A 278,024-nucleotide genomic window follows, 5' to 3' on the forward strand; every position below is an offset into this window, starting at 1 on the left:
TTCTTAAACACAATGTTGAATGCAAAGCCATTGGATGGCTCACTTGGACCTAAGACCTCTTCTTCAGATGTGTAAATTATTAAAGAGTAGAGGGATGGGGGGGGGGGGGGACTCACTTAAAATGGAGCAAGCTCTGTCCTCACACTCTCTCAGTCAATCTAATTCAGGTGAGTGAACAGTAACCATCCATGTAGAAACTATCCAGGGCAGAATTTGTTTTCAACACAAGGAGTGAATGAAAATAAGGAAGCATACACTCAGGTTTGTGCATGCTCATGATGTGCACATAACCCCACAGTCGGATGGAGTAGATAACAGTATAAGCTGCTGCAGACAACAGCAGACTCGTGGAGACAGCCATTCTTGGTATACTTTCTGCAGTTTCAGTCTGGCAGTTTGTGGTTCTACAATGTGTCATCCCCATCAGACCGTCATTAGCTAAATTAATGACTAAATGTCTCGTTTCTCACCCGAACGCAAACCCTGTTGAATAACAGGGTTAACAGGATTATTCATAAAAGAGTGACTATAATGTTGGATTTTGGTCAATGGCCATGATACAACATTAAGTGCTGGTCACGTGAGGGGCCAGTCAGTTTCCACTTGGCAGAATCCGACTGTGCCTGTTTTACTGTCTACTGTGGAGACAAAATCAATGCCAAAGCCTCCAATGTCAGATTCTCTACACTCATCTGTTTGGAAACACCTACACAAAATTCTGTTTACAGTGCACTTAAAGAGGGTGGACATTGGGACATAGGGGTTGGTGTGTTTTTATCATCCATCAGCCCAATCAGTTGATTTTCTCTGAAGTCTTTACTTGTGAATACGTTAAAGTGACACTTTAACGTGCGATTTAATCGGCCCTGCAACAGATCGGTGAGAGCGATGTGGAGTTTATCTTCCATTTGAACCAGATCAGAAAGAGCGTTCAACAAGTTGAGCATAAGAGGAGTACAACCGCTCTATCAGGTCGACTTCATATCCTCTGATGTACAAGGTGTAGTGGAACAGGGTAGACAGATTGACGGACGGATAGACAGATGAAGCCACAGCAAGGTGATGCAATAGACGGTAACTGAGCTACAATTAGAGCTTGCTTGCTTGCACCCCTAGAACTGAGCAATGAGGACAGGGATGAAACCAGCCCAAATATGATTTCCTTCTTCAAAGGCAATGAGAATATCTTAACATCCCCAAGGGTTTCCTGCATGGTTGGGCCTTGGGTCCTACTGCAGTGAGACAGAGACCTTGTGGACAAAAGCTCAGAGGTGTCCTGTAGGCTTGTGTTCCAATGAGGAAGCTACACCAGTGGTACTTGTTTGCTGTTGTTGTGCCACAAATGTTAACCAAATTATGTTTCGTAAAATGGCTAACCAGTGATTCGCTAACTGTAGATAACAATAAAAAAGATCATTTGAAAGACATGTTCAGAAAGTACATTTGAAAAGACGTGATACAGATGCAATTAGTTAATGCAAAAGAACCTGTATTAGAGGAGATGAATAAAATATGTATTTCCCCAAATGGGTCCAGACCCTGGCAACGTGACTGTTTCTGATTTTTGAGGATGACAGAAGAGCCAAGTATCCAGAGCTACAACTGTCACCGTTTTTGATATAACTGTTTAACAGTATTCCTTTGGGTCTGGCATAATACACACTCACAACTGCTGTTTGTCGAGTCAGCAGCAAGGGATTATAAACTGCCACTCGCTGCATATTTATGGGTAGCCAGGACCAGGAATGAGTCATACATGAGTGGGAAATGGAGATGAGAGTGGGATGTCCCCTTTTGAGTTTGCTTGTTTGTTATCCAATCAAAGGCTGCCTTGCACCCTTTGCCCATTGCACCCTGTTTGTGGGAATCCAGTTAGTTTTATCTTCAGATACCGACCATCCTAACTAACTTGTGACAGGGGTGTGTGAATTACCAATCGTGAGTATAGGTCATCAAATACAGTATATATTGTTCATCCACCTAATAGAGGGCATTGAGGGGCATTGCGGTGGTATTGTACTGAGACTTCCCTGATGCTCGAGAGAGGAATTCCTCCCAAACCTGGGAGAGCTTTGTACTGGCTGCTACTTGAGGATTCAGCTCTTTTGTATTTGCAGGTCCACAAAGCACAAGTGCCAAATTTCAAAACTTTTTACCAAAGAGATCTCGAGTTATTGGGCATAATAGGTTACTTGGAAAAGAATACTAACAAACACAATTCTAGGAATCCTAATAATTATGAAGAGATTTTAAATGTTTATAAACGTTACCTTCTGTATTGCCTTGGGTGAATTGTTATTGAACCCTGTTTATGAGAGTCCAGTTAGTTTTATCTTCAGATACCGACCATCCTATCTAACTTGTGATAGGGGTGTGTGAATGACCAATCATGAGTATAGGACAGTTAAATACAAGTTTTACGCGAAAATATATAATAAATATAAAATTTGAGTTTTGTGGGAACTTATGCCATAAAACTGATCGTTTTGAGTACAATATCGTTCCTTTAAAAAATACGACGACCAATTCCTCGCGGAGCAACATCCCTTTCGTCATCACGAATTGTGTTGAGCCCGCAACTTCACAGAGCCTATACCGGTGGACTGGCGGAGCAGGCAGGCAGAAGGAGTTTAATGAGAGAGGGTGGGGAACGTCACTGGCATTCATTCACTATCGCATTATTATAGTGCGAAGTCCGCGACAACCGTAGGGCAAACAACTTTTCTCAACAAATACGTATGCACGAATATTCTAAGGTAAGTTATATGTTTTGGCTGTAATTGGTTTACATATTGAGCAACAGATCATTGGTTGTTTTGTTGGTATGATCAAAAACTTTGACTTGGCTTCTTTTAAGTGAGATTAAAAGACTGTGCAATGGATATTACTTGTTCAAGTTTCTATTGATACGGATCACTATAGTGTTCGCGGATGTCACCAGCACCGATTTAGATATATAAAATATATATGTATATATATATTTCTCTTCACTTAGCCTATTGCATTATTATGTAGTATGCACCGATTTTGCAGATATGGCTCAGCTGTTGACTATTTAGGATTAGTTTCTCTGTGTAAAAATAAGTCATTTCTAATTTGTCCGTCCCAGACGCATCTTCAACTTTGCATTTCCTTAAATGTACTATTTTTTTAAAGATCGATAGAGTTGAGTAATTCATGAATTCCAACCGTTTATACCAAAAATCTTATTGTTTTATTAGCCCTCAACCCTCATTATATTATATAAAATGAATTAAAACAGGGTCAGTTGAAACATTAAAACAGACCAGTTGACATGTTCTCGCGTGTTGTCGACTAGAACAGGACTGATTGATGGAGGAAGAGAGGGAGGTAGTTGGGAAGGATGCATGTTTGTGCATGTTAAAGCTATCGGAGAGTAAGAGCATTGATTTAGCGCTCGGGACCTGAGGGGGTCTGGGTTGTCCAGAGATCTGTCTGTTCTCCCTGGGTTCTCCCCGGGTTCTCCGGTCCCCTCCTCTCCAGCTCAAGTGCTTCAGCTCCTGTCCCAACAACTCAAATGTTCCTCCGGGGCTTTCAGAAAGTACGCTTTAGATGTTTAATGGCTTGATGCCATGCCCCCTCCCCACTGTCCCACCACCCCTCCCTCCACCACCACTACCACCACTGGGCTACTACCTCTGTTCGTTCCTCATCTTCTTGTTTGCAGCATTATGTAAATTGCATGCTCTCAGCCTAACTAAACCTACCATCAGGGGTTCACTGCGTACACTTGGAGGTTGACGCATGCTGCCACACTCCTGTGGCACTGGAGTGTCCAAGGGCTAATGTATAGGCACCAGCATCTAATGTGTGGCTAAAAATGGAAGCAGCATTAAATCATTTTAGTGCCTGGTAGACAGGTACAAACCTGAAGACCACATCCTACCCCTTTTTGCTGCTATCTGTCTCGCTGGCTGAGGTGAGACTGAGATAGAGAGTGGGTGGAGGAGTAGGGGGCTAGGTAGAGGCAATAGTGGACGCTTCATCTTTGGTCAGGGTCCGAAGGGGGTCCGAATATGTGGTCACTTTTCACAAACCCTGTCATTCAATAAGTGACCGTGTGTGTGTGTATGTGTATGCACGTGCTTGTGCAAGTATGTTTGGAATCATTCAAAAGTACCGTTTTTGTTGTTGTTGATGGCCAGAGTAAGAAGGTAAACCCCAAAACACCCACAGGAGAGGCAAACAGCAACACAACCACGCTTGTTGAAAACGGGTCAGCCAAATGTTTGATGTTTCTGAGTCAATATTTCTGCGTGCAAGGCCCCCCTCCCTGGCTCACAGTGGAGTGCTATGTGGTGGACAAGGACCCCATTGATGCCTGCGGAGAGGAAAGTCAGGGGAGGTTCACCATGGATGCTCCCCAGAGTCGTCTGGCCAGCAGTGGACTCTATGGAGACCCGCCCTGGCGAGCTGCTCTCATGCTAGCTAGTGTTACGCTAATATAGCTCTCTGGCAGCGTTGATTGTCTTATTCCGTGGCTCGGATATCCATATGTCAATACCTTGTTATATATTACAGATTACGTCAGAAATGAGATCTGCCATTGCCCTCTGGAGTTCATCACATGGGTAGGGTTGGTCTCATCGTCTTCTAGGATGTGTGGCTTTGTTCACTGTCCGATCTTACCATGCCCCTCGTGTACCTTTTTTAAATGGTTGAAAACTGCTGGGCCCCCAGCTGATGGAGTTAAGACTCTGGGGCTAGGGGTCAACACTGTGTCAATACCCTGGGACTGCCAGCCCTGTTCTCCTCTCTGACCTGGCCCTGACACTCCCTGTGTTATGTTATGCAGCAGCCTGGCAAGAGCCCTGGCAGGTACTCTCTCTCTCTCTCTCGCTCTCTCTCTCTCTCTCTCTCTCTCTCTCTCTCTCTCTCTCGCTCTCTCGCTCGCTCTCTCTGCATGATGACGCACATACATGAGAGAGAGGGAGAGTGGGAGATGGAGTGCTAGTATTATTATGGATGGAAGGATCAGCATTCAATCATCGTGACAGGCTCCTGGCTACCTACTTTCTTTTATGACAGCATATTGTCGCCATGGTCATGGTATGCTAAAATACTCTCGTTTTACTTTCCAAAAGTAGAATGTTGAGTGAGTTTTTGAAGCTCCCTGCGCGTCATGTTTGTTTAGCAGGCCCATCAGATTGAATAGATGTTAAGATCACGCTTGAGGGACCAATCGTGGACTTGTTTGATCGATGAGGTCTAGAAATCCAGACAGACGTGTGCCCTACAAGAGAACCTCACATGTGTGCTTGTTGACAAAAAACACGCTCAAGCCAGAACATGTTATCAAGTGTTTATGTTCCGGCTGTACAGCTTGTTCATTTATGGGCTAAAATATCACACGTGTCGTATGTATGTCTCACTTCTACTCTACCAGTACATCTGAGGGTTCACAGACGGCAGACCCCATTCTGAGGAGGACGAGAACTTGGCAGTTCAAGTATTAAGGTATGGGTTAGGAATGTGCTCGGAAAAATGGGCTTTCATGTTAGGAGCCAGGTACCGATGACTGAAAATGTGTTTTGAGGAAATATTTCTTTTGAAGTAGTATATCTCACACTAATCATTGGTTCTTTGATCCACCTCAGATAAGCAGATAATTGTGGCTTATCTAGTATGATAACATTTCGACTGGCTAACAAATAGCTACAGAAGAAAACTTTTTAAAAGTTTAAATCTCAAGGGAAGTATCCATATAATTTGCATTGGTGGCACAAATAATCACCTGTCCTGTAAACAAATCATATTAACTTAGATTTCTATCCCTATTCCTTGAGTCTTGTTATGGTTGTTTGTATTTGCTATGTCTCTCAGTGGCAGCAGAACTAAGAGCTTACTTCTGTCAGCTAAGAGAGGCTCCTGTAAGACCAGCTGAAAGTTTGCACAAGTTTGGAACCCCCTATTCTCCAGAGCTTAGCGGTTAGGGAAATGTGCCCGTAATCTGAAGGTTGCTGGTTCGATACCCGGCCGTGCCAAATGATGTTTTGTCCTTGGGCAAGGCACTTCAGCCAACTTACCTCGGGGGAATGTCCCTTTACCTACTGTAAGTCGCTCTGGATAAGAGCGTCTGCTAAATGACTAAATGTGAATGTAAACACTAAGAGGGATGAATAGCCTGCCTCCCTGGGTGTGTAAAGGTTAGTGGCGAGTCGCAGGGGACGGCCTATTTGTCTCCTATGCTCCGTTGGTCACACAGATCACAAGTCATTTTTTCATCTTTTCTTTTTTTTTTTTTACCTCTGTGCACATGATTTATGGTTACCATTAATTGCTGTTATGTGTGTTGGAGTAAAAGGTCATCCTCGATGTCCTTGCTGCTTTCCCCACCTTCGACAGCCTCCGCTGGGATTGGCGTTTTAATTCCCCCGGCTGTAAACTAGCTAGCTCGACGCGTGCCTGTCTCCTGGCGTAGCAGCCAGTCGTCAGTGTTCTCTCTCTCTCTCTCTCTCTCTCTCTCTCTCTCGCTCTCTGTCTCTCTCTCTCTGTCTCTCTCTCTCTGGGCTTACTGTCACTGCCCTGTCACACTCCTGGTTCCTCACCTCTGATTGGGGCCTGTACATGCAGAGTCAGATGGAAAACTTGACCTTCTCTGGGGCCCAAGCTGTCTGATCACTGATTTGTTGATGAGGAAAGTAAACTAATAATATTTGTCCGGCTTAATCAGACCAAGTGTTTACTTTCTCTCGCTTACCTTCATTTACACTTTAATGAGGCTATTTTTTACCTCCTCTGGGAACCGAGACTCATTTCCATTCTTAAATTAAATGTCTACCTTTGGAAATGGCTATAATTAATACTGGTAATTTAACAGAATAGACATGGCCCGATTCAGATGACGTTATGCAGTTAGGTAGCATATTATGGTCGGAAATTAACCCTAGCCGTTCGCCTGTATGGCAATCTTCATTACTGCATCCTAATGCTTTGTCAAAGTTTACTATGACATTTAATAAAAAAGCTCCCACTCAATTTATGATGCGTTTAATTCCAAGTGTGCTGGTTTTTAGACTTCGTGTTGCCCTCGTTTCTGTAGTGTGGGCTCTGATGCGGGGAGCAGGTCACATACTATCTCTGTGTGCTGAAATTGGCTGATGGATGACCGTGGAACCCAGCTTGTAAACAGATCAACCTTTTCACCATTCTCTCCTGTGATTAAATATGGACGAAAGTCTCTCTCTCTCTCTCTCTCTCTCTCTCTCTCTCTCTCTCTCTCTCTCTCTCTCTCTCTCTCGCGCGCTCTTTCAGTCTCTCTCGCGCGCTCTTTCAGTCTCTCTCGCGCGCTCTTTCAGTCTCTCTCGCGCGCTCTTTCAGTCTCTCTCTCTCTCTCTCTCTCTCTCTCTCTCTCTCTCTCTCTCTATCTATCTATCTATCTATCTTCAGGTTTATGCTGTATTTGTGTTACATTACCAGGTTGCTCCCTCCATCCAGCGGTCTCTCTGAAGACTTTGTTTTATCACACAATACACACACACCAAACACTTAGACCTTCAAACTACCTGAGCATTTCAGTTGCAGTTAGTTTCTCTTGCTTGTTCTGTTTTCTTTTCCCTCTCCCCAGACTTGACTAACCTCTGACCCTGAACCTCTCCACTGTTTGACTAAAACAAGGTGTTCCACTTAGATATCAGTACATCTCTAAGATGGACACAGATGCCAGGTACATCAGATGGATGGTACCATCCTTGTCTGTTTTAAACCTCAGAAATCCTCCTCAAATCTTTGAGAGATAGCACTCAGCTGAATGACAGCTGCAAGTGCATTCCTGACCTGCTATCTCCGACTGAAAGTCTTGTTTTTATGGCAGTAAAGGTTGACTGTTGCTCCCTGAAATAGCTAGTAATGTATGTGTTTATCTTTGAATATATAACATTGGTGTTGGCCTACATATTAAATTTGACATGCTGAATTCAACGTGATTAGCCACCCAAAAATAGTAGAGTCAATATTAGCTTGTGATCCCTCAAGAGTTTCAGTGTACACCTATTTATTCTAGGCCCGTGATGTAGCCTCCCCCTCCACACACATGCACGCACACACACACACACACACACACACACGCGTGTATGGATCCCATTGTTTGTTGGCATACAGCTTTCTCCCTGTTGTCTCCTGTGCTCTGTTGGGGGCATGTTAACTGACCTTCCTCTGGGCTTTAGGGGGGACACAGTGGTTATGTTGATCTAAGCCCTCCCATTCCACCTCTCCTGGTTAATCTCCACCCATATTGTTGACACCAATGTGTGGGTCTCAATGGGGGAGGAAGAGGGGGGGGAGTTGCTACTGGCTAGGTGGTAGTCAGGCTTTGGGGGGTCCTCTTGACCAAAAAAACACAGGTCAAACATATGTCCCCTCAGCTCAGACATGGGTGAGAGACATGGGCGAGGGGGGGGGGGGGGGGGGGGTCATCCTTCAAGGACACTCCGGACACACGTTTCTCAATTTAGTCTCATCATCTGTCGGTCGTTCTTGCTTTTAGCTGAATGTGGCTGTTCTGGATTTGTCTACTGCGTGTTTGTGATGAATCTTTGGTTTGGCCCTTTGAGAAGAGTGAATACTCAGGAGAGTGAGTACTCAGAAGAGTGAATACTCAGAAGAGTGAGTACTCAGAAGAGTGAGTACTCAGGAGAGTGAATACTCAGGAGAGTGAGTACTCAGGAGAGTGAATACTCAGGAGAGTGAGTACACAGGAGAGTGAATACTCAGGAGAGTGAGTACTCAGAAGAGTGAGTACTCAGGTGAGTGAGTACTCAGGAGAGTGAATACTCAGAAGAGTGAGTACTCAGGTGAGTGAGTACTCAGAAGAGTGAGTACTCAGGAGAGTGAATACTCAGGAGAGTGAATACTCAGGAGAGTGAGTACTCAGGAGAGTGAATACTCAGGAGAGTGAATACTCAGGAGAGTGAGTACTCAGGAGAGTGAATACTCAGGAGAGTGAATACACAGGAGAGTGAATACTCAGGAGAGTGAATACTCAGAAGAGTGAGTACTCAGGAGAGTGAATACTCAGGAGAGTGAATACTCAGGAGAGTGAATACTCAGGAGAGTGAATACTCAGGAGAGTGAGTACTCAGGTGAGTGAGTACTCAGAAGAGTGAATACTCAGGAGAGTGAATACTCATAAGAGTGAATACTCATAAGAGTGAATACTCAGCTGTACAGCAGAGGGTGAGTGGAGGCTCCATCTCCTGTGAGGGTGGTGGTGGTGATGAGTGGCCCTGTCATGTGAACACACTCGGTGATTTTCCAATTACACCCCCTCCCACTCCGCCCAGCCCTCCGCCCTGCCACGCCCGCAAATGAGACTAATTAAGATTACGTCGCCGCCTCGAGCTCTCCATTGCAGTCCATTTGTCTCTCAAGCTGTGTTCTTGAAAATGACAAATTGTGTATTTTTTTCCTCTTTCATCACTCATTCTCTTTCAGTGTTTTTTTGTACCACTGTGTATATTCACCCACGATAATGACCCTCATACACTGGGTAGAGTAGTTCTTCAGAGTGTGAGAAGGAGAGGGGGGGGGGGGGGTGGGGGACGTAGTTCTCTGAATGAACACCCCCCCTCATCTCCCCCATTCCCTCCACCCTCCTTTCTCCAATCCCTCCTGTCTGGCCTGGAATGGGCACGATCTGACTGCCCAGTGCCCCCCTTCCGACTGTCCTACAGACACACACACACATCCGCCAACTCGCACCCAATCTCTATTGAGGAAGTTACCGGTTTGTTTTTCACCAAATGGAATGCTTTGCAGCTCGCAACACCACCTCTCTGCTGCCCCCACACACTACTCCACCCCCTTCACACACTGGGAGCGGCTAGCCAATGTGTTTGCTGATGGGTAACAAGGTCTTTCTCTCTCTCTCACTAATTCAAGGATTCTGGAGGATTGGTGCCACCCTGTTGCTTTCAGAATGACCGTTGGGTGAAGCTCTGCTGGTGAGTTCTTTTGATTTCTCATTCCCCCCTTTCTGTCTTCTTCCAGTGGGTAGTGGATCCATCTCTTGCATCTCATGTGCTGGTCTGTGGATTTTTTCTTTTGTCCGTTCTGGATTTTTTTTCTCTTACTTCTTTCCCACTGTCACATTATCTGTCTCTCTGCCTCTCTCTCTCTCCCTCTCTCTCCCTCTCTCTCCCTCTCAGCATTGCTGCAGGGTTCGACAGCACTTTAGTCCATCTCTCCTTTTAATGGACATGGTAGCACCTTCCCCTCCCCCACCCCCCCACCCGTGTTGTCGGGGCGGATGGAATGGACACACGTGTGTCACACAGTAACCGTTTTGATTGAGCCCTTGTGGGGCCCCCCCAGGGGTGGTCTATTGTGTGGAGGATGCCCTCTTTGTTCTCCCTGTGTGTCGGTCTGGGGCATGGTGTGTGTGCTGGAATTGTGAGGGGATTGAAGGGGGGACTACCAGTATCAGATCGATGGCTCCTGTCTGTAGTCTGAAAAGACGGGCATCATTTTCTTTTTTTCATTTCCGATAAATATGTATTTTGCCAAAGGGGGAGCCACATGTTAACCTTGTGGCTCTGATGTAGAGAGGCTGTTGATAGAAGTGATCTGTGTGCTTTTCATTTAATTTCTTTCAATTTGGAGGGGGGTAAATTGACAACATATTTTCAAATAGCATTTAATATACTTGTAGTAATTACAGGCACCAGTAATACTCAGAAATGGTTTCCAATGTGTCTTAATTACAATCACCGATTTAAACCCCTGACCAATATGCAAATAATCGGAATAATAGTAATACTAATAACCTGTTAATTCATCACCTGTTCTTTCTTCATGAAAAGCTGTAAGTACAGTAACACTAGTATGTTTTGTCTTAGATTCTAAAGTATCTACAAACTAATGACAACATACTATGCTCTACTGTCATTTAACATTCTTCTTTTTGAAAAGAACATCTCTTCTCTTTTGTCTTGCATGCTCTTCGTAATGAAGGGATGTGGAAGAGTTGAATGTGGACAGTCTCCCAGATAGGCACTGTGTGCAGCTGTGTGCCTGGTTAAGATTCTGCTATCTTCCTCCACTAGCCAGGCCAAAGCAGCATCATTAGCTTTGGCAAATTACCCACACCGCTATTGTGGTCCAGCCATGGCACGTTAGTGTGTCTTTTAACTGTGGCTAAACTCGGTCTATTCACTTGTAAAAGAGAGGAACCATTGGCAGATAGTTGGCAGGTCAAACAGAGAAGCTATTCACACCATAGGAGGGAGTTGGAGACACAGCGTAGGAAATGGTGGAACATTCTCTCTGAATATTTTAATGGGAGAATTTATGTGTCCCCCTTTCAACAAGTGTCCCTTTTGCCTGACCTGACACATTTGTGTGAAACAATTTAGCTAAACTAACAGGTTGCATTTCAAACTTTTGTATTTTAAGGGGTCTTCTGTTGCAGCCGGTACAGAATACAGTGTAGACCTGCTGGACTGTTAGCATGGCCGACACATTGAGAAGGAAGGCTGTTGTTTCTGCAACCCACTTTGTTATGGGAGGAATTTGGGGGTTAGGGAGCAAAGGGGTCCTACCCTATTTCTTTTAATGATGTTTGGATGGAGTCCAGATCTGCTGGATGGACAGTTTCCTTTCCTTTCTTGCTGTTTGTAATGTCAGATATTTTAAGGCAGTACTTCTCAACGAGGGAAAGCTCCAACCCCCAATGACTCTCCTTTTCACAATAGAGAGTTATTACACTTGGTTGGACTTCTGTGGATCACATTAGCAGTGGTTGGGTTGTCAGAATTTCGAGGAAGTTCAGTTAACCCCAGATCGATCATCTCAGGCAGGCCTTTTTCAGTGTATTCAAGTTCAGCCACAATGGTTGTGCCACGGTCACAAAGAGGGGGAGCCATGACCGAATGGTGCTTACCGCCTACTTCCGCTTTTACACATGACACAACGTCGACACGACGTGCCCCAAGAAACTTCCAGCGAAAATTTGCATTATGGTAATAAAGGATACAAGATATATATATATATATATATATATATATATATATATATATATTGTGAAGGATAATGGTGTACGTAATAATGGCTAAAGAAATGTGTTTGGGGGCAGGTCAAAACTGGAGTCCCAGGCATGTGTAGGCATCACATGGATGTGATGGTTAACAGGCTCAGGCTAACTGGGTGTGTGAGAACCAAACTGACCACTTTCTCAACCAACTCAAATAATACAGCTTTGTTTTAGGAGGCTTTGTGGTGCCTCTCACTGTAGCACTGTTTTGTAGGGTAAAGCTCAGGCCAGTCTTTAAAATGTCTACCCTCCCAAAACAGAATCCATTGACATTTAAGCTAAAGCAACGTCTAATCTTCTATTTAGGGATTAACATTTAGTACTCATATTAAATCGAACTGTTTATCCCTTTCAACAATAGATGAGTTGTATTCAAATGAAGTGCTTATCGGACGGTGCAAGTTGGGAACGTCTGCGATTGGCCAGGATGAGGACCTAAACCTTAAATCGCACACACACATGATTAACTTAAAATATTATCTTGTGTTTATTGGCTCCGTGAAGTCATTACACGGTAGGGTGAGCACTAAAGTGTACACAGACTCACACACTAATATGCATGCTTACACGTGCCCACCCGAGTATACACACACACTCATACGCGTGCACACACACACTCATATGCGCGCACACACACACACACACACACGCTGCAGACGTGTTGAAGGGGGGGTCGGATTGGCGTTCAACGGTCAATTGAAAACAAGTTCAGGACAGTTCATGTGTATATCATGTAAGGGCCGCCTCTCTAGGAAGTCTGGGAAAACAGAGGCTGCCCCCACCGACCTGTAAGCAGCTCCCATAATCCCATGCAGAGCTCTCTTAATCATTCCACCCGGATTGGACCCGGGCTGTCAATCTCCTGTCCAATTACAGAGCAGGAGTCTCCCTGTAGCGCGTCAGCGCACGTTAGGAGAGTGCGGCCGTCAACATCAACCGCCGTTTCAGAAAGGGAGAGGGAGCCTGACACCTGTTCTCCTTTTCTATAGAGCAGCACAAAGCCCAGGGAACGCTGGGCCCGTCTCCATGCCTGCCCTCGCACAGCCAGAGCTGCACGGGCACAAAGGCAGGGCAGCAGTGGAGGCTGTGCTGCTTCATTAACCCGCTACGTCAGGCCAAGTGGGAGGGATTGGGAGGGGGGCTCCAATCATGAAATAGTAGCACTTACAGACACACACACACTAGATACATGCACACACAGGCTACCCTACGCACATGTACGTCCACCATCACTTGACTGTACGGTTCACTCTCTCGGCTAATCAAAACGAAATTTCCTCCTGATAGGATGGTAAAAATCTGATCATGTTCACCGAGGGTGCCATCATAGCGTAACTTACCAAAGCAAGGGTACACTTCGATCAAGGAAATCGTTTTTTGTGTTTAAGGTCAAGGTGAATACGGAAATAGTGCAGCACAATAGAAAAGGGCTTCACGTCTGCCCACTCCCCTGCTGATGAGTTGCAGCCCATCAGAGAGGTTGGTCCCACAGGGAGAGGGCTTGGTGCCACGGCTGCGCTCACTGGCGATGGTTCAGTGAGATCGTAGCCCCCCATGGGGTGATACAAGGGGGAAATAGCCTGAGTCGGGCCAAACGCAAGTCCATTCTGCACTATTGCAGCCATTAGTCACTATTGACCCATTATCTCCACTCTTCTGCCCTGATGTAGCCTCCTGTCAGTCTGCTACTGGGTAGAAAACAGATATTAACAAGCTTTCAAAAGAAAACAAGTTTTCTTCAGTGAAAAATGTTGTTTTAACCAAAGAAAATGGCCTAAGCCCATGCGCAGGGACTCAGGGACTATCCATAGATTGGAGAGGAAAGTAAACACCAAGAACACACTTCTCTCTGAGTGAACAGGGGCCTGACGAAATACAAAAGGTTGAAAATGTTGTTTGTTTGAAAGCTTTGGGCCAGGGTTACCTGTATGATGATTTTGACAGAGCAAAACAAAAAATCATAAGATTTCCCTCACTTACTGAATGTATATTTGCACTTAGTTACAATACTGTATGAAAAAATAAGAAATATTATTTAATCACCTATGACACCTATGACAAGTCTAGTCAAGTGACAACAGGTTCCAAATAAGATAAAGAAACTGAGCTGGGTTTATTGTTTACATTTCTCCTGGATATTTTGTCTGGCTGATCAGAACTGGTGCACTGCTAGAAGGAGCAAACATGTTTCTTTTCATTTAAGGTCACCTCGGGTCCATTCTTTGTTATTTTAGATTAAATTGCATTGAGTAAAGTCCATTACACACTCATTTGATCTTTCAAAGGGATGTTTATCTGTACTGAAAGTCTACTGTAAACATTGGACCGCCATTGTTCAAATTGTAGTGAAAAATACCACACTTCCCCAAGAATCAGTCTTGACTGAAATTGTTGAGATAGTGATTGAACTATTCTACGAGGCCCATTTCCTGGAATCACCACCAATCAATGTTATTTTTTTCTTTTCAGGACCCTCCATTTTCACACAGAAAGGTGGTCATGCTGCTCCGTACTGTTCAACCAGGGGCATCTCCTGACACTGCATTTAAACTGTCTTCTTGCCAAATCAATGACAAAAATAGAGTAAAGTACAAAATGACGGTGAAGCCCACTGCCATGGAAGACTTTGCCTGTTCTTCCCTCGAGTAATGGGAGTTTCTCCAGAAAACCTGTCATCTCTTCCTTCATATCCCTTCTTGTTCCCATAGTCCTGCCAGACTCAGGCCACCTCTGCTGGGTGTCATCCCTTCCTCCTCTCCTCTCCTCTCTCCCTCCCAAGGGGCTTTTCATCAGGGATCGGACCCTTTGCATCATCCCCTCCACTCCCCACGTCATTTTTCACAGATGATCAGATTTGATACTCGCACAAAGGGATTTGGCACCATTAGAAAAGGCCCTTTCTGTGCTCTATAGTTCCACATTTGGGCGCTTTGTTCTGGTCTTTTCTTGAGGCCCTCTCGTACCCCGTCCCCAGCCGAGGCTCCTAGCTGTATGGGGTGTTGGTCATAAAGGGCCAACTCTCATGCCACCCCTGGTCTGGAAGTAGGCATTAGAGAGATTTGGTGGTTCAGGGCCATTGAGTGTGATTAGCCATGGTCAATACAGGCCTGACTTTAGGGGGCCTGGGCTGAGAGCAAACAGAATGAGGCAGCAGTGGGGGAACTGGGCCAGGCCAGAGGAGAATGGCACCGTTAATTAGAAAGCCCTATGCTATGTGTGTGTGTGTGTGTGTGTTTGAGATAGAGCTCCAGACACCCCCCCCCCTCTCTTTTGAGGCCCACGTCTGTCTCAGAACCCCTCAGGCCATCAACCCTGCCCTTAACTCTCCCTGTCTGCAGTCAATCATTGTGTGTGTGTGTGTGTGTGTGCGTGTGTGTGTGCGTGTGTGTGGAGGGGGACACCTTCTTCCCCTTCCCCTCACAAACACACACGAAACACTAACCCGAACCTTCCGATATCAACAATCGGATTGTTGACTGTGCAGAGATTGACAGGCAGACCCCACTTAGGAACCTCATCCCCCTTCCCGAACTCCCCCCCCCCCCCTCCCCCAAAGGGGGTAGAGGCAGGAGGCAGACACTCTCCAGACCACCCCTCCCCCACCCTGTCCGCCACATCCACCACCCAGCAATAACAAATCAATCATGCACACAACACCGATTACAGGCTTTACTCCAAAACACCACGGTTGGGCCTAATTGGCTTCGGCTTCTAAATCCTGACCAGGCAAGCCGCTCAATTAAAGACAGCTTTGTTCATGGTTGGCCTGCAAGGCCATGGAACAACATGGACTGAAAGAGGCCAGGAGTGCTCTAGTCACCACAACCTTTAGCCAATCCCTTTCATGTCCAGTAAATGTTACAGGACGGCTTATGCAAGAGATTTAGGCCTCTGCTTCTTTATCGTAGATTCACTTTAAAGAGTCTCATTCACAGACGGACATACGTATAAGCAGCTTGGTGTGTCTGTGTGTGTCTGTGTGTGTAAAAAACATGGAACACAAATCTGTGTTATTCTCTGCTCTGCCTGACACTGACTTCATCAGTGACAGTTGCCGCTTCCATGACGATCCGTCTGCTCCCCTAAATCTTTTGAGTGTGATTGTCTGACTTTACAATCTCTTACAGTCAAGCACATGGAGTCAGATGGCTGAGCAGTGAGGGAGTCAGGCTAGTAATCAGAAGGTTGCCGGATCGATTCCTCACCATGCCAAATTATGTTGTGTCCTTGGGCAAGGCACTTCACCCTACTTGCCTCGGGGGGAATGTCCTTGTACTTACTGTAAGTCGCTCTGGATAAGAGCGTCTTCTAAATGTAAAATGTAAATGTAAGCAAGCCACTCCCCACATACACACACACTTTCTGTCACACTGTAACGCACGCACACCTACCAAGCACCAGGTGCTCGGCCCCTGAACACTAGCTAATCTCACCCAGGGCTGGTGCACCTTCTGTGGTTCACTGCCAACATCAGTGATGAACTTTACTTTGGTCAAAAGTTGTCAGCCGTTTGTAACAAGGACGCATTGCAGAGGGAACACCGTGTGTGTGTGTTGGTGTTTCAAAGAGAGAGAGGTAGAAAAAGAGTGTGTGTGTGTGGAAGAAGGAGAAGTGCGTGCGTGCGTGCGGGTGTGTAAAAGAGAGTCTGTGTGAACGCCTGTGCCAGACTGTGTCTACCAGGGCTGATGGTGGCCCGTGGTGGTCGCAGTGCGTTGGGCACACAGCTGTTGGCAGAGATGGGCCTGTGCCAGCTCTGCTTGGCTCAGGGGATGCTGCCACGGCAACGGCAGCTGTTCAGGACCTCTTCACAGTCACTCTCTTTTTCATTGTTTTTTTTTTATCCTCACATGAAAAAGGGAGGAACGGTTTGACATCTGCGACTACTCCGAGGGAATGAGGGAGAAGGAGATGGTTGAGGAGCCACAGATTGCTTCATTTTGCAGGTAGTCTGTGGTCTTGAAGTTAGGGGAATCGTTAACTATTGACCACATATGGTGCCCTTAACCCCTGTCCGTCTACATCTAAATAATCATTGTTGCTTATCGGTGCTGACTAGTTGTTTGGGTTTGGGGTTATGGTTGACCGTATTGTCGTAACCTTTTGACCCTTTGTTAAATAATCTCCCATCGCCGTGGGTGTAGCTCTGGTCATCACTTACTACTAGTCTGCTCTGTGTCAGTCCCACAAGCCAGGTCACACCCCAATGGCCAACACTGAAGTCAAAGGCCATTGGGCCAGAGGTCAGAGTCTTTATGTCACTAAAAGGTTTATAGTCATCTTCTAGAGTTGTGATTTGTTGTGATTTGATAGGGCTTCTTCTCCTGTTGATGTCCTTATCTCGCGCACTCAGAGTAAAAAGTGTCTTAAGCCGAAATCCATTTTATGGATGTCTGTTACGTCAAGTGTCCTGTTTTCCTTGTCGAAAAACGATTGGTTGCCTGTATTGATGGTGTTTCGTTGGCTCTCTGAATTCAAATGTTGTCCCTTGTCCACACAGGTCTGTCCCAAGGAGCAGTTAGAGGTGTGAGTGTGGTCCGTCCCACAACCATGGCGACAACTCTGTGGGAGACACTGTTTCTCCCCCCTCCGGGCTCCTGCTCCTCATCTCCCTGCCCCTGTGTCTGTGCCAGCAGCCTCTGCCCGGGCCCGGTCCCGACTCCCCCCCTCACCCCCGCCTCACTGTACCAGGAGAGAGCACCCCGTCGTCTCCTTCCAAGGTAAGCCCACACCCAAACTGTTCTGTAGCAGGAAGTGTTCTGTGGCAGGAAGTGTTCTGTGGCAGGAAGTGTTCTGTGGCAGGAAGTGCTCTGTAGCAGGAAGTGTTCTGTGGCAGGAAGTGTTCTGTAGCCATAACTGTACGTCAGGTGCCCTTCTTCATGAGAGCTGTTCGTTCTCTTTCACTCATTCGCTGCAATTTCTTCATCCATCCCGGATCTCCTTCCTTTTTTCTCTAGCGTTGGCGTTTCTCTATCAGTATCCCTTTGTCCTGTCTCCATTGTCAGAGGGCACTTGTGGGACAGATTGATGGGTATGAAGCACTCTACGAGAAAATGGCCAGGGATATACTACAGGGCCCCAGCTGGACTGAAATGGAGAGCCTTTTAGATGGGGAAAATGACTTCACTGTTATCAGAGAAAGAGAGGAAGAAAGAGAGAGAGGGAGAGAGAAAGATGAGGAAACAGAGACCATCTGGATATGTCTCGAAGTGAGAGTGAGGACTTCAGACCTCTGTTCCCCATGGTTTTCTGAGAAGGTCAAAGGGTGAGGAGAAAGGAAATGACTGCCACTGTCAGCTTGCTGAAACTTCCTGTCAGGAAACTGCCAATCAAATGTTCGGGTCTTGAAAGCTGTCATCCCAAAGTGGCCAGTAGGCTTGTGATTCTGAAATACACCCTATCGTCCTGTCTGCTCATAAATATAGACAAGTAATTAACAGTCCAACGGCACAAAGTCTGAAAAAGTGAAAGCAGACTTGGTGGCGGGTGTCTATAAAGTACGATAAATCTTCTCCTCAGATATTTCCTATTCCCTTTTTCATTTTTTATATAGGCATTATCAAAAACGTTTAGTGGCTCTGACCTTTTGCAGGCTGTAATTTCCCATTTTGGGGGAGATTGACGATGTGTAACTGTTCATTCTTAAGGCTCAGTTGGGACAATTTTATGGACGCTGAGCCAAAGCTCTCTTTGACATGTGTCAGAATGACAATAATTGTCCTGCTGACTAATAGCTTCTCACTTCTGTAAAGGTCATACCGTGGGCACACCTACCCGACGATAACCTTTGGACTGTTGCGTTTGTGCAACAACAATGAAATGCTAACTAGATGGTAAAGCACTCTGTGTAGATGGCACTTCGGATTTGAGTCAAACTCTATCACTTTCTTGCTCGTGTCAATGTGCTGAACTGGATTGTGGGAATGGGACTCTGTTACCGTGATCCTACGGCTTAGTTTGAGACTGGAATTGTTAGGTTTGCCCCCCAATAGGTCTTCATCTCTGCCATCGTCTCGGTAAGCGTCTGTGAAGGCAGTGCCAGCCTAAACTGTTATGGTTTGCCAGTCAAACGGCCTGATTGGATGAGGGCCCGGGAGACGGCTTATTTTGACTGGCTGTCGGGTTACATTAAGCTCAGCCCGTGTATGCGAGGCCCCTCTTTTTACAGGATCCGTCCATCCCAGACCCTACGCCCCTTCTCTGCCAAACAGGCTAGCGTTATCCTAGAGTAGCCTCTGAAAACATGGCCGCCACATGTTGCAGCGCGGGGCGCGGGGCAGAGGCGGCCTTTGATTTAGCGCTCGCGCCGCGCAGTAGTAGAGCCCTACTTATCTCAATGATGTACCACAGATGTGTCAATACGATGCAGATGTGTCAATAGCATCGGTATCGGTTGAAGCGTTCGGCAGCTCTGGTGAAGCCGGAGATTATTGGCTCCTCGGGGGGCCTCTCATCTGATAGCTCTTGACTAAACTAGGCTGCTCTCAGCCAAGTCCCAGCCGGGCTCAGAGGATCACCGTCGCCGTGCACAGGGTTGGGTTGGCCGCCATCCCAGGCCAGGTAGAACTTCAGGGGAGAGATATTGCACACATCTGTGAAAACACAGTGAGAGCAGAGCTGGGATGAGGACCCGAGCCAGCGGCCGTTTGCTTGGTTGTTGTTGTTCTTGCCTAATCCCAAGTGTTGTTTTTCTTGCCTAACCCCCCTCCCCCCCGTTTCCCCACCCTCCTTCTCACCACCTTCTCTCCTCCAGCGTTGAGTCCCTGGATCTCCGGGTTCTCCCGTCCTGGTGTAAAGGATTTCTCCCAGCTGGCCCTGGACCTCACCAGGAACCAGCTCATCGTGGGAGCCAGGTAACTGACTTATTTCCTCCTTCTACTTTAAACTTGAAATGAACAGCAGCGGACATAATACTTGTCCTTTCTTTCTCTCCCAAAATAGAAATTATCTCTTCAGGCTGAGCCTGAGCAACGCTTCCCTTCTACAGGTGAGCTCATCCCTACTGAGTCATCTCTCTTTACATTCTGAGGACATAATGCCACACATATTCTCAGAGGACATACTCCCGCTTTCATTCTCACATGTGGTTGTTGGCAAATGGTGAATGTGGAGGGGCTTGTGTCTACATGGGGAGGGGAGGATGACCAGACAGGACCGTGTGAAGGTTACTGTCACTACAGGGTCATCTGGGAGACACAGGAGGGGGTGTGGAGGGAGGAGAGAGAGGGGAGCTCGGGGGCTGAAAGGGGAGAGGCAGGGCTTGACGAAGAGGGTAATGGACAGAGGGAGTGGGAATGAAGCAAGAGGGCAGTCGGGGAGGGAGGGAGAGTGAGGGGGGAAGGGGAGAGGGGCTCTTACCAGGTCAGCAGGCTGGAATGTAAACAAAGTTTGGGTTTGCAAGAGCTGATTGGTGTTTGCCCGGAGTAACATCACACATGGACGGGATTTAGACAACTTAACCTGGCTCTCCTCTGCTCCCTCTAACCCCCAGCACTCTTCTCCTCTTCTCTCTATCTTTCCTCTAACATCAGCCCTCAACACTCATTCCCTGACCTCAAACATATGTCACCAGTTTGATGTCTGTAATGGATTTTTAATGCACTCTCATTGGCCCTCTGGGTCTTAAAAAAAAGTGCAGCATTTCTGATGCTTTTAAATGAAAGGTCATGATGTACTTTGACTGAATTTCAACTCCAGTATATGTCACTGTGTATAGCGCCTCATTTAAGAACACCACATGATGTACTTTCACAGATCTATAATAAATGTGATCATTCAACTCTTGAACATGTCAAAAATGTCACAGACGTAAAAAATGCATCATTCCCCTGAGAGATCCACTTTGTGCTCTACTTTATCACTATTTATTTCTGACATCAGACAACAACATCTGCAGACCCAAATCTCCAAGTCTCTCTCTCCCCTTGCTGGGACCTTGAAAATGCAACCCTGAGAATGACCTAGTCATTTAGCTGGGGTCATTGGATCCATGCTAGATTGACTCTGTAGAAAGAGGGGGAGAGAGGGGGAGAGAGAGAGTGAGGGAGAGAGCGAGGGAGAGAGTGAGGGAGAGAGCGAGGGAGAGAGCGAGGGAGAGAGCGAGGGAGAGAGCGAGGGAGAGAGCGAGGGAGAGAGCGAGGGAGAGAGCGAGGGAGAGAGAGAGAGAGAGGGAGAGAGAGAGGGAGGAGTTGTGGTTCTTGATGTGTAACCAGGATTTTGGAGTAGCGTGTTTCTCTTCAACTCAAGGCTCTCTGAACGATTCAGAACATTGATCGGGATATGGTGGGGTTGAGGGGGGGGGATCAGGTGTGGAATGTGATCTGCAGCTTTGTTCTGGTGACTAGCAACACATTTTGGCGGGTGTTACTTTCGGGCCTATCAGAGCCAAGGAATCGTGGAAGAAAAGACACCTTAATCACACAAAAAAGGCAAAAAAAGGGCACAATGCTGATATGCAAACCAGCTTTTCAGTTTGTTCACTCATTCTCGCTTTGTGCTGACCTGTCTGAAAGGGAGCTGCGTTGTCAAGGGTGACCAAGGGAAGGCGTGAGTGGGAGTGAGGGTGGGCGCTGACTCTCAGAGGAGTTTGAATAAGAAGGAGAAGGCACAGTCACACACTCTCCACACCATAGTCACCAACGGTGCATTTGGTACCAAAAGAATGGGGTTGTGGAAAGAGTTTAGCATCTTGATATTTATTCAGGCATGTCAGATTTTTACTTTCAATTAAATTGATACTTATTACAAATTTGGCATTAACTGGCAGTATTATTTTTTTTATGTGGGAAATAAGTCAAATAATATTGCTTTATTGTGGAACTTTCAGAAATGCAGACTTTTTATTCAGTTTATAGTCCCGTTGTTTTAAAATCCCTCAAAGGATTTGATGTTCTGCCGACAACATAAACTCTGACAGTTTTTTTTCTCCCTTTGATAAAAAATAGCAGTTATGATGTCAGTCAACCAAAACTCCAACTTTGTTACTCACCGTTTATTTTAATGGTGGATCACTTAGTCCCTGAAAGGCTGTAAACGTCAGAGGTTGCTGACAGGACAACACTAGGTACATAGAAACTGCGTCTGAGTCTGCCTCTTTGGTGCAGACTCTACTGCAGTATCCATAGGTATTAGTTCCAAGTGAGTGAGCTGAAAGGATCAGCCGTGCTGTCATTTGTTAATGGGGCCAGGGGAAGGTCGCAGCATTGCTGACAAATAATACAAGAAACTGTGATTACATTCATATGCAAATGACGTTGTTCCAAGTGAACTGTTTTTGTTTGAACAGGGTAATTCTCTGACCCTTAAGCCCGGCCCTCGGCCCTCGGCGCTATAGCCTGTCTCTCTGTTGTGTAGAAGTAAACAAGTCAATGCGCACTCTCACCATGTGTCTACGACGAGGATCGTCCAGCCTTTTACAGGCTGACTCATTCGGACTCACCTGATGAAGCTGGATCCACTTCATCACAGCGACAGCGGCTTTACGTCTCCCAGCTGCCTTACCTCTCCGTTCATCTTTGTGTCTCAGGCGACGGAATGGCGTCCCGACGAAGACACCAGGCGTTCGTGTCAGAGTAAAGGGAAAGCTGAGGTAAGGACCAGCGCTGTGGTGTCCCCCGTGTGCGCTCCCGGTGCGGGTGTAGCCGTCTGGGGCTGCTAGCGCTGTTTTGTTGACCTCCTGGATCCCGTCCGCAGGATGAGTGTCAGAACTACATCCGGGTTCTGCTCGTCAGTGGAAGGAGACTGTTCACCTGTGGAACCAACGCCTTCACGCCCGTCTGCACCACCCGACAGGTAGGGTCTGGGGGATGGGGATGGAGAGGGTGGAGGATGGGGATGGAGAGGGTGGAGGATGGGGATGGAGAGGGTGTAGGATAGGGAGGGAGAGGGTGGAGGATGGGGTTGGGGAGGGTGCAGGATGGGGAGGGAGGAGGATGGGGTTTGGGCCTGTGGGTATTGGGCTGGTTAGGTGTTGGGGTTTGGGTGGTTGGGGGTGTGGGGTTGGTAAGGGTTGAGCTAGGTGGGTGTTGGGGTTTGGGTGGTTGGGGGTGTGGGGTTGGTAAGGGTTGAGCTAGATGGGTGTTGGGGTTTGGGTGGTTGGGGGTGTGGGGTTGGTAAGGGTTGAGCTAGGTGGGTGTTGGGGTTTGGGTGGTTTGGGGTGTGAGGTGGGTAGGGGGGGTGAGACTGTTGAGGTTAGATGCAGGAGGAAGGTAGACAACATCCCAAGAAAGCCCAATTCCCTTCTTTACTGGAACCTCTCTCTCCATCTACCTTGTCTCTGTCCCTCAGATCGGCAACATCAGCAGGGTGGTAGACACAGTCAACGGGGTGGCACGGTGTCCCTACGACCCACGCCACAACTCCACAGCCATGGTGACGGACAAGGGCGAGCTGTACGCTGCCACTGTCATCGACTTCTCCGGTCGAGACCCTGTCATCTACCGTAGCCTTGGCAACATGCCTCCTCTCCGCACCGCCCAGTACAACTCTAAATGGCTGAACGGTAAATAAAGCAATCTCCCCGGCAACAGGCAACAACTGTTGGGTCGGATGATTATGGTCATGATGTAAAATTATGTAGTACTAATGGGTTCCACTTTTAACCCGTTAACATAATTGCTAATGGTCTACACTACAGGACTCTTGAGTGCGGAATGTACTTACAAAACATACGTAGGCATTTGAAGTTTCTCTCTTTATCAGCATTATTAGGTATACCTTAAGTCTAACATACACTCTTTCTTCTCCACTTCATCTTCAACCTCTGCCTCCCCTCCCAACTCCTCCTCTTCCTCCTCCCCTCCTCTTCCTCCATCTCTGCCTCCTCCTCCTCCACTTCCACCTGCTCTGCCCGGGCCCAGAGCCTCACTTTGTCTCCGTCTACGAGGTGGGTCTGTTCACCTACTTCTTCCTGAGGGAGAACGCCGTGGAGCACGACTGCGGCAGGACGGTGTTCTCGCGGGTGGCTCGCGTCTGCAAGAACGACGTGGGCGGCCGCTTCCTACTGGAGGACACGTGGACCACCTTCATGAAGGCCCGGCTCAACTGCTCGCGCTCCGGGGAGATCCCCTTCTACTACGACGAGCTGCAGAGCACCTTCTACCTGCCCGAGCAGGACCTCATCTACGGCATCTTCACCACCAACGTGTGAGTCGTGGCACATGCTCACTCACACACACACACAGTCCCAAACACACACACACACACGCAATCTCTCACACAAGCGCATAAGCTCCCAGGTGTAAAAACATCTGTTTTCATGCTGCACCCATGTGTGACTGTCAAGAGCAGCAACGATATATCATATTTACAGCAAGCTATAAGCAAGCCAATTCACTAGAGCCACAGTTCCACTGCCAGCCCTTCCACTCTCCTCCCTACACTGCCCTCACCCTCCATCCCTTTATTTACACACCGGCCAACCTACAGCCCACTGGGCTTGGCGCTTTCATTCATACTGTGAAACGTATTACGGAGGAAGTACAAGCTGGCGAAGCAATCCTCTTGAGTAATTTCAAGCTGTCTGCCCAAATGTTGAGGGGGGGGGGGAGGAAGTGAAAACCAGCCTGTCTGCCGGCCCTGTGTCTGTGCCCTTGGAGGAGCGACGGAGCAGAACAGTACCTCAGGGAAGAGCCGGTCCTCTGGGATGGGGTAGGCCTGGAGGACGACCCGGATGTTTCCCCGGGACTGCCAAACACTTAAGGTGTAGCGGCCCGATGCACACGGGTGATTGCAAAACCTGTCCAGCCCTAATCAGTCTTTGTGGGTGTGTGTCTGCGTGCGTGCGTGCCTGCGCATGTGTCAAGTCACGCTTGTAAGAAGGCTAAGAAACCGGAATATCCCAGGGAAATGCTGAAAGGCCTTAGCTCTTAGCGTTATCATGAGGCTCCGTTAAAGAAAAAAAATCAGGACGTCGCAGCACATTTGATGATTGTTTCCATGGAAGTACATGAAAGGGGTGCCAAATGCGGTTAATTTTTAAATGAGTCCTTCTCTCTGTCCTCCCAGCAACAGTATCTCTGCCTCGGCTGTGTGTGCCTACAACCTCAGCTCCATCACCCAGGCCTTCAACGGACCCTTCCGCTACCAGGAGAACCCCCGCACCAGCTGGCTGTCCACCCCCAACCCCATCCCCAACTTCCAGGTAGGCCCTCATTCAAGCCCCCCCTACCCCTACCTCCCTCCCACCCATTTCAGTAAAGCTAGCAGAGCATTTACAGAGAAACTGCTCATGTTAGAAAACCCTCTCCTCCTGTCTCTCTTGCCTCTCTGTGTTATTTCTCTCACTCTCTCTCACACACTCTTGTCAATCTCTCTCTCTCTCTCTCTCTCTCTCTCTCTCTCTCTCTCTCTCTCGCTCTCTCTCTCTCGCTCTCTCTCGCTCTCTCTCGCTCTGGCTCGCTCGCTCTCTCTCGCTCAGTGTGGGACCCTGGAGGAGCACGGTCCAGGGGAGAACCTGACGGAGCGCAGCCTGCAGGATGCCCAGCGCCTTTTCCTCATGAACGACGTGGTCCAGCCCGTCTCCGTGGACCCTCTGCTCACCCAGGACAACATCCGCTTCTCCAAGCTGGTGGTGGACATCGTCCAGGGCCAGGACACCCTGTACCACGTCATGTACATTGGCACCGGTCAGTCACCGGGGGTGTTGGGAAAATTGAATATTTCTGACAGGGGGGTGGGGGAAGTTGGGGATGACTGAGCAGAGGAGAAAAGGAGGGAAATGTACCGAGTACAAAGACAGAGTACAAAGACTCTTGACTTTTTCTCTGTCCAATTAGAATACGGAACGATCCTGAAGGCTCTCTCCACATCCAATAAGAGCCTGCGGGGGTGTTACCTGGAGGAAATGAGGCTCCTGCCTGAGGGTGTGAGCGAGCCAATCAAGAGCCTGCAAATCCTGCACAGCGATAGGTCCTTATTCGTGGGGCTGAATGACAGGGTGTTGAAGATCCCGCTGGAGAGGTGCTCCAGTTACAAGACTGAACGGTAAGACTCCTCCCCCTACACCGCTTCACCAACTCCTATATTGTTTCTCTAAACTCTCCCTAAACCTGGATTAATACATACTTTAAACTTACCCTAAGCCTGTCCTGTTTTGCATTTACATATGCTAATTCCCTTTGGGGGCTAGGTGGTTAAATCCAGCTTGGAGTATTTGTACCTGGTAGGGAACAAACTACCAGTGAAACATTGTAGCCCTACAGGTTCCGTACAGTCAAACCTAAGACGCTGCTACGATACTTCAAACAGCAGAGAGCTGCATCACTCCCGCTGTCGAAGACGAGCATCACTTCTTACGCGCTCCTCATGCAGAATTCCAGGCGTCCCGGACGCCACCCCCTCCCCGCCCCCCCGCGCGCGCGCGAGCAGCCAATCCCGGGTAGCCAAACCGTAATTACATTTGACCTCCCGGACGGCGCGCGCTCCCGCTCGCTCCTGTCGGAACGCCGCTCGCCCTTCTCTTCGGTCCTCTCTCTCCGAGAGCCGGAGGGGGGGAGCGCGTCTCTCCGCTTCTCTGATGAGTGGTGGCGTTGTGACGGCTGGCGCATTGCAGCACCGTCCGCCTCGTCTTTCTGCCGTCCATCACACCCACCTGGCAGGCCCCCGGAACAGAAGAAAGGAAACGCAACGTCTTGTCAAGGGCCGGGAGGGAGAGAAGAGGGAGGTGGACCGAGGGGGGGGGGGTAGGTGAAGGGGGTGTTGGGGTTGTTTTGGAGAGTGCAGGAGTGGAGGGTCGGTTGGAGTGCTGTCTGTGATGAAATGTGTCTTTGCTCGCGACGGAACGGGTTCTGTGACGGCCCGTTTCACGTTGATGGATGTGTTGTCCACGGGACTCCACCTCTGGCGGTCTCCGACAGGAACTTTCAACACAGGAAGTTCAACACCCGCCTCAAGAGCTACGTAGTGAGGCCCTCACAAACCTGTAAAAGGCTCCAGTGTGCCTCTAGGTTTTTGTTCTCTGTAATTATAGTGTGTGTGTGTGTGTTTCTGGAGGCTTTTCTACCTCCGCAGCCAGACTCTGACGTAGTCCAATTTAGATTTATGAACTGCAGGTTTTTGTCTAATGGTTTGAGAGAAACACAGCGCACCCCCACCCCTCCAGAACTAATAATCCCAGTAATGAATCTATCAGAACCAGGTTACTGTTGCCTGAGTCTCACCCTGTACCGCATGGCATAATAAATGCAACAAGGGAGCGAGGCCCAGCGGGACCAGTGTGGTAACCATCCAGAATAATCCCATAATCCACGGTAGTTACCAGCCAAGTCCGTTTACTTGTGTACCCCTCTAATGGCTCAAAGAGCGCTTTGTTGCTTTCTGTAGTTAAATTCACTACGGAGTAGGATTAGGAAGTGGATGGGGGGGGGCGGGGGTAGGAGGGTGGGAGTGGGGGGTTGGGGTAGTACTTCCCCCATCCCCCAAAAGGAAGGGGCTTTTATTGGGGTGTTTGTGGCCTCCAGCCTCCTCCCCCCCGCCCTTATCCTGGTATTTATGGGGGTGTGTCTCCAGCCGGCCAGCGTGGGGCTGTGTAACACAGTGGGTAGGCGGCCCCTTCCCTGCTGCCTGAGCTGATATTAACCCTGATTATCAGGAACTGATCGCTGGGGGTATTTATTGCTGGCCTGTGCATTGGCCTTCCCTACTTGCGCAGAATGCTAATCAGTACCGTCCTGGTCCTCAGTGCATTTGTATTCCTGTCTTCACGTTGCAAACACTGCTGATAAGACCACAGATAGAGGGAGGACTGGGGTGGAAGACAGAGCCAGGGAAACAGCCCAGCCACCTATCTCCCAGTGATCACTGCAAGGATGCACTGGAACAGGCTCTGGAGCAGGTGCTGCCTGGAAACACAGATTACACTTAATAATAACGCTCTCGTAGGAAGTCCTGTCTTTTTAAGGAGAGAGGTGTCTGTTCTCAGATGAGTGTTTTATAGAGAGATGCTCCTCTTCTGGTCTCTCTCTCCCCCCTCACTCTGTCTCTCTCTATCTCTCTCTCTATCTCTCTCTCTGTCTCTCTCTCTCTCTCTCTCTCTATCTCTCTCTCTCTATCTCTCTCTCTATCTCTCTCACACACACACAGACCAGTGTGAAAGATTTGCAAGTCTGTGCTACAAGAGTTATTGGGAATGACTGGCTGGGCCCAGTATTGTATCCTCTCTAGATGTCATTATCAACTGTCAGCCTGAAAATCCAGGCACGGCCAACTCCCTCTGGTTCACACACCAACAATGCTGTAGGGGAGTTTCGTTCCCGAAATTGCTTGGCAAACTACAAAAGATGCGCTGTTTAGATTCTGCAGGTGTCCATAGACCATTTGTCTCTGTTGTGTGTCGGGGAGTTATTTTTTACCTTGTGTACTGCTCGCTATCATCTTCTCCCAGACCCTGAGCAAGAAAGATATATTGATTGTCTGCTTGCTATTGTGCAGCTTTGAGATTTTCCAATCCCACCTCAACTTTCTCCCTCCCTCCCTCCCTCCCTCCCTCCCTCCCTCCCTCCCTCCCTCCCTCCCTCCCTCCCTCCCTCCCTCCCTCCCTCCCTCCCTCCCTCCCTCCCTCCCTCCCTCCCTCCCTCCCTCCCTCCCTCCCTCCCTCCCTCCCTCCCTCCCTCCCTCCCTCCCTCCCTCCCTCCCTCTTATATTCTCTCTGATGCGTGTCCCCTGACTCGGAGTTGAGTGTTTTCAGCAGACTTCAGCTCCTCTGCGATAGGCTGTTTCCACAGTGGGGGTATCTCAGCGGGGGGGGGGGGGGTTGGTGTGATTGACAGGCCGCGGGGCCGTGCGTCATGTTCTCCCCACAGCCCAGCAGCAGGATGGTGCTGTTGGGAGACGGCGCTCAGAAAAGATCCTTTCACCCCCCCCCCCCTCCAAGACCCCCACCAAGCCCTTAAACCCTTGACTCACGTGGATCTGACAGGGAGCAGCTTGTGTTCCCCCCTCCCTCCCTCCCCCCAGCCTCCTACTCATGCCCCGTGCTCCAGTCTTCCACAGCCCTCTCCTCCTGCATCTGGCTAACCTGTTTTCTTGGCCGTGGCCTCTGATAAACAAACAGCCACAGAGTTCAGCCACAGAGAGGACCCCTTTCACTGGGCCGTGCGGGAGAGTGGGGCTGCCCTGACCTGGGCCTGGTTTCCGTTCGCCCAGCATTCCTGGAACCTCACCACTGGGGGGGGGGGGGGGGAGGGGGGTTCCCTCACCTGTGACAGCTTCCTCTCATTCAGAAGGGCGGCGTTTCATGACTTTGCAATTAGCTGGGGGGGGTTTCTAGACCTTTCTAAACATTTCGCTGTTGACGGACCGTAGCACAAGGCTAACAGGAGTGCCTACTGTTTTCAGTGTTGACACTTCTTAACCAAATACAAACAGGCCTACATACAGTCGTACTACTCTGTACAGGCCTGTATCCTGTGAACATGTTGTGATACAAGTAGTTCAACAGCTAAAGATTTTCCATGGGGGCCCTAGCTGACTGCTGTCTCTGTGCTGGGGGCCTGTAGGCTCTGCCTGGACGCCCGAGACCCCTACTGTGGCTGGGACCGCAAGCAGAGGCGCTGCACCACCATTGAGGACAGCTCCAACATGAGCCAGTGGAGCCAGAACATCACCGAGTGTCCAGTGAGTGACACACACACGCACACACGCGCTAGGCCACGTTTGTAGATTGTGAAAGATCAAACATATTGCACTCCATTTCATTTCTCACCTTTCCCACAGGTGCGAAATCTGACCCAGGATGGTGCCTTTGGTCCCTGGGACCCATGGCAACCCTGTAACCACGACGACGGGGAGGGCACCAGTAGATGCGTGTGTCGCTCTCGGGCATGTGACAGCCCCCTGCCCCAGTGTGGGGGCGGGGCCTGTAAAGGCCCTACCATGCAGGTCGCCAACTGCTCCAGGTGACCAAAAACAGACATGGTAGCACCTCAACCAGCTAGCTCCTTCAGTACGATTGGTCCAGACTATATAGACACTGACGCATCCTGAAATGATTGTACACTGTATTCTGTCATTAGTCCAAAGTACAATTATCCACAGCACCGAGGCATAACATCTTTCCTGGTTTACACAGCCTGTTAGGGAGATTGCCGAGGTCTTCACTGATGACTGTCTGCATCCTTATTTACCTCCCTGCTCTCAGGAGGGCAACAAGCACCCAGATTGAATTGTCTCACAGGATGCGCCAAATTGAATTAGAGGGGGAGCTCCTGTTTAAAGCACTTTGAATAATTGAGTGAGGTTTTCTGCTGCTGCACGCAGAGGAGAAGAGGGCAGGGTGGAGTTCAGGGCCTGTCTTTGCCTGTGTGCGTACAGTGTAGGTACCACTTCTGACGTACTGTTTCAGCGGTTCTGAAGCCCTCTCTCTCCCTCTCTCCCTCTGTGTCTTGTTCGCCCCCTCAGGAACGGTGGCTGGACCCCCTGGTCGTCCTGGGGCCAGTGCAGCACCAGCTGTGGTATCGGCTTTGAGGTGCGGCAGCGCTCCTGCAACAACCCGTCGCCGCGTCACGGGGGCCGCGTGTGTGTGGGACAGGGCCGAGAGGAGAGGTGAGCCCTCAGGGGAAACGCAACCCCCTCATGGTTTACTCAAGCTCTCCATCCGTGTTTTTTTTTTTTTTCATCTATAAACCTACAAATGTGTGTTTGTGTCCAGGTTGTGTAATGAGAAGATTCAGTGCCCCCAGCTGGTTATGTGGTCAACCTGGGGGTCCTGGACCAAGTGCAGTGCTGAGTGTGGAGGGGGGGTCCATTCCAGGGTCCGCACCTGTGAGAAGGGGACCAGCTGCCCTGGATGCTCCCTGGTACAGCACGCACACACACCTTCACACACAACCCCTAGCCACTGCTGACAGCCGGACTATTTGACCGACAGTCAACGATGTTCGATATTGCCTCCCTTACATCCCTAAATCCCTCCTCCCTTCTCTCCTTTTCTCCACTCAACCTCCACCGGCTATCTCCTCCCTCCACACCCCCCCAGGAATACAAGAGCTGTAACCTGGAGGCGTGTCCGGAGGTGCGCAGGAACACGCCGTGGACACCGTGGATGCCGGTGAACGTGAGCCAGGAGGGAGCCCGCCAGGAGCAGAGGAGCCGCTACAGCTGCCGGGCCCTGCTGCCCGACCCCCACCAGCTGCAGCTGGGCAAGCGCAAGGTGGAGACCCGGCTCTGCCCCAACGACGGCACGGCCGGCTGCGAGACGGACCGTGAGTCGCACGCACGCTACAGGCATGCACATACAGAGAGAATGAAAAAGAGAGAGAGAGACAGGCGTGTACTGATATTCAAAGGGCAGGCTGCATCTAATGCAGATGTCAGATGGGAGCGGGTGGAGGTGGGGGTGTTCAGAGGTTACTAGAGTAGGATGGGGGTTGGGGTTAGGTGGGGGGTTGATTTGTAAGGGTAGGAGAGTGTAAACCGTCTGGCTGCTGGTTGTCACGCCATGTTCCACACATGCAGCAGTCCCCCTCGGCGAGGTCTTCACGTCTGGCCTAGCAGCAGCTCCGCCACGCGGCCCCAATGAAATATTTGTGCTGCCCTGATTTGAAGACATGCAGAGATGACTTTTCCAATGAATTATTGACTTCAGTGTTTTTCTTCCTTCAAAGGGAAACTCATTTTTCCATCTTTGCCAATCTGTACCCCACAAAGGACTGTGGCTAATGAAGAGATGTGGGTCTGTGACCTCTTTGTGTGCGTGTGTTTGTGTATGTGTGCGCACCACAGCTCTGGTTGAAGACTTAGTGAAGACTGGCCGACCTTTGACCCTACCTCAGGGCATCAGGTGGTCGCCGTGGGAGACATGGTCCACCTGCTCCCAGGAGTGTGCCAAGGGCTTCCGCACCCGCAAGCGCACCTGTGCCACCCCGGCTGGCAGCAGCGCCCCTGGTGTCTGCGCAGGCTCCCCTGTGGAGTACCAGGACTGCAACGTCCAGCCCTGCCCAGGTACTGCACTCGCAGACACTACAAGTCCCAGAAGCACTACAGTCACACTATAAGCCCCAGATCTGACCCTCAGGGACTGTGTGTGTCATTTTCTTAAGCCTACCCTGTGTGTGTGTGTGTGTGTGTGTGTGTTGGTTCAGTGAGGGGGGCGTGGTCGTGCTGGTCATCCTGGTCTCAGTGCTCCAGCACCTGTGGGGGGGGCACTATCAGCGCACGCGTACCTGCAGTAACCCCGCCCCCGCCAACGACGGCGACATCTGCATCGGCCTGCACACTGAGGAGGCCTTGTGCAACACACACACCTGTGAAGGTTGACACAGCCGAATCTGAATGTTCTGCTCATCACAGAGCAAAAATAACAGGATTTTCAGTTACGTAACTGGACATCCTCTGCGCCCTTTCTCAACTGGCCTTTCCTCTCTCTGTCTTACCAACCCCCTCTTTCCCGCTCTCCTCCTCCTCTGTCCTCCTCTGCTCTACTCCTCCGCTCTCCTCCTCTGCTCTCCTCCGCTCTCCTCCTCCTCTCTCCTCCTCCTCTCTCCTCCTCCTCTCTCCTCCTCCTCTCTCCTCCTCCTCTCTCCTCCTCCTCTCTCCTCCTCCTCTCTCCTCCTCCTCTCTCCTCCTCCTCTGCTGTCCTCCTCCACTGTCCTCCTCCGCTCTCCTCCTCCTCTCTCCTCCTCCTCTCTCCTCCTCCTCTCTCCTCCTCCTCTCTCCTCCTCCTCTCTCCTCCTCCTCTCTCCTCCTCCTCTCTCCTCCTCCTCTCTCCTCCTCTGCTGTCCTCCTCCACTGTCCTCCTCCGCTCTCCTCCTCCTCTCTCCTCCTCCTCTCTCCTCCTCCTCTCTCCTCCTCCTCTCTCCTCCTCCTCTCTCCTCCTCCTCTCTCCTCCTCCTCTCTCCTCCTCCTCTCTCCTCCTCCTCTGCTCTCCTCCTCTCTCCTCCTCTGCTGTCCTCCTCCACTGTCCTCCTCCGCTCTCCTCTTCCTCTGCTCTCCTCCTCTGCTCTTCTCTGCTCTCCTCCTCCTCTCTCCTCCACTCTCTTCCTCCTCCTCTCCCCTCCTCCTCTCTCCCGGCAGGCTGGACTGGTTGGTCTGACTGGGGGGAGTGTGACGAGGAAGGGCTCCAGCATCGAGCCCAGGACTGCGGCGATGCGGAGGCCGATGCCAGGCTGTGCCAAGGCAACGCCACCGAGCAGCGGCCGTGCCAGCCTCGCGAAGCGCCAGGTCAGCCTCTGACACCAGCCACGCAGGGGGGCGGGCAGTGCCTAGACGACGCCAGCGCGTCCGTCTCTTGTGTGAAAGTGTCGACAACGTTCCGCAGTGTCTTTGAGTTACGTTGAGATGTCGTCGCTAGACGTTGTGATTTGATTTAGTGTGATAATGCTCTCTTCATCTCTCTCTCTCTCTTTCTCTCTCGCTCATTCACTCCCCAGTCATTCTGCCAGGACCGGATAAGGACAAGCAATGTGGAGGTGAGTAAACAAAGACCCCCTATTCCTTCCCACACACACACACGCATGCACACCACCCCATAGAGACACGGATCCTCCTCCCCCCAAGCTCACACTCATGCATGCGCGCACACACGTACTCCAAAATTGAATCTGCTTTTAGAGGCGCCTTGGTTTCATGCCCTGACACTCCCATTGCACCACAGCTGAATCAACGCCAGGCTGATTAAACGCGGGCGCTGTCACTTCTTAATGTCCTTACCCCATCATGGTTCACAGCCTTCTCGATAAGCACTTCGCACCCCATGACAAAGACACTATATTCGTGGTGGTTGAAAGAAGTTGGAGAGCGTGTACGCATCCGTAACTAAAAGACTTGTCTGTTTGTATCTCTCTTTTGTTCTCTCTCTCTCTCTCTTGCTCTGTCTCTCTATCTCTCTCTCTGTTCCTCCAGCCTTCTCTCTCATCCACCTGGTGGGTGTGGGTGTGGCCAGTTTCTTCACGGCGGTCCTGTTGTCCGCCATGGTGTACGCCTACTGCCAGAGGCTCCACAAGCCCTCCCAGGAGTCGGCCGTCATCCACCCCAGCACGCCCAACCACCTGAGCTACAAGGACAACACCACGCCAAAGAACGAGAAGTACACCCCCATGGAGTTCAAGGTGGGTGAACCCTGCCCCTCCCCACCCCCCCATCCCAGCTCCTCTCCAATACCTAACTGTGTTTACTGCAGGCTTGGGGTCAAAATACAAATGGAATCATAATTCCAATTTCTGTACACGATTAATCCTGCCAGGAACAATGGAACCAATTGGCTATTCCCAAATAAGCAAACCCCACCTACCTGACACACAACACAAACCCAAGACAAAGAGAAGTTTGCTGCCCAGGCCTAGATCATTCGTATGATGTATTGAACGAACGCCTCCTGTGAGTTGACACATTTTAAGAGGGCGTCTCTGCCTGTCTCTGCTTTTATTAATGTCCTCCATTAGCCTGTTTAACCTGCAGAAGATGGGTCACAACTCCCCCAGCTGTTCCTTATTAATGCTATCTCTGCGCCAATTAGCTCACGCCACTGCCATCCCCTCCCCCATCCCCCTCTCCCCCCCTTGTTTTCCCTCATGTCCTTCCTGCCTCGCCTACTCGAGAGTCTCTCGCCATGGTTACCATCGACCGCTCACCCCTGCGTGGTTTCGAACCCCGTCTCTGAGCTCATCAGTTTGTCTGGGTGCGATTGATCAGACTGTGTGTGTGCAGGGCGCCGCTGTCTGCCAGGGAAGGTGTGGAGACAGAGCAAACAGGGATGGGGGTCACTCGACAGGGGGTATAGCTGGGGAAGGGAAAGGAGAGAGTGGAGGGGAAGGGAGACTGTTAAAGATGACAGTCAGTGATTTGTTCTGTCACAGTCAAGCAAACCATCTTCAAGGTCACATAATACATGAAGGAGGCCATTAGTGGATGACTAAATCCAGACAGCCTTTCAGATGATACAGTAGGTGTTGTGTAAGTGTACTTGTCTGAACCAGCAAACAAGCTCCCCAAAATCTCTTGTTATTCCCCTTTTTTCCCTCACAGACACTGAACAAGAACAACCTTCTCCCAGATGAGACTTGTCACTTCTTCAACTCGCCACTCCCCTCCAGTAATGTTTACACCACTACCTACTACCCCACACCCCTGGGCAAATACGACTTCCACCCCGACTCCCCCTGCAGGAACTACATGCACAGCTGAGTCACCTCCACCCAGACTGGTGCTCCAACCATCACCAGCCCCTCTCTGGCCGCCCCTCTGGACACCCAGCTGATGGCCTTGGGGGTGGATGAGCGAGTTTCGGAGGGTCTGGCCCAGCAGAGATCCAGTACGCTGGAAAACCTTCAACACCGACCCTCTACTTCTGCACACGCACACACACACGCGTGCACACACACCCTCCTCAAGGACCTGAATTGCTCACACTCCAACCATTATGAGAAGGACTCTCAACACCAGTCTGACTTTTATTGTATGTTTCAGTTTTATGATAATGACTGTGCCATTTCATAACTGTGATTTTCAATTCCACAAGAATAAACTGTACAGTTCTTGGTCTAATCACAGTGCCAGTCCAAGAATCATGTGGTGCTAAAAGCACCACAGTGATCCGTGGTTGGTTCCAGAGACTACATCCGTGATTCAGGAGGAATGGGAGCATGCTGTGGCCAGTTTCTACATCTGAATTACAGATTTAAACTTTTAAAAAATGCTTCATACATACTGATCCGAACCTTGGATGTCAAGTTTCGGCGTGAAAACTTTGTTTTTGAACAGTCAGTCAGAACTCAGTCAGCATATTTCAGAGCACCATGTCCAGCAGTTTTGTCAAGTTCAAACACTGTTTTCCCTTGCTTTTATTTTGAAACGCTGCATGGGTTTCGCCCTCCGTATAGGATTCCTCAGCCTGATAACGTGGGTCGGGTATTGATTTCAGTTGAGCTGCTCATGAACTCACATTGGCCCCTACATGGGTTTAAATCCCTTAACTACCTGCAGCAGGGGATGAGAATGAACAGTCCACGGAAGAGGAGAATGGGGGTCTATCATGGAGAAAAAAAAAGCGTTCCATCATCCAAGAGAAGTGATATAACCCCGCTGCAGGTGATTGGATGCTTACAGTCTAGCATGCATTCTGATAGGCTGACACAATCTATGGGTCCGCCTCACTGAGGCCCGACAACGTCTGTCAGTGGCCACTTCTTTATAATCAAAGGGAAGTGTGGTTGTTGATTTTTGATGTATACGTTTACCCAGGACTGTGTGCATGTACCTGTCAAAGCCTGGAAGAAGTTCGATAGATGATGAGAAGGTCACCAGTACTTCATGTTAATCCTGGATCTCACTTTCTGCTCCCCTGTAACCCCTTATTATATTTCACAGTCTGTAAAATGTTGAAATACACTTAACTGTATTTTATCCTTTTTTTCAACAGCTTTCAGGTATTCAAATGTAGGCGTGCATGTGTGTGTGTGTGTGTGTGTGAGAGAGACAGATATGGATAGAGAGATATGGAGAGAGAGAGAAAGCGGAGGGGGGAGAGAATTAAATGAGGATTATCCCCAATCTCCCATAGATGTATTCCAACTGTTGTTAGGTTACAAGCCAAATGCAAGCTATATGGTACAATGAACCTCTACTAACTGATGCTGAACCTTAACATGTGCAGGCTGTCAAAATCTTCACGCTTCATTTTTGATTAATGTGTTTCGTGTTTGTGAACTGTTCAAACCAAGACTTATTTGTTCAAAGGTGTTATTCTATGAACGTGTCCAATCTCATGTTTGTATGCTGTAAAGTGATTTATTGTATAGCTTTCTTAAAAGTTGTCAAAAGAAGCATCCATTTTGTAAATATCAGACCGAGACCAAGACATGGGTGTTTTGGTACTCGTGTGTTGTTGTGTTGATGCCCTGTGATGTAGCAGAACCCAGTCATGTAGTATACAAAGTAGCCACACACGTTAAGCTATGACGTGTCTGTCCCTGTTCCACTCTTCTCTCGGAGGGTTCGATGGTGTGGGTGCGTCTTACCAGATCAAACATGCATCCTTTTCTGTGAAACTGTATTGATCGATGGGGGCAAAAGACGGATGAATTGAAAATGGCAGATCTCGGTCTTCAGTGTCGACCACTCTCACCATGCTGGATGGTTGTGTTCGGACGGCCTGGTTGTTGCATGTTGGTACATACCCGACAGGGGGCTCACCACCTATCTATGCAATCCAAGTGGTGCCCGACTACAGTAACATGTGACCCTATCCCCAAGATTGACAGAGCCGCAAACAAAAATATATAAATCAGAACCCCCCCCCCTTCCACTCCCCCGGCCGTCAAATCCATGACTTTGACTGAATACTGCCTTTTAGACACTGTGAATTTTTTGTATGCTCTATTTTTGTATATTGTACATTGTCAAAGAAACAAAAGAAATAAAAAAGGAACTGGTGCCAAACATGCACTACTCTCTGCGCTGGCACGTTACCGCTGCTCCTCCGAGCCTCCGTGAGCAGCCGTGTTCTCTTACAGGAAGGTGCAGAGGGAAGTGGAGGCACATGGCCATACATTGTTTCAGCAGAACAGTAGGCTTCTCTGTCTCCCTGTCTGCCCCAGCCTGTCTTCCTTGCCTGGTCTTGTCCAGCTATCTCGATGGGTGTTGGTTGGTTATTACTGCTGGGACACACACCATTGATCCTCCGATCCTTCGGCCTGTCAGCGAGATCTCAGATGTGCTTTTTACCCAGGCGGCCTTGCCTGAGCTCATGCTTGATTTGTGTCTTTGGTTGTAAAGTGCTCTTCAAGCCACACCACAGTCTGTTAGCTAGAGAGGCATCCCATCAGCCAGCCAGAGCACAAGGTTGGAGTCGTACGTGTGTGTGCGTGCGTGTAAGGAAACACTTGAGGGACCACCTCTCCATTTACCTATATGGGAATACCAAATCCCATCACTACATGTTAACATGTTAACATTGCTCCAATATGAACTGGATGTACAGAAATTTTGAAATACATTCAAAAAAATATGTATTCAAAAAGATAGGAATGATTACTAAAGCAGTTAACTTTCAGATGAGACGTTTATAATTCCAGGAACCTCAAGGAGACTGGTCACGCTGTTTCCTGTGAAAATGTGCCCAGATACCTGAGATGGGAATGTTTCAAATGGATGGGACCAAAACATTAAACTTTTACGACAGGCTTTTAACCTTTTCTGTCTGTCATTCTTATCACCTTTTCAAACCCTTGGGCCAAACATTCATAATAAATGTCTCCTGCTTTTAGTGAATCTCCTAAATAGAAACCGGCCTTCGATGTGGAGGACAAAAAGTTGGTTTCAGTGGGTCGGACACAGACATTCACACACACACATACACACGCACGCATCCACAAACACCCTATGTGCTTCCTTGAAGCCTCGTCATTCAAAGTCACCAAATCCTTTCCTCATGGGAACAACTGTTATGATTGATGGTGTTTGTGTTAAAGATTAATGGATGAATTATGATCGTGTTTTAACGAGCTCTACTGTTTGTAAGTTTTTGCATTAAACAGGCGGAGGTCATCAATTTTCTACCAGCTGTTATGGATTAGGGGTGTGTGGAGAGAGGGAGGGGGCGGAGGGGGGTGCAGAAGGCCGCTTCTTTTACTTTCAGCCAACAACTGGCAAGTTTGTGTATCTCCCCTTAAGAGGTGAGCGTGTTACCTCATGTCCTGTGTGCGCCACTATGTTTAGACTGGGAATGACTGGGAAGTGAGATTCATAGTCATGCTTGTGCTTTGTGGAGGAAGCACTGCAGGGGGCTGTGAGTTCCACCAACCTCGTTAATCTCCAGCAAGTAGATTGGTGTTTTACGCTTGTGCCAGTGTTTCTCAAAGAGTCTTAACTCTGAAAAGTGCTCATGGCGATTTCAGCCTCAACCTTCACAAACTTCTATTTAATGAAACTCTGGGTAAAGCAGCAGAAACAAGGCTAGCAAACACACAGAAATAACGAGGCCCATTTGTCCCGATGAAAATAGTTTGGCTGTAATTACTGGAGGTAGCCATTTGAAGCTGCATCACACCTGAGTGGCTGGCTGTGGGGGGGGGGGGGGGGGTAGCTCTTAGCTGATGTGTGTGACACTACACAGGACAACTGTTCCATGTGTTTCCGCCCCGATCGCAGTTCATCGCAGATGTGGATCATGAAGATGGCCGGCTCCCCAGTCACATGCAGATATAGCACCCGGTCCAATCACATCACGGTGTGAACACATGGCAGGCGATGCACAGAGAACATATTTGTGACATGGACCACTGTCAATGTAAAATACATCTTCAATGAAACAAAACGTTTTCTTCTTATTTCCCAAACGTAGACAAACCGTTATCGAACCCTGTTGTAGGGCTCTGCCTGTAGCAGCACAAGCCATTGGTCACACAGTGACGGGTGTTTTTTCTGGATACTTAGTCCAGAGTGACAAGGAATCGTTTCATGAGATTCAGGTGCAGAAGAAACAGCCGAACGGTGGAGAGGGATTGAGGGACGGAGGGATGGAGGAGGGAGGTGGGGGGTTGAGGCTTTGCTCTAGTGGGGGCAGAGTGCCAAAGTGCTGCAGGGTCCGTTCACGAGATAAGACTTGCTGAAATGTCCTCAGCTCCTAGACTAGCTCGTATGCAACTGTGTCTCTCAGACACTGTCTCTCTCTCTCTCTCTCTCACACACACACACAGACCGGTGTTCTGTCAGAAAGAGGAGAGCAGGGGATTACTTTTTCTGTCTGTCTGTCTGTCTGTCTGTCTGTCTGTCTGTCTGTCTGTCTGTCTGTGTCCCTCCATTGGGGTGTCTGAAGCCATGCCAACAGGGAGGCCAGGCCTCACAAAGAGCCCAGTGAGGAGGCCAGACACAGCAGACATTGTGGGCCCCCGCAGCCCCTCAGGGAGGCCGCCATCATCTCCGTCACCACCGTGACACACACAGTCAGGGACGCTGACCAAGTTTCCCCCCCCAGATGGAACCCAAACCCTGTATCTGTCCTCGTCCTGCCCGCCGCCCTCCACCCAGGACCGAGAACAACACTCACCTGTTCTCCTTCGCGATGGAACCGCAGGACATTACACACACGCAATGCACTTGCGGAGGGTTCGAAGACCCTCAAATACAGATCTTTTTCTCTCATTAAATAACTTAACTTAATCATTTGTGTATATTTTTTGCCGATATCTTAACCAAAGAGTATATTTCTCTGTGCCTTTTGACTGGAATCTCATCAAGAAAAAGCTCACCACTCCAACAGAGCATTGAGACTGAACGGTCTAATTGGATTCAAAATTAGTCTTTCATGATTTGAATAATCTTGTTGCTGAGGAGATTAATCAAAGTTCGACACTAACTAAACTGGACTCGCATGAGAAGGTTCAGTTTCTTGAGGTGGAGTGGGACCTCTTCAGGGGAAAACAAATAATGCAGTCAGGAAATAACCAACCCAACTGCTGGCACATGCATGGTTTCATTTTTGAAATTGTGTGTGTGTCTGTGAGTGTTTTTGAGCATATCTCCCTACCCCAAATACTGAAAACCTTATCGCATCTAAACCTCTAAATCACCAGTGCCAGCCAGCCCCTTCAAGGTCAATCCTGTGATGAAGTCATTAGCTCTTGGCTCACTGACATAGAAACCACATCTGGCTCTCCAGCTCTATGCTAATCAAGATAACAAAGCACTTTGCCGCCCAGAAGTTAAGAAGCATCACTAACTCTGGACGAACACAATATAATAGACCCTTTTTCAATTGCATTGGAATATTCACTGTCACATGCATACGTGAAGGATTTGGCATGCTTTCAGAATGTTGCAAACAACAAGCCCCGTATTCTATCTCGACGTCATGTTAATTCACTTCCTATCTAAGTTATGTGTGTGTGTGTGTGTTCAAGACTGAGAGAACACCTGGTCTAAGCTTCAACAGCTCAGGCGTGAATCTCAAAAGATTGATGTGACGTTACCAGCCATCACACATGGCATGTGACTCCAACCGTCTGAGGTGACTGTTAAAGTTGCCACTTCTGGGCTCCTGTGCGTGTGTGTGTGTGTGTGTGTGTGTATGTGTGTGTGTGTGACAGAGCTTAGGTATGCGGTAGTGTCTTCCTGGTCAAAGTCACAGTCAGATGGAAACTCCCATTCTCACCTGTTTTTCCCGCCAAACCTGCTCCGTAGGCTGTGACTCCGCCCCTCCAATACCTGTCTTGATCTTCACCTAAAAGAGCTGGGCTCAGTCTCTGGAGATGCCTACACCTCTCTGAACCTCTGGGAAAGGCTGCAGAACTTACTCTGTCTCTCTCGGTTTCTCTCTAACTTTTCCCTTCTCTGTGAAAATCTCCTTGGAGATCCCTCATCCTCCCACTTCTGCCCGGATCGATCTCGACCTCCATTTCTCTTCCTCTCCCCCTCCTCTCCGCCGTGTCAGGATGAGCAAGCTGTGGACAGACGAGCAGTTCAACTGCCCCGTGTGCCTGGACCTGCCCAGGGACCCCGTCACCATCCCCTGTGGCCACAGCTACTGCATGGGCTGCATCAAGGACTACTGGAGCAAGGACGACCCCAAGGGCCCCTACAGCTGCCCCCAGTGCCGGCAGTCCTTCAGCCCCAAGCCCTCGCTCTCCAGGAACACCATGCTGGCCGAGGCCGTGGAGCAGCTCCGCAAGGGCTCCCTGAGCTCCGCCCTGCGCGAGTCCCTGAGGAGCACCCTCCGCCCGCCGTCCGGAGCCTCCTCCGGAGGCCGGGGGGGGCGCGCGCGCTCCGCCGGGCTGTCGCCCTCGGAGGTGCCCTGCGACATGTGCCACGGCGAGCGGCGCGCCGCCGTGAAGAGCTGCCTGGCGTGCATGAGCTCGTACTGCGAGGCCCACCTGAAGCCGCACCGGACCAAGGCGGCGCTGAAGAACCATGAGCTGATCCCTCCCATGGGTCAGCTGGCCCAGAAGATCTGCACCCAGCACAAGTACCTCCAGGAGTTCTACTGTCGCGAGTGTAAGATGTACGTGTGCTGGCTGTGCACCAGTAACGAGCACAAGGGGCACGACTGCGCCTCCACCAAGGCCGTGCGCATGGAGAGACAGGTGAGCCCCGGGCCGCAGCCTCCACCTCTGACGCAGGCAGGCACACCTGCTGCACCACACATGAGCCATAACAAACGATCCCATGGTCGTCACTGAATCCAGCCAGCATACAGGTGATACGACTTTAGATGTGGACACAAACAGTTTCCAGTTGAACTGGCCTGATGCAGGTGATCCATTCACACCCAGAAACTGCAATTCCTTCAGTCGCTGTGGTGACGACTCATTGTTCACGTTGAAGTGTTCCAGCATGAGTGTGTGTGTGTGTGGGGGTGTTTGAGACAGTGTCTCATTTGCGGTGATAATGGAGTGTTTTCCCTATTGTGAAGACTTCTTATTCCCAGGAACACACAGTGTGTGTGTGTGTGTGTGTGTGTGTGCTGGCAGTGGTGTTCTATCAGAGGTGGTAATGCCATATTTTCTGTTGTGTTCCATGTGGGAAATCATGTAAGCATGTACAATGACAGCAAACCAAACAGCATTCCAGTCCATCCTAACAGCTCCACCCTTTCTGTCCGTCTCTTTTAGCAACCACTCTATTTATACCTTTTCTTCTATTGTTGTTCAGCCGTGTGTGTGTGTGTTGTAATGTCAACACTGTGTGTAACATGGCAGAGGTTTCCCCTGTTCAGAAAGAGCTGTCGGGGGTGCAGACTGAGAACCACCAGAGGCTGAAGGAGAGAGAGGCGGAGCTAAAGGAGATGAAGAAGACTGTGGAAGCCATGAAGGTCAGCTCAAAGAACACGCACTTCCCACAGACCGGTCACGTCCACCCATCGTCCACTTCACCCATGAGCTCGCGTGTGTGTGTGTTCAGCGCTCGGCAGCGAGGGTCCACGAGGACACGGAGCTCACCCTGTCGGACCTCCAGCGCTCCCTGGAGAAGCTGCAGGAGCTGGTGGAGGAGGTGATGGACTCCACCGGGCAGGAGAAGGTCGTGGAGGCCCAGGAGGTGGTGGACAAGCTGGAGGATGAGATCACCGAGCGGAAGAGGAGGGACGTGGAGATGAAGGACCTGGTCAGGTGCGAGGACAACATCTACTTCCTGGAGGTGGGTTTCTTTCACAGATTTGGTTTGGAAGTATTCATGTCCAGTACTGTCAGATACACACTCATAAATAGATGATCTTCTCCTCTCTGTACGTCAATCTACTGTACTCAGACACTGCTGTATTTAAAGTCAAGCAGACGAGAATGTCATGAAGAGTCCAGTGTGCTGATCCTTCTCTGTAGACGTTTGAGTCCCTCAGCAGTCCGTTGGAGGCGGGACATCTCCCCAGTGTGCTGGCCAATCCCGAGGCTTCCTACGAGCCCGTGCGTGACTTCATCCTGGACCTGAGAGAAAAGGTGGAAGACTTGTGTAACCAGGAGCTGGACAAGATCACCAAGACAGGTCTGTCAGGAGTACACACACACAATAGTTGTCCGAATGTTTACCACTGTGTTGATGTCATTTCTTTCCGCAGTGAATGACACAACACTGTTCACTTTGGGAGACGGCGGTGAGTACAAATTCACAATTCAGGTTCAGGTCCACAATCTGGGGTTTCTCAATGAAAGCTAATACGAGGTTGTTAGCGTAAACGTGACAAACCTGTACTCACTGTCAATCTATTTCATCACAGCCAAGAATGGGGATCAGAAAATGGGAGGTTTCTTAAAATGTAAGTGTCCACTCACTCAACCGCATCTACATGAATACAGCATGATGGTTAACCATTGCAATTGACCTTCTTTAGTACAACAGTACAATGTATATTCACATGGATGTTTACCCCCAGTGCTGTCTGGCCTGGGCACTCGGAACACAAACAACAGCCGTCCTCAAGGTATGTACTGTCTGCCAGTCAGCATCTCTACTGCCCCTCCCTTTGTTCTCAATCACGTGTCATATCCTGTCAACACTATATGAGCATATCATTGTGTGTTGCAGCTCCGACACCAAGTGTTTCTGTTGGGGTTCGGGGGCCAGAGAGGCGGGGGCAAGGTACTGTACACACGGCCACAGCATATAGGAAGGAACTTGCACTGACCAGATAGGACTATGCAGCTAGTAGTAACATTTCCAGTATTATGAAACAGAGACATTCCAGACTGTTCTGTGTTTCTCATCGGACTGCTCTCTTCTCTTCCAGGTGTGGGTCGGAGAGCCCAAGATGTCCGATCCCGTGACCCGCCGAGAGGTGAGAACCCATGTTGGGGCCAATTCCAAATGATCACATCACACACCCACAGACATCGCACACCCACAAGCTGACAAATATGTCGTCTGTAGTATGACTAATATTATAAAATAAGGATTACTGTGAATGGTTGTGCATTGTACATTGTTGTTCATGTGGATCTACTCTCCTGTGTCCTGTTCTAAAGCTGACAGAGGAAACAAAAGTCCACCAGGTACCAGAGACAAGCAGAGGAGAGAAGAGAAAGAGCCAGGTAGCAACATACGCACACACACAACATATTTATTATTACTTCATCATACTGTGTAGCCAACATCATTTTCTCCTTTCTGTTTCCTCATTGCCAGCAGCCCCCAGCCCCAGCCCCAGGCCCACCCCTAGGCCTAGGCCTAGCCCTAGCCCTAGCCCTAGCCCCAGCCCCAGGCCCACCCCTAGGCCTAGCCCCAGCCCTAGGCCTAGCCCCACCCCCAGCCGCAGAGAGTCACATTCTCTGTGGAACCGACCTGAGCCTACCCAGGTCTTCCACACACCTGATCCTGCCCCAGCCCCGACCCCAGCCCCGACCCCAGCACCTCAGGCCTCATCAGGTGAGAATGGATACAAAATCGCAAATTGCATGGATATTCATACATTTTTGAGACATTTCAGATGACAATTTGACAACCAACCTCACTTTTAATTTCTCGAGTCACTCATGTTGCCGTCACATCTCCACAGGTTTCAGTCGGATGGCCTCCATAACGAGTCTGTTCCGCTCCCATCGCCGCACGGCCACACCAGCGCAGCCTGCAGCCAGCACCCCTGCAGCCAACTCCTGTGAGTCCTGACCCTCAAAATGAGTCTCAAGTCTAAATGCTACATTTTACATCTAATTAATTTTGCAGACGCTTTTATTCAAAGCAACTTTTCCTTTTACACTTACATTACAGGACATTGGTGTCCAAAAGTTTAACTTGCCTTTTAAGCACATTGCAGATGATTTAGGAACATTGTCTTATGATAGTTATCTGAACTCTCTACAGGGGGAATGGGCACTGTGGTTGAAACACCAACCGAAGGTGAGTGATACAAGGCAGTATTTTGTCAACTGGATTATTCAGTTCATTTCTGCAAGTCTTCAGCAACTGCTCTGTGTCATAAGCATGTTGTGTGTTAACGATCTCAAACATTTTTCTTTGATTAACAGTTAATCCCGGCCTTTTCTTGGATTCTCCAGTCAACAGCCCTTTCCTGGAAAACACCCCATCCTTTCCTGGATGTAAGTTATTCTGGTCTCCACCTCCTCTTAGTCCCGTCTTTGCCTGAGGATGGTGTCTGTTTAGAATCCATTAACCTGGTTTGTGATCATTCCTCTTGTGCAGTGAGGGAGATCAGCATAGACTGTATCCAGGCCCCAGAACCCAGGACCAGAGAAGAGTTCCTGCAATGTGAGTCGGACAAAAACCATAGCATCTCACATACGATCACCAACAAATCTTGAGATTTCCCCCCCCAGTTCTCTCCACCTGACCGTCTCCCCCCCCCCCCCCCCCCCTCAGACGTCTGTAACCTGGTCCTGGACTCCAACACGGCCCACCGCCGCCTCAGCCTGTCGGAGGGCAACACCAAGGCCACCCTCCAGGGGGCGGCGCAGCCCTACCCCGACATCCCCCAGCGCTTCGACAGCTGGACCCAGGTGCTGTGCCTCAACCCCCTCTCCGCCCAGCGCTGCTACTGGGAGGTGGAGTGGAGGGGGCGGGGCTCCGCCATAGGCGTGGCCTACGGCGCCCTGAAGAGAAAAGGGTCCGACTCGAAGGCGGGGCTGGGCTACAACGCCCAGTCGTGGAGCCTGGAGCTGTCGGACACCTGCTGCTCGGCCATGCACGACAACGAGAAGAAGGACATCCCCGTGGCCTACTCGCCCCGCGTGGGCCTGTTCCTGGACGCCGCGGTGGGAACGCTCTCCTTCTACGCCGTGGCCGAGAGCATGGAGCACCTGCACACCTTCCGCGCCAACTTCACCCAGCCCCTGTACGCGGCCTTCGGGGTGGGCAGCGGGGTGGGGGTGGGCCTGGACTTTGCTCTGGGTCAGTTCAGCTCCCACTCGGACAGCGTCAAAATCTGCCCCATGTGAGGATGTGACCTGGTCCACTGGAGGTTACTGTACTGGAGAAGGCAACCTGTGGGTCTATGACATGTTCACACAGCTAGTCCGTCCATTGACATTAACTGTGGTGTTAACTTCAGGCTTACAATGAGAGACCCCAAGGACTGCACGACTATTTAAACCATATAGGGTTAGTATGTAGAACATTGGCACTGAGAGTCTAAAAAGTTAGGCCCACTTTTCATTTGAACAACTCTTGGAAATCCAGATTTTGTGTTGGGTTATAGGATAGAATAAATGTAAAACAAACGCCACCATATTGTTTTTATTTACTTTAATAAAAAAGAAGCAACAAAAGGACAGTCATGTGACTATTTTACAAAGGGCAGACAAGAGGTGGAGGCATGAAGTCATAACGTTCTCCACCGAACACCGAACATCCATTCTTCACCACCGTGTGGCGTCATCAACCAAGACTGGGTGCTAAACACCCGTATGAATGGACCGTGCTGTTCAGTGGTATAAACAGAGGCCACATATCCCATCCCCTCCCTGCCTCTCCAAAAATATCACTCATTATCAAACAGGAAGCTTATATTCATTAAATAAGTCAGTGCTATTATTACAACACATATACTGTACACACAAACCAACCAAAAAAGCATTTCATTTCCTAAAAATTGTCTGGAGAGTTTTGGTTTGAACTGATGACTAAGAAATGTAGTCATGGAATCCCTTTTTGACAGATAGTCTCCAAACAAACACAAAACCATAATATATTAAAATCTCCAAATGAAATGCTAAATGGCATTCATGGTTATAAACTATAAGCTACATTAAGTGATGCTAAATTAGCCTTATAGTAACATTTGTCAGTAATATACCTATGTGTAAGCAGTAAATGGTATCTAGGTAAGTTAATAAATAGTGCAGTCGATGACAGGAAAGGCCCAGTCAGCACAGAGCATCAGAGAGGGAGGTCAAACCGGGGTTGAAGGTCAAGGTCGCTGGCATAGCCTGAATCCAACCTCCTCTTCATCTTGTTGCTGCTCCAGCCAAATCTCAAACCCGTCTCCTCCCTCTAGTGGTAACTGTGAGTAGCACACGTGTCCTTGAAGTGACCCTCCCATAAGAACGGAGCACAAGATCAGAACCGAGGCCGTTCTCCCTGGATGACACTGCATGTGACTGCATGTGACTGCACCTGAACATGCCAGGGGCCTGAGATAAGGTGACTGACTGGCAATGGAAAAAACTGTGGCACTTCCCTTTAACAGATAGGTCCAAAGTCAGAGGGAAATCCCCACTTGCACTTCCTCCAAAACCACAAATGAGCTTACAAATCCTACTAAGTGCCTGTAATTTCAAATACAAACATGGCTTTAAAAAAAACATCCCGTATAAACAGTGCTGGCTTCCCCTTTAAGGCTTACACCACTTCCTTAAAAAGACCTGAAGGAAAGGAGAGGACCTGTCAAGTCAGACGAGGACTACAACACCCAACTAAGTCGCAACAGGTTTCATTCCCCCGCTTTGCATTCAGCACGGCCCCACTTCCTGGCAGAGGATGCAGCTGCATGCTGGGACCTGTAGGCAAGAAGCAGGCAGTTTCGAACATGCCACGGGGGACACTCATGGTAGGGGGGGTATTGCAAAGTCACTTGACAACAGCAAAGCAAAGGGTTCACCAAATCTTACTCTGTCCCGGCAATAAGGTGCATGGGTACCAGCCTGGTTCCTACAGTAGGTTGGAGATAACAGACTACTACTGATGCTAGCTAACAACTACAGGACGCTCTAAGATCCCCATCTAAGACCAATCCTCAAAATGCACTTGGGGAGATCTAACTGGATTGGATGGGTGTGCACAATATGGAAGCACTTATAAGTCAGTCAAATCAGAGGGGTGAGTTAGGGCCGACACCCCCAGTGTATCCACCAATCAGATCAGGTCTGGACAGGTTGATGGAGAGTAGGGGCTTCGATCGGCTCCAAAACGAGCTTCTATTCGGCACAGAGGATAAGCCCTTAAAGTAGTGAGGCTCTGGATGCTCCCTCTCAGCTCTCTCTCTCTCTCTCTCTCTCTCTCCCTCCCTCCCTCCGTCTCTCTTCCTGGAATAACACACCTGCCGTGACTGTCCTCCTCCCTCCTCCTCTCACTCCAATTCTTCCTTTCTCAAACCTTCTTCAACTTGCTTTGATCCCTTCTCCTCCTCCCTCCATCTCAAATCCCTCCAGAGCTTCCAGAGCCTCAGTGAAGACCAGGCTAGACCGACCAGGCTAGACCGACCAGGCTAGACCGACCAGGCTAGACCGACTAGGCTAGACCGACCAGGCTAGACCGACCAGGCTAGACCGACCAGGCTAGACCGACCAGGCTAGACCGACAGGGAGACGGCCTCCCAGGGCGCAGGGGAGTTGGGAACAGTAGAGTTATCCCTAAACAGGCAAGCTAAGGCTTTGTAAAAGTCTTCACACATGCACACACACACACGTGTACATTACACACACCCTGGCATTGATGCAAACCTCAAGTCCACCCATGTTGTGCTTTCAAAAAAGAAACAAGGTCGTTTAAAGCTCCTCCTTTTGCGGCCCTCGCCCCGTCAGTCTGAAGGGAGGGAGGGTGATGACTGTTCAGTCTCACTCGTCAGCGTTTGAGCGGGTCGGGCGACGTGGGAGGGACGTGGGAGAGGGAGGCTGGCCGGCGGACAGAGCGAGGCTCCCTCGGGCTGCCCCAGGAGGGAGGGGGGATGGCGAGGGAGGTGGGGTGGGGCGGCGGCGCCCCCGATTGGGTGGGGCTGCCGACGGACGCCCCCCGCCCTCCGATCATGGCCGGGAGGCTCTGGTTCCTCCTCAGGCCGTCCAGCAGGCTGCCTCCACCGGCCGCCACGAAGGTGGACGAGTCCTGGCGGGGCGGGCCCTCCGGAACCCGCCCCCGGAGCACCTTGACCAATCCCAGCCGGCGCAGCCTCTCCACCAGGTTGATGGGGTCGGGCTTGGCCCCGGGCGCGTGGGGGGCGTGGCCGAGGGCGGGCGGGTCGGCGGAGGGGCTGGGCAGGTCGGGGCGAGGGGCGCGGCCCAGCCGCAGGCCGTACACGTCCTGGAGGAAGAGCTCCGCCGGGCGCGACGCAAGGAAGTTGTCGGCGGGGACGGGGCGGGGCCGGAGGGGCGCGGGGGAGCGCGGGGGGGAGCGGGAGGGCGAGTTGGGAGGGGTGCCGGGGAGGGAGGGCGCGGGGGGGGCGGAGCCGGCTGGGGCTCGGGGGCCGTCGGCGGAGACCTGGGCGGAGATACCTTTCTCCAGCACGAGCTTGGCCAGGCCGCCGGGGGGGGCGGCGGGGGGGCGGCGAGGGGGGAAGGACTCGCCCAGGCTCAGCCTGCAGGGGGTCACTGGGGTGCTGGGCCCGGTCCTCAGGGAGCTGGGGGTGTGGTCCAACAACGAGGGCTGACAGTGGGAGCTGGGGGGGAGGAGACACGCGTGAACACGGTGCGGCTCAGACACACCACACACACACACACACACACACAGGAAGCCATAACCAAGCGGCCAATCAGAGTGGAGGGAGAGGGCCGTACCTGGAGGTGACCTGGGTGATGTCAGTGGGGTGCAGGATGCGACAGGTGGTGACTGTGTAGGTGGAGGATGTGGAGCTCTGGCATTTCCCCGGGTGTTGACCTGGAGCAGACAAACACACACACACACACACACAATCACTCATCAAAACAAACGCGACTTGAGCTGACCACAGCTGAACGGTGGAGCCTTCAACACGAGGACGCGCCGCGACGAAGCTCACCCGAGTATGTCGTCGTCGTCGTCATCGACGTGGTCATCACACTCTGTGACTGGACGCAGGCGAGGGTCGTTGCGGGCACGCACTGAGGCGAGAGGGCGGTGGAGGTCCTCAGGATGTCGGCAGGGGTCACCGTGAGGTCAGAGGTGGGGAGGTTGAGGCAGGCCGGCGGGGGGGGAGGAGGAGGAGCCAGGGGCGGGGTCAGGCGAGGGGCGGGGACGGGGGAGAGAGAGCGCTTTCTCTCCCGCTTGTCCTCCGGCGTGGACGAACTCTGCACTCTGAAGGTGATCCCTCCTTCCTCCTCCTCCTCCTCCTCCTCTCCCTTCTCCTCCTCCCAGGGCTCCTTCTTCTTCTCCTCGTCCTCCTCGTCCTCCTCCAGGTCGGTCAGGCGGTACTCGGCGTCCTGGGCCAGCGGGCGGAAGCCCTTGGTGACCACGCCAGGGTGGGGGTCCAGGATGGTGCCCAGGTGGGGCTTGGCCAGCTGCTGCCAGTGGTGCAGCGTCAGGGAGCCTGGGGGGTCAGAGGTCAGACTGCTCACATCCAACCCCATGTAACTGCACCTAACCCCACCCACACCATCCAGCCAGCTTACATGTGACATGTGTAATTTGATCTAATCAACCCAAGTCAGCCCCCAGATCCTATGGGAATCAAGGCCTCAACAGTGGGTCTCCACCGTGCTGTGTCCTCACCCTCCATGGGTTTGACGATCTGCAGCTTCTCCGGCAGGAAGGTCTTGAAGCAGCTGGAGGACGCGGAGAACTCTGACAGGTTGGTGAAGGAGGACACGAAGCTGCCCATCGGGGAGCTGAAGCCGCTGCCCTCCGCGTCCGACTCCGCCCCCATGGCCTGCAACTTCCTGTCCCGCTCCGATTGGAAGAAGTGGCGCTCGCACAGGAAGTTCTGCCTGCGCAGGGACAGGCGGTGCAGGGCGGAGACGAGGTCGTTCCCCCCCGGGGCGCCAGGTTGGCCGAGCCTCACCTCCTCTCTGGGCGCGGGGAGACCAGACTCAAAAACCGTCGCACTTTTCACCTGACGCCGACTGAACCGACCCAGTCGTACGGGTGCTCACTTACCGGTCGCCGTCTTGCGATTGGCTGGACTGGAAGGGCTGGGCGGTCATCACTAGGCAGCTGCGTCCAGAGCCCGGGATGGGGGGCGTGGCCATCCCCGCCAGACGCTCCACGGACTCGTTGACGGAGCGCACGGTCTTAAACACGCGCTTCTGGGAGACCCTGGAGGAGTGGGGGGAGGGAGAGAGGTGAATTCTGGGAATGAAATATGGTGTAGTGGATGCTGAGGGGCGTGTATGTGTGTTTGAGTATATGTAGAGGGGGGTGGGGGGGGGGGGGGTAGGGACTGACTTCTGGTCCTGAAAAGCAGTCTCCTCCTCCACGCTCATCTCTCTCCTCATGCTGCCCTCGATCTCCGCAGCCAGAGAGTCCTGCAACACACACACACACTCTTCAGCTAGTCATCACAACGGCGTCAGTCGGGAGAGAGCGTGTGTGTGTGTGTGTGCTCACCATGGGGAAGAGGCCGTAGGGCAGGTGTCTGCGCAGGCCAGCAGCTGGGGTGTTCTTGTTCCGCAGCTCCCTGATCTCCTCCTGGGCCTCCTGCAGCATGCCCACACACTCTGCATTCCTGTCAGCCAGCTCGTTCAGCTGCACACACACACACACACACACACGTTATACTGCTGTCCTGGCCATCAAACGTTGTTTTGTTCAGCAGTGTGCAGGGTAATTGAGGTATGAGATTGCTGTTTCCTTGGTAAACAGATAAGGGAGGCAGAAATGATAGTTCCCTGGAATAAAAACCAGAGTTTATGACACTGTTACACAAGCTCCCTTGTTATCAATCCATGCCACTCTGCGGTTTGGACATTGCTTTCACATGCTGGGCACAGCAGATTAAGTGCATGAACCCACACTCATGCTCACAGACCAGGAAACATTAGGAGGTGTGTGTGTGCAGTACTGGTGTGTGTGTGTGTGTGCAGTACTGGTGTGTGTGCAGTACTGGTGTGTGTGTGCAGCACTGGTGTGTGTGTGTGTGTGCAGTACTGGTGTGTGTGCAGTACTGGTGTGTGTGTGCAGCACTGGTGTGTGTGTGTGTGTGTGGGTGCAGCACTGTTGTGTGTGTGTGTGTGTGCAGTACTGGTGTGAGTGGGGCTCACCTCAGCAGTCAGCTGTCTCTGGGCATCTTTGGAGGCCTGCAGGTGAATCCTCAGCTCCTCCTTCTCCAGAGCCAACTGTGGAAACACACACACACACACACACACATCACTTATCACAACCAACACCCTTCCCCCCCCCCCCATCTCCTTCCATCCCCCTGTCCCTTCCTCTCCATCCCTAAGCCCCTCCCTCCTGCTGCTCCTGCTCCGCACCTCTTTGACGCGGTGCTGCAGGTCCACCATCTGGGAGAGCAGGCCAGAGATCTCCTCCTGGTGCCTCAGCACCTCCTCGTTCTTCTTGGACAGCTCGTCCGACAGGCCCACCATCTGACTGTTGGACTCGCCTACAAAACACACACACACACACACACACACACAGGCAGGCAGATTTCAGGAACACATCCTGTTCCCATCAACCTAAGATCCCCTCTACGCTCCTATAAAGTCTGTCCATATTTATGGCCTGTGTGTGTGTGAGACTCACGGAGCTCCCTGACGCAGTCGCTGACCAGTTGCTGCTCCTTCTCCTCGTAGGTGACGGTCTCGTTCTTCAGGTGACATGCCTGCGGACGCGGAAAACCAGCGTCACACACACGAGCACGGGACCACACGACCTGGGCGCGTGGCCGCGTGCGCGCGCCTACTGTACCTCGGAGCGCAGGGTCATGTTCTCCTCCTCCAGCTCGGACAGCTTCCCCTGCAGGCTCTCCAGCTGGCTGAGCACCGGGGCGCCCCCCGGTGGCTGGCGGTGGCGCAGCGGCGTGGAGCAGCTGGAGTCGGTGTCGCTCTCCTCCTCCCCGCTGGCCACCATGCGCAGCAGCTCCTCCTTCTGCCCCAGCTCGTGCTGCAGCTGGTGCGCCTGGGCCCGGGGAGAGCGCACGCCGCGGAACACGTCATTGGCTCGTCGGGTGTGTGTTTGCATGTTGCTTGGGTCTAGCACCTTTATAGTGTGTGTCTGTGTGGGTTTCGTGTGTGTGTGTGTGTGTGTGTACCTGGTCCAGGGCCTGCGCGAGCTGCTCCTCCAGGGAATCGTTGCGTTCCTGGAGCAGCTGGTTCCTCTGGAGCAGGGACTGACCAATCCGAGCCGCCAGCTCCAGGTCCCGGTCGCGCTGTCCAATGGAGAGACAACGGGAACACGGTAAGCCACCCCATCGAATCGAGGCCATCCCAGTCTGGCCGTGTGAGTGGTTGCGGCGGCGGCGCCGACTTGCTCACCTCGCCCAGCAGGTGCGTGACCACGTCGATGTCATCGTAGGTCCTGGTCATCTGCTCCACTCGCTCTCCGCTCAGGACTGGAGGAGGGGGGGGGGGGGGTCGGTTAGAGGAGGAGCGTGCCGGCATGTGCACGCATACACGCATGCACAAAAACACCATGCGTCGTGCAAAACCCGCCCCCCCTACCAAAAAAGAAACACTCCAACTCCAATGACAAGGCGTGCTTCGGCATGCAAACACAACAGACGAACAACCCCTGTGGTCACTCCTACTGCGGCTTGTACCGCGTCTACGCGCTAGCGGGGCTACGAGATGGCGCCTAGCGCGCCAGCAGACCTACACGCGACGCCAGAGAGAGAGGGGAGAGAGGAGCTCCGGACCCCGCGGGGCCCGCTGGGCCTGGTGCAACGCAGGGAAGAGAGCCCCTCGGCGGGCACGCTCGAGGAGGGACCCCCCTCGCACTCTGGAGCAGTGGAGAAAGGGCGCCGAAGAGAGAGGAGAGGGGAAGTGGGGATGTGGGGAGGGAGGGAGGGAGGTTTCCAGTGGTTTACCTTTGGAGAGGCCGTGAGAAGCAGGGTGGGAGAAGGAGGAGGGCTCCAGAGCGAGATAGGCTGGAGGACGAGAGAGGAAGCGAGGGGCGGAGGGGGGAGGAGAGGGAAGAAAAATGTTAGAAAGTCAGTTACGAACTGCTCGAGACAAGAGCTAGATAGAGAGAGAACTAGAGAACTAGAGAGAGAGAGAGAGAGAGAGAGAGAGAGAGAGAGAGAGAGAGAGAGAGACAGAGACAGAGACAGAGACAGAGACAGAGACAGAGACAGAGACAGAGACAGAGACAGAGACAGAGACAGAGACAGACCCAGAGAGAAGAAGCTCGCAGCAGAAGAAAAACGGACGTCCTACAGACAGCTATGGCTACGCCAGGCTCGGGGTTAAGAGCTGGGGTCGGCACCTGCCTGGGCGCTCCGACGCCGCCGCACTGCCACCTGGGTAGAGACGAGCCCCTGTGGTTAAGGTCGACTCAGAGTCCTGTCCATGCAGAGACTCTCACCTACTGTTTGACACACACACATACACCCCGCACACACACATTAAAAAGCTACACCAAGCCACACACAGACAAGGGTGGCTTGTGTGTGTGTGGCTACAGGCTACAGTGGGATCTTTCACTCTGACAGGAAGTGACACGTTGCATGGCCGGGCAGCAGGGAGCAGTGAGGCGGAAGGATTAGGCGAGCTACCTTCCAGTAATCTGAAGCCCTTGCTGACCTCTAGACCTGGTCGCTCTCTCCCTCTCCTCCCAAAACCGGCTCCCACAGTTAAAAATAACACCGGCCACAGAGATACCAAGAGACACCGCGTGGCCCTCATCAGTATGCCTGCACACACACACACACACACACACACCACAACTGTATACCCACAGCACACACACACTCAGACCCAAACACCATGTAAATGTACACCCTGACAGGAAGTGACACGTGAGCCCTTCCCTCAACACAACCACACACACACACACCTATTACCTTCGGGGAAGAATACATATTCTTCTGTGTGTTGCTGCATGCCAAGGCTAGCACCGTATTCCATCGACACACTTCGGCGGCGGGCGGCCGCCATCTTCCCCCCGAACGACCACGGTTCCACCTCAGACTACATGCTCATGTCCTTTCGCCCTCCTGACTACACTCAACACTGTACATCCACCGGACTGAGCCCTCCACCTGCTCCAGCAGTGACTTCTCAACCAGCAGATAAGCGGAGGTGAACCTTTGCCTCCAACAACCTTGCCTCTGATAAGAGCGTCTGCTAAATGACTAAATGCAATAAACAACATTGTTTCCTCTGGGAGGGGGGGAGGGCTGGAAGGTTCTGAATGAGTGAAACGGGCGAGTGGGTTCTTCTTCCAGCCGCGTGTGTTTACGCCGCTTGAGCCTGTGCGGAACCTCGTCGTGTGGGCTGCTTAGGGGTCCTGTGGACGGGCGAGCAGTGTTTCGGAAACAGCCCACAGGATCTGTTATGCCACACGAGCACAGATCAAGTTACTGAGAGGATTTGTACAAGTCATCCAGCCTTAGACCACAGGGATGTACCACAGGACACTAACTAACTCTCTCTGCTGACCTGCAGTCTGTGGGAGGGACAGCCACAGGAGGGAGTGGGGGGGGGGGGGGCGCGTTGCTGGAGAGCCCCCAAATTAAAATATTAACATGCTATCTCTCTCTGGCTTCCTTGGGCTCTAATTTTAGAACTCTGAAGTGGGGCAAATGCCGCTGCCGCCCACCCTACCCCCCCTGCCCCCCACCCTACCCCCCCTGCCCCCCACCCTACCCCCCCTGCCCCCCACCCTACTCCTCCTGACCCCCACCCTACCCCTCCTGACCCTCACCCTACCCCTCCTGACCCTCACCCTACCCCTTCTGTCCCTTACCCCTCCTGTCCCCTACCCCTCCTGACCCCCACCCTACCCCTCCTGACCCCCACCCTACCTCTCCTGCCCCTCACCCTACCCCTCCTGTCCCCTACCCCTCCTGTCCCCTACCCCTCCTGTCCCCTACCCCTCCTGTCCCCTACCCCTCCCTCTCCTGGCCCCCTCCTGGCCCCCACCCCACCCCCCCTGGCCCCCACCCCACCCCTCCTGGCCCTCACCCTACTCTGAGAAGTGGACTCACACATCCCTCCGTCATCACTAGGATCCTCGCTGTGTGGTAACGCTCACTGTCATGAACACACATGGTGCCTTCCATGTACAGAGCAGAGCCTATCCCAAAGACAGAAACACGCACACGTATAAAGGTTATTCCAATCCTTGCAATAAACGACCTTCCATAAACCTTTCCGTAAAACAGCACAGTCACCTGCAATACCCTTAACAGCCTAGACCAGCCCAAAGACAATAGTGATATGATATGTCTGCATAAACTGCGTGTTTTTGTGTGTCTACACACACACACACACACACACACATATTAGGTCTCCTTACACTGGCAGAGACAAACTGGCACCTGAAGATGAAATCCCTCCAGCAGGCAGTTAAGCCAGTCACACAGGATCATCCTGTGGGCTGGAATGCATGCTAATGGCTTTCACACACCAGCAGCATGTGCAGGACTGGCCCCCAAAGCACGCATTCACCACCATCCTCCTTCCCTTGTTTTGGACGTGCAAACATGCCGTGTGCTAAGACGCATCCCGCTGCCTGGACCTGCACCGGCAGTCTCACGGCGCTGTGCAGTGTGCAGGCACTGAGATGTGAGCAGAGGAAAGTCGGACACAGTCGCACTCACACACACTCCTCTCCTGCATTCAGCGGTTCTATTTTCAATGACCTTGCAGACACCGGTGGAGCATGTAGAGCTGTGACACACACACACACACGCACACACACAGCTCCATCTAAATCCCTTGGCGCTTGCTCACCTTCCACAGCCGGGTTCTCATAAAGCTCCTCATTGTGGATGTTTAACACCGGCATGGCGTTTCTGCTTTCTCCCTGAGATCCTGCTGTCCCTCTCTCTCTCTCTCTCTCTCTCTCTCTCTCTCTGTCCCCCTCCCTCCCTCAGTCTTTCTGTCTGTCTGTCCCGTGACGCTGACCTCCCTCTCCCTCTCCCTCTGCACTCAGCTGCACTTTAATGACCAGATCAGTGGATGCCTCTGTCCTTGCCAGAGACCACACTGGTACGTGCACGAGCAAACACACACACCACACCACACACACTCACCACAAACTCCACACACACACACACACACAAGGGAACAGTATTGTTGAGTCAACACAAAAATAAAACCTGAAAATAGCCAAGATATTCTCAACCAATGTAGAGCAACAAGCATGGTAAGCTACACTAACATAAACACAGACTAGCCCAGCTGTTCCAATATGCACATGCTCAGTTGAGCACGCGTGCATGTATCCACACACACACACACACACATCTGCTACCCTGATCTTATCTCATGCCAATCACATTGTGGAGAGGAGAGAGTACTGAAAGCATAAAAGTTGGGGGAAGGGAGAGAGACACAGAGACACGAGAGAGAGAGAGAGAGAGAGAGAGAGAGAGAGACAGAGACAGAGACAGAGACAGAGACAGAGAGAGAGAGAGAGAGAGAGAGAGAGAGAGAGAGAGAGAGAGAGAGAGAGAGAGAGAGAGAGAGAGAGAGAGAGAGAGAGAGAGAGAGCTAGCAGTTGCATTCGCGCAGAGGAGAATGTTTCCTCTCTCGTTGTGCAAGTTGACAGTGAGACACACGGGCATAAACAGGACATTTATAGAAGTCAACTCTTCGCACGCCCTCAATGACACACACACACACTTACTCATGTAGCGGAAGGTCTCCTCCGCCAGCATTGGGGAGATGGCGTGGGTGGGCTCGTCTGGGGAGCAGCTGGGAGAGATGACCCAGTCCTGGCTGTCGTACAGGTAGAGAGAGCCAGAGCCGGAGCCAGACCCCAGCGAGGCGGACCCCCGAGCCTTACTGCTGCTGCCATCATCTGACGAGGAAGGGAGGGAAGGAGGGCTTCACTGGTCATGGTGAAAACCAACAATAACACTGGGTGTCATACTTTTATTAACCAACAGAGGGCACGACGTACAGTCTCACGTTAATGCAGCCGCATTGCCTGTCAAATAGGCAGGTTTATGTAATGGCGGGAACTTGGAACTCATTGGGCATCTCAGCACAGACTGAGTGGGAGTGGGAGATGAGTTGGAGGGCGAGCGCGTCTTGGTGCGTTCATAATCCGTCGAGCGAGGGGGAGGCTGAGAGCTCCCTTGGCTGGAGCAAACACAATGTCTTCTGCTCCAGGAGCTTTGTGGTTTAGTAGGACAGACTGGGATAACTATGGCAGAAGCCCTGAGTCATACTAGTGTACAAGAGGAACATTGGACCGCTATACACACACACAGGGACACATACAAACCTGTCTCGGTGCTGGACTCCTTATTAACACTCCGGGGTTTCATTTCAAACATGTCCCGCGTCTGTCGTGCGGGTGGGACACGCTCCCCACTCGCACACACGCTGCAGGACAGGAAGAGGGGAGCGCGGCTGTGACATCACATCCTACAGGGCGCCGGCGGGGTCGCGGGACTGGAGGCACTCTCCGCACCTGCAACACACACAGCGTCAGGGAGGGAGGGGCTGAGAGGACACGTGGGGGGGGGGGGACGACGGGAAAGGAGCGCAGAGTCGAGAAGTGGGAGCCCTCGACAAGCTTCGTCTCCTTCGATTCTGCCTCAGAGCACAGCTGCGAGGGCGTCTCTTAGTCAGCCTTCTGAACGCATTCACCGTGCCATCCATCTACCCCATCTACCTCGCTCCCTCACCCTACCATCCATCTGTTCCCCTGTTCCTCTCTCCCTGCCATTCCCCTCCATCTTCCACCCACTCATTCCCTGTGACATTTCAGCGCTGATGACAAAAACATTCCCCGGGAGGAGATGGTTGGGGACACATTAACCACTGAGTGTCCGTGCGTGTGCTTCTGCCCTGAGGTGGACACACGACACACACATGGCCTCTATAGGGACCCAGGCTCCCATAGGCTTCTACATAGGAAGAGGCCAGGGACCATAACAACATAACTGTAAGACAAAGAAAGGCCAGGGGGGTTGGGGGGTGGGGGCTCCTCCTACATCCTGTCTGACACTCTGGAGACCATTCAGAGGCTTAGAGGGATGACGTGACACAGGATGTGAGTTCTTAAAGGGGTGGGCTCTCACAAGGGGAAGACAGGCTGAAGGCCAAAAGGTTCTCAAATTGAGCCTCTGTATACTCAAAGCTGCAAAATCCGTCAGAAGGCTTAGCCTTTTTAATATCAACAGTGCGAGCACTCCTGTTCACTACCAACAGGGTTATGTGCCGAGACTCGACTACACCCTCTGGCACAACGGCTGCTTACTCGGCTTACATAACACAAGTGACATTTGCTTCACAAAACCACATTACTAAACAGCACTGCACTTCACTTTGAAACAGGAGAGGCTGCACATACAGCACTGTTCAAAAGTCTTAGGTACAAATACCAAAAAGAAAGTGTGTGTAAATCAAAACTGCTTTAAGACACGCCTTCTATGTCATGAAATGAATGGACTTGACGTGTTTGTTTGTTTTTCTCAGCGTTGTACTTTTATACTGCAGCACAAGTAAAATGTTCTGCCTTCATATAAAACAAACACAAATAACCCACTCTTGGACTCCCTTCAGACAGCCCCTGTGTCTCAAGGTCAAATGACAGTTGATGGGCCAGGCCTCTCTCTGTCTGCTGCTTCCTCTCATCTCTCCTTCTCTGTTCGGCCGATGACTTCAGAGGAACGTCTCCAATTAGCCCCATTATAAGTCTGACTAACGGACTTCTGCACATGACAGTTCAGGGTCAGGAAGGGGCAAGGGAAGCATGTGACGTTTGCCTGTGTAGTTTCATCCCATCTGGTCACATACCAACAGCTGGAGTCTTGGCCTATTTATGTTCAATAACAACTATCAAAATCCCACTTTGTGGATATTACTGTCCACAATGTAGTGGTTTTATGGGTGCCAATAAAAAAGGGAGCAGCATGGAACACGTTTGCTCATTTTTTGTACTTAACAGGATTATTGAGCTGTTCTGCTAGAACAGCCGATGCAGAAGAGAAACACTACCAACTTACATCATCATGTGCCTAGACTGTACGTTAATGCTGTTATCAAGAGGCACGGACGAACGTCTCCACTGAATAAAAAGCCTACAGTAACCAAAGCAAAGCACGCAACTGATGATGCAACTATAACGTAAATAACATAACACGCAATATCAAACTGGTCATTAACAAATACCATAACCTAAATTACAGATTAATACATTCAAAATGTGCATTTGTGCAGTTTGACTTTAGCGAAAGAATGTTGCGCTTCTAAACGTTTATATTTGTGGATGTTGTGACAGAGAAGATCAGAATCGAGTTATTCCGTAATCTAAGGACTATAGCACAACAAAAATGTCACTGATTTGCGCGGGCAATGCAACATACGCAACAGGACAAAATACGCTGTGATAGCTAAACTGTAAGAGACTGTGCTAGCGAAATCGTTTATTTATAAAATAAAAAAGATAACATTAGGTGGCAAACAGTTTACAGAAATAGGCTAAGCTAACTAGCAACACATTCTCCCATCATGATAAACATAATTCTGAATGCATATCCTTTCTCTTCTTACACTGGACCATGGCACTTTCTTTCGAGACATCGTCATAATTTATTCTCTCAATAATGTGAAAAGAATATATGGTTTACCTTCAGAATGTTACAATTTCTAACCAGTTCAGATAAATCACGGGAAACATGTGGTCCCCGTCAATCCACAATCTTAAACAATGGACGAGGAGGAGAGAAGGAAGAGAATTCGAGGGCAGACAGTTTGGGCTTTGACTTCATCACGTCATTACAACGCGATTGTAGAAAAAGGATTACGGATAATTTGTGTGACAACCTTATGTGTCAAAATAAAAGTCCGTTACTGGTGAACATATTTACATATATCATAATACTGTTCTTAGAGATTAATTTGATGTGCTGAGCTGTTCTACCTTATTGAACGTAGATGAATCAACTACTGCATTATGAAAGCGACATAAAAGTCACGAGTAAAATATTTTACGGATTTAAAAAATGTATTCTTAAAATCCAGACTTTTACTCTCGTTCCTTCTCAGCTACGTTAGTACGTCAAAACAGCTGGGAGTGGAGCAAAATGTGGGTGCAGTATGTTGTTGCAATTTTTACGTTTATGTACTTTTACTATAAATCAGACGCCTAAACGAACTGAAAGGCAAACATTCTATAGGTTCTGCTCATAACAAAATAGTCTGTAACGATTATTTTTGAATAAACTAAGTTTTAGGACCTGAATATAATTACGTTGTCATTATACTTCTGGCTACTCAAAACTTTATTTAGCCAAAATTTGGGACTGTTTTTCTGTTACTGTTTGGCGTGTTTTGTGTGGCTTGGATTAGGAGATGAGTATTAATAAAATGTCATTCTTGATTTAAAAATCGCTGCATACTGAATAAATGGTTACGTTTTCCTGGTGGTCTGTACGGTGAGCTCCCTTGGCATTTAGAATATTGTTTGACTAATCTTGAAATGTCGTCAGAAATTAAATTTGTTCTGCAGGTTAGTCTACAAGTTCCCAACGCCTAATAAAGCAATCTCCGTCCACGTCCCATATGGCTTTAAGTCTGTCCTTGAAATAACGACTCTGCCCTCAAAGTCTCCTTCTCTGTCGGACGTTATTTGCAGTAAATAGACTATTTGCAGTTGGCTTGCCCGCTTTGCGCAGGACTTGACTAGAACACATCTTTAAAGCAACATGAATTGTGTTGCAAGAGTCAGACACATTTGGTACACAATTAAATGAGATCTGAGCATCCGAATTTTTTTCCGTAGTGAGTCGGTGGAGGATCGTTTTTGGGGGGTTTTGATGTCGGATGCCAGTTGAGTGGAACCCGAGACGGTACCAGGTAGTTACACTGCGCACGAGTGCTAAACCGCTGATGGGGGGATCGTTGTCCTGGAAATGCTTAAAGAGATTTTAATACACGAAACACTACCAGAGCTGGTATTACACGTTACAATGTCTTTATTTGTTTGCTCTTTTTCTGACTTGATCATTTTCTAGCGCGTGTCGTGGAAGGGATAAATGCCCTCTCTTGAAGCGCTACCCCCGCAAAGAGGACTCCATGTCTTTCTTGGTAAGGATTTTATTATTTGCTCAGCATGGAATTTGGATAGTGGTTCAAGATGACGAGGAGATTATGCTTTATAAAAATTGCTGATTTTAGCCGGCCTCCAAGAAGATTGCAACTGCATTCGAACTGTGTATAGTCTAAACCCGTTTTATCATTAGCCGGTCGTGTCCATATAACACTGTCTGTGTTATAATTAGCCGTATTTTATTATCAGCTGCCGGGAATATGGATCCAACTACATTTTAATCTATCTGTTGGGAAATCATGAGTGTGGCTAATCCCTTATCCATCAGTACCAGACATCACCCTGTCGTTCCTGTCCCATCCACTCTGCATCCACACAGACACAGCGCTGTCATTGTTTACAAAGTGCCTCCCCATCCTTGTTTCACAAACCACATTCAGTTTTTCTGCTGTGTTCTCGTCCTGCTTTCAACCAGCACCTCTCTCACTCTCCTGTTTCATCTGTGGGTACTGGGCTCCTCTTTCCTCCCCATGGGGAGCTGAAGTGCCCCATCCCTCTCTCCCACCCTCCTCTTTTGGGCATGTCTCACCCCTCCTCCCCCTCTCCCTCAGGACTGCTCCTGCATCTCCCACTCTCAGGTCCGGCCAATCAGCTTAGAGGACCAGTATGAGGACATCAGCCATCAATTCCTGGTCAGTACAGTGCTGTGTCCACTTAGCAAGACCCCCTTTTCTCTTCGTTTATGGGCTGGTGTGGCCAACACTATGGTAGAGGTCAACAGGACTGAACCATTCAGGGCTTCATCGGGGGGGAAGGATGGACCTTTTGTCTTAAACTACAACATGGTCATTGTTGCTGACAACATCATCTCATTCCAGCAAGCCTAAATTGCATTCATGCTGCACAACAGCATTCTTTTTAGAAAGCCGCTTCGTCAGCTGACCCTGGAGCAATCTACCGCAGTCAGTCCCCTTCACATCCCAACCCCCTTCACATCCCACAGCCTCCCCAACCTCAACACCCGTCATCACAGGAGTGTCCTCAACATCACCTTCTTTTTTGTCATCAGTGCCACAGCGCCATCCACTGGCAGACACAGATATCTCACCTCAGTCGTCACAACACCAATAGTCATGTATTCGTTTAGCAGGTGCCAAAGCTACGTGCAGCTAACCTGTGACCTCTTCTTCTGAAATGTTCTACCTCGGAGTTACACCCACCCACCCATTCAAGTGGGTGGCTATAGTCTAAAAGTCCAAAAGACACACTCATCTAGTCTCATTTGTAAACCTGCCAATCATCTCTTTTCACTGCTGAAAACATAATAACTGTAGCTTCAATGTAGCTCTTTCTGTATGCAATATCCCAGTAAATATTGAAGACACGGAGGCTGTGTTTGTGGCTTCATGACGGTGCGGTAAGAGTGTGTGTGTGTTACTTCACAGAGCTCTGATGTCTCAGACTGCACTGTCACTGTGGCCACAGGCTGCGATGACCTCACAGGCCTCTCTGCTGAACCCTCCCACTATCAAATGCTGTCCGAACTCGGTGGGAACCCAAGTCTCTTGTCACCACAGCACATCTCACTGGCTGGTGCAATACAAACCTGTTCTCTCTCTTAGTACACCAGCTATCATTTATATTTACTTGTAGTGAACCTAGTATTTTCCAACTTAACATGTCTGCAGGGAAAGGCTTCAATAACATGAGCCAGGTTAGTATGGCACGCCACACCCCCTCCGGCCAGCTGGTGGCAGTCAAGCACACCAACCTGGACGAGTGTACCGAGGATGAACTCCTGCAGCTGATGGTGAGTATGTAGGAACTTCTAGGGTCAGACACATTTGAAAGCAAACCTAAAACAATATATTTGCAATTTAAAAAAAAATCAGTCCAGCTGTACTGTTAATCCACACGGCCTGTTCTTCAAATTCGACAGTGTGACACCAACCCCTTTGATCTTTCCTCAGAACGAGGTGCTTCTCTCCAGACTGTTCCGCCACCCCAACCTGCTGACCTCGCGCCTGGTCTTCAGCTCCTGCTGTCAGCTCTGGGTCCTCACACCGCTCATGAGCTACGGTCAGTCTCTGCTCCTGCTCTGTCACGCTCCTGCTCCTCTCATCAACCGTCTCCTTTACGGCTCTTCTCTCTCTCTCTGTCTCTCTCTCTGTCTCTGTCTCTCTCTCCCATTCTCTGTCTCTCTCAGGTTCTGCAGACGCGCTGCTGAGGACATGCTTCCCTGATGGGATGAGTGAGTCCCTGATAGCGTACCTCCTCTACGGAGTCCTGAAGGCTCTGGAGTACATGCACCACATGGGTTACGTCCACAGGTGAGCGCAGGCAGCGAGCAATGGCCCAGTTAGAGAGACACATGGCATGGGTACAGCTCAGCGGTAATGAGATTGGCCTACAGATAATGAGGTTGCAGGATAAAATCTCCCCCCCGCCCCCATGTCACTTTGGATAAAAGCTTCTATTAAATGAATACAATGCATTACACAGGAGTTGTTAAGAAGTGCATAATCCCCCCCCCCCCCCCCCGTCTTTCTCTGTCTCTCAGAGGCTTGAAGGCCAGTCACATCCTGCTGTCTGGTGAGGGGCGTGTCTACCTCTCGGGGCTGCACAGTGTTTACAGTATGATGCGGGATGGGAAGAGGGTGCGGGCCGTGTTCGACATGCCTCACCACAGCCCCGCCCTGCTGCCCTGGCTCAGCCCGGAGCTGCTCAGACAGGTCTGTAACAGCGCGACGGCTCCGTGCCGCTTCGTTTGACCTTTTTTCGCGAAGGGGACTTTGTCTTGTACAGCGAGAGTACGATGAGGACTGACCTCTCCCGCATGCCGTCCTCACCCTCACACTCGCCCCCCCCCCTCCTCCCCCCCCAGGATCTCCATGGTTACGGGGTGAAGTCAGACATCTACAGTCTGGGCATCGTGGTCTGTGAGCTGGTGAGTGGCAGGGTGCCATTCCAGGACATGCCCCCAACTCAGGTAATGATACCAGCCAATCGTATGATATGATAGCATTCGATCCCGACTGAATGAAGGCCTTGCCAAAGTAGTATAGCAGCTTGGTTCGAACCCGTCTGATAGATGTGTGTCGGGGGCTCAGATGTTGCTCCAGAAGCTGAGGGGGTCCCACTGCTGTCTGCTGGACGTGGCTCCCTTCCCCCTGGGGGAGCTGGGGGGACTGAAGGTGTCCCGCTCCGGGGTGGACTCTGGTATCGGGGAGAGCGTCGCCACGGGTAGCCTGACCCGCACGGCCCCAGAGAGACCCCAGAGCCCTGCGCCCAAGAACCACTCAGCCACACTGCACAACCTGGTTCAGCTGTGTCTGCAGCAGCAGCCTGAACGCAGGTAAGCTTGGCACACACACACACACAGAGATGCACAGAAACACACACGCTCAGACCCATGGAATTATACTGATCGACAGTACTGTTTTATGTGACAGTTCCAAGCCCATATATGATTTGTGTGTGTGGTGTTTTTGTGTTCCATAGACCCTCTGCCTCCGCACTGTTGTCCCATGCCTTCTTCAAGCAGGTGGGTCTCACCACATACACTTTCTCTCTCTCTCTCTCTCTCTCTCTCTCTCTCTCTCTCTCTCTCTCTCTGTCTCTCTGTCTCTCTGTCTCTCTGTCTCTTTCTCTCTCTCTCTCTCTCTCTCTCTCTCTCTCTCTCTCTCTCTCTCTCTCTCTCTCTCTCTCTCTCTCTCTCTCTCTCTCTCTCTCTCTCTCTCTCTCTCTCTCTGTTGTGTCACTGGAACCTGTTTTATTCAAACTCTCTCCTGGCTCTCTGTTTCCTGTGTGCAGGTGAAGAGGCATACCCGTGACTCCTTCCTCAGTCTCATGTACCCCGCCGTGCCCCTCTCCAGCCCGGACGAGCCCCCAGTCTCCTGCCCCCCCACCCCATCCTGCCACACCCCGACCGTCCCCACAACCGACCCCACAGAAGGGGTGTGGGATTTCTCCTAAATGCCAGCAGGACCCCCATCCCCCTTCCGGAAGTCTCTGACACCTGATAACTGAGCCTATGTCAAGACAATCAAAAACAGCGAGCCCAAACCTTTCTACTGTGTTTAAAACTGACCGTATACCCACCACTCTGAGCCTTTCTACTAGTTTTGTAGTTTTTTTGTATTTGTTTTGAAACACAGATATACTGTTTGGATTGCCAGGGTGACGAGGAGCACTGGAAACAAGATCCAGCTCTGCCTGGATCGTCCAATGAGGATCTCCGTGCCAGGGGGCATGTCTGCCAATCAATAACAATGATGAAAACAATAATCACCTGGTGGGACACACCCCCCTTAGAGGAAGAAAACCAATCACTGGACTCTTAATAAACACTCCCTGCGCATATCTGAATAACAACGTGTAATGTGAAACATGATGTGTTATAAGACTGTGAAAGTGGGGTACCTTGAGAGTTAGGGGAGGGAGTTAACGGGGGAGGGGAGAAAAAGGGTTTGATTAAAAGAAGAAATGCAGACACGAGGGCTGATATGTTAAACGTGAGTATTATATGTACAATACGTTCTTCCTAAGGTAAAGATACTCTCCCTCTCCTTGGTACCAGTGACACGCCTGTTCTCCTAGATAAGAACACTACCATACTGTGCTTTGTGACCAACCTATCCAACACTGCCTCTTAGTAATTCATGTATGGGACTGAACATGTATTATTTGTACTGAAACCTGTGTAATGTCCATGACAATGTTGATCTGTGACTGTGGTTATACTGTGTATGAGTACATATCAAACATGTTAGCTTTATGAGCCTTAGAAGCAGCATTGTAAATACAGTATATTCATTATATTTCTATAATTATTGGTGTTTGATTTAAAGAACCCTTTTCCTCTGATTTGAGAAGTGTGTGAAATGTCAGTAATAACACGCAATACGTAGGAAATAAGAACACTTAGTGGAAACACTTAGTTTTAGGTGACATCATCAGGCGTTGTTGGTACCGCCTTATCAACAGTTTACTGCTGTTGCCCTTACAAATTAGTTAGTGACGTCATAGACTCTTGTAGAATGTTGGATTCCAGATTTGTTTTGATTTGACTGAAGAGCTGTACTGTATATCATTGCACTATGGAGAACTCTCCTCAAGGTAAGACCTTCAAGGGAACCATTCTTTAGTGAATGCTAGTTATTTACATCTGGAGACAGATGTGTTTCATATTGTTACCATCATTAATTAGTGTCTGAGTTTGCAGAAACCCCCCAGCAAGAGAACCAAGATGAGGTAAAGCTGAGGTCAACTCTCCTTGGATATGCACACATGCACACAGTCATTCACACAATCAGCTCAAATGAGCTTTATATCCAAAAACTTTGTAGCTCATCCCTGACCTACAAAATGACAAAGAAGTGTGTATTTTGGGGCTTGGTAGTAAAGCAGGTAGCTTATGTGGTTATCTTTCCTCCCTCAATCCTTCCGTCCTACCCAGCCGACAGGTTTCACACGGTTCCAGCATGCGGGGAAGCCAGCGTCCCGCCAGTCCCCCCACGCTCAGGGCCCCAACCTGATGCGCTTCAAGCGTGCAGTGAGGACCATCCTCCTCATGTGCCGCGTGTGTCGCTACTTCATGGCGCACTCCAACTTCCGCTACAACATGGAGTTCAGCTTCTTTGACAGCCTCACCAATCGACCGTCCATAGGAACGGTGTGTGTGTGTGTGGGCGTCAGTCAAGGGTCTCAGGGGATGGTGAACGTTCATGTAACAAGTTCATGTCTTTATCTGCAGGGTAAAAACCTTGTTTTTGACCTGAACCACTTCAAAGTGAAAGAGGTACAGTTTGGCCTGAGAAGAAGCACTTCTTAAGCACAGCCATGTCGCTCCTGTGACTGCCCTGATGTCTCTACTGTGTGTTGGGTCTGGGCCCCTCCAGGACAGGATTCCAGTCAGGCTGGTGGAGATCATGCGGAAGCCCCCGGAACACCGTACTGTTGCCGAGGTGTCTCTGCTGCACAACATGCTGAGCGAGTTGGAGTTCTACAGGCGCTACAGCGTCACCCTGCAGCTTCTCCTGGCCAGGGTGGTCCGCTACCAGAGGTCTGGCCTGGTCACACCACTGGAGCACACGCGTTCGTGTGCTCATCTCTTCCATTTTTTTTTCTTCTCTTCTGTTTTCCTTTGATCTTTTTTACCCCCGCCTCTTCTCATGTCCTTTGTTCTATTATCTTTTCTCTGTCCTCTCCTTTCCTCTTCTCTTCCCTCCTCTCTCCTTTCCAGTGAAAGTCATTCGGCCATGTGTGTTCCTGCAGGCTGGAGCGCAGCAGGGTGGTGATCAGGATTGGCCATCTTGGACAGAGCTTCTACTTCATCTTCACCGGCCTGCTGGCCGTCACCAAAGACAAGGACGGCACCAGTGCCTTCTTGACCAAGGAGCCCATACTGATAAGGAAGGGCATGAGCTTTGGGGTGAGATGTCACAACGAATCCTGTGGCGGTGTCGCTCTGGTCTCAGCCGTGGATTGAGCTTAACGGGATGCACGTTTTAGGACGTGGCCTTGATCAAAGGCCTGAGGAGGAACGCCACGGTGGTGTGCATGGAGGAGACGGAGCTCATGGTGATCGACAAGGAGGACTTCTTTGCGAACAAAATGGACGTGGAGCTCAAGAGGGAGTTTGACTATCGCTTCAGCTACTTCAGGTTCGGGCGAACGAGCCATGAGGAGTTGTCGAATATTTATAGGGCACGAGTTAGGCAATTTGTTTCAAAGGCACTTTTGCTCTCGTTCATTTGTCTTTCCATCTGATGCTATTGCTCTTTTACACACACACAAACACACACACACACACACAAACAGGTCAGTCGAGCTTGTGTCTTCCTGGTCATCCTCTCTCATTGAGATGATGGCAGACCACTCCAAAACACAACAGATCCGTTATGGTCGTGTGATTGTCAAGGACACTAATGACTTGGGCGACATCATTTTCATTGGCAAGGTAATAGAGGAGTTATTTGCAGTCAAGTATTGTATTCATATAGTATCTATGGGAGAGGTATTGTAGTGTTGTGCTACCTGTTTAAGGGCCAGTGTGATGTGCTGAGAATGGTGGATCTCAAGTCCTGCAGTACCTACAGACAGCTTCTCAAACAGCACCAACAGACAAGTATGGAAATGGAACACACACACACACACACACTGACGGGAAGACACATTGACAAATGGTCAACAGGAAGAGAGCTAATTGATTTTCCCTTTGAGAACTGCAGTGCGCGAGAACCAAGCTAAATGTAACCGACGGCCTGGCCACCCTAAGGACGTACAGACGCAGCAGTGGTAACATCCTACTCCATCCTGGGAACCCACGGTGCCCGGTGCCCTCTGCCCTCCCGTGCTCTGAGCTAATCAGATCTTTCACAGAGCTTTTTTCCACAGCTGAAAGGGAGATATACGATGCTTTTGTTTCTCTTCTTGTTCCTCAGCCTCTCCGACAACACAGTCATGAAAAACTTCCCATCTCCCTCCAGAGGCCTCCCAGAGGATGTGCCTAAAGTTGCTTGTTTCCTTGTTGACAACCTCTGCCAGGGCAGCACATTTGTAAGATGCATTGTCTCAGGAACATTTGGAGAAAATCTGGTCGATTTATAGCATGACATATCTTGTGTGTGTGTGTGTGTGTGTGGAGTAGGGCTTGAATCAGTACCTGATGCCCCAGAAGCAGAGAGACTGCCGCAGGTTCGTTCTAGTTAGTCGCAGTGTGGAGATCCTGCGAATGGAGAAGACACGCTTTGATGAGCATGTGGATGACACCACCCTGAAAAAACTGGAGGCTCTTCAGAAGACCTACCCGAGGTGAGAGACGACGCATTCCTGCCATCACAGAAACGGCAGCGCACCGTTCTGCCAGAAACATGCAGTCAAGCGTGTGGATCTTTGCGCTTACAGTGATGAGGAGCTCTGCACCTTTTTCATGGAGCGTGGTCACTGGAAGGATTTCAAGAACGGCGTTATGCAGGACCTACTACCCCACCAGGGGGAGCCAAAGGCATCTAAACCCCAGCAGGCTGGCGCTGGTCCCCCTCGGTTCCACCAGCAGAAGAAGCACACAACCAGTTAGCCTGGGCCACTCTCCACACAATCAGTTTTGATGTTTTGTTAATTTGAATGCATTTCTTGGTAAAGCCTGTCTACCATGGGTTATATTTTGGGTGCAATGTGATTTAATTGCGAAAGACAAAATATTGAGCATAAAGAATGGACGAACAGCTAAGCATAGAATGGATATATTGTTTCACACTACTTGTATGAAATCTGACTAATTTAAGGGAATAACGTAATTAATAGTCTGTATATTAAGTGGTGTCAGTCAAGTGACGACCAAACTTGGGCTGGGGTCCTTCGCAACCAAGCCCCGCCCTTAACGACCCGTGCTCCACATCGGCAACGTAAAGGAACAATAACGGTCGTAAAACCTGCAGCCCAACAACTAAACTACAACCAACTTCATAGCCTCAAGATCGTGCACATATATACTCTCATAAAATAAAGCAACGTTCCAGGTTAAAAGTCACTACCAGAACAACTGTCACAAAGTTGTGACCTGCTAAGTTTAAAATCTATTTGTTAAAGCAGCAGCATTGTACCTCAGAAAAAAAAGAAAATGTGTCTTCATGCCGATTTGCATTTCAAAATAAAACTGAAGCATTATTTAACACAAGTCTATGTCTTTATATCTAGTTATACATGGCTGTTTTATCATACATTACAGTTGAGTAAACATTACCATTTCGTTTGATTTAGTTGCGATGCAACAATGGCATACACATTCAACAAAATTATTATTTGAGAGACTTTTATTTTTAAATCGTTGAGGATTTAGGTTGACTGGACTGTATTCACGACTGTCACAGCCACGAAGACTGTCACTAGACTCCTAACGTCAGAGTGAGTTGTTTATTTCCATCTCGGTTCAGGAGTGGATTGTTGTCTCAGGTGGTCTTACACTTGGTGTATATAAAAGTTGTAACATTTTGTTATTGTGCAACTTGAGAAGTAGATTAGTTCTTTGAATTGTTGTCACTGGGCTGGGTCAAGCAAATCTACGAATGCGTTGTGTGTCACATGAGAAGGAGAGGAGAATTTGTCATTCTGACAGACACGAGCCTGGTAAGACAATTCTTCTTAACAGTTAGCTATACATTTTCTAGTGACCTCTTGGTGGTCGAAAACTTATCGCTTTATATACATATTTTCTAGCAGTTTGATAAGAAAAAAAAGGGTATGCGTTTCATTTAGTGGGTGGGTTTTCTTGCCAGTCTGCTAAGGCAAGTGGGCTGATCTGGCTGCTGTAGCCTACAGACCAGCTAGACTTTAAAGCTAGTGGCGCTAGTCTTTAATAAGTAGCTAGACGTATTTCCAGCATGAGAGTAATGTGTGTACATTGTCTTGTGCTTATTACACGTTCTGTCGACAGCCTACGGGAGCAGAGAGGAAGAGTCAAAGTGGCACTCCTGACTGGAGGACGAAGTGCAGTTCCTGTGTATTGGAGAAACCCACACGAAAGACGAGCCTGACTATGATCGACTCATCCTGGGATGCATCATTTACGACGGAATAACATTAGGAAGTTCTGTTTATCAACACTGCAACGGGATTCTTTTAAAGGCATATAACCACCCCTTTCCCTGTACAAAGGCAATTTTTCGATCGGAAGGATAGTGGTATTTTTCTACATTCCAAATAGTAAAGATCACGAGCGATGTGAGCCGTAGAAGATCGAGCAGCTATGAAGAATGCGGAGAACTGACCTCTGTAAAAAGGCAAAACAGCCTATGCTGTGGAAGCCCACCACGCATCGGGCAGAATGGCATCAAACGAAAGATTGTACGAGGTGTGGATGCTGTATTGCAACAAGGTGAATATTATTTTCGAATGCTTTGGCATTTGGGCACCAGTAAGGGATCGTGATGAGGTGACGTAATGGATGTCATTATTTCTGTGTTCTGTTAGTCCAACACTAACAGCAGGTGCGTACGACTGGGGAGATGGAGACGAGTTAAATGCTGTATGTTTGTTTTTCTGCGCCGACGATACTGTGATCTACTGTCGATAGAGCACACTATTCAAATGCATTCTTTACTAGACCATGTTGGAGAACAGTAGCCAGAGTACAATCCACACCAGCCTTGAGTCAGCTGTTCATAAACATACTAGGGTTTAATTCACTTAGCGGTGAGCATGTTCAATATTCTATTGACCAATCAAATCCCCCCGCCTAAGCCTCTCCTCACGTGAGTCTCATCTGCAGTCACACACATTTCCCACATTAATCCCCCTCTAAAACAGCCCTCTCCAAAATCCACCTCATGAGGACAAGGCTGTTTGCGTACAATACACAGGCATGAATCACCCCAATGTTTAGCCAACATGATCCTACACAAATGAAGTGTTTATGGCGTACCAAAAGCTTTATATTTCACACTCTCAACTGCTGATAAGTGTTCAAAACAATGTAATACCACAGGTAGTGTCTTAGGGTTGTGGGATATAGCAGTAGGGTGTAAACACCCCTTTGCTTGCACATACTTCTGGCAATCTCTTGTTAAAATGCCAGTCATTGCATAGGGTATACACAGTGGCTTTGTGTTACTCTGAGTGTGTATTTGCATGGAGTGTATATAGGTTAGTCACACTGACTCCCCAAGGCATACCTATAATTCTCACAGCTGTCGAAAGACTGTAGTACGTTTACCCAAATTATTAGAGTATTTAGCATAGCCCATTTTGTTTGGGGGGGGGGGGGTTCGTCCTGTTTGTGTGTTTTGGAGAGAGAAAGAGAGAGCAGGTTGCCAGGATGCATTTGAAGTAAGGAGACCTCGTAGTCACGTGTGCAGATTCAGCTCAGGAATGTTTGGATGGGAGGCCCATCTCCCCCACACGACCTCTGAGGAACCCCCCTCCACCACCACACACACACACACACACACACAACAATGTCACAGGTTATTGGTGCCCAGGCAGGGTGACCTCCAGTACCGCTCTCATCCCGGTTGCTGTTGTCGTTCGCCCACTCATCTTTGGGAGAGTGAACGGTTGATGACTGTAATGATTAACCCCCGCGGGTGAGCTGTCAACATCACGAGGCCAGAGGTTGACAATGGCACGCCAGGCGGAGTGAGACCTTTTTCAGTTGAAGGTTTCAGGAAGTGTGGTGAGCAGTGCTCGGAAAACTTGTTTGGCCAGCTCCGCGAGGCCATGTTTGTGGCAGCAGGCCGCTTTCGAGTTCTGACACACACACACAGGTTAGTCTAACCTCAGACCTGTCTTGGCACATCACATTGCGAATGGACGGGTTATAGGTAATCACCCAAATGGAATGTCTTCTCTTCCTTCTCTGTGGAAAAAGGGAAACCCCAGGAAAAGCAGGCCCTGAACACGTCCGGCGTCTTCCACTCACCGCGGGTGTGTGTGGGGGTGGGGGGTGAGAGGTCACAGACAATCGTTAAGACGGTTACATAAGGATCCGCTTACCCCCTCCTCGGCTCTTGTCGTCAGCTGGAGGTAGCAGGCTGTCCCTAAGCCAACCACGCTGCGTTGTTTCCAGCACAACAGCAGCACAGCACAACATCACAACACTGTCTGCCCCTCCTCCTCCCTGGCTACAGGCTCTGCAGCGTCAAGGACATCCCTCTTGTTCTCAACAGCATGACAGTATGCCTCGGTAGCGCCGACAGAACCGTTGACGCGACCATGTGATTGGCTCAGCCTCTGCTCATGATATGTTGTCCGGAAGATGCATTCGGCAGCTGATCCGCTCCTACTCAGAGTGAGGGGGTACTGGTCCGGATACGTTGGGCCAGATCATCGTTTCCCGATTCACAGAATGACTGAACCGCTCCGAGATTACATTGTCATTTGGCCCTGCTATAAAAACCAACCCAGTGATTAGGAGAGTGTATGAGAGGGCAACAGTCAGGAGTGGCTGGGACTGGGGAGGAGAGAAAGAGAGCTGTGGTTTCACTTATTTACTCAAGTAGATTAGCCGGGACTTTTTCCGGCCCTGCTCCCTGTTTCCCGGCAAACCGGTCTAATCTGAAGATGCTCGCACAGAGGGAGAGAAGCGCACTCTCACTCTGTTTCGCTGGAAAAGTTTGTTCCTTTGGGCTGCAATATCCCCTCTCCTTTTTTGTCTTTCATATTCCTCTCTCATGTTTTTTTTTCTTTTCGTCTCGCTCCTCTCTCTGCTATGAATAACACTAGGGAAAACACAGTGATGTCATAAAGATTCGGAATCAGCCATGCCTTGTGTGGTTTAGCCCCTCCCACAAGTGCACTATAAATACAGACCGGGCAATGACATCATAGCCAATCCCGGCTCAGGACAGGAGACTAGACGAGGAGTGTCGAAAAAGAAGGAGGTGATCGTGGCTCTACTGGACTGCCGTGGCAACGGCTTGGCAGAACGGCAGCTGACTGAATGACCCTCTTTAGATGCTGTGGTCACGCGGCGTCTGCCAGCACTTCCTGTCGCAGTGGAACTCGGTCACCAAGCCGGCCACGCCTGTCTCTGGGCCGGGGGGGTTTCGAAAAACCTGCAGGACTCGGCCCTCTCTCGGTGTGTCTCCATGGAGCTGGAGGACGAACGCCCTTACCTTGGTTTGCTGGTTAAGACCTTGAGGTCAAAGGGATGTCAGGGTGTTATGAGAGCCAGGGGGGAGTTAGTACAAGGGTCTGACGTCACGAGGAGGGATGATCAGTTCTGTTTCAGATCAACCCCCAAAACCAGCTTATCAACATACTTAGCTCCAACCCTCACAGTCATTTCTGAGTTTCTGCGATACAGTCAAACGGAAAGGGCGATGCCTGTTGAGTCAAGCGTGGTGATTTCGAGTTGAGATGATTCCCTTGTATGTGTGTGTGTGTGTGTGTTAGGTCAGCAGCACTGCCCAAAAATAAACAGAGCCACATTCAGAGCAGGGTGTGTTCCTCCCTGGCCCTTCCCAGTCCTCAATGGGCATCTGTCCTCCAAGGCTGCCCAGTGAATGAGGGCATTCTCCCCCACTCCCCCACTCCTAGGGACAGAGCAATAGGGCCAGGGCACAAACAGGGCCCGCTCACTTGAGAGAGATTGTGTAGGTCTGCTCCCTCTATCTTCGCGTCGTTGTGACACATGACTCTCCATAGAGGACGAACTGTGTGACACCGCAAGGGAGACTAGAGAAGAAGGCTTCTGAGTGCTGAGAGGGAGAGTGACTATGGCTCTCCAGTGGGAGGAAGTCGATAGCTTCCCTCTTCCTTGGACCTCACACACACATACACGTACAGTCTGTTTTGAAGACCTCACTTGGAATTCTCGAGAGTTTGCTTCCTGTTCTGGATGATTCCCACTGTGACACGCAGGCAGTAGCCTCCTAGCCCCCGAGCCAGCATGCGCAGCCTCACTGTTCTGCACCACATAGTTCAGCCCTGGCTGGAGCCACCCTGACATTAGAACCTGAACTTAACTCTGACTCTAGAACTACTCCGTGTTCTGTCAAAACAGCATGGTCTGACGACCACAGTATCAGCCAACTCAGGCTATTGCCCTGCGATGATAATCAACATAATAGCTCAATAATACAGTAATCCGCTCTGCCTGTTTTCTCAGCTCTTCTTGACCTGAATCAGTCTCCAGGGACGAGGGCGGAATCCCCCCAGCCAGGGCTAAGTGCTGGGAGATTAGAGAAGGGCAGATGACTGGCATTCTGAGAGGAGGGCACAGTGTGTGTGTGGATGTGTTGAGGATGGCTGTCAGAACCAGTGGTATGGCTGCTATTGACTGAGGACAGGCCCTCGACGCTGCTATGTCAGAAGCTCCAGGCATCCAACCCCCCCCCCCGTTCCTGTTTCTCTCCCCCCTGGTCCCAGGCATTGTTCCCAGAAGCGTTGAATGCCTGCTGGCCAGCTGCTGGCTCCCCTCCCTGGGGGGGTGGGGGTGGTGGGGGGGTAGAGTAATGCGGACAAGCCGGTTCCCAGTCAGGTGCGCTCTCTCTCCCTCCACGCTTGTCTGAGGAGGGCGGTGGTGGCAGGACTGTGCTGGGCAGCGTGGCCTCAGTCCACCGTGACCTTTGTTTGTGGGGGTTGTGCTGTGACCGTGCGGTTTGACAGGAAGTGGGGGCCAGGAGAGTCAAGATGCTTGGCTTCATAATTCATAATCATAGACTGAGACGTAACTTTCTTACGATACAATCAATCAACAAACGTATCCTCCTTTAATTCCCTTTATTCTTCCCCCTCTATCTCTCGTTCTCTTTTCTCTCTCTGTCTACCAGAGGGACCCAGACTACCTGAAGCTGTGGCTGGAGACCTTCATCAGCTCCTATGAGAGATGCCTGGACGTGGACTTCGAGAAGCCACCTTCCAGGTAAGACGGTTCCTCCGCAGAAACACACGAGCTCCACTCAGCCCTCTGTTTCCCCGCTGGACTGCGACAATGTGGATTATCGAGATGTGTGACAGTGTGCGTGTGTCCGCATGTGTGTCGCATCTGTGCCTAACATAGCTTTGCAGGATGCTCGAGTGCTGAGGTCAGGTTTGTGATGCAAGTGAGAGGCAAGGATGCCTCTTCTGGCGTTGTGTAAACGTGTGTGATGGAGCACATGTGAGTGTGCTGGTGCGTGTGTGTGTCCTTTTGCATAGCTGCTTTCTGTCTTTGACAGCGTGGAGAGGAGAGAGAGAGAGAAAGAGAGAGGGGGGAGAGATAGAGAGATAGAGAGAGAGAGGGGGGAGAGAGAGAGAGATAGAGAGAGAGAGGGGGGAGAGAGAGAGAGGGGGGAGAGAGAGAGATAGAGAGAGAGGGGGGGAGAGAGAGAGAGGGGGGGGGGAGAGAGAGAGAGAGAGAGGGGGGGGGGGGAGAGAGAGGGGGGGAGAGAGAGAGAGAAGGGGGGAGAGAGAAAGGAAGAGAGGGAGAGAGTCTGTGCATCCCTGACAGAGAGGACGCTAGAAAGACATGCCACGCTGCGCTCTGCAAAGTCCCAGCTGTGGTCACATGACCAGCCTCATAAAGCCCGCAACGGTCAGTCACATGACGTTACGTAAGATAAAAGTGTGTGGGATCGGAGGGAGGGAGGGAGGGAGGGTGAAGTGCCGTGCTAGGGTAAAGCAGATTAAATCCCATTAGGTCAGCTCTGTCCCGCTCTAGCCCCCCCCCCCCCCCTCGTCCAGCACTGCCACAGCTGTCCAGCTTTCCCACCGTCACGCCTCTCTCCCCATTTGGTGAGGCTCATCTGGCTCGGCTCAGCCCTGACAGGTCCCCCTCCACAGTCAAAACACACACGCACCGTCCTAAACACCTACTTGTCCCCACCGACATAAAAGCCCGCTTCTAGCAATCATGCATGACTGCCTCTTTTTTTCTTCTGTTGAGCTTTCTCTCTTTGCTAAAAAATCGAATGGAGCATAACTCACTGTGTGTGTGTGCGCGTGTGTTTGTGTGTGTGTGTGTGTGTGCATCCAGGCTGGAAGAGGTGCCTCCAGTGATGACCATGCTCCCAGACAACATCCTGCAAGTGCTGCGTCACCAGCTGCTGCAGTGTGTCCAGAAGGCCTCCGACGGCCTGGAGCCAGAGCAGCAGAACCTGGCCCTGCTCCTGGTCAAGTTCCTCATCGTGATCTGCAGGTCAGTCCTCCACCAGGTGCCCACCAGGGGCCCACCAGGGGCTGAGGAGGAGGGCATGTTGGGGAAGTATGGGGAGGTGTGAGGATGCTGGGTAGACCAGACCCCCTGTGTCGTTAGAATGTCTGTCTCTCTTCCCTCAGGAACCTGTCCAATGTAGAGGAGGTCGGCACCTGCTCCTACATCAACCACGTCATCACCATGACGACGCTCTACATCCAGCAGGTGTGGAGACGTCAATGTTCTTTCCATCCTCCCTGCTGTATTTTGGTATTCTGTAATCCTTGCCCAGTAAGGTATATTGGATATATTTCCCTTATTTGTGTGTGTGTGTGTTCTCCCTGCAGCTCAAGAGCAGGACCAAGGAAAAGGAGATGGCTGACCAGACCCAGGCTGAGGAGTTTGTCCGTCACGCCCTGGCCTTCTGTGAGAGCCTGTACGACCCCTACCGCAACTGGAGGCATCGCACCCTCGGGTACGCTAGCTAGCCGCTAATGCTAACTAGCCGCTAATGCTAACTAGCTAGCTACACGTGTGCAGCGTTGAAGGCTCTTTCAGCTACATCTACTCGGGTGTTTTCCAGCCCTTCCTTGTTATCTACTAGGGAAAGTTTGGCAATGCTATGTTAGATGGCAGCTAGCTAAGTAGTTGAATAAAGGGCATTAAGAACTAATTTGTCATGGAGCCACCAAGTCGTGCCTGAGGTAATCCTGCCCTTTCTGGTGCTAATTCCAGGCTCAGATCAGGACAGTCCTTCTAGTGTTCCTCAGTGCCCGCTGACACACTCCATATGCAAGATTGAATGGTGTTCCCATAATCCAGTGCTAAAGCTCCCTGTTTTTTCCACCAATAACATGCAGACACACACGCAAACCCACACTTGCACACGCCTGCTTTCTCTCACACACACGCACGCACACACTCAGGGAGATAGGCTAAGGCTGTGTGATAGCTGAGGCCGTGTGTGATAGCTGAGGCCGTGTGTGATAGCTGAGGCCGTGTGTGACAGCATGTGTGTCTCTTTGTGTGTCTCGTCCCCAGGGAGCAGCGGAGCACGGTGGAGAAGAGCAGGCAGAAACACAAGGCAGCTCCGCTCACCGTGGAGTTTGTCCCCTTTTTCTACCGTGAGTGTCTCCTCATCCCCTCTCTCTCTCTGTCTCTCTCTCTTTCTCTCTGTGTCTCGCTCTCTGTGTCTCTGAGTCTCTGTGTCTCTCTCTCTCTCTCTCTGTGTCTCTCTCTCTGTCTCTCTGTGTCTCGCTCTCTGTGTCTCTGAGTCTCTGTGTCTCTCTCTCTCTCTCTCTGTGTCTCTCTCTCTGTCTCTCTGTGTCTCGCTCTCTGTCTCTCTCTCTCTCTGTGTCTCTCTCTCTGTCTGTCTCTGTGTCTCGCTCTCTGTGTCTCTGAGTCTCTGTGTCTCGCTCTCTCTGTGTCTCGCTCTCTGTGTCTCTGAGTCTCTGTGTCTCTCTCTCTCTGTGTCTCTCTCTCTGTCTCTCTGTGTGTCTCTCTCTTAGTCTCTCTCTCTCTCTGAGTCTCTCTCTATGTCTCTGTCTCTCAGTGTCTCTGAGTCTCTGTGTCTCTCTCTCTGTCTCTCTATCTCTGAGTCTCTGTGTCTCTCTCTCTGTCTCTCTATCTCTGAGTCTCTGTGTCTCTCTCTCTGAGTCTCTGTGTCTCTCTTTGTCTCTCTCTGAGTCTCTGTGTTTCTCTCTCTCTGTCTCTCTCTTGGTGTGGTCATTCCAGAGTGAGCCGCCCCCCGCCTCTCTTAGGCAGTGATTGAGTTGAGGATAAAGCCATGTTCTCAAGTCAATGAAAAGCGGCACCAGCTTGTTCCCGAAAAAAAAACAGAAGCCCTCTTCTCTCTCCCACTGCTTCCCTCAACAGCTTTCCCTTGAGTGCCTCACTGCCTGCTCTCCCTTTCTTTCTCTCTCTCTCTCTCTCCCTTTCTTTCTCTCTCTCTCTCTGTTGTGTTTGACTACACTGGAACCTGTTTTATTCAAACTCTCTCCTGTGGGCAGGTGAACAGGCATATCTGTGACTCCTTCCTCCTCCTTCTCTCTCTCTCTCTCTCTCTCTCTCTCTCTCTCTCTCTCTCTCTCTCTCTCTCTCTCTCTCTCTCTCTCTCTCTCTCTCTCTCTCTCTCTCTCTCTCTCTCTCTCTCTCTCTCTCTCTCTCTCTCTGTCTCTGTCTCTGTCTCTCTCTCTCTCTCTCTCTCTCTCTTTCAGACTATCTATCTCTCTCCCGCGCCCCCCACCACCTCTGGGCCCACATGAATCTGCTCTTTGTGTGCTCGGTCTGTTTGCCTGGTGTTGAGATGGGCTGATAGTGAATGGAGGCTGTCTGGCTCCCGTCGACAGCGGCCATTTTGCACAAATGGCCTCTGTGCGGCTGAGGTTTTATATCAACACCTCAGAGATAACTGTCCCCTGGCCCAGACAGACTCCCCCAGGCCTTACCACAACAACCTGTCAGAGGGTGTGTGTGTGAGAGAGAGAGACAGTGTGTGTGTGTGTGCATGTTGGGTGTGGGGGGCTTGATGTGTGAGGGAAGAATATGGCCATGCCCCCCTCTGTGATCCAATCGTTTACTCGTTCTTAGCCCTCTGGGATTGATTTGTCACTGAACAAAGCTCCTGCTTCAGCACTCGGAGGAACGTGTTGACAGATGAGTTAATATATGACTGATAACACGCTGCCCTAAAGGTTACTGACATGTGTGTGTGCGCGCACAAGTGAATGAAGGTACTGTTTGTACGACAGCGAGACAGGGACCATTAAATAGACCATTGGAGCAGCTCTGGACCGAGCCTGATGTTGTGGTTGGGTGATGTTTGCATAGCTAACACAACGCCCACAGCATTATTCACTCTGGATGGCGTGTGTGTGTGTGTGTGTGTGTGTGTGTTCTCAGAGTGCTTCCAAGAGAGCGAGCACCTGAAGGACAGTCTGAAATGCTGCCTGCTCCACCTGTTTGGGGCCATCGTAGCAGGAGGACAGGTGAGAACAGGCCTCACACACACACGCGCACACACACATCAAACACAGTATTTGAATGACACGTATATCCTCCCTTTGACCCTCCCTCCCTCCCTCCCCGCTCGATAGCACAACGCCCTTCTGGCCATCTCCCCGGCGACCATGGAGGTGCTCATGCGCGTGCTGGGCGACTGCGAGGGCGGCGCGGGCGACGGCGAGGACTGGGACAGCGAGGCGCCCGACAGGAAGGCCCTGCTGACGCTGGGCTGCCTGAGGGAGGTGGTCCACAGGCTGCTGGCCAGCAGCTCGGACCAGCGGCAGGTGGAGATCGGCTCGGTGCTGGAGAACTACTTCAAGCTGCTGAACTCGGACCCGGCCGCCGCCCTGCAGGTCAAGGGTCGCGCGCCGGGCCGCCACTGGGAGAGCCGCTTTGTGGCGCTGCAGGTGCACATGCTGGGTGAGGAGCGTGCTCACAGGAAATGGCCGTTCTCCCTTTCTCTCTCTCTCTCTCTCTCTCTCTCTCTCTCTCACAGGGCGCATCGTTTGTCCAAAGCAGCCTGAACGGAACTGTGTCGTGACCCTCTATCTCTTTTTCTTTTCTTCCTACCCTTCCCTCGCTTCCTCCACCCCGTCTTTCCTTCTCTCGCTCCCGGACCGTGGACCCTGGCTCAGACACCATCAGGGACATGTTCTTGTGTTCAGACAGACCCGTCCTCCAGGCCATCTTCCTCAACAGCAACTGTTTCGAGCACCTGACCCGACTCCTGCAGAACAGCAAGGTAGGCCGGCCCACACCCTGGCTGCACAGTGGTTTAACCCCTCTTTTCTAAACGTTGTATTGAGAGGGTGTGGTGCATGTTTGACCTCCTGCGGTTGTGTTCAGCCACCAGGCACCACACTGACCCGGCCCCCCCCACCCAACCCCACGGGTCACACGACCTGTCAACCTGTAACTTGACCCCCCCACACACACACACACTCTCTCTCCCATCCCGCACCTCTCCTCCTGTCTTGCTCTCTGTCTCCCCCCACACTCCCCCCTCCCTCTCCCTCTTCCCCCCCTGCCCTGACTCTCTCTGTGGTCCGCCCCTGCAGCTGGTTAATGCTAGATGCACAGGAGCAGACAAGGACCAGAAAGATATAACCAACAGGTTACTGACAGGAGAAAGTGACACTCAGGTACTTCCCCCCCCTCCCTCACCCATACCCACCACCTCCACCGTCTGCCCCGCCCGCTCTCACCTCGCGCCCTGTCACCATCGTCGCGCTCAAATGCCACCGAGATGACCACTCCACAGCAAGACCCCTCCCCCCGGCTCTTGTGGGTACAGTACGGTGTTCAGGTAGATGTCTCCCCCAGGATCAGCATACCTGTGGGGTCGTCAGGTCTGTTGACTGTGGCCATGACGGAGGTCTGTGGCCTCGTTAGCATGCAGACAGAGTTTTTTTCACAGACACTCTTGTAAACAAAGACCCCCACCTGCAGACAGTCCTCACTAGTCAGACACACAGCTGTCGGTCTGGTTTATATAAAGGCAGGTGCACACACACACACACACACACACCCAGTCCTTTGTAGTGAGGCAGAGTGAAGCACCTGTAATCTGATTCTCAGGTACAGCAGACACACAGTATTATCACCGCATTCTGCCGGTCGCCTGGCAACCCGACTACAGGCAGCCCTAGATTAACTTCACAAGTTGACGACCAAAAACCAACAACCTCCTGAACCAGCCAATGGCCTAGCTTGTTGTGGAGTGGTCATTGACATTCTCATTTTGCCTATGAGTCGTTATTTATTGATTTTTTTCCTTTTTGTTCTCTCTTCAGTTCAACTTCAACATCTTCTGCCACCCTTCTTCTTTCACCCCTCCCCACCCCCCCTCCTCCCCCACCCCCCCTCCCCACATGCCCGGTGGTGTTTTTTGGGTTCCATTGGAATGCTGTCACCTGGCTGGCTTGTGAGAGACGGTCACAAACAGTCTCTCTCGTGTCCGTCATGTTAAATGAGGTGGTTTGGACAGGGCTAAACTGCCCGCGTGATTCCAGTGTTGTCGTTCTTTTTTTGAAGTTACTGCTTTGTACGGCCACAGTCTCTCTCCAGCTGGTCCTGTAGCAAACAGGACTCTGTTCAATGACAAGAGAAAACCGTTTGTCAAAGGATATTGCTGGATGGAGATGTGTGTGTGTGTGTATATGTGTGAGGGTGTTTGCCGGAGAGCGCTCCTTTGTGGGGTGTGTGACATATGTGGGTGTTTCCTGTGCGCTTGTTTCGCTTGTCTGGAGGAGACGGGGACAGCCAGCCAGCGCTGTGAGCTTCCTGCTTCAGACTGTAGCCTGCTAGCGGGATGCTCTGGAGCAGGAAGCCACAGTGTGCTTTTCCCTGCTCCTGTTTCCCCTACTCCTGTGGCCCCTGCTCCTGTGACCCCGCAGTAAGAGCTACGTTGTCGGGTCCTGACCATCACAACAATTAATCAATAATCACCAAAAATCTGCTGTGGTGATCCCCCACACACACACACACACCAGCACACACATCCCTTGTCCCAACCTCTTTTTATTCTGGCAAATGACGAGCATGCTGTATTTAGTGGAGAGTGAAATCATGTATCATTGTTATTATTTGCTGTTTTTGCACGTGCCCACCCTTTTGAGTGTGTCTGCCAGAATAAAAGGAGCTGTCGCTATGGTCACGCCCCACCGAGAGGTGAAGGGAACTGGGATTGGTCCTGGTGTTCGATTGACAGGTGTTGTGTCCTCCCAGGTGTTCCAGGGGAGATTGGACTCACTTGCCGTGGCAACCATCAAAGCCCTGACAACGGTGATGCATAAATCACCAGCTGCAAAGGTAAAAACACAGAGAGGATCAACATAATTTATTAACAAAACAAAATAGAATAAAAATAAATAAACATCAATTTGATCAAGGTTCGTAGCCACCACGACCCTATACAGTGTGCTCGCTCAGGAGCTGTAATGCTCATGGATGCATCTATACAGGAGGTGTTCAAGGAGAGGATTGGATATACTCACCTCTACGAGGTGCTGGTCTCTCTGGGACAGCCGTCCAGACACCTGCTGAAGGAACTGATGAACATGGTGAGATTCTGTCAGCTTTTCTTTCAGTTTCTTTCAATTCTTTCACTCCGCTAATTACCCAGCCAGCCAGCCGGTCCCCATTGTGTGTCTGCCTCGTCCAATTCCAATGCATCCGCAGTTCCTCCCTTTCCACGCTGTTGTGTCCATGCGTTATAAGACCTCCCTCCCCCTCTACCCCCCTCCCTGCCCCTCTCCCCCCTCCCTGTTCTCCTCTCCCCCCTCCTTGCCCCTTCCTCCCTCCTCCCCTCCCTGTGCCCCCCGTCCCCCAGGCCGTGGAGGGGGAGCACACGTCGGTGGGCATCCTGGGCATCAGCAACGTGGAGCCCCTGCTCCTGCTCATCCAGTGGCTGCCTGAGATGGACTCGGCCGAGCTGCAGGTCTCCACCGCCGACTGGCTCCGCCGCCTGTGCTGCATCAACCGGCAGACGCGCGCCACCTGCGTCAACGCCGCCATGGCGGTGCGCGTGCTGGCCGCCCTGGAGCGCCACGGGCGGCTGCACCGGGCCTGCGCCGAGAGCCTGGTGGGGCTCCTGGGGGCCCTGGGGAGCCAGTCCCTGAGCGGGGGCGAGCTGCTGCAGCTGCTCCGCCTGCTGAGGCCCCAGGAGGCCGGGCGGGCCCACCCCTACGTGGGGCCCGTGCTCAGGGCCATCCTGGGCATGGTGCGGAAGCAGGGCCTGGAGAGCGCCATGCAGTATTTCGACCTGTCGCCCAGCATGGCCGGCGTGGCCGTGCCGACCATCCTGCGCTGGCCCGGGTACGCCTTCAGCTTCCTGGCCTGGCTGTCGCTGGACCAGGACCAGCAGGGCCCGCCCGGCAAAGGAGACAAGAGGAAACAGCTGTACAGGTGAGGAGGGAATACTGTGGAGAGAGAGATGGAGAGAGAGAGAGATGGGGGGAGAGAGAGATGGGGAGAGAGATGGAGAGAGAGATGGGGGGAGAGAGAGATGGGGAGAGAGAGAGGGGGGAGCGAGAGAGAGAGAAATGAAGTGAGAGATGGGGGGGGGGGGGGGAAGAGAGATGGAGAGAGAGAGATGGAGTGAGGCGGAACGAGCAGAACTTGAGAGATGGCGATGGTGGTCCAAGCTGAGCTCGCCTCTCCCTCCTCTCTCCGCAGCTTCTTCACCCCAGGAGGGACCGGGTTCGAGGCCTTCATCAGCTCAGCGGGGGGCCTGGTGGTGGCCGTGTGCACCAAGAAGGAGTACGTCACCGTCACGCTGCCCGACTACAGCTTCTGCGACTCGCTCTGGGTGAGGAACAGCGGCACGCCGGCGTCAACTGGCGGCGTCATTTTCGTCGCTTTCTGTGGTCTGTGAAAAGGGGGATGATGGGGGATTGAGTCTTTGGGTTGTTCCCCTGCCCCCACAGCACAGTATAGGTGTGGTCCACGTGCCAGGGAAGAGGCCGTTTGGCCAGAGTCTGGTCTACATCTACGTAGACGGGCAGCAGAAACTGTCTGCTCCTCTCAAGTACCCCACCATGACGGAGGTGAGCACCGCCCTCGTTTGATCCCACGTGTGTGTGTGTGTTGAGCCGCGCCTCCTCACGCTCCCCCCCCCCCTTAGCCTTTCACCTCCTGCTGCATCGGCTCGGCCGGCCACAGGACCACCACGCCGCCCCCCTCCCAGATCCCCGACCCGCCCTTCTCGGCCGCCCCGCCGTCCGGCCGCTCCTCCCTGGGGGGGATCCTGTCGTCCCAGGGCTGGGGGGGCCTGCTGGGGAGCAAGCCCGAGTCCGTCACCAAGCTGATCTCGGCGGGGACCCAGGACAGCGAGTGGGGCAGCCCCACCTCCCTGCAGGGGCAGCTGGGCAGCGTCATGGTGTTCCACGAGCAGCTGCAGCCCAGCCACGTCAAGGCCCTCTGCAGCACCGGTGAGGGAGGGAGGGAAGGGGGATTGGGGGGGAGAGGGGGAGGGATGTGGCTGGGGGGGAGAGAGAAGTAGGGGGTGAGCGAAAGAGGAAGTGGGGGAGCAAAGATGAGTATAGGGAAGATGGATTCTTATGTCCCTTCAATTTCAGGTCCCAACTGCATTTCCCCTTTCAAAACCCTGGAGGCGGAGCTCGGAGACCTCTCCAGCAAACTCCTGCTGCACTACTCCCCAAAGGTGACTGGACGTGGCCACCGTCAATCATCCAAACACCCAATCACTGTCCACGCATGTCCGTGGGCGGTGCACGTTGACGCCATTCAGTTTCAGACGACGCCAGGTGGTGACCATAGACTGTGTTGTTCTGTGGCTGCTGCAGGCCTGCAGGAACCCCATCTGTCTGGACCTGTCCCCTAACCTGCTGCACGGGCGCCTCACGGGGAACAAGGTCGTCAACTGGGACATCAAGGTAGGACAGCCGGGAACGACATCACATCCTGTAACGGAATAATATGTGCTGCCCTCTCCCTTGTAGGCCTGTGACAGTGTTCCGGTGGGCCTACACCATGACAATATGTGATGAGTCGTTGTATGCAATGTTTGGAAACGTTTTCACTCGTCAGTCTGCGCTTCTTAATTTGAACGGATGTGATTTCCTGTGTTGTCTCCTGCCCTCCTGCCCTCCTGCCCTCCTGCCCTCCTGCTCTCCTGCTCTCCTGCTCTCCTGCCCTCCTGCCCTCCTGCCCTCCTGCTCTCCTGCCCTCCTGCTCTCCTGCCCTCCTGCCCTCCTGCCCTCCTGCTCTCCTGCCCTCCTGCTCTCCTGCCCTCCTGCCCTCCTGCCCTCCTGCTCTCCTGCCCTCCTGCCCTCCTGCCCTCCTGCCCTCCTGCCCTCCTGCTCTCCTGCTCTCCTGCCCTCCTGCCCTCCTGCCCTCCTGCCCTCCTGCCCTCCTGCTCTCCTGCCCTCCTGCCCTCCTGCCCTCCTGCTCTCCTGCCCTCCTGCCCTCCTGCTCTCCTGCCCTCCTGCCCTCCTGCCCTCCTGCTCTCCTGCCCTCCTGCCCTCCTGCCCTCCTGCTCTCCTGCCCTCCTGCCCTCCTGCCCTCCTGCTCTCCTGCCCTCCTGCCCTCCTGCCCTCCTGCCCTCCTGCTCTCCTGCCCTCCTGCCCTCCTGCCCTCCTGCCCTCCTGCTCTCCTGCCCTCCTGCCCTCCTGCCCTCCTGCTCTCCTGCTCTCCTGCTCTCCTGCCCTCCTGCTCAGGACGTGATCAACTCGGTGGGGGGTGTTCCCGTCCTCTTCCCCATCCTGGAGCAGCTCACCCTGCTGACGCCCGAGAACCACGCCGAGCCCTCGGGGTCGGAGTTCATCACCCCTGACCTCGCCACCCCCGCCGACGGAGACTGGGTTATCCTGCCTTCCAACAGGGCCTCTGGTGAGTCACAATCTCCTCAGTCTGATGACATCACATAAACACAGTCGGTACCATCACAGATATACTCCATCATAATATTACTATAGTAGCCATACTATATTAGTACAGTAGTACTAATACTAGACTAATGTCGACTGGTTGTTGATGATTCGTGTTTGTGTTTCAGAGGCTCGTCTGGAGAAGAACTTGGTGGCCACCTTCCTGTTGGTGCTTAAGCACTTCCTGCAGAGACACCCCATCAACCAGGAGAGTCTGCTTCACTCCCACGGTGTGGTCACCCTGGGAGCTCTGCTGCACAAGGTCAGAGCTGAGCCTGGCTCTGTCACTCACACACACACACACACTCACACACGCATACTCACTCACTCACTCACATACTGACTCACAGACTCTGACACTCTGATATTGCTTTGTGTGAATGTGTGTGTGTGAATGTGTGTGTGTGTGTGTGCAGATGCCTGCCAGTCAGGTGGATGTGAGTGTTCTGGTTGCAGCCCAGCTCCTGGTGGAGCAGGTGACCTATGAGAAGAACCAGCAGCTCCTCCTGCAGCTCCACACACACCTGCTGTTCAACTTCAGCATCTGGAACCAGGGGGACTTCCCTCTGCGCATAGGTAGGTGTGTGTGTGCGTGTGTGTGTGTGCGTGTGTGTGATGGGTCACACTGCACATCCACTGGCGCTTTGCACAGTACACAGCCTAAGCTTTGTCATCACTTCTTTAACCAATCGAAATGTGTCTCTGTTGCTCTTTGTAAGTGTTTGTGTTTTTGCGTGTGCGTCCGTGTGTGTGTGTGTGACACCGTGAACCTGTGCTGAGCCGCTCTTGTGTTTTCTGTGGTGAAGGTCACATCCAGTACATGTCCACCGTCATCAAAGACAACAGGAAGCAGTTCAGGAAAAAATATGGAGTTCAATTCCTGCTGGACACCATTCGTCTCTATTACGGGTGGGACTCCATTTTGGATCTCCCAGAATGCTCTGCGTCTGGTTTTATGACCCATTTTCATTCCCTGTACCTTCGCTCTATCTGTACTGTGGGGTGCACGCCTCTTATGCATGACTGACTAGGACCACTGGATATAGTGCCCAGGTCGTGTTGGGAAACCCGAACGACGGCCACGTTTTGTTGTTGTTGTTGTTGATATCCCTCGCCCGTGCTGTGCGATGTCATCAGCAGGTGTAGCAGCAGGACGGAGGGCGACCTGACGGAGGACGACGTCCGCACCGTCCGGGCGTCGCTCTGCGGGCTCCTCAAGTACTACATCAGCAAGGGCATGACCCAGGAGGAGATGCACAGCGTCCTGGGATACATCGCCGCCATCGGCGACGAGGAGCAGGTGAGGGGGAGGGGGGGTGTGGGCGGGGCTTTGTGAGGGGACTGGCCGGTCTAGACGGAAACCGTTTAGTGAAAATCAACAGAAGAACAACACTGAAGACCAACAACACCCAGAGCGATCGGAAAAAGCGTCCAAATCGTGTGGAGCCTTTGTCCGTCCTTCTTAGGACCGATCCAGGTTTGCGTACACGAGGCTGGCAGCAGCCATCGACCACTGCTCTCTCTCATTGACTGAGCCAGGCCTCAATGTCTCCCTCGATCTGCCCCGCGCTCCGGGCCAGGGCACCCCCCCCCTCCCCCTGAAGCAGCATGGATCTCCCGCTCCTGGTCACCCACTATCTGTTTCCCTTTCCTTCCCCCTCTCCCTCCAGTCGTTCCATCGCATTTGTCCTTGCTCCGTTTCCTCCTGTCTCTCTGTCCCGGTCTCTCTCTCTTTCTCATATCCTCTTACCCTGGCCTATAAATACAGCCACTGACCTCATCTTATATGTGCAAACGGAACTCGGCGACCACAAGTGTGCGTTGGGCTGTGTGTTAGGGCTGTGTCTGCTGTGATATTCCGGAGCTGCTGCTGACTTTGAGGATATGTGTGTGTGTGTGGTGTATGTGTGTCTGTGTTTGCGTGTGTGTGTGTGGTGTGTGTGTGCTCCTCCCCCCAGCTGTGCGGGGTGTTGGAGCTGCTGCTCAGCCTTCTCCACAGCAGCGCGGCCCGGGACCAGCTCTTCCTGCTGCTGTTTGAGCCGGGAGCGGCCGACTCCTGCTACGCCCTGCTGCTCAACAGCAAATACTCGGACCGCCTCCGCGAGCTCGTCTTCAAGGTGGGCGCCGCCGCCGGCTCCTAACACGACGCGCACACGTCGGCTCTCGTTATCACCTCGAATGTGAACCTTCTGGAAGGTTCTCTGATGATCTGACGTGGTTTTTTTGGGGTGTGCTGTGTCTGCAGCTGTTTGAGCGCATGCTTGCGTGTGACCGTGTGTACGAGAAGAGCAAGCAGAGGCTGAGGCTGAGGGAGGTGGGCTACTCCGGCCTCACCCTCCTGTTCTCCGACCTCCACGTCACCCCCACCCTGGTGCGCTCTCTGCTCAACCAGGTGCTGCACACCGGTAAGCCTCCACACACCCCCCCCCCCCTCTCTCTCTATCTCTTTCTCTATCTCTCTCCCCCGCTTCACCCCTCTCACCTGCCCTCCACCCTTCCGCGACCTCCCTAGCTTTCTCCCTCTCCTCCTGTTATCCGCTGGGGGGGGGTGACCTTTTTTCGCTGACGGAACGTGCTTGAATGAGCCGTCATGTGTGAAGCAAACCAAACCAGCGCGCAGGCTCAGACCCCTCTGGCGCACTGCCCCTATTTCAAAGGGGAAGCCGTCCCATTCGTCGGCTGGTCGTTTGTTTCATAAAGTCAATTAGCTGATGACCCGGGCCCGCTCCACTGTCTCCTGCACGCACGATTTAGCTGTTTGAAGAAGTGAGAGCAGGCCTTTCTCTGTCAGCTGGCCCAGGGCCCTGTCTTCCTGAGAGTAATGGCTGTCTCAGGAGGGCGATTTCCTGGCCAGTCGATAAGGCCTTTAGGACAAATTGATTGGCTTGGAGGCTGAAGGCGGGAAGTGGGTAGCGAACAGCTCTCTCACGGCATCAAGTGGCCATCGTTAAGCTTAAGCTTGTGTAAGCAGAAGGAGGTGGAAGGGGATCGATCCATATCTGTTGTTTGTCGTCGTTGCTGCGGAGGGGTGTTGTTTTTAGTCCTCCGACTGGATGGAGGGATGTCATAAATCCGCATTGTGCGGTTGCGGTGAGCCCTCTCATTAGCATTTTGACCTTTGCCCCGTCCAGATCTTGTAGTGAACTACAAGGACCTGATGGCGCTGGTCCAGCTGACGCACCGGGCTGGACCCAGCGTACGCCTGCTCATATGCAAGAGGGTGAGGGAGCAAACACACAACACAGCACTTGTCTCCAACACGAAAACTTGTTTCATTGGTCTGTTAAACGGTGCTCAGATTGCTGCCTGATAGCAGGCCCTAAATGTACTGAATCCTCTTCCTCCCAAACCCCCCACTTCCCTCCTCCTTCCCCACTTCTCCCTCCCTCCCTCCCTCCCTCCCTCCCTCCCTCCCTCCCTCCCTCCCTCCCTCCCTCCCTCCCTCCCTCCCTCCCTCCCTCCCTCCCTCCCTCCCTCCCTCCTTCTCAGCTGTACCAGCTCCTCCAGTCCCAGCAGGACGCGGCGCTTCAGATCTCCAAGCAGCTGTGCTGGCAAGAGACCCTGATGAAGCTCTTCCTCCGGAGCCCCGGGGCCGACGGGGGGGCGGGCCGCGGCGACACAGCCAGCGCCTGCAGCCTGGACCTCAGCCGGGGCTCGGGCCAGCGCCTGGAGCTGCCCGCGGAGAGGAGGGGCCGGCCCAGCAGCCCCAGCAGGCTGGAGGAGGACCGCCTAAGCGTCGGGGACAGCCGCTCCCTCGACAGCCTGGAGAACGGGGACTTCGTCTCCCTCCCGGACACCCCTGGGGACGCCCAGCTCCCCAAGCCCTGGGCCGGGCCGGGCAAAGCCGGGGGCTTGAGTTTGGACCTGTCCCACGTGCAGGCCTACGAGCAGGGGGACAGCGGGAGCCAGACCCCTGGGAGTATGCCCAGCACGCCGTCGCCGCTGGAGACGGCCAAGGCCTTCCCAGGGGGCCCGGCGGTGGAGCGCGAGGCCTCGTCCTCCTTGACGGAGGACAGCTTCCTGTTCAGCGACGACATGTCTCTGGGAGAGTCGTTCAGCTGCGCGGAGGTGAGCCTTTGATACTGCGTCTCTCTTCCCCAGAAATGTCACCCGGTCCCTGGGCTGCCAGCCAGCCAACCCCCGCCCCCCCAGCACCACCCTTTCATCTCTTTCTCTCTGGCGTCACGACAAGCGTCAGATCGCACCAGGGAGGCTGGGGGGGGGGGGGGGGGGTCTGTGGGAGGAAGGGAGACGTTCCCTCTCCTGGGTCTGTCTGTGTTGGCCTCACCCTGAGCCGCCCTCTCGGTCGCCCCCTAGAGGCTGGAGGAGGAGCTGTCGCGGATGCTGCTGGAGATAGTGCTGTGCGTCATGTGGCGCGGCGTGGAGGGCTCGGACGACTCTGCGTGGGTGGAGAGGGGCCAGGTGTTCTCCGCCCTCACCAAGCTGGGCACCGCCAACGAGCTGCTGCTGCCCGTCGACCACATCAAGCTCAGGTGAGCCCCCCTGTCCCGGCCCCCTGTCCCGGCCCCCTGTCCCGGCCCCCTGGCCCGGCCCCCTGGCCCGGCCCCCTGTCCCGGCCCCCTGGCCCGGCCCCCTGTCCCGGCCCCCTGGCCCGGCCCCCTGGCCCGGCCCCCTGGCCCGGCCCACAGGACAGTGAGGAGGCGCGTGCCGCAGGAACACGTGCAGAGTTGATATTTCAGATATTAAGGTTAACCCATGCTATTTGGGTCACATCTCAGACAATTATATCTGGATTTTTTTACCTTTTCGTTTTGCTTTCCATTTCTCCTCCCTCTCCTCCCTCCCCCCCCTCTCCTCCCTCCCCCCCTCCCAGCCTAATGGAGCGAATGCTGGAGTGGGCGGTGAGCGACAACCGCGAGGCCACGGCGGCCATGCTGCCCCAGCACACGGAGAACGCCGTGCGCCTGCTGCACGTGGTGCAGGACTTCCTGCAGGCCGAGGGCCTGGTCAGCCCCTGCCTGTGGACGGAGAAGGTGCTGGAGGAGACGGTCACGCTCATGGACAGCCTGATGGTGTGGTACTCCTCGGGCAGCCAGTGGCTGCAGCTGTCCCAGGTGGGGCTCCGTCTGCTGCTGGGCTTCATGGCCCAGGAGGACCCCCAGGTGAGACCAGGCTCCAGGGCCTGCTGCCCTCCCTCTGTCCAGGGGCTTCCCTGCTCCCGTACCCCCCAGACCGAGCCCTAACTGTGGGCCGTATCGCCTTTCGGAGCCCACTAGTCGTTTTTAAAATCTCACTCTCGAACCCCAACTTTCCAGCTTTTCATTAAAGCGGGAACCCACCTCGATGTCGTCCTAACCCGCCTTCCCGCCCCCCTCCCGCCCTCCCCCAGGTGTGTGCCCTGGCCACGGCCAAGCTGAACGGCATCCTCCAGACCAAGCCGGTGGAGACCCAGGACGAGGCGTGCTACCTGCTGGGCCGCGTGGAGGGCATCCTGCGGCGGGCGCTGGCCAGGGAGCAGGCGGACGAGACCTATTCCTTCCTGGTGCCCCTGCTGCGCACGCTGCTGTCCAAGGTGCACAAGCTGCTGTACATGGAGCTGCACCTGCCCTCGCTGCCCGACACCAACGGCAGCCCCTCCTTCTTCGAGGACTTCCAGCTGTACTGCAACTCGCCCGAGTGGAGGGTCTACCTGGACAAATACGTGAGTGGGCTATTGGGATGTAGATGTTGTTTTGTTTTTTTCCTTCGATGTTTGACGTCAAAATGCAAGACGTTTTTCCCCAGCTCTTCTGTGGCAAAATCGCAAGCGAATACATTCGATAAAATCAATTTGATCTAGTCTTTTTTCCTAGAACTTCCCCATTTGGATTGTTTCTGTTTCTTGGTTGACGCAAAGTGATGTCTCCCACCCCCCCCCCCCCCGTGGTTCCTCTCTGCAGATCATCCCCTACATGAAGCAGTACGAGATCGAGACCTTCAGCCACGGCCACGAGAACATGGCTCTCTTCTGGAAGGAGTGCTACGAGGCCTTCATGGTCAACCTGCACAGGAGGGAGCGGGAGAGGGGAGAGAGCAAGATCCGCTTCCAGGTGAGAACGCCCCCCCACCCCCCCCCCCCCCTCGCATTCACACGAGTCGGCATGAGAGAGTTGATGCTGTGGCGTTCGACGCCGTAAACAAATGCTTGTCCCCGATTTACCCCCCCCCCCCCCCCCCGGCCGTTCAGGAGCAGTTTGTGGAGCCGTTCTCTCGCCGCGGCCGCCAGGAGAACCTGCGCTACAACAGCATGCTGAAACAGCTGCACAGCCAGCACGGCGCCACCCTGAGGCAGTGGAAGGCAGCGCGCCGCAGCCTGGTGTGTGAGAGAGGACCCTGGGCGGACAGGTGAGGACACCTTGGTGTGTGTGTGTGTGTGTTGCTTGGTGAGTCGCACTGTTGTGTGAAGTGGGGTGGCTGCGTGTGTCTCTCTGTGGGGTGGTGTGCGTGTGTGTCTTTGTGTATGTGGGGTGGGGTGTTTGTGTGTGTCTCTGTGAGTACGGGGTGGTGTGTGTGTGTGTGTGTTACAGGTCATCTGACCTGTATATCTGTTCCCCAGGCAACAGAGTGAGATGCACTGGAGGTTATCCAGTGCTGAGAACTACTCCCGCATGAGACTCAAGCTGATCCGCAACTACAACTTCGACCAGCACCGCGATGCCAGCGCCCTCCGGGACAACCTAGGTGAGACTCACCACCCCCCCCCCACACACACACACACACACACACACACACACACGGCATGCTTCCTTATCCTCTCAGTGACCTTGACCTGACTGTTACACCGTTGCCTCATCAAAGGAAGGCATCGCTCTCCGGTCAGGGCCTAACCCTGTGTGTCTTGACCTTTGACCTTCCCCGTCTCCCCAGGCCTCCAGCAGCAGCGCGTCCACCCCCAGTCCCTGCTGCTGGAGGCCGTCAAGCAGGTGAAGGTCAGCGACCTGGAGGACGACGTCCTGGAGCTTCCCGAGGAGGACGCCTCCGGGAACAACAACCAGTGAGCCCAGCGATGCACACACACACACACACGTTTTATACACTTACACATGCACCGGGGATTTCTAACCCCTCTCTCTCCTGTCTGAAGGGGGGAGGCGGAGGAGGCAGGTCAGAAGGAGAAGATGGTGCTGTTTGAGGACTGTGAGCTGGTGACGGTGGTGGACGTGATCCCTGGACGCCTGGAGCTCACCACCCAGCACATCTACTTCTACGACAGCAGCCAGGAGAAGGAGGAGGGTGAGGAAGGGGGAGGGGTGGGGTGGAGGGAGGGAGGGAGGGAGGGAGGGAGGGAGGGAGGGAGGGAGGGAGGGAGGGAGGGAGGGAGGGAGGGAGGGAGGGAGGGAGGGAGGGAGGGAGGGAGGGAGGGAGGGAGGGAGGGAGGGAGGGAGGGAGGCCGCGACGTCGACTAGCTTGCTGAGTCACAGGCGCTGTGCGGTCTGTGGCTTGTCCCTCAGGTGTGGGCCACGACTTCAAGTGGCCCCTGTCCCAGATCCGAGAGATCCACCTGCGCCGGTACAACCTCCGCCGCTCCGCCCTGGAGATCTTCCTCATCGACCAGACCAACTACTTCCTGAACTTCAAGAAAGAGGTGAGGGGGGGGGGGGGGGGAGGGTTTTCCAAACCCGGGCTCTGCTGTGTTTACTGTATTTGCACTCCGCTGGCCTTGAGGAATCGCCGTGCCGATGCAGGGGGGGGTATCTGAGGTGCTGAGCTGTGTGTGTTTGGCGCCACCTGCAGGTGAGGAACAAGGTGTACAGCAGGATGCTGCTCCTGCGACCCCTCAGTCTGCACGGCACGCGCTCACCCCAGGAGCTGCTCAAGGCCTCGGGACTCACTCAGGTCAGACACTACGGGGGCCCTCAGGGGTCAAAGGTTACATGATGATCTCAGCCAATGGAGGGCTGGTGTAAGTCTGGTGATATTGAAATGTATCTTGTTTTGGGTGGGGGTGTGTTGTGCAGAAATGGGTGAACCGAGAAATCTCCAACTTTGACTACCTGATTCAGCTAAACACCATCGCTGGCCGGACCTACAACAACCTGGCCCAGTACCCAGTGGTACGTTCCTTCCGCCATTCTCATCGGAGGCAGGGTTGGACTGTACCATTTCTTTTGGGCCGCAAATATTGTCATCATTCATCCGTTAGCAGTATAAAGTTGACCGCGTTCTCTCTGTTTCCCTGCAGTTCCCCTGGATCCTCACGGACTACACCTCCGAGGAACTGGACCTCTCTGACCCGCGGGTCTTCAGGGACCTGTCCAAGCCCGTGGCCGTTCTGAACGAGCGCAACGCCAAGGCTGTCAGAGAGAAGTACGCCCCCGTCCTCGAACCCTCCTCCCCCTCGCGCTCCCACACCAATAACCTCACACCAAAACATCCACGACATCCCCCTCCCAAGCCAAGCGGCGCGTCCCGTGTCAAGTGGCTCAACCCTGCTCCCAGCGCGGCCGCGTAACCATGTGCGTTTGTCGCTTGCGGTCGCAGGTATGACACTTTCGAGGACCCCACAGGAACCATCGACCGCTTCCACTACGGCACCCATTACTCCAACGCAGCCGGGGTCATGCACTACCTGATCCGCGTGGAGCCCTTCACCTCCCTGCACATCCAGCTGCAGAGCGGACGGTGAGATGGACCGCCCCGCGCTTGGTCCAGCGTACGCTGGTGTCCGTGTGTGGATGGTACTTACGCTGTGTGTGTCACCTCTCTCTGTCTCTCTCTCTGTCTCCCTCTCTCTGTCTCTCTCTCTCCCCGTCTCTTTCTCTCTGTCTCTCGCTCTGTGTCTCTGTCTCTCTCTCTGTGTCTCTCTCTCCCCGTCTCTTTCTCTCTCTGTCTCTCTCTCTGTGTCTCTCTCTCTGTCTCTGTCTCTGTCTCTCTCTCTCTGTCTCTCTCTCTCTCTCTGTCTCTGTGTCTCTCTCTCTCTCTCTGTCTCTCTCTCCAGGTTCGACTGTGCCGACCGCCAGTTCCACTCCATCCCGGCCACCTGGCAGACCCTCATGGACAACCCCAACGACGTCAAGGAGCTCATCCCTGAGTTCTTCTACTTCCCTGAGTTCTTAGAGAACCAGAATGGTGAGCCACACAGACACACACACACACTAAACTAGTTTAGGTTGTGCTATTGTAAGTATCCATTATCTAAAAAAAAAAAATAAAAAATGTATCCTCTCTCTTTTCCCCCAGGCTTTGATCTAGGTCGCCTCCAGATCTCTAAGGAGAGGGTAAATGATGTGATTCTGCCAAAATGGGCCAAATCTCCAGAGGACTTCATCTACAAGCACAGGAAAGCCCTGGTGAGACCTGTCTGTCTGTCTCTGCCTGTCTGTTTGTCTGTCTGTCTGTCTGTCTCTGCCTGTCTGTCTGTCTGTCTCTGCCTGTCTATCTGTCTGTCTGTCTATCTGTCTGTCTGCCTGTCTCTGTAGTCACTCATTTTGTATTTTGACAATGCAGTAAATGACCTTCCTGGAGAGTCAGCTTTGTAAATTGATATATCATGTGTGTGTGTGTGTGTAGGAGTCAGAGCACGTCTCGGCCCACCTCCAAGAGTGGATCGATCTGATCTTCGGCTACAAGCAGAGGGGCCCTGCAGCGGTGGAGGCCCTCAACGTGTTCTACTACTGCACCTACGAAGGTAGCTACGCCAACACACGCTAACACTACTGCACCTACGAAGGTAGCTACGCCAACACACGCTAACACCACTGCACCTACGAAGGTAGCTACGCCAACACACGCTAACACCACTGCACCTACGAAGGTAGCTACGCCAACACACGCTAACACCACTGCACCTACGAAGGTAGCTACGCCAACACACGCTAACACCACTGCACCTACGAAGGTAGCTACGCCAACACACGCTAACACTACTGCACCTGACCCTAACCCTAACCTGCCGTCACACAATAACGGCCGATGCACGTGCTCGCGGATGCTTCCCGGAAGCAGACTGTGTTTGGGAGCGTCGATGCTGACGCGGCGCCCCGTGCTGCGAAGCGTCCGACGTTGAGGGTTTGCGTCTCTGTGTGCAGGGGCCGTGGATCTGGACGCCATCACGGACGAGAAGGAGCGCAAGGCCGTGGAGGGCATGATCAGCAACTTTGGCCAGACGCCCTGCCAGCTGCTCAAGGTACAGGGAGGGAGGGAGGGAGGGAGGGAGGGAGGGAGGGAGGGAGGGAGGGAGGGAGGGAGGGAGGGAGGGAGGGAGGGAGGGAGGGAGGGAGGGAGGGAGGGAGGGAGGGAGGGAGGGAGGGAGGGAGGGAGGGAGGGAGGGAGGGAGGGAGGGAGGGAGGGAGGGAGGGAGGGAGGGAGGGAGGGAGGGAGGGAGGGAGGGAGGGAGGGAGGGAGGGAGGGAGGGAGGGAGGGAGGGAGGGAGGGAGGGAGGGAGGGAGGGAGGGAGGGAGGCGTCATTACGACACTGGTGATCTGCTGTTCTCGCCGTATGTGCTGTTTGTACGTCTCTGGATAGAAGCGTCTTGATAAATGAATCGTGTGTGTGTGTGTGTGTGTGTGCAGGAGCCCCACCCCGTGCGTCTGACTCTGGAGGAGTCTGAGAAGAGAAAGGCTCGTCTGGACACTTCTCCCCTCAGCATGTTTGAGCACCTGACCGAGCTCAAGTCCTTCTTTGTCGAGGTCAGACACACACACACACAGACACACAGACACACAGACAGACAGACATCATAACACACATGCACATTACTGTCATGGTGAGGGTCTCCTGACCTCCCTCAGAGCCAGTGCTTCCTAATAACCAGCGTCCTGTATGGATGTGTGACAGGGGATCAGTGACAACGTGGCCCTGGTGAAGGCCGTGGTCCCCAGGAACCAGTCCCACTCCTTCATCACCCAGGGCAGCCCAGACACCATGGTGAGTCAGGGGCCGGGCCAGAACCATCCGGAAGAACTTGCCGCCTGTGCGCCTCGCTTTGAGCTGAGACTCGTTCTGTAAATATGGATGATGTCATATGGCGTACTACATTTCCCAGGTCACCCTGAGTCAGAACTGCCTGATGGGAATGCATGGCTGGCTGCCATACGACAAGAACATCTCAAACTACTTCACCTTCATCAAAGACCCCACCGTCGCCAACTCCAAGTGAGTCACAACATTTTCACACACACGCACACGTGCACACCATTATTAAACTGTTAGGGAGACAGAAGACTGAAAGCACGGTGTTTGTGTTTGTCTCCCTCTCTCCTCCTACCTCCTCACGTCTTCTCCCCTCTCGTCCGTCTCTCTCTAGGACCCAGAGGTTCCTGGGCGGGCCCTTCTCCCCGGGCGTGGAGCTGACGGCGGGCCTGTTTGTGGTCTCCCACGACGGCAAGCTGCTGTTCAGCGGGGGCCACTGGGACAACAGCCTGAGGGTCACCTCGCTGGTCAAGGGCAAGACCGTGGGACAGCACATCAGACACATGGGTAGGACCACACACACAGAGTTTTCCGGGCTGTACCAGAAACTATTCCCTCACTGCTCAGGAATGTCTTATGCCTCGCTCTGTACAGCCTGTGCAGATAGCAGTAACATCCAGTTGAATCTGTGTTTCCCGGTGTGTCTCTCTGGGTTTATGCCACATAGTAACGTGTGTGTGTGTGTGTGTGTGCGTGCAGACATCGTGACCTGCCTGGCGACAGACCACTGTGGGATCCACCTGATCTCTGGATCCAGAGACACCACCTGCATGGTGTGGCAGGTTCTGCAGCAGGTACGTGTCTGTCTGTCTGTGTGTTCTCAGAAAGCACGTGTCTAAGAGCACAGGGAACTCCCAAGCAGGGCTCAGTCAGAACCGCTCCTCACTGTCTGTGTCCCTCGGCCAGGGCGGGGCTCCGGCGGGCCTGTGCCCCAAGCCCGTGCAGGTCCTGCACGGACACACGGACGAGGTGGTGAGCGTCAGCATCAGCACAGAGCTGGACATGGCTGTGTCCGGCTCCAGGGTGAGGCTCCCGGCACCGCGCTCACACCGGGACACCGGGGCTCAGGGGAAGATGGGCGTGGTCATGGGTCGTGTCATGTCATCGTAACGCTGTGTGTGTGTTCCTATGTGTGTATATGCATGTGTGTGTCTGTCTGTCTGTGTGTGTGTGTGTGCCTCTTGCCCCCTCCCCCCGTCAGGACGGCACGGTGATCATCCACGCGGTGGGGCGGGGTCAGTACCTGCGGAGCCTGCGTCCGCCGTGCCACAGTTCCCTGGCCGTGTCCATCCTGCACCTGGCCGTGTCCTGGGAGGGACACCTGGTCGTCCACACCTGCGTGGAGGGCAAGGCCACGCTCAAGGTGACGCCCGCGCGCGCACACACACACACACACTCCTATCAGACTCGTTATGACATCACAAAACCAAATACTCATTTGAGATCGACGCATAGAAATTGTAGTCATTTGTACACATTTCTAAATGATAGATTTGCTCACCTGCTCAACACATGTTTACACACACACACTCCATGTTGTCTCCCTCCAGGATAAGAATGCCCTGCACCTGTACTCAGTCAATGGGAAGCACCTGTGTACTGAGCCCCTGAAGGAGCAGGTGACAGACATGTGTGTGTCTGGGGAGTACGTGGTCCTTGGCAGCGAGCAGGGCTACCTGTCTATCAGAGACCTGTACAGGTGAACACTCTCCTTCGCACACACATACACTGTGTCTGTCTGTCTGTCAGTCTGTGTACTGTGTCTGTCTGTCTGTCTGTCTGTCTGTTTGTATGTCAGTCTGTCTGTCTGTCTGTATGTCAGTCTGTGTACTGTCTGTCTGTCTGTGTCTGTTTGTCTGTATGTCAGTCTGTGTACTGTGTGTGTGTCTGTCTGCGTACATCTCTGTGTGTATGCGTATTCCCTGTGTACAAAGCTGTAAATCCCCCTGTGTTTCTGCTCCCCGCCCCGCAGCTTGGCGCTGTGCTCGGCGCCCATGGCGATGCGCGTGCCCGTGCGCTGCGTGTCGGTCACCAAGGAGCAGAGCCACGCCCTGGTGGGCCTGCAGGACGGGAAGCTCATCATCGTGGGCGTGGGCAAGCCGGCCGAGGTAAAGAGCTCCCTCCGCAACTACATCGCCCAATCCCTGGAGGGCTCGCCCCTCATGGCCACGCCCCTGCTGGCGCCCCTCAGGGTGCGCTCGCCGGCGCGCCTGCTGCACCTGCGGGACAAGTTCATGTTCAGCCCCTCAGAGTAACCCCCCAACCCTAACCCCGCCCAGCCATGAGCCAGCGCGGCCCTGAGCCTCGATAACGAGCGTAACCCATCTATGTCCTCTCAATGTGATGTGTAGCCTCGGTCCTTCTTATTGAAAGCCCTTAACCTGCCCCTGGCTGTATACCCACACACAGTTCTTTTCCTCAGGTTGGTTCTGTCTATCCGATAATGAGCAGTATGAGTTTGCCCCCCCCCCCCCCCCCCCCCTCCGTCTTTCTCACCACTCTGCTTCCCTAACAGTACAGTGAGATGGAAACATGTTGTGTTGACCTCATTCCGCTGGGACACTAATCACACTGACTCATTTGCAGCTGTTGCCTTGGGGATGGCAATATCCCATGTTGTTTACCTGAAGTGTAATTACTATAATCATCGTCTGTCTGGATTATGTTGTGTGTGTTTGTAACCGACGCTGTAAATAACCAACAAACGACCGTCTCTGCAAAGCCGAGCCATGATATCTACCGTATCGTAGTCCCAGTCCATATGCAAGTAACACCGGGATCTAACTCCTTGCTCCCAAGTCAAGATGTATCAGCCGGGATTGATGGTCCCTCCCACACTCAAACTTACATTTGGCAGCTCCAGGATCAGCCAGTACAGTTTACAGGATGAGGATATGTTTCCCGCCCAGCGATGGAATGGCTTTATGCACCCTGACTTTCACCGTTTCTGTTTGAAAGTGACTCACTTGTAACCGATTTTGAGCTTTTGATTTGGAATTGACTCACCTCACAAGCTCAATCAAGCACTAACCAATCACTCATCAATCATCTCCCCTTTCTCCTCTTCCTTTGTCTTTTGACTTCACACTTTGGCTCTCTCCTCTTCTCCTCCTCTCTACCTCTTTACTTCTTCCTCTCCTTTTCTCTCCTCCACTCTTCTCCTCACTTCCTCCTCTCCCTCCTCCTCTCTTCTCCCTCCCCTTTTCCTCCTCATCTCCTCCTCTCCCTCCTCTCCCTCCTCTCTCTCCTCTCCCTCCTCTTCTCCTCCTCTCCTCCTCCTCCGCTCCCTCCTCTCCCTCCTCTGCCTCCTCTCCTCCTCCTCCTCTCCCTCCTCTCTCTCCTCTCCCTCCTCTCCCTCTTCTCCCTGCTCTCCTCTCCTCTCAGATGCGTTCGGGCCAGATCACTCGTAAGCTGTGGGGCTCCAGTAAGCGCCTGACCCAGATCTCCTCAGGGGAGACAGAGTACCACACCCGCAACCAGAACTGACCCGCCCCCCCCGTCCTGTCATACTCCAACCTCCTCCCGTCCCCCACCCCCGCCCCTGCCTGAGTGGCCCTGTCACTCACCACATTCTGCCCAATCAGATTGGGTCATGCCTCGTTCAATTGACTGATGACTGTTTCCGGAACCTCCTCCTCTCTTCCCTTCTTTGACCTGTTCCAAAGAGCAAGAGTCTGCCGGGAATAGGAAAGGTTTGCATGTAAGTGTGTGTGTGTGTATATATGTGTGTGTGTGTGTGTAATTTTGTGTGTGTCAGGGTTAGTGCGGCTGTATGGGAGCAGGCGAGGACAAACCGACCGGCGCGGGCGCTGAGGTTCTGACCCCCTCCCCCCCCCTCCTGCCTCCTTCACCACCTCCACCACTACCCCTTTTGTACTTTCACTTCCCAACCTGTCCACACACACACTCTCCTCACCCCTCCACACTACCACTCATGGTCACCCCTGTCCTTCTAGCACCTTCCTCCTGACCATCATCACCATCACCTCTGGCCAGGTCACAGGCTCTCACTGAGAAGCCAGGCCCTTATCCAGAGACAAAACACACACACACACACAGGTGCTGCAGTCCCCCTTCACCTCACAGGCCCTTACAGAGCCCTGCCTCTCCTGGTCCTCAAGCTAAATTACTGGAGGAGGATATCCTGAGAGGTGAGGGGGGGGGGGGGGTTGTGTTTTGGCCCCCTGCAGTGTGTGTGCATGCGTGTTTTTGTTGCACTCTCCGTGTTTGTTGTTTCACATTGTGGCCTTTTTTGTTTTGCCCTTTTTTGTCCTTGGTTTGCCTTCCAGTCTTGTCAGTCTGCCAGTGCAGCCTGGAGACATGCCGCAGTATGCAGTAGTAGGGTTGTGCTTAACCCTACTGGCGGGCTCTCTGGGTTCTTAGCCATGTGTTTTTATGGTTTTTTTTTTTGGTTTTTTTTTCTGCTCCGTGTGTACTTCTGTTACTGGTGAATACAGCTTTGTCGTCACCAGTGTGTGGGTGTGCCTGGTGAGGTCTGTTGCATTCACATGGCATTTTTGGCCACAGGCCGTAGCTTTTGTAGCCTGTGTCCTGTCGGTCATCCCGTCTCGTTGGCTAGCGAGTCGTGAGATGGGGAAACCACCGTTGGAGAGGCCGCGGATCGAGAACACGCGTGGCGCACGTAAAAACCCGCCATCTCTCACGGTAGCACTGGGTCACAGGCAGGCCCCCCCCCTCCTCCGTGTGTTTTCAGACAGCCGCTGGTGCAGTGGGACCCCACACGAGAGATGACTCGGTGCTGCTGCCGTCACTAGGGGCAGCACACGGGCCGTCGCTCACTGACACGAACACAACGCCGTCATATACTGCGAGCTAGGCAGCGTAGAGGATCACTACATTTGTGTCGTCACCCGGATGGGCGAGGCTATGGTCGAACTCAGTAGATTCATCCTAGAATGTTTCACATGACTGTACTTGAATCTGTGTTTATTTATGGAGAACGATGGGTCGGTTTGGACAGTTGCGTTTATTTGGTAGCTGCATGCAAATATTTCTGTGGTGTACACCTCCTGACAAACTCTACTGACGGTTGGGACCATCTACCCAAAACAGGTGGGGGGATTTTTTTAAGGGCTTTCTGAGATGTCAGTGTTACAGCAATACAGTAGTGACTGAATGGTACATTCCAGCCTCTCTTACTGAGGCTGACCAACACATTAGTCTTCCTAGTTTCTGACAGGGACAATATGATTGGAGGATAAGACAGTCAGTCATGGGACACCTATCAGCTGCCTTCAAATACGACTACCACCTCTCAAGTGTTTCTCTCCTGACTCATGATTGGCCACATGCTACCATTTCAGAGTTTGATTTTTGAGAGTACCATTTAGTTTAGTTGTATTACAAAATAAACACACATCCTACAGCGTATGGCCTTGCGAGGTTTCAGTGCATACTTGTGTGTGTGCGCTTGTGTTGGGTTTTATGCCAAATTCTTTATTACATTGTCGTTGTTTATGATGTCAGGATGAACCAACGTTTAAGGCAAGGTGGTCCTGGTCTTTTAGAATTTAGTGCAGCATCTTGTCGCCAGTGACTCAAAGCCAGGTGTAGATTCACACAGCTGATCAGTAGGGTTGTTTAATTTGGCTTGTTGGTTTGTTCCTCTCTTTTAAAGTGCCCGTTTTCAACTATCTCCCTTGAGCTGGCAGTTGACCAACATGTGTCCTTTACTTGTTTAAAAAATGTTTCTTTTTTTTTTGGGGGGGGGGGGGTGGAATGTTCAAATGCATACGTGAGGGTTTTTAAGGATGTTTAAAGAGCCGTTGTTTGTCCAACCTGTTTTGTCTATCAGACAAGACCACTGTCAAAATGTTTTAAAACTTCCACCACTGAAACTAATGGAGTGCCTTTGCCTTATGTAACCCTGTATCCGGTCAGGACGTCAAACCTGCAGCATTCCACAATCATACTCTAGTTTCTATGGGAACCATGAATTAAGGACTTTGAAACAAAATTGAATAAATCAGAAAATACTATTTTGTGTCTTAACTTAGCTGCTTTTTTTCTGTGACTGTCACCAAATTGATGTGTGTATATCTGTGATTATTTATAATACAAATATAATGTACAGCATGATTTTTATTTCAGTGTATTTGAAATGTACTTTTTTGCACTTTCCAGGTACTAAATTGTTTTAAATGTCTCCCTGGTCTGTACAGACAAACTGCTTTGTATACAAGTGGAATATGATCATTAAAGTCTTGTCAATTTAATAATTCAGTGTTGTGGTTGGTGAAAGTGATATTTAGTGTTGTGAACTTGGAGATAAATGGACGTAGTCATGTTTTTCCACGGCCACTAGGTGTCACAAACAACCTTGACAATCAAAAGACCAAGTGCGCGAGAAACGTTTCGCACATTAAATGGAATTGTTTTTGTTTGAGTGCTACCTTGAGCTTCTTCACTTGCTAGATTCCCCAAAGTAGCCCACTCTGAAACACTTAACGCGTCAAACGTACTTGCATCAGAAAAGTTGAAATTATTGATGCCGCATTACCAAAATGTTTGGGGGTCAATAATTTGGGGAATTTTTTGTGATGGATATCGCTCCGGTCACCGATAAATCACTTTCTTTCTCAACATCTGGACATGATATTTCACTCGCAACCCGTGGCTTTGCGAAGGTTAATACCGTTCAAAAAGAATGTTTTTTTTGTTTTCGTTAGACGCACGCATCATATCTCTGTACTTAAATGTTTAAACTGATAGAGTACTAGGCATACAGTAGGCTACTGTTCAAAATTATTGTCCACTCTTCCAGCTTTGGACAAAGGGCAGACAAACTGAGAAAGAAGAGGATGATGACGACGACACATCTGCGGATATTCAATCACACCCGACTCCCAATTGCGCACCGGTGATTTTGAGCTTTAGGCTTTAGCTAGGATTTAGAGATGAAAATTGGATTTGATATTTGCCCTGTTAGTAAAAAGGTAATGATTAATAGCATGTAGAGCATCTCATTTGATCCACAGGCGGGGTGTTTAACAATTCATGTCAAACACTGCTGGGATTTCAAGAGCTGTATCCTTTATTCTTAACATTAATATGGAATTAAAACAACAATATGGTTATTGATACAAGAACATAATTTGTTTTCTTAACGGTAGGTATGTCTTCAGCTACTTTTATAAAGAAAGGCACCCGGGGCATTGTCAGGTTGAGTATAGGGTTAACAATGAAGTGCACCATGCTGCAACTCTACAAGGACCCCAAGGCCGAAAACTCACCGTTCCCCCTCAGCTTCAATGAGTGGAAGTACTTCTCCATAAAGGTACTGTAGGCCTTCAACTTGTTGTGTTTGAGTGGAAGTGATTATTCATCATCTTTGACATTTACTTTCACATGGCCTGTCCCAGTATGGCCTACACATTGATAGTGTATAATCAATGTTTAAATGGATGCCAGCGTTGTCATTAAGACAACATTCTACAACAGTCCTGTGTGTGTACCCTCAACATATGAACTTTCTTGGGGGGGGTTGGGAAGATTCCATGTGACATCGAAAACTCCTCTGGGGCCAGTGATGTTCAGCAGCTTATTTTTGAGCTGATTTTCTTTGAGCAAGACACCCGCTTGCCCAAACTTATAGGCAAGAACTTCATTAAGTTAGTGGATATCCTCAATGTGAGTGAAGTTGGAAACCCAACTATCAACCCCGCTGAAGGCAGAACTCATTCCATATTTAGAGCCAGAATGCACCTTTGTCAAACAACTCATATCTTGATTGATGTTCTCGCCTTAGAAAACAGCAGTGCCTCAGCAGGTGGAACTGAGACACAAACGACAGGTAAAATCGAAATAAGATTCCTATCATTTATTAAAATGTTTGTTCGTTTGTGTACACCAGTGTCTTTGAATTTACGGTTTAGGTCATATGTAAGCTTGAGTTGGATTTGGTGATGCTCTATGGAAGCCTGGGTTATGGATACTCCCATCAGGTTAGAGCAACTGAGATTCAGTTATTTAAATGACCGAAAGAGAATACGGGTGGTTTATATTGAGAGCCGTTCTTCTACTTGGTACACTTGTAGTTGATTCACCCAAAGAAGAACTTGGAAGGAGTTGTGGAGCGGTCCATCTTTCTACGCTGTCTCCCTCCAGACCATCGCAAAGATTCCCACTTGTGAGAAACTCTCTCAAACAGATTGTCCGTCATTCTCGTTTAGAGACCTTACCTGACACACTTACAAGACATCTTTCTGAAAGGGACTCTTTGTTGCCTTTGCTCGACTGATCCCTCATTGTTGCGTTGGCACGTCAAAACGCGCTCCCTCCACTTTCTCTGCCCGCAGTAATGTGATCACCCCGATACCAGTGCCATACATTGACTTCGTAGGGGCCTTGTTGAAAAGAGACGCCGCTGGTTTCTCAAAGACGTCCATCGGCCTGCCTGGAGTCCCTCCCCTCATCATGGAGATGCTGGAGAAGAGGGGCAGGTGAGTCACTTCTGCGGTCGCGCTTCGAATAAGGATCCAGGATCCACGAGGTGTCATTTTAATGGGTCACGTTTGAAAAGGCAATAATGGGGACTTAAGAGAAACAAAGTCGTTCTCTCTCTATCAGCATGTGTGTGAGCGTTTCGAACCACAGCTAGAATAAATCGGTCTTCCACGCGTCGCCAAAAACCTCCCTAGGATTTTACAGCTGCATGAAGCTATGGAGGCCTGTCAGTCATCAGAGGAGGAAGTCAAGTTCCTGGAGAAGCTGGTGATGAGGAAAGGACCTCCATCTGAATCCACCTGGAGGATGAACAAGACAGGCAAAGTAAAAAGGGGGGGGTGCATTTTAGTTTGTGTTTGTCTGCATGCTGCGGGTGAAAGGGTCATAATACTGGATGTGCTTCTCCCTCCAGGGTCTCTCCAAATGGAAGTCACCACCCTCCAAGATTTCTAACGTGATGAGTTTTGCTCACTCTGCCAAACAGGACATGCCTGACGGTGGGCGTTATATTCTTATCTTATTCTTAACTCTTTAAAAGCTTTAAAATTGAAACTACAGAAAACTAAAGACATTTCTGTGGCTCCACCCCACTGGTTGGGAGTGTCTATCATCCACCAAGGCAGTAATTATATGAATATCATTTTCAGATCAAATCCCCATGACAGTTCCAACTCTGATCAAGAGTGTCCCTGTTTCACAGGCAAGCTACTGAAATGCAAAGGCTCATTAAACCATGACGATACGACCATGTGGATGATACATATTTAACTTACTGGTATATCCCAGCAGGATGCATCTGTATCCTGGGAGGATGAGAGACAAGACTCTCCACCAGGAGCCACAACAGAAGAGATGACAAAGAAGCCCCCAAGTGTGACCCCTCCCAGTGTGACCCCTCCCAGCATGAGTCCTCTCAGTGTGACCCCTAAACCAGCTCTCCAAAGTGCCGTGGCCCCAGACCCTCCCCAGTCCACATCTTCTGAGAAGCCCGTTGCCATCCAGGCACCTACCGACGAGACCTGCAGCCCCGCCGTGGTGACCTTCCTCCCTACCCACCCCACCTCTCTGTACGATCTCACTGCCGTGGAAGAGGAAGAGGAGGAGGAGGACTTGGTGAAGCAGAGGGAGGTGATGGCTCCAGTGTCGGCTCTCATCCATGCACCCACACGGAAGCATGTGCGGGAAGAGGGCAAGCCCCAGTCTGACCCTGCAGTGTCCAGGCAGGAGAGCCCTGCTGGGAGGCCGAGCGATGGAGACCTCTGGACCCAGACGGAGGCTGTTGGCACGAGCAGCACTCGGAAGGCCGGCGGTAAATGGAAAGAGGTGAGACGGCTCCCCTTGGTGAAGTCCGCTGAGAGAGAAGACCATCCTCACTGCAGAGAGGTCCTCCAGCCGAGAGAGAGGGAGGTGGCCCCTCCACTGCTGCTGGGAGCTTGGACTGAGAACCCCTCCACTGAGCCCAGCCCCATGGGGAGACCAGACAGGGCTCTGCCAGCTGCCCTGCGGCCCGGCTCCACCCTTCACCAGCTGCTTTCACCCCCCATCACGCTGGTCTCGCCCCCAACCACCCCACCTTCGCACCCCTGGAGCAGCAACTTCCAGAGCGGCCGTCAACTCCCCCCCCTATCTCTTGGTGCTTCAGCTGGATCTCCTGACATCAAGACCCGGACCTTGGCGCCCTCTCCCTGGATAGATGGAACCAACCACCCATCTCTGCAATTGGGGGAGAGCAGCAGTGGTCTTGGCAGCAGCAGGACTGACAGGCTGGGCCCTAGGCTTGGGACATCAAGCACCAGTAATGAGTATCCATCTCTCTTCTCCTGGCTGGGCACTGATCATACGACAGGCACTGCTAGTTCAAGACCGTGGTCCCTTCGCCCTGAGGTTAATATTCCATCTCCACACAGCAGCTTGGTGTTCTCTCCTCTCGATCCCATCTCTATCCCACCCGCCAGTCCCTCTAGGCGAGCCACCACCTCCCATGGAGGAGTCAAAGCTTACAAGGCAGGCAAAGAGAGGCCCAAGACTGTCGATTCCCCCCATAGGTCATCCCCCTACCAAAGACCCATCCAAGACAAAGATTACTTTGGGAAAATGTAGACCTAAAAAGTCTTTTTGCCTATTTTTGGATGGCCAAGTTGCCTGTGTTTAAAAAAATAGTTGTTAAAAAATTTTTATGAAACAAAACAACCTTGAGTTTTTGTCTGATTGTTTTGAATGGAAAGGCGGAACCTTTATAGCATGGGTGTTGTGTTGACCAGGAATTATTTTGATGGCGGAAACGCCTCTGTGTAGCTTGGTGAGTTTGTCTTTGAGTGTTATTTCATTGAAAGCACGTATTTTAACGTTTTGGTTAAAGCTACCACAATATTTTAGTTCGCGGAGAAACAATGGTGCAAATGTACTGGAAGAGCCGTTTGACAGTGAACACATACAATTTTCTACACTTTGCAAACAAACGTTAGCGACCTAGCTAATGGTTACTACTTGCTTGTTAATGTTAATTAACTATAGTTAGTACACTTAGCTGGCGTCCTCCAAATTGGTATGATTAACCTCTCAAACGTGCACTGTATTATTGTAATGACACTGACAAGAAATACCACGTTTTCCCGAAAACAACCCCATTACAGGTCACAAGAAACCCACAGTAGCTGTCAGTGTGGTCAGTAGGCAGAGGGATGGTGATTACGCGGTGAAGACGGCGTCTGTAACACGGTTTTAACAGATCTGTGTCCAGCCTTCGAGAATTCTTTAGAGGTGAGTGTCCCGGTGCCTGTTGAAGTAACCATACTGTTACCATGTGTAGGTGTTGGCATACATTTAGATCGGAAGAAGCCTACCGGCCACATGCATTACGAGAAGTTGTATTGTAAAACTCGGTCCTGCTCATAACACGAAACCCTCACCATCTAGTGTGGCTTGCTGCCTGGTTATTGCTGACTATGGAGAGAGAAGCTAGAAATCGCAGTGATCTCCTCGGATGTCTGTGGACCCCGGTGTACATCAGTGGATCATGTCTCTTGGCCAAGACCTGGTTTGGGGACACCGCCTACCACATTCTGCTGACCGACCTGCACAGTGTGTGGGAGGAGACCATGGACAGCGTAGCTATTCAGGACAGAGCGCAGGTCAACACAAATGTCTGTGACAGCATGACACAAATGTGACGTTCTGTATGTGGTGAAAGCCCAGTGCCATCGACAGCTGTGTGTTTTCTCCTGGTCTTTCTCCCCCCCCCCCCCCCCCCCCCAGGAGCTGAACCGGCGGCTGCGTGCCCCAGTGCAGGCCTTCTTCTCCCACCTGTGCAAGGTGGCCCTGCCCTGCCTGTCTGGTGAGCAGGGTGCCGGGGTGGAGGAGGAGGAGGACGTAAAGAGACCCGAAGGGGCGCACATTGCTCTCACGCGCCACGCCGGTGACATCCGCATGAAGCTGAAGAGTGAGCTCGCCGGCCTGCCCTTCTACTGGGAGTTCCGCTGCACCCCCGCCCCCCTGGCATTGGTACGCTCCGAAACGTCTCAATTTTCCTCCTTCTCTCCTCTTTTTTGTTTGTGCTCGTCCTGTGTACACAATGGCGGCGGGGGCCGACAGTGACGTGTGGTGTTGTTGGCGCGTGTGCTGCCAGGTGTGCAGTCAGCTGGTGCGCCCCCTGTTGCTGATGACCAGGCTACTGCAGAGGCAGGTGGGCCAGCTGGGAGACCTGCTGGTCAGGAAAGACATGGAGATCCAGGATTACAGGGAGAATGGAGCCGTGTTAAGCAGAGGTACACACACACACACACACACTATAAAAGTTTCCCCTCTACACACACAATTCAAATCACATCCTGATGTTTACAGGTGTGTGTGTGTGTGTGTGTGTGTGGGTTGGTCAGAACGTTTACAGACCGAAGCCTTTGAGGAGCGAAGCTACAGAGAGAACTTCTTCACACAGGTGAGTCCTTGCTGGCCTGCGCTCCCCAAACCAGACCCAGCCAGGAACAAGATCCCCCCCTGGCCGAGCCTCCACTCCATTGACGTGTGCTTGTGTGACAGTATAGACAGTGTGTGCAGGGAGAAAGAGAGAGAGAGAGAGGTCTCCTCTGTCACGCTACACAGCAGGGGTGTTATGCCTGTTTTTACCCCGGTCACCACTCTGTCCCCAAATGTAAAATGGTTGTGGTTGCTGCGGTAAGCACGGTTCTGACCACGTGGTAAAATGCCCAGCCCACAGGAATGCCCTCTGTCACAGAAATAAGAGAGAGAGCGACTGAGGAACTACAGTACCCACGCTTCGATGAGCATTGTGCCAGGGTACTACTCTGTGAGGGGTGTTTTTTCCTTCCTGTGGAGCGGTACATGTTAGCGTTCATCCTCAGTGTGTGTTGTGTCAATGTGTGTTAGGAGTCTTTGTTTACTGTATGATGATGTGGAATTTCTCAGGGATGACTTTTGTTGACCCCCGTCTCTGACCTGTGTCTGTGTTTGGGTATTTGAAAGTGTCCTGAGGAATTTGGAGGTGTGTGTGTGTGTGTGTGTGTGTGTGTGTGTGTGTGTGTGTGTGTGTGGTTGTGTGTGTGTGTGTGTGGTTGTGTGTGTGTGTGTGTGTGTGTGTGTGTGTGCGCTCGTGTGTGTGCGTGTGTCTGCAGCAGTTAGAGGACGTGGCCCACTACCTTAGTCGACCACTGCCCCCGAAGCCCTGCCCTGGTTGGGCATTCGTCTGTGGGCCAGCCTATGCCCATATATCTGCCCACTGTGATGGTGTGAGAAATGCCATTCGTGAGACAGAAGGGCTGGGAGAAAAAGATGGTGGTTTGTAGAAAACTTGTCTGGGATCAAAGAGCTCTCTCTGTCTCTGTCTCCCCCATCCCCCCTTTCTCCTCACTGTGGCAAATTCCACTCCGGTTCGACAGGGCGCCTCGGACCAAAGTCCAAACTGAAATAAAATGTGTCTGGAAAGAATTTCACCTGGAAGTGTCAAACGAACATTGCGTAGACAGATGGCCAAATCCACCCTCCCACACAAACTAGGGTGAGGGAGAATGCCCATCGTGGGCTGGCTAAGACAGAAAACGGGGTGTAGGGCAGTGTGAGAGCACAGTATTTATCTGTGCAGGAGCGTGTGTGTCTGTTAATGTTTACCCCTTGAAGGAAACATTCCCCTGTGTGTCACTCGCTCTGTTTAGATTTCTGTTTCCTTGCTACTCATCTTTCCTTGTGAGTCGCCTTTACTGCCCAGAGCTATAAGGAAGACTGAGTCAGTGATTGGTCGGCCATGCTACATCATTCTCCACTCTCCTCTGCAAACATGGCCCTGCCTTTTGGGAGCTCTGTGGCTCAGTGAAAGATGCCTTTATCTGTGGGTAAATACATCTGAGATGACACAGCTCGCCATCAAAGCAAAGCACGGGGGTATTTTGGGTGAATTATTTTCCAGAAAATCAAAGGATTGGAGAAAGGGGAGGGGTTTCCTCGCCCTCTCTGTTTGTCCCACGTCCCTACCCTTCCACACTCCTCCTTCCCCCCTCACCATCGCCACACTGGTGCCTTTCTTCTTTCTCTCTCGGTCTTCTCCTCCATTCGAACCTCTTTGCGATGGAGGGATGAGATGGAACTGTGGGGAGAGAAGGGAGGAGGTAGACATGCCGGAAGGAGAGAGAGAGAGAGAGAGAGAGAGAGAGAGAGAGGACTAGAAAGAGCTGCTCTTCTCCACCCCAGCTTTCCATGGGAGCCCCTTCAGCCACACGACAGCCCCACCCACCACCAGTCAACATTTACCTGGGGTGGTGGCGGATGTACGAGTGCCACTGTTACACAGACACACACAACCGTAAGCAAAGGAATCGAATACAAATTCTTCGGGGGAACAATTATTCTGTGGCGTGTGGGTAAATACACAATTTCATCCATCCTTTAACATTCCACCAACGGCACCCAGATTTGGGTGTCGGTGTTGTGGGCTGGGACTGGGACCTGGTCAGGGGAGTGTCTCTGTTTGAGCACAGGGCTCAGGCAGTGACGCATGCCTTTGGTTTTAGAGCTGAGGGTGTGTGTGAGGGTCAGTGTTTCTTCATCGCTCGCTCTCTCTCTCTCACTCTCTCTCGCTCTTTGTGAGAGTCCGTGTTTTCGGGTGCGTTTGTCTAGTCCATGCAGCAGTGACGCACGCTTTTGGTTTTTGGTTCAGTCCTGAAAGGAGAAGACCAGTGTGAGGGAGTGAAGGAGGCGAGGCAGTTTGCCGGGGCTGCGGGCTGGCAGCGCTGTGGGTTTGGCCGTGCTGGGGGCCCCTCTGGGTTGACGTGGGGTGGGATGTGGAGAACTGAGGTGGTGGTGGTGGGGGGGGGGGGGGTTCTTGAGGTGCAGGTGGAGGAGAAGCCATCCATCAGAAGCTCTCTGCACCTCAAGGACAGTGGGATGCCTCTTTCTGCTGCTGCTCCCGCACTGTGCCGCCCCCCACCTCACTCTCTCTCTGTCAGTCTGTCTGTCTGTCTGTGGCTCTGTATGTGCTCTCTCTCTCTGTCTGTCTGTCTGTCTGTCTGTCTGTGTCTCTGTCTGTGCCCTCTCTCTCTGTCTGTCTGTCTGTGTCTCTGTCTGTGCCCTCTCTCTGTCTGTCTGTGTCTCTGTATGTGCTCTCTCTCTCTCTGTCTGTGTCTCTGTATGTGATCTCTCTCTCTGTCTGTCTGTGTCTCTGTCTGTGCCCTCTCTCTGTCTGTGCCCTCTCTCTGTCTGTGCCCTCTCTCTGTCTGTGTCTCTGTATGTGCTCGCTCTCTCTCTCTGTATGTGTCGTCCTCTCTCTCTCTCTCTCTGTGCCAACCCCCTCGCCTCTGTCTCTGTTTCTTCCCTTGCGTCCCTGCCTCTTTCCTTCTCCCTCTCTTCCTCCCCCTCTCCCTGTAAATCATTTACATCCACCCATAGAAACACGAGTGAGAGGCTCTTATCACACAGCCCTGAGGAATTCACGGCCTGTGTGATAAGTAGGTGGGGTCCGGTAAAGCTCGGACAACTGTCTGGCGTCTGTGACGGCGTCCACGTCTCAGCCACCACCGGGCACGGTGGGCACACTGGCAAGGTATGGGCTCTTTGCCTGAGTGACGGCTCCAGTGTTAGACTTTTTTTCTATTTAAAAGCACCACGTATTGGGAGGATGAACTTCCTGTGTTTTTGAAATAACGCACCAATCATGATAGAGAACTTGGGTGAATCGACACCCCTAAGTGGTCAGGTGACCCCCCCCCCCCCCCCCCCGGCCCAGGTAGAGCTGTGGGTGCTGGTGGTATCTGTGTGTGACTATATCCATGGACACTTAAAGATGTGTTTGACAGGGCTACTGTTGACGGCCCGTTGCTTTCTCAGTGTTTTATTGGCAGCAGGTGATAAAGAGCGAACTGGAGCTTGTCACTGGTGTCATTCTGGGCTGGGTATAAGCTGCATAACTGCCCCTCCCTTCTGAGGTGAGATGTGCGTGTGTGTGTGTGTGGGGGGGGGGGGTCAAGCTGAAATTGAACCCCCAGGCTCCAGGCCTCCAGTAATCATCCCTAACTGATAACCATGTCATCCTGGAGGCCCCCTTTTTTTTTGGGGGGGGGGGGGGGGGGGGGGCTGACTGGCCTCCGCCCTCTCGTCCTCCCTCCTGTCCTCCCTCCTGTCCTCTCCTCTCCTTTCTCTCCTCTGCCGTGGAGTTGCACACAGTTTCCACCGGGCTCTCCCCAGCCCCCGAGCCTGTAATTAGGACCTCTGTGGCCTGGCCCGGCCCGCTCCTTGCGAGCCCTTCAGCTGGGCAGCACCGCCTGGACGGGGCGAGTGTGGTGTCCCGCAAGACATCACAGCGACTCCATCGTACACAGGCACACAGGCAGGCAAGATGGCGGGGCAGGCAGGCAGGCAGGCAGGCAAGGGGATCCAGTACGTTTGAACAGAGCACACCGGACTGTCATCCCTCACACAAATAACTTGTTAGGGGGCTGGAGGTTTTGATGCTTAACAAAGGGAAGAGGTGGCAACTTAAGTAGAGATGCTTACATTTTTTTTCTTCCTCCCTCCTCTTTCCTAAAAGAGCATGTGGCCTCGACTACGTACCCATCTATACCTCTGTCTGTTACCCATGAACCCATTCTCCCTCGGACAGGAAGTGGTGCGTGCGGGGCAAAGGCGCTGTTTCCTGTGATGCGCCTTCCCCTCCACAGGAGCAGTGGGTATTCTCCTCAGGGAGGTGGGGTGAGGTGAGGATGCTCGCTCCCTCCTGCCTCCTCCCCTGGCCTAGCGCGGTCTCCGGCCCTCTGCTGTGTGTGTGTGTGTGTGTGTGTACCCAGCTGTGGCTGCCCTAATCCCCCTGCAGAGCACACAGTCCTCCGCCCCTCGCTGTCCCAAACCCTGCCCCCCCCCCCCCATCCCTCTGGCTGGCTGTCCTCACACCCATCATCCTCACACAGTCTTCTAGAATCCATCAACACCATCTGCATATAAATCCAACAACACGTGTGTCCACTGCTGGAGATTTGTGTGCATCAGTTTGGGGGTCATCTTAGACCCCAGAAAACGTCAGCCCTACTCTGCCACCTCCCTCATATTCACCAGCGTTGATCAGGCCTAGTAGACATGCACGCACGGAGCTGGTCTGTGTGACGGTGGCGGTACCAACGACGGTTGTGTCGCCGGGCGTGTTGCTGCGCTAGGCTAGCAGAGCCCAGCTGAGCGAAGGGGCCCGACAGTAGCAGAGGATCCCAGTGTTTTGGAGATCAGGTTTGGGAGCCTGCAGGTGGCCAAGGCCCAGGGCCCCTCCAGGAAGTGATGTGTCAGGTATGGGGGGGGGGGGGGGGAAGTTGAGGTCAACAAAATGGAAGAAGTCAACATGGGCCGGGCTGCCTGTCGCCCCAGCTACAGAACACTGGCCATAGAGACTTGGTTATCAGGGAAAACACCCACAGCTATAAACAGAGCTGTTTACCGACTAATAATAGGGCAAACGTCAACACGCCATGCCATCTCTCTTGCCCTCTTCCTCTCATCCTCCCCTCCGCCTCCATCTCTCGGTTGCTCTGCGGGTAGAGAGCGTTGCCAATTTTTATATGGAGATGCCCACCGGCCTGCCAACCCACGGTGGACAGGGTTGAGAGGTGAGCAGGTGAGAGGGGGTGGGGGGGGTGGATGGATGGACGGGTTTGGCACCCAGGTGAGCTGCCCTGACTGCAGCCACCCCACCCTCCCTCTCTCTTTCTCTCTCTCTCATGGGGCTGGAGGACTTTGGTCTGTTATGAGAGCGTTTCAGTGTTAAGAGGGGCCAAAGGAAAGTTCCAGAAGAATATTAACTGTGACAGGGGTTACTGACCCACGCCAGTCACCTTTCTCTCTTTTTATATGTCAATTGTCGTTCCATTCTCTTTCCACACACAGTGAGGTAGGACAGGATCGTGCAGTTGACGGCACTGTGATATCTACGGCGCTATGCTCTTCTCTCAGATACTCATCCTAGCTATGACTTCAGATTGAAACAAGCTAACTAATAGATATCCTTGGTCATTGATATGGGTTGCGCTGAGGCAAAGGATGAAATAAAAGTGGAAAAATAAGGCAAAGATCACCAAATGGGAGAATGGAGCAAGTGAAGAGAAGGAGCGTTTACTCGAATGACTTTCAATGGAGCACATTGGTTTCTCTGTGCCCAAAGGAGAACCAAAGCTCACCAGAGCATACATTTATTTTTACGATATTTAAACAAACAAATAACAAAAATAAATCAATGCAAACCTCTAAACCTGACCGAGTATGTTTAGGAGCCCCTCTCTCACTGACAGCAGCGAGAGACCACCAATTTTACCCGGTCAATATTTGAAGAGCTAATTTGGAGAGTTTGTCCTCTCCGTTTGAAAAAGGATTAGAAAAAGAAAAAAAACGGGAGCAGAATGAATAGTGTGTTTTTATATGTGCCAATCGTGCATACGCATATGTTGGATACGTTTGCATAAGTTCTTATCTGTCAGACGTGTGGCTAGGTCGGCGGTTCCAGAAAAAAAGAAAGAAAATCTATGTGCGCTCATGGTCGTGTATGTGCGTGCCTGTGCGTGCACGGATCTGTGTGTACCTGGATGTGTGTGTGTGTGTGTGTGTGCTTGTGTGCCCATGGATGTGTGTGTGCGTTTCCTGCCTCCTGTGGTGTTGTTCCTGTGTGCGTGGCTACCTATGGCTCGTGGTGGCAGTAACAGGGCTGTGATTAGACTCTTATCAGGCCCTCGGTCACACCTCAATCATGCGGGGTCAGAAACTCCGACATGTGACCGAGAGATCCAGGCCAGGGCCCGACACCAAGACGTCATGTTTCCCTAAAGCTTTCCTTCCTTTTCTTTCCGTGATATTTCTTGGTGCTTGGTGATAGTGTCTGTTTTTGACAGCTTCTTGAGTCAGTCTTCTTTAATACACTCCTGCCCCAAAACCACACCCAGCCGTCAATGAAGTGAAATATTTGTTGAAGCAGATAGTCCCCCCACTCCCCAAAGGTGTTTATGTGTTCCTCGCCCTCCCCTCCCCCAGGCTCTTCCCCAGCTGCGGCTCCCCCAAGATGGGTTCGGGTTCGACCCAGACCTCCAGCAGCTCTACACGGCCGTCACCACACACGCCAACGCCCGCAAGAGGAAGCTGTCTGAGCAGAGCGCCCAGGACCGGGGTGACCCCCCCGCTCAGAGCCAGGACCCAGCCCCCGGCCCCAGCTTCACCCCACCCCCAGGTCGGATCCCCTCTCCTCGGACCGCTCACGGCCCCTGTCCCTCTGTGCTGTCTTACTCCATGTTATCAACCATTGCCAGTGGCCGGTTAGGCCGTCATCCACTTCCACGGGTGCACACACACACTATCTCAAGCAAACATCAGCGGGTATCGTCAGGCACAGAAGGTGTCTGATCACTGTGGTCACCCATGGGCTTATCTCCATGGGGATAGAGGTGTTGCCTGCCAAGGTGTGTATCTGCTGCTGTCTTGTAGAGAGAGAGGCTGGGAGCTGTGAACCCAGTCTGGGGGAGAACCCCCCCACCGGCCTGGGGGCCCAAGCTGGAGCCACGGAACCCACCGGACCTACAGCACCACAGGTACAGGGCCAACATGGGTCACGTGCGGTCATACCGGAGGTTTCTAAGGTCGTTGAGTGTGGTTGACCTGTGTCTTTCTCCTCCACTACCTTGCAGACTGGATCTGATGTGTCTGCTAGTTCAGACAGACCCGCCTCCAGACCCAGGAAGAAGAAGGCGGTCGGGCTGTTTAGGTGACCACAGACAGGAAATCCACACTGCTGACATACTATGGTCATGTAGCTTAACTTGGACTAGAGAAATTGGCTATGTCATATACGTTTTTAATTAGCAATACTTTAAAATGAAATCCTGTTTTAACTATTCTTTTTAGGTATGCTTAAGGCATTTTTGTATTTTTACTGTTTTTAAATGCTTCAGTGTCTTATTACCAATAAAGAAATACGTTTCACAAATGGGGGTCAAATATGGATCTGGATTAGGTCAATTCTACCTGGTTGTTCATGTTCTGTTTTTGCATCAACTGTGGATATTGTTAATATAATACATACAGTTTATTTTGAATCAGACCTCATCAGGTGAGTAGTGTTATGCGTGTTGAGTAATGATTACTTTAGTCAGTGTAAACGGAAAATCTAGTGGACGCTGGTCGATAGACTGTGTGACTGGGTGACGGAGGCTCCAGACGACTGATCGCTGCTTCTCGAGGAAGAGTGCGATATTGACTCAAGGTGTTGGAGCGTCTCAAGAATGCTATTGAAGTTGTGTAGCATTGGGTTATTGAAACTCCTAATTCTATTTTTCCGTTTTATTCCTTCTTCTAAAAGCTTTAAAATCTAAAACGTACGCTATAAAAAACGCGTCTTAAATGAAATTGCCTATTATTGAGAAACCGTAACTTGTTATTGTAACCATTTGCGCTAATTAGGTGTCTGTTACGCTACTAATCCAATAAATATGTGAAAGGGGATATCCGACGACAGTGTGAGCACATTGTCTCAATAGGACTTTAATGGGTTCGGGCAGAGTCGCCGTGATGGGGTCCAGCAGTCGCCTGGTGTTGTATGTCCTGTCTCTGTCAGTGAAACCGGACCTGCCCTGCACAATTCACCGCGCTTCTCACCGATCTACTCAATTCTTTGTGCATGATCTCCAATGCAAGGGCCGATAGTGTGTGTGTGTGTGTGTAAGAGAGGGAGAGTGCGTGCGCGCGCGCGTGTGTGTTCCTGCGAACATGCGTGCTTTCTTCCTCATTTTACCACATTTGAGTTCAAGATAGTCTCAAGGGTCCAAAGGACAGTGTCAGTGTGCGCGAGTCTAGACCGCCGCACACTGATGTTTGTCTAGCCTTTTGGCATACACACAGTGGTGTTGAGGAGAGAGCGGAGCGTGTGGCAATAAAGCGAAGACTCATCCGGGCTGACCCGATGGGAGGAGAGGTAGGCTGGGACAGAGGGCAGGACTGGCAGGGCGCGGTCTCCTCCACGGCATCTCATCTGTCGGATCTCTTCCATTTCCATTTCAGCTGAGAGCCTTGCGCCACAGGGACGCATTGAGAACCGGCCCGAGTGGCAGAAACCGCTGCGGGGACACCCTTTGACCGCTACCCAAAAGCACAGTCTGCGCACTGGGCCTGTCTGTGACCGCTTCTCACAACTATATAGACTGCTTTGAACCTGTTTGCCAAGATAAACTGACTTAGCCTATTTATGCCTCTGCTTCTGCCGGGACTGGGAATACGAGAGCTACACGGTGAAAGGAGCTGAGAGTACTACCAGTTTAAGATATTTTTGGTTGAAAAAGACGCCGGCGTGATAAGACGACTCCAATTACGCACTGTCCTTTTGCGCGCCTGGAATGGCGAATTTTGGGGACTTAGTGATTCATTCGTAAGGAATCTGTCCTCCTCCCCCTTGACACTAAGAAACGGTAGAAAAGAAGCGACCAGGGGGAGGAGGTGTTTAAATATATTAGTGAAAGTTTGACACCAGCCGGGGTGGCCGCCAACGCGAGTGGAATGCGGCTCCCTTTGCTGGTGACGTGCCTCGCCTGGTGCGCCCTGATTCTCTCGCCGGTCGGTGAGAGCTGCGGACCGGGAAGGGGATATGGCAAGAGGCGGTCCCCAAGAAAACTCGCACCACTTTCGTTGAAGCAGTTCAGCCCTAATGTCGCCGAGAAGACTTTAGGAGCGAGTGGCAGATATGAAGGGAAAATTACTCGGAACTCGGAGCGCTTCAAGGAGCTCGCTCCGAATTACAATCCGGACATCATTTTCAAAGATGAAGAGAAGACAGGTGCTGACCGCATGATGACTCAGGTAAGACTTCCTAGGAGAGATCCAAAGCTCAATGATAACATGTTCTCTGGAGGCTCCCCTGCACTTGAGACCTTGGCTTTAAGATCGGGTTGGGTATTAAAGCTACCTCTTGTACTTTGCTCAGCCTTTAAACTCGTGGACCTGCGTTATCGATTCCATGTTATTGACTTGGGTTGCATATGTCTCAACGCAGTGGAGAGCGCTGATTACGGGCAGTGCATATTTGCACAACTCGCTCTACGGTCACGCAATTCAAATACCTATAGTTGTCTAAAATATTGATATGCAGTTTGACTCAGTGTTGCTTTGGTTCGTCAGTGGGGTGGCCCCCGAGTATGTTTGCTACCACATGACATCGACTGTGTGTTGACATGTCAAATGGGGTCAAAACGGCACTGCCTCAATCAAGTGAAACCGTTGGGCATGCGTGAAAAGATGGGAATAGTTGACCCTTAGTTGTAGGCAACACCGTGTCAAAAAAAGGTAGCGTTGGCTATGGAAACGTGGTAACGTTTAATTAAAACACCATCCCCTCTGTTTTAGCCTACATCGTTTTTAGGGGGGAGGGGGAACACCCAATCGTCTTATTTGGCCAGAGCCTGAGTCGCGCATGTACAAATGTTTACCGTTAGTTTCAGACTGACTGGCCAGAGTTAACGGTCGCCTTCTGGACTGTCAGAAATTTTACGACACGGTCATTGATGTGGTTCCGAGTGGAATTTATTTGACTTCAATTCCCTAGGAATAAAGTATTTATATCTGCCTCTTGTGACCACGGGTTTCCTCTCTAAGCACCAGCGTTTATGTCCCACAGACCCACGTGGGAATAAAAGTGCCCACTCCGTCTTTAGCTGTCACCTCGGTCCGCGCTGTCGGTGTTGCGCGCTTAACTTGACCTGCGCACAATTTATGAGCTCCAAGCGCGACCGCTGCCGCCAGCCGCAGGAGACAACCTCCTGTTTGTTTTTTACTATTTTGTGTTATTTTTCTGTTTGTTTTTGCAGCACACATGTGCAAAAATAGTCCACTTCACTTGCGTTTAAGCCTTAATTATACACATTTTTTCGCCTCTTATTTTTGATTCAGTGGTGACTTTCCTGCCCGCGAGTGGCACTGGGGCGCTCATACTGACTTGACTGTTCTGTAGCAAAGCCATAGGTGTGCATAGGCGCGTGTTGTCAACTCCGCATCGAATGTTTGTGTAGCTCGTGGTTAGTGCTAAACCGCTCCTACAGAAACCCCGTCGATCTGTACCTTGAAAGGAAAACTAACAAAATTCATCGTCTGATTTATGAACTCCAGATCGTTTCTGTGACCGCAGAGAGAAAAAAAGATGTTAAAATCCACACTACTCTGTGAAAAGGCATCTATGGCAACTCCGCAATGGGCTATTCTTATCCTCGACCCAGAGTTCCAACCTGGAAAACTGTTCATTCATAGAATTATTCATTCAAGAAAGAATTCATTCACGCTCGTCGTTTCACTTAGCATGAATAAAAAGCCATAAACCCAACATAAAAGCCCCAATATTAATCATATAGGTTGATTTACTATAGCAGTGATGCATGGACTCACTGTCACGGGGACTGCTGGACGTATTCTAACTGGTGCAGACTGTTGCACAGGCTCAGAGATGCTTACCACACAATAAATAGGCTAAAGTGTCAAACAGTTCATGTTTGTCTCTGTAATCTCTCACAGTCTCAGTGTCATTCAAGTGTGTGTGTGTGTGTGTGTGTGTGTGTGTGAGAGAGAGAGAGAGAGAGAGAGAGAGAGAGAGAGAGAGAGAGAGAAGGAGCTAGCGAGAGAGAGAGAGAGAGAGAGAGAGAGAGAGAGAGAGAGAGAGAGAGAGAGAAGGGGGCGTCTTAAGGGTCCTCAATGGGTCCTCTCACCCTCTGTTTGCTCACCCTCACCAGACCCCAGTTCGGTCTCCCTTTCACCCCCACCTCCATAACCTCACTCCTCCATTGCTCCATCCCTCCATCCCTCCAACCTTTCTCCAGGCCTTAAGTTAGCCCCATGGCTCCCTCGCTCACCACAGAAAGCAAACATGTGGGTGCTGGTGACTGCCGTGGTGCATTGTGGGGGAGATCCGCGAGTGGGTTTGGGAGACAGGAGACTCTCCCAAACCATTGGGTTAGGGAGTGTGAGCCTGTCTGTGGTCGATGGATGGATGAGGGGGGGAGGGGGGTACTGTCCGTCCGTGCTACAAATGGATGTCTCACATAGAGCCAGATTGTTCCTACGATGTGTGCTCCAGTCATGTAGGTGCGTTCATCGCTAACCACGCCCCCTCTCTCTCACGCTCCCTTCCGTCGCCCTCCTCCCTTCACAGCGCTGTAAGGATAAGCTCAACTCGCTGGCCATCTCAGTGATGAACCTGTGGCCCGGCGTGCGCCTGCGGGTCACCGAGGGCTGGGACGAGGACGGCCACCACTCGGAGGAGTCCCTGCACTACGAGGGCCGGGCCGTGGACATCACCACGTCAGACCGCGACCGCAACAAATACGCCATGCTGGCCCGGCTGGCGGTGGAGGCCGGCTTCGACTGGGTCTACTACGAGTCCAAGGCCCACGTGCACTGCAGCGTCAAGTCAGGTGAGATGGGAGGGAGAGAAGGAGGGAGGGAAGGAGGGGGGGGGGAGGGGGGGAGGTCAAGTCCAAGAGAACGTGGATTTGAAAGAAGTTAGAGAAAAGATCGTTTGAGTGCATGGATGTCCCTTTCTTCATTTTAACCCCCACTAACACAGAAACCTCTCACCTTGGCTTCAGCGGGGCAGTTTGGGTCAGGCGTAGTGTTCTCTCCCGGGAGAGGACCTGTCCGTGTCCCTCAGGGGACTCCCACTAAGAGCGGACAGGCCATGCATCTCTAACAACGTCCCACTGAAGACCACGCAACTAAAGCAAGTTCCAGTCACCTCATCGCCCTGCACTAAGACGTTCTACTTCTGGTCACAGCTGGTTTTAGATCTCAGCTGGTGCTTTGGCTGTTTCTCCCACACGCTTTTCTTCTTGCCTCTCCTAACGCTCCATCTGGCCTTCACCTTCCCAGTCTGCGGTTGCTTGGTGCTTCACTTTCAAGTGCGTGCGAACCATTGTGGGGTCACTCACTCTTTCTCATGCCACTCCTAAAATCTCACCCGCCCCAGCCCTGCCCACCTCCCCCTTCTCAGGAAATGACAGAATGTCCTATGTCATTGTGTTCATACGCAGCATTGCTTCTTTTAGTTCAGTGTTTTCAGCTCTTTCTTATTGTATCATCCTTCATTTGGCCAGTCAAGACACAGTAACCAGTCCAGTGTTAGTTACTTTAAACTGAGCAAGTATACTTCAGACTTTGAGAGCCCCTTACCCACTTCCTGCCCGTTTTTCCAATTGTTCTCTGAGTGGTAACTGAGATTCTGACTTTCTCTCCCCTTTTCTGCTTCCTTCTTCCTTTCCCCTATTCTTCTGCTTCTCTCTCCTCCCTACCCAGATCGGGTTGCCAGCTACCAGTCCTTGACTTGATCGGAAGACAGCCCCAAAGCGTCATTTTTTATTTTACAACTGAAAAACAAACTGAAAGGCAAAGACATTCACTCAAGGCAACTCGTCAAGCCAGCTGTAAAACCAACTGTGTCTTTGGGACTACTGACATTGTTCGATTTTCCTTTTCTGTGAACACGATTTGTACCATTAGCAAATTTGATACCCAGCAAAGGAGACCAAGAGGAAGAAGCCACTAGGGGGCGCTGTCATACCAGGCCCCTGCTAAATGCAAGACCTAGGGGTGAAAGTCGAGTAATGACTCAATTTACACTACTGAAACAATGGGGCACCTTGAAGTTCGGCCTCACTTTCAAGTCCTCTGGAGCCCAGCACATAGGACCACCTCATAGGACCACCTCATAGGACCACCTCATAGGACCACCTCATAGGACCTCCTCATTGGACCTCTTCATTGGACCTCCTCATTGGACCTCAAGTGATGGCCGGGAGAAGTAGAGTCCAATGAGCACGGCCCTTCCATAGTAGAGGGAGGGAGGGGGAAGGACAGGTACAGGACTAATCAGATGGAACAGAAGCAAGCATTGAGGCACTCCCTCTAATAAGTCAGTGGGATAGAGCTATTGTATTACCCCCTTTACATGATTTCAGTTCTAGACACTGTTGGCTCTTATGTGTGTTCAGAACACAAGGTTACATTTGAGTCCTGAGATGATTAACCTGTACATTTATTCTCTTCCCTCCTTCCTGTTTCTAAGATCACTAATCTTATCACCTGGCCTTGGTTTCCACCTTCCCCAAATATTTGTGTTGGATTAGACAGACTTGAGACTGTCCCAGCAGACCTCTTCAAATGCACACTTTTACTGATCTTGAAAAAAATACCTTTAATCTTCAAGATTTGTTTTGTTCTTTATTGTACTTTTAGAAGGTAAAATAAGTAAATATTTTGTTTAAGGGAGTAGCCAATCTGCTATTGAGTACCGGACCCCACTTGAAAGTATTGTTTAACATTTTCTTTTTTTCCCTTCCTTTCTTCTTTCACTCTCAGAGCATTCGGTGGCTGCCAAGTCAGGAGGCTGTTTCCCCGGGGGGGCGATGGTGACCTTAGAGGATGGGGGTCAAAGGGCGATGCGGGACCTGCAACTGAGTGAGCGAGTGCTTGTTTCGTCTGGCAGCGACGGCAGCGGGGATCTGGCATACAGCGAGGTCCTCACCTTCCTGGACCGTGACCCCTTAACCTGGAAGCAGTTCTACATGATCAGGACAGAAGGGGGTGTCGGCCTGTCTCTCACAGCAGCCCATCTTCTGTTTGTCTCAGAAGGAAACTGCACCGAGGGGACAGTGCCCCCTCCTGGTGCTTTGAGGACAATATTTGCCAGCGAAGCTCAACCAGGACAGTGCTTGATAACCGCAGAGACTCAGGAGGGAGCGAGACACAGCGCAGCCCGTCTCTCTCGGATCACCCAGGTCGAAGTCATGGAGGACAGGGGTGCATATGCACCCCTCACGAGGCAGGGGACTGTGGTGGTGGACGGGGCGGTGGTGTCGTGCTATGCGGTAGTGGATCACCAGACTCTGGCCCACTGGGCATTCTACCCGCTCCGCTTGTTGCATCGATGGACAGGCACCACCGGTCATCATGGAGATGGACTCCATTGGTATTCCCAGATCCTCTATTGGCTGGGCACCCTGGTACTGGACTCTGAACACTTCCACCCCTGGGGAATGGATGAGCCTGGAAAGTGAAACCTTAAGGGGAGGGGAGGAGAAGTGTCAGGATTGGTTAAATAAGAGAGATGCAAACAGATCAGGACATTTAATTGGCTGGAGGGGCCAACGGGGTCTGAACTTCATCAAGGCACACAAGGGAGTCAGTGAGGCTGGACAGACTGTCATGGAAGTTTAAACCAGGAGGGAGGGGGGTGGGGGTGGGGATGAACTATGAACATTTCTGAAGAATGACAATAGATGCTCTTTTACATTGCTGACAACAGACTGTTTGCCAATATGAAAAGTATATATTAATAAGGACACTCACAATCGTCTTGTGAAAAGCTGAATTGTGTTTTGTTATGGATATGCAACCTTTTGCTTAAAGGAGTGTGATCAAATTGAAATCAAAGTAGTATCATAAAGAAAATCTGTATTTTCTTAAAGATCACCTTGGAGAAAGATTTTGTCATAAAAAAACTCACACTTCCAGTCGAACAAAATAAATGTAGGATAAAAATTGAACATATTTATATATTTTAGAACAGTGTGTAAATCTTTGTATTATTTGTAAAAGAGAGATATCTAAAATGTTTAAAACTGATGATGATATATTTAAAGATTTATTTTTTAAATTAAATATTACGGAAATGTTCCTGGTTTGACTGTGAAAATGATTGCATTGCTGCCATCTACCGGTATTTTTGTCAATTTGAAAAGAAGGCAGGATTTTTATACTTAAAATCATAGTTTTCTCTGACAATTACTCGCGTGTTATAAACGTTGAAAATGATTAGATATGAACCCAGGGATATAGCAGTTTAAAACAACATGCAGTCCTTACCCAAATGCGCCACAGTTTATAAGAAGTAACACAGACACCAGTTGCATGTAGTGAAACAGTTGTCGGCTAATAATAACAGCGATAACTGTGCCTTTAAGGGGATGGACAGAGAGAAGAAGGGAAACCCAATCGCTCCATATCGGGCTGGAAGCTTCAGCAATTAACGGAGGGCACAGGATATCTGAACCTGCAACCTATACATACGCTTTTTGACTCATATTGTCTACGTTTTATTTTGTCTTTGTTTTACACGTGACTTTGTTTTGTTAGTCAACTTCACCGTTAGGTTTTGTTTTGCACCTTTAAGACGTTGTCATCGGGATTATAATTACGCGCAACCCACATCGGTCTTGAGGAGGGTTTTACGCAGCACAGAGTCTTGGGGAGTACCTCCTTCTTAAACACTCCCTCACTCGACAAGTTGTAGCCCTTTCTTTACCCATTTTTACATATCATCAACTGTCCAAGCATTGGGGATCCGTTACACAAGGAGTGTAAAATGGCTGAGATGGGGAAAGGGGTCACCGCCGGGAAACTGGCAAGCAATGTACAGAAAAAGCTCACCAGAGCTCAAGAAAAGGTAAGGGGTAGGCTATAAAGTTACATAGACATGAGGCATATGTTGCTTTTAAACTTTTGGTATTCAATACATCTTGCTTGGCTTGACAGTCCGTGTTGTGGTTTTCAATAGCCTACCTCCCTTTCAATCGGTGCAAATGTCAAAACACCTTCACCGTTATTTCTATTAGGTTTATATCTTATACATTTTGACAGCTGTGGATGCGCGACAAAGTCATAAGACCCTGCCATAGTAAATTATAACACGCACCAAGTATTTTTTTATGTCACGAAACTATAACGGCACATTTAGGTAATTTTTGTGTCACCCAGGGCATTAATCTATTTTGTCTGCAACTTTGTCAAGACAAAATTGATAACAATCCGTCTTTCAATTCGCTCTTGGTATGAATATGACAAACGTATACTTTCGCAGTGTCGTTTTATTGTGAATATGATGTATCTACACCAAGTCTGATTGCGACATGTCAACACTCTACCTACAAGCTCATCCCAGGTTCCGAAGCAGCCCCGCTATTGTCTATTCTAATCACTCTCCTTGCTTAAGCCGTAAGGTATTAACCACGACATTCTAATCGCTCGACTGCAAACAACAGGATGCCAAGAACATGCAGTTGGGCAGGGACAAATATTTTCGATTTTCCTTACATAATTCTTAGTTTGTCTAAAATGTTCGACATGGATCATTTTACTTTACAGGATGAGGGATAGAGAAGGGTGTGTGTGTCAGAGAGTAAAAACGACTTCAAGATGTCATCCCATTGAGTCAGGAACTGACATCAACCATTTGGATGGATCCCATGGGTTGTATGACTCAAATACAGCTGTAGACTTAACCTACTGAATGTGCTGCACTTAGCATATAGCATGTTTTCAAGAGGTGAATAGTATAGTTAGCCCCCTGGTTAATTACCACCTAGGCCCTATTATTTTGATTGCTTCAGTGGGAAGGTCAATGTCTCCTCTTCCCTCTGGAACCCAAACCAGTTGAGGAGTGTTACACAGCCTATGTTGGCATGGAGCCCCTAACCCCCAGCTTCTGCCCTGCCAAGTCAGCGCCGCCAGCTATTGGCTTATGCCACATCGATCCCTCCCTTAAGGTTTCAACAAAGGTTGACCATTGGTTGGAGAAATGTTGAGAACACTGAGTGCTACCATGGTTGTCATAGTGATGTAAATGTCAGTACCTGCTGTGGGAGACCTAGAGACCAGACCAGGAGGTGGTCTGTGTGCACAGCATGATGGGAGAACTCCTCCAGGGGGTACCGGATGAGGCTCATTGGCCCCGTCCGCTGTATGGATACACACACACACCTCTGACACTGACCTCTGGGCCTTCACCAGCGTAGGTCTGACCCTATGTCATTGACAACCCAAACAACGACTCCCCCAAGAGGTGACCGGCCCAGCCCCTGGCTTCCCTCCCACTCCCTGGATACCCAGAGGCCAGCACCGCCCTCCCCTCAGCCCTGCCCGCACACCTGTCCTGTTCCAGCATGCCTCAGTGTTGGACCATGGGTTATCTATGAATAGATCACAGGCCTCCTTCCTCTCATGAATACCCCAGAACCCATGTGTGAGAGAGAGAGAGAGAGAGAGGTTTGGATTAGTGGTGGGTGGGGTTGGCAGCCCTGGGGGGTATGTAGGGGTATTTTAGGTGCTGAAATTCAACACCAGTGTGACCTGTGAGCGACCATTGCTCAGGCTTCTGTGATGCACACTAATGGACGGTACATAGAGAGAGAGAGAGGGAGAGGGAGAGGGAGAGGGAGAGGGAGAGGGAGAGGGAGAGGGAGAGGGAGGAAAAACGCACGCTCATACAGTCCCACACGTAAACCTGTCTGGCTCCTGGAAAATCTCCTGTCATTTCCTGAAGCCCTCGTGTCTTTAGTTGTTGACCAAGTAAAGCCAAAGACAGGTAACTAAAGGGAGTTCGCCTGTCAAACAGGGTCCTTATGCGTGTGTGTGTTCTGAACAGTGTGACATAATCACAGGAGTTCAGGGGGCTGTAACGGCGCTAAAAGGCCAGTCGCCGTCATCAGTGAAAGTCAAATGAGAGATGCTTCTGGGAATGCACACTGAGCTTGTCAACAGCCCTCTCAAACATACCACTCTGACATGGTGGCTATACCTAGATACCTTATATAATATGAAATACTAGTTAACCCTTGTACTGCCTTCGGGTCACATAACGAACCATCGTTGTGTTTACCCAATTTTACCCAATACAAAAACAAATAAAAATAATTTTCTTTTATCCTTCGCAATGTGGGAGGTTTGAGACAGTCCAATGGATAAAGGAAATGCTTCACTTTGTTTTTGTATGCTGTAAAGTTGTCGCAATGTCACGATGGTGGGTCACAATGACTGATGGGTCAGAATGACCCGAAGAGAACACAAGGGATAAGCAAGGAATCACTATGGAATATGAACAGGGACACAAAGTGTCTAATAGAAAGCGCTAGAGAATGTGCCTTCAGCACTTGGTAGTTGGTGACATACTTTATGGGTGTTCATAGTCTTCAATGTCCAAGAATAGACTGTAATGGTATTCACTCCTCTCAGAACCTGTGTGACTCACCACTGTTAAACTGTTCATTCAATGCCGAGTGACACACGAGCATATGACAACTCGGAGCGTACGCAACAAAATGGAGCAGAAAGCGGTCCTTTCCATGTGTACAGCGAGGCCTCTTGCGACCTGGTTTAAGGCGCAGAGAAACTTTGGACCGGAGTGTTAAGTCACAGCTCGAGTTCTTCGAGGTTCCTGGTGAGGGGCTGGAGCATCTCCCCCTGTCCCGTGTGCCATAAAAAGATGGAAGTGTTGAGGGGGAGGGGGGGGGGGGGGGTTGGATAGAGTTTCGCAGCACCGTTCTGCTATCCCTCCAGACCCCCCCACCCTTTCCCTACTCATACCAGCAGACATTCTTCTGTGAAGGTTGTAGTTCCTGACATCTGACCTCCATGGCATGGGCAGACATAGGCGGGGTAAGGTAGTAGTAGTAGTAGTCTCTATACAGTAAAGTCTAACAATGGGGGTGTGTCTGAACTGAAAACATGCTCAGTCTGTTTCAGGCTACAATAGTGGTCCAGTAGATATTTTATGTTCTTCAAGGTCCCATTGTGGACTACAGACCCTGTGTGTCTTTCAATGCTAAACTGTCTGTTTTGTTGCTGTCTCTCGCCATGGCCTCGTCCCCATTCACTGATGATAAAATATGCTCGAGTCATTTTGTGAAATCATGTCTTGTCATGAAACAACCACTATCACTAAACCAGCTATTTTAGATCTGCTCAAACAATAGTGGCATCGGTCAAAGGTCTCTGAGCAGAAAAGGAACAGGCTTGTGTGTAATACCCAGCCAAAATGAGTTTGTGGTGTTGACGTTGGTGTAGGTTACAGGGGAAGTCCCGGGCCGTCTGTAGGCGGGGGCCAGGGGCCCGGGGGCCCGACCCGGCCAGGATTAGGAAACCAGGTGGCCGGGGTGTTAGAGCTGTGTGGAGGAGCTGTCAGCTGACCAGATTAGCTGTTGACCTTGGTAACATCCTCTCTTGACACAAAGACGGCCCAAACCGGTAGCTTTCGTATTTACAACAATGTGCCCTTTCTAGCACTCTCTGTCCTTGTATGTCTTATGCCTCCGCTCTGCTATCAGGCTTTTCTGAATGTGTGCCGTTGAGCTTTTTTTTGATGACTTCACATTCTGCCTAGTCTGAGGTTAACAAGAATGCAGAATTGAAACTTGGGCATAGGGGAAATGGCCTAGTGACAGAGAGTGACATTACGCTGGTGGACACTCCCACCCCTGGTGTCAGCTGGTCTCCAGGAGACACAGTGGAGACACATGGCTTTGACAGCAGGCCTAAAATAGTCCTCAGGACCAGCTAAAGGCTGCTCCAATAGAATCCATTTTTGACTATTGTTGATTTCCTCCTCATGGGATGATAATCAAGGGTCACGTTGTGAATGTGATCGCTCCTCTCAGTGCTAGTCTTTGTCTGTCTGTCTGTCTGTCTGTCTGTCTGAGGTTTGGTGGAGATATTTATGGCATGGCTGTTGGTTGTTCTTTCAGGTCCTTCAGAAGCTGGGGAAAGCAGATGAGACCAGGGACACTGCGTTCGAGGAGGGCGTCACAAACTTCAACAAGCAGATGGTGAGATCAGCCTACCTCTCAAAACCCCTCCCTCTTCTATGGATGTCCCCTCTCCTAGACCCTCGTCACACAAGCCCACACACCATCACCATTAGATTTTCTTTTCTTTTCCAGTTAGAGGGCAGCAAACTGCAGAAAGACTTGAAGGCCTACCTAGTAGCAGTAAAAAGTAAGAAGCCTGCCCTGCTCCAATCAGTTTCTTTTCGTGTGTTGTAGTCCTAAAACAGAAAATATGAGTCTTAACTCTGTCACGTGTTTCTGTCTGCCTGTCTGTCTGTCTGCCTGAGTGTCTGCCTGTGTGTCTGCCTCTCTGCCTGCATGTTTGTCTGTCTGCCTGTCTGCCTGCCTGTGTGTGTGTGTGTCTGTCTGTCTGCCTGTGTGTCTGCCTGTGTGTCTGTCTGCCTGTGTGTCTGTCTGTCTGTCTGTCTGTCTGTCTGTCTGTCTGCCTGTCTGTGTGTCTGTCTCCCCAGCCATGCATGAGGCGTCCAGGCGACTGCAGGACTGTCTGGCAGACATGTACGAACCAGACTGGTTTGGCAAGGAAGAAGTGGACGCAATGGCAGAGGTGGGTAGACCTGACACCTTGGTGTGGGTGGGGGAGTTCATGTGTCTGGTCTTCATTGAAGCAGGTTTCAAAAAGAACAGTTGCCCTGCTAAAAAGAAAGGTTTGAATCACCCACAGGGTTCTTATCTCCAACTTTTCAATACCTGTTTTGTTCCCCCCCGAAGCATCCAAGTCAGTTATCCTCCTTGCCCCACACGCTCTCCCCCTCCTTCCTTTTCTTAACCGCATGTCTTTCTCCTCTCATCCTTCCACCTGAGAAGGAGATGATAGAAAAGGAGATGGACAATAACCTGGAGGTAAAGAACAGGAGCTTTAGGTCTGGTCTGTCTGTAGTGGTCCAATAGATCCCTAATGTTACCCAGTAGAGCTAGGTACACATCTCCAACTGAATCGGTGACATTATCATCCCTGTTGTCCGTCGACCTATGGGGTTGTGACGCTGTGTATATAAATATATTTGTGTGTGTGCGTGCGGGCACCTATCCATGTGTGAATGTTGTAGGACACAGATTCTCTGTGGACAGACTACTATCAGAAGCTCGTGGACCAGTCTCTAATCTCCATGGATACATACTTGGCGCAGTTCCCCGACGTCAAGGTGTGTATGTGCCGCTTGGAAACCTATATTTACATGACTTGTGTTTATTTGTAACTTATGCGGTAAATGTTTTGACCTTTTGAAATCACCAATGTTGATGTAGTATGTTCCTATACTGCAGCCTCTGAATCTGCTGTGTCGTTTAAATGCGATGAGGTATCACTTCTGACACTTCTATGTCTGTGGTTCCCTTTTGTGATCCCCTCTTTTGTGGAACCCAGGCACGCATTGCCAAGCGTGACAGGAAACTTGTGGACTATGACAGTGCAAGACATCACTTTGCCTCCCTACAGAAGGGCAAAAAGAAGGATGACGTCAAGATGGCTAAGGTAGCCAAACGAAATTGGGCATCCCGCTGAACGGAAGTGTACTGAATGAGGCCTGTATGATAGTTAGAGGTTTCCCGTTGGTTATTTGTAAGTCTGGCAGCTGCTGAATAGCCAGACATCAATAACATGTGCTTGTGTTTAACAGAATGTTTGTTCTCTAAATAAAAATTGTCCGTCAGTCCTACTTCCGTTCTCTCTCTCTCCACCCTATCGGTCTCTCCTATCTGTGCCTGCCTCTTCTTCTGCGTGTGTGTGTGTGCGCACGGCTAGCCCATGTCTGTCCTGGAGAAGGCTGCTCCTGGCTGGGCTCAAGGGATGCTCTCAGCTCATCATGTCGCTCAAACTAACCTGTCCAGAAGCCAGGTACTGACAAACCCTCTCGCCTGCTCTGCCCTAAACAACTCAGCCGTGCCTTACTTATCCCATGCCCTGTTCGGCCTTACAAACCCCTGCTCTACCCTGCTTACCCATGTCCTGCCCTGCTTACCCCTGTCCTGCCCTACTCTTCCCCCACCCCCCCCCCCAAAACTCACTCTCAACCAGTAATCCCACCCTTTCTCAATCATGAGGTTCATTCGAGTGAAATGATGGTGACGCTATGCTGGATGTCCACAATCCGTTTGTTTGTTTTGAACCTCTTGCGTTTGGTGTGGTGTGTGCAGGCGGAGGAGGAGCTAGCGAGGTCTCAGAAAGTGTTTGACGAGATCAATGTGGATCTACAAGAGGAACTCCCAGCATTATGGAACAGGTGAGGGGGGACTACACCCAACGGAAAACCACCACCTGAATGTCCTCACGAGACACATGCACACTCTCTCTCTCTCTCTTTCTCTCTTCTCTCTGCAGTCGTGTTGGCTTCTACGTTAACACATTCCAGAGTATGGCTGGATACCAGGAGAAGTTCCACAAAGAGATGGCCAAGGTGAAATGGCAGATCTGCATGACCGCATGGACTGATCGAGCCTGCCGACTGATTTGATTGGTTGACCTTCTGCTCTTCTTTCTTGGTGTTCAGCTCAACGTGAACCTGAATGACATCATGACCAAACTGGACGAACAGCGACTGGTCAAGTGAGTCAATGCATTTCAGCCTTTTTCTTTCGAATGACGTTTCCCCACGCTGTGTGTGTACACGACCACTCTACACGTACCAGCCAAAAATAAACACAACAAAGCTCCGCGACGCGATCAATGTCGAATGCATGCCCAGTCCATTGACTGAGGTTCAAACTGTACAAGTTCATAGTAGACCTCAAACTCCCACTCCCCACTCCCCCCCCCCCTGCAGAAAGGGCGCGAAGACTGGAACCCCCGTGAAGAGGTAACAGCTTTGGTCACGACTGCAGATAACAATACACATACGAGCTGCTGTGTGTTTGAGCCTTCCTTCCTCTGTGTGGTCACATGTCACACGCTTGGCCAGAGCCCCTCTGTAGGGGGGCTCCGCCCTCGAGTTGTGTGTGGGGTGACGAGGCCCAACGGACCCACGTCGCTGACCTGGCGTTTGTTGTTGGGTCTTGTTGAGGTTGTTGAAGGAATGTGTGGAAGGTTTGTGCATGTGGGCCTGGGGGCGCTCTGCTGGGATGTTCAGCAGTACGTTTTGTTTGGAAGTTGCTTGTATAAGTCGTTGGTCAGAGAGCCCATTGTTATTGTTGTAAGATCCCATTGTAACCTGTTTGTTATGGACTAAGCTCTTGATTCCATGGTATGTGCTCGCAGTTAAGTGCATGGGATTGCTGCCCTCATCTGGTCATGATATGCCACTGCACACAAATGTCCCTTTAATTTCCCCAAGTAATTTCCCCTCTTTCTTTCTTAGTGAGGGAGCCAATCACAATGCAACCTCTGACTCTCCAACCAAGGTAAAGTCTGCTATTTATGTGTCTCTTCCAGTAAAGTGTGTGTGTGTGTGTTTGTAATGTTGAATGAGGAATATACACTGGTAGTTTGAGGTTTCTCTCATACTTTTGTATGAGAGGATTGAATATAACGATACATATACCAACCATAGTGTCACAACATGTATGTCCAGTAAGCCCGTGTGTTTACTAACCTGTGCTGTGCCTGTGTCTTCCACTACCTCGTGTGTGTGTGTGTGTGTGTGTGTGCATGCCCCGATAATCAGCCTCCCCAGTTGAGGCCCGGACCTCCTTCACGCCCTCCGCCCCGGGTCACGCCGACTCAGGACTTGAAACAGGAGAACATCATCAACCTGTTTGAAGAGGCCATGGTGCCTGACGCTATCCCAGACACCACACCACAGGTCAGACAGCACCTCCTGCTCCTCTCAACGCGCCGCTCAAGCTCTTCTCTTACTTCGCAGCCCTTCATCGAGGCCAGGAGGCTTTTTATTCTCTCCATCTTGACCTTTTCCTGTCACCACCACCCCTTTCGCCGGAACGTTCCTGAACAAATGTTGCTGTCAGCCAATCCCTAGCCAGCCAGTCTCCACTATCCTATGGCTGCCCTGTAAACCATGTCCTCACTCCCTCCCCACCCCTCTCTCTTGTACCTCGACAACCAGTCAAATTCCCTGTTGCTTCTACCAGTAAACCTGATGCTTCTCTCCCTCCCATGCGTGTTTGTGTGTCTGTGTGTGTGTGTAGCATTGTGTGCCCTCAGTAGGGGCTAGTCTACTGGATATGGACCTGGATGTATTACAGGCTGCACCCTACCACGCCCCCCAGGTGGGTCTCCCCAAGGTCAGACAAGGACAGGAGAGGACAGGGGGTCAAGGTTCAGGGGGTCAAACGCTGGCTGCCGTCGGAGGAACTCGCTGTTGTAAAATAGTAGCATACCAAGAGGTGTGTCGTCATCACAAACAGGAACCAGACCCTTTGTCTCTCGGTGTCTGTGTTCATTTACAACAGGATCTGGGTCTTGTTTGTGGTTCCCTTCGCACCCCCTGGTTTGATGCATGGCCTTTGTATGCATGGACTCTCTCTAAGCACGGAGAGGGATGATCCTTCAAGCCCTCCATACAATGCCGCTTCGCAGAGCAGCAGAACAGGCAGACCGAGTCTTTGTGTCTGGTGGATGAAAGGTGTTGAGTGGCAAGTTCTTTACGCCAGGGTGTCGGGATAGACTTCACTGATCTGCACTCTCATTTATCTCACCCGGTCTCTCAATCTCTTAATGCCTCACGGAAGGCGCCATCTTTGGAATCGTGGGAGGTAAGTTCTTCCTGATCTCTTTATCCTGCTTGTTCCCCTAAGGGTCAACAGACTTTTCCCCCAATACACTCTGTTATCTATACGCAAATCAGACTAAGCTGTCTATGGGACTGGCTTCAGTACGAGGAGAGGGATTGTGTTCATGCTGAAATGAAGGAACCTGGACTTTGAGGGAGGAGAGAAGGGAGGGGGAAAATGGGGGTCCGAGATGTAAGACATTCGGACCATTTCATCATGTCACATATCAGCAATCACCGGTCTCTCTTCCAACCCCCCCCACCCCCCCCGCTTGGTCCCATGCTGTCCCTGATCCTCAAACACTGCCCCATGACTCCCACCCAACCTGTGAACCCATGTCCTCAAAACCTATGTAACCCTTGGATGCGGCGTCAATGAACCCTCTGGTCCACCCGCAACACCCCCGCGTTTCTCCCACTCCACCCTTTGCCGCCCCCCTCCTACCTGCCATGCCGTTCTGCCCCTCCACCCCAAGGGAGAGCAACCCCCAGCCACAGAGGAGCCCCACGACTACGTCCAGGAGACAGGCTTGGAGGAGGAAGCTACCCAGGCTGCCCCTCCCTTCACCCAGCCCAGCTGGGACAGCGAGCCAGGCTGGGATGCCGACGGACCTGCTGCCCCCCAGTCGTACACCCAGCCCTCCTGGGATGAGGTTGAAGGAGGCCAGGGTGCCCCGACGGGCTGGGGAGAGGACAGGCCCCAGGCGTTGCAGTCCGAGGGTGGCTGGGGAGATGATGGAGGGGCCCAGGTAGGGTTGGGGGAGGAGGACGGGGCTACGGGCTGGGCTGAGGAGGGCCAGACGGGCTGGGCTGAGGAGGGCCAGACGGGCTGGGCTGAGGAGGGCCAGACGGGCTGGGCTGAGGAGGGGCAGACGGGCTGGGCTGAGGAGGGCCAGACGGGCTGGGCTGAGGAGGGGCAGACGGGCTGGGCTGAGGAGGGCCAGACGGGCTGGGCTAATGCTGAGGGGCAGCCGCAGTGGGAGCAGATCGCAGACGGGGAAGGGGAGCTGGCCAGTGTGAGTAGGAGGAGAGACGACCTAGGAGAGAGCCTGTGCCCTAGGGTACGAGCCTGGTAGAGATGAGAGACTAAGGCTTCACAAACACCATGATGGACAGCTGAGTTGATCGTTGACCGGGATCTTGGCAGTAAAAAAAAAAAAAAAAACACAAAAAAAAACATGCTGACCAATGGCTCGCTCTGGAGGTTCTTCAAGTTTCAGTCTCTCATTTGTAGGACAAAGTAAACGATGTGGAGGTGGTAGGACTCAGCTTAGTGGTTGCACCGTATGTTTGGACGTGCGTGTGCATGTCATGTCTTTCTGTGTGTGTGTTGTGTGTCGTGTTATTCATGTTTGTGGCTGGTTATTCATGTTGTGTCGGGGGAAGTACACACCTACTGGTCATTCCCATCTTTTCATGAGTCACTAATGGACTCTTTCTTCTTCTCCTTTTTTTCCTACTCTCTGTTACACACAGACTGACTCAGCAGAAGCTGTAGCAGACACTGCTGGGGTGAGTACAATGAGAAAGCACAATGAGCCTGTAGCCAGAAGAATGAAAATGCAAAGCCCTCCTTGTCGTCTTAGCTGTACATTGTGCTTGTTGGATGGTTCTCTTTGTCTCATAAGTGTTGGTTTCTTGTTGATTTGCATTCCCAGAGTCCGGTGACCAATGGTTCTGATGGGGTAGACATGCCTGACGGATTTACCTTCAAGGTGGGGGATGTTGTTACACAGCCGAGATCTGTGACCATGGAGACCAACTAAGTAGTAGGGTAGAGGGAAAGGGCCAGGTACCTACTGATTGGTTTGCCTGTTTTTCCAGGTGAAAGCTATGCATGACTATGCAGCCACTGATGGGGACGAGCTGGACATGAAGGCTGGAGATGTGGTGCTGGTCATAGCTTTCGACAACCCGGATGAACAGGTCCGTTCTAAATCACTTTGAATGCATTTGAAGTAGATTTACTATCAATAAACAATGTACATTATTAGGGCTGGGAATCTTTTGGTACCTCACGATTCAAATCGATTCTTCGGGGTCACAATTCGATAAAAAATCTATTCACAATTTTTTATCAGATTTCGATTCCATATATTTACATTTATATGTATTCATTTAGCAGACACTTGTATCCAAAGCACTTCCAAGAGAGAGCTTTACAAAAGTGCATAGGTCAATGATCATAAACAACGAGATTGCCTCAAAACATTGCGGGTAGCCAAAACATGAAGCATACATTGTGAGAAGACTGAATCGCGATTCATTGTGAATCGATTTTCCCCCCACCCCTACACATTATTGTATAGAAGGGACACTTACAATACAAGCTGTATTATCTGAATATGTATACTGTATAATCTATTCTACATAATGAACAATACATTAAGAAAGGAGATAAGAGCTATTGTACATCATGTACATTGAGTTCACAAATCTATCATTGACTCCATCTTGAATCCGCCTCTAAGTATAGGCTATCGTCTCTTTGTGCAGGATGACGGCTGGCTCATGGGGGTGAAAGAAGATCATTGGCTTCAGCATAAGAACATGTCAATCAAAGGGGTCTTCCCTGAGAACTTTACCGAGAGGTTGTGAGCTGGCTGTCCCATTGAACCTGCACACCATCATCTCAATGCAAGGATGTTTGTTTAAAATGTGCTGGAAAACCCATACGGTAATAATTGAGCATTACAGAGTGGATTTCATGGTTACATTTTTTATTTGTGTGTTTACATTTTCCTCATTGAGTGGGGTTAGAACTGTGCCAGTGAAGAATTTATAGAAATACATACCTAATCAACGATCTGCCTAAACACACACAGATTACTGAATGTAACTTTTGGCACCCACTTCATCCCTTTATGACTTCTGTACCTACGCCTGACTTCAAGGGTTCAAGGGTGAAATGAAGAACAATGTATTACACTACCAAAGCACCACCACCTCTGAAAGGTCTTTGAGCAATCTTCAATTTTAACTGATCAGCACGCTTTTATTTTGATTGTTTGTTTTTACACTCTGTGAATGTGGTCCTTGGAAACCAAATTCAAATTAACAATAGAAAGAAGGGAATGTACAACAATAGCTGTAGTGTATGGATGCCAGTTTACATTTTGACTTTTAATTAGCCTATGAGATTCTGCCAGAGTTGTTTGCATGGTTTATTTTAGAGCTGTTTACTTTGTTGTAACCTGTCATTCACAGAGCCGGAGATTGGGCATGCTCTGGTATCGGCTCTTGTTGTTGCAGTTCTGTCTGTGAACAATATGAAAATACATGGTTTCAAGGTCAGGGATTTATAGATATGTCCCTGGCCCTTGTCTTGACTGAATTTCAAATGTTATTAGGGAACATTGGTTTGTCTACATGATACATTTTCTGTGGCCATTAATCGGTTAGGGAGTTGTTGGTGATATGTGTGGTATTGATCAGCTATTTCCGATTTTATTATTGTTTATCATTTGTTTTGGAGGTAGTAAGAACACAGTTGTTGGAAACAGAGCTAAAAACACATGTAAGAATTTCTGAAAAGTATTGTTGTATACTGATGTAGCTAAACACATTTGCCTGTATAAAAGAGGCCTACTATGGCAGATTGTGTAGACGTTGAGCTGTTGGCTATTGTTCTATTTCTATATTGCCCTATCATAATGCAAAAAACTGGCTCTTCATATTCCGTGTGACCTTATATGTGACCTGTTTACTGTCTCATTGGCCTGTGTGGGCTGTAGGTCAGTGCAGCTGAGTGAGCCGTCTCTCTGATTCTCTCTGCATACTTGTATAACCTCAAATGAGGAGGACACACATTAGGCTTCTCCCTGCTAGTAAACAATAGAGGGGATCCCTGGACAAGCTGTGTGGTCAGCCTTGGTGAAACACTGGATCACTAGGCACGAGCAGGCTCTCTGTGGTGTTTGTTTCCATTAGATCTCAGGTCAGGGCCTCATTCTAATATGAGGAGTCTGTTGTATTGCTGAAAATCAAGATCTTAACATATCTGTCTGGAAAGTGTTCATATGAAAACATAATTTGATGGATGGTAACTACTACGTCTTTTTTCTAGAAGTGAGAGTAACTATCCATGTCATACAAATAGTAGCCTACTCAACAAAAAATAAATATTAAAAATCAGAATATTGAACACCCATTTTATATCTTGCTGAATACCAAAGACAGACCTGTTCAAACTACTATTGAATGTTGCTGGAAATTAACATTGGGTCTTCCTGTTGTTACAGTATGTTACTGCGTGTCAATGGAGAATATGTCTGTGGTAAAGCCTGAAACAATAAAGACAGATTTGACACACCATAAATTGTGCAGACTTTATTTCTCATGGCAGATATGTTTGCTGCACAGTTGGCTGAGCCAGTTCCAGTGATATATTAGAAGAACCATGTGAGCAGTCTGGCACGAAACCAGCAGAACAATTTTGTATACCACTCCTTACCATTTTATTGTCATTTTAGATAGACATCTCTACCGACTTTAAATTCGAATGGAGTGAGAAGGTCCTTCAGCTCAGCTGTTGTGCATTCTAACTGTTAACCATTTTAGACTGTATCCTGTAGTGACGTCAACCATAAAAACATCTGCCCTAGTTCCCTTTCCTGGGACCCATAATGCCTTGCCGTGTCCCCACACAGCAAAAAGGTCTTGGGTTCGACTCCCACTTCGCCCACCAGAGCACCTTACGGTGCCCCATCTCCCTGGCAGTTCTGTGTGGAGTTGACATGTTCTCCCTGTGCTCACAAGGGTTTCCTCCACAAATGACCCAAATAAAAACATGCATAACAGATCGCTCTCCTGTCCATGTTCCTGACCTGGCAGGAGGTGAATACAACCCAAATGGATGTGGCTGATCACTGCATCTGACGGTCCTCAGAGGAAGGGCAACAGGATGGGTATATAGAGGGAAAATGTCATCGATAGACACTTCAGCATGCGCATGTGTATCCTCCACATTGCCGCGCCCTGCTGCATGATAAACGTTTCTTTATTCTGTTTACAACACTAGGTGGCAGAGTGACTTGCCTAAGCCTGGCGAGCTGCAAAGCACATTTTAATGGCTGCCAGTTTTGGGAGGAACCGCTCACATTCGGCTCTCGCATTCAACTAGCCCCTTTGTCTGGTGAGTATGTATTGCGTGCGTTGTTTTTATTTTTCAGATAACGTAAATTAAAAGGTGCACATCAGGGATTTGTTGCTGCAAATAAATCATGCAAACGGAGATCTGCTTTAGAGCGAGAAAGGGTTACAATGGTGTTTCTGTTACCAAAGGATACACTCAACCAGGCGTTAAACACAAGAGAACAAGCAGGCCTCGGGGACAGGGGGAGGGGAACGGTGGCTTTGCAATAACAATGGCTCAGGAAGCACAGCTCGGGGGAGGAAATCTGTTGCGCATTCTTCATTTCAGGAGGGTTTTTGGTAATCTTACCGGGAGCATCTACTTCTCCTACGTTTGTTGTTGAGTATAGCCTGATAGAAGTCGCCGTAGCAACCTTTTGTCGAGTATTGGGTGGAGTTGTTTGGATCGTCGTGGTTACTCATTATCTCTGTGCATATTAGATAGTTGTTGGTGTGTGACGAGGTTTGTTTGCACAGTGTGCTCTGGAGCTGAGCTATTGGCTTTTCTCTCTGCAACCAGGGACTCAATCATCCAAACAGAGTTAACCCCTCTGTAACCACCAACAAGCCTTGTTACCACGGTGTCCACTAGAGCTATAAATACAGCGGACCTGCTACAGAAGACTCACACTCAAGATTTCTCCAGCAGATCCTTAACGTCAGCCTGAAGAAACTACAACCATGGTAAGCTTCTCACATCATGCCTTTTGTCTGCTCTTTGTTTCCTTGTTCTAACGGGAATCATTCTCTGTGTCAAATATTAACAGAAGTTACAGTTTTACTAAATGTGTGTATACTTATTATTATATTCAACATTTTGTGTATTTAGAGAGAAATATTTCTTTACTGGAAAAGGTGTAATTGTCAAATATTTTGAATCAATACTCAATTCATTGATAACATTTCTAATGAGCCTAAAATGTGTATGGCTCTTAATTGGCAGTTCATTTTTAATGTTTTAAAATAGAAACGTATGTTGGATTCGGTCCTATCTCTCTCTCTCTGTAGCGTGAGTGCATCTCTGTCCATGTTGGCCAAGCTGGAGTCCAGATGGGAAATGCCTGCTGGGAGCTCTACTGTCTGGAGCATGGGATCCAGCCTGATGGTCAGATGCCCAGTGACAAGACCATTGGAGGAGGGGACGACTCCTTCAACACCTTCTTCAGTGAGACTGGAGCTGGAAAACATGTGCCTCGTGCCGTCTTTGTTGACCTGGAGCCCACTGTCATAGGTAACACTAAAGGAATTTTTTAATAGTTATTTTTTAAGGTTAATATTTTAAAATGTTCTTCCTATCGCCCATAGATTAGCAAATTCTGCTTTGATTTGAACCTGTTTCTACCCTTTTAATCCACAGATGAGGTGCGCACAGGAACCTACCGCCAGCTGTTCCATCCTGAGCAGCTGATCACAGGCAAAGAAGATGCTGCCAACAACTATGCCCGTGGGCACTACACCATTGGCAAGGAGATCATCGATCTGGTACTAGATAGGACGCGTAAACTGGTAAGAAAATGCACAGTTAACTGGTATTGGCCTTCACATTGCTACTTACAAAATATATCTGACTTAATTGCAAAAACATGACTCATATATTTATTCCTCTCATTCAGGCTGACCAGTGCACTGGGCTTCAAGGTTTCCTCATCTTCCACTCCTTCGGTGGAGGCACTGGCTCTGGCTTCACTTCCCTGCTGATGGAGCGTCTCTCTGTTGACTATGGAAAGAAGTCTAAGCTTGAGTTTGCCATCTATCCAGCCCCTCAGGTGTCCACTGCTGTGGTGGAACCCTACAACTCCATCCTGACCACCCACACCACCCTGGAGCACTCTGACTGTGCCTTCATGGTAGATAACGAAGCCATCTATGACATCTGCCGTAGAAACCTGGACATTGAGCGTCCAACCTACACCAACCTCAACAGGCTCATCGGCCAGATTGTCTCCTCCATCACTGCCTCCCTGCGCTTCGATGGTGCTTTGAATGTAGATCTGACAGAGTTCCAGACCAACTTGGTGCCCTACCCTCGTATCCACTTCCCTCTAGCCACCTATGCTCCAGTCATCTCTGCTGAGAAGGCCTACCATGAGCAGCTGTCTGTTGCTGAGATCACCAATGCCTGCTTCGAGCCCGCCAACCAGATGGTAAAGTGTGACCCCCGTCATGGCAAATACATGGCGTGCTGCCTGCTGTACCGTGGTGACGTGGTGCCCAAAGATGTCAACTCTGCCATCGCCACCATCAAGACCAAACGTACCATCCAGTTTGTGGACTGGTGTCCCACTGGCTTCAAGGTGGGCATCAACTACCAGCCCCCCACCGTGGTTCCTGGAGGAGACCTGGCCAAGGTGCAGAGGGCTGTGTGCATGCTGAGCAACACCACCGCCATCGCTGAGGCCTGGGCCAGGCTGGACCACAAGTTCGACCTGATGTACGCCAAGAGAGCCTTTGTGCACTGGTATGTGGGAGAGGGCATGGAGGAGGGAGAGTTCTCTGAGGCCAGAGAAGACATGGCTGCTCTGGAGAAGGATTATGAAGAAGTGGGAACCGACAGTGTTGGAGATGAAGGCGAGGAGGAGGGAGAGGAGTACTAGAAGGTTTCAGATTTGAAGAATTACGTACACAACCCGAAGGCTGAGTGTTAGACTAATTTGAGAACCATACTGTACGTCCACTTTCACGTTAAACATAACTGTGACCATTTAAATCATGCAGTTTTGATGTTGTAACACTTCACTTAATAAAATAGATCTTAGAAAAACGGATTTATCATTTATTTTCCACTCACACAAAATTCTAATCTTTAGGAAATTAAACAAATGCACCAAATATACATTCTCTATCAATTGTTGGTAATATAATAGTGAGCATTAAATTATGTACATCTTTAAGGAATACTATACCACCAGGCGAGATACCATAATTCGATAATTTACACAAGTGTGAACTATTGTAATCTAGACTTTAAACTATTTTGCCTGACTCCTCCAGATTGAGTGTTTTGTTAAAATGGTAACTGTTACAAACAATTCACTTTGACTGCAAGTGCCATGCTATGGATGGCTACCAAATCTAAGGGCCTGGCTTTATATTAAACATGTCACAAGGGTTAGGTGACACCCTATTCCAAGCATTGGATCCCTTGGAAAGTCTCAATGTATCAAAAAAAGAAGAGATATTAGTCCTTGTGCGTCTACTTTGTTTGCCCATTTTCAAACACGATGCGGATGGGTTTTATATTTGAAGGGAATACAAACCCGTAAACATATATTTTAAAGACGGTGCTGTTTTAAAAGTATATAAAACATTGCAGGCCGAAGAAGATTATGTTAAAAGGCATTTAGGTTTTAATAAAAGACTGGATTATAACAAAGCCAGCCACTAAGGTTGTCCCCTGATAATCTTGCACCTATGGGGACATTTGCATTGTAAATGAAATGCAACTACTATGGTGATGCAACCAGATCTTCCGTAACAATAGCCCATTCAGGTCACTCGGGGGAGGTATCCATTTTCTTTCCTCAGGACAAAAAGACAACATGAGCTAAAGAAAATGGATCCTGAAGAGAAGTCTGTGCTGTATATTTGTATACTGCACTTAGTGAACAAAGTTTAAGAGTATCTACACAATGCTCTGGATAGGACGTCTGCTAAATGACAATGTAAATGCATAAATTGTCCAATGCAGCACATTTTTTTATAGTGTAACTCAAAGTCACTAGAGTACAAAATACATTTGAGGTCTAAGATACTTGACTTTTAAAATCTGAGTGATGCGAAATTAATTAACAGATCAGACAAAAAGGGATTGTAAAAGCCAAAGATTGACTTAATGTGGGTCATATTTCACAGCAGTTGGTTCATTGTTGTTGGTTACCCATCTGTCTTACGACAGGTACCCTTCCTTGACTGTGCAGGGTTACATACAAACGGGGGTTCTTTTTGTTCTTGCGCCCGTCTTTCAGTTAAGAAACTAAAATGGTATCGGCTTATCCAACATCTCAAGCTACCACAACATGCACAACCGTTGCCTAGCAATCCTGAAAAGCTATAAAGCAGCTCCAGGCACTTCTACCTGGCACCAAATCCTCAACTGCATATTCCAGATCTGAACAACCAGCCGCTTCAAGAGAATTAAACATGGTGAGGACAATTTCTTTATATATATATATATATATATTGATCATGTGGACAACCCTCATTAATGCAAGGTCTAAGACAGTTTTATTGGCCCTACATAAAAAAGTTAAATAACAGAGTAGGCCTAAACTGAGGAGACTTTGTTTGCTGTCCTGGAATTACAAAAAGGTGCTGTTGTGTGTCATCACATACAAGGAAAAAAACATGAATTCAACATGCCATTTCTAATGAACTTAAAATTGGAGAACTGTTGGACATATTTTACTGAACTGCCTCATCCAGCTTGTTCTACTGTACCTAAGCAACAAAGCTTTATTGTAAGCCGCTTTCTAGAAACATTTATGGAATTTAAGTAAGCAGGCGTGTGACCCAAGTGATTCCTTTCTGTTCAAGCGTGAATGCATCTCTATCCATGTTGGCCAAGCTGGGGCGCAGATTGGAAATGCCTGCTGGGAGCTCTACTGTCTGGAGCATGGGATCCAGCCTGATGGTCAGATGCCCAGTGATAAGACCATTGGAGGAGGGGACGACTCCTTCAACACCTTCTTCAGTGAGACTGGAGCTGGCAAACATGTGCCTCGTGCCGTCTTTGTTGACCTGGAGCCCACTGTCATAGGTAAATAAAAAATCTCAGTGTGGTTCCAATTAAATTTGAAACCAAAGGTTATGATACACAGGTAAACTATGCCTCCCTACAGATGAGGTGCGCACAGGAACCTACCGCCAGCTGTTCCATCCTGAGCAGCTGATCACAGGCAAAGAAGATGCTGCCAACAACTATGCCCGTGGGCACTACACCATTGGCAAGGAGATCATCGATCTGGTACTTGATAGGACGCGCAAACTGGTAAGCAACTTCACATTTCACTTAGTATTACACTACAGCTACTTATAGTATGTTCCTGACTTATTTGATTGAAAACGCATAACTCAATGATCTCTTCCTCTCATTCAGGCTGACCAGTGCACTGGGCTTCAAGGTTTCCTCATCTTCCACTCCTTCGGTGGAGGCACTGGCTCTGGCTTTACCTCCCTGCTGATGGAGCGTCTCTCTGTTGACTATGGAAAGAAGTCTAAGCTTGAGTTTGCCATCTATCCAGCCCCTCAGGTGTCCACTGCTGTGGTGGAGCCCTACAACTCCATCCTGACCACCCACACCACCCTGGAGCACTCTGACTGTGCCTTCATGGTAGATAACGAAGCCATCTACGACATCTGCCGTAGAAACCTGGACATTGAGCGTCCAACCTACACCAACCTCAACAGGCTCATCGGCCAGATTGTCTCCTCCATCACTGCCTCCCTGCGCTTCGATGGTGCTTTGAATGTAGATCTGACAGAGTTCCAGACCAACTTGGTGCCCTACCCTCGTATCCACTTCCCTCTAGCCACCTATGCTCCAGTCATCTCTGCTGAGAAGGCCTACCATGAGCAGCTGTCTGTTGCTGAGATCACCAATGCCTGCTTCGAGCCCGCCAACCAGATGGTAAAGTGTGACCCCCGTCATGGCAAATACATGGCCTGCTGCCTGCTGTACCGTGGTGACGTGGTGCCCAAAGATGTCAACTCTGCCATCGCCACCATCAAGACCAAACGTACCATCCAGTTTGTGGACTGGTGTCCCACAGGCTTCAAGGTGGGCATCAACTACCAGCCCCCCACCGTGGTTCCTGGAGGAGACCTGGCCAAGGTGCAGAGGGCCGTGTGCATGCTGAGCAACACCACTGCCATCGCTGAGGCCTGGGCCAGGCTGGACCACAAGTTCGACCTGATGTACGCGAAGAGAGCCTTTGTGCACTGGTATGTGGGAGAGGGCATGGAGGAGGGAGAGTTCTCTGAGGCCAGAGAAGACATGGCTGCTCTGGAGAAGGATTATGAAGAAGTGGGAACCGACAGTGTTGGAGATGAAGGCGAGGAGGAGGGAGAGGAGTACTAGAGAGAATCATAGTACAACACAACATCTGTATAAATAAAGTCTCGACAATTAGATTATCTCTACGTCTACAATATCCATTGTCCGTTTTTAAATACAATGTGATGCTCAGTGAAACCTATTATTGTTGTGGGTCACTTGTGGGTCATTTTTGCAATTTGCATTCCTGTTTATTGCCATCAACTTCTGTTTCTAGAACATTTTCACACTACAGCCACAGTAAACTGCAACCATGACTACTAAGGCTTTAGACAATAGCAAGCTAATAAGCACCCATGTGTGCAGTCTTAGTATGTATACTGCGGATATCGGAGTTTAAACATTACACTTTCAATTTTACCAAATTAATATATGTTAAATAAACCTTTTCAATAAATTGTTTCAAGTGTCTGCACGAGTTATTGGGGAAAAACCTTTTTGATACATTTTTTATCATGAAATTGAGGCGGACATTGAATGGCATTTCTTCCTCTATTTTGCATTGTGATTAGCTAAGTCTATCAGACGCCACAGTTACAAATGCTATGATTATCAAAAAATGGCAATTGGTTGAAGAAAGTACATATTTTGAAAGATGATACAATCCATCATTTTCACAGTAATATAAAAAAACGAAAGAACTGATATGTGAAAGTTTGCACAAGGTTGGTATAGTGACTTCAGATACCTAACTTTTAAATTACTATCACTTTGTATGGCCTACAGTCTGAATACAAATGATTAAATATAGTATATACTGTATACAGAGAGATTCCTCCCACTTCACTTGTCTTACTCATAGTGGCTCATAGTACCTGGTTTGACTGTATGCACACATTCTCTCCCAGAGGGCCCAACATTTCTGCTTTTATCTCCCGTTAACTGACTTCCCCTCCCAGTTTTTCACAAGGATATTCTTAAAACATTGTATTTTGTAAAGTGTCAATTGTAGCACCGTTGTTTCCATGCATTCAATAGGTTAAACTCAGGGATATAAAGGAGTAATTGGTGTGAGAGTACTCTATGTGGGTGGTGCTCATATTAGAAGTAGGTTATTTCCCTCTGACTCAGTTTCAGGCAAGCTGGCTGGCTCAGGGCCCGCCCTTTTTTTGTACTAACAGTTAATCCCGCCCATAGAACTCTGTGCTCCCGCCAACTGTGAAAATACAGCTTCCTGTCTCCCCCCCCCCCCACACACACACCAGACTCACTATAAAAACCCCGCCTTGGCCTCCCTCCTCCATTACAGCCTTCATTCTCCGAATCCTCAACGTCGGCAAGAAGGAAAAATCTGACAAAATGGTAAGTGCTTATGATCTAGAGTTCAGAGATGATATCCAGCTCTGGCTTCAATAGAGCAGAAAGGGGTGCTTGAATTTTGTACAAACGGTACTAACAATACAGGAATATAAACATCATATCAATGCTTATTTGATAAACTACGACTGGAGAGTTAAAGTATACTGATTGCATGTACAGCAGCATTATTGAGATTTTGAGATTTTCTTTTGGGGGTGGGGGGGGGCTCTTTTCAAATGAGCAGTGAGGACTGCATTGTGAAGATGAGGATTGAGAGCATGTCTGACTGACGCCATAGTACTGGCGCAGTTTCCTTAGCCTATGGGGAAAAAAAGCATGTTGTAGTCAGCAGTATTTCATTAATTCCAGAGGAAAGAGTAAAAAAGGACCAAAAAAAGGATCGGCTTGAAAAAAAAAGAGATAAATGAAATGTGTCTAATGGATATTTGTTCAACTAAAGTCTTTTGGAAATTCCTAATATTGTCCAGACATTGTAGTTTGTCTGTCCTCAAAAGGCGCAATCTGATATCTGTCTGTGTGTTACACAAAGCAGCGTGCTCCGCTGCTGAGGGCAGGGAGGGGGTAGGGAGTGGCCCGCTCTTTGGATTTTTCCCTCTAGAGTTGGACTCTGAGAGGCTGCTTCTGGTTTTCATGGGGGAGGGGGTCAGATCCTTTCTCTGAAGGCTGCAGTAAAAGCCCTCTGTGACTCAGCACTCTAGCCATATGCTGAGTAGGACAGCAACCTCTCATCGCTATTGATTAACAGGGTTACACCAATGGAGATGGGATAGGGTTCATTTTAGGTTAAGCAAAGTCCATAAAGCAACATGAAGCAAAGTATCACTTAGTACTGAATCTCAGAGGGATATTTTAAATATCACAATTATCTCAACTAAATTTGAACTGTACAGAAGGCTGGGCCATGCATTGTTTTAGGGAGGGGCAGGTCCAGTCTAAGATTCACCTTCAGAAGGTTACATTTTCTGGGAGAGAAAAAAAACATTTGTCTCTACTATACACATCCGTAGTCCTCCTTGGCATGACACTTTATCATCAGATCAAGACGATGTGAAACAAGAAAACTAACCATTTAATGTAATTACTGAATTAGAATAAATATGTTTTATGGTTTGTGTACACTAACGCTCAACTCTTTATTTTCTGCAGCGTGAGTGTATTTCCATGCATGTCGGCCAAGCCGGAGCCCAGATGGGAAATGCCTGCTGGGAGCTCTACTGTCTGGAGCATGGGATCCAGCCTGATGGTCAGATGCCCAGTGATAAGACCATTGGAGGAGGGGACGACTCCTTCAACACCTTCTTCAGTGAGACTGGAGCTGGAAAACATGTGCCTCGTGCCGTCTTTGTTGACCTGGAGCCCACTGTCATAGGTAACACTAAAGGAATTTTTTTATAGTTATTTTTTAAGGTTAATATTTTAAAATGTTCTTTCTATTGCCCATAGATTAGCAAATTCTGCTTTGATTTGAACCTGTTTCTACCCTTTTAATCCACAGATGAGGTGCGCACAGGAACCTACCGCCAGCTGTTCCATCCTGAGCAGCTGATCACAGGCAAAGAAGATGCTGCCAACAACTATGCCCGTGGGCACTACACCATTGGCAAGGAGATCATCGATCTGGTACTAGATAGGACGCGTAAACTGGTAAGAAAATGCACAGTTAACTGGTATTGGCCTACACATTGCTACTTACAAAATATATCTGACTTAATTGCAAAAACATGACTCATATATTTATTCCTCTCATTCAGGCTGACCAGTGCACTGGGCTTCAAGGTTTCCTCATCTTCCACTCCTTCGGTGGAGGCACTGGCTCTGGCTTCACCTCCCTGCTGATGGAGCGTCTTTCTGTTGACTATGGAAAGAAGTCTAAGCTTGAGTTTGCTGTTTACCCGGCTCCTCAAGTGTCCACTGCTGTGGTGGAGCCCTACAACTCCATCCTGACCACCCACACCACCCTGGAGCACTCTGACTGTGCCTTCATGGTAGATAATGAAGCCATCTACGACATCTGCCGTAGAAACCTTGACATTGAGCGTCCAACCTACACCAACCTCAACAGGCTCATCGGCCAGATTGTCTCCTCCATCACTGCCTCCCTGCGCTTCGATGGTGCTTTGAATGTAGATCTGACAGAGTTCCAGACCAACTTGGTGCCCTACCCTCGTATCCACTTCCCTCTGGCCACCTATGCTCCAGTCATCTCTGCTGAGAAGGCCTACCATGAGCAGCTGTCTGTTGCTGACATCACCAATGCCTGCTTCGAGCCCGCCAACCAGATGGTAAAGTGTGACCCCCGTCATGGCAAATACATGGCCTGCTGCCTGCTGTACCGTGGTGACGTGGTGCCCAAAGATGTCAACTCTGCCATCGCCACCATCAAGACCAAACGTACCATCCAGTTTGTGGACTGGTGTCCCACTGGCTTCAAGGTGGGCATCAACTACCAGCCCCCCACCGTGGTTCCTGGAGGAGACCTGGCCAAGGTGCAGAGGGCCGTGTGCATGCTGAGCAACACCACCGCCATCGCTGAGGCCTGGGCCAGGCTGGACCACAAGTTCGACCTGATGTACGCCAAGAGAGCCTTCGTGCACTGGTATGTGGGAGAGGGCATGGAGGAGGGAGAGTTCTCTGAAGCCAGAGAAGACATGGCTGCTCTGGAGAAGGATTATGAAGAAGTGGGAACCGACAGCGTTGGAGATGAGGATGAAGAAGGAGAGGAGTATTGAAAATGTTAAAAACAACTCCACCTTGCTGATGCTCCATAACTAGCTACAAGTCCCTGATAATACAAAGGGTTAAATGGACTAGCAACATTGGAATCATTCAATGAAGTAGGCTAAGCACATGCCATTGCGCTACGAAAACCTCCCTGCCCCATCACGAAAACCATCAAACCTTTTGCAATAAAACTGTAAAAAAAAAAAAAACTGTCTTGATTTTTCTTCCACAAAATGCAATCTCTATGGTGCTGGCATACTAACAGAAGCATATAACCCTAATACAGGATTTAACAGTAACAGACTGGATCACACATAGTGAAGTGAGTCGTTTCAGAAAGTCCTTGCAAAGGCTACTAGACTATATAGGGAAACATGAATGACATGTCAGCAAGTTAGTTTAATACCCAAATTATAGGGGTAACAACAAAACTGTTCATGGCTTTACCATGTGGCTCAATATTTTCCTCAACATGCACACGAACATTTTCAAATATCGTTTGATAAAATGCTCAGTTAATAAGCCTATAGCGCAATGTTGACCATCATGGGTTTCAAAGTCTTACTTTTTTTCTCCATAATCTTTAAGAGCCACGTCTGTCTTGAATGTTAAAGCAGAAGATGTGATCTGATACAAAATACTGCAAGTGTAAGATATGGCAGACAGTTGAGTCTCATATCTGCCAAACTGGGTAACTGTTTTCCCCAACTGCCTACTTCATATCGCTTTTGTGACATGACCCGTTTAAATAAAACAACTAACTTCGCTCCGTAGACAACCAGTGCAATTCTGGTTTACCTACTGGACTACATAAACGGACAAATGGTAATCAAACATTGGTCATATGTCATATTGAGATGACAAACATACCTCACATTGGCCCGCGTTGCTGTTTTGTTTCCAGGAACTTAAATTGGTCGATTACGTGTATTCCGGCACCCTGGAACCATTATTTTCGCGCACATCCGTCAACGTCTCTAACAAGCTTTTCCAATGACTAAATGAGTGAGTGATCAGAGAAAGACAGTGTACTCGCAATTGCAGCACTTAACACGAAAACGTTTATTAATCATATTACAGTTACAAAATAGGCAATTTTCATACTTTGAAATTTTTTATTTGTTTTTCTGATTTGCTTGAGGTATACAACAATAATCGCATAAATCTTTTACAATTATCTCAATGGCACATGAGAAGACGTGGACACGAAGGTTTGTAATTTTGTCAAGGGTTAGTCAAATGAAAGAACAAGTAAAGTGAATGGGATGAATTTGAGAGTTGTTTATGTAAACAATCACACTCAAAGAGACAGGAAGAGTCAGAGAGAGTGCTGACTGGCAACCCTTCCATCTCCACCTTCTCTTGAACCATTGTGGTGGCTCGCCCCATACAGTAGGTAGTTGATATAAATGTTGACATTAATGTTCCGTGAAAGACTGAGTATTCCAAGTCTACTCCAACCAGAGTTCAAACTATTCTCAACAACACTTTTCAGAAGGAAATGAGAGAAAGAGGAATCTAGGCCATTGGCATCATCACAGACAGCAGTATAAATCAAAGACATCATCTAAAACGAAAGAAGCACAGGGTCATTCGTCATCAGGTTCTAGACAAAAAGGCAAGGTAAGACACAATTGATGATTTCAAATACAATTCCGTGTGCAAAGGAGGTGTACTGAGTTGGGAGTGTGAGGTACAGGCAAGCAGGTCTGGATCCAGTCAGAGTCACTGGGGCAGGGCTTTCAGGATCGCATTCACCTCCTCCGCAACAGCTGTCAGGGCAAATTCAAACTGATCCTGTAAAGAGAAACAGCTGTTTACTACAGTATGCATGAGATACATACAAGATGTAAGCAAAAAGGAATGCAATGTTTGAGACCTTTTCGGTGCAAAGATTTAAAAATTGAAAAATGACGATACCTTGGTGCGCACCATTCCCGGTCTTTGGTCACGAACATGCTCCAGTGTAGCCGCAATGTCAATCTCCTTCACTCCTGGAATAAGATGTAATCATGAGACATATTCTTTAGAGTCCACAACCTTCCCATGAGTGGGAGAAAAAGCACTGCATGACTACTGCATAGTCCTCACCCTTAGCCATGCGGTTCAGAACCATATCAATCAGGATGTAGGTGCCGGTCCGACCAGTACCATCACTGTGTGAGAGTTTAGACTTAGGGTTAGAATGTTTCATATTGTAACAGTGGGCAAGCGAATACGTCACAGCGACGGGTCATACAGCCAGCCGTGATGAACGTCATCATGACACATGGTGCATGTGTACCACACCCTGGAGGGAAGTGGTACTGCATGTGATGGTTTACCTGCAGTGCACAATGATGGGGCAGGATCGCCCTCGGTAGCATTTATTCACCTTTCTGTGAACATACAGACGCAGAAAGAGAGAGAGAGAGAGAGAGAGCGAGAGATCGAAGACAATATAAATTCTCTACTACTCTCTACAAGGACATACAACATCATCGATTCATATATTCCTGCTGAGAATGGAGAGAGGTTTCAATATGTAAGACACAACGTTTGTCATGGAAAGTAGTTTTGCAATGCATGGGGAAGAATTTTAAGCCGGCAATAAATGGCCTTCTCTTAACTGTCATAAGGGATAACATTGCCAGTTTCCTCTAAATGTAAACATGCAACCCAGTTAAGGCAGTTGCGTATCTCAGGTTAGAACATAGGTATGAGAAGAACCAATGCTAGTCGTTGACAGTCTTACTTCCCACTTACAAATCTGTCAGGAGTTCAACACTCACCCTAGAATGAAAAAGGACTATTGGACAGACTATGAAAACGTAGGTTCATGACCTTTAGACGAATGACAGAAAATGGCAGGAGTGAGAGAAAGAAGTCGAGCGAGAGAGAGAGAGAAAGAACCAGAACACGGGGGATAAATAATGAGCAAGGATTCGGCGATGGACCTCTTGCTGCAGCCACATCTGTCCATGATCATTTTTGTGACTATGCAACTGGACCCAGACTACTAGCTGCAAATCACAAAGATGACACCGACAGATATGTAAAAAACCATGGGCCCTGCTGACCTCCATCGCACAAGGGAGAGCAAATAAGAGGAGGGACAGAGAGAGTCTGAGAAAGACAGAGCAAGAATGATGGGGGTCGGGGAGGAGGAGAACATATAAGGAGTAACAGAGAGTGTGTAAAGGATATAGGAAGGCTTGGAGGAGACTCATGGTGTGGATGAATGAGATGTAGTGAACAGAGAGAGAGGAATCGTGAGGGCGGAAACATAAAAGCACGTATTAATTGGGCTGGAGCACTTTCTATTATCCATCTGTCATCAAATGATCATATGTGATAAATGTACAATACATGTATACATACAATACATTCATGGTACAATTGAAGAGTGAGATGCATAATGTACAATAGAGAGTGTTCCAAATATCCAGCACTGAAACGGCACGATCGCTGTTGAAGCAGTACCTGCGGAAGTCCAGTAGAGGGCGTGTGGAGTTGGGGATGCCCTGAGCAGGCCAGCTGAGGAAGTGGAACTGGGTGAGCGTGCGCGTTTCTTGGGTCTGCACGTTCTTCAGGTAGAAGCTACGCACCAGGAAGTCGTTACACCAGATGTGCTCTGAAACCAGATTCACCTGAAGGGCCCACGTCAAGAACAAAGGATGAGGGGGCGTGCACACACGCAATGACACGCGCGCGCACGTGAACACACGGTAGAAGAAAGAGCGCTGACCTCATAGATGTGGTACAGGGACGAACCCTCATCCGGCCAGTAACGGTCACACTGCTTCTCTCCATCCTCGACAAGTGCAGTCATCATAACTATCACAGTGCAGCCATTCTCCCACACCATCTACACAAGGATTGTACGGTAGAAGCAAAGCTCTTTTTTTTTTATTCCAGGGACTGTAGATTGTAGAATTTGAACAAGAGCCAACGGACTAAAAGCCATGGTCACAATCCTCATGTCCAAAACATCGAGTCGACCTGACCTGCCAGAAGTCTGAGATGGTGTGTGACAGAGGTCCCTGGGTAGCGATGTAAGCCGGCATCCGGGGGTCGTGCTCAATCTAAGGTATCAGAGGGCAAAGGTCAGGGGTCAACACCCACAACCCTACAATGGAGGGACACCATGGACACTAATCTCCATGGTGACAGCTCCATTCACCCACACACAGTCATTTGTGGGGGTGGGGAGGGGGTTGTGCCATTAGATGTCGCTAGATAAGTGGGGGGTTGCTATGTGGCATGGTACGTGACTCAAAGGGGGGGGGGGGTCTGGGTGGCTTACTATAGTACTGGCATTGATGTAGTCAGTCCTGGAAGGGTTAGTCTCAACCTTCAGCTTCACTCTGGAGTGGTCATCTGCAGAACAGAACATCATCTTACTCAAGCGGCAGGGAACGCGTTATGATTGAGTTGACATCCAATCCGAGCAAGGTTCGAGGAAGGTGGGGGAATACCAGGGGCGAGACGAGAGGTAACTCACAGGGAACGGCATCTGGGCAGCGGTTCTTCTTCAGGTTGCCCTCGCTCTGGGCCACGGACACCGTGCTGGGCTCGGCCTGGTAGGAGCACAGCGCATCCCACTCCTTCATCAGACGGTCCTTGTTCTTCAGATGATCCTCCATGTAGGCCTAAGGGACACCACAGGCTCTCCATTAAACCCCCAACCCCCGCTGAGACATTCACAGTTCACAGACGGTCATTACTTGAAGATGCACATCTCTGAGTACATCATGACAGTCTACTGTAGTCGAACTGTTAATATTGTCTGAGCTGTGGGAATACCTATCTTTAAGCCTATATGCTTGCACTCTCTGCCAAGAAACATACGTAGGATATACTGTAGGTCCACACTGTGGGCACAAGGCTAGAAGGCCTATGGAAGGGTCACTCACCAGGATCATGTGACCAGTGGAGATGTCCATGTTGGACTGGGCTGGCTCCTCACACCAGGAGGGGGTGGAACTGTGCGAGCTGGGGCTGGGCTGGGGCGCGTCGCTGAACTGGGACGACACGCTGCTCACCCGGGAGGTGTCCGTACCTCCTCCCCCCGGCGCGCCGCCACCTCCGCCTCCTCCTCCAGCAGAGCCGGCCCCTCCAGCCCCTCCTCCTCCCCCACCACCTCCAGCTCCCTCCAAACGGCTGAAGGCTCCCTTGGATGCCATATGCTGGCGACACAGGTCCTGACGGAATGGGTTCAAATCAGTCACGGGTGCTGACGGAAGTGTTCGTAAGGGGGATTCCCACGGGGCAGGGCACCCATCATTGTTGCTGAAACGGTGCCATGTGAACAGTCTGGGCCGGCACAACAAAGTGACACAGGTTGATAGAATGCCTGTTGTGTGTGTTTTTTTCTATGGGGGGCGTGGCCAACCTGGTATTCCTGGTGCGTGACACTGCCTCCCTCCGGCCCCAAGCCCAGCTTCTCCGAGGCCAAGCGGTGGGCGTGGTGACGCAGGCAGGTGATGGTCACGGCAGCGACAAGAACGCCGCCCACACAGGCCACGCTGACCAGCGTGAGGAACACTCCTCTGGAGCCCTCAGGGACCCGGGTGGCCTGGGGCAGTCCCTGTCCATCATTTCTCTAGAAGAAGCAATAGAGAGGGAACGAGAAGGAAGGGGAGAAAAGGAACGTTTGAGCACAGGGAACGCAGAACGTGCGTTCGTCCTCACCGCGCGTCACAGCAAGTGGCGAGAATCGAGAGGAGGTCAATCCAAAGGAAGGAAGCGCCTTGCTGCTGCCGTGGTGACAGTAACCCCTCCGCACCCTGACCCTAATCTCTGTACTCAACACGGGTAAGAGGAGAGAAGTGGAGGAACAAAGATCTTGTGTGACAAAAAAAAAAAAAAAAACCTTCTTTAGTCTGACCGCCCAATTATTCCTGCAGTCTTTCATCTCTCCTCCTCCTTCGTGGTAGAACAGTTGCTTGTCTTGCCCTGCTGACCTCTTTCCCCTCCTCAGAGGCCCCAGGAATGTGCTGGGGGATTGGGGTGAAGGAGGGGTAGCTAGTCGGAAGACATTGGGGCTGGGGACAGTGGGGCTGGTGAGGAGGTGTCTCACCTGTTATTCAAACTGGGCACCCAAAAGGGAAATAATGTGAGTTCAAATAGAAGGTTGGGGAAGAAAACATTTTAAATAAAATGAATGACACTGAATACATATTCGAACACAGGGGATGGCATGGGTGTGGGTTTGGTGGGATGGTGATTAGGGGTGTAGCCTAATGTTTGGTACTTGTGCAGTATGGGGAGCATTAAAAAGCAGCGTAAGAGATCTTGTCACTACTTGGACATAGATTTTGATGACTGAATGTGGGTGGTAAAACATAAACTGCACTTTGCATAACAGTGAGTTTTAGAAATAAGTCTCTAAAACATTAACCAGTCAAGTGTGGCTAGTAAATTCTTTCGACAGGCTATTCTAGCATAACCGAAGCCTATTTAAAATGCTTGATTATATTGTTTCGTGGTGAATAGCCATTCACAAACACGTCAACTGCGGATCATGCGACTCCCCGGGCAACTGACGGAGCATCCCGGGTTGTGTGAGCGACACCGCAAAGAAAAAAGAGCTACTTTGTTTTCACAATGCATTTCTGTACACAAATCACAATTTTCAATTTGAGAAATAATCTACTATCCGTCAGTCTATGTGTGAAACGCAAATACAGACTAGATTTGAATTAAACATTTAAACGAACAGAATTAATAAACAAACGTGTTGGCATTTGACGGTAGGCATATTTGCCAATTAAAGTAGATCGGTGACACTTACATTAGACTGTCCGGTATATTATTAGACGACAAACGATAAGCACTGACTTCGTTTCGGTTCCTTTCAGAATCGGATGGAGACTGAGCGAATAAAATGTTTGATTTAATTTTGGCGGCAGCATTACTGCAAGGAAATTTGAGGTACAATGAAATGGGGCACGCTGCGCGCATGACATGGAGACAGGAGGAGGGAGATGGAGTCCTCTTGGGGCTTGCACATGTGGTTGGTACATTCCCCACGAGTTTGTCATGGTGAAGTAGCCATGGAGACAACGGAGGCATGAATAGACAATAGTGATTGATTGATTGACTGATTCGAGAAGAAAGATTGAGGAGCCACATGCACTCACATTTGAAGAGGCACACACAAAGGCACGAACAAACGGTGTCTGACAGCAGCACAAGCTCACCTCACCAACACCTGTCTGAACGATCTTCAAGTTGGTCTCCGACTCCAGGAAGTTCTTCTCTGCAACTAAATAACAGCACACAGAGGATTGGTTTGAATCGATTCCCAGTGGGATGATCGCACCAGTCTGACTCCATACGGTTTATGCAGCTCACCAGCTTTATCAGCCACATCCTCAGCACTCAGGTTCTGATTGTTGGGTCGGATTCGAAAGGTCAATGCGGGGCCCACCACACTGCAAGGGAAGAACACACAGGAGCTTAGAATGGACGGCTGGATCTGTAGCCTGGTCAGGAAGAGGGAATGAGGGGACTAGTGATGCCGAGCGGGAGTAGGCGTGCTTGTGGAAACGAGAGGGAACGAATCCCACCTTTACAAAGCCCATAAAGACCCTCTCTGTCTGCTACCGTGGGTGGGGAGATGGTGGCTGGACACCTCCCCATTGGACCTGTATCTAGGGGAGGGGGTCAGGATGGCAGGCAGGGAGTAGAGGGTGAGGTCAGGTTCGGGAGGTCGGATCAGGAGGAGGGTTCGGGGATCGTTGGTCGAGTGGGAGAGGGGCGTGCCTTGGCTTTTGATTTGGGGCCGTGGAGATTTTACACCACACGTCTCCATGGTTAGCGGAGGTAGAGTGTGGCCCCCCTGTGGGGCGACCTCTCCATGGGCTCTCCTCTGCCCTGTTCCGCCTGCCAGAGGGCCTACCTGATGTTGATGAAAGAGCCAGTGGAGAGGTGTATCCTCTCAGCCAGGATCTCCAGCAGACGCACCCCGTCGTACAGACTGAGTGGGCTGCAGAGAGATACACACACATTCATCGACAAACATCCACACCCGCATGCACACTGGTACGCACACGCCAAGCAGACACGCACACACACACGTGCGCACGCCAAACGGGCTCCCACTCATCCGTGCGCACCAAGGATTTGAAGGCGTCATGGAAATGGCCGTTTGAGATAAAGGAGGTCACCTCTGGTTTGTGACGATGTATCCGTATTGGTCGCGCCCTTGGGAGGCCCCTGGTTCGTCCTTCCCCTGTTTTCCTCCTCTCACCGGGACTGCGGCTGTCTTCTCTTTCATACTGGCGCCCTCGGTGCCATGGGGGGCAGAGGGGCCCGGGGTTGGCCCCTTGTGTGCTGGGGAGGCTGGAGGCCCAGGGCCCAGGACCGGGGGGGTGGAGGGGGCTCCGACAGGGCCCTTCTCCACCTTGTGTGTCATAGCCCCCTCAGTGATCTTATGAAACAATAACACAAGCAATGGCGCTTATAGCAGATAGTCTCCCAAAGATCACATGGAGGATGTAAAGCAGCACAATGCCATACACATACATACTCTGCCAATGTTCAATAAATACTGAAGGTAATGGTTGGTATATAGGAATTAAAGTGCTGTTGACTGTACATTGCTCTTCAAAGAATCTGCAGGAGGATGCTATTCTCAGATCCATGTAGTGTTACAGATGAATCACATAAATCCTCAAAACGCTTTTGTTACACAATGGGGATGGTAGTAATGTTGAATGACATGTTTCCTATCAGCCCAGTAAGATAAAGCTCACATGCTGACATCTACTGGTCATAAGTTAAAATAACATAAAGCCTCATAGGGTGTCATAGGGTTAACATTTTTAATTAAATGAAGTTTCATGAAAACACAAGATTGTCCAAAAAATTACCTTCTTTCTTGTGACATCACTGTTCCGGTATTTATCTAAATGACAAACAACACAAACGATGAGATGCATCACCTAAAGTGATTATTGAGACAACCCCCCCCCTAAAGATGATATGGCATATCAATACTAGAAACCTATGTTGGGGCTTTCCATCTGAAGCTGTTTGAGGGCTGCAGGCAGGTTGTCTAGCTGTTCTGGAGTCAAGTCCTTCATGTTGATACCGTAGTGGTTTAGAAGCAGAGCCAGCTTCTGCAGGGAGTCCTCTGCGCAGACAAGGACAGTGAACAACCGGCATGTTAGGACACCAGACTTGACGTGAATCATCACACACACACAGTCACACGCCCCCAGTCACACTGAAATACACAGAAGCACATTAGCCCACAAACACACACAGACCCACACAGAGACACAGACTCACCGCTGAATCCAGACAAAGAGTCATAGTCCTTCTGAGGTTTCTTCGGCTCCTGCTTCTGCCGCTGCTGCTGCTTGCTGACTTCTACGTCCTGGGAAATGTAGTCCTCGGTGTAGTCCAGAGGGAAGTCCAGTTCTTGGTAGAAGGGTGAGGCAGAGAGAGGTGCTGCTCCCCTGTGGCGGGAGGCTGGCTGGGTGGGGGAGGACAGGTACAGTGAGACCAGGTCCTGCAGCATCTGGCGGTCTCTGTCCCGGGGGCGTGTCCCCTTCCCCCCGGAGCGGGAGGAGGTCCGGTGGAAGTTGTCCCCCTCCAGAGAGTTGAGGGAGCGCTCCTCTTCATCCTGGTAACCATAGTTTTGCTGCAAGAAACAGACACACACACACACACAGATAAGCAATCAATCACAAAACGAAAATACATATTGTGAAGTATGCTTGTACTGGATCATTGATTTTTAAGTTTATGTATAAAAACGGGCTGCTTTTCAGTGTGAGGTATACATGTATGTATGTTTGTGCTTTAAAGGGTGTGTGTATTAATGTGTGTGTAGAGTGTAGTTCCACCTGGCGGTAGGAGTAAGGGTCCATTAGGGGAGTTTGCATGTGCAGAGAGGATTGGGGTGGATCGACGATCATGTAATCCAGGTATTTCTGCATCAGGTCTGGGTTGGGCTGGCCTCCCTCAGCCCTGGTCCTGGAGCTGGGGTTCTGCAGTCTTGAAAGAGCGTTACCAGGGTCCTCGGAGGACCTAAAGGACAGACATGAATAAGTACACACTACACACCCTGTACCAGTCAAAGTTGTGGGGAATTAAAGGACACTGTTTTAGATGTCTTACTGAGGCATGGGTTTGTCCGGTTGTCCAGGTGAGGGGCGGAGCTGTGGAACACGACTCATCTCCTTACCAATTACATACTGGGTGATGTCGTCCTGCCAAGTGAGACCTGCATAACCATGGGCCAATGCGAATGTCAATCACATTAGTCAGAGGTGGAGTGCAACTTTATTATGCAAGTCCTATCCCCATAAACTCCCCCAAAGAACCAGATAATGTCCCATAATTTAGTTTCCACAGCGACTTATCTTTATCACCATCACTATGGAAACTGTTGACTTTAACAGCCCCATTGCAAACCCTGGGGGAGTCATGTAAGTGGCTATATGTGTTTGCTCAGGTGTGTGTGACATCCATCACCTTGCATCATGAGTTCCTTGAGCACCTCCTGCAATCTATGCAGCACGGACACTGAGACCTGGTACTTAACACGCTGCTGCTGTGGATCCTGGCACTGCCCAAACAGACCATCTGCAGAGCATAGAGTGGATACACACACACACACCAATTCACACAAACACAATAATGAGCGTCTGTAGGTTGTGTGTGTGAGAGAGAGAGAGAGAGAGCGAGAGAGAGAGAGAGAGAGTAGGTCGGGGTGAGTCATCGTCACCTCGCTATCTCGCCATCTCTCCCTCTCCCTCAGACGTACACATGAGGGAGACACTGCCGTCAGCCCGGTGATGTCACTGTTGCCATGGAGAGGGCGAGGGAGAGATGGGATTGGTCGGCCGCGGTCGAAGCACTGGGGATGTGTTTACACTGTTCTCACACAGATGTCAAGAGAGGAGATAGCGGGCACCTCATTCACACAGGCAGCCAAACACACATTAAATGACTTATAGACTCCACATGCACATGCAAACCAGCAGCACCCCTTTAAAAACAGCTTGAAACAAACACAGGCAGTCAGTGTGTTCAAGAGGGAGATTGATGAAGTGAGGACCATACTTTGTCAACTTAACAGGACATGCAGGGAATCATCTAGAACTGTACGTAGCACAAACTATTAAAATGAGCTCTGTCTGGCGACAGACAGAGAAAAAACAGATAAAGTCAGAGACAGATAAAGAGAGATAGATGATGCACAGCAGCGTACTGTTCGGCAGGCAGATAGGGCTGTACATTAGACCAGGTCCCTTCTAGAGATAATACTGACCATCGACGCAGGGTTGGTCACTGGGGCAGAGCTTCTTCTCAAAGAGACAGCCTAGGAACACAGGGAGGGGAGGGGAGAGAGCCCATCACCATCACAGTCTTTGAACGTGGCAGGTAATTATACCAGGTGGCAAGATGGCGTCATATCTCATTACAATTTCTGCGAACGGGTGACCTTTTACTGGCCTTCAATATGTGAATCCGGCTGCATGTGTGTTTATTAAGAGTGGACATCGATGCATGGGTAACACGCCAGAGTCTGTTACCCAGCAACTAGGCAGAATAGCCTTGTGGACTATACTCAGAAACATAATACCTTTCTATGAATGTGGAGACCTATGATCCAAAAACTAGTATCTGCATGACTAATCTCCTTTCTTCCATCCCATCTTTCTCAAGCTCATGTTCACACGCACCACCACTCTCTTCCTGTCTCCATTCCCCTCGCCCTGTCTTTGCTTCTTTCCTAAACTCTCCTATTCCCTCACCCACTGACTGGACTATCTCCTCAGCGTCTGTCACAGACCACCAAAGCACACCGATTAGCCACAGGCCCTGTCAATCACACCACATCCGTTAACATACAGCAGCTTGCTTTTTCTAATAAAATCCATTACCGAGTATTCAATACTGAGTGAGTTCCAGGTCGGGAGTCTGGACATAGTAATTAGAAGCATAACAGCAGCATTCTTCTTTGTCTCCAGCGGGGATTTACTGTTGTCTGTGTTCCCCTACCAATTAATAAATCAATGTTGTAACAGTCAACGACTCCAGGACTGTGTCATAGCAACAGTGGCTGCCAGCTGCTTGCTGCAAAGGTGTCTCCCACACTACTACAGGACTACACTAGAATGACCACAGTCTGACGTCCAGGGTCATATTTATAGAAATAAATGTCGGCAAACTTCATCCAAAAAATTTAATTCTTCGAATTTGAATGATACAGAACCCACACGCAGATATGCCATACTTTCCAGGGCAAAGCCTAATCATGCGAGTGGGTGTTTCCGTTGCCATGAAGTGACGCTTGCATGGACACTCTTTTACCCTTCCAACCTTTCTCCCTCCATGCCTCCACCCACCCTTGCTCTGGCTTTGGAACAGAGGGGCCGGATGTAGGAGGGGGGAGCGCTCGACATACAAACAAGGGCTATTTTTTGCCCACGCCGTTGCTACTGAAATCATACCCTTTCCAAATGAAATGGCAATGAAATAATGGGTGTTTATGGGACGGGATGAGGGTGTTCTGCTGAGCAGACCTCGTTGTGGAGCCTGTGAGCCAAACAAACGGTATTAACGGAGACAGGAGGGACACAGATATGAAAATTAAATATGATATGGTATATTACTATTATGTTATTGAAATGTTATGAAATTTCATGTTGTGTAAAATAGTGCAATACATTCACCAAGAATCTCAAAGTCCCGTCAACAGTTTACTACATAATTAATTTGTTTATTGAAATATGATGTGTGTGTGTGTGTGCATCAAGCTTGAAAGCCTTCAGCCTTCACAACGAGGGGGAAGCAGAATGAACCAGCTCAAATGTTGACGTAGGGTAGCTTGTCATGGATGAGTCAGCCAGGCAAATAGCCACAGAATACCAATGCACTGGTGAGTCAAAAGCTACATTTATTAGCCTACCAACACATGTTAGGATCCCATGTCATCCAACAATAAATAGCTAATATTCAATATCTACAAACAAAATGACGACCCCATGCCCACTGAATAACACCCACACACAACACAGTTATACATATCCCAGCTGGAGGGTGATTCCTTTAGACTTAACTAGATGTGACAAATGTCTCACTGCTACCTCTAAATGTCACTACGCCATGACTCTTATTTACACTATTGAACTGACAGCAAATGGCTGACAAGTGTAGGCCTTGTTCAACAACAACGCTTCTCTATAATTCACTCATTTTTTCAGGCTCCCTTCATTTACAAGAATTGGACGGGGAGCCGTAACAGAGCTGTCCATGGTGCTGAAGCAAACGAGCTGCGGGTCATAAGTGCAGAGTGCATGGCCTACACAGTACACAGTAAAATACTCTTAAGTAACCATAAACAATTAACGGAAACAAGTAGCGTAGTTAATCACAGATACTGCCTACTCAATACAATGAACCAAAGGAAATAGCTTTAAATTGCTGTTTTACTAGTTCCCGTTCTCCCCTTCATGATTTTCCTGCATGTAAAAAGGTATAGATTGGAAAATGTTGGATGTGGAAAATCACATTTCGTAAAAAAACTCATACAACATAGCATTGTTTCGTTACAAATGTTAGGTTTATTTCTCAAGAGTGGGACAGCAGTCCGCAGGCAATCCAGCCTTGTTTTCAGTGTTATTGCGGATAGGAAGCCTATGAATCATACTCCAAAACCGACAATTCTGTCCACCCAAATAATTGACAATGACGTAACTGTACACGCATTATACCTATATAATTTTAATTCAATGCCAAACATTCCAGATTTTTTTTTTCTTAACAATTAACTTGGGTGGGCAATTATAAATGCCCCCTTAAATAGGATACATCTCATGTAATTTCACTCTCAATATTTGATGTTAAATCCTAGAGTTAAAGCAGAAGAAAGCCATTCGATAGCTTGATAGCGTAATCGATTTGATTTAGTGATTAATAAAGCAATAACTGGCTTTACCGACAGTTGTGAGCTCTGCACGGAGTCTTTTCACATGCATCCGTGACTTAATTTTTTGGACTCTTACCGTATCGGCTTGACATCCCCATTTGATAACATACAGTCATCAGACACAGCACGCGCCATAGTCGCGGATATCTCATGTTATCCCCGAGTGAAGGCAGCCAAAGCTGTTAAACAGTCCCCGTTTTAAACCCTCATGATCTCTGGCAACTATCGGAGGGACAGGGTCCGTGGATGGGAATCTACAGTGGAGGTGCGCCGATAGTCTGTGAACGCAAGTGTGTAAGAGAGGGTTGGTAATGTAGAAAACCCGGAGAGCAGAGCGCTACGGATCCGGAGCAGAGACAGGTTGTTTGTGTTGAACACACTAGCACTGCAATTACGTCATATCCATGCACAGAAAAAATACAGAATTATGTCAATTGTATCATTTCTAAAAGATACGCACACTAAATACAAAACGTGCTTGGTATATAGGTTAAAAATGAAACCAAAAATGAGAATGTCAATAGTTTTATTTTTTATAAAGCACGACAGATCATTTACCTCTTTTTTTTGTCTTTTACAGGATTTGATCAATTGCTAACATGTGGCATATGCAGCTGTGTGCGAGGGTACAAACACAATACACTTGTCAGTGTGTGCCTCTGTCTTTCTGTCTGCTTGTGGTAGCTCCCATCCTTCTAATCCACAGTCACCATGCTTCTCACAGTTGGGAACAACTCAAAGAATCCCTAGTAAACACAAATACACATTCAATTATAGTCACACTTGATGAACCTAAAAAAAAAAAAAACTGGCATGTAAATGCAAGTATAAATACCATTTGCAAAATATTCTTTTTTCGTGTCTCTACTGCATGAGTAAAACCACCGACCAACCAGAAGTAGACCAAGCTTCCGGAGGATACAGTACCTTGAAGAGGGTGATGGTCTGGAGCACTCCGGAAGTGCAGCACATCTCCCTGATGGAGTGCATGGACAGCTGGGGGGCCCCGATATCCACAACTGGGATCCCCAGGCGGGAAGCCAGGATTGGCCCAATGGTGGTCCCGCAAGGGCTGTCGTTGCGCACCATCACATCCTAGCCGCCAGAGAGGGGATCGGGGTCGGGGCGCGGCAGAAGGGGAAGAGCAAACGTCAATACAACAGACAATCCCTGTGTTCCAGCTGAGAACGGTGATTTATTCCAATGGCCTTGACCTCTTCTTTTATCAGCCACAGACTCTGGCACGCAGAACCAAGCAGAGCTCATGAACGTAAACCTCAGCTCCGTGTCCTTTTGTGTCGTGCCATAATCCGTCTCTTTTGTTAGCTACGCCACTGTATTGGATTTCTGTGTTGCTAGGAGACTTACCAGGTGCAGGGTGGTCGACCAAGAGGCAGGTGATGGAAGAGACAGACCGTCTGAACTAGAACATCAGTGCACTCACTCACACACACACACACACACACACACCTGTAGAGGCACGTTGACCCGTCCTGCGATTTCTCGGACGATGGCGGCGGTCACAGCAGTTGTGGCGTAGCGCTGATTGCTATTGAACTTCAAGACGGGGCCCTGAGAGCGCATTCAAAAACGGCGTTAACAGAACAGTGTTCATCAACAAGATGAGTCCTCCCGATGAAATATTCAGCGAGCCTGAAGGAAACCAGCAGCAGTATTCCTACCTTGTGGAAGGCAGGACGGTGGTTCTCATCGTGCTTCTCTCTGGGGGGGGGGGGGATGAAAGTCAATACCCAGGAGTGTCAGCCCATCGATTTGAATGTGGCTGTGCTGGCAGTTCTGCAAAATTGTGACCGGCGGGTTGGGATGAATGGGTGTGGTTTCTACAGTAACTAAGGGGGCAGGACAGACTGGTCGTTGGGGTATTAAAAGGGTGTGGCTCTAGCAAAGGGGGGACAGACTTATTTAGCCTTTATTAAACCAGAGAGGTCAAAGGGAAGCAATTCTCATTTCCAAAGACAACCTAACCAACAGGCAGCGACAGGAGACAAATCAACACAATACATTAAAACAGTGCTACAGTTGGTGCTAGAAAACAACATTAGACAAACATCATAACAAATAATGACTAACGGGTAGTTGAGATATGAAAAGGGTTAGGTTCTAATAATTGGGGGCCACTGACTGGTAGTTGGGGTGCGCAGCATGTGCCATGTCCGCGCTGATCATGAAGGAGACGGGCGCGGCCTGCTGGAAGGCAGTGAGGTTGCTGGACGTGGAGGACAGGCGGCTGAGAATCAGCTCCGTCAGGTTGGACTGGGCACCCTGAGCGCTCTCTGAGCCCACCTGCAGGCCACAGGGAGAAGTGCACGTGTCAGGTGTCCGGCACGCCGATCAGGGGAACGGGATTGGAACCGACAGGTGGAAGTGTGTCACCTCTTCGTTGTCGTAAAGAGTCACCATCCGGATGTTGGTGTCTCCGGCCAGTGAGGCTCCAGAGTCAATAAGAGCCTGGAAGGCAGGGAGCGAGTGGGACAGGGAAAGAAGGAAGTATTAAAAGGTTGGCAAAATCTCGATTTTCCACTATGTTTATAATACAAATGGGGTATAATAATAATACAAATATTGAGGGAAAAAAAAAGGGATTCAGTGGATAAGTTGTATTCACTTTCAGAAACCCCTAAACTGTGATTACATACATGATCATTTCCAAACCAGCGCTTTTCATACTTCCCATGTGCATGGTGAACTGATAATAAATACTCAAAGGAAACCAATTTAGTGATGTGCCCCTTCAGGGTGGCCTTGTCATGGGGCCTTGAGGTAATGGAGGCTGGGTGTCGACAGGGTCCAGACTCACCTGCAGGGAGCAGTAGCAGCTGTGGAGGTTATCCAGACGAGGAGAGTAGATGAACTCTTCGTACACACCCCCTAGAACCTAGACACACACTTTCAAATGTGAAAACCTTGCAGCCAGCATGTCCCCCATGACAAGGTGGGCTAACATGCAGAGAGAGGGAGCCCGCAGGATGACAGGGGACTCACCCCAGGTTGGGTGTCTGCCAGGCACAGCTCAAAGTCCAGCAGAGCCTCAGGCTGCACCCCCAGCTCTGAACACAGCACATTGACCAGGGCTGGGTGGTGCTTCTCCACCTGGGGTAGGGTGAAGGGCATCGGAGGAGGAGGGGGTGGGTTACTATAGTTGAGTTGAGTGAGTTTAATGTGTGTGTGTGTGTTTTTCACTGGAAAGAAAGGCAAAAAAACTAAACAACTGGGTTTTTTTACAGTGGTGGTAGCGTTGCAGGCATCTCCACAGGAAGCACAGCCAGTCTCCAGCTCCTCCTGCACAGCACTGGCTAAAATGGGCACACTGAGAGACACACAGACACAGACATTAATAACAGCTAACATTTTCTCTTCATTCCCCTCCTGATCGTCCTCCTTTCCTCCACGACTCACAGGTGGTTCTCCTTGTTGGGGCCAAAGGAGTCGTTGATGTCCCTCTGCAGGTGGATGGCCAGGTGAGGGATCCTGAGGAGAGGCCTGGGCACGTGGATGAGCCTATGGCTCAGCTTATCCCCACTCTGAGGCAAAGCACCAGAAACAACCGGACAAGTTAGCGGAGGACCCTCCTACAAATCCCACGCGCGTCGTGCCCACACGCACTCGCACGTAAACGCGTCCGCAAATAAGTGAACAGGTCACATGAACGGTGGTTATGAAATGAGTTACCTTGACCATAACGCGGCCGGCGATGGTCAGATCACGGTCGAACCAGGTGTTCCAGATCCCCCCTCCGTAGCACTCCACCCCAACCTGCAGACACCCTAGACGGGTCTTCTTAGACCTGGGTTTGACCTGAACCACCAGAGCATGGAGGGTCAACGCTGTGGTATGTTACAAACAAAAGTCTGAGTTCTCGCCCTGCTATGAAAAGTACTTGCACTATCCCAGTATATGCTATTTTTAAGCCAGAGCTTAAAACGTGCCCCAGTGCTTCCATCAGATATGGGAAGGACCCCCAGCCCACATACTCACCCTAAGGCAGGGGCTGTCTGTATGGGCTCCAATCATAGAGAAACCATTTCCTGGCAGGAATTTCCCACCGACAGCAAAGGCTATGATGCTGGAGTAGTTTCTGGTCACAAAATACTGTTGAAGGGGAGAGAGAAAAGCAGTTCTAATGTAGATAATATATTCACCGACAGTTGCTGCCATCAAAATACCAGCTCATGGATCTTAAAGTATTGTTACAGTAGTACTGTTACAGACCTTACTGGCAGGTTTGATGTCCCAGCTTTCGGCCTCCTTCAGCTCAATGAAGCCGGCCTTAAGCAGCCGACTCTTACACTCCTCCACCACTGCAAGGGTTAGGGTCAAAAGAAAAAGGGGAAGGAGAGAGATTTCTGTCACTGCTTTCTACTTCATTGTTTAGAAAGAGACCCAGTAAACAGAGCATGCCACTGAGTCCACAGCCGTCGGTAAATTACCTAAATGAAAGATTACAGTCTATAATTTTGTTTTGCCTGTAGGAGGAATGTGGGTTCTCTAAATAGATCTCCAACCAAAGCTGTGCCCACTGCATAGACTATAAATTGGTCTTTGGCAAATCAACAAACATCTTTATCATCAAATTAGACCTGCTTGATTACCGAGGCCCTTGTGCATGGTGCAACATAGCTTGGTAGGTTTTGAAAATAGTAGGCCTACACTTGGACTTCTAAGAAGTTAGCAAGAACAAATAGGTCAGAGTGCAAAGGTACAGTGAGATAATTAGGATTAGAGAAACACAATCCGTTATCAAGATCTCGCACTATATCATATCTCAAGATCAAGGTTCATGGAAAGCAGGCTGGAAAACACTGCAACAGTTCGACAGTTGAGCAAACACGTTACAAGCATGCATTATGTTTCTAAATGTGAGTAATTTCCAATCACGTTTCCATCATGCTGATATTCTAACCTTAGATGAGTGTAATTCCCAGCTCACTTGATGTTCAACTAAGCTAGCTATAAAAAACTACAATTACTTACCATGGTATGGTGACACCCCTCTATTCACGAATTGGAGAAACTCTTTGGCAGCTGACTGCACGGCGTCCTTCGAACTCTTCATGATCAGAGACTAAGCAAGATATTTCGATATAAATAGGCTAAATAATCAATGCAGTTTTAGTCGTAGTCCTATACACAAGAATATATTTATCTTGCTAATCCGGTAACGTGACAGAGCTAGCAAGCAGACTTTTTCAATGAGTAGGTCGCTATCAGCCTGCAAAAGTCCAACCAACCTTGTCTGAGTCTGGTAGTAAGTGACAACAACACCTCCACATAGCCTGGCAACATAAGGAGCATTTATGGCACTTACCTGCATAAATGTACAGGACTTTCAAACTCTGTACCCGCTGATTGTGCAAAACGTGACAGACAGAAACCGAAATACGACCACCGATTGACAGCAACAAAGGATAAACTACCGGTTGAAGGGGTTATATCGCCCTCTTTCGTCGAGGAGGTATTTATAAAAGAAAATCGTGTATGTCAGAATGAGTGCACAAGAATACCCTGTCCAATGTTAAATTAAGTACATAGCCAACTGTAGACTACTACAGTCTGTAGTTTTTTCTTAGAATTATTTTTCTAATCTCTTTAAACCAAATATTTCTGTATTGTCTTTTTGTGTTTTTCAGACGTATGCAAGCTTCTTAGACTCCCTTGTGGTCTCACCTCCTGACATGGAATGCCTCCTGGAATTGCAGAAGTGTCTTTTGTTTCCATATGGCTGCATGTTCATTCTAGAGAGTGAGAGAAGAAAACAGTGTGTGTGTCGAGAGAGAGAAAGGGTAGAGAGAGAGAGTGAAAGAAAGAGGTGTTAAGTGAAAAACTGACGCTCTGAATCAAAAGAAGCTAAATCAAAAGAATGATATGAAGCTTGAGAGTGGTGTGAAGAGTAACCTAGTGCTTTCGTTTATTCTAGTTCTTGTCTTTAGAGAACATATTACAATGGATACCGGTATGTGTTTAAAAAAGCCCTCAACGATTATTGTCATATTGTCATAAGTAATGCTTCTCAACTTCCTCGTAATCCTTAAACCCCACAACCATTTCAAAAAGTCAGTCAAATCTCAAGGGTTAGTTAACCTCATCAAGTGTTAACCTCAAAGTGATGACTGTGGTAATGCCAAGGCCAAGAAACAAAGTTGTTGGCTGGCACAGGTTCTGAGGTTGCTTATCTCCCAAGGGCCTTTGGACTGAAATGAGCAACATGCACTGACTGGCAACAGCATTCAGGGCACTGTAAAATGGCTAATTTTATTTTTTCAGTCTTTACAACTAACCCAGGCTAAAGATAATTTATCAGAGAAAAAAGTGTCAGATTAAATTACCTTATAGATTAACGAGAGGAGAATCTGAAATAATTGAAAGTTGGGACTGTGGTACTCAAACAAAGCACAGGAGGTTCTCATCCACTAGACTCCCCTGCTCTGTCTCGCTCCTTCCTTTCCTATGAAACACTATTAATCATTGCAGTACCCATCCATATATAGCTGTGAGAAGCAGAGCAAGATAGAGAGCAGGAGGGCTAGGAGGAGAGAACTGAAGAGAAGGAGAAAGGGAGGTGTGTTTACATGTCTTGTCAACTTGCGTCTCTCATCCCGTTTAGAGGAAGTCCAGGGAGATGACTGAGAGGACACAGTTTGGCTCAGACGTCTATTTATAGGGCTGACATCATCAGTCCTGCGGAGGAGAACCACTGAACCCCTCCTTGAACCAAAAAAGTGTAGATGTGTGTGTGTGTGTGTGTGTGTGTAAGATAGAGAAGGAAAGAATAAGAAAGTGCACTCATGTTTGCCTGCGTAAAGCAAAAATTATAGTCATGTCTTTGTGTGAGTCTTTACCTATGTATACTGTCTATAGGTAAACTTTCTTCCCAAATAAGACACTGAAGACCCTAAACTCTTTGTATTGCATGACAACAACATAGGTGTGATTATTTAATAGTTTATCATATTTCAAAAGAACTATATACATCTATGTAGACATTGAAGTGTGTTATGATATGAAGGCAGAGGTTATAGCCTTCATCCAGATGGTGTGGATGATAACTTTAATCTTACATTTAGATTCCGGTAGCCAGTCAACTGGTGCTAGAGCAGGTAGATCATGGGTCTTTCACATAACAGAGACTGGTGCAGACAGGTCTGGGTTGTTATCCAACATTTCCATCAGATAAAAGATATAAGGGAACAGAAGACCTCTTAGTGAGCATATTTTATCCATAGGCAGCACAGTCCGCATAGGTAGGTTGAGTTCCAGGAATGGAGCCTGGCTGAGGACAGGGCTGTGAAGCCACTCCGACACGTGTTTATGACATCATCATTAAACGCACGCTTTGTTTAGGCCAAGCGTTGGAGCACAGTGATCACTCTGTGCTCCGGCCCAGAGTGCAGGCACATACCCCCTCTCTCTTCCCCAGAATGCTTTTCCTTTTTAAGGCAGGTCGGCCAAACCTCCGGCATGATGACTAAACCACGACGCAGTCGATCCATGTGAGGACGATGCTGCGTTTCAGATCCCTCCTCCGCAACCTTTAATTGTTTTGTTATGTATTCAGTGATGTGAGGGTGTCATTGTTAATGTCAGTCTTAGCTGGAAGGTAGGTGTTTACAAATGTTGTCCTTGTGTTCTTTTCTCCTCCCCTACAGCCTATACAGCACATGTCTACTGGTAATTGAATACATTTAATGTATTAATAATACTCAAGACTATTCTGAATCCACCCCATCAAAATAAAAATATTAGGCTGCCAGGTCCACAAACTCTTTTCTAGTTTAGGTATTTCGCTAGGAAGAAAACCTGTTGTGTTTTGACCCTAATGACCTCTCATCTCCTCACCAGAGTGTAGTTTTAAAATGTGTGCTGCCTTACTGTTTGCAGTATCATCAGACCACCCCGGAGAGCCTGATGAACTCACAGTCACTGGGTCTTCCATATCCACGTCTTGGCACATTGGCACACAATCATTTAGCGAATACCAGATCCCATGCCGAAACCTGTGGCAGCCGACCCTGGAGAGGACCGGGGGAGGGAAGAGGGAGAGAGGCCTGGGTGTGTGAGAGGCAGTGGGAGAGAGCGACGCTGAGACAAAAAGTATGGAGGGGAGGGAGGACAGAGGACCTGCAGCAGGGGGACAAAAAGAGGTGTGTGTGTGTGTGTGTGTGGAGGGGGCTGGGGAGGGGGGGGGGGGGGTACTGCTACAAATAGCCCAGGATAGTGGCGTGTGCTCAGTCCCACAGCTCCAGCCTGCTCCAGCCTCCCACAGCCCCAGACGTCGCCTCTCGCCATGAGCCACTCTTACTCCTCCGCCCAGTCTGGCTCCTCTTACCGCCGTACCTTCGGCGGCCAGGGCTACAGCACCCCGGCCATGTCCCGCTCCCTCTACGGGCGGGGCTCCGGCTCCGGGGGCAACCGAGTGTCTTCCCGGGTCTACGAGGTCACCAAGACCTCCACCGCGCCCGTCTACTCCGGCTACCACGCCTCCACCAGCTTCGGCGGGCCCGTGATGTCGTCGAAGGCGGCCCGGTCGTACGGCGGCATGGGCGAGACGCTGGACTTCAGCCTGGCCGACGCTCTCAACCAGGAGTTCCTGCACACGCGCACCAACGAGAAGGTGGAGCTGCAGCACCTGAACGACCGCTTCGCCAGCTACATCGAGAAGGTGCGCTTCCTGGAGCAGCAGAACGCCACGCTGGTGGTGGAGATCGAGCGGCTCCGCGGCCGCGAGCCCACGCGCATCGCCGACCTCTACGAGGAGGAGATGAGGGACCTGAGGCTCCAGGTGGAGGGGCTGACCAATCAGAGGTCCCGGGTGGAGGTCGAGCGAGACAACCTGGCAGACGACGTGGACAAGCTGAAGCTGAGGTGAGGGGGGGGGGAGGGTGACGGGAGGGGGGAGAGAGGGTGGTTTGGTGGAGGGTGGAATGAACCGATGTTAGGGTTGTGACTGGAAGATAGAGAGGATCCAAGTAGAATTGTAAATGAGATATGCTCTGATGCCGAAAGCTTGACATTTCAGCATCCCAGAACAGTGCTGATATCATAGCTGACAGATTTCAACAGGCCCCTTGAGAGCAGAGAGCCTGAACATATCAGCTGTTTGTTGTGGTAACAGGAGATATTTATAAATCATGGCTGTACTGTTTCCTTTGCTCTGGACGGATGATGAACACAAGCTGATATAAAAGGGCTGTTGTTGACTTTGTTTTGAAAACAACTCCAGACCGTCTGTCGATGCTATGAAGTGTCAATCTTTTCTCATCACAAGTTCCTCATACCCCTCTCCCCTTTCCTTCAATGCTGATGAAATGTGGATTGTTGCATAACACCCCCTGGCTGCAGGGGATAATGGCTGCTCCAAATCATCCATGCCTTTTCCCCCCGACTCAAAGCTCCTCATCTTCCAAGCAGGGTGCATTATGGGAAATGAGTGGAGCGTCTGTGTTGTGTGGCATCCCACATCACATGAATTAGTAAACGAGGAAGATGAATACAAGACTGTCAAACAATGGCTATGTATATCTAGATGCACAATGCCAGACTGCATTCAGTACACATCTATATGTGAACACAACAACCCATGCTTTCCAGACCATGAAACAGTCAGTGCCACATTTATCAGAGCATACCACTTTCGTAAATTTAGCTCTGTAATGTTTGGTACAGAAAGACAAAGGGGTCTGTTTTGTGATTAGTACAGCTTCAATCTACCGTGAAAACATACCAGGGAGAAGAAGACAAGGACAAACTGAGGAGCATGGCGGTAGATTGGCTGGACCTTTGTGAGATAATCCCAAATTATTATGAGGTAGTTATTGCTAACGGGAGGGGGATGTGATGGATGTGAATGAGTCAAGTGAGGACGTGGGTTGCAGTTGTTTACAGCGATATAACTCTCCCCCGAAGAGCAGAGCTAGCCTCCTCCTTCTCCTCCTCCCCCCCCTCCCCCTCCTCCTCCTCCTCCTCGCATTAGGGCATATCTGTCAGAAGGTGCTACCCCAGAGGCAGGCTGTTTATGATACGGACTCTCTGCCTCTATAAAAGGAAAGGAAGCAAGTCTTCCTACTGTCTCTCTGACTCGATCTCCTCATGTCTTCTCATTCGGTTTTACTGTCTCACAATCACATTCCCTAAACTCATGGCCGCCTTTCTCTGTCCAGGCTCCAGGAGGAGATTCTTCAAAGGGAGGATGCAGAAAACAACTTGGCTGCATTCAGAGCCGTGAGTTTATAACACGTCAAACCGCACATTTTTGAAATTGACAGAAATGGGTCAACCAACAGCTGCATTGGCCCATTGCGTTCTCCGACGTACTCCCATGCCAGCTGTGTTGGGTTGGGAGCCCAGTTTGACGTCCCGTCTGTGTGCTGCAGGATGTGGACGCAGCCACTTTGGCGCGCCTTGACCTGGAGAGACGCATTGAGACCCTGCAGGAGGAGATCGCCTTCCTGAAGAAGATACACGAGGAGGTCAGTCAGTCCAGCCTTCCTGCCTGTCTGTCTGTCGCAACGCTCCCGTCACATCTGCTTGTCCCCAGGGGCAAACGCACAACCTTGGGGGGGGGGGGGGGGGTTCACAGACATTTGTAGAGCAACATGGATACACACACCACACACGCTCGTTCACGGACAGATGTGCAGGCCGTGCGTGCGCCTGCTTGCATGTACGTACTCAGAGCACATCTGTCTGTGCACACGAACACACACACGCGCACAGGCACCTGGCTCCCAGCCTGTTCTCCGCTGTAATAGGCCCATGTAATCTCCTGCAACAGATGCAGCGCTATAATTACTCACCGAGACAAGTGTGGAGAAGTACAAATTCACTCGACCTGGGTAAACCTGTAATCACTGCAGGTGCTTGTTTCTGCATGCGTGGCCACTGTGAGATGGGGGGGGGGGGAACCAGAGCGAGAGAGAGAGCGAGAGCACTAAATGCCCTCTGCTAAAGGAGATAAGTCAAGCTGGGTTATGCTGCATAAAATTCAAACGCAATACATTTCTTCTGCCAACTTGAACCAAATCCCACCCACCACCCTCCACTCCCCCGCCCCCCGCTCCTACACCCCCTGCAGGAGATCCGTGAGCTGCAGGCCCAGATGCAGGAGACCCAGGTCCAGATCCAGATGGACATGTCCAAGCCTGACCTGACCTCTGCGCTGAGGGACATCAGGACCCAGTACGAGGGCATCGCTGCCAAGAACATCGCAGAGGCCGAGGAGTGGTACAAATCCAAGGTGGGAGTCGAAGATAGAGAGAGAGAGAGAGACAGAGATAGAGAGACAGAGAGAGAGAGAGAGAGAGAGAGAGGGGAGAAAGGGAGAGAGGGAGAGAGACAGAGGGGAAGAGAGAGGGAGAGAGGGAGAGGGAGAGAGAGAGAGAGAGAGAGAGAGAGAGAGGGAGAGAGGGAGAGAGAGAGAGGGAGAGGGAGACGGAGGGAAGGAGGGAAGGAGGGAGGGAGAGCGAGAGACGGAGAGGGAGAGGGAGAGAGAGAGAGAGAGAGAGAGAGAGAGAGAGAGAGAGAGAGAGAGAGAGAGAGAGAGAGAGAGAGAAAGAGAGAGAGAGAGAGAGAGAGAGAGAGAGATAGATAGATAGATAGATAGATAGATAAATAGACGCCGACCTTCTTTCTCTGCTGCTGGTTCAGGTGACAGACCTGAACCAGGCGGTGAGCAAAAACAACGAGGCTCTGAAGCAGTCCAAGATGGAGACCATGGAGTTCAGACACCAGATCCAGTCCTACACCTGCGAGATCGACTCCCTCAAAGGCACCGTAAGTCTCTCCGTCTCCTACACGTTTCCCGCCACAGAATACACCCAAACTGACGTTAAATTATGTTCTCCCTTTCTCTCTCCTCTCTCTCTCTCTCTCTCTCTCTCTCTCTCTCTCTCTCTCTCTCTCTCTCTCTCTAGAACGAGTCCCTGATGAGACAGATGCGTGAGATGGAGGACCGCTACGGCCGCGAGGCAGGAGGTTTCCAGGACAACATCGCCCGCCTGGAGGCAGAGATCGCCAACATGAAGGACGAGATGGCCCGTCACCTGAGAGAGTACCAGGACCTGCTCAACGTCAAGATGGCACTGGACGTAGAGATCGCCACCTACAGGAAGCTGCTGGAAGGAGAGGAGAGCAGGTGAGGTGGGGGGGGGGGGGGGCGGTATCGGAAAGGGGAAAGAGGAGGAGGGGAGAAAGATAAGAAATGCAGATGACAGCAAGGATAATGCCTGTCGTATATCTCAGAAATGATCCCCCAAAAAGAAAAGGTGCCTATGTGATGTTTAGGATGTCATGTTTATTCCTCCTTTTGTAGGATTTCCCTGCCCATTCAGAGTCGTGCCACCATGAGTTTCCGGGGTTAGTTCCAACACACCCTACAATGTTTTACACTTCTGGCGCTATTACATATTTCACCACACGAGGTCTCTATACACATCTCACAGGCACTCACACAGTGCTGTGACAGTCTTTCTCCCCCCAAAAAAGAAAAACATTTTAATTGGAGATAGATGTACAAGATTTTCACATGTTGTATAACTGGTGTGCGTGCAGAGACCAGCCCAGAGCATTCCCGCGCATCTGCCTCAGAGATGCACTCCAAGAAAACGGTCCTCATCAAGACCATCGAGACGCGCGACGGGGAGGTAAACACACACACACATACCTGACAGAGCAGAACAATCTGTCTGTTTGGGGTTTTCAACAGTGTCACGCACACACGTGCTGAGACTTGTTGAGTCAGAGGACATAACCCAAATTCTCTCCCTCACAGCCTAGTATATAACCTGCCATGTTTTGATTTTTATGTCAAGCCCCAACAGGCATGAGGTTCAACTGAACTCAACCTATGGCCTTCATTTACTCTTCATATCCTCTTAACCAATACTTAGAGGATTCAGTTAATTGATAACGACATCTCAGAATTGTCAAAGCACCATTTTGGCCTACTGTTCTGTGACTTTTTTCCTTTACCCTGTGATGTTATAAATATCCACGGCATATTCATATGTTATAAATATTTCTTGTGTTCTATAGGTAGTCAGTGAATCAACACAGCACCAACAGGACGTCATGTAACATGCACACAGAAGACAAGATGAGGAACCAAATAAAACAAGAAGGACTCTTAAAACTTATCCTCTTGGCCTTAAGTTGTTCTTATTTGAAAAACGTCCATGACATGGTTTATTCATAATTTATTCATAAGTGTTAGAAGGTTAAGTCACAATTAGTGTTGGAAAGGTAACACGATGATACGTTTGTGAAAATGATTTTTTTATTTTTGATATCCGTTCCTGTGAATCACAGGGTGTGTAGGTGTGTTGAAGCTCATGTGTGATTCATTTGGACACGTTTGTTCAGGCTTCACATCTTCCCTTCCTACACATAAGTCAACACACGATTACGCCACTAGGTCGCTTGTCTGGAGGTCACACCAGGGTGTTGCCAGTGTTAGGGTGGTAGGGACCTCAGGGAAGGACATGCGTACAGATAAGATACGAAATAAGATAAAAGTTGTCTAGAGGGAAGTGACTTACAAGGAGAGAGAGGAAGAGGCGGAAGCCGATGGAGGGGAGATCAAAGCTTTTAACCAAAGAGGATAGTCGATTTTTGGTGTTCAAAACTGGGGTCGGATACATAAAGTCATGTTTAAATAAAACAAATAGTGACACACAGTGTTCTCACATAATTGCTTGTGTGTATGTGTGTGCTTGTGTAAACAGAAAACACCAAAGACTATGTAGAATCACATTGTTTATCATATACAGGCCCATACAAACACATGCTTTAATAACTCAATAATAATAATAATATAATTTCTTAAAGCATGGACTTAATGGCCTACAGTTAAGAGGTTGCACTCTTGGATTATATGGATTTTCATAATATAAATAAATAACCTGATAAATACATCCCACTGCAAGGACACATCTCAATTTAAATTATAACGTTCCTTAACAATTTTGTAAGAAAAACAAACTATTCGAAATGTAGCAAATCAGGAAACAACATTTAAAATGGCAGAAGTAGCAGTACAGTCACTGTGCAAGTGTTTATGTACAGATCGCGGGTCACAAGAATGTACAAGGGGCACACTGGGAAGTCCTTCTCTGGGGGTGTACTCGACCAAACCACACGAGAGCGAGAGAGAGAGACAGAGACAGAGAGAGAGAGAACCACAGAGTCATGCAGGAGCTATGGCCAGGTCTGGAGGATTCTAGAAAGACACTCTTCGAGGCTGCCTAGATCAACTGGAGCACGAACGGCCACCTACACATACACAGCCAGACGCTCTTCCACAATCAGACTCTTAAGACAATAACAAACCACACCAGGCTGCACTATGATACACTACAGACACAATGTTATGAGCCATACCAAAAAATCGAATGCACATGATCGTAGGGAAATGTTGACCGTGTCTAACTACATGTTGGTGTGGTCAGTGGTCCCCTCGGTCAAACCCTACACTGACCCGTTCCGTCTTTGACCTATCGCTGAGCCCTAGCTGACTTCCTGAGGCGATCGTAAATCCAAGGGCATGTTCCGCCGTAACCTTTGACCCTGCGTCCACACTCTGCATGCTGGTAGTAACCCAATTGCTACAACAATAACTTGTCACTCGTCTTTCGTTTTAAGATTGAAGAGCACCCCCAGTAGCATCCCTCCTGGGTATTGCTGAATGGTAGAGTCTAAGGAGGAGCAAGGCACCCATAAAAATGGATCTTCCTCCCTCACAGACGGGAACGATCCACCTTTTAAGAGGGACAGGTGAGTTGAATGTTCTTTAGTAAGAAGTGTACTGTCCAGCACCAAGGGTGCGGAAAAAATCCACCCCCAAAAAAGACATGACATGGTCTTCAAAGTGAAAAGTGGTCAGGATGGCACACACAGCAAAAGAGTCCGTCGGTTCCCCTGTCAACATGTAAAGGTGGGCGGACATGTCCATGTACAGTACGCGAGCAAAGAGCGACTGCAGCAGAGACGAGAGACACGCGGTGAGTTCAAACGACGAGGAGATACGATTTCCTTGTCCCGCTGTGGTGACACAAAGACTCTGTTGAAACCTGAGCCGAGCCAAACTTCTCCGGGGTCCCTGATCGTCCCTGATCATCCCTGTCACGGTGCCAGCCGTGTCCCCTGAACGCCGGGTTAGCAGTTCCTGAGGGGGGGTGGGGAAGGGGGTGGGGGAAGGGGGTGGGGGAAGGGGGGGGGTAGCTCAAGAAAGTGAAAGTGCGGCCGCGGTGCTTGTGAAAGTGTTGCGAGTGCGTGCGTGTTGGCGAGTGTGTGTGTGTTTCCGTGCGGGCGCCAAGGCAGAGAACCGGGGTGTGTTCGTCTTGCCGTTCTTGCATCACACTGATTGCTCCAGCATTTGTAGCGTGGGGATGGGGGGGGGGGGGGGGGGGGATTAGTCTCGGAGTGGCCTCCTTCTCGAGGCAACTGGCCGCGTGGTTCGAGAGATTCGACCGAGTCTGGGGGTCGTGGTTACAGCCTTAGTGAGGGCCCTGCAGCTGCAGTAAGGGGTGTTGTGGAACCGCAGTCATAGTCCACGTCTACCATGGTGTGAGGCCCGCCACCCAGCCTGCCCTGGGGGGGGTATGGCCGGGCCTCAACCTGCCTCTCCCGGAAACTCTGGATGTAGCTCTGAGAGGGACAGAGAGAGAGAGAGAGAGAACGACAAAAAGTTAAGACACAGGACTGAGAAAGAGAGAGAAAACAGACCATTTTGTCCATGTAAGTACAAGTCTGTTCAATGCTATGGCATTTGAGGCTAAGATACTGCAGCAGGGGGCGACACAGGACACACGACGGGGGGGCTGGGGGAAGGAAACACGGCAAGGCGGAGGAGGGAGGGGCCACTCACGGGGGAGAGGACGTCCCCGTCGAAGCGGCGTATGGGGTTGGGCTTGCGGCGGTAGGCGGGCTCGGGGTGGAGCGGCTTGGCCTGGCTGGCGTGGTGCGCGCTGGGCTGCTTCTTCTTCTTCTTGCGGCTGTAGTCCCTCCGCTCCTCCTTCTGACGGATACGCATCAGCTGCACCCGCCTCTGCTGCCGGCTGATGATCACTGGCGGAGGGGCGGACGGAGAGAGAGAGGGTTTATACACACACACACACACACACACGGGTTTGTAGTATACCCACAAGATCCACTACTAATGACAGAGCACTAACATTTATTGATCCCGTATCTCTGGACGCACAGCTGTGAGTCTGCGGGCAGGCGCGCCCTTTCACTGCCCTGTGGCTTTGTTTTATTACTACTATGATTGTAATCATCTCTATATTAGGGCAGACAAGGAGCGCCAGCCACCATCTGTCAGGCCGCTCACCCAGGAATAATCTGCTCCTCTGCTCAGCATCTCTCCCTCTGTCTCTCTCTCTCCCTCTGTCTCTCTTTCTCTGTCTCTCTGTCTTTACGCTACCTACCCATCTTTCTATTTTCCCTAAAACAACATGCTGTCTTTCTCTCCCGCCCTCACACACACACACACTCCATATCTCCCCATCGAGTAAAAGCTCAGTTGCTCGCATGCTAAATCCCCTCGATGCAACCCTGAGTCCCAGCCCAGCCCTGAGTCCCAGCCCAGCCCTGAGTCCCAGCCCAGCCCTGAGTCCCAGCCCAACCCTGAGTCCCAGCCCAGCCCTGAGTCCCAGCCCAACCCTGAGTCCCAGCCCAGCCCTGAGTCCCAGCCCAGCCCTGAGTCCCAGCCCAGCCCTGAGTCCCAGCCCTGAGTCCCAGCCCAGCCCTGAGTCCCAGCCCAGCCCTGAGTCCCAGCCCAGCCCTGAGTCCCAGCCCAGCCCTGAGTCCCAGCCCAGCCCTGAGTCCCAGCCCTGAGTCCCAGCCCAGCCTTGAGTCCCAGCCCAACCCTGAGTCCCAGCCCAGCCCTGAGTCCCAGCCCAGCCCTGAGTCCCAGCCCAGCCCTGAGTCCCAGCCCAACCCTGAGTCCCAGCCCAGCCCTGAGTCCCAGCCCAGCCCTGAGTCCCAGCCCAGCCCTGAGTCCCAGCCCAGCCCTGAGTCCCAGCCCAGCCCTGAGTCCCAGCCCAGCCCTGAGTCCCAGCCCAGCCTCACCCTTCGTGTGGGAGTACCCCTCGGCCGTCACCTTCCACTGGACGAGCACCCCCAGCAGGGTGAGGGCGGGCCACACCCCCAGGACCACCCAGGTGACCCAGCACACGGGCCGCGGCGGCGCCGCCTTGACCCGCTCGTACACGTACAGCACCAGGGCAAACAGCTCCACAAAGTAGTCCAGCGCCACGGTGATGACGGCCGCGCCGAACACGGCCGTGGACAGCGTGGTGAACAGGCGCTGCCACTGCAGGGTGAGCACGGCGAACAGCATGCCCAGGCCCAGCAGCACGCCCAGGGGCACCCAGACGGAGCGCGGCGGGCTGTCGGACAGCTCCTCCATGCCCACCAGGGTGGCCAAGGCCACCAGCAGGCCCAGCAGCAGGCCCACCATGAAGAGGCCCACGCTGCGCACCAGCATGGTGACCAGGCCGCACAGCGTGCCAATGCCCAGGCCGATGCCCACGCTGGCCTCGGCGCTCAGCTGCGTGTCCAGCACGCGCTCCTTGTAGCACAGCATGAAGATGACCACGGAGCCGAACATCAGGCCCGTCAGGAACATCACCGCCTTGAAGCAGCGGTAGCCTGGGGTGGACGGGAGGGAGAAGGATAGAGGGAGGGTCAGATTTACATTTAGTCATTTAGCGGACGCTCTTATCCAGAGCGACTTACAGTAAGTACAGGGACATTCCCCCCGAGGCAAGTAGGGTGAAGTGCCAAAGGACAAACTTCATTTTGCACGGCCGGGGAATCGAATCGGCAACCTTCTGATTATTAGAAGGACAGAGGACAGAGGCAGATGGACAGAGACGGAGAGATAGAGAAAAAGACTAGACGAACAGAGAGAGAGAGGCAATCAGAGGTATCAGCGGAGACTCACCGAAGAAACAGTAGATGATGCCGAAGAGACAGCACATAGAGCAGACCACGGAGGGGACCACCTTGTAGCGCCGGCCCGTCTCCTCGCACCCGTCCAATCGCTCGGGGCTCAGGTCCTGAGGGGGCGGGGCCAGCTTCAAGGCCAGCGTCTCCAACGTGGACGTCATGGCGACGGGGCGGGGGGCAGAGAGAGGGTAGAGGGTTCTCTCTCAGGAGAGGGGCCGGGGAGGAGAGGGGCAGGGAAGGCTAAGATCCCATCGACAAGGATCCACCTATTGAGGGAGGGAGAGGAAGAGGGAGGGTGACAGGGAGACAGGGAGGGAAGAGAGAGAGAGAGGGATAGATGAAGGGAAAGAGAGAGAGAAGGTCATTAAAATTAATCAATAATGGAAAAATCATTTTAAAAGCATTTTGAGGTTAGAAACGGGGTTTGCACTGCGCTATTGCAACCGGGAGCCACGGCAGTCATCAAAGTGGTAACTGGTTTGCACTCTACACCCATCTAAAACAGACACGGCAGTCATGAAAAGGCCTACAACTGACTCTCTCTTCCTTTCAGATTGAGCCTTCAGAGATGCAAATCCTCTCCACAGGGGCCCGGGAACAGGAAACCATCCGTGGGAGCGCTCTGTTCTGACGAAGCAGGGAACCTCTTTTAGAACAGTCAACAGTGAAAGCACACAGAGAGAGGGGGGGGGGGGGCAGAGAGAAGGGGGAGAGAGATAGAGAGAGAGAGGGAGAGAGATAGAGAGAGAGGGGGAGAGAGATAAAGAGAGAGGGAGAGAGGGGGAGAGAGAGAGATAGAGAGAGAGGGGAGATAGAGAGAGAGAGGGAGAGAGATAGAGAGAGAGGGGGAGAGAGATAAAGAGAGAGGGGAGAGAGGGGGAGAGAGAGAGATAGAGAGAGAGGGGAGATAGAGAGAGAGATAGAGAGAGGGGAGAGAGGGGGGAGAGAGAGAGATAGATAGAGAGAGAGAGGGGAGAGAGAGGTATCCTTGTGGTGCAGCTCAGCGCCTGCCAACCACATTCTCTCACGCCATGCTGTGTGTCTTCATCTCGTCTTTTGTCTTTGTGTGTTGTGTGAACCCGGGCGTTCCGTGTGTGGCCAGGCCAGGTTTCTGGGTCAGGCGCTGGGTTACGCAAGTCTGGAGGGAGGGAGGGGAGGGGTGGAGGAGCAGGCGTGCCTGTCTGACTGGAGCTACTGGTGAGATATTCATGAACTCCACAGACTCCCACCACACCTTCCCTCATTCCCTCACCTGAACGGCACCCCTCCCTCCCTCCCTCCCTCCCAGCTTCTTGTTTTCCCTCTCTCTATCCGCAGGCGAGTCTAATGAACTGTGGGATTGCACGCGCGCGCTTAGGTATCTGAACGCAGCACAGCAGAGTTTAATATCATTACGGTGGTGACGGTTGCAAATGTCGGGTTTGAGTTGAGCACAGCAGGTGTGAACGGTGCCCTGCGCCTGTGAACCACTGCACCTGAATATGCAGGGAGGTGACACGGCGGAGCACGTCGGACAGAAATAATGCGTTCATGTGGCCGACAATGTCATCCAAAGCCACGTGGAAGGGGGGGATTTGTACCTGACACCTTTAGGTTTGCAGTCACTCGCTCTCCCACTGAGCTACGCCACAGCAAACACGTCCAGTATGTCAAAAAGTGGATGAACAGGAGACAGTGGCCCTTGTGGGACAACTGCATCTGTGGTCTCCTCCCTTCATACGGGATGAGAGGAGAGGGGAGAAAGGGAAGGCTCTGGAGACAAGAAACCCACACCAAACTCTGGGTTTGAAGTGTACCAGAGGTCTGCATCCCCATGTGCAGTAGCTGCACGAGGACCACACAGTATATCTGTATGTTCCTAAAGCTCAGATAAGACCAGGCCATGGTCTTGGATTTTCTGTGGTGGTTTGGGTCGTACACGTAGTTCCCAGGATATCATTGTTTTGTTGGAGATTATGAAGGCTATGACTTCAAGGACATAACAGTGGACTGGGAAGGGGGTTATTTGTGTGCGTAGAGACAATCAATTCCTGTTTTATCTCCTCCGGAATGCAGCAATTCAGTCTATTTCATTTAAAGCCAAATGAAGAATGCCCCACATCCCCTCAGCGGACCTGCAACCATCCTAACATGACCCGAGCATGTCGCCAATCTCATCTCAGCACAGGGATTATCTTGTCCAAACTGAACAACCGAAAGCGCAGGCCAGGCCCTAAGCCGTTTCCCTGCCCTGTTAGAATGCAGTCTCTATGTTCAGTAGAGATCATCTTAGGAAAACAGGGCTATGCATTCTTCAGGCATCTACAAAAACACCCTGCTACTTCCTGTCTGTTGTCATGACGATGGGCGGATGCTGCTGGATGGTGAGTTGGGCCCCAGTCCAACGGCGGTCTGACCAATGGCAGAGCAGACTAAACCCCCATAGCAACAGCGTGTGAGCCAATCCGTATGCCTGCATGCCGGTTCCTCTCTGTTCACATCGCTCTGTGTGGTTGTTTAGCTGTCTCCCTCTGGCCACTCCCCCATCACGCCAGATGTAAACAATGACTCGAAATACACAAACTGCCCACGTCTAGACAGACACAAAATGTCTGTCTAGAAGTAAAAGCAGCAGGGGGGGGGGGGGGGGGTTCGACGGTAAAAAAAAGGCAGACCTATTGTTGAAGGAAGACAGGAATGGAAGAGTGAGACAGGCTAGGTGGTGTGAGAGAGGCAGCACAGCGGAGGGAGGCGTGATGCAGCTTCAGACCGTCACTGAGGGGGTGACATCCCGGCCGTGTCTCTCCGCGTTTACGACTGTTCGTGTGTCAGGCACCGTCTTCCGTTCTCAAATATCGCAACAGCGCCGAGAAGTGTCAGCTCATTAACAATACAACAGATGTAAAAACCTTGCAGCTAAAAATAAATAAAGCATGAACGGAAACTAACCAGTCAACTGTGGGAAAACGCTCCCGTGAAAATACGGAACAAACCCACTGCAGGATTGATGGACGGCCGTCGTACACTGAAAGCAGCTTTCTAAGCCCCAGGTGGGGGGGGGTTATTGGACTGACAAGTGATGCGTAGCGTACTAGCCTCCTGTTACGTCAGACGGATGGGCGCCGCCGCTCGCTATCAGACGTCCAGCTGTGTTAATCCCCCAGAAGCCTCAGCGTCTGTGCTGCTCCGGTCTTCCCGCCTGTCGGGCAGCAGACAGCCAGGGCCTGCTAACCTCCGCTGACTCACTGAGCTGACAGGAACTCAGAGAGCTGTATTCCAGGCGCCGCCGGCAGCCCGTGGCATCCCAGCGTACAACCGCTCAATGTTCTCAACGGAGGGTGCTTTGAAGGTCTCTTCTTACCTGCTCAGACAGTTACCCTGGTTGACGCAGGGCAGGATTTGAGGCTTGGGTTAAGCACACGGGGACACGGGTTTCCGGGAAACATTCACCCGAGGCTCTGAGTGATAATCTAGTCGTCACCATGCTGTTCCTCCATGACAGTTCTCAGTCGTGTTGATGCGCGGTAACAGGATTTGACCGTCTAGAACGTGTCAACTTTACAGGTATACAACAGTACACAAGCACACAGACGCACAAACATACAGTTAAAACACGAACACTACTCTGAGAAATGGTAGACTGGAGTGCTGGCCGACTGGAAGCTTATTGTCGAGTTTACACTGAGCAACAGAGGTTGTCCATCTTCCCCAGCAGTGATAAGAGGAAAAGATAGATCACCTCAGACCACAAGCAGAGAGCTTTAATAAAGGACCATTGTGCTCGTGTGCACGCGTGCACTGGTTGGTTGGTTTTGCGTGTGTGCATGTGTGTGTGGGGGGCTATTTGCATGGCTGTGCGATGGCAGTGAAATGGAGAGGATTCTCTGACTCACAATAGCCTGTCCAGCCTTATTGAAAGGGGGAGGGGTTACGGACAAGAGAAAGAACAGAGCTTTCATCTTGTTGAGCGCCTCAGTTGCACCGGTAAGGTGTTTGTTTGTCAGTGTGTGTGTGTGTGTGTGTGTGTGTGTGTGTGTGTGTGTGTGTGTGTGTCTGCATGCAGGTGCTTATGCCGTAAGACTGATTCACGGACTCCATCAGTCTGTGACCCGATCTGCTGTTCGTGACTGTGAGAGGCAAGTCAAAAACAACATGCATTCCCCCACACACACACACACGCACGCACGCACGCACGGGCAGGCACACACAAAGTCTGTCAACCCTCCTTCAAAATGCCGTTGGCCTCGGCTACCGCGGTGGTCAAATGTATGAGTGAATGTCACAGTGTTTCAGTCGTGACGAGCGCCCAAGTGACTGCCAAGTGAGTGGTGAATGAGAAGAGAGACCGCTGAAGCTGAATCCTCCCGACCGGCGCAGACCCACTCAAGCCTCCTCCTGCAATCTGTCCCCCTGCCGCCGTCCTGCTCAGTCTGGCTACGATGCAACAACCCCCCTGACTGGTGACTCTTGACTAACACGGCCCACCAGGGGAACAGCTCCACAAACACCACCGCGCACCGCACACTCATCCTCCTCCAACGCACTTCGCTGACACGCGCGCGCGCGAAGGCTCCACAAATCTTAACGTGGAGCGCGTGGGTAGGCGTGTGTGCGCGTGGGGGCCTGGCTCTCGCTTCCTTAGCAGACCGCTCGATCGGATCTCGTCACCGTCACCGCACTCCGTGATGCTCTACCGTACAAACAAATGTGTCACTACAGCGGAGGACACAAATCTTCATCTTCTTTATCTCTCAGCCCCCCCCCCCCCCCTCTGTGTCACTCATATTGTCCCGCTCCACCCCAGGTGCCCGTGAACCAAGAGGGGGACAGGCCTGTCACCTCTCGCCTCATGCCACTGCGACGGTAAGGACGTCATCTCGGGGGCGAGTCCAACGGCACACTCTCACCACCGCCCCCCCCCCCCCCCCCGCCACGACCCTAAAAAGCCAGTGCTTTTTAACACAACTTATCACCTTTCCTACTCGAAAAAAAGAGGGTCACGTTTGGTCGTGGAATGCCCGAGTGCAAAGAAAAAAGGGGGGAATGTGAGAGAGAACGGAAAGAAGAGAAGAAAACGGGCTGCATGTGCCAATGTCATTGGTCTCCCCGGTGCTGCCTTATGTAACTGCTTCATAATGCATTACTCACTCTGCTTCCGTTCCGTAGCAAATGTCTTCCCGTTGGGAAGATTTGCTCTTGCCGCTTTTGAGGACAAATATGCAGATAGACAATTCCACTTCACGTGTGCAAAATCGGGGGCTGTCACACGTTGCCTGCCGCAATCTCCTGCCCTCTTAATCTCTCCCACTCACTGCAGATAAACAGCAGTGGCTCGATTCCCCACTCTGAATCTGTGCACAAGTTAACCTCACTGTGGTCTTCTGCCATGGTTATAAATAGTTCCAAGCCACATGACGGTGTATGTGTATTTGACATGGCGTACACCAAATGAAGATAAGTTTGACTGTGTGGGTGAGTTTGGAGACACTTTGAATCTGTGCCGTCAATAACTCAAATGACCTTCCCCGTGCAATGCATGTGCCAATCAATAACGGTTGCAGCTGTCTGTGGTTGCTGTGGAAACGTGTCTGGCTCTGCGTCACCCGCTGAGTTGCCATGGCTACGAGGACAGCTGTGACAGGGGCATGGGTGTGTATCAACACCACGGCAATCTGGACTGGAAGAAGACGCACGTGTTTTCGATAAAACGAACATGCATACACACAGTGACACCATGGGAGAGAAGAGGTTTTCCATCACAGATCCGAACGGCGCGGCAGAGACCTTTTAGACACACAGGCTTAGTTGTCCACTCTGTCGGCCATCTATGTTTGCTTGTGAAGCCAAGCTCCACTATGGAGACACCATGACTACAGAAGCACGGACCTTGTTATGGTCCAGCCAGGCTAGGACTGAGACAGCTCTCCTGGCACAAGTCAAACAGCAGAATTACTTCTGACTGTTAACTGTTCATAAGAGTAGGTGTCTACATTACTCTTGTCTGTACAGCACTGTGGTCAATGTGGGCTGTTTTGAAATGGGTTTTATAAATACATTTGTATTGTGTTGTACATCGAGCGTGACGAGAATGGGAATCCCTGATAAGCAGAAGTGTGATGGCACAATGTGGGCTTTGTCTTTGAGCAGGCCAGGACCATGAATACCGGTCTTTGTTTACACCCAGAATGCAGAAGCTGCAACTCCAACATCAGCGATTAAACTGGTCCTGCGTCCAAACGCACATTTGTGGTATTGAGGCGTTTCGCACATCTTCTGAATGTACGGAGGAGGAGGAGGAGGAGGATGAGGGGGAGGGGGAGGAGGAGGATGAGGAGGATGAGGAGGAGGGGGAGGGGGAGGAGGAGGAGGAGGAGGGGGAGGGGGAGGAGGATGAGGAGGAGGGGGAGGGGGAGGAGGAGGAGGGGGAGGGGGAGGAGGAGGATGAGGGGGAGGGGGAGGAGGAGGAGGAGGAGGAGGAGGGGGAGGAGGATGAGGAGGAGGGGGAGGAGGAGGAAATGGAGGAGGAGGGGGAGGAGGATGAGGAGGAGGGGGAGGGGGAGGATGAGGGGGAGGGGGAGGATGAGGAGGAGGAGGAGGGGGAGGAGGAGGAGGAGGAGGAGGAGGAGGAGGAGGAGGAGGAGGAGGAGGAGGAGGAGGAGGAGGAGGAGGAGGGGGAGGAGGAGGAGGGGGAGGAGGATGAGGAGGGGGAGGGGGACAGCTGCAGTTGTTCTGGTTTTGACTCTTAAGACTCCTCTTCACCGGTCCTCTACTCAGCCGCATTCATTCATTCTGTCCAGGACAACACAGTACTGTAACAGTGCCTTTTATAATGTAGCACTTTGTTCCAAAATAGGGTGCCAAGGAACGCTTTCATCCTTCTCATTTCTGACCATCTGGAGTGGTATGGTCTCAGTGAATTTCGAGGAAACGCAAATGCTTTTAAGAGCTCCAAGGTCACGTTACACACAAATACCACACCGTGTCATAGACAACGCCTCGAAAATCCTAGACCACGTGTCTTTTAGTGATTTCAGCGCATAAATCTCATGCCGTCCTCTCGGTCTAGCCTCTCCAATGCAATGGTGCTTTGGCGCCCTGGTGTTAATCCCGGTATTTGTGTGGACTGTCACTGTGCATATCCAGATAATGAGATTCATCTAGATCCATTCGGTGACCGGGGGGGAAGGACACCAGAGGGCTGGGTGGATTAGATGCTGTTAAATTCTCTCTCAGTCACACATCACACACACTCTTTTCTCCTAAGTACGCCTTCCTTTATCACAACACTCCGTCCCCCAGCCTCCTCTATCGGCATGCCGCGACTTCTGTCTATCTCTCCCTCCGGCAACCCTTTTCCGCACGGTACGTCGCCACGCTGTCCCTTCCGTTCCCCCACCTCACCGGACACGAGGTCCAGGTGGTCGGCGGCAGCATGGTCCCAAACTCCTCTGAGCACCAACAAAATGCCCCATTTGCGTCCACGTTCCTGTCGCTCTTACGCAAGTCACCGTGCAACAACAGAGGCTCCTTATTCAAAACATCTGGGGAAGCTCACTCAATATTCCCCTCACGCCGTCCCTCGCTGAAGATGGGACCGGACAAACAGCCATCGCCATACTGCAACTTTACCATATGCGGCAGAATCCAGCGCCAAACTGGATTTTATGACAGCTGCGTGGAAGATATGAACCTACAAAACATTCACGTAATAAGCCACCTTAATGGTTTGGATAAAACGCATCCTGTGATATCTGAGGCTGTATGTACTGTAATTATACACTGGCACTGCTAAACCCAGCATACACGTGCTAGACAGGCCTTTTGGACAATAACCATTTAATAAGTCAAAGTGGAAAACAGCCAATGATAATGTAGCCAATGTGACAACCATGAGAAGAACAATCGTTTTAATGATCACCCTCAGGCGGACACCATCACATGCTCCAATCAGCAAAGTCATTAGAGAATCTAACTACCTTGGCAGAAGCATCCAGGGTCGGACAAACCAACAGCATCAGTTCGTGGAAGTCATATCAATATGCATCCTGGTCTAGCCTCTTATGTTTCCATTCACGTGGGTGTTTACTGAGAGTGGCCGGAGCAGAACCAGAGAGGCACAGGTCAGGGACATGCTCAGGGCTTGTTTGGTAGATTGCCACTGGGATCAGTGTCAGAAAACTGTTGTTCCATCGCTGCCACAGAGATCGATCGCCTGGCCTTGCTCTACTTCTCTCCTCCCAACCCCCAATCTAACGCCTGGGGTTCCTGGGAGAGTTGGGCCGTGTGCCAGCCACAGGAGGAGAAAAATGACAAGTGAATGTGTTGATTGACGGAAGGGAGGCGCGTTTGTTGAGTCTCTCACGTTTCCTCTTTTCCTCGCTTCTTCTATTCTTGCCTTCTTTTCAAAGTTACTTGGAAGATGAAACAAACGTTGAACTTCTTATGTGTACTTGGAAAGGACTGAGGACACAGTGGAATCAAGGTGAGACTTTGGAGAATCAAATCCAGTGACATAATGTTTACCCTACTGGCACACAGAGCCAGAGAGGGAGGAGGGGGCAAGTGCCAGATCATTGTCAACAAACTGCTACATGTTGCCTGCGTTTGTTTTCCACCAAGATTCAGGACAGCGCACCAACAGGCTATCTCCTGATGTCTGAATAACTGAAGTTTGCCACTGCCAGTGTAATACAACATGAAAAGACAATGCAACACAGCAGTAACTGAAAGGCCCATAGAAATACTGATACTTCATAAGAGAAGTATATCTTGTACAGCACATGGTTTAAGCAAGTCTTTACCTTTGCAAAGACTGGCACAATGTAACTTAATCGTTTGGCTGGGACAACGACATGGGGCATGTTACAGTAAGAAAGGGGTATCAGGTTAATGTGACAAATTGCGCCCATAAATAACAAGCATAGTTGCACTGCTTTCGCTGAACACAACGGTGTTTTGGAGAACGCAATTTGGCATATGGAAATTGCACAATACATTGTTTCCAGCGATGGTCTTAGAAGAGAGATAGGCCAGTAGGCTACGTAGCCCTACGAATAGCCTATCTAATGACAAAATCGCTGTGATCAGACAGAAGGAATAAATACAAGTCATCTAGGGCCTACTACACTACAATGCCACATCTGACCTAAATAAATTAGCTGACATGTGAACGCCCTCATTTTGCCGGATTAAAAAATACCATCATGACAAGTGGCCTACATGTTGAAGAGGATCCTGTGTAATTGAGATCCAGACCTCATTTTAGACGATTCTGTCAGGCTGAAAAATCATGCTCAAACTTACTATTGTTTAGTTATAGCTATTTGTTTTGACGTGCTATTTAAAAACGTGTTGTCTAAAGAACCTGCAGCAGTAGTTGTCAGTTCAAACGATCGCCGCGAACAAAGAGGCGAGCTGTACCCTACTCACCATCGCCAAGTCTCAGCATCCTACAAATAGGTCCGTGAGAAGCTTCATCCGCACTGCCAACCCTGGACATCTGCCTGCATCTCACCCAAAATGGACATCATGGAATCGCTCACCATCTTTCAGTTCGAACCCCACTTCTTTCAAATGCGATCGAAAGCTCGCCTTTTCAATGGTTAACCTGTCTGATAGCGATTATGCGTCAGGTTGTATTATAGCGTCGTCTATTCTGTTCTTGCTTTAAATACGAGAACCCTATATAATGGAATTTTATATTGTATCAATGTATAGCCTATGGGATGTTGCTTCAGTCCAATGATACATCTCAAAGTCAGTGTTTGCTGGGTTCAGAGGAAAATGTATGGAAGCAGTTGGGGCGGCATCGCATCAGCAGCACGCTCAATACGTTCACATTGGAGCATACCACTTTGCAGGAACGTGCAGGGCTACAGTTCAGCGTCGGGAGCGAGCGAAATGGCATGAACAATATTTCAAGTTTAAATTGGCATCAAAGGACACAGAATATGTTAAATAGGTTACATGCTTAAATTACATTACCTATTTTATTGTAGCCTTTTTCGGTGGTCAAGTCCCCAAGGAACAGGCACGTTGAACAAAAATAATAACAATTGCCTAATACTACAATGCAAGAACGCTGTCTCCCAATACAGTGTTTATTCAGTGCAACTGTTTTTTGGTCTTTAAGTTATTTAAACTTATCACAGACCTGAATGCATAGTATAATGGAATCATATTTGCACCTGCACAATTATAGCCTAGACTCACAATTTGTCTTTGTTTGTTTTTTTAACTTATAGAACCATGTCTCCAGCATATGGTCTCCAGCTTTGGGCATTACGAACCATCTCTGGAAGAGAGGATCCCTCACTCCTCTCTAAAGGACTTTCAATTTTCTCTCGGAGAACAAATACAGTTTACTTTGAATTGATTTGATGGACAGGCAATAAGCAAGGATGACAAAAACAAATTTGGTGTTTTAATAAGAACTCCTGCAAGGTACTCACTTTATTTTGTTTATTAGATCAGGCAGGCATTGTTATCATTTCCATTAGGAAGAAATACATATAAATTATGGAGTCATACTAACTCCATATGTATGGAAGGTAAAACATTTATCTTTGGGAATAAGATTTAATATTCTATATTTGTAACTAACACATGCATACTGAAAACAGGCTGTTTAAGGAAATTATTATTATTTACTAGCAAAAAAGTAAATTATAATATTGACTTTGACCATCGACCATGATCATTTTGTGTCTGGCAACGTTTAATGATCAGACAAATCATCTTTTTAGTCTCTGGCACTTCCTTCAGGCCCTGGGTAGGAAGCGCAGGTTGATGGGTTTGGAGGGAATCATTAACGTTCTTGTTTTCGGCTCCACGGGTTGAGCCCCTTTCTCAGGCAGGATCTCATAATGCTGCAGTAACTGTAGAAGATAGACAGGGTCAACACATCAAAGTAGAGGGTCCATGTCAGGTGAGACTAGTTTAAGGTGTTTTAATGCTTTCGGGACGTTCATCATGAGAGATCTCTAACACTCACCCTGGACAGGGCAAAGTGCATCTCCAGCTCTGCCACTCTCTTGCCCACGCAGGCACGCACACCAACCCCAAAAGGGATGGAGCTGTATGGGTGGTGTTGGAACCCCGCAGCCCCCCCCCTCAGCCAGCGCTCTGGGGCAAAGCGCTCTGCATCCACAAACTGTTTCTCATCATGGCTTGTTGCATAGTGGCAGAGATGAAACTGAGTCTGAGGTAGGTCAACAGAGACATACTGTAGATGAAAATAGCAGTGTGGCATAGATGGAACATTATTTGCTGATGGTTATTAATCATTAAATGCAGTCCAAGATAAACAGTTTATTATTGTGCATTATGGAGTGAACCTTGGACCCAAGTTTCCATTTAGGTTGCTTATAAAATGACATGGGATGAAGTATAGTTATAGAAATAATCAGTGGAAATAATCAGAAGCATCATGGTGGGGTTTCAAAATGTTTTCTTATCATTTGTTCTGACCTTTTTGGGAAACCAAAAGTTGTCCACCACAACATCATTTTCAGCTGCCAGACGACCATTTCCAGAAACAACGGGGTATAACCTTCAATGACAATAAAATAATGGAAGATAGTTGGAATCAGTAGAATCACACTTACCACAAAAAGAATCACCGTAAAACCTAGGTTTTGTTGCATAAATATTAACAACAGAGTGACATTGTGCCTTAGAAAAGCTAGCATACTCCATTAAACCCACTTGAAAGCATTAATGTAATGGTAAATGAACATTTCTCTGACATTCCAGTTTATATTCATGCTGTTCAATGTACCTTGTGTCAGTTGAAGCTGATTCTCATTGGGTCCTCTAATCATACGTAAGACCTCATCTTGCTAACTGTTGCAAAAGTCAAATCAAATCAAACTGAATTTGATTTAAGGGCTTTAATGTACTCTGCACCAATGTCTTGGAATACCTTATGAAATAGTCTTAAGCCAGCAGAACCTTTCCCTATTGATATTTAGAATAATTTAGACAATGCTACATAGACACTATCTCCATTTATGTGCACCATCAAGCTGACCAAACATTCTCTATTCTTTCTCGGTTGGTATACATTTGCCATCATCGCAACTCCTATACCTTTGGAGAGTAAATTCAGTACAACAGATATATCAGAGGTTCAAATCACCAGCTGAACCAAAAACAAAAATCAAGATCTAACCACTATGCACAGGACTGAAGCTCACCGAAGAGTCTCTTTGATGACGGCCTTCAGATAGGGCATCCTGGTCAGGTCATCGGAGGTGGGCAGCTGTCTGCCTGGACACACAGAAGTGACCTCTCTGTACAGCCTGTCCTGGGCGCTACTGTCCCCAGCCAAATGGTACAGCGACCAAGACAATGTGTTAGATGTCTGATATGTGAGACACACACAGAGAGAGAGAGAGAGAGAGAGAGAGAGAGAGAGAGAGAGATAGGTTTGAGAAGAGTGCAATATATGGACTCATCAGGTAATTCAAAAGAATAATGAGAGATGAGACAGTTGGCAGCTTCAACTCCAGATTTCACCGAGGTGATAAACCAAGGCAAGCCCTGACGAGGCCGCACCTGGGAATGCGGCCAAGCAGGTCCTTTGCGCTGTGTGTGTGTGTGTTTTCAGATTGCAGAATCTGAAAGAATGTTCATATGAAGACATCTAAACAATGTTCGAAAAAAAAAAAAACATGGAATACTCTGAAGAAACGATACTTTAAAAGGTAAGACTTGGAATCCCCCCTCCACACACACACACACACAAACAAACCAAATGTCCAATATCCAACTTCCCCCGATCTTCATGAGCTCCCTTGCCCCCCCCCTCCCCCTCACCGTGTCGACTCCCCCCAGCAGCAGCTCTGTAATGCTGATATAGACTTCGGGCAGGGTGAGCTTGTCACATGACAACAAGTGTGTCAGGTACATCCCCTCCACTGGCTTCCCAGCTGCCACCTGGGCACTGATCTGTTTCACCTTCATGTCAATCAGGTGGCGAGCTACATGCAGGAAAACACAGACACACACACACACACTGAAGACACACACTTAAATCTTCTCAACATTTAACAGAGTGGGATCATCACCTCAAAACAAGGTATCTAGAGGCCTCTACCTAAACACAGACCTCAACTTAACTAGCCAATGTAAGCCTAAGTTTACATGAAGTCCATGTTTTTGCCTGCCTACCAACATCATAGAGGTCATCCCAGGCCTGGACGAAGTGCCTCCAGAAGGGCAGCACTCTGCGACTCCAGCGGGGGAAGAACAGGACTGTCTCTGACAGGGTCAACATGGTGCTGGCTGCGGCTATGAAACGAAGCGTATCCTCTGGGATCTCCTCTTTCAGGCAGCCCAGACGGGTCTCAAACAGGATGGATGAGATGCCTGGAAAGATGTTAGAATCAGTTAGAAATACTCCTTTAAACTTATAGAGGACATGCAAACGAGTGGGATTGGGATACAAATAAGTGGAGCGAGTTTAGTACTTCACATTTGACATTTTATTCATATAGAAGATGCTTTGATGCAAAGCAACATACACATAGTGCATACTATAGAAAGTGCAGCAGAAAAGCAATAATCAGAAAGGCATACAGTAGTTCTACAGTAATAAGTTAAAATACATATACACTGCAACATTAACATCACGATTGCAGAAGTTAGCTCATCCATGTATGGTGAACAGTGCAATAACGGCACCTCAATTATAGTTTTTCGATGACAAGTCGACTTAAGTTGTGCCTAGTACAGTTCAGTAGAAACATCGATGTATCTGAAGTGCAACATCAACTACTATTGGGTGTTGTTTCTTGCCAGAAACAGTAACAGGATCACAAAGTTCAGGAAAGGGACAATTGAAGTCACAAGTATCCAAAAAAGTCAACTGCTAAGTGTTGCTTCAGGTGTCCTACGCCTGTCAAAACCAGAAATAAGCCTAAGAGAGGCTTGAAGAGAGACGCGACATGGAGAGGAGGAGCCCACGCACGACAATGTCATCGACCACCATGCACACCTTCGAAGCCAAACTTGTAGAGTTCGGCCGTGAGGTCTGGGACCAAGGCCTGGTCCTGGCTGCGCAGCCGCAGGCTCTCAATGCGCTGCAGAAGGTCACCGACAACCTGGTGAATGATGGGAGCGTACGTCGACACTTCTTGCAGCTTTAGCATCTTTGGGTTGAGGACGCTACGTACACGGTACCACTCAGAGCCCTTACTGTAGGACACGAGCAGACAGAACCACAGGTTAGGAGCAGGGAGGAGAAACAGATCGATTCAACACTGGGTTGTCATACTATAAGGTGCCAAGTGTAAATAGGGCTCTTACTCCACATGGAGACCATAGGCCTGACCTCGCAGATCCCGGTATTCCTTCCAGTGGGGGAGTTCTGTCCGGACTGGATAACGGCCCTCCTGTTGGATCACCTGTGCTATCAGCTCCGGAGACGCCACGTTGACTATGTCGAAGGGTCCAAACTGCGAGCGCCAGATTGGTCCGTACAAACGTTTGTTTTCAATCTGGATAATGGGGAAGAATGGTTTGGAGTGTACATATGCATTAGATAATCCAATACAACAGAATGGGAAACACATGATAAGAATTGTGCTCTTTGCTGTGTTTTAAGATAATACAATGTTATCGCCTGATGTGTGAGAATCCATGGCCAGAGAAAAAGTTATAATGAGACTTATTTGTAGCCTTGACAGTTCCCTTCAAATTGATTTCAAATGATGAACGCTTGTCTGCTTTCTAACCTTAAATCAATGCAATAAAACTGGATATTACTTCTGAAATCCTAAACCTAATGTATATCCCTAATGTAGTGAGACTACAAAATGTAACTGTTTCTGTGCGTGAGTCTGATCTCACTCACAGAAAGATTTCATTCACTGCTTCTAATCACCACAAATACTTCCAACAAGTAAATGCCCGAGAGCTATACAAAGTTGGGGAAAGTTCAGAATTGTCAATATATTTGGTCTCACCTGCATGGCATGGCTTTTGTCTGCGTAGCCCTTCACAAATAACCAGTAAACAGTGGTTGCCAAAGAAGGTCCGGGAAGATCGTCAATCGTTTTGTGCTTCCCATGGGTTGTTGTCTCTATCTGATCAGAAGTTCCGGATTTCTGTTTGCTAAGAGATTGCATGCATCGCAGAGATACAAATCGATATGATCTGACTGCAACGGGGCTGCCCATGTTGTGGATACTTGAAGCGCTCCCTGTTGTGATATTACACTGCCGATTCTATCCATTCACCAACCCCCAAAAAACGCCCATTGTTTATCACCACGAATCCATAGCCCGCACATCGCCGATGCTATTTAAGTAGTCCACAATGACACAATCGAATAGTCTATTGGTCTTAAGGTCCATTTCCCGTAAGTGCGTTACAACTAAGTTACAATGTTCTTGGGAAAGAAAGGACATTTTCGCAACTGTAGGCCTACTGTACCCCTTGCCAAAATTCCACTCCTACGCGTGAACGCGCATGCACTGCCTCTTGGTGGACAGACCTGCCTTTCCAGACAAGAAAGCCCTTGTTCTATAGCTATGCTTCTGTAGAATGTTTGTAAACATTTAGGTATCCAAGAGCTACCCAACACCAGCATAAAAATCCTCTCCCCCACAAAAAAAATGTGTTTATTTGCTTAAGATTTGTTGTGGTTGATCACGTTGTTGCTGAACATTTGATCTGAATTGAGATATCACTGTGACAACTGTGATAATTAAAAGTTTTTGTCGTCGACATCTATACATCAAAATGATGTTTTCAATGCTTTAAATGAGTAACAAAAACATGTGAAATAAATATCTTTTTATTATCACCATGGTGAAGATTATCAACACATAGAAGTGTCAGCTGTTCCAATAGTTGCCCAACCTTTTCCATCCAAATCTGCATTCATTTATGACAGGCCAACAGGCACGCAGTGTCTCTCAGGCTCCAACCATGCAGAGAACATCCCATAAAAAAAACAACAAATAAAAAAAATATATTAAAAAATTATGCGTACCACTGATATACAGATCTGATATAAACAGGCTTATTGGTCACAAACCAATTAGAATCAAACATGGCTTCTTTTACAATTTACTTTTACACAGAGACCAAACGTGAGGGATATACGTGTCTTTTTCCATCTAAAAAGGGTACATTTCAATTGTATACATTTGTACATGTTCTTTATTTGTCTTTTTTCCTATTACAGTCAGAATGCGCAAGGCATTTTGGGCGCAGTTTCCACTGATCACTAATTGCTAAAATGCATGTACTTACACACAAATATACATACATACACACACACACACATGCACGCACACACGCACACACACACACCCGCACGGCAAGAGTGGCTATCGAAGCACAAACTTGCACCAAACATTGTTGTGGCTAGCCATATCCTAAAGATTGCATTTCACAGGGGGAAGAATGGCATACAGTGGCCCAGCCCCCTCCCTGTTTGTAGCATCATGTCTGTCCCCAACACAGAGGGCAGTGAGGGAGTTCTGGATTGGACAGCCACCCTCTGTTCAGAAAACAGGGCCTTGTCATAAGGAAGTGTTAATCCACAATGGTGAATGAGGGCACCTGGTGGTGTAAATTAAACATTACATTCCTGTGAGAACCGTGGGCAACTCAAAACATTCAGTCTCATTCACTGACTGACTCTCTCTCTCGCGCACACACACACACACACACACACACACACACACACACACACACACACACACACACACACACACACAGCTGCATTAAAATTCAAATAAGTCTTAAAATGTGCAAAGGGTCATTGAGAACAACAACAAAAAAAAAGAAAAGAAAATGGACATAAACAATAAGCTCAACGGAGTGTGTCCAACGTCCAAACAAAAACAAAATGCATGTACCTTTTAGATAGTGCTTTCATGGGAAACTCTGCGAGTCCCAATATGAATAGAATGTTGCTTGGTTTGTAAGAGTCACCAGGACTGAAAAGGCAGGAAGAGGAGTCCTTACTGCTTGGTGACCAGCGAGGCAGAGAACACCAACGTCTTCAAACAGTAGTCCAATATCTGTCCTCTAGCTAACAGAAATCTGTACAAACAGGCTTGGAGCCATATTGGTGGCAGTATACTGTTGATGCAGGAACATATACAGCATGGTGCCAAATAAAGAGCTTCTGCTGGATGTACCCATGCTAGCATTCTGGACGTCATACATGGTGTGCTGAGAGGCCCTCCTGAACATACCTACTTGACTTCAACTTTGTTTTAGTGAACGTAACCATGTTTGCCTCCGGGGTGTCATAGCAACAGCCAACATAGCCTCGGGACTGGTGCCTTGCACCTTCCAATAGAGCCTGTGAATTCATTAAGTACGAGTCAATCTTGATCCTATCAGTATTGTTTTCTCCTCTAGTTTCAGGGTAGGGAAGGACTATGATGGTGATACGCCGCCAAACATTCAACAACTGTTCTAACCTTTGTGCTGCCTTCGGGTCAAAGGTTCATAACGAACCATTGTTGTGTTTACCCAATTCAAAAACAAATACAACATATTTTCTTTTAACCTTTACAATGTGGGGGGGGGGGGTCTGAGACAGCCCAACGGTTAAAAGAAAATGCTTCACTTTGTTTTTGTATGTGGTAAAGTTGTCACAGTACGACGGTGGGTCACAATGACCCGAAGATAACACAAGGGTCAAGTGGTCATAGTGACCTCTGAAAGAAACATTTTAAAAGCCCAGCGGAGGTGCATTCTCTGCTGAGTAACGCAGGCAAGGAGTGTGTGAGGGAGTGTGTGGACACGAGGCGGAACACTGTCCTACAATATGGAGTGGCGTTGTGGAACTGCGTTTTCCTCTCGGAACGGGGAATCTCAAGGGAACTGCTCAGCGCAGCGGTACATTGTACACGTAAACACACTGTGGAGTGCACAGGAGGAAAGGATAGGGGCACTGCATATGACGAGCCAACGTCCGTCGGATTCTTTTCCTTCGCCTTTCTGCATACAGCGGTACTGACTGCGTTTCCTTTATACCTCATTGATATCAGCAATCAGAATTTTTCTTGGTGTCACTCATAGAACCTTTATGGTAATGTGTACCTGATAGTGATGGGCCGAGAAGAATATTCACTGATCACCATCTTTTATCTGTTACTCTTCAGTAACGAATCACGTCGTCGACCTCTGGCCAATCACAGAGTCAGGGCTGGGCCACTGTTGCTCTGGCGTGTTCTGAGGCTGTAAGTAACTGAGCTGGTCTGGGACCTGTTCGGGAGGGGGGTTGGGCCTCTGAGCGAGCAGACAGCAGCGTCGGAGCTGATCTGAGACCAGTCTGCCGGGACAGCAGAGGGAGGTGAGAGGCAGCTGAGCAGAGCAGCAGAGCCAGAAGGAAGCTGTGTTGTGTCGGCTCCTGGCTGGGCACCAGAGAACCACCTGGACGGGATCCTCTGGCGGACCGGTCTCAACCGGTTCCGACACACGGACACGCGCACCGAACAACAACAACAACAACGTAGGCAGGTTTCGAACCCAGGACAAGATTTTTCGACTTAAAAAGGCACACGGCAAAGAATGAGGACATGAGGAGTGTAGGGGAGGGAGGGAGGGGGTGACAGACTACCTGGCAGAAACCTCAGACAAAACAGACAGACGCACGAGTTGCGGAAACAAATCCATGTGTGGACGCAGTTCCATGTTGAGCATAGGCAATTTTACAGTAAAGAACTGTGTGGTCTGGGGGGGGGGGGGTGAGGGGGGTACCTTCTGCTGGGGGCTTTGTCGGGCGACGGCGGCAGAGCCAGGGAATGACGGACCCGAGCCTAAGAAGCGCCTGTGTGTGTGTGGGGGAGTGTTCTCCGACACCACTGTGTTTCCAGGTGGTGGGTGAGTTGTTCGATAGCAGCGTGTCCCAGGAGCCAAGCACTCCGGGGGGGGGGGGGGGTTTTGGCGGTACATTCTGGGTCGGGGTACGGAACACTCCAGGTCGTTTCCGATCTCCGTTGAGATCCAGAGCACGCACGCTCACAACATCGCAGGAGGCAACGGTACAAACATTTTAAAAAAAGACACGCTTTTGAAGTTCAGTTCATTACAGGGCACTTACCCCCCATTTGTGAAATTAAGGTGCAACGTTCTTTCGATTTTTGAATTTTCATACATGGCAGACTCTGTCAAACAGAGACTACGTAAGTCCTGTCTCACAGCAACCTTCTCCCTCCTCCTGCCCACAGATTCTCCCAGAATGTCTGTGTGGTCACATGGGAGTCTCTGCGCGATGCTGAAGAGGAAGGGGGTCAGAGAGACCGAGTGGATAAGGCCATCTCTGGCAGTTCAGGGGGATCGGGGGGGGATCGGGGGTGGTGGTGGTGGGGGGCTAGTGAACGAAGATGTGCCTCAGCAGGTCGTCGGCCCATGGCCTCTGTTTGGTGTCCACGAAGATGCGCTTGAGGAAGTCACGGCAGTGGTCCGACACGTACACGGGCAGCACGGGGTTGGTGGGCTGTGTGGCGATCTTAAAGATGGCCGCCATGGCCTCGAACTCGGCCCAGGGCGGGCGCTGGGTCAGCATCTCCACGATGGTGCAACCCACACTCCTGTAAAAGAGCAGACCAGCCCTGTTCACTAACCATGACCAGCTGCGCGCCCCCCACCCCCCCCTCTCATTCCTGACCACTCTTAAGACTTTCAAAAAAGAGAAAAGAAAGAATTATAAAGGGTATGAAAAGACAGTCAGGCGACTTTTAGTCTGTGGCCAGTTAGAGGGACACCGAGCGCTCGGAACCTCTCGTCGTTCCCGTCTCACCAGATGTCGGCCTTCCTGCCGTAGCCCTCTCCGCTGATCACCTCCGGGCTCATCCAGTAGGGGGTGCCGGTCACAGACTTGATCCCTGTCCCCGACAGGCAGATGGTCTGCAGCCGCCGGCTCGCCCCAAAGTCCCCCAGCTTCACGTTCCCCACCGAGTCCCTCAGGATGTTGGCCCCTAGAGAAAACCCCAGGGGGGGACAAGGTGACACGAAGAAACCTTCTTGTGTTTCGCTCAAAATGTTGCGTCACCCCCCCACCCCCCCCCCCGTCCTGGGAGGTCCCCCTAACGTAGCCCCGTCGGGTGCGCACCTTTGATGTCCCGGTGGACGATCATGTTGCTGTGCAGGTAGGAGACGCCCTCCAGGATCTGGCGGGTGTAGCGGCGTGTGACGTTTTCGGTCAGGGCGCCGTACGACTTCAGCTGGTCCTTGATGGAGCCCTGCGGGCCGCAGCGGTTTCGTGTCATGCCGTGGTGGAGCTTCCGAAATGGGGATAGCAACAAGGAGGGAGGGGGGGGGGCCTGTGCTAGCGGCCTCTGGGGAGAAAAATAAACACACTCACCCCCGGCATGTACTCCATGAAGATGGACAGGGTCCTCTCGTTGGAGTCGCGGAGGCAGCCGTAGTACTGGACGATGCGCTCGTGACACAGGTTCTTCAGCAGCTGGATCTCGCACTCCAGAGCGCTCACCTCCTGGGGGAGACAGCACAGCACAGGCGGGGGCGTGAGCGGCGAGCAGCCCCGATCACGCGGCGAGATCCCCGGCCCACGCGGCCGTGGCGAACGTGGCAACGGACTCCCCCCCGGTCGGCCCCCACCTTGCTGGTCTCCGGGCTCTCCGGGTCGAACTGGACCTGCTTGACGGCCAGCTCTCGTCCGGTGTCGGCGTCGTAGCACAGGAACACCCGGCCGAACGCCCCCTGGCCCAGCAGCTTGCCCAGGCGCCAGTTGGTGGGCGCGCGCGGAGCTGTCGGAGGAGTTTCGAGAGGATTAGCCCAGAGAACGGCTACAGAAGGCGCTGAACATGTTCAAATCGTACAGGCCGGAAAAGCGCTTTGAAGAACTGAGGCAGATAACGAGACTGGTGCAAGTAGCTCGCTGGAACAGCGAGTGCAAGGGCACCTTGGTGGCTTGCAGTCTCCTCATTTGCAGTCTTTCCTCCCCCACTTTATCTGGCTCCCTGTCACAGTTTCAACCTTCCATGTCCAGTTCTTTGCATGCAAAGCCTTGAATTTCTCTCTCTTTCCTCCCCCCTCCCCCAGTCAGACTCACAGCGGCTGGGGGGACTGATGTCCATGACGGAGAGGGTGGGCGTGGGGGTGGGCTCGATGTCGCTGCCCCTGCGCCTGCGCCCCGGCTCCTCCAGTTCTGGGGTGAAGATGCTGCTGCCGCTGCTGGTGCTGGGGGACTGCTCCGTGGGGCTGAAATTGACCGGGGAGCGGAAGCCGTGGACCTGGGTCCGGCGGGCGCGAGGGAAGGTCTTGCGGCCTGCGGGGAGAGGGGGAGGAGGATGAGTTGACCGGGGCGGGGAGAGGAGGAGGGATCGCGGGCCGCTGTGACGGCAACGTGCGGGCCACCTCACCGTCGCTGTAGTCCTGGAAGCCGAAGGGGACGTGGTACCGCCGCGGGTACGTCCCCCCTTTTCCCGACTTCTCAAACACGGGGATGTCACATTCTGCAGGAGGCCGGGGGGGTGAGAACGGGACAGGCGGCAGTTAACAACCTCCTCTCCAAACACTTGTCTCACCCCTTTGTCTTTCATTCTTAAATGTACTCGGAACATCATTTGACCCTGTGTGCATGCTTTGTAAAGTGTCTTAGAGTACTTAGAAAAGTGAGATACCAATCAAACATATTGTTTGTATAATGCCACTTCTAAAAGGGGGCAGCAGTTTACCCGTGAAGTCTTGGTGATTGTCTGGGTAGCTCTGTGCTCTGGGCATACGGGACTTGGGATAATCGCTGCAAGGCACGTGGACAAAAAAATCGAGTTAGTCTTACGTTAATACTAATGGACGAGGTCTTGAATGTCTGACTGACTGTGCACAGCTCACCTGTCTAGAGGACTGTCGAGCGAAGGACAGCTCCCCGATGCAGAGTTCTCTGGGCTGCTCATGGACAGCGGGTCCAGCATCTGGAGAACAAATCAAATAGGGGGTTCATTCACTTAAGTCTTCCGCTTTTATCTTTTTTCGTTGCTTTAAAGAGAGAGAGAGAGAGATGAGACGAGGTTTACGAGTCTCTCTTGTGATCTTCAAAATCTACACATGAATGCTGTTTGTCACTGTACGCTGCCTGTCTACTGCCCACATCCGTATTACAAAGGGGCTTCCAGAGCTAGCTACCTGGTCCATGCTCTCTGGAATGAACTCGCCCTCGCTGTAGATGCTGGTGAAGGACCCGTTCCTGGCCACCTGCTGGAGGGCATCGGGAATGTAGCCTGGAGGTGGGGAGCTGCGATCCGTGGAGTGGGACCCTGGGAAGACAAGGAAAATCTAATCACCAAGTCGGACCACAAGGCCAGCCCGCTTACACTCGTGCGCCAACCCAATCTGTGTTGTAGAGGCCTACACAACTTCCTGATTCATCATGGTGGGTGATTGATCAGGCCAGCACTGTACAGCTTCACTAAGTAGCATGGAAGGCATTGACGTTTTAAGAGCAGAGAAGAGGCCTACCTAACAAAGCCAACATGTTCTTTGTTATCTCTGCGCCTCTGAAGCCTGTGTTGTCCAGGTCTTCAAAGGACGGCCGATCCAGGCTCGATGAAGACGACTGGAATGGAGAACGTACATCACCATTACATGCAAAAATAAGCGGACAAGAAGTATATTTACAGTTATACCAGAAAACGCTTTGTTGCATCAGAGTGATGAGAATGAGCTCTTCAGTGGTCTGCTGTGCCTGGTCCTGACCTGAGATGAGGCCTGGAGCACCAGAAGGATCTTGAGGCTCTTCATGTGGACACTGCGATCCAGCAGCTCGACAGCCTTGTCCAGGTCATCTTGAGTGGTCAGGGGAATCACCAACTGGTGCGTCGAAAGGAAAAATACAATTTGGGTGAGAATTGTTTCCCCTCGCTACACGTAAAAGAAACACAACTTTCCAGGAAGATCCAATCCTTCTTAGGAAGTCTTGAGATTCCAGTAATAGTAGAAAAAAAGAAAATGATATAGAAGGCTATTAAATGATATCTAGCCTACCTCATTGTTGGTGTAATGAAGGTCCATTGCTTGACCAAAGGCCGCCTTGGCCTTTTGCTCCAGGTCATCTAGTTTGACTGGGCGAGGAAACTGCAAGATCCTGTTAGAGAATACTACACTCATTAAAAATGTTATCACAAGGAGGAAACATTTGTAGCAAACCCGATATGTATATATCAAAATCATGAGTGATTAGAGCAATTGGTATGTCTATTTGGCAACGCTGGATTTCAAAGAAGTGTTCCTTTCCATTTAAAAACCATAATACTACCTATCAGTAAATATGTTATTGAGTGATCCTAATACAAAAACCTGAATGCTGCCCATCTCACCTTTTCTCCCCTTTGAACTCGAACTTCACTCGTACATCGTTCTGTAAGATGAACGCGCACATTCACACACTTCAGGTCATGGGGGGACTTGGGAACGTTACCAACAGAGTGCTACTACTTATTGGGTTGTGCGCGTGCAAGAGCCCACCTGGTTCTTTGGGGAGGAGGTCTTGGGTTTGCCCAGGTCAGACAGAGACATGGCAGGGCGGCAGGAGCGTTGCAGTTCGGCCAAGTCCTGCATGATAGAGTTCAGTGCCGCCTCCTTTTCATCTGTAAGCATCAGGAAAACTCACTCGATGAAAACCCTTCAATAATGCACAATTGTCAAATATATCATTAGGATTCCACCAATATAACTTAACATTTCAATAAAAGAAAATCATAGCTACCCATCATCATGGCACTTTGATTCACCCAGGAGTCCAGGACAGAGGATTCTCCCATCAAAGGGGCTCCTATCTCCTGAAACAACAAAGGATTGCACAAATCACAGGTATAATTGCAGCATGAATGCATAATGATCCTTTCCTTGGTTGTCGATTCTAAGCCATTTTTAATGTCACTTGGTCTAATTGTCAGTCATGTTAGAGGTTAGCTTTAGGGGCCAATCACGTCAACGTCCTACTATAAGTATAAGGCACGGTATCCCTGTTTTAATATAACTGTGACAAATTGATGCGAATGTATCAGTTTATTAAGCTTCAAGGGTCAATACGTTGGTGACCGCAGATCAATACCATGTGTTTAGTTAGCCAGTCCAAACTGATATAGTACCTGATCGTATCATACTGTAGACCCTCTCGCAAATCATAATTTTAAAATGTGCTACACCGTACAACTACGCCAGAAAATTCATTCACTTTTCAAATGTTAGCTAGAGCGGATTGGGTCATACTCATAGACAATGACACTGACAGCTAGCATTTCATTGCTAATAGCATGTTATCTCCCGAGTGTCAATAATGTTCGCATTGATATGGTGTATATTAGCGTCAAGGTGACATTCGAACAGTTTGACAAGGTGCCTGGTCAACATTTACTCACCAGGATTGTTGATGCGGGCAGTAGAGAAAGTTATGTCTGTCAAGCTAGTTAACGCGTGTTAGCTCCTGTCCATCATCATAACTCGCTCTCGGCAAGCTCAAGTTTAGCTAGCACATTCTAGCTACTTAGCGTTAGCCAGAAACAAACCAACATTGTCAAGATAGCAAGGTTGGACACAAGTAGCTAAGTTCCGATTTATTCAATACTGAATTAAACGATTAGCTATGTGTCCGACATTACCTGGGTGTGTTTTATTCCGTTACTTCCTCATCCACAGGGCCGATGGAGCCCCGGGCCTGGCTGACAGTTCTGTTTGAGGAAGTAAGTTTACGGTCCGCTTCGAAGTTTAGTTGAGTCCAGGGCCCCAGATACAGAGGCCCAACACTTAATAACGCTCCTACGAGATTTATACAAATTGGCAATGATGCAACCTATTCTATAGCTCAAACCTAAAAACAGAACATACTCGTTTTAGACGACTGATTTGTTCAACGACGACCAAATGTAACCAACAGCCAGCAAGCTGGCTCCAATTGCTAGCTACCCCAGAACAGCAAAGCTTGTTGGAAGAGTCCAACAACAACACAAGTCCAGTGATGTCAGAGAAACGTGCGCATCTCATTTGTGTCATTTCATCATCAAAATGATTTGCGTTTGTCAGCTGGAGAATGTCTTTTGTATTCTCGGTGTCTATATTCGTGTTTATGTACGAATTATTTCAATGGTTTGGGTTGCAGCGAGTACCAGTGTTTTTAAGTTCATAACATCCTCATGAAAGGGAGAATATGGGACTTCTGAAATGTGCACGGACTGACCATATCATAACCCCCTCTCGAGCACACGCACACATATTTTAGAAACATAGGCTATGAGCAAGTAATTATATGGCAATACAACTGCTCAATCAGGTATTCCAAGGCAATACTAGCAGACCTTATGCCGTGTATTTAATTTAGAAGACTAAACTAACTGTAATGAAAACCACATTTTATTAAGGTTCATCTATACATCATGCGTCCAAAATCATCAGACTCTAATATACAGGGGGGAACCACTTCGGGCCTCCAGGGAAATCTGTTTTCCTCTGTCCTCAGGGTAAAAGACTGATTTATAGATGACACTTGTTATACATAAGTATCACAGTAACATACATCACCAGCATCACTGTATTGCTTTATAAATGGCCAGACTGTAATATACAGGGGGGGACCACTTTCCTCGGGCCCCCAGGGAAATCTGTTCCCCTGTGTCCTCAGTGTAAAAGACTGATGTATATCAAGAAATGTACCTTATGCTCATGGAAAGTAGGTAGAGTACACTATAAACAAACACACGCGATTATATCATTCATATTCAGCTCAACCAAGTAGAGAAAAATCATGATTTCGTACACGCGCAAGGGAACTAAATTCTCCGGAACACTGTAATGGAAATCCGTACTACCAGATTTTGTTCTAGACAACAGCGTCCCCTAGTGAACACACTTCAAATTACAAATTGCGTCACAAATTGAAAGAACCCACTCAGTCTTACCGAATTTTGCGTCAATTGAATTAAAGCCAATGGAGGGACGTCGTTTCTGTTACATCTGTACGTGTAGATAGTACGTTTAGCTTCCTTGGCTTGGAAAGTCACATCAAGTTTCGTTAGAGCTATATATAGCAAGATTACTGACTGTTTCCTGGCTGGTCAGCTTGCCAGCTGAGTCTAACGTCGAGATGGACCAGGCAGCAAGCCGATATCAAGTGGTGAGTCAAAACAATCGACATGGCCTAGGCTAATATAAACATAGCTTGACACCTGCGAGTTTACACTATACTAGTTCTCTAGACTTAAACACAAGAAAGATGTTCCCTTCTAAACTTAATTAACTGTTTAGTTTGCAAGCTTTTATTAGTTTGTCTTTTGCCAGAACTGGTATTATTGCCTAATATTTGTAATTCTAGCTACTTAGATATGAGTGTGGAGCTAACCAGCTAGCTAGCTAAGCAGTTGTCTTGCTGTCACTTCCGCATCTGGCAAGCGAGAGCCAGATGCTGAAGCATCTACAACCAGGCCGTGGTTGCTAGCTAAATACATGTTACTGTAAGCCGTTAGATCGCTAGGCTACCTCCCGAGGGTATACATGAACGTACATTTATTAACGTTGCCAACCAACTTATGTATATCATTCAATTGAAATGGTAAGCTAATAAGTGACATTCTAAACATTCAAGAGACTTAGACTATTAGTCTAGCTAGAACTAACGTTCAGTACGGTACTGTTAGCACACTGCTACTGACTACAGTTAGTTAGTAGCTACATTTGCTAGTTGAAGACGAACAGTCTTACCAGCTAAACTAGATCTACCTCTTTTCAAGCTGGATATGTCATATTTTCGGGAAGTAACTCAAGCCAATTCTAACTATGACATCGAGCAATGGAAATTTATGTTCATATTTTCTCCTTCGCCAGAACTGTCAGCCACAACCACAAGACAGTTTCGATCTAGCCATTTCACTAGTCAGTCGCTAGGCAACTCTGTTTTTTTGCGTTAATATGTCATCACTTGTCAGGTTTACCATATTGAAATTAATCTAGATTTAGATGCACCCAATTGAAAACTGCATTTTAGATTTAGACTTTTAGAAAAAATCTCTCTCTCTCTCTCTCTCTCTCTCTCTCTCTCTCTCTCTCTCTCTCTCTCACCCCCCCCCCCCCCCCCCACACACACACATAGCAAAGCACTAGCAGAGTTTGAAGCGAAAGGTAATGCTGACTGCTTTATAAACTGCCAATTGAGTTTTGAGTTGTAGTTCTCTCTTACAAGACATTAGAAGGGAGACAAGGGTAAGGGAGACATCCCTTACAAGATATGAGAGTATGCTTTTCAATATAGGCATACGCACCATTCATTCTTCTTGCACATTGACCCCTTCTACATAGGCTACTTATTATTAATGAGCAGGAGGCTGGCTAAACATGAACCTGCTAAGCCCCACGACACTCACCCAGAATCGTGACCAGTGTGTATAGATACTATAGACATATTGCTTTTATACGCTGCTTGACCAAATAGCCGAAACACTTTGGGCAGCTCCTCCACTGATGTTTGTTTCACTAGTTATTCACACACGAGGCTTCACCAATCCACATTGTGTAAAGGCCTGGAAGCAGTGTGTTATTCTGCTGTTTGAGATGCCTCTGATGGGTCTGCGTGTTTTGGACAGGTGCAGTGGGCTCCTCTTGTATCTCATTACCGACGCCTCTCTTGATCCTCGTCTCATGACCATGTTGTTTGAAAAAGTCACCGCTGACAGGCAGTCTAATCATTTAGCCGTGGCCTATTTCATAGGGTGGTTGTCTGTAATTTGCTGAACTGGAGCCATATTTAAAGAGAATATGGCCTCTCCCACATGCTCTCCCACCCCTGCATTTAGGTCAGACCATGTTGAGCAATACATCTTTTGATGTATAGATTTATTTAAATGTTTTTGCGTTGTCCCACTGACTCTTACATTCTCATTGATTTATGTTACACAACCAATGGTGTGAGTGGGTCTGTGTGTAGAAGCGAGTTTTTTTTTTGTTGAGGTTAGCCAATCAGCAGCTCAATCTCAGTCTTGTGTCCCCTACCGCCCCAGTTACACAATGAGGACGACCTGTCGGAGGCCTCCACCAGTGCCCAGCCGTCCACCTCAGCCCAGGCCAGTGTGACACCAGAGCCCATGCTGCAAGGGGGCGATGCCGAGGCCCCTCCTCCCCCCTACACCAGTATTGCTCTGGGAGCTACTGCTGCTGGTACTTCATCAGCTCCTCACTTTAACTCACCTCACCTCACCATCCTGACCAACCAGCCCTCTCCTCTTGTTGCCTTCCTGCAGAGAGCAGTTTCCAGGGAGACTTCCCAGTGCCGCCTCCCTACAGTGTTGCCACCTCTTTGCCCACCTACGATGAGGCGGAGAAGGCCAAGGCAGCATCCTTGGCTGCCTCAGCTGTGGAAGTGATCCCCCGGGTAGGATGGAAGTAAAATACACACACACACACACACACACAGGCCGACATACGAAAGTCTGTTTTAGGGCATCCTGCCTCAGGAGGAACAGCTAGAGTTCCAAGGACACCCCACTTAAGTAGGCATTACATTTGCCCTTGTTCTCATTTGACACAGTTGGACCTGGGAGAAGATGAAAAAAGATGATTCTGCGGGCACGTTGATGTTGTCTGAAGTCCCATAAGAGAAATGTCTTTAATGCTGTTTTTGCGTAGCAACATCATATACAACCGTGTGTCTGTTTTGCAGGATGATGACTTCCCTCCCAGGGATGATTTCAGTGATGCAGACCAGTTGAGAGTTGGCAACGATGGCATCTTCATGCTGGCCTTTTTCAGTGAGTAGATCAGCCAAAATCACTATAGCACTGATGATCAGTGATCCCTAAACATATCTGACAGTCACTGAATATGAGCTGAATGTGATCATTTAGGCTCTAAAAATCTAAAACATTCATAGCCAGCAGTATCTCATTCGGTGTTTCCCACAGATTGGAAAGCTGTTTTCCAATCTAGAACTTTATTATATTAAATATTAATCCAAAGTGATTCACACCTTCACAAAAATCAACAACAACAAACACATTATTTCTGCATATGCAGGTAGCATAACGTGTGCTGACGTTGTGAATGTGTGCGTATTTGAGAAAGACTCGTGAGTGACAGAGAGACGGAGGGAGAGCAGGGAAAGGAAATGCAGCTGAACGAATACGCTGCGTGTTTTACCTAAATATTGTGAAAACATATTTTTTTTAATGAAACGCAATATGTGGCGACCAGTGTTGATTTGTGTGGCGCACCGCCACAAAATAGTCTAAGTGTGGGAAACACTGTAATTACTTTGAATTGTGTGGATGAAAATGATCTGTAGTTGCTGTTTTTCTATAGTTTTACCACTAGGTGGCAACATTTAGACTGTTTTGATGAGTAAAAAAAAAAAAGGTTTCTATCTTTGCTGTTGATGATGAACGCAAGAAACGAGTGTTGGGGTGCCTAAGCCATAATTTACATGTAAAGGCCATATGGTTGACATTTGCTTCCATACTTTTTTTTCTCTTCTTCTTAAGGTCATGTGTGTGTTTGCAGAATGAGTTTTACAGTGTGAAACGTACTCAGTGTGTCTGTGTGTGTCTTCCTACAGTGGCCTTCCTGTTCAATTGGATCGGGTTCTGCCTGTCCTTCTGCCTGACCAACACCATCGCCGGGCGATACGGGGCCATATGCGGCTTCGGCCTCTCTCTCATCAAGTGGATTCTCATCGTCAGGGTACGGGCTAGCAGGCCCAAGATATTCGGAAATTGTCAATCCCAAATATGTCGTGTAGGACAACGAGCTGCTGCTTCAGAGACAAAAAAAAATATCAACACGCTGTCACAAAACCCAATCCACTATTCCTCTCTGTATGGAATGTGCGTGGAGCCAAAGAACGAGTCGAACCTGACCTTAAGAGTCTGAGGAATAAGATAGCGACTACTGTGCGTGGTTATATCACAGCCTCAGCCCTAGCGTGGCTGGGTCAGGAAGCAGACACATGCCCAGGCGTGTTGCCGGGACACATGACAGGGTGAGAAGGACAGCTCGAACCAGAGCCACGGTTTTCTGGCATTAATCAAAACCCCCTGTGTCATTTACACACAGGAAGAGGAACACCTGACCCTCCCCTGTCAGCAGGGAGAGATCTAGTTCATAGCCCCGGGCTGGATCCATAGCAGCAAGGGGTGGGGTAGAGGGGGGAGGGAGGGGTCAAGTGATGAGAGGCTGAGACACTCCCACTGTGAGTGTTGCGCAACTGGAGTTCAGGCCTCGGCAGTGCCTACCTCACTGGCAGTAAAAATACTAATTAGCAAGTATATCACTGGCATCTTGTCCCCGGGAATGCGGTTTCACAGTGTGAAACTTTGGAAACGTAGAATTCATTGCTTCAAGTGTCAAATCTCCCGCTGTTTCTAGTTATCTTAAAAAATGGGTTTTGTTGCAGCCTACATTGTGTACAGTTGTATCCTATGCCAAATACCGAGAGGTACTTTTAGTTTGGTGAAACTGTTAAGATTTAATCCAACCTTTTTTGCATCAATGCTTTGTTTCTTTTGTATTCACAGTTCTCTGACTATTTTACTGGATACTTCAATGGACAGTACTGGCTGTGGTGGATCTTCCTGATTCTTGGTGAGTCTGTAGGACAGACCAGCAATTTCTTCACGCTTGCTGGTTAATTAACATATTTAGCACACTAACCTCCTCAAATAACATTCCGTCTAATAATTATAATCATACTAATGATGATAATAGTCCATTTTATTTGTAATGTGCCTTTCTTGCACTGAAGGCGCTAAAACGAGGTACAGTTGCAAATGTAAATGTGTATAGCACACTAATGTCATCTGGTGGCCGAGTCAATTAACTGCTCATGTTCCTCCTCAACATTTTCAAAATCACAAACCTTCACGTCAGGCTTTGATTTGTAAAGTGGCTTTGCTCGTATCGTTAACATACAGCCACCGAGTCATTTGAAGAACATTGAAATACACCCTTGTACAGTGCAGAGCGCGAGATATGAGTCTTCTTTGTGCTCATATTTCTTCTTCCCTTGCCAGGTCTTCTGCTGTTCTTCAGAGGATTTGTGAACTATCTGAAAGTGCGCAACATGTCAGAAAGCATGGCTACTTCTCACAGAACCCGCTTCTTCTTTCTCTATTAGAGGTGAAGTGAGGTAAGATGTGCACACACAGGCTCCAGGGGTAACACCTACCATCGAAATGTATCTAGACTGTGTTTTTAGCCTATTTCTATAAAAAGACACCAACTTCAGCAATCAGAATGGTGTTATAAAATTAGATTTGAGTTTATTTGTTATTCTTATTCTCATTCAATGTCTCGCGTCATTTACTTCAGGCCGTCAGACCAAAAATTCTTCCTAAATGTGAAATTCCTAGACGATTTGCCACTCCTCAAATGACCAGGATGCACACCCATCCTGAGAAGAGGTTAAACAAAACACACAAGGAAGGACAGCTCAATCGTTCCCAAAGTCTGGCCTCTTTTAATAAATAAAAACAAAAACTAATAATGGACTCGCCTCTTTTAGAATGGAATAAATGTATGTTATAAACTGTCAGTGTATTCAATATTCTTACCAGCTTTATTTGGCTCTTAACATTTCAATTGCTTTCCATCTGCCCTTGATATTGTCTGTGTGCTTGATTTCCCCAAGTATTGTACAAACTGTGAGTCTTACCCCAAGGTGCTAATGTGGTACCTGTTATAGGCCATCTTGAACTGTAGAGGCAGAGTGGGAGGATATGGTATGCATTCAAGATGTTTTATGCAATGGATCCTTCCCCTAAAGTGGATGTCAGGTGGTATTTTTGCGATCCATGATATGCATGGTTTAGTAATATCCTGTCTGCTTAAGCACTAGGGATCAGAATAATTCAGAATCAGCTTTCAGAATCTATTAGAGGTTGTTTTAGTCTGTTTTACCTTTACTTAGTATCCAGATTTCATCGTGTCTGGAATAAGAATCTGCTGTTTAATGATTATTTTGATCCAGCTAATGCCAATTTATAACATTTGCACTTTTCAAAAATCTGAGTTGTGAATTGCTTAATTATTGTTGTAGTTAGACTGATACGTTTTACTGTCAATCAGTTGGAACTGGAATTTGTATTTGTCCCAAAAGGATATCTGCCTTTTGCACTTTTTACTTAAAGATAATGTAATTGTCAGTCCTTTTGTTTTAATTGTCAAAATTAGCCTAAACTGTGACATTTGTAAGTTATGCCAAGCTTGGATGATGCCTTTCTAATTCAATTATGTTCCACGAATGCCTCTTCAGCAATATGACAACCTTCAATTGGAAACGGTAATGCATGACTAGACAAGCCAATTAGTTTGGTAGAGCAGCAATCTTAGTATTCTATGTTTGACAACCAAACATTTTATTTGTCAAAAGTGATTCTCTTAACATCTGTTGAGCAATGATCATGTGTGCTTGTTAACTCGTATAAACTCATGAAGTCTTGCACAATGCAATAAAGTTCAAAATGCACCCTTGTGACTGGCCCATTTGGGATTCTATCTAGAGTGGAATAACATGGAAGCCCCTGAGGGCAGAATGCCTTCAAAAGTATGTCAGTACGACTTCTATATCATCATTGCTGTGACATTCGTTTCTTAATTCTGCGTGGGTCCAAAAATGGTATGGATGTTCTGTGTTCTGTTGTGTTTCTATCCAGGTTTACAAACCAGAGAGATTCCCTGTGAAAACTAGAACAGGAGTCTCCCTTGCAAGAGTTTTCTGTGCTGCTATGAGCAACCCCCCCACGCCCTCCCTGCTCCCGTCCTCAATCCAGACTCTTTATAAACTGTTAATGAGTGACCCATTTACATAACTACCTTCCGGTCGGCAAATGTTCTCTTTTATGAGGGCTCCCCCCCCACCCAACCCAACCCAACACACCCCCCCCCCCCCCCCCCCAACTTTTTGTGTCAGGCAGGGATTGCTTACTTCTCACACCCTTCTTACCCCCCCCCCCCCCCTCCCCTTTCTTTCCTGCCTCGAACTGGAGTGAGCAGGAAGGGTCCAAAGTAAACCCTGTCACGCGTACAGAGAGGCAACAGCGCTGACAATCGCTGTCAGCAGCGTGTCTGAGGCCCGGTGACTGGCTACGGCCAAACTAAGTATGTCCCCCCCCCCACCCACAGGACCCCCCACCACCACCCCTCATATGCCTGGTGTGGAAGCTTCTGGGGTTTTTAAGTCAACAGGGCTCCTCTCAGAGCCGGTTGACTCTAAAGATGACAGGCCACCCTCAGGGGACTCCTGGGGGAAGGGTTGACAGTCATAGGGGGCCCAGTGTGTTTTCTCACCTCTGTGAGTGGTTCCTGATGACTTGAGAAGTGGACGTCCCTAAATATGAGAGAGAGAGCCAAAGCAAATGAGCTGACGGGTCCCAAAGAAGTTTGTTTGTGAAGATATATACGCACACACTACATGCAAGTGAAGGACTACACATGCATCAGCACACACTCATCAAAAGCACCACAAGCTACTTGACCTTGCGGCACAAACGGGAGAAATATGTAATCTGTGCCATAGAACAAGGAAGCCGGTCTTTTAAGTGGGTAAGCCGCTGAGGAAGAACAGTCTGGCTCCCCTGTTGGTTTGGCAGGCAGACTCATGCCTCTCATTGAGAACTAACCACAAATGGTAGAGCCTTGGGCTTTTCCAGCTGTGGAAGGGTTTCCGAGGATCTAAATACAAGCCTGTGTTCAGTGAAACTGGCTGCTATGACGTGTCACGAACACATGCACGACTACTCAAGCGTACAGGTATTTGAAATCCCTAGAGGGTTACGGCTCATAACATATGACAATAATAGTTGTGTCTGGTATTAATTGTTCAGGCTTAGAAGCACAGACAATAGTGTCTGGCTTAGTTGGACATGAAATTCATTTCACGCACACACACTGGGTTTATTCTAGGCATGTACTCAGACATTTTCCGAGGGAACAGAGTGTCCTTTTCAGGAAGACAATGCTATTTCTAGTGCAAGATATCTGCCCCATCTGCACACATCTTGAGTTTAATGAAAGGGCGAAAAGATGAGACTGTGTCAGTGCAACAGGGTGTGTGCGTGCTGTGTGTTCGTACGGCCGTAGGACAAAGAGAGGCTTTGTCTTCACGTAGGTTTAGACACACACGGCAACTTGTTGGTTATTTCACACATCTTTGAGCTTTGGAAAATCCTCCACAACATGACCCCATGATTATCTCTATAAGAAGAGAGGAATTTAACACCTGGCTGCAGAAACCTATTTCAATGCCAGCTCTTCTGGAACTATGAGCCAAGCTCCCAACAGCCATGCTGTTTTGTTCACAGGGTAGGGCCAAGGATAGAGCGAAATAAACCAACAAACGTAAACTCTTATGGATGAGGAGAACTATGTGTAACACCTATCCAGATGGATAAAATGTGTGTCTGTATGTGTGTGCGTGTGTGTATAGGGCATGGGTGTGACTGGGCTTGGTTTGAAGAGTGAAGACCACAACTAATCTGGAGGTGATTATGGTTGGTTGCCCATCCATTTGAACAGTTCAGGCCCTGTGAGAGAAGACTGGCGTTGGGTCAGTTGTCAATGGCAGACAGTGGCCCAGAAGAAAGATATGTTTCTGTGGTGTGGACCTGGCAGGGAGTAAATGGTGCTCACTTCCCCAAGCTCCCTGCTTGACAAGGTTAATCTGCTCTGATGATGTGCAGTTGTGCTTGGCTCTGGTCCTCATAGATTCCTTCCGATAACCGTAACATGAACTCTGGTGCGATAGGAAACCCGGAAAAGGCAGAACTAGAAGGAATGTTGTTTTACATGAGTTTGTATCTTCTGATTAAAATGATTTACATTCTGTAATTGACATCCTGACAATAGCCAGTTGACCTTCCCTGTAGTAGCTGTGTATTTTAGCCAAGGAGGACAAGTTTCTGTCTGCCAGATTACTTTGAATTTATGTTACTGTGGAACTTCTTTTCATTGTGTGAGGATAGAAAAGAACATGTAAGTCTTCATCTTATGTTGGTGAAACAATCAGGTTGTTGAAACTTATAGGAAACGATCAAGAAAGGAACATCACAACGCCCGATTGCAGAAGCACACATAAAATACACTTGTTTCTTTCCTTTCCCAAACTCTTATTATGTAGCACCTCAAACTCCCTGTAGAAAAGTTCAAGTGTAGACTGTCTGGCATAGTGCCACCAGGAACAGGTTCTAGGTGAAGTGAATCAAAGCAGCTGTTGCAGAGCAGTCGCCGTGGCAACTGCCACACAATATTTGTATTAGGACGTGCGAGAGACACATGATACAGACCGTCCTAGCTCTCAGGGTCCTAGAGTACACAACATTACACACAGCTGTCTCGGGGAAAAACTCAGGAAACAGACGCCGGATCGTTCCATCGGGTCGTCTTGAGGACGGGTCCGTGAACCGAGGTCTAATTGTGGTTCCGGATCCCCAATATAAAATATGTCCTCTTTCTTGTTTGTCTTCCATGTCATTTACCTCCTGTAAGTCGAGCAACGTGTCTCTCCAAGAGCAGCAAAGCGAGATATGAGCTCAACGTCTGCAAATATTGACATTCTTTGGAAGATGCCTCCTGGCCAGACCGTACAGTGTATTTCCCCACTCCCAATCACCCTCTTCTGGCCACAAAGCACTCCAAGGAAAGGTTTGGAGGACTGCAGGTTTGAGAGAGAGCATTTGATTGCTTTCTTACACTTTTTGACATTCTGTTACTGATCAATGGTGCGAAGCTCATACTCCCTTCGGGGGTCAAACATTTTATTGAAGTTTTTCTGCAGCCACCACAGAGCATAGTGAAACAACAGAACAGAACATCACGTTCAAATCTGTTGATGCTTGTGGCAGTTGGAGTCCAAAGGAGGAAATTGTGCTGATTATAATTAACCTTCTCTGAAGTTTGAACAGTGCAGTGTTTCTGTCTTTCTTTCCACCTGCGCTTCAGTGATTTAATATTTAATCTACCCCCACCCCCTACAACGAGAGAACCTCACACATAGGTAGTTGTGCACTATTAATTAAGTTACCCTATCAATATTGTAAACTGGAGGCAAAAGCCTGAAGTTTTCTCTCCTTTGCTCAGTGGTTCACAAATGGAAAATCAGAGGGCATGCATAGCTGTCAGGTGATGTTTGCTGTAGTTTACCTGTTTTAAATGGCGCTGGCCAATCATCTACCATGTGTCGGCCATTTTGGCCTGAATGTTCCGTCTAGGCCACACAGTGGACAGCAGTGTTAGCGTGGCATGAAAGGCCTCAATCACCGCCTTTCACTCACAGCCTGGGGCCAGAGGGAGGGGGTATGAAGGATGAGGGAGGAGGAAGAGAGAGTGGGTGGGTGGGGGGGGGGACAGAAAGAGGGAAGGTGGGTGGGAGGGAGAGAGAGAGACTTTCTTTAACTCTTTCACGTTTAGAGAGCACTAGCATGTGTTAGTGAGCTACCCTTCCATATTTTCTCAGTAAACAGCCCCTCTCCGCGTTCTCTCCGTGTCTGAACAGTGGCAGGCTTTGAGTCGCATCACTTAAGGGCCTATTAATAATTTGACAAGTTTTCTCAAAGATTAATTGCAGTAAGCACTGGGGTGCGATTATTTGTGGCCAAAAACTCCATAAACCAACTCAGGCTCCATTTCCTTGCTAATTTTCCACTTATCATAACGCTAATGGGAGCAGAGTTAGTCAGTGTGATGCATCGCTTGGTTCCCATGTGTCACGCGAGACAGCTAGACATGCTCCTCGCCAGCATGAACACACTTCCTGTCTTCTAAAACATGAACGTGTTCGTGGTTTTGTTCTCAGCCATTCTTTTATGCAATGACCTAACTGTGGGACCACAATTAGAGGTTGTGAATCATATATTGCGTACACGGTGCAGTTAGTGACCCCTACATCCCCACTGGGAAGTTTGGATTCTTCCCCCCTCCTCCCAGCCGGGGCCTGTTAATCAGCTGGCCAGCTGGAGCACAAAGAAGTCAGTGTCCCTATGGCTGGAGGGACGGAGATAAGAGCCACCTGCTAGTCCCCCAACCAGGCCCGACTCTAGGGTCCGGCACATGGATGTCCACACAGCATGCTGGGCTGAAAAAAGACTTGTGTTATACTAATTTGTATTATTTTATATTTTGTTCCACTGGCCAACAGGATTTTTCTTGATTACCGAGGACAACAGATTAGTCTTATTTTTTTTTATGAATGCAGTTTTTCACATGTAGTTCTGACATGAGTCAATGAGTGAAAGGCAACATACAGGATGAACTGCTGAGTGACGGATATTGAATGTTAGAAGAATACCTTGTGAATGCCAAGCTCTCCCTTTCTGCACCACTGGTGTTTCTTTATCCTGTGCTGATCCCTTTCACACCATCCTCTCCATACAGTCCATGTGTTCCTGCTTACCTTCCCCCATCCTGCCATCCCTCCTTCCCTCCTGTCTTCCTCCTCTGCTGTGTCTCATTATGGGGCCTTTAGCCAACAGGCTGGACGTCACAACTCTGCTGACACTTAAACAGCCCCACCGAGGAGGCTTCTATTGCCTCAGTAAATCTCCCCAGTTGTTCCACAAATGTGCACGTGTGTGTGTGTGTGTGTGAGTGCAAGACAATGCAGTAAAAAAACGAGTGGCAAGGAAAGTGAAGAAAATAAAAAAAACAAACACAAATGGCTAATGGCCATGTTGTTAAGCTCACAATAGACCAAGGGTCTAAGACAATAAACAGGAAGTAAGGACAGACAGGGTTTCCTCATTGCCCCCCAACTGACCCTCTGACCTCCAGTGACCAGGGTAACCAAATATGTCAGACATGGTCAAAGGCTCAACTCAGTCCTCCATGGAACCAGAAAAAAACATGACATGTGCCCCAAAACAGTTTGATGATATCTACTTTTTGTTTCACAGAAAGTTAGCACATATTTTGATGATAATTATTTTAAAAAATTACGGTGTTTGATAGATTTCATTTTCGTGTCATGCGCACAAAGTACAAAATACCAGAATTCCTTTTGTAATCGTCAAACATGTTATTCCATTACAACATGACGGTTATCTTACAGCTCTTAATCTGAATATTCTTCCTTCTCTCCCAAGTTTGGCAAATAAAATCTCCTACTAAAAAGGTTCCCTTCCTAAAGCACAACGTTTTTCAGAATCATCAAGCCAAAATTTATTGACATGAATGGAGGACATTTTACAAAAAAAGGACATCCCTTATATCAATTTTTACCTCATTCTCAATATCACTAAGCTCTAACAAACACACCCTGTCTTCCTTCGGAATGACATTAAATCTGCTGGTGTCTAGGGTTAATGGTAATGATCCTGTCCGTAACTGTGCACATAATGACCTTTGATTGTTGTTGAAATTATACTTCACATTGTTTATTTAGGAAACAATAAGTCAAAATGTTTATACCATACATAAACAGACCATTTTTCTCAATACATGAGAAATAATTTGCTCCTTATCTCTTGAATATCAGAGCCTTGTTCAGAAAAATGAATGACAAATAAAATAAGAATGTCAACTCATTTGCCCAGGGATGACCAAAATGTCCTTATTAAATATATATCTAGCATCCATCAATGGCCAAAAACTGAAGTACGTTTATGGACTTCCAAAAAAGATTGAATAGCTCTATGATCCATGGTGTTACAACTTCACAGAAATCCCAAACACCAGAAGTATAGTCAGACACAACATGTACACATGATTTACATGCTGTATATAAGTATGGAATCCCAGATCACCACATTGTTTAACTTTGGTCATTCCCAATCCCAGTGCTCTATACGCTGACTGAGTTAGAATACTAGACCCATTCGTCTTTATTCGTACATGTATAATGGAAGTGACTGCATATTCGTGCTCCATACATGATCCGGTTTTCCTAAATTAATTTAGCTCATCTACAGCAAACTTGTTCTCTCAAGGTGGCCTACAAGTCTGCAATTAAAAAGTGAGGAAGACAATTGATACAAACAGCTAATAAGACTCATACCCCAATAGCTGAGTGGTAGCTTGGGATCATATTTTGAATATTTAGGAATAACGGACTTGTGCTAATATTCCTACTTGTGTAGGAATACTGCCACTGTCAAAACAGACTGAAACAACTGATACCATTAAAGATTCATGGACGTTAATGTATCAGGGCTTAGTTTGAGTTGTTGTATTTCAGCATGTACTCTGTGTCTTAGACGTGTGACCGGATCAGATAATTATTTTTCAGGCAATGACAGTGTTCCTTTTTTTAATACCCCGATTAAATCCCAGCACTGATGTTAAGCCTAAATGCAAGCTTTTTAGAAGGGTAGAATGAAACATTTCCTGAATATCAGTCTCTTAGAAAAAACAGCTACATAGATTGTACTTCTGCTTTTTCGTGGCAGTCAACATCAACTATGAGTCAACTGTTCTGAGCAAATCGCACTGAAAGTCATTGGTAACTGAACGCCTAAAGGCACTACTGGGTACCCTAGTTTGCATTATGCAAACAGAGCATGTAAAACAGTTGTGTGTCTACATTTACATTTACCATTGTGTGAAATATTACAGTCTACTTGTTTGCATGCTTTGGTTGTTAAATAAAATGTCTTATTATTAACATTGTTACCTAATGGATCTGCACATAGAGGGTAAGATATATTTGACACACACACACGGAGCGAAAGAAAGATAGAAAGAGAGGTGGTATGTAAGCTTCTGCCATTGAACACAAAGCGGGTCTTGTTCTTCCTCTGTCTGTTCATGTTGACAATGTGCCATTCTGTACCTCCAGAGAACCTCATGTATTCCAACTCCATGCCCTGACCTGCAATCTCCCGCTCATCCCTCCTTCACCCCTCGCCGTCTCCTTCATTCAGACCCATCCTCTCCTTCCCATCTCTCCCACATACTGTACTCTCTGATTTGTCCTTCAAGTGTCTACCTTCCTCCCACGCCTCATCCCCCCTCTGCATTTCCCAGCTCCCTCTACCTCCAACTTGTTTCGGCCTTATCTCCCCCCCTCTACCTCTCACTCCACCCCCCCCCCCCCTCCCTCTTCCCCATCCTTCTCTGCGCCCCTTCCGACTCATGTATGCTTCATTTCCCCTGTCCTCTTGCATCCAAATGGTCCCCCTGGCTCCGGCCCCAATCTGAATCCCTCCGCTCATTCGGACAGAGCTTGGCAGTGTTCCCTCTTCCTGCCCTGCATCCGAAAAAAGAGGGAGAGGGGGAGAAAGAGGGAAGGAGGGGGGGGGGAGGTGAGAAGAGAGGGGGGAGACCATGAAATGGGGGAGGGGCCAGGGCTGGGGGTTTCATGGGGGAAGGATGGGGGATCAGGGGGTTGCTAAAGAAGAACAGAGCCTGCTTTGTCGATAGCAACGGCAAACTCTCTGGTAGAACTTTCAATCATTTGCCCTCACCCCATACCCAAGTCTAGTGCATTAATGTGATCTAGCATCAAGCCCATTTGCTGGCATTTTTTCCCCCATTCCCCAAAACCACTAAAGTGAATAGTGTGCACACTAATATTCTAGGCATGCACAAGTAGCCCCTCCTTTGCATCCTTTCCAAGAAGCCAGCTAAGACTGCCTGGATATTGAAATGCTAAAAGAAGCGGGACAAGAAAGCTGAACTTGGCACCAGCAGAGTGGATTCTTGATAAGTAGCTTCCTTTCCACAGAGGCTTGTGGTAGCCTAAGTAAAGACAGGTATGATAAAACTCTGGACAAAGAAAAATATCCCTTACTAAAGTATTCATGAATGTAAACTCGAAACAAAAACAATACTTTGCATCCTCATGTGGCATTAGAAGTTCCGGAATGTCAATATTGTGACTATAATATGGCTGTGAAGCCGATCTGCGGTGCGAGATTGAGTTGCCGTTTTTGTTTTCAGTTGGATCAGTCTGTCATTCTTTATGTAATCTACGAACCCAGAACCAGATTAGTCTTTATAGACCGACAGTTGCCAAGGGAATATCACGGATGGCCAATTGAACAACCGCCTCAGGCCTCCTAAGCTGGCCTTGCATTAGCACACACTGATCAATGCACAGGCCTAAAATGTCAATCTGTGTATTGTAACTGTCTCTCCACCCCCCACTGTGACTAGCGCCGTCCAACCCAGGCCCATTGGACCAACACTTGGCAGGCATGTCACTTGGCAGAGTTCAGGCCTTGTCACTAGCCACAAGGACATTAACAATCCACATCATTGTTAGAACACTCTCACTGTCTGGATTGTTCTGGAATCTGGTGCACCCATTTTATGTGAGTACGCATGTTAGGAGAATTACTTTGGTTTCTATCTTTCGGTCACGTTAGGTCTCCAGTGACACGACAGGGAGAGTCTCCACAATGGTCAGCTTCACCATCGAACAGCAACCCTGAAACCCTTACTAAAGTGTTTGGATGTCCACTTTGGTGTTTTCGTTTGGCTCACTCATGAAACACAGATACATGTTGTATGCAGATATCAAACCACGTTTGAATATTTTTTAACAGGATTATAGAGCTCCCAGGATTCTACTACTGGTGGTATTTCAAGTTCCCAACCACCCTGAGGGCTAATGATGACATAGCTGGTGTATTATGGCTCGTATATTCAGTTTCAACTGTGTTGAGAAAGGATGAATTAAAATGGCTCTATTAGACTCAATGTTATTAGACCCCTCTAGGGATTCCTGTAACGACACTTGAACTTTTACCTAACGTTCAGAGAGTTATAATAACCAGCACAACTGCCATCCAGGAACCAGTAAGTGCTAAGGGGGGGGGGGGGGGGGGGTTGTGTTGAAGAGGTTGATAATTATTCTTGGTTTACATATCACCTAAATAAGGTCTTGTGTATGTCTGTACAGAAACGTTGACTATTCACAGAATGGAACCAACTACAGTCAAGAGACATAGGAGTCTGAAAAATGATTTACACTTATAAAATAAAAAGTAAAACCGTATTCATTTCAACATGCTCCCAGTTGCCCAAGTACACTTATCCCCAACAGTATGTTTGGTGGAAACTATTTTCTCAAAACCTGAGGCTGCTTAATACACTCCAAACACACCTGAAACGAAAGCATAATCATCTCTAAAACAGGTTCCCTTTCTTTGTTACTCAACCCTAGTCGCTGGGGCAATATTTATCCTATGAGAAGTAATTAAGCACAGAAGTACCTGTGAGAACCCCACGCCCCACCACCCACTCCCCCTCCTCGCCCTGTCATTTTCTCTTAGGCCCCTATTCATCTTGCCCTCCCTAGATGGCACAGCCAAGCTGATTCACTCCCCCGACGAGGGGCGGCCCTCTGAGGAGCAGCAGGGCCAGCTCAGTGCCCCCTGCCTGGGACCTTATTTATGGACCTCACCCCCCACCCCAACCCTCCAACCAAGCCCTCCCACCCGTCTCCAACCACCGCACCTCCACAACACTCACCTCCTCCATTCCTCCATCTCCAAATCACATGTTGGCTCCTCCGGGCGGAGATTGGTTTTCTGGTGGGGCAGGTTTCTAAGGAACCCTTTCTTCTGGGTCACGGAGCTGAGGTGACCACAGGAAGTTGTTGAGAGGTTTTCCAGCCTGGGCACATGGAGCTGTCTCACCACAGGAACTTCCTCTTTGGGCAGGGGACGTTTCAGCAGCAGCAGCAGTAGCTCCAGGCCCTCCAGCACGTCTCCCTCAGAGCATGTAAGGAATACATGTCAGCATGCATTCAAGATACCGTATAATCAATGTTAGAAAATATGAGTAAAGAGACTGCAGTCCACAAACCTATACGATCTCATTAAGTGTGATGATCGCTACAGAGGCGATGGTCTTTGGGAATTCCATAAAAAATTGAGGGTTCGATTTTTTTTGTGCAATGAATATCAAGCGTGAGATACGAAATCCGTTTTTCTCTGAGAAAAACAAGCTTTTCCCTGCCTCATTTATTTTTCATGCACTCTTGACTCAAACATGGATTAGAAGGCCCTCCTCAGGAGGCACTGCAAGCCAACGGTGTTTTCTGTACATCTACTCTATAGAAACAAGGACGCTGCTCAAGGACAAATCTAGGCGCAATCAGTGTTGGAAGTGGAATCCACACTCAATCAACTGAAGTGTTTGCCTCTATGTTCTGTATTAATCAAGCCGAAATTCCAAGCAGAAGGAATTTTGTTTTCTTTGGCTGTGATCCAGGGCCATTTCAAGGCCCTTCTCACTGAAATGACATTTTAAGTGTGTGGCTTATTTTACAAACATCTGTTAGTGCACACTCCATTAATACGGTGATAATGTTCCTTTTCAAATATTCACCGATATTCGGGAATATAAAACGGCCGAATCCAAATCTTCGCAAACATGTTCCTCACAGAACACCTTTTGTTCCTTGAAATATTGCACCTGTGTTTGCCTCTCGGACGATTCCGTTGGCAGAAAAGGGCTTCCTTTCTCCCTCCTCTTGTCAGGTTATTTTGAATCCAGAGGAATCTCAGGCATGCTGACAATCTCTACTGCCATTGACAAATTTCTTTCTTAGGGCCGGGTGCAAGAACTCACCTTGGCTGCCATCAGCAGCTTGTCAGTGTTGCACCTGCACTCTGTAACAGGACACCACGGCTCGCGAACCCTCATAGTTGTGTGACAGGCTCAAGAGATCAATTTCCGCCTGTCAGAGATTCATATGCATTGGTCGTTGTTCGAACATGGCGAAGCTTAGGGGGGTTTACCTTATTAAGGAAGATGTGGGGGGAAAAAAATAGAAAAGAGTCTTTACTTTCAAAAACATTACAGATTGGATTAGGGGTTGCTGGTGAGGTTTCTTTGAGTAAATCAGTCTCAGAAGTTTGAATTTATTCGATGGGAATATACAACCTTTTTATAGACCTTTGTTTACTAGTGATTAAAAATGTATAATCAGTATACATTAGTCCCAATTCTGCAACCCCCTCCCCCTCCCCCCAAGAAAGCTATTGCTGACACAGTTATGGGGGTAATCTGTTTTTAATGGAGTTTAATTGTTCATGGTTTCATCACATCTGTTCATGCAGCAGACCTCTCACTTATCCATTCCACCATCGGAAGAGAATGTGCAGCACAGCTGTTGGCTTTTTATGTCTTCCTGTGCCTTTCACCAGGCACATAACACCCACATAAAAACACCTTCTTTACAAAGAGTAGAAGAAAGAGAAGACCGGAATATTCAGCAGAAAAAAAAAAGCTGAGCAAATCCAACCCACATGCTAAACAAACACGCTGAGATCTAGATGTAGTCCAACACCTCCATTTAAACACATCAGAGAATCTCAAATGAACCTGTCACTAAGAGATATGACAATATATTCATTACATTAGTTACTACTACATACACATAAGCAATCCTAACTCTAACCCTATACTGTGAGAACCCGGATCCATTTAAGTTGGCTTGACTTGAGCGCTCTTTTGGTCCTGGTTAACCACCACATGTCTGAAATCTGTTTGAGATTAGCCCCCTAAAAATAAATCAACAGAGGAATGTTTTTGTGTGCAGGGAGATATGGGGGCCAGTTTGAGCTCCAGCCCATCCCAACTGCTCCAGGGGAGACCTCCGCAGCAGCAGGGATTCACAGGGTCCACTCCAAATCCTTTCGGAAATTGCTGGTTTGATCAAATAACATGGCAGGAAACCACTCGAGATTTCACAATCTCTGTGTGCATGTGTGTGGTTTCTTGTCTGTGTCATCCTGGGCCTGGGTGGTAAACAGACAAGAGAGCAATGCAGCTGTCTCCGGTCTGGTCTGTGCTCGCACGACCTCTTCGACTTGAGACGGACTATACTGTATCTCTGTCCTGTCAAGACGTTTCTTTTTACAGACAGAAATCTGTCAGACCAACTCGTGAAGGTGTGTGCTGCTTTGGATAACATGTTTGCGTACCATGATGAATATTGGTTCGTTGGTTAGTTGGCTGGAGGAACAATGTTTTTATTCTGGGAAAGAAAGAACCAGAGGCTTTGTCCTTCATATCGATCTGTGCTGTCGCATCAACTTAACCACCATGTTTGCATGGTCTCCAGATGACTGATGTCAACACCACAGTTGTGTACATGAAATGTCACTTTCACTTGCAAATGCCCCTCCCGTATCTCTGCTGGGTTTTGAATATGAGTCCACGTCTGAAAGGCTCCATTCATCTTTGAAGCTTGTGGAACTGACATGTGGCCCATCTTAGTCAACAAAGCCTGAAATGCGCAAACATAAACAAATTGGTACACAGGACTATGAGGACATATTTTCCTACACTTTGATGACCTGTTCCTGTCTGTACCACCTGGCAGCATGCAGAAAATCTCCAAGTCAACATCCCAAACATTCCCTCTTATCCTCCATTCTAGATCCATGGAACTCTTGTTTATTATTGTCATCCACGCCAAGGGAATAACGTGTATTACCAATTGTATTGCGACACCAATTACATTCCAATATCCAGATATTAGCTAAGACATGCCATAATGTAAGCATGCTTCTTGCTGACATGCTAGGAACAAAGTCAAGAAAGCTGCTGCAGCTTCATATTTGAGAACAAAGTTAATGTGTACAAGACTTTGATTCTCACACATTAAAATGACTTTGTTTTTAGGTTCAGGCAAACCTAAGTTCACCTGTTGCATAAATCTCTCCCTCTCCCTGCCTCTCTCTCTTTCTCCCTGTCTCCCTCTCTCTGTCTTTCTTACACACAAACACAATCCAATCTAGTGCAGAACCCCATGACCACACTAAGTCCCCTCTTTATCTGTATCTCCCTAACTGGGGAGCGGGGGGATCAGTGTTGCTTTAGGACAACAATTGGTCCTAAGCTGTAAAGCACATCCAGCGCCCAAATGTCGCCATAAAATGCTCGCTGGTTAATGATTTGCCAGCACAACGCCCCACTTCCTGCAGAGGATTGATGTTAAATGCTGTTATTAGTCTTGCCTCTCCAGCCGCCATTGTCTGCAAACTGGGACAGAGAGGGTTTGAAAGGCTACAGTCAGCCTTTTATTACACAACGTGTCAATCAGGCCGCTAGGCTAGGCTATCGTTGCTCTGCTACTTTATGTAGTATCTCTGAACCCCTGCCTGCCTGACCAACCCATACAGATACAAGCACACACAACTGTAAATGATTGACTTCCCTCTCTACTGGATGAAACACTAAGCATACACTGTACGCTAGCCTGGGGAGTCGTGCTATCTCGAAGATTGCAGAGCGGAAGCCATGGTGAGGTGTGGTGGTTGACTGAACCGCCTACTCTTTCATCAAAATCCCAGCTGCATTGTGTTGAAGACAGGTATTTTCAATGTGCTGTGTTGTGTGTCTCGGTGGCAAAGGCCTATTTTATCCTCTTGATGGGATTTCAATCTAAATATACCTCACCTCATTTAAATAAGGATGTTCTATTGCAGGATTTGAGATTCCTCTGTCAGTACAACTTTCCCACTGTCAGGACTTCTTATACATCAAAGGTGTGTTTTTATGTTTGGCCTTCCCTTCCCATTAGGATCGCAGTAAGTCTACCTCCAGATTTCCTCCCCTCTGCCCTGACATCCTCTCCTGCAGATCCACTCAGTCTCCAATGTCTGTCTGCCTCTCTTCCACACTAATTAGAGCTTAGCCTGGCTTTGGCTAACCAGCACTTCCCTTCAGGCCTGCTAATCTATCAGCAGAGCAGGCAGCCAGGGTTCTCCTCCCTCTGCCCTCCACAGGCCCCAGAATCATTTGCCCCAAAGCAGGTTGTTCAGTTGGAGGTGTTACCGAGATATAATTTGGACTGACACCCCTTATGCAATGCAGTGTTCTTCTTTGATTTCACAGCAAGGCTGTCCCTGGGTCACCCTTAGTGACTAGGATCGTGCGTTCTACAAATGGGGAAATGACATAAACGATGTGTTCATGGTCGCGGTCTGTTAATGACTGTTTGTTATGAATGGTGGGGCTTTGAATGGTTGTTGTGCTTGTTTTGATCATACACAGGAAAAAGGAGCTCTTAACATGTTGAGCCACTGTGTCACAAATCTGGCAGGCAATCTCGCTAAGAGCAACATTTCTCTGTAAGTACATTCATTTGTGACGATAAAACCCACAACTTCTGACACCAGTGTAAGCTCACTGCGCTACTTCCTGCGAGACACTTGTGCATTTACTGTCACTTGAACCAGTGTTACCATAGCTACGTTTTTTGCCTTCAGATGGAAAACCACAAGAAACTAAGTGAAAACAAGGTATATGTTTGAGAGAAAAGTCCAGTGCAAACAAAAACTAAAAACATCCAAATCCTTATATGCACTAATTTGTTCAAGGATACTTCAGTCCCTATCTAGCAAATACAATTTTGCAAAAAAAAGTATAAATACTTCACCTAAGCTGAGAGCTGAAGTGATTTAAACCCGTCAGTGCTACTTTGTAATGACTCGCCAGCACACCTCACTTCCTGCAGAGGATTGATTTGAAATGCTGTTATTAAATTCTGCCACCAAACTTTCTGACAGAGGATTGTGTGCATGTTTGTGGATGTGTATGTCTCCCTCCTCTTTCCCTGGTCTCTCTATCTGCTCTCTCTCTCTCTGCATAGCTGTTTGATTGCTTAAGCCCAGTGGTCAGACAATGCGGGCAGAAAGAATAGCCGCTTCCTTCCTTCCTGTCGAGTGTTCTGCCTTGGTGAGCAGATTCAATAGCACTTCGCTTCACAGCAACGGTGGAGCGCGGGGGGACTGGCTAAAACCAACAAAGGGCCATTCTGGGGCCTTTTCCAATTGCTCCCTCTGCCAAGTCATTGCTCTGATGGACAAACAAACAAACTCTCTCTCTGGACGAGTGAGCATCTGCAAGATGTTGCGTGAGGGTTGGTTTGCTTGTTGTGGAAGTTGCTGTGTGGCTACCTAGTGGTAAAAGGTTTGGAGGTAAATGCGAAGTTGTAGATTTGAAAATAATTGACGTTTACTGAAATAGACCAACACTGATGTGTTTTCACCTATGTATTAGTGCGAACAAACATTAACAGGCGAGGCCTTTGTACACAAACACATTTGCACGCACACGCGCGCACACACACACACAGACAAGAACATCACCCTATGAGAATACCAAGTAGGGGCAGGTAGTTGAGAGGGATTGGAGAGCCTAAATAGCTCCGACCATTGAAAATAGGATGAATACACAAGAGGCTGAATACGGGGTAAACTGTTATGCCTTTGTCATTCAAAGTGATGTCTTTAACCCTTTGCAGCCCCTCTTCCCAACCACCCCAAACTGCCTTTTCCTCTATTCACCATTAAGACAATAAGATGGGAGAGCTGTGACTTGAAAAAAGAATAGAAAATGCTAAAATGGGATCGTTTTTTTCTTTACTGATTATTTAGGGGCAGGGTGTAATTGTACAAAGGTATGGTGAACTGTCACTCAAGCCCAGAGACGGATAACAAACAAGTGTGTGCAGGTCGGACTCTGCCTGTCAATCAAATTCTTTTTTTCTTTTTTTTACAATGCCTGCTATGTTACATGTGCTGTCAACAAGTGACAAGGCTTGTGTTTCACACACTTCGCCTGCAGGAACATTCAAAACCCAAGAATTCCTGCAAAACTTTGATGGAAAAACAAGAGTAAATCCTTTTCTTCTGGCTTTTGCTGGTTCACAGAGGTCAAAATCTTAAGCCCTGTATCTGTGTTAGCGTTTGATGACAACATCAGATGTACGGAACTTGCATGTGTGATGAGCCTTCATCCCCTTTGAATTTCGAGAAGACGACCACAGCAAACAAAGTGTTGCCAAAGCTACAATTGATGTTTCTCGTAATGCAGAGCAACTGCAACTCACAGGCCTAAATGATTAAACCAAAGCCAGATGTTACCCACTAGGGCCTGAAGGAGGTAAACTCCTTTTGCTCTTTCCTTATTCAATATCTGTAATCACTGTGAACAAATGGCCCAAACTCTAGTACAAGATTTAGTAGGTTAGCAGTCTTATAGAAAAGCTTTGCCCCATTTACATTTGTGTGAACTCATGTTTGCATTTCTTATTTTACATACAGTGAACTTACAGCGCTTACATTTCATACATTTGTGACCAATGTTGCCAAAGCTACAAATAAGTGTTAGATCAGAATGAAACTAGAAAAATCCTGGTTCTCCATCACAAGCTTGACATCCTGGGGTTTTTAAGCAATGAAACGTGGGGCCAGTCAGGGCAACCCTGTATGGTTGTGTGCATTCATAGCATCTGGTCCACAGGAAACATGGACCAGTTAGTTACTGCTCTACCCCCTAACAACATGCCTCAGAGGAGGCCTTCACCGTCACCCCCCCCCCCCCCCAAAAAAAAAAAACAGGACTGCATTGAAAGGAAAGCAGTCAACAATTCAAATTTACGTCTTAAGTCAAACTTTTGGTAAAATCGGATTCTGATTAATGCTGTCAACATTTCTCACAATGTACTTTCCAAATAAGAGATGGGATATGTTGCCCCTGGACTCCACAAGTCAATCATTTCATCAGAAACTAGGTGAATACTAGAACCATACCAGATTGGTCTCCTTAGAGACTAAAGGAGATCTCACATACACTCACACAAAAACGGACCAGTCATGTTTTAATTTCAAACGTTAATATATTTTTTTCTAATTCATAGTGAACATTTGCATCCATCTTTACACCCTACAAGTCATCCTACTTTGCAGCAACAACAATAACAGGGTGATGTCCTTATGATGCTTCTCAAAATAAATATTTCATTATAAAATAATAAACCTTCAAATAAATATTCTTTACACTAAACAATGTTGACATTAGAAAATAAAGATTTTCTTATAGAGTCACTGTACAATTTACAAGTAGAGTTGAAGGGATAAGAATTTTGTAAATTTTGTCTCTTGTAAGGCAATTATATAAAATGATTGATATACATTCCAAATGAATGTACAACATTATACATGTATTATAATTCATATATATGGATTTATCAAGGTGCCTCTGGTTTGGCAAAATATTTTTTTCACAGTTGAAATATTATATATACAAAAATAAAATATCTCTGAGAAAGTCATTTGCTAATTTACATACTTTGCAATTACTATACACATACAGTTAGTCAGGAGTGTCTGTCCATAGCATATCAGTTGTATTAAATGTCAAAGGGGCTAACACTTGGGAGTTTGATTACAACAATACAAAATGAGGGCACTTGGGGAAACAGCATCCCTTGTAAGAACCATTCATGGAAATAAAGAACACTACACAAGGCACAGTAGACAGCCTTGCCAATTCCCCCATAAACGTCTGATTACAGAAGAAAGTTTCAGTCGACAGGAGCTGTCATCCTCATCCATGAACCCCAGACACCCCCCCACGCTTAACGCCAACAGTGAACTATATTAGTGTTCTTACACCGGCACCCCGGGCGCTTGACACGGTCGTAGCAGCTCTGGCACACAGCAAGACACCCTCTGCCCGGGAGGTAGCACAGCAGGCAGGGGAGGCACAGCGAGAGGCCTCCGATAGCCGACCAGCGAAGGCAGCAGTGGGACTGGCTGCAGGAGAAGGGCTTGTCGGCGCACGTGTCCTCGTCGTCGCTGGAGCAGTGGTAGAAGAGGCCCTTGATGCAGCACACGCAGCTGCCGTACTCCACCACGTTCTGGGCGGAGCACACGCAGCGCCGGTTGCACATCCAGAAGGAGGGGAGGGCACGGGGGCACGCGCACTCTTTGCACTTGCACCTGCCGCAGGTCTCACAGCGGTAGGCGTGCTTCCCCGGGGCGCCGTCGCCCGTTTTGTCTCCGCCAGGCACGGGCGTGGTCAGAGGCTTCAGCTCGTCCTCCTCCTGCTCCAGCCGCTTGGGCTGGGTGCGGATTATACGCTCACCACCCACCACAGGGCTGCCCAGAAGCCTCTGGCCGGAGGCTGTGATACTGGTCCTAATGCAGCTTCCGGAGTCCACTGAGTTAAGGGAACGCGAGAGTGTGTCTCTGGAAGTGATGGAGTGTGTGGTGTTGAGTTGGTTTGGGGAGAGTAAGTTCCTCTGGTTCAGCCCCTGATTCTCCGACTGTTCATTGTTCACCAGTCCTTGGGTCAACAGGTCGTTCTTCTGCTGGCTGGGCTGGGACACAGGAGGCCTGGGAGCCACAGTAGGTCCGTCCGTGTACTCATTGCTACACCTGGTTAGTCGGATCTGGTCCAGTGAAAGAACAAGGGCTTGTTGGCCGGGGCTTTCCCCAGGATCAGGAGGCCCATCCTGGGCATGAGAAGGCTGATGCAGCCTCCCAGTGTCATGCAGAGTGGGCAGCAAACTGGTCGACCCTCCACCACCGCCATCGCTGTTGTTGCCATTTTGTGATGTGGTCTCCATCTTGGCTCTGAAGAAGGACCCCTCCGGCTGGCATTGAACACATCTGAAGTCCTACAGGAGAGACAAGCCAATATCTATAAAACCCAGTTGAATTAAAATAAAAGCTTCTCTATGTAAATCATAACTGATAGTACAACGGCATGGCACACACATTGGGTAGGCCTATGCAAATGTCAACACACCACCCACTGATATTTGCATTCAGAGTTGGGTTGGGCCTATTCAACCACAGAACTGGAAAGTTGACCCACTAACTTATTTTGCCCAGGGTGACATTGATAGAAAGTTAAATGATACATTTCAATTAGAAAGCAATCCCTAGAACAATGCTCAAATGTATTAGCAGAGGGGTGGCACAGTTCAGTTTGAGTCATCCCTACTGTTAGTAACAACCAAAAGTGAAAATGTCAAACTTTCCCAACAAAGACATTAGCCATTTCCAAGGCCCCAGGCTACAAATCACATTGTACTGATAGACACACTGACTACAAGAAGTTGAAAACCCCCAAAAGGTGTGCATGAGCAAGTCGGTGTCCCTCACTCTTAACACAATGGTGGCATCATTTAACATGACAAATGGCTTTCAGCAGAGTTTTCCATTGGGAAGCCACAAGTACTTTCATGATGGGAGATGTGAAGGGAAAGAAGAGAACATGAAAGCAATGTGATGGTGAGTAGGGAGGTTTGGGAGCCATCCCGAGACAAAGCAGAGGCTGTCATTGTGGTGTTTATTAACAAATTACATTTGTCAGACGCCATGAGCTTTCATCAGTGCACAACCTTTAATGCCTTCACCGTTCTTTGCAAGTGTGTGTTACAGAAAACACGAGCAACAACAGTCATTGGGTGGGGCTTCTAATAGACAAATGGTGAGACAAGATGTAACAGTATTTCCCATATGTCAAACTCCATAATTGTTTATTACTTTTCTATAACACTTTAACAAGCCATGGGTATCGGAATACTTGTAAAATCCTTCCACATATAATAAAACCAACTATTGCTTGCAATGATTTCCTTAAATCATCATTCACTTTCATGGCACAATTCTGTCACTTTTACTTTACATATCACCTTGTTCAGCTTGTCAACTTCTTAGAACTTTAGGATGTTTTTGAGTTAAGATACTTTCTGTGGCGTTTACAAACTTAAGAAGTTGTTGACGAAGCCCAGGTGTGGAAAAGTAAACAACGGGTTGTCCTTTCAAAGATGACACATTACTTTATCTGCCATGTGGTCGTCACCAAGTGGCGAATGTGAATGGACTGGCATCGAGACCAACTGACAGGGTAACATGGCCCAATGCCCACAGCGGTATAGCCTAAAGATGGTTTGTTTTTGTAGGCTAAAACCTCAAACTCAATACTCAACCGTCAGTTCAGTCACAGTATAAATCTAAAAGCTATCTGTTGCGCGTCATTTTAACGCTGCAAACCTATAACATTCTAAAGGACTTGGGGACTACAGACTACCCAAATGTGACACTTTTCATAAATGCAACTTTAACCTCAAGAGGAAAATCGCGCTGATAAGAAAATAATTGAATTGCGCGGGTAGCATGACATCCTAGAGAGGATGAGGAGGATAACTTTGGGGGCATTAGTCGGGTCTGGTCGGGAGCAGGCGGGCTGATTCGAGACAGATTACTAACTCGGTCTCATGTGCAAAGTTAAGTAATCTTCAAACTTTGAATCGTACCTAAAAAAACAACGTCAACGTTATGCTAAGCACAACTCACCGTCTTCTCAACAATTCAACCTCCTTTTGCGTAAAAGAATCCAAATTCTGAATGTTTATTCCTACATAAAATAATTTAAAAATTCCATCTGTTAAATCCAAAGCTGCGATCATGTAGTTTACAGTAGGCCTAATAGTCCTGAGTCAAGATCATTTCAAGAGAGGGAAAGAGTAAATCCCACCGCGAGAACACGAGGCGAAAGACGGCCAAAAACTTATCAATCACCGTTTCTTGCAGGCGCTCCACTTTTTTGAGAAATAGAAAACAAGAGAACACGAGTGAGTTGCTTTCAAAGTTTTCAAAAACGCACCCCAAAGCTGTTAGAATAGTTCTCAGAATTCGTCGCTATACTTGATGAATATATGGTTGCATTGAGCAGTGAGCTGCTTTCAAGTTTTTCTCGTCTTGTTTTTTCCTCTTTCCGGAGAAGAGGTCGGGTTTATGCTGTAAATGGCGTCATGTGGAAGTGAGGGGGAACAGGGCAGTTGTTGTTTCAGAGGATATCTCGTATCCGGTCCTACCTCATTGGCTGTGCAGGACTCGCATTCACACCCTGCGCTATCAACTGTTCCCAACTGCAGGGGGACAGGAGACATTCCTAATGACAAAACACCCAATAAGCACAATGTGCTCAACGGCTATAACACTCTCCCCCACTTTCTACACTATGTAAAGAAACAGTTAAGTCAACCAGAACTACCATTTAGTGTTTGTCTTACAGCATCATAGGCCTTCTTCCCTTAGGACCACTGTTTACAATTTGTTTAAAAATCAGATATCTTGCAAGTGACAAAGCAACACCTTTAATGGACACACATGGTCATTTATGGACAAAGGTCACATAGCTTGAGGCAGCCAGCACATTACACAATGCATAAAACCACATTATTGCACACTTCCATAATTTGTAATATAGTGCTGTCAAAAATACAAAAAATTAACAAGAGGTGGCCAAATTACATTGTTTTGATCTATGGTTGGTATTTGGTTTGACTGCAAGTCGCTCTATTCACATGCTTACTGCAAGCACTTTGCAAAAGAACCCATAGATATTAATGTGTTAAAATCAATGCAAAGATAGAGAAAAGGGACTAATGAATTCACTAACATCTGCATTACAATACAACTCTGTGGGGATATTTGGAAAGCAGTGCCCTCTTATGGCCTACAGACACCTAGCACAGTACAATCTAGAAGACTGACATGTTCCAAACACCGATGGTAAGGAATAAATGTAGTTGTCTGTGATTGGTTATTGGTGTGTATTGTGTGGTAAGTGCCTTAGGGCCATTTATTGTAGCCATATTGTAGGTGATATAGATATCTGCTGTTGACTCATTTGTGTTCACGTTCATCAAAGCAAATGCCAGTCCCCCCTCTCACTAACATAATCACCTTAAACACATGGACCTGGTTCTCTCCATGTAGAAAATGACACAAAACAACTTGACTCATGACTGCTTATGAAGTTGACAAAAAAAGAGGTCTGCATTTAAGGATATAAAGCCAAATTCCAGCTTTAAATTCATAGAGACTGAGCATGAGAGAGAGAGAGAGAGAGAGAGAGAGAGAGAGAGAGAGAGAGAGAGAGATGCACGTTGCATTTAGGCTGGTGAAATAGAAAGTGGTCAAGGTATGATTGCTATAGTGATGAATGGCTCACTGTGCTGGGAGCGTTCCCAACTAGCTTGAGACACTGTGACCTCCAGCTGAGGGGGAGCATTGTTAGGGCCTCCCATTCAGGGAAAAGGTAAGTGACAGGCCTATTGTCTGGCTGGGACTCCCACTGCTCTATGGGCCCAGATTCCCTGCTCCAAATGTTGTCAGCCTTGGGAGAGAGAGAGGAAGGAAGGGGAGAGGGGTAAGAAGGAGAGGAGAGGACACTTAGGATGCTCTGTTTCAAATGCGGTCAATAACAATATCCCACCCCTCTACTCCCCACCCCCTCACATACATCCTAACACACACACACACACACACACACACACACACACACACACACACACACACACACACACACACACACACACACACACACACACACACACACACACACACACACACACACACACACACACACAAATGATCCTTAAAAAAAATTAAGGAACAGGACTGCCCCCTCTCCAATCCCCCCTGACTTCAGCTGTGTTTCCTGTCTTCACTGCTGGGCCCCTGCCATCCCAAAATAACCCTGAAGCCATACTTCAAACCCTGCTTCCTGAACCATACAAGGAACAGCTGTCCCACTCTTTTTCTCTCCCCCCCTCTCGCGTTTTTCCATCTTTCCACTCACAAGATAAAAAGAGATTGCCGAGGAAGCAACCCATGCAGAGTCTTTGGGTTTCAGGCAAAAAGAGGTACCTGACAAGACTCCATTCTGACTGTTCAAAGCCCACCGCCGCGCCGACATCTCCAAAATGAGCACCTCCATGCTGAAGCCACTGATGAAACATAGATGGAGGAGAGATGAGAGCTTACTGATGCTTACTGAGGATTAAAGTGAGGGCTCAGTTCCTCTATCTGGAGTCCCCCAGTTTACAGTGTTTAGCATCAAACTAAACAGGTGTGTGTGTGTGTGTGTGTGTCTGTGTTTATGAGTGCGTGAGATCAATATAAAACACGGCCTCGTGCAATTGTTTAGCAGGAAAGCCGACAACACAGTGAGGGGAGGGTTAAATTAACGAAACGGAAGAAAAAGAAAGTTGATAGGGAAAGAGAGCGATAGTGAGACACAAACAAAATAGTGTCTGTCTCAAGTTACAGTAACCTAAAGTGACTGCCCCAGCCAGCCCTGAGCTGAGGAAGGAAGCGGAGTATGGCATGCCCTGTAATAAAAGCTGCATACATCTGCAACACACACTTTGATACTCCAACCAGAGAGCCTCTCTAAACTATAATGGAGGACTCAGAAGCCAGTTAGTCCAATTATGAGCCGGGTATGTACGGTCATTACTGCAGGTCAGATGGAGCATGCAGGAAGTTTAACCTATTATTTAAATGCCTGTCTTCTACCTCTCTCTCCACTGACGTCCCCCATAATAATATAGACCTAGCTCCTGATCATTGCCAGGTTGAGACTAATGAGAACATCCTGGCCTCTGATTGGGCTCTAGGTACAATTACCCTGCCGAGAGTTCAGTTACATCAGGTCAGGATACACAGCAATCACAATCCGTTCAGGTCACAAGGCAGGGGTAAGACGTTGTGACAACTCTGCTTTTGATGCAGTCATCTTATGATTAATGGTGTGTGTATTACTAACACAGCATGAGGCCTCTGTATTGCACAGATACAATATTTTCTTTTTTATGGTGGACAATTTTTATAGTAGTTGTATTCTTTATTATTTTATTATGTATCTTGAACTTGATTCACTTCAGAAGCTGAATAAATGTTCTAATCGTCCTTATCCTTTTTGCTTAATGGCATGACAACAACAGCCATTTGGCTGGGAAGCAATTCGTTTTCATTGCTTCCCTATCTGTAATTCAAGCTGAGGCACCTTTCCATTTTTATCTGCTGAATACCTCGTTTCCAAGTATAGCCTGCAAACTGGTAATCCACATCCTAAGACACACACCTAGATTTGTAAGCACAAAGTTGCTGTTATTCAGTTAAACTTCCTCACAAATCGACAGAAATTACCCATTTCCCTTTGCACACCGGTCTTGCCATACAAACTTAATGGTATCCATCATGTTAACAGATTAGAGTGAAAATATCCACGGATCCTAACAGCAAGAGGATCCAGGGTGTAGTCATATCCCCTCTTAAATTAAAGAATAAATCAAGTGTGTTTATTCATTAAGTAAACATGCCTAATCTCACTTTAAGTGCTTCATTTAACGGTGTAAACATGACTTTAGAGAAGAACTGCGACCCAGTCTTCCCAAGACAGAGTTTGGACTGTTTGCGTCTGTGGAATGCCAAAGTCTCTCGTTAAAATGTATTAAAGGAAAGAGCTTGGTCTGCAGGCTTCCTCTATTACTGGCTCGTGGGCACATACTCTCTCTGCTGGATACAGGTAGCAAGTCTACATTGCTGGTGTTTTATGAACACCTAAAGACACAGCCAAGCTTTGTTCCCCAGGCACCCCACGTTGAACCACTCTCTATCTGCACGGAGGGCGCACTGCTACTGACTCACCAATATAAACGGGACACAAATAGCCAATAGAATAGATAGAAAAGAAGCCACAATGATTGGTGTGATGGTCATGATGACGTGCATGTGCTGTGGTCTATTATCTGCTGTACTGATTGTGTCAGATATGCATGTTGGAGGCTGCAGTGTTACAGATGTCCCTTGATCTTTTTCTGACGTGTCATGGGGTTGGGATGTTGCTGGATGTTGCTGAGAGGATGCCTGGCTGGTGACATCCCGTACGTGTCAACAAGTAACACATTCTCTCAGTGTCGAAGGCCACGCAGTATAATTAGACTGTTGCCTTTCTTCCTGTTCCACAGGAAATGAGATGTCATCGTTTGTCGACCCAGCATTTGTTACCTCTTGTAGCTGTTCTGATGTGTTTCACAACATCTCGCTTACTCTAAGAGCAATCAGGCATGATTCAGATTTTCAGCTCATAGATTTTTGGGAGACAAGCCTTTGAATGAACAACAGTGAGACAAGCATTTGAATGAACAATTTCAGTGTAGTACTGTTGAGACTCAGTATTGATTTATCTTAACCTTGTTAATGCTCATTATACTAAGGGCAGTGTACTCTACCTTGCAGCAGACGTGTTCTCTCCAACAAAAGTCAAATGGGTCTGTTCATCAAAGTCACAAATATTGCATTTAAATGTGCAGTGCACATTCACTTATTCATCAGTAGGAGGTTCAAGGGCTGTCGTAGAATCATCCCCCTAATTTACTCTCTATCAGGTTAATAGCATCAATATTTCCAATTAGCTATCTTAGACTGGAGCTAGACACAAATAGACATGGCGCCTGTCAACATAGGAAATAAGTGTTGTGATTCATCGCTGCCCCTGGTGGTGCTCTTTACTATGAAATGTCACTACATATTTGATTTGTCTTTATATGGATACAGCTATATTGGTAAAATAACAAGGTTCAAGAAAGAGCTCCACAGTATTAATGACCATTCATATCACTTACATTTCCAAGACTAACTGGTACTACATCAGAGGCTTTGCTCGAGCACCAACGGTAACTGCATTCCCGCCATCAACCTTTGCAGCAGTATGGCAAGAAGATGTACACTTATTGTGTGAACCACACAATTGGAACGGTTCTAATCGCCGGTCTAAGAGCAAGTATGCATATGAAGCAAGGAACTCCCTTCACCGACAGCAACAACTGCAAAAATAATCTAGTTGCCATGACAACCTCTCACACTGAATGCGCACCAACATATTGCTGCTCCCAATGAGAGGTGATAAGAAAACTGTGAACATAACGATGTGCAAAATATGACAAAAGCGTGAAGGTGTGACTATAAATGTCCATTCTGTTAGGAAGAGAAGATCACCCTGTCATAAGAGCCAACAGGAGAACACTGTAGTTGCAGGCACTTGGGTGGTACAAATCAAGTTTTATTTTGGATAGGACACACACCACAGTGAGGTGTGTGTTTGCCAACCCCCCCCCCCAACAAGTCACATCATATAATCACAGGGCAGTCACACCCCCACCTCTCTCTGCTGTTACCAGGAGGAACATTTGATTTCTCCCTCTTAAGTCTTCCATAATGTAATATTGCCAGAACCAAATTGCTCTGATAACCTTTATCAGCACAGAGGTGAAATACCTGAATCGTGGAGCAGTTAGTCCTCTCTGTTGGAGAGGAAACCCAACTCAGGGGATGCTAGATATTTTCCCTCCGGCATGGCCACAGACACCTCCATGGTTTCCTGAGCCATTTGGAACCATGCCAGGCAACAAGGGAATGTTTAGGAAGACGGAGGGTGAATCGGAATGATCCTCTAGCCGGATGCCTGTCACGGACTTGGAGTTTTTCACAATCGAGCCCCTTTGCTTTCAATAGATCTTTGTTAAGTCACCCAAGAAGGACGTATCAAATACGCAGGCCTCTTGGCAGTGGCTGTGCTAGTCTGGATGCCTGGGCTTTGAACAGTATTTCAAATCCTAAAGACTTGCTCTCTCTTAGCCTTGTTTTTCTTCCTGTGGGAGAATGAGAAAGGATTTGATGTCTGATATATGTGCTTTAAACTCCCACTTTTTCTCAGTCCAAGAACGGAATCTTATCAAGCCATTATTTCTCTAGAACTGAGAAAAGAGATAGAAGGTTTTTGGCAAATAAAGAGCATTTCCTTTCAGATAGTGATCTGTCTTTCTGCCTGACCTTTCCATCCAGGCAGCCAATACAATAATGCATGCGTGGCATATTGACCCGTGAGTGTGAAAGACTGCTGTAAAATCCTCACTACAGCAGAGATGCAAATGATTGAATACAAAGTAACATAATGACATAAGCACAACGTTTGTCTCAAATGACAGCTTCCGAGGCAAATACTTTCTGTATTTGAGGCTGCGGTTGCAAAGTAATGGAATGTCTTATCTAGCTTTACCTTATGGATTTGATTAATACAATTTACAGATCCTTGCATGTTCCTGACCATGTCACGGTGGTGCTAGCCCCATTTGCCAGCCACCCATAGTGAGAGCAGATGCATATTAAGGACAAAATCCATCTAAGAGCCTTTTATTGGTGAGGGGCTCACAATACTTAGCATTCCTTCCTCATTAGAAGCTTCACATTAAGTGGCCTTCTTCCATCTCCTAATCCGACATTGCAAATGACCAATATTTTCTCTTTACTAGTCATGTTTTAATACTAGATTTTAATTATTAGATGGGAGTTGCTTCTGGCCACAAGCAAGTCATTACTTTCCACAGGATATCATGAGAAAGAAGAAGAAAAAAAACAAAACAACTTACAGGATGCCAGGGAAACAAGAAAAGTAGAATTGATATAGGAATGAAAATGTATCTGAAATTGTTGTAGATAGCTCAGAATGGGGTCCTTGGAGTGAGAAGATCATGATTGATATAGGGGCTGCTCATGATATGATATGACACTGAGGACTGTCTACCCTGATTGTGATCGAGTAATAGGGAACAGATTGGTTCAACACACTCGCACCAACACACACCAACACACACCAACTCTCTGTCGAGCAGGCCTATCCACATCTCGAAGGCCTCCTTGGTCTCTGTGGGGAATTCCTACTGTTCCTGACCATTAACCAGCAACCCTGATCTGCCACTCCCACAACTAGCTAGCAAGACCTGCTTTCTATCTGCAGCCCATGGCCTTCAGCCAAAATGGCTGCCCTCTCTATGCCACATGGGACCCAGGGTTCATTTAGCATGGCCCCAGAGCCCTCAGGAAACGACCCAGTGCTCGGGCGGTAGTGCTGAGGTCCCATGAGGCAATATGGGCCTCATATAGAGGAAGCTAGGCAATCTTCTGCAGGCGGGGCCATGTCAAGCACAACGTGACAGGAATGTGGAGCAGCCACGCAGTAGCCTTGAATGGCCCAGTGCATCTCAACTTCTCCTGGGAACCATTGGAGGATGGTGGTTGTTCCCTCAGTTCATTTGAATCGACTCAAGTATAAATGACTGCGTTTGTTACATAGTGTGCACCTTATGATTGTTGCTTTGAAATTGGAAAACATTGCAATGCTACAGTAGTTGAGGCTATAAAGTTGTGGATTACTTCATAGAAGGAACATCATCTATGCCCAAATCAATGGGCTGAGAAAAATATCCCTTTATTGAAGAGATAAGTGTTTGGCAAAACCTCCCAGACCATGAAATGTGCTTGGCAACTCTTGTTTGTTTGGTCTCTAGATAAGCCCATTGTCAGGATGTCCTTGGGAAGGAGTTGGATAAAATGTCTGTGAAGAGACAGGAGCACGGATCCACACAGCTGAGCAGGGTGAAGTGGAACCTGATCTCAAACTCTAGTACTGTGACATTTAAAGTTGGCCACAACGTCCCCAGCCCAAGAGTCACAGATGCAAATGCAGAATACAAAACTCAGAAGGGAAAATCAGGGCAATTTTGCACTTAATGTCTTGAATAGAGGTTAAGCTACAGGTGACATAAATGATACGTATGTGATACTTTGTCTTGCATTTCATTCATTTTGCTTAGCTATATAGATGATTTCAGATTTTTTTAAAGAAGTTTCACAGTACTGGTTTATTTTATCTGAGTGTAACTGAATATTTTACTCTATTGTCGCTTATGTTGGACAAACATAACAGCCTGCCAAATGTTCTGACACAGCTGAGATCTATAATTTATTTGTTTTTCATATTTCATAGACATAGTCACATTAATTTTAATTTACCATATAATCAGAGCATTATTATTATATCGCTAACTTTCAGCCAGCCTCATTAGCTCCACACTGGGAACAAGATTGAACAGTTGCATAACAAGGTTGATAAATATAATTTCGTACTCTGTGTCAATGACAATTACCATAACCAACTATGCAAGCTTTAGCCTTTGGAACCATTCTGGAAATTCTTTCAGCATTCCCCTCTCCCACCGAGCAGAAGGATACCCAGTGTCGAGATTCCATAGGTCGTCAGCTGAGCGCTGGTCCCATGATGTCACAATGCCCCGTGTCAAACGGGGTAGCCTCTCCATCTGCCTCACAGGTGCAGCGGGCCGAGGGGGTCAGGGGTCATGGGAGTGTGGCCTTGCAAAGCCCAGGATGAGGTGAGAGCCATTGTCCTGTTGTGACCCTATGGAGTGGTCTTTAATGGTCTTCTGTTGAAAGGGAAGCCATGCTAACTTCACTTCCTGCCCTAATCCACCCGGTACTCTTTTGTGTGACAAGAGGGGAAGGTGGCTAACTATCTCTCATTGCACTTCAGCCTGGGCCAGTAGGCCACCAGGAGGCTGAGAAGAAGCCCCCCTCTGCCCTTGCTCAGGAACACTAGCTTTTCACACAGTCTCTCACTTTGGTCTCCTGCTTTGTCCTCCCATTTTAAGAGGGAGTGTCAAAGGTAGGACTTAGGGCTCAGAAACGGATTAGCCAGTCAAGCCGTACATGTTTTTCATTTTAATGAGAGTTGAAGGGTGGACATCTTTCCTCTTTGCTCTCTCTCCTCGCATTCCAATAAAGTAAGACGTGTCAGTGGTTTTCACAGTTTCAAGTTGAATTCAAATCGACCTGTTAGGCTCTGAAAGGAAAGATTTAAAGTTAGCTGTGGTGAAGAAAAAAAAAGAAGATAATCCACTATTTGGATCAAAGTAAAAGCCTATTTTAGTACTATTTGAGGCAGTGAGAAAAAAAGAGGGAGGAAGCTTGTGCAGGAGAGGGGATATTTCATTTCTCATTCATTTCTACTGACCCCCATATACCCCCTTCACCTTTGGTCCTGCTAATGAAAGCTGAGCATTGTGTGAGGTTACTCCAGGGTGAAGGTAAAGTTCAGACCATTTGGCCCTGATGTGACCCCTCCTCCTTGTGCAAGCAAATTGTTAAATAACCCCAATATGTAGAGGACAATGGGGGTGGGTCAGTCAATGGCCTGCTTCAGCCGCGAGAGGGAGAGAGACAGGTAGATAGAGGGAGAGAGAGAGACACAGAAATAATGGAGTGTCAGATTGTGGTCTCCTTTTACATTCATGAAAGGTAGGTGCTAAAATAGCAACATCCCATGTCAGAAATGAGATAGTCATCTAAGAATGACGTTCAATATCTGTGGCTAAATGGCAAAGTTTTCTCAAAGAACTGCAGGGGGAGCCCTTCCTATTTGAATGTGGTCCTCACATGCATACCACCACCAGACCTGAGGCATGACGTGTTGTGTTGTGAAAGAAAAGGAACCAAACTTTCTCCATCTGGCCTACAGGACCCCCCAAAAAACAAAACAAAAACAAAAAAACACACATTAAAATACGCATGAAAGGAACAACAAACAAATGCCCTTCTGTCACTTATGTTATATTGTTAAAAATAGAACAGCAGACATGACTATATTTCTTCAGTTATCTTTTTGGGGGGGAGTGGTGACCTACTTTTTGGCTGCGGTGTGCAAAGTCTCCTTATCTTGTGCGTGAGGCTGATAGAGATAGTGTTGAAATCTCAGTGTGGCACCGTGACTGGTGATGAGGGGAAGTAAAAAGCAACAGAGCGCTGTTCAATAGAGCTTTTGATTCTATCTCTACACAGCTCTGAGGCTGCCTTCCATCGTCACTGGGACCCTGTGCTTTGATTACACAGCATTTGAAAAGGATGGGTATCATAGCAACTGGTGACATGGGCACGCTTGGGATGATGCTTGGATGGGAGGCTGGCGCCTAAATACTGTAATTGTCTAACAACCTTACACCTCCTTATTAAAAGGCAGGCGGGAAAGAAGGAGGAAGGAAGGAAGGAAGGAATCGGACATGCAGTGTCTTATTATCACTCAGATCTCCTACAACCTTTAGTTCCACACATCAGCTGAACACAGCTGCACAAGAAGGATTCGATTTTGAGATATGTTTAGTACCATTTCATGACTGCTACACTGCATGTACAGTAAATGATGATGTCACACAAAGTTGGGTCACTGGAATAGAACAAACAGTACATTTGAAATGTGACCACATTGTAAAACCATGCTCGTACCATGCTGCACCAAGGGTACGCAGTCAGTTGATTACAGCAAGAAGAAAGATCGTCATGTTTTCCGTTTCACGTCAAACCGATTTGTTCAGCCCTCCATTGATATGTCAGTGCCGCCTAACAGAACCCATCCGTTTTGGTATAAAATGCAGCTTTATGAATTTCAAGTCATTTGAAGTTCAGCGTTGGGTCTCTGACTGAAGCATAGCTCCTCACTACCCTTTTCAACAACTTCCTTCCTCTCCTCCCATTTTCCCCACAAACTGTACCTTCTCCGGGGCATTGATCCGCAGGGAACTTGCTATCTTATACTGCAGAAGCCGGAATTTTCTGTCAACCCGTTCTCTCCATAGTTATCGTGGTTGTCAAGGCATAAGTTGTGTAATTGTAACTGTCTGTTCCTGTAATTGTTTCAGCCCAGTAGGGCTACGGCGTTGGGAAATTGGCTTTAATGCCACATTAGATTCCCTCTCATTTATTTGTCTCTCCACTGTCTAATCAAATGCCATCATTTCATGACCAATGCATTTCTCCAAAGCTATGCTAATTACCACGATTTCTCAACTTCTTCTGACTGAAATTTCTAGAGATGGAGTAGGAGGATGGAGAGGGAGGAGTGTTCAGAAAGTAACACAATCAATTGCTTTACTAGTAGGCAAGATACATATAAATATTTCAAAAACCTTCTTTCAGTAGTACAAGAGTATGAGAAAATTCATGTTTAAATGGCATGCTAGAAAATGCCTGTAATTGCTGTCCTTTGAATAGAGAAGTCGGCTATTGGTTCCATATTGTTGAACTTTCTCTCTTAACTTTTGTTAACTTAACATACTTAACATACATTCTTAACTTCCTCAGAACACCCTGAGCAAGCACAAACTTTCTTTTCCCATATGGATAAACAGGCATGAAGAGACACTTTCTGTCCTCTCAAACACACAGACATTAAGCACATGTGTACTATGAACTGCAGACAGCATTTATTGTTTTAGGCCAGTTTAATTCAAAGATGAGCATCAGTCTGTGATCCTATCCTAGCAGCACAGGGGTTGGCAGTGCTGCCAGAGGGCTGTGGAAGGGCGACGGCAGACACTCCAAAAATCCAGTCTCTCATAGCGGATGTATGGGAAGACTATTCCCTTGGCCCATGTACAGATCAGATGGGAGATGTTGGAGTGTCCGACATGGGGCAGAATGTAATCCTTGTTTTCTGCATATCTGTCTCCTCAGGGCCTGATTCTATCTCTACAAGGCCATGCTCTCCTTAACTCACACTCCACGCCTCCACAGTGGACAGCTTCAGATTGATTTTTTTTTTGGGGGGGGTTGTTAAAATCAATGTATTGCTGCTCTTGTAGTCTTTGCCTTTTGTGGCCACTAAGCATCTGAGTTTTTTTCCCCCACCACTTCAAATTGGGGACAGTGTTGTTAACATCTTTGTTAGGTTTTCGGTTGGCCATAACCAGTATTCTGTCCGTCACGTTGTAAACATCGCCACTTTCAGTACATATCATGGCAGACCAACAGCCAGTGGCCTTTCTGGGAAGAGTGGGATGATAACGGGAGTGTGATTGAGAATTATATTTCCACCGTCACTCTTTGCAATGCAAGAGCCCTCCCAAAGACCCTGCATTCTATATAAGTACTCTCATAAGTACTTTCATTCTCTCTATAGAAAGGTGTGCATTATTGCAGGGAGCCCATTCTCCCTTGTCTTTGGAGATGATAAAATCCGAGGAATATAGGAGGAAGACAAATGGAGGCAGAGCGTCTAAAATATTCATGTTCAATATGTTCAATCCTGTCCCTCAGTCTCTCTGCATCCCTCTCTCCCTCTAACCTGCCCTCTCTTATATGTCTCCCCCCCTTCTCTTTGTGGAAGGTTACAACTGCACTCCACCCCCTCCTCTACAAGGCCCTTCAGTGCCAGTTATGTTGGAAATTAGTCAAAAATGTATATCAAACTAATAATGGCTTTTTGAAGGGCAAAATGAAGGGTCATTTGGTGGAAGTCTTCAACTCTCACATTATGCTCCCTAACGCATTGTCCTTTTGTCCCCAAGAACTGTTACATATGTGGCAATGTGAGTTCATGTGTTTATGTGCATTTTGTGCTACTCCCGAGAGACTTGCTTGCTTTCAGCAGATCACAAATGTTAAATACATTCATTTGAGAATGGCTATTCATATTGCATCAGGAAATTCGATTGGTTATGGTGGCAGGCATGTCTTGTTCCCAAAGGCATTTATGTACACGGGGCTGCAAAAATAGTATGCATTCAGCCTGGCTTAATGAGGTATGACAACCACATGGTACTATCGAGTACGCAGATATACCATTGTTTTTAAAATGGCTACGTCTTAATGGCCCTATGATTCAGCGGGCATTATGTTGATTATGGATGAATCAACTCCCATGTGCGATACAGAGGTGGTCATGTGACAGCCACGGTGTGCACGTGGTCTTTGAGCTTGTTAGTGTCGGCGGATCTGCAGTTCTGGGGAGTGTGAGTGAGATGAACACAGCCAGAGCCTGAGGGCACATGAGCCATGTCTCGCATCTGAATATGTATCAAGCACATTGTAAGACTTGCCTCCATTGATTCCATCAATGTTTGAAACCCACCATCCAAACCTCCAGATGCTAGTAATGTACACTGCCAGGCTGACCAGCCTAAAACCTTGTAATCCCCCTTAAAAGAACAGATAACCATCCTACGGTATAGCTGGCATATCTACACTGCAGACAGCGGATACGCGTCCTTCCCTCATCTTGCGGGTGTCAGTGAGTCTTTTGGCTTTTGTCAGTCTCACCGCCAAGGCAACAAGAGGGGCTCTTGACAGCTGGGTCTGTGACAGAAGCAATGAGCACCCATAGCAGGTGTGCACTGGCGGCCACACAGCTGTACCCAAAGAGCCTTCATCTGAGGAATAGAAGAGGGCGAGGGAGCCGACTCCAGCCGTATGTGGGGATCATCGATAAGCTTTCCAATTCCGGTGCCCTCCACTTCCTTCCTCCGCCCGCTATTTCATCTCCTCCCGCTCTCTATCCCCTCAAAGGCCAGCTAGTGGATGTGCTGATGGGAAGGGTTGATTTGAAATAAATATGCTGGGGAATTTCCCTCTTTCCTTTCAAGCATCCTCTTTGACAAACGTTCTTCTTTTTCTTCTTCTTTCTCCTTGAGCTGCTCAATCCAGGGAGAAATATGCACCATAATGGAATATTTCATCCACCCAAGCAAAACATTGTGAAATTAGAAACTCATCCTCAAATGTATCGGTGTACTGAACCTGGAGCTCTCTAAAGGGCTCTGAATATCTAAAGGGGAGTGTTTTTGCCTTTCACAGGAGAATTCGAACTTACTGATAACAGTTCAAAGTAGATTTTGCCAGACCGTATTGTTAGCGACAAAACCCATATATTTCAGCTTAACAAATCCCCGGGTCTTTGCAACAAGCAGCCATGGGCTTCATAAACCTGGGCTGCCTGATTTCTTTTCACCTGCCGTCTATTCGGGAATTTACATCCAGCCCAGTCCCTGTATTAACCTCCTCTCATTTCCTAGAAGTTTTTTCTGATACTTAATTGTAAGTAGCCATGTTGTAGTATGGAGGTCATGACATCTTGTGGATATGGATCACTTTATGACCGTGACAGAACAGTGGATGGGAGGCACTCTGCAGTCATTGATCTTTTATGTGCCACTCTGACAGCAAATAGAATCTGGCCAGTAGAGCTGGGCTAGAGACACATACATACATCACAACATGGGGCTGTATAGACCAAAAACATACAAAGAGCGCACTCCTCATTAACCTTTGGCTACGCAGCTGTGGGAGTGTTTATCTTCTGTCCCTCAGTGACAGGCGTTGCTCAGGGTGATAGAACACTCCTGTCAGAGGCACAGGAAACGGCCTCAACAGCTCCATCTGTTTACAGAATTCCTCAGTGCGCGTGTATCAGCGCAAGGAAAAGACAAAATGTACACCACCGTGAGCGAATGTCCTATTTCTGTCTGCAGACAGTCACTGTGAACCCTTTTGTGCTAGCATTTTCTGAAGGGTTCATTCATTGTCAGACCAGATTGATCGACTTCTCTTTACCACCAGATGGCAGTGTTAACTTGCAGCACCCCCGCCCCCCCCCCCCCCCCCCCCCCTCTCCCGACACATTTTTCCTTTCCACATTTTTTTTCTCTCTCTCTAAAACAAAGTAATTGCCTGCGGCACAGTTCAGAAGCCTCAGCTCCAACTGACGCAGATCTGGCTAGTGCCAGTCAATCATTATTCATCACAGGAACACACTCATGGCTCTGAGGCTGAAGGTTTCAACACGACCTGTTGACACAGAGTGCATGCATGCGTTGAAGTGTCACTTCGTCAGGTGAAGGGTGCCATCCAAGCTTTTTCATTTTAAACTGTCACCCAAACATTTATAATTCAATTGGAAGAAGTCAAACATTATGTTTTGCGTGCAACGGGAGGGGAATATACTTTCTTCCCCTTCTCTTTATTCATCTATTTATTTTCCTTTTCTGCACAACACAGCAGAGCATGATCTCGCTTGGTCGGATCAAAGCAATGTAAGGAACTGGTGTTTGACATGCTCCTCACTTATTGCTGACAGAGAGAGAGGGCAGCCTAATTAATACAGAAATTGTTATCGTTTTGCAGGGAGTAGAGCATGGGGATCAGAGACGAGCTAAGAAAGAAGGCTATAGCTAGAAGGAGACATGATGGGAGGCAAAGGCTAGGCGGCTAGTATGCTGGCACACCACCCAAACACAACACCACTGCTTTCCTAACATCGCTGATAGAATCCTTGCATCTAGACTTCATGGAGGTTGAGGAGCATGATGTTGAAGAGTGGAGTGCAGAGGGAGAATGTAGGTGCTTGCAAGAAAGTATTTTTATTTTTTACACATATGCATATTTACATATCTACTGTATGGTTGAAATGTCAAAATTATTTTTTTGTCTTCCGTGTATTGATATATTGTATGACCAGTATTGGTTTTTCACACACCATTTCAAACATCTTGTTTGACATATCAAGTCATTGTCCCAGAAGTGGACGCACTGACGTGTCTCTATAAACACTCTTGTACAAACTTACATTGCAAATATTGACGTTTTAAACCTCTACAACTTTCATGTTCCCTAACTTGCAGGATCAATGTTATTCATGCCATAAGGTAATTATTTTTAATTGAGACAATTTTCGAATGTAATCTAAAATCTCTGTAATAAAAAACACAATGCTCACAACTTCCTTTATACAACACAACTGTGCTTGTTTGAACAGACCACAGATAAGACTGAAAAAAATGATTTAGAGAGTATGTGCCGAGGGTAGCTATGTGCTTTGTCTGGGCATGCCTAAACCCACCCACCGACTGATGGTCCGATCAGTCCTTGGATGGCAATAACACCTGTGAGCCAATCAATGAAACAAACTGTGTCATCAATCAGAAACACTGTAGGAATGTGCAAAGTGGGTTCACTGGGTTCTAAAGACTACAGTCCCCAATTGTCATGGGAGTCCTTTTGAGCAAATGGAGCTCGCGTTCCAGGCACCAGAACAACCAATGAAAAGATGATTGGTTAAGTGCAACAGGATAATAGGATACATTCATAAAGAGGACCAAGGACTGCTTTTCAATATCCATCACAATGGGAGCCCCTTATAGGATGGCCAGCCATGGCTTGTTGTGAAAACAAGGACTGAAAATCAATAAGGTGTTGTGCAATGCCGGTGTTGTGCACAAGCCATAAGAGTATTGGTGACTACAGTAGCATCCCATATCCGTTCCAGAAATGACTCAGAGATTACCTTGACTGCAGGTGACAAAGAACAACAACAGAGAGAAACATGGCATCACCAAGAACACACAGGGGATCTTGAATTACCTAGATCATTAACACAACTTCAAGCACGTCATCATTAAGTTGCTGGAAAACTGTTCGAATGCTGCATGGCATACTACAACATGTTCCTTTTGGAATGAACAATATTTGATACTGATATGAGATGGTTATGTGAATTGTTAGTGAAAAGTAAAGTCGAAAATCTAGCCCTTTCCCTGGCACATGCAGTTTGGAGACACAATCTCAGAGAAGCAGCGTTCCTTTCCGTGCAGAGCTTTCTTCTTTTGCATGCGACCTTGTAAAAATGATACAGCCCATGGCTAATTTCCACCTCGCACTGAACTCACAATTTTTCCTCGCCCAAAATCTCATCTAGATGCCACCCCATGTGTTATTATTGGAGCCACACAAAGACATTAGCTACTATTTTTTTTTTTTTCTTCTCTCAAATGACCTGACATTCAGAGGCATGGCTCTGGGCTATTTCAATTAATGGCACTAAAATACCAAGGTTAATGGAGGAAGCCTCTGTGTTTACATTCAGATGGTGGATCTTGGAGGCTCTGTCGGGAATGTGTCTGAATCGGAGAGACATGTTTTTTTTTTTTTTTTTACCACGTTTCTAATGATGAGTCTTCTGTACTATTTTAAAGAGAGTTGGAATAGCAAGCAGACTTCCAATGAACAAAAACAAAAGAGCCACGAGCACAAACACGTGGTTACACACAGACATCTTGAAGCAACATCGACAGAGATAGACCATAGACTGTCGAATGCCTTTATCAATGGCAGTGGATGGCACCCAGGTATTGATTCCAGCAGCATTTTAGGTGGGAATTCAAAGCAACATTTTCACCTGTTGGTCTTGGTCTACCTGGTGAAACATGGGAATGCCTTCACGTATTAGGAGACCTGTACTTCTGTATCATTACAAATAACAAGGAATACATCATCTTGAAATAGTTTAGTCTATATGATACAATTATATCCCTTCATACATTTCAAGCAAGCTTCATAGAGTTATAGTGTTTCTTGAGAGCACAGATTTATTTTATATTGAAATAACATGAACTCTGGGATACAGATATTTTAAGAGAACCAAACTGGAAACATCTAATTAATGCTGATTATCTGTGAAGGGTGTTAACAATTGTCCCAGAGTCTAGAAAGCAACATAAGGCAGTGAGATCAAAACATATAGCAAACATAACTAAGGGTCTGAAGTTCATGAATATTCCTATGTTTCCCTCAGTGTTCTGGCTGTAAGTAAACAGGAGAAGCCTTCAACGTCATACCTGCACCTGTCAGAGACTTACATACACATTTATTTTAGGTTATGTGAAATTGTGACAGAAAGACATTTCCCACCCTCTACGTTTTGTCAGACTAGGCCCATAGGCTACAACGTCACATTCTGGCCCCGAAGCAAAAACAATCTAACAGAAGCAGCCAATTGAGGATCTCTACCTCTTTATCAAAATCATGATGGCTGTCTATTTTAGGATTGCATGTAGTCATCCAAGGTGCTCTCACATAGGTGTCTTATGTTATCCTTTCACATGTGGTCTTTTGTCTCCTTTGTCTCTTCCTTTTTCTTTCTCCATTGTGTGTCTGTCTAGCTGTGTGTGCCCGGCCTCCAGGGTTTTGTGTGCGTGTGTGTGCATGTATGCTTGTGTGTGTGCGAGAGAGTGTGTGTGCCATGTGAATTGTTCCGATTGACGACTGGCGCTGCCAACCTCTCAGCTGGGGGCGATCATTTACCTGTCAGACTGCTCTCAACGGCTCTCATTTGCCAGCGTGCAGATAAAGGGAAGTGCGTGGAGGTTCTTTTGAGGGAGCACAGATGTTCCATTGCCGCGTCACTCCAAAGCCATTCCATTTTGTTTTTTGGGGGGGCACCATTGAATTGCACATGGCTTCTGAACGACACCTGACAGATGATGCTTGGTTGTGTGTGTGTAGAAATCCATGCCAACGAATGGAAATTATATTTAGCCTCGCCATTTCTTCTGACAGCTAAAGGGAGACAAGTTTATGATCAGAAATGTGTATGACCTGAGTGAGGAAGCAGCAGACGCTGAGCTCTATAGAGCATGTGACTGGAAGCACTTTGAACAGAAAGATGAAACTATGAAATGCCCACTGCAGAAGCTACATTTAACAGTCAATCCACAGTGAATCCAGTTACACATGAGTCAGTCGTTTATTAATTAAGAAAGCACACTTAAACATGATGATGTACAACATGGTTTGTCTACATAGCTTAGCAGACATTTTGAGATGATTTGAAAATAAAGCCTCTCTTCCATGCAGTGCTTTTTTTGTTGTTGTTCCCAGCATGCTTTGTGTCTGATGATGATGGATGGAACACTCCAGAATTGTCCCTGAGGGATACATCCTTGCCCTTTCACATCCTCATCCAGTGTCTGACAAACATGTCTTCTTTCACCGTAGCTTCTCCTATCACCAGCTCAGGAAGGCTTTTTTCTTCTTTGTTCCCCCCCCTCCAGACTCAATATACTTGAATTCCCACTCCCCTGTCAATATATATGGACAAATACTGACCGACAACAAATATTCGACAGATGATGTTTGATTACTTTTTTTCTTCTTCACCTTTTCACTCAATATGTGGTCCAAGAGTCCTTAACTTGTACTAACCAAGGATCTGGGTGGGAACCCTTCCTCTCTTCTATACACAGCACATGTACACCTGGCTTTGATTAAATGAATGAATCCTCTGCCGTTTCTCATTCACCTTTTGCTGTTCTGCCTAACCCAAAATACATTTGTGGTAATCAAATTGTTGGTATACCTCCACAGGCAGTCATCATTGAACATATGCCAAAGACTTCCCAGAGGGTATGAATACACCTGGCATGCTCCACACTTAGTTCCCTGTATAATAACATTCTCTTTTGAGCAGGGTGGACTGGGGAGAAGTCTGTCAGTTGAAGCTCAAATCCTTTGGGTAAGTGGTGCCACTGCATTAGCAAACCTGATCTCTGAGATCATGACCACCCTTGAAAAATTAATATTAACCCCCCCACCCCTTTTCCATCTTTTTGGTTGAGATAGTTAGCGTGCCCTGATTTCCAAGTGGCAATCGTAATCCCTTCTACAACAAGATTGAATTTTTCACAAATCAACAAGATACACCCAATCTCATTCATAATTATCCCATTATCCTCGCTAAGGCTTGTTAACCGAGAACAATTGATTTCACAATCTGAGGGGGAAAAAGTCAAGATGTTCAACCTGCTGCTTTCAACAGCTGATCTCTAGGCAGACATTTCTCATAGCTCACAAAGAATATGGTGCCTTTGGTTTTGGATCCATATGTGTTTTAGCCATGAATGCTTCGAAGTATTGAGAAAGAAGTTCTTAAACACGTTCCACCACATCCTCTTTTCTCACACAGCTGTTATCAATTCTAAATAGGACACACTGGTCCACGAATTACAGTTTTCTGTGGAAGCTAGTCTGAGTAGATGATAACAAGCTGGGCCCTTGGATCGGTCCTGTCCGGTCTGTAGCTAAAGCACCTGGTTTTGATGTGCACTGCTTGAACAACAAGTCATTTAGTTGTTTTGGTTCAGCGAACACACCATTCCCTAGTTGGCCCCAGGGGTAGCAGGGGTTGCATTGAGACAGGAAAAAAGTATATTTTGTTACAGATACAAACTTTGCACTCCATTTAGAAGCTTGTATGGTGTATTGAAAAGGTTGGACAAAAGTGTCCATCCGATTATTGTTGTCTGACTGTAATGAGAAAATACTGTAAAAGTCCGTCATTTCCAATTTTATAACAATGGTCCAGAGTATGTAGAGAGAGCATGGAAGTCAACAGCAGCAAGTTTAGTGATAAGGTGAATCCACTGAATTCATAAAGGATGGATTGACTATTGAACATGCATACAGTAATTGCCCAAATGAATGAGCAAATAAGAGCTTTGCTTGGAATGTTTTCAATCCAGCCTTCAACCTTTTCCATCCACCTTCCAAGAACGATTCCCTGGATTCAGATTTGTTTAAATGAGATACATCTTCTAGTTTGTGTTAGAGTATGAAACCACTTTGGCGTTTTACCTGAGAGGACCTTAAGTCTAGCACCATTTATCTCTACATCCTTTCGACCAGGCTCCTTCTTCTATTGTATGTGTGTGTGTGTGTGTGTGTGTGTGCATGTGAGACAGAGTGAGTGAGTATGTGCTGATTAGCGAGAGTGAGTGCTGATGAAATCACCTACCATATAATTTGGACTGAGCCTCCTCTTTTGCCAACCAAGCACACATGGTACAAACACACACACACACACACACACACACACACAAACACACACAATTCATGCTGGGATTGTAAGTGGAATGTAAAAACCGGACAACCACTCAATTAAAATCAAGAAAAGGGCCACCGGTTAAAAATATATCTTCAATTCATCCTTTTTCACCAATCACAAAGTAACTTCGAAATATAAGTGGATTTGCTGCTAGTATTTACGCTTCATATTCCTTTACAAAAAATAACTAGCAACGAAAGCAACTAATACTGGACTTGGGTAGATTTGCCCTCTGCATCATAGTTCATGGACGAGTGGAATGAGTCTGTAATCGTGCACTGTACAAAAGCCAGAATGTTCCAAACCATGCTTCTAACCAATATGATCACTGGAGAAAACCACAATACAGGGACGTGTTTACAGCCTTCAACATGACTGACACTACCTTTTGATAGAGTCAATCTAAAATTGTGTCTCGTACAGGTGACATAGAAGGTCAGTCAAAATACAGGTCAAGCAAAATGTTTTCCTTGAAGGCACGCATACTAAAAATACAGGTGAGACATGGGTTGGGTATTAGAACTAGGGTTGGCTTTGCTGGGCACCCTGAAAACCATTGAAAAGGGAAGTTGAAATGAAACTATAACACTGCAGGTCAGTGGAACTGAAGATCGACATACTTTGCTTTCTTTCTTGACTTTTTATTTAATTACCATTTAATCCTTGGGTTAAAAGAGGTGTGAGGCGTTCTGATAAGCCATTGCTCTGTAGAACATTTTTCAGGAAAAGATTCTCTCATAATGTCTATTGAATTAAAAGGATAACAACTACACAACTGGAGCCAGGTGGGTGCTCTACTACACAGTCTGTGTCATTATAAGCAGTCAACACATCACCTGTATTGCTTGAGTGACTGGGGCTGTGATATAAGAGAGTCAGAGCTGATAGACTTTAAATGTCAGTCTTGCATTCCCATCACAGTAACACAGGTTTTCTTGAGACAGATCTCACTTTCCCTTTCTTTCAAACCATCACATTATTTGCAGGTCAGAGAGTGAATCGAACGACACGATGTAAGGATGTAGGAGGGAAATGTGACATGGGCGTAGTGGTGCTACAAATTACTATACAATATTGATTCATTTCATGTGTAGTGGTAAGGATCCCGGTAACAGCCACATGCTGTTGGCTGGCAGCATGTCAATGTTGTAACAGTGTGTGACCAAGTAAAAAAAAAAAAAAGACTGAAAATACAGAACGTGTGACCAAAACAAAAGCTGAGAAAACAAATGCTTGTGGCATTGCTGTGGCTGGTCGTGGCGGTGGCTGTATGGCATGTGAACACGCTCATTAATCCTCTCATCATATTAACCCCTCCATTAATCACAGGGTGTCATCTGTGAACAAAGCACATCTCCAGATCATTAATCAAGCCCGGCGCACCAGGCCCAAAACAACAGGGAAGCGTGAGTTTGCTGCGCTCTGCGCTCCTCATCTCTTACACCCGGGAGCAGCGCACAGCACAGCAGTCCTTACTCCCCAGATGGAGAGGAAGGGGGGAGAGAAAAAGCAGGAGAGAGATAGAGAGAGCAAGACACACAGAGAGAACTTGAATGTAACTGTATACAGTATGTTTGGGTAATAGGAGGGGTAGAACCGATGCAGGAGAGAGCAGGGCTGGCTAACCTGCCTCCAGCAGGGAAATAAATAAGAAATAGTTATGGCGATGCTGCTTGCCTCACATATGAAACCACCAGAAGGGGTTGGGGTGTGGGGGCTTGTGTGGGATGTGGACGCAGTACATAAATAAGAGAAGAAGACATATTTGTGTTTGCCACCCCCCTCCTTCTTACTTGCATCCCCCTGTCCTTACTCCCTGGAAATGATTCTAAATATACGCAATAAACATATACAATAGTATGAATAAATAATAAACATGCAAACATTACATACACACTACAACGAATAGTAAAAGTTATTGTGGTCAGCTAACCTTTTTCCCTGAGCACACTTCCACGCACATAGTGCCCACACTCACATCCCAGCAAATGTCACACACAAACACGTGCACGCGAACACGCACGCAAACTTATCTTGCTCGCCCCTTGTTTCTGTCGGAAACATTTTCCTGTGTTCTGACTCATTGCGCTGAGAGTGTACCAGCTGAATGCCCAAGTGTGTGATCACAGTGCGACGTGAGGCGAGGAATGGCGGAGAAGCATCAGTGAGTTCTTAATTAGGCTTTGAAAGAAAGACAGCGTGCAGGGCAACATGTTTCAGCCGAAGATGCAGATGGTGTGTTTGAGATTGGTTCGTCACCGTCTGCTTCTTCGTAACTCAGAGATTCCTACCGAGTTTTACCTTTTGTTTTGGTAGAGCGACTTATGCTGGCGTAAGTCAGCTGACCACATGAGGAGAATGCCTAGCCCAAATCCTAACTTGAAAAACACTGAAACAAACACTGTATCATGTGACAAAACAGTCTTTTGAGTTGACTCCTGCCTGTATGGGACCTGTAAGTGGGGTATCTCCCTGGCCTTGACGTGTGGAGTTTGCATGTCGTCCTTGTGTTCACAAGGAAGGAAAGGGAGGCCAAGGGATGAGCTGAGCACTTTGACTTGGCCTCTGGTCACCTTGGAGGATGGATGTGGCTGATCACTGCTCCTGGCTGCCCTCAGAGGAAAGACAAAAGGATGGGAGAAAAGCAGAGAGACCAGTTTTTTTCTCTGGGACACTCAAGCATGAGTGTTGATGTCGTTGCTCCCCACACATGTGTGTTCATCTCGCATGCCGACTAAAGTTGTCTCGTCATTAACCATTCATTGAAAGCTGAACAACAAGAACAGAGAACGCTTTCTAACAGATTGAACAAACTGTGAAGCTATATCAAGTGTCAAACTTCACAGTACAATACTATTTCGCCCAAGGCATACAATTATTACTTTTTTAATCTGTATATGTCGGATGCTTCAATAACCACAAGTAGTAATTGGTTACATTTGTTGGAATCAATGTTGTTTTTATTCTCGCTCTATCCTGTCTCATTCAATATTACAAAATCTAACAAATTATTTTCCTTTTCTTGCTTAGAGGAAAGAGCCAGAAGATTCTGTCTATTCCATTAGTGATGGTAGAGATTACTGACTGATATAGTTAATTTACTGCAAAGTCATTTATGGCACGTAAAGCATGTCTTTGAAATACGTCCAAAGTTGGCTTTAGCACATATTTTGTGAAAAAAGACTTAATCTGTTGACCTAAATTTAAACACAAAACAATTTACAGAGCCTTACAACAACCGAGGTCTTTTGACAATGTTCAGATACAAATTTAGAAAATCTCAAATCTACCTAGACAATAAGTGTCATCTAATTATGACTCTGAAACCTAAACTTTGCTGAAGTCTCAGGTGAAACTCACACATTCACTTTTATTTTTTTTACCCAATAGTCAAAACCTCCTAAGTTGTGGCAGACATGAATTATAGGCAATACAGACACTTCTAATTAATTCTTGACGTTTAAAATATTCAGCTTCTTCTGTTTTAATCTCTTTCATGGTGGGTTCGTTACCTAATGCAGTAGTTATAAGCATACTCCATACATTCTTTTCTTCTCCTGAGATCTTGAGCAGTTGCCAGGCAACCGCAAGCCCCTTTTTCGAACTGCATCTCCCATCCAGGGGAGGGAAGAAGAAAAGAATGACATGAGTTAACCTTGAGGGACAACTGTGGAGAAATAAGGAGAGGGGCCATTAAAACTGGATTCCATCAGTCAGTCAATATGTTTGGCGTTTCAAAAATCACTATAAAATCACTTGGATTATAGTTCAACAGAATCAGAGCCTGAGAAATAAATGCTTTCTAAAGATACCTATCGAGTTCACAGTTTCAACATGTCCAGCAAACAGCAAACCAGGTATATGCCAAAAATACAAGGTAAGATCAAAGAGAACGGCAAATGAGAGACTATGAGCTTCAATACAGGAAAGAGATCCATAATTACGAGTAAAACTAAATAAATCAACATATTACCAATTCAATAAATGTCCATGAGGAAATAATCCCATGATTCTTAAAATATGATTTGCTTTATTTGAAAGCATGTCATGTACTGTGTACCTTCCTCTAAATCATCTTGCTTATATTTCTTTTTATTTCATATATTTATTTTTCAACATAATGTTACCACAGCATCACATGCAGCCAACCTGATCTGTCCCCCACTGTTGCTAAGACTAATGACAAGCCTACAATTGGAGTTCATACTGTATCCTTTGCCGAGGCAGAGACGGATTGAACCACCCCGTTTGGGAGAGATTACATTTGCGTTTGGTGCGGTGTGTCAAAGGAGAAATGTGCGTCATTCATTTAACCGGCGGAAGGCAATTTCACAGTAGTGGATCACTTGTGGCAATCATGCTGTCTTTTGGGGATGGCGGGTGGGGATGCTCATTAGGTCAAAGAGATTCTATGCTCACTAAAGCTTTTGTCTCCCATTTTCCAAATGTACATTGCACATCTATACACCCTCTCTCTTGCCTTCTCAGGGATGCTGACTATTAAGCATTAATGAAGTCCTAACCCCAAAAAGTGTTTAGGTGAGAGAGAAGTTCTAGTAACTGAAAGACTTGATTATTAACCTATACAAAGATTCATTGTGGGTCTGTGCTTTGTATGTTGATTGCTCAAATGTTAGTGAAGGCTGCACCACATCTGCCTCAAAATCTACCAAATCCTTCCATTTTGTCAACTGGAGAATAGATTTGTGCCCACTCACCATCTAGTTGACAATTTCAGGAGATTTACTTGTTATGCTGGAAAAACATAAAATATTCAAAAGATTCTTCAAACAAGAGAAGGAAAGAAAACAATTCAAAAATACAGTTATTTGTTGAAGTAACCCTAAGTTGGCATTGCAAAAAAACTCATACCGTGACAGTAAGGAGGAGAATTCTCGTATGTACTTGTTTCCCCACAGTTTAGACCATCCATCAAATACAGTCATAATTACTGTGCATGCTCTCATGTCTGAAAGGTTTCATTGCACGGTTTCTGAATTATTCAAGTTTTTGTGTCGAAAAGTGCCACTAATGTTAGCCCCTCATGAAAACTGTTGTGTTTTTCCATATTGACCATTAGATACTGAAACAATAGGTTTGGAGGTGATGCAGTTAAATAAAATGCCCCAGCTGCGGTGGATGCAAGCACACTTCACAATTTCCCCTCTCTAGTTTGTATTATATTTCCGTGATATAGTGTTGACTAGTGTAGCAGAATCTTTTAATTCTATTGTGAGTTCATTCCTCCAATTATTAATAAGTTTACCAATAGGGGATTTTAATTGCTTTAGATGATGCACCTGTAAGTCATTAGTTGGCCTGAAACTGGGATAAGACAGCTATTAAACATTTTGGAGGATCTATCTCCTTAAACTAAACTGAAACTCAATCAACCTCATTATTTTGAATGGTAAAGGTATGACAAAGTTTACTTTGCCAACATTTAACCCGTTTGAGTCTGAATCTCAGGAATAGATCACATTTCTCCTCGTGCTCTCAAGCACTTGACCAGACAGATCCCTCTGAGGTGATTCTACATCATTTGGCAGAACGCCCTATCCGACCAATTAAAGAGAGATGTATTTGCTGTGTGTGAGACAATACTAAGAATCCCCCCGACTCCCAATTAGTGAAGAGGCTCACATCCCTTCCAACTTCAAGGAAGCCCTAAAAGCTAACTTGAGACAACAACAACAGCTTGACCCTGATGGCATCTCAATTGAGGTCCACCACCAACCTTCCACTCAAGCTATTCTCTTGCCTCTGTGCCAATCTTTTAAGCTCTTCATTAATTGCGTAATATGAAATATTTGGTCCATATTTGAAATAGTCCTAATATATACTACTTTTACATCCTAACATGTCTTCCCATCCGAGTACCTACAAGGACAATACTCTCACATTTACGAAGTGAGTCTTAAACCGCTTGCTTATGAAAAGTACTTTTTGTTATAGACAGTTCAAGGAGAAGAAAAACACGTCCAAAAGCAAACCCTCCTGTCTAGCATGTCTAAAAATGTTTGTTGATCTGACAAAGTGCACTCATTTATGGACAAATCAATGTTGGGGAAAAAAGTGCTTTTCATTTGACAAAGGCAGACGTACCAGTGCAGTCCATTAACACAGTCAGCAGCACTACTAAGCCAAGTCCTGCTCATGACAAATGGACCAAAACATAACAGGGGTTTATTTCAAAAGGGCATTGAAGCCAGAGGCACTAAATAAAGAGTCCACCCCTCACCTTATTGATTGTGTACATGAAATTGAACAAATCTATAGATATGAAAGTGGTATGAAATTTCAAGAACATAATCTCAAAGCAGCCGGAACATAAGGGCAACGAAGCAGGAAGGCCAATAATACTAAACAGAATAATCAAGTGAAATAAAGTCTGTCTGGATTTATTTTTAAATGCCAGAAAAATCTCTAACCACTAGTGTTTTCTCCCTTAAAAATCTGTATATTTACTCATAGCAATATTACAATCTTTGTTTCTATGTTTAAATTCAGCATTGAGTCATCTAAGACATGATTTCAGCTATGCCCCACTGAAACAAAGTAAAGAGTTATAAAATACAATGCCATTTGAGATGGCTCATCACAGGTCTCACAGAAACATGCCAGATCGCATGCACGTTCACTATATATTACAGTCAGACTATCCTATAATTGCAGAATAGTGACCACAGTAGTAATTGCAGTTGGGAGTGAAGCACGGGCCAGTCTGTGAACAGTTACAGTCAGTTAAACACATGAATGGCTAAGGTCTTTATTAGATGTCTCGTAGATACAGAATCTTTTGTCACTCTTACATGTACTCCTAACTCCACGAATCATGCAAATATTTTCCTGAAATTCCCAAATTCCCAAATGTTTCAAATGAAAGCTATTTCCCCATGTTGTAATTGTGGAAGCGTTGACTTTGGATACGTAAGGCCACGTTATCAGATTGTTTTGTTGCATGTGTCTATGAATTGCTTGCCTTTCAATAGAGTTTCATTATGCTTCTTTGACATTATTATCAGATCGAGTCAGGGTTGAAGGGCATTTTATTTTATCAAAGATGTAGCCACATTACTAAGCCATGCTAAAACTGCATAGGTACTAAAGGTTACCTCATTGACTCCACTAAAGAAAACACATGCAGGGTCTGTGTTTCTGAAATGTACACCTGGGGTTAATAAATGGTTGCATTCTACTGGCAATAATGTCAACACTGAGTAATCATTAATATGGATTGTGGCCTTAATAGGCTGTGCTTGTGTATGAGGGCATTACAATAAAACACTCACTTGATATAATATCCATTAACTAATCTTTCACTTAATCTATTAATCAACAAATACATGAGATGAATCTGGATGAGATATCATTTTGAAGCAACGTTAGGAAAGAAAATTAGGAAAGACTGCATACACTTTTAACTTTTGATAATCTTTCTTAAAGAGAGATCAACTGGTATGACTAGGAAACAAACAACGTATCTATAAATGTGTGTCTTTGAAATGATAGATATCATGAAAAATCTATTTCAGAGGCCAAAAGACAGAGCATTTGTAAAGTGCTGTGCAATACAGTTTTCACTTGCGTGAGAGGAACATGACATGGAGTTAGTAAAAAAAGAGAATGGAAATACAACGGCAGGAGATTGACTGGCCCGTATGAGGAAGCATGCCCTCAGGGTGTGAGACTTCTGAAAAGGTTAGTGTCTGTTGAGTGAACTAAGCTTTGCCCTTCACAAAAAGAGATGAGCCACATTTAGTTTGAGAAGTTTTTAGAATCAGGTCTGCAAAAGTCTTTTGCAAGTTCTTTTAATGGGCAAATATGTGGCACAAGTCCCTTTGAGAAAATATACACAGTTCCTGCTGTACATTCTACATGTTAGTTCTCCTCGGCTTGACAAATACAGTATGTAGTTGGACAAATAAAAGTAACAAAGATTTAAAGTTATAAAGACCTTTTCAACTGTCAATGTCACAAATACAACATAGTTGTCATCATAACTCAATAGATTGGAAGTAAATACTTTATTGTAAAAAGTGTATTTCAGATATTTCGATGTAGTCAGAAAACTAGATGTATTTTCCTTTCATCGCCTTGGGCCTGACATGAACTCAAAAATTGCTACATAGCTTCAACTAACACTCTCAGTCAAATCTGTAATGTAGCTCTATATTGTAACCATAGCTTAATACTATATTAATCCATGCATGTAGAGCATGCTGTTTGGCAGGAAGTGGATCGAGGCTGGGCTCCAAGCTAATATTTACAGAATAATAATGCTTTTAGTCTTCTGCCAAGGCACAACTGGAAAGAGGTTGAAAGACAACAACAACGACAACAACACAGAGGCATGATTTAGCAGCTAACCACTGTGATGCAGGCTAGGAGGCTGAGCACAGCCAGAACTGAACTAACCACTGTGATGCAGGCTAGGAGACTGAGCACAGCCAGAACTGAACTAACCACTGTGATGCAGGCTAGGAGACTGTGCACAGCCAAAACTGAACTAACCACTGTGATGCAAGCTAGGAGGCCGAGCACAGCCAGAACTGAACTAACCACTGTGATGCAGGCTAGGAGACTGAGCACAGCCAGAACTGAACTAACCACTGTGATGCAGGCTAGGAGACTGAGCACAGCCAGAACTGATCTAACCACTGTGATGCAGACTAGGAGACTGAGCACAGCCAGAACTGATCTAACCACTGTGATGCAGGCTAGGAGACTGAGCACAGCCAGAACTGATCTAACCACTGTGATGCAGGCTAGGAGACTGAGCACAGCCAGAACTGATCTAACCACTGTGATGCAGGCTAGGAGACTAAGTACAGCCAGAACTGAACCAGCCCTTGGCCACTGTCATTGTCCCATGTGTCCTCAGGAAAGTCCAATGTTTTAGAAAAAAAATGTGTCTGAAAAGATGATGAACAAATGAGGTCTTCGGGAGATGTGATGTACATGAATTTATGCACAGTAAATGGTGCTGTCAGACTAATGTTGAAATCAAGAGAGAGTAGTGTGTTGGGCAAGGACAGTGGGGTGAATTAAAAAGGGTGATTCAGCCATTACCTTGTGCTACTTAAAACATGACGATGTAGGAATTCTTAAGCTAGACAGAGTTTCCTGAATGTATAAGTTATCTTAATTAGGTAGCTATACCTAACCCCAACCCTTCCATTGTATCAACAACACAGACCCGGATTGGCTTCTCTGACCACTTTGGCTCCGCTGGTGGGATAAAGCAGGTGGATGCTGAAGGATTCAATTGCACTGTGGGGAGTGACTTGGTGCTGCAGTGATTGATGGGCAAAACTTCAAGTACGGTTTCAGCTTGGATAATAGTGGAAAGGCAAAAAGCAATCTCAAACGTCTCTCTTTTTTGTACAGGCGATCATAAAAAATGATGAAGGGACCTTTCAATTGTGCCTGTGGTTAAGAGAATGCCGGTGCTCCACCTTACACTTACGTAAACACACACACACTCAAGCGCACACACACACTGAATGGATTAAAATTTACGGGAACAAACTAAAAACCCACATAAATCTGCATGGACCCGACATATTTTGCAGGGAAAATACATGTTTACATTTCAGCTGATTGATCTGAGCAGACAGCATCTGTTATTTTCCTTTTCCCTCAGATTCTAATTAGACTTCTCGTTATAGGCCTTGTCATTAGTTTACACAGATGGACCCTAGTTGTTTCTCTATCAACGGCTTATACAGCTTATCCTCTGAATGTCCTGTTCTTCCGGGTTGTCATATTCACTTCTGACTTGCTACACCATCCTTTTTTAGTGAAGTAATAGGACAGTTGGTGTAACACACAAACTATTGGAAGACTTTTACAGTGCTATTAATATCATATGGAGCTTATATTGTACTCAGGAAGTAAAGACGCAATAACACGTTACAGTTCTCTTAAATTTGCGTAGCACAACTGCCTTAGGGTTGTTTCAGGGATCTTACCTTATTTGACAAAAGAAGCCACCTTTAATGGTTGGATGTCATGTTATAAAACGTATCTCGATGTGAAACTTAGTCAATGATTATAGAAACCACCAATAATTATGTAATCAACTGATTCCAATTATGCAATTGATCTGGTTGATTAATAAATACACTTCAAATCAAATTTAAAACTGAAATAAATATCACGTCCCTTCATTTAACAGTAATAATGTCCCTGGTAGAGGTAAAAGGAAAATCAAAGATAATACTATTTCGTATAATAACGGTATTACGACATCCACATTTTTATTGTCATGGTAGAAGCTTTCGAAATGGACAGATTTGCTAAAGGTATAATTATATATCATTACATGAAAATGTACGGGTAGACGTTTCTTCCTGCTTTCAGGTTTGAACTCTTAAGCATTTCACTTTCACTAAAAGTGACATTGAATTCTACAAACTAATCTTACAGATAAAAATGTATTGACGATTGTATTTAGAATCTTTCTCGTTCAGACTTACCCTGTTGATAATCATTTCTCAATGTAAGTTTGAAAAACTTTGGCTGCCACAATTATGGTCACGCAAACCCTCTGGTGCACTTGAACAAAATGTCAGCTTTAGAAACTAGCCACCTCAGATAGTTAGTATTCGATCACCCATTACTTAATGCTTGAAATAGTTTCAGCTGAATCTAATGAATTCACATTTTGACTAAATAAGCTTATTTCACAGTCTGGTGAGCAGACGGAAAGGGAAGAGAAAGGCAGACCTGGGTCCAATACAGCAAAGGCCCTTTACTGAGTGTATTGGATAGTATAGTAACTCGTCATCAATTGCATAGACATGATGTGGAGGCTAATAGTATTTGCAATGGTCCGAGCTATAGTATTCAAATTGAGAGCAAATAGACGACAAAGATGCAGCAATGTTTTAAGTGCATCACTTTAAGAACTCCATAAAACATTTAGATTAGTAGGTTAGTGGGAAAGTCACTCTACCAGCCTTGAAGTTTGGGCATTCATTTAGATTAGGTTGTTTGTTAGTTTTACAGACAATGACAATCTATTCATTCAGTTAGGAATAATTCAATAAATTACGTTTTTTTTCATACATTAATTATCAAACATCTAGCAATGTAGACCACCATTCTTGAGAATTCATTTGTAGCTCTTTCTTCACAGGGAATCCATTCACAATATTGGCATAGTTCTTACAGCTATAAAGTTATACTGGTATGTTTACCTTTTTCATTTGGTCTGTTTCATCTTTAGCCAAGCTTAACCGAAATTATTTTTTTGCTGTCAAACTAACAGTGGCAAATGAGAGAGACAGAGAAAAATAGCTGATATCCAACTCAATTCATGCATAGAAAGCAGTTTAGAGGGCATGGATACAGTGTTACCCAATCCAAAGTTCCATGTTGTATTAGCAAAACTAAATCCTCTTAGGGGCAGCAGCCATGTTTTCACTCGTATCCAAGGCCTCTTATCTACAAATTGCCACGCCAATTAACTTACAGCACCAACAGCCAAAGCCAAACAAAGTCTGCAGTCAGACAACTGTCTTTTCATCTTTGTTCCTTTGGATTCTGCTGTTTATGAATCTAATTGAATGGCACAATAACCCCCATCCTTGAGTCACTGGTACAAATACCAAGTCTATGTTACATGTAAGGTTGCAACTTTTCATTCAGATGTCAGCAAAAATTCCAGACATGCAGGACTGCTTAATTATTGAATGTGCAAGACCATTGTACCAATGAACTGTTGATTCCCTCATATTAGTTTTCCTAAAACCTTTATCTTCTATTTGTTCAATTCCAAAGGTTACTCTAGCTCAGTGGTATAAAACACCCAAAGCGAATCATATCACTTTTTAGCATTCAGTATTGTACACAAGGACACATTGAGGAACACTCCAGTAGGCAATTATGGTGAGTGTCCTTTGATTTGAAGAATGCAGTTATTAGTGGTATGACTGTGGACTCGCAGTTGATATGCAGTTGTGTCCTCGCAACAATTAAATTGGCATAAATTGGAAATGGTAAAAAACAAAATCCTGAATAAGAAGCCTCAAAATCCTGAAACATATCTCTATATTATAACTTTTTGGGATTGTAGATGCCATGTTTACTGCTACGGTACTTTTGGGTTGTAAAAAAAGATAGGGGTTCACTGGAGAGTTGGGCTAGAGTGGTTATTATTGCTGATGAACCAGTCTGTGGATTTATGCTTTAGCCCTCCCGTTTCTCAACTTGCTGTGACTGTGTTCCTGGGCGTTCATCCCTCAGCTCTCTATACTGCATGCTCCAGTTTTAGCTTGAGACCAGGTATGAGACAAGGTCAATAGAAGTAGTTCGGGGGGGGGGCGACACTCACATCATTGAGTTTTACAGTATTCTCTTCTTAGGTATGACCCATTGCTGGCACAGGTCTTCTTTCCTGGGTCTTCCTGGAGAAACAGTGAACAGGAAGTACATTCACTTTAGGATGCTTGGCTTGAGTACAGTACCATTCTTAAAATACAATAGAACTGTCGTTCAAGTCTTACCCTTTCAATGTAAAACTGTTTAAATGAAGAAGCTGCATGACTGCAAGTAATGATTTTGCTGTTTACAGATGTCGACTAAATAATTACAAGTATTTGACCCCTGATTCCTTCTCTGGAGACTGCGTGTCAGTTGACTGCAAAGGATGTCCATACTTTGTTCGTAAGAAAGGGGGTCCTTCCACACCATGCCCCATATTCACCTTCGTGGGAAAGTGAGGGGTCTTTTCCCCTGGGAATCACATAACCTTGTACTGTTGAATGAATTACATTTGATCATGAAATAATGTGTGTCAAGGTTGTATATAATTTCAGAAAATTGGGACTCATTCCAATTTATATAAAGACATGAGCTACAGATATATTTATAGGTTGGACACACTATACACAACCACAGCACATTCGTTTAACCAGGATAATTGCCATTTGGGAATATCCTTTTATTAATGAATCAAACTTGTCATTGGGCGAAGTAAAAGATGATTCTCAATTAAATGAATATTTAAGTACTAAAATTACCATACAGTCAAGGTACATGGAGCAACGTGTTTACTGTAAACACAGGCAATACAGTAAGCGTGTGTTTGGTATAGAGAATAAGAGGTAGCCATAGGAGGACAGAGGAGGGATGGAGAAGCAACTCTTAGTGGCTCTGAACTGCACAGAGTCAGCTGTGGGAGCAGTCTTAACCAGAACTGCAGGGTAATGTGCTAGTGTACCCTACAGTGTGTGTAAACACAAAAAAAGCCCCCACAAGTGATAAGCTGCAGCAAAAATGAGGATCCCAGCTAATCTGCTAAACATGATTTTCCATAGAGCTTTACCCAACATGCATCCGGATTAAAGGCATTCTATTAAAGAGAAGGGCTTAACATATGGAGTGAGGAGGAACCAACTGTAGTTGGTGTTCGACTGTGTTCCCTCAATAGCCCTCTCAAGTGCATTTGCTCTCTTCTCTGCAGGATCATCTTCAGTGAGAAAGAGGACCAGTCCCACCATATCTTTGGAGAATCATCACGTTGTGGCTCACTGTCTCTAGAAGTATTACTGCAGATTATTTTATTATTATTACTGGATGAAAAGGCATCAAACTTGAAAAGTATGTGGAGTTTTAAAACAAGCTGGCATATTAGAGGGCTATAAAGGATCAGCCAAAATATGCTTAGTCTAGGCATATGCTGCCTGGTTGTGTAATGCAATCTGTTTGATCATGTTCCAACTGTCTGTGTCTTAGGGACCAAATTTGGGTTGTTCTTACCCTAATTGGGTGTGTTAATTACTTAGCCTTTCAATGTCTTGAGGGCAGTTTTTTTATTTAAACAAAAGTGTGAGAAAAAAAGTATACCGGATAATTTCAAAGTACCAAATCCAATACTATAAGCTGTAGAGGATGACAATGTAGTCTTTCAGAAAGACATATATTTTAGACTGGGGACAGTATGACAACTAGCCTGGCTGCCAGCCCAATTTAGCCCCGCCCATAAAAACATTTGGTCGGGAAATTGTCAGGGCGGGCTTTATACGATGATGGACAGATGATCAACAGTAACGTAATCAACCACGTCACCAAAGAGCGCTTGGGTTAAATTTGTTTTCAACAAACAACATATTACGTTGCTCTGATTGGTTGTAGGTCGATCCAATTACGCAAAGATGCATTTGTTTTACGAGATCAACCTCAAATAATAGAGTGGAATAAATAATATTGTTCACATTGGAAAAGGTTTATTCTGCAACTAATCTTGCTATACTGCATGCATACCTCTCTTGGTATAATCATTCCAAAAACAAAGAGACCTATTTCATATTTATTTTCTCAGAACACACAACACATGCTTTGTACCCAACCCACTGTACTGTATTGTCTTGTTTTTCATCATTGTTGTGTGTGTGTGTGTGTGTGTGGGGGGGGAGGGGGGGGTCAAAGGGTGATTATTGTTAAATACAGTTGTTTATTGATGAATGCTGAGTCATGTCAGTGTACCTTTCACTAAGCTTGAATATCAGAGCACAATAATAGTCTTGTTGGAAAAGAAGTATGCATGAGAAAGCATGGTGCACAATTTTAATTTGATTATAACACATCTGTTTAACTGCGGCAGTCAGGCATGTACACGTCATAGGCTCCTGCTTACGAGTGTTGTCAACCAGGGGTGGACTGGCCGACGGTCCACCCCTGGAGATACCGGTGAAATACCGGTGAAATCCCTGGTGGGCCGACGGGGTTGGGATGGTCCAAAATACCGGCACACTTCCATCACCAGCCGGCCCTCCCTCTGACATCGCCGACACCTCCAACTATTTTACATTTTACAGAGCTTGAACACATATCATTTGCTCTAAGACCATCTAAAATTACTGACTGACTTTTATACTCCTCACGATCTGTATTCACACTCATGGTGCCTATTTTTTGAAAATGTTCTGAAGTGTCTTCTGAAATGTGCTCTTACGGACTTCGGACGTTCAATGTAAGAAAAGATATATATATGATGTAATTTCTTTGTAATCATCCAAAAGTGTATGGGTATTTTTCCAAGTAGGCCACTGATTGGTCAATGTGTGCGATGCATTGAGTGGGCAATGATGAAGAAAGTGTTTTGTCCGTCTCTTCATAAACGGAGTGACTAAGTTCAGTTGAGTTCTGGATTTTAATAAGTATTTATCAATCTGCAGATTGGGAGAGAAAACCAGACCTCTGACAATAAATGACAACACAACACCAGGCTTAGGTCTCAATCAAGTCTCTCTCCTCTCTGAAGGCCGGAGGACCATCTTTTATAGGGCACAGCAATGTAAACATAGATAGTGACAGTCAGGCAGTAATGACGTTACAACAGTCTCAGAGAAAGAGATTAACAGCTCCCAACACATGACCACTCAAACTACAGAGTTCATAGTTGGAGCTCTCCTTGTAGTCATGACAAGGACCATTTAGCCAGTACTTTCTCCTGATCTCAACCATCTATTAACCCTGACACATAGACACAATCTACTCTTATTAATAGCAAGCTTACATGAGAACATATTAACTAGTATCCAATGACTAGTTCTCTTGATTAGTGAATAATGTAAGCACACAGGAAATCTAAATTTCTTCCACAGCAACTCGCCGTGTATTGAGTGGGCCGGTCTGACAGTAACTCCTGGATCACTTTTTTTCCCCCAGTCCGCCCCTGTCGTCAACATGGGACTGAAGCACATACCAGGTATGATGCAATACGCCCTTCCTTGGTCCGAGAGGGGGTTTTGTCTTTTGCATATGGTAGATTTTATTTAAACAAAAGTTATTTGTAATACCTTATAATACCTTGCCATATAAAGGTCAGCAAATATTGGATCTGATTGATGCTACCTACAGTACGTAGATTTATGTGTGACCTCCCTGCTCTATTGGGGAAATTCTAATCAAACACGAAGCCTTATGCAAGACCTACATATGACCCAACTAATCTGCATGCATAAACTGTAGATCATGGCCATTTTGGCCATTTGAATTACTGGCATGATCAGTGTATCTACATCAGTGTCACAGCTGAATCTACGATGTCAAGTCTCTGAGAAATAGGCCACTTCTGTTAGGTTCAAATCAATAGTTTAGTGGTGTCTTATTGTAGCCAGACTGGTGTGAGCCATGCTATCTGGAAAGCTTCAGATGTCCTATGGAACCTCAAAACAATAATGACTCCCAACAGCCATTGTTATTCAGGCTGCTCAGTGGGTGGTGACCACATGGAGTTTGTTTTGAGCTGAAAATGTTGTTTGCTGATTGAAAACATATTGTCATGCGACTGAAAAAAGACAGATTGCAGAGTAAGAATAATAAGTGTGAAAAAGGTCTCATAATTCATTCACCGAGGACCAAGGACAATGGTAAATACAGTTGTATCAAAATCACTAAGTAAAATGTTATAACATTAAAAACAAACACATTGAATGTAGCCACCTCTATAGCACGTCATATTTAGGTAGATTGTTTTAATCGTTCACTTTGCCCTTTAAATCTAGGACGTATGATTGGCAGCAGCCCAGAACCATCAAGCTCAACCATTGGAAAACAAATGGAATAGGATTTAGCAATAATTGGCATCGGTGTGGGGTCCTATGAGCGGACATAATTTAGAAGACAAATTAAGCAGTTTGCCTCTTACCTATATGACAAGCAATTAGGATCCAGCCATCTGATTATGAATTGCTTTTGCGCTAAACATGAGTAATACGAATTTTATGTAAACTTATTTTGACTTAATTGGAAAACAGCCTGTTAAAGAGCAAAATGATTACCCTCCTAAAACCATGTGGCCACTCATTTAAATTGAGTCATTTAACCAGTTTGGTACTGCACTGTATGCATTTTTCTCATACTACTAAAATTGTGTAATGGACAAACATCAACACATTTTTTGCCTATTGAAACAATGTGCCCTGATGACTTAAATTAGATTTAGGTAAACTGATCTAAACTAAAATGGACAATGTTGTTCTGAACATGGGGAAGTCTATCAGCCAAACACATTTTCAACTTTTTCAAGATCTGGCAACCTTCAGATTACTAGCCCGATTCCTTCACAGTTCAGCCACCTGACTCCCATACAAAATCTAGTGTCTGTTAGTTTGCTCAGCCCAATCTGACTGGAAAACCCACAGGACATAATACTGTCTGAAACAGAGCCCTAGATATTAAAGTAATGTGACTAATCCTTTACTATACAAGAACTACCCTCTTGTTAACTTAACCACACAGACACGTACAGTTAAGTTAACTAACTGCATCACATTTAACTATCATTGTAAAGATGAAAGGAGGAACAAGACATGTGACCACACCACCTCACTTAATCCCATTTTATTCGGTTGTATTTCTATTCCAAGAGGTTCCAAATTCCATTTGGTTTTAAAGAATGGCATTAAGGTTGATTTCTTATGCAAATGTGTATCAGAGCTGCTGTACACATGCTGTGTATGGAAAAAATCGAATATATGGCAGTGATAATGGGAAAAGGCACTGATAAATATTGAACATCCGATAATGAAAGAAGATCAAAAAGCCTGGCTGAAGACGAACAGACACATCTCCAGTATAAATAATCCATGAGGAACCCCAGGCTTCCAGACATCCAACCCAGATTTAATGAGAGGAAAAAATAACAAACATGCAGTGGAACATGAAATCTCAAAGCTCTCTCAGATTATTTTCAAGTACAGAAGTTATGAAATATACCCAGTATTCAGTTTGAATTACAATTATAAACTTTGCTCCTTTAACAAAAAATATTGGAGGATCTCTGAATGGCAAATCGTCTCCCTGATGGTTGAGTTCCTTTGTGTGTTTTTCCTCAAACTATACGTTAATGGAGTTGGCCATACTTAGAATCAAAGAACTGTCTCTTGTACTGTGTGCAAATGTGTGGCATCCATTACAAGTGATGTCCAAATGACTGAATGGATCCCAACCCGGAAAATGGAGACACTGTAAAGTCAGCAAGATTACTGAGAAGACATTTTGCTGTCAATATACCATTGCTTTGAAAGGTGTGATTAAGGTACCGACTGTCATGATTTCGCACTCACTGTCTTTCTGAGGAAAAAATTGTGCTATGGATAGAAATAGTGGGTTATTATCTGCCTATGTCCAGCTTTTGATTTAGAGAGCTGTTGATCCTGGTGGGGTAGAAGGTGGGTGGGGCTAATCCTTAAATCTGACAATATTGCAAGAGAGATAGCGGTGTAGTGAATGAGATTTGAACACAGATTTCCATGAATCAAAAATGCAGTATGTATTAATGGTTTACTCAGGACATTCATGGAGGTTTGAATGTGACTCTTTTGAACATTTAACCCTGTTTTAAATCCTATGTTAATATACGGTATAGTTAAGTAGATCTGTACAATCTGTAACTCCAAGGTTTTTTGCAATGCTTGAAAATAATTTATTTACTGTAGAGATGAACATCCTTGAACAGTTGTTGTGCAGCAATGTTTTTGTATCAATCTCTGTTGTCCTTTGAGTTACTACTGTTATTTAGTCGACCAGAAGCTGACAGTGCTATCATCTTCCTATTTTTCATATTGATTTGGAAGTGACATGTCTGACCTTCTCTTTCAAAGACATGAATATTCTTTTTTTTTTTTTTTGAATTCAGTCTGGTTCCACAATGTAGAACTGTCACATCTCTTGGGTACATGTGCTTCCTCTATTTCATCCTTTTGACTGTGTAAGCAATCATGCACTATATGGCACTTACCCTTTTAAAAGTATTTTGCTTTGAGAAAACTGTCAACTGACTGCTTGTGATGTATTCAGGCAGAAGAAGACATGAATCTCCAGGCTGTCAAACACAGGCCATCTCCTACACTCCCAGGTTACACACTTTCAATGACTCGCAAGGCTAGTCTTTTGTTGCCTAATTCATACAGTGCAGTCTATGTCTTCCATGAAAGACTTGAATTTTTTATTTTATCACTTTTATTACCCATGCACATGAGTGTAATTCATTCCTATAGAGTTTAATTCACTGACCCATTGTCTTTTTGTCTATATTTTGGATAATGTTGTCTCTGTCAAGGTTGCCCTTTCCAAAACATTTTTTACACAGGCCTGATAAACTATCAAATTATCAAACTTTTGACCCGACACTTGTCTATTACACTGATGTGAAATTAATTGCATCCCTTTTGCTATTTTTTTTTATAAAGACATATACCATAACCTGCATTAATAACACTTCATATGATCTACTCTTGTGAATTAATTCCAACTCTACTAAGACTTAAAGCCATGAACATATAATAGTATATTGCTGGGTAGGTTCGTAGGCCCCTGTTTACATTATGATGATGATCCTAATAACTGCAAATAAATATTGAATGTCCTCAAAGAGTGGTTGCAAGGTCAGAGTTGGAAGAGGTTAAATTCTCATACACCACCTCTAAAATATAAAAGGATTAATTAGAGACATGGAGACAGTTATCGACAAAAACAAACTGTTTCCTTAATTACCAACTCAGCTGGGGGCTACTGACGACAGCAAAGAATAGAACATAGTAGAGCAATTTGAACAGTTTGTCCAAGGCCTTTGGCTTATCATTAATCTTTCAGACCACACAGTGGACTCCATTTAGCAGGTGTTGGGACCTGCATTTTTAAACACACAACCTTGGCCCTTTCAGCAGTGTTTAAACAGTGTTTTGATACATAGTAAGGTCATTTACCCATAATGGTCCTTGGTGTTGCCAGTTAGATTGGCATGTTTGCTATCAAATAGTTTGCCAACTTGACAGCAGGGGCATGTCAGTCCTTTGTCAGGGGTCAACTCTCTCCACACCTTCACTGTGAGATGAATATACAATTGATTCCTCACAAGGAAACTTGTGGGATATTATTCTCTCCTCAGGTGAGCTATTATAATGTCACAGTCACCTAACTTAAAATATTGTAATGCTTGCTTCAACAGGTACAGACAGCCAACATTTGTTATTTGCAAAAGCCACTCACACTTTCAGGCAGTGTGTAAAAGATTCTGTTTACTGCCTAAAACAAAAATGACACTATATCCAAAGTATTAAATAAACAAAACATGCCTTAACAGCGCAATTAGCTTCCTCCAAATGTTGGAGGAAAAATCCCAGTAAAGCCCATCCACTCGAGTGGTTAGACCAACCATCTCTACCACACCCAGCCTACCTTCTGGTAGGACATATTAAACACATATCTTAGTAAGTAAAAGTAAAAGCCTAACAAAGCAGCGCAGTACAGAAAAGTACAGAACACATGGAATTGTGCTTACGCTTCACTGAATTGCACAGGCATTTCTATGGAAGCTTATAAATGGAGAGCAGACTAGCTTGCATCACCTATAACGAGAATACCTAGTCAATTTGGGGCCAAAAGGTCAAGGGCTTAAGGCAGCAGCAATTAGTATTTCACAAGCATTAATAAAGGGGAATGTGTTTAATGTTCAACACCCGTGGGACAGGGGTCTATTTTGGTGTCTCTGAGGCTGTATGGGCACGTCACATGACTTGACGTGTGAAAAGAGCTTTAGCGTGCAAGATGCTTGTTTCTCCTTTTCCACTTAGAGCCAAGCTTAGTCTTAATAGTAGACAGATGTATCATTAAGCATACAGTACTAGATGGGCTGTGTACAATACTACAGGGATTTCTGTTTCTCCATCAAACATGATCCAGTCTCTTAAATTAGCATAAAGGCAGAGGGACTTGCACACTATTTGAGGATATGAGACACACACACCCTTACACAGCAAAAGAGAGAGAGAGAATGAGAAAAATGAGAGAGAGAAAGAGAAAGAGAGAGATAGCTAACAAAAGAGGGTAGGCAGTAATTGATCTTGGGCAGACTAAGCATGAATCCAATCTTATGACGCAATCTAATGGCGACTAGGGTCTCCTAATAATGAGAGCAGGTGAAACATTAGAGAAGATTCATTTAAAAAATATAGTAATCATGGAACTCATGAGAGCCCCATGGTTAGAGCAATTTAAGAAAGAGGACATGGCTGGTGGCACCTACCTGCTATAATATGGCATAAAGCTTCACACACCTTTAAATAGAATTCTTCTTGAATATGCAAGAATATTACAAATCTCAGGAGAGCTTAAGGACACTGACTGCAAGGAATTGTTCTAGTATGTTCCTTTCACACTGCATACAGGTTCATTTCGGGATTTTAGTGTACAGCTCAGACTATCAGTATTAAGGCAGTAAATCTTTTGTTTTGGCTTAATACATTAGCACATTTGAGTAATGAAACAATGACTATAATGTTAATCTGCAGACTGTAAATTTTTATTTCAGGGTGTTTATGTCCATAAACTATGAACCATGTAGTAATTACAGGCTTTTTATACAGTACATAGTCCCCTTCTTTTAGGGGTCCACAAATAATTGGACAATTAACAGTAATAGGTCATCACATTTACTATTTGGTTGAATTTGAAGTTGACTGCCAGAAGGCTCTGACCAATTTCTGGTACTTATGTATAATTTGCAGATATCGCTACATCAGTTGTTACTCCTGTCTTGAAGAGATTCATGCTTACAGCCAACCTCAGTCATTGGGCCATGATGGTTTAACTCTGGTTTGCTGTTACCTCTCCCTTGTTCACACACTTGATTATTTCAGTCCACTAAGTATTCACCATGCAGAGATATAAAGAAGAGAGTTTTCAAGTGCAATGTATTGT

The 278,024-nt window shown here is 48.2% G+C and overlaps 20 protein-coding genes across 46 annotated transcripts; 13 read left to right on the top strand and 7 right to left on the bottom strand.

Annotated features, from left to right (window-relative positions):
• Window positions 1-17,252: 17,252 nt before the first annotated feature.
• sema5bb (sema domain, seven thrombospondin repeats (type 1 and type 1-like), transmembrane domain (TM) and short cytoplasmic domain, (semaphorin) 5Bb) lies at window positions 17,253-38,167 on the top strand. Its single transcript, XM_084668595.1, is given in 23 exon segments — window positions 17,253-17,289; window positions 17,680-17,766; window positions 19,800-19,899; window positions 19,988-20,033; window positions 22,572-22,634; window positions 22,739-22,837; window positions 23,333-23,546; window positions 23,905-24,190; window positions 25,052-25,187; window positions 25,464-25,671; window positions 25,822-26,029; window positions 29,542-29,659; window positions 29,759-29,940; window positions 30,443-30,586; window positions 30,693-30,840; window positions 31,020-31,245; window positions 31,766-31,984; window positions 32,125-32,175; window positions 32,178-32,294; window positions 33,056-33,202; window positions 33,412-33,450; window positions 33,884-34,089; window positions 35,006-38,167. Coding segments are annotated over 23 exon segments (3,240 nt in total). The 3' UTR covers window positions 35,165-38,167.
• A 3,070-nt stretch (window positions 38,168-41,237) lies between these two features.
• trim25l (tripartite motif containing 25, like) lies at window positions 41,238-46,667 on the top strand. The gene is made up of 16 exons (XM_084667485.1): window positions 41,238-42,057; window positions 42,690-42,785; window positions 42,875-43,108; window positions 43,291-43,450; window positions 43,524-43,559; window positions 43,683-43,721; window positions 43,839-43,886; window positions 43,991-44,044; window positions 44,193-44,240; window positions 44,428-44,488; window positions 44,676-44,827; window positions 44,958-45,056; window positions 45,263-45,298; window positions 45,427-45,498; window positions 45,602-45,667; window positions 45,779-46,667. The coding sequence occupies exons 1-16, from the start codon at window positions 41,410-41,412 to the stop codon at window positions 46,351-46,353; spliced, it is 2,424 nt and encodes an 807-aa protein (XP_084523611.1). The 5' UTR covers window positions 41,238-41,409; the 3' UTR covers window positions 46,354-46,667.
• On the bottom strand, window positions 46,646-60,925 carry trak2 (trafficking protein, kinesin binding 2). 3 transcript variants are annotated; one of them, XM_084667482.1, is made up of 17 exons: window positions 60,789-60,925; window positions 58,436-58,624; window positions 57,833-58,006; window positions 54,066-54,125; window positions 53,515-53,591; window positions 53,292-53,408; window positions 52,949-53,158; window positions 52,784-52,862; window positions 52,513-52,643; window positions 52,300-52,374; window positions 51,647-51,784; window positions 51,485-51,564; window positions 51,197-51,355; window positions 50,813-51,108; window positions 50,124-50,630; window positions 49,903-50,002; window positions 46,646-49,784 (listed from the first exon to the last, which is right to left on the bottom strand). In XM_084667482.1, exons 2-17 carry the CDS (start codon window positions 58,485-58,487, stop codon window positions 48,977-48,979), a joined length of 3,063 nt encoding a protein of 1,020 aa, XP_084523608.1. In that variant the 5' UTR covers window positions 58,488-58,624; window positions 60,789-60,925; the 3' UTR covers window positions 46,646-48,976. The 3 variants fall into 3 exon arrangements, with proteins under 3 accessions (XP_084523608.1, XP_084523609.1, XP_084523610.1); XM_084667483.1 differs by lacking the exon at window positions 54,066-54,125; XM_084667484.1 differs by lacking the exons at window positions 57,833-58,006; window positions 58,436-58,624; window positions 60,789-60,925 and adding an exon at window positions 56,935-57,015.
• Window positions 60,926-61,216: 291 nt separating this feature from the next.
• On the top strand, window positions 61,217-67,038 carry stradb (STE20 related adaptor beta). Its single transcript, XM_084668677.1, has 13 exons — window positions 61,217-61,246; window positions 61,943-62,016; window positions 62,175-62,247; window positions 62,821-62,901; window positions 63,655-63,757; window positions 63,898-64,019; window positions 64,180-64,288; window positions 64,416-64,539; window positions 64,770-64,941; window positions 65,094-65,198; window positions 65,320-65,564; window positions 65,711-65,753; window positions 66,023-67,038. The coding sequence occupies exons 3-13, from the start codon at window positions 62,236-62,238 to the stop codon at window positions 66,182-66,184; spliced, it is 1,278 nt and encodes a 425-aa protein (XP_084524803.1). The 5' UTR covers window positions 61,217-61,246; window positions 61,943-62,016; window positions 62,175-62,235; the 3' UTR covers window positions 66,185-67,038.
• A 212-nt stretch (window positions 67,039-67,250) lies between these two features.
• On the top strand, window positions 67,251-70,869 carry LOC146261023 (cyclic nucleotide-binding domain-containing protein 2-like). 2 transcript variants are annotated; one of them, XM_084668156.1, is made up of 13 exons: window positions 67,251-67,327; window positions 67,419-67,462; window positions 67,668-67,883; window positions 67,965-68,009; window positions 68,110-68,273; window positions 68,486-68,642; window positions 68,723-68,874; window positions 69,032-69,170; window positions 69,257-69,338; window positions 69,442-69,508; window positions 69,655-69,769; window positions 69,861-70,024; window positions 70,118-70,869. In XM_084668156.1, exons 1-13 carry the CDS (start codon window positions 67,309-67,311, stop codon window positions 70,287-70,289), a joined length of 1,536 nt encoding a protein of 511 aa, XP_084524282.1. In that variant the 5' UTR covers window positions 67,251-67,308; the 3' UTR covers window positions 70,290-70,869. The 2 variants fall into 2 exon arrangements, with proteins under 2 accessions (XP_084524282.1, XP_084524283.1); XM_084668157.1 differs by having other exon boundaries at window positions 67,281-67,327; window positions 67,434-67,462.
• A 220-nt stretch (window positions 70,870-71,089) lies between these two features.
• Window positions 71,090-104,368, top strand: nbeal1 (neurobeachin-like 1). Of its 7 annotated transcripts, none has more exons than XM_084667664.1 (55): window positions 71,090-71,338; window positions 71,646-72,086; window positions 76,483-76,574; window positions 77,667-77,828; window positions 77,969-78,050; window positions 78,173-78,300; window positions 78,867-78,949; window positions 80,727-80,812; window positions 80,921-81,248; window positions 81,464-81,570; window positions 81,887-81,970; window positions 83,556-83,639; window positions 83,792-83,890; window positions 84,160-84,734; window positions 85,005-85,137; window positions 85,256-85,375; window positions 85,453-85,759; window positions 85,907-85,992; window positions 86,135-86,224; window positions 87,008-87,179; window positions 87,346-87,479; window positions 87,634-87,793; window positions 88,024-88,126; window positions 88,355-88,517; window positions 89,176-89,334; window positions 89,463-89,622; window positions 90,349-90,437; window positions 90,707-91,285; window positions 91,535-91,710; window positions 92,052-92,340; window positions 92,568-92,879; window positions 93,118-93,267; window positions 93,405-93,562; window positions 93,774-93,898; window positions 94,085-94,211; window positions 94,302-94,450; window positions 94,669-94,802; window positions 94,952-95,053; window positions 95,176-95,271; window positions 95,400-95,524; window positions 95,699-95,839; window positions 96,156-96,286; window positions 96,398-96,507; window positions 96,728-96,845; window positions 97,246-97,343; window positions 97,730-97,846; window positions 97,995-98,084; window positions 98,203-98,312; window positions 98,464-98,636; window positions 98,829-98,923; window positions 99,036-99,152; window positions 99,331-99,492; window positions 99,680-99,828; window positions 100,102-100,237; window positions 101,514-104,368. In XM_084667664.1, exons 2-55 carry the CDS (start codon window positions 72,036-72,038, stop codon window positions 101,613-101,615), a joined length of 8,208 nt encoding a protein of 2,735 aa, XP_084523790.1. In that variant the 5' UTR covers window positions 71,090-71,338; window positions 71,646-72,035; the 3' UTR covers window positions 101,616-104,368. The 7 variants fall into 7 exon arrangements, with proteins under 7 accessions (XP_084523790.1, XP_084523791.1, XP_084523794.1 ...); XM_084667665.1 differs by having other exon boundaries at window positions 88,358-88,517; XM_084667668.1 differs by lacking the exon at window positions 81,887-81,970 and having other exon boundaries at window positions 88,358-88,517.
• A 161-nt stretch (window positions 104,369-104,529) lies between these two features.
• nhej1 (nonhomologous end-joining factor 1) lies at window positions 104,530-118,041 on the top strand. 5 transcript variants are annotated; one of them, XR_014724738.1, is made up of 15 exons: window positions 104,530-104,776; window positions 104,914-105,009; window positions 105,128-105,176; window positions 105,275-105,426; window positions 105,642-105,779; window positions 105,898-105,942; window positions 106,025-106,093; window positions 106,187-106,278; window positions 106,448-106,591; window positions 106,790-106,919; window positions 107,008-107,092; window positions 107,243-107,295; window positions 107,382-108,479; window positions 109,229-109,355; window positions 109,512-109,650. XR_014724738.1 is itself a non-coding variant. In XM_084667831.1 (9 exons), the coding sequence occupies exons 3-9, from the start codon at window positions 109,541-109,543 to the stop codon at window positions 117,821-117,823; spliced, it is 1,008 nt and encodes a 335-aa protein (XP_084523957.1). In that variant the 5' UTR covers window positions 108,774-108,894; window positions 109,229-109,355; window positions 109,512-109,540; the 3' UTR covers window positions 117,824-118,041. The 5 variants fall into 5 exon arrangements, 1 of the variants encoding a protein (XP_084523957.1); XR_014724736.1 differs by lacking the exon at window positions 109,512-109,650 and having other exon boundaries at window positions 107,382-108,894; XR_014724737.1 differs by lacking the exon at window positions 109,512-109,650 and having other exon boundaries at window positions 107,385-108,894.
• A 1,216-nt stretch (window positions 118,042-119,257) lies between these two features.
• LOC146261026 (indian hedgehog B protein-like) lies at window positions 119,258-125,271 on the top strand. The gene is made up of 3 exons (XM_084667832.1): window positions 119,258-119,903; window positions 122,239-122,500; window positions 124,440-125,271. Exons 1-3 carry the CDS (start codon window positions 119,604-119,606, stop codon window positions 125,135-125,137), a joined length of 1,260 nt encoding a protein of 419 aa, XP_084523958.1. The 5' UTR covers window positions 119,258-119,603; the 3' UTR covers window positions 125,138-125,271.
• An 807-nt stretch (window positions 125,272-126,078) lies between these two features.
• bin1b (bridging integrator 1b) lies at window positions 126,079-139,678 on the top strand. Of its 5 annotated transcripts, XM_084667402.1 has the most exons (19): window positions 126,079-126,525; window positions 130,598-130,678; window positions 130,793-130,847; window positions 131,149-131,243; window positions 131,746-131,841; window positions 132,063-132,170; window positions 132,441-132,533; window positions 132,833-132,918; window positions 133,017-133,092; window positions 133,186-133,241; window positions 133,459-133,491; window positions 133,990-134,032; window positions 134,296-134,433; window positions 135,320-135,343; window positions 135,837-136,376; window positions 136,837-136,872; window positions 137,019-137,075; window positions 137,185-137,286; window positions 137,857-139,678. In XM_084667402.1, exons 1-19 carry the CDS (start codon window positions 126,445-126,447, stop codon window positions 137,956-137,958), a joined length of 1,902 nt encoding a protein of 633 aa, XP_084523528.1. In that variant the 5' UTR covers window positions 126,079-126,444; the 3' UTR covers window positions 137,959-139,678. The 5 variants fall into 5 exon arrangements, with proteins under 5 accessions (XP_084523528.1, XP_084523523.1, XP_084523525.1 ...); XM_084667397.1 differs by lacking the exons at window positions 135,320-135,343; window positions 135,837-136,376; XM_084667399.1 differs by lacking the exons at window positions 134,296-134,433; window positions 135,320-135,343; window positions 135,837-136,376.
• Window positions 139,679-140,340: 662 nt separating this feature from the next.
• Window positions 140,341-143,254, top strand: LOC146261028 (tubulin alpha-1A chain-like). The gene is made up of 5 exons (XM_084667395.1): window positions 140,341-140,494; window positions 141,014-141,177; window positions 141,502-141,724; window positions 141,851-141,999; window positions 142,107-143,254. Exons 2-5 carry the CDS (start codon window positions 141,175-141,177, stop codon window positions 143,085-143,087), a joined length of 1,356 nt encoding a protein of 451 aa, XP_084523521.1. The 5' UTR covers window positions 140,341-140,494; window positions 141,014-141,174; the 3' UTR covers window positions 143,088-143,254.
• A 1,802-nt stretch (window positions 143,255-145,056) lies between these two features.
• On the top strand, window positions 145,057-146,907 carry LOC146261029 (tubulin alpha-1A chain-like). Its single transcript, XM_084667403.1, has 3 exons — window positions 145,057-145,249; window positions 145,332-145,480; window positions 145,589-146,907. Exons 1-3 carry the CDS (start codon window positions 145,129-145,131, stop codon window positions 146,567-146,569), a joined length of 1,251 nt encoding a protein of 416 aa, XP_084523529.1. The 5' UTR covers window positions 145,057-145,128; the 3' UTR covers window positions 146,570-146,907.
• An 844-nt stretch (window positions 146,908-147,751) lies between these two features.
• LOC146261030 (tubulin alpha chain-like) lies at window positions 147,752-150,795 on the top strand. Its single transcript, XM_084667396.1, has 4 exons — window positions 147,752-147,847; window positions 149,012-149,234; window positions 149,361-149,509; window positions 149,617-150,795. Exons 1-4 carry the CDS (start codon window positions 147,845-147,847, stop codon window positions 150,592-150,594), a joined length of 1,353 nt encoding a protein of 450 aa, XP_084523522.1. The 5' UTR covers window positions 147,752-147,844; the 3' UTR covers window positions 150,595-150,795.
• A 900-nt stretch (window positions 150,796-151,695) lies between these two features.
• LOC146261031 (receptor-type tyrosine-protein phosphatase-like N) lies at window positions 151,696-164,889 on the bottom strand. 2 transcript variants are annotated; one of them, XM_084668148.1, is made up of 23 exons: window positions 164,596-164,889; window positions 161,856-161,906; window positions 161,057-161,167; window positions 160,700-160,805; window positions 160,426-160,609; window positions 159,866-160,220; window positions 159,579-159,707; window positions 159,445-159,479; window positions 158,740-159,002; window positions 158,472-158,558; window positions 157,925-158,004; window positions 157,771-157,835; window positions 155,961-156,170; window positions 155,482-155,769; window positions 155,070-155,217; window positions 154,872-154,945; window positions 154,573-154,650; window positions 154,314-154,433; window positions 154,049-154,215; window positions 152,911-152,964; window positions 152,678-152,742; window positions 152,507-152,580; window positions 151,696-152,383 (listed from the first exon to the last, which is right to left on the bottom strand). In XM_084668148.1, the coding sequence occupies exons 1-23, from the start codon at window positions 164,669-164,671 to the stop codon at window positions 152,312-152,314; spliced, it is 2,892 nt and encodes a 963-aa protein (XP_084524274.1). In that variant the 5' UTR covers window positions 164,672-164,889; the 3' UTR covers window positions 151,696-152,311. The 2 variants fall into 2 exon arrangements, with proteins under 2 accessions (XP_084524274.1, XP_084524275.1); XM_084668149.1 differs by lacking the exon at window positions 158,472-158,558.
• Window positions 164,890-165,028: 139 nt separating this feature from the next.
• dnpep (aspartyl aminopeptidase) lies at window positions 165,029-169,944 on the bottom strand. Its single transcript, XM_084668150.1, has 15 exons — window positions 169,846-169,944; window positions 169,512-169,602; window positions 168,750-168,838; window positions 168,516-168,629; window positions 168,210-168,335; window positions 167,937-168,061; window positions 167,763-167,847; window positions 167,523-167,630; window positions 167,338-167,415; window positions 166,914-166,988; window positions 166,663-166,823; window positions 166,202-166,241; window positions 165,990-166,091; window positions 165,447-165,614; window positions 165,029-165,265 (listed from the first exon to the last, which is right to left on the bottom strand). The coding sequence occupies exons 1-15, from the start codon at window positions 169,849-169,851 to the stop codon at window positions 165,215-165,217; spliced, it is 1,419 nt and encodes a 472-aa protein (XP_084524276.1). The 5' UTR covers window positions 169,852-169,944; the 3' UTR covers window positions 165,029-165,214.
• A 2,835-nt stretch (window positions 169,945-172,779) lies between these two features.
• desmb (desmin b) lies at window positions 172,780-177,667 on the top strand. The gene is made up of 9 exons (XM_084668681.1): window positions 172,780-173,399; window positions 174,695-174,755; window positions 174,908-175,003; window positions 175,609-175,770; window positions 176,181-176,306; window positions 176,447-176,667; window positions 176,845-176,888; window positions 177,084-177,175; window positions 177,567-177,667. The coding sequence occupies exons 1-9, from the start codon at window positions 172,822-172,824 to the stop codon at window positions 177,606-177,608; spliced, it is 1,422 nt and encodes a 473-aa protein (XP_084524807.1). The 5' UTR covers window positions 172,780-172,821; the 3' UTR covers window positions 177,609-177,667.
• A 2,272-nt stretch (window positions 177,668-179,939) lies between these two features.
• On the bottom strand, window positions 179,940-192,309 carry tmem198ab (transmembrane protein 198ab). Of its 2 annotated transcripts, none has more exons than XM_084668532.1 (5): window positions 191,892-192,309; window positions 182,479-182,749; window positions 181,602-182,183; window positions 180,397-180,596; window positions 179,940-180,176 (listed from the first exon to the last, which is right to left on the bottom strand). In XM_084668532.1, exons 2-5 carry the CDS (start codon window positions 182,642-182,644, stop codon window positions 180,018-180,020), a joined length of 1,107 nt encoding a protein of 368 aa, XP_084524658.1. In that variant the 5' UTR covers window positions 182,645-182,749; window positions 191,892-192,309; the 3' UTR covers window positions 179,940-180,017. The 2 variants fall into 2 exon arrangements, with proteins under 2 accessions (XP_084524658.1, XP_084524659.1); XM_084668533.1 differs by lacking the exon at window positions 191,892-192,309 and adding an exon at window positions 187,611-187,786.
• Window positions 192,310-192,876: 567 nt separating this feature from the next.
• On the bottom strand, window positions 192,877-198,024 carry cyp27a2 (cytochrome P450 family 27 subfamily A member 2). Of its 2 annotated transcripts, none has more exons than XM_084668530.1 (9): window positions 197,432-198,024; window positions 196,773-196,963; window positions 196,462-196,661; window positions 195,636-195,833; window positions 195,282-195,445; window positions 194,660-194,826; window positions 193,932-194,013; window positions 193,456-193,686; window positions 192,877-193,339 (listed from the first exon to the last, which is right to left on the bottom strand). In XM_084668530.1, the coding sequence occupies exons 1-9, from the start codon at window positions 197,642-197,644 to the stop codon at window positions 193,223-193,225; spliced, it is 1,563 nt and encodes a 520-aa protein (XP_084524656.1). In that variant the 5' UTR covers window positions 197,645-198,024; the 3' UTR covers window positions 192,877-193,222. The 2 variants fall into 2 exon arrangements, with proteins under 2 accessions (XP_084524656.1, XP_084524657.1); XM_084668531.1 differs by having other exon boundaries at window positions 193,456-193,662; window positions 197,432-198,020.
• Window positions 198,025-198,248: 224 nt separating this feature from the next.
• On the bottom strand, window positions 198,249-208,436 carry map3k2 (mitogen-activated protein kinase kinase kinase 2). 3 transcript variants are annotated; one of them, XM_084668528.1, is made up of 18 exons: window positions 207,059-207,420; window positions 206,819-206,939; window positions 206,164-206,236; window positions 205,923-206,044; window positions 205,775-205,815; window positions 205,443-205,542; window positions 205,155-205,268; window positions 204,918-205,014; window positions 204,585-204,715; window positions 204,294-204,373; window positions 204,137-204,201; window positions 203,822-203,914; window positions 203,512-203,727; window positions 203,058-203,206; window positions 202,801-202,932; window positions 202,549-202,678; window positions 202,237-202,414; window positions 198,249-202,027 (listed from the first exon to the last, which is right to left on the bottom strand). In XM_084668528.1, exons 3-18 carry the CDS (start codon window positions 206,216-206,218, stop codon window positions 201,808-201,810), a joined length of 1,923 nt encoding a protein of 640 aa, XP_084524654.1. In that variant the 5' UTR covers window positions 206,219-206,236; window positions 206,819-206,939; window positions 207,059-207,420; the 3' UTR covers window positions 198,249-201,807. The 3 variants fall into 3 exon arrangements, with proteins under 3 accessions (XP_084524654.1, XP_084524655.1, XP_084524652.1); XM_084668529.1 differs by lacking the exons at window positions 206,819-206,939; window positions 207,059-207,420 and adding an exon at window positions 208,352-208,436; XM_084668526.1 differs by lacking the exon at window positions 206,819-206,939.
• ndfip2 (Nedd4 family interacting protein 2) lies at window positions 208,392-214,904 on the top strand. 3 transcript variants are annotated; one of them, XM_084668535.1, is made up of 8 exons: window positions 208,392-208,566; window positions 210,443-210,599; window positions 210,683-210,813; window positions 211,102-211,189; window positions 211,993-212,117; window positions 212,951-213,017; window positions 213,446-213,561; window positions 213,785-214,904. In XM_084668535.1, exons 1-7 carry the CDS (start codon window positions 208,537-208,539, stop codon window positions 213,547-213,549), a joined length of 702 nt encoding a protein of 233 aa, XP_084524661.1. In that variant the 5' UTR covers window positions 208,392-208,536; the 3' UTR covers window positions 213,550-213,561; window positions 213,785-214,904. The 3 variants fall into 3 exon arrangements, with proteins under 3 accessions (XP_084524661.1, XP_084524660.1, XP_084524663.1); XM_084668534.1 differs by having other exon boundaries at window positions 208,394-208,566; window positions 213,744-214,904; XM_084668537.1 differs by lacking the exon at window positions 208,392-208,566 and adding an exon at window positions 208,854-209,001 and having other exon boundaries at window positions 213,744-214,904.
• A 17,081-nt stretch (window positions 214,905-231,985) lies between these two features.
• spry2 (sprouty RTK signaling antagonist 2) lies at window positions 231,986-235,927 on the bottom strand. Of its 3 annotated transcripts, none has more exons than XM_084668673.1 (2): window positions 235,788-235,927; window positions 231,986-233,790 (listed from the first exon to the last, which is right to left on the bottom strand). In XM_084668673.1, the coding sequence occupies exon 2, from the start codon at window positions 233,737-233,739 to the stop codon at window positions 232,747-232,749; it is 993 nt and encodes a 330-aa protein (XP_084524799.1). In that variant the 5' UTR covers window positions 233,740-233,790; window positions 235,788-235,927; the 3' UTR covers window positions 231,986-232,746. The 3 variants fall into 3 exon arrangements, with proteins under 3 accessions (XP_084524799.1, XP_084524798.1, XP_084524797.1); XM_084668672.1 differs by having other exon boundaries at window positions 235,703-235,927; XM_084668671.1 differs by having other exon boundaries at window positions 235,478-235,927.
• Between the last annotated feature and the right edge of the window lie 42,097 nt (window positions 235,928-278,024).

The sequence above is a fragment of the Hypomesus nipponensis genome, chromosome 12 (assembly GCF_054491055.1).
Source record: "Hypomesus nipponensis isolate SF chromosome 12, ASM5449105v1, whole genome shotgun sequence".
In the NCBI taxonomy this organism is placed as follows: domain Eukaryota; kingdom Metazoa; phylum Chordata; class Actinopteri; order Osmeriformes; family Osmeridae; genus Hypomesus; species Hypomesus nipponensis.

Bases quoted from the DNA above. Each gene is read 5' to 3' on its own strand.
- trim25l (XM_084667485.1), top strand. From the start codon at position 41,410: ATGAGCAAGCTGTGGACAGACGAGCAGTTCAACTGCCCCGTGTGCCTG. The intron at 44,828-44,957 runs GTGAGAATGGAT...ACATCTCCACAG, and splicing joins AGCACCTCAGGCCTCATCAG to GTTTCAGTCGGATGGCCTCC. The intron at 45,299-45,426 runs GTGAGTGATACA...TTTGATTAACAG, and splicing joins GGTTGAAACACCAACCGAAG to TTAATCCCGGCCTTTTCTTG.
- trak2 (XM_084667482.1), bottom strand. From the start codon at position 58,487: ATGTTTGAAATGAAACCCCGGAGTGTTAATAAGGAGTCCAGCACCGAG. The intron at 52,375-52,512 runs GTGCGGAGCAGG...GTGTTTCCACAG, and splicing joins TGCAGCACCGCGTCAAAGAG to TTGGCTCTGGAGAAGGAGGA. The intron at 50,003-50,123 runs GTGAGCTTCGTC...TGTCTGCTCCAG, and splicing joins GACGACGACGACATACTCGG to GTCAACACCCGGGGAAATGC.
- stradb (XM_084668677.1), top strand. The intron at 62,902-63,654 runs GTCAGTACAGTG...GTTACTTCACAG, and splicing joins ACATCAGCCATCAATTCCTG to AGCTCTGATGTCTCAGACTG. The intron at 65,199-65,319 runs GTAATGATACCA...TCGGGGGCTCAG, and splicing joins AGGACATGCCCCCAACTCAG to ATGTTGCTCCAGAAGCTGAG.
- LOC146261023 (XM_084668156.1), top strand. The intron at 67,463-67,667 runs GTAAAGCTGAGG...CGTCCTACCCAG, and splicing joins AGCAAGAGAACCAAGATGAG to CCGACAGGTTTCACACGGTT. The intron at 67,884-67,964 runs GTGTGTGTGTGT...CTTTATCTGCAG, and splicing joins ATCGACCGTCCATAGGAACG to GGTAAAAACCTTGTTTTTGA.
- nbeal1 (XM_084667662.1), top strand. From the start codon at position 72,036: ATGGCATCAAACGAAAGATTGTACGAGGTGTGGATGCTGTATTGCAAC. The intron at 78,301-78,866 runs GTACGCTAGCTA...TCTCGTCCCCAG, and splicing joins TGGAGGCATCGCACCCTCGG to GGAGCAGCGGAGCACGGTGG. The intron at 85,993-86,134 runs GTGACTGGACGT...TGGCTGCTGCAG, and splicing joins TGCTGCACTACTCCCCAAAG to GCCTGCAGGAACCCCATCTG.
- nhej1 (XM_084667831.1), top strand. From the start codon at position 109,541: ATGGAGAGAGAAGCTAGAAATCGCAGTGATCTCCTCGGATGTCTGTGG. The intron at 110,360-110,470 runs GTACACACACAC...TGGGTTGGTCAG, and splicing joins TGGAGCCGTGTTAAGCAGAG to AACGTTTACAGACCGAAGCC. The intron at 117,647-117,742 runs GTACAGGGCCAA...ACTACCTTGCAG, and splicing joins CCGGACCTACAGCACCACAG to ACTGGATCTGATGTGTCTGC.
- LOC146261026 (XM_084667832.1), top strand. From the start codon at position 119,604: ATGCGGCTCCCTTTGCTGGTGACGTGCCTCGCCTGGTGCGCCCTGATT. The intron at 119,904-122,238 runs GTAAGACTTCCT...CTCCCTTCACAG, and splicing joins CTGACCGCATGATGACTCAG to CGCTGTAAGGATAAGCTCAA. The intron at 122,501-124,439 runs GTGAGATGGGAG...TTTCACTCTCAG, and splicing joins GCACTGCAGCGTCAAGTCAG to AGCATTCGGTGGCTGCCAAG.
- bin1b (XM_084667402.1), top strand. From the start codon at position 126,445: ATGGCTGAGATGGGGAAAGGGGTCACCGCCGGGAAACTGGCAAGCAAT. The intron at 132,534-132,832 runs GTACTGACAAAC...TGGTGTGTGCAG, and splicing joins CTAACCTGTCCAGAAGCCAG to GCGGAGGAGGAGCTAGCGAG. The intron at 137,076-137,184 runs GTGGGGGATGTT...CTGTTTTTCCAG, and splicing joins CTGACGGATTTACCTTCAAG to GTGAAAGCTATGCATGACTA.
- LOC146261028 (XM_084667395.1), top strand. The intron at 141,725-141,850 runs GTAACACTAAAG...TTTAATCCACAG, and splicing joins CCTGGAGCCCACTGTCATAG to ATGAGGTGCGCACAGGAACC. The intron at 142,000-142,106 runs GTAAGAAAATGC...CCTCTCATTCAG, and splicing joins TAGATAGGACGCGTAAACTG to GCTGACCAGTGCACTGGGCT.
- LOC146261029 (XM_084667403.1), top strand. From the start codon at position 145,129: ATGCCCAGTGATAAGACCATTGGAGGAGGGGACGACTCCTTCAACACC. The intron at 145,250-145,331 runs GTAAATAAAAAA...GCCTCCCTACAG, and splicing joins CCTGGAGCCCACTGTCATAG to ATGAGGTGCGCACAGGAACC. The intron at 145,481-145,588 runs GTAAGCAACTTC...CCTCTCATTCAG, and splicing joins TTGATAGGACGCGCAAACTG to GCTGACCAGTGCACTGGGCT.
- LOC146261030 (XM_084667396.1), top strand. The intron at 149,235-149,360 runs GTAACACTAAAG...TTTAATCCACAG, and splicing joins CCTGGAGCCCACTGTCATAG to ATGAGGTGCGCACAGGAACC. The intron at 149,510-149,616 runs GTAAGAAAATGC...CCTCTCATTCAG, and splicing joins TAGATAGGACGCGTAAACTG to GCTGACCAGTGCACTGGGCT.
- LOC146261031 (XM_084668148.1), bottom strand. From the start codon at position 164,671: ATGAGATATCCGCGACTATGGCGCGTGCTGTGTCTGATGACTGTATGT. The intron at 161,907-164,595 runs GTAAGAGTCCAA...CTGTGTTCCTAG, and splicing joins GGGGATGTCAAGCCGATACG to GCTGTCTCTTTGAGAAGAAG. The intron at 156,171-157,770 runs GTGAGCTTGTGC...TGCTTCTTCTAG, and splicing joins TTCAGACAGGTGTTGGTGAG to AGAAATGATGGACAGGGACT.
- dnpep (XM_084668150.1), bottom strand. The intron at 168,336-168,515 runs GTGAGTATGTGG...CTGGTGGTTCAG, and splicing joins CAGACAGCCCCTGCCTTAGG to GTCAAACCCAGGTCTAAGAA. The intron at 166,092-166,201 runs GTAGGAATACTG...ATGCGCTCTCAG, and splicing joins ACCGTCCTGCCTTCCACAAG to GGCCCCGTCTTGAAGTTCAA.
- desmb (XM_084668681.1), top strand. From the start codon at position 172,822: ATGAGCCACTCTTACTCCTCCGCCCAGTCTGGCTCCTCTTACCGCCGT. The intron at 176,307-176,446 runs GTAAGTCTCTCC...CTCTCTCTCTAG, and splicing joins TCGACTCCCTCAAAGGCACC to AACGAGTCCCTGATGAGACA. The intron at 176,889-177,083 runs GTTAGTTCCAAC...GTGTGCGTGCAG, and splicing joins TGCCACCATGAGTTTCCGGG to AGACCAGCCCAGAGCATTCC.
- tmem198ab (XM_084668532.1), bottom strand. From the start codon at position 182,644: ATGACGTCCACGTTGGAGACGCTGGCCTTGAAGCTGGCCCCGCCCCCT. The intron at 180,597-181,601 runs GTGAGGCTGGGC...CCCCTCCGCCAG, and splicing joins GGGGTACTCCCACACGAAGG to TGATCATCAGCCGGCAGCAG. The intron at 180,177-180,396 runs GTGAGTGGCCCC...TGTCCCTCTCAG, and splicing joins ACGGGGACGTCCTCTCCCCC to AGCTACATCCAGAGTTTCCG.
- cyp27a2 (XM_084668530.1), bottom strand. From the start codon at position 197,644: ATGGGCAGCCCCGTTGCAGTCAGATCATATCGATTTGTATCTCTGCGA. The intron at 194,827-195,281 runs GTGAGGGGGAGG...CTCACATATCAG, and splicing joins TGCTGGGGGGAGTCGACACG to ACATCTAACACATTGTCTTG. The intron at 193,340-193,455 runs GTGAGTGTTAGA...TATCTTCTACAG, and splicing joins TGCACTTTGCCCTGTCCAGG to TTACTGCAGCATTATGAGAT.
- map3k2 (XM_084668529.1), bottom strand. From the start codon at position 206,218: ATGGGAGAATCCTCTGTCCTGGACTCCTGGGTGAATCAAAGTGCCATG. The intron at 205,269-205,442 runs GTAGGCTAGATA...TCGACGCACCAG, and splicing joins TTCATTACACCAACAATGAG to TTGGTGATTCCCCTGACCAC. The intron at 204,374-204,584 runs GTAGCTAGCTCT...TTTGTTCTCCAG, and splicing joins TTCCAGAGAGCATGGACCAG to ATGCTGGACCCGCTGTCCAT.
- ndfip2 (XM_084668535.1), top strand. From the start codon at position 208,537: ATGGACCAGGCAGCAAGCCGATATCAAGTG. The intron at 210,600-210,682 runs GTACTTCATCAG...GCCTTCCTGCAG, and splicing joins TCTGGGAGCTACTGCTGCTG to AGAGCAGTTTCCAGGGAGAC. The intron at 211,190-211,992 runs GTGAGTAGATCA...GTCTTCCTACAG, and splicing joins CTTCATGCTGGCCTTTTTCA to TGGCCTTCCTGTTCAATTGG.
- spry2 (XM_084668673.1), bottom strand. From the start codon at position 233,739: ATGGAGACCACATCACAAAATGGCAACAACAGCGATGGCGGTGGTGGA.